The 266263-nt window shown below is 41.1% G+C and overlaps 1 protein-coding gene across 6 annotated transcripts; it reads left to right on the top strand.

Moving 5' to 3' along the window:
• The first annotated feature begins 112489 nt into the window (after positions 1–112489).
• Nr3c1 (nuclear receptor subfamily 3 group C member 1) lies at positions 112490–235233 on the top strand. Of its 6 annotated transcripts, none has more exons than XM_052201378.1 (9): positions 112490–113288; positions 147938–149119; positions 214291–214457; positions 218443–218559; positions 220957–221232; positions 222142–222286; positions 225952–226082; positions 229860–230017; positions 231159–235233. In XM_052201378.1, exons 2-9 carry the CDS (start codon positions 147951–147953, stop codon positions 231309–231311), a joined length of 2316 nt encoding a protein of 771 aa, XP_052057338.1. In that variant the 5' UTR covers positions 112490–113288; positions 147938–147950; the 3' UTR covers positions 231312–235233. The 6 variants fall into 6 exon arrangements, with proteins under 6 accessions (XP_052057338.1, XP_052057337.1, XP_052057340.1 ...); XM_052201377.1 differs by lacking the exon at positions 112490–113288 and adding an exon at positions 144550–144677; XM_052201380.1 differs by lacking the exon at positions 112490–113288 and adding an exon at positions 145384–145469.
• Positions 235234–266263: the final 31030 nt, after the last annotated feature.

Below are 266263 nucleotides of genomic sequence, written 5' to 3' on the forward strand. Positions count from 1 at the left end.
CTCCCTGCACTTCACCATCCCAGAACGATGTCATCTATCTTTGCACAATGCAGCTTCTGAGAGATTGACATATTCATCTTATTGGAGCCCTCACAATCTAAGTATTTCTAGAAACACTGTTGCAGGCACTTCTCAAGGTGAGCTTCACTGAGTTTGCAACTAGGTCTCCGGCTAATCAAGTCATGGAGAGTAACTACCACAGTAAGCAAGGGCGGTGACAGGGAGAGCAGTGAGGAGAACTTTGAGCCATGAGGAGGATGACGGGGTGATGGCTGGGGTGCAGGGGATGTGTATCTGAGTGAGTGCTTGGATTCTAGACATTCTTGAGCAGAGAAGTAGGACTGGCTTGTGGGCGGGGACTGAGGATAGCAAGACAAGAGTCAAAGATGGAGCCAAGGCTTTTGGCTTGAGTAGTATGGCCGAAAAAACTGACAAACCAACATCCCTGAACTGAAAAGGAAGCTTGGTGGCATTAGGTATTAACAGGTCTTAGATGATGGGCTTGTGGAGTTTTAAAGGCCCATTAAATGTCTGACCTGCACAAATGCAGGTGTGTGTGTGTGTGTGTGTGTGTGTGTGTGTGTGTGTGTGGGTGTGTGTGTAATTCATAAGACAAAGACTTTGAGGTATAAGCATGGGAATAGCATTTAAGTCATGGGAGGAGGCAGCCATCCCCAAAGCGGCATTAAAAAAAAAAAAAAGACAAAATAAAAGGAGGAAAAAAATAGAACTTAGCACTGATCCCTATTTATTAATTTTATTGTTTGTTCTATTTTTAGTTCCTGTTTATTTGTTTTTTTAAACAGATTCTTGCTATGCACCCTATTTGGAATTAAACTTATGATTGTCCTGCCTCGGCCTGCAAGCATGTGTCAACACACTTATGTCCCCTGTCATAGCTAATGTTTTTCAGTACCACATGCCAGCATTAAATACTTTACATACATTGTGTAACTCTAGAAGAGGGTTAGTACTTTCCCAGTTTTGTGCATAATAAAATCAAAGTCAGAGGAATGATTTTTTTCCCCTGCTCAAGCTGTACGGCTAATAAATGGCAAAACTGGAGGACATCCCTGGTGTTTTGACTCTAGAGGAAACAGAAGACCTGGCCCCTCCGAACAAGCTGTTGCAGATCTGGCTAAGCTGTTCTCCAGGCCACACTGCTTCTGCTGACAGAAGGCCTCCAAAGCCATGCAGAGGTACCCCAAATCACATGGGAACAAGGAGCATCCAGGTATTAAGCAGCTAACCAGTTGCCAATTTTGATCTCATTTCTTCCTCTAACACGGAGGTACTCGATCTAACTCAGCAGCCAAGCTTCTTTGTTAGTGTGTTATCTGATGCTTGGTATAACACTAACAAACAGTAGCTGTTCTTTGTGGGCTCTCTGGCTAAAAGGCCACTGTAGCTGAAGGAGATTGTCTTGGTGGGGCAGAGAGTGGTAAATGGGGCCGAATCCCTGTGGCAAAAAATTGCAAATTAAGTTTACTTTTTGGAAGACAACCATGACAGACGACTACCCTGCTATATCTGTGACACAATTGTCTAGGGAGAATTAATTACAAGTGAGAACATGAGCTAAAAGGTATCCCTTGTCTGTCCACTCTGGAGGTCATGTTTAGTGTTGTTCTCTCTGGCAGCATGGCTTTCTCTTCCTGTGAAAGAGTGGCACTTTGCTGTGTATGTAATTATTCAGGCAACACACAGAGCCTGGCTTTGGCTTTCTACCACCGGCCTTCAGAGATGTGGCAGAACCACAGACTGAAAGCTTTCAAAGAGCTATCTGGAGAACTAGACTATCTGTTCTGTTATAAAAAAGATGCCATCATCCATCTCACCAAGGTAAAAGGATAGCACTGTACCAAAATACGAAAGGACACACACCTCAGAATGCCCAGCTAGCCAGGACCAGTTACATAATCTGTAATTTCCACCATACATTTCCTAAATTAATAGAGTAAGATGTATGGGAAAGTTCAGTCTACAGCCAGATGGACCTGAGTCTGAATCCTATCTCTGATGCTTCTTTTTGGGGTGTTAAAGTCCTTGAAATATCACCATCCATTTGTATAAAGTGGTTCCCAGTTCACAAGGCTTCTACAAGAACAGAAACAGAATAGACACGGAATCAAGACAGGGGCTGGGATGCAAGGTACCTGATAAATGACAGAGCTAGTGCTGCTGCTGATAGTGATGGGTGAGGATGATAGTGGTGATGACAGACATCATCATCCTGCACTCGAAGATTACTGCTGAGCCCAGGTCTCGGGAGGATATAAACTAGAAGTCTAAGAAAGAGTTGCTGTTACAAGGAAAGTTTGGCAAGTATAAACTAAAATGTTTGAATAACAACTCAACTGTTGTTATATTAACAATGATAGTGTTTATTTTTCGATGTTTGTTATATGCCAGGAATAGTCACAATAGTTTATATGCATTGCATTTAATCCTCACAGCATTCCTTTGAAGAACAGAGTATAATTAGCTTCATATCAGATTAGAAACTCGAGGCTCAGAAAATTTAAATATCTAATGCAAGGTCATCCAGCTGGAAAAACTGATACAAGGATCTGTACCCGGAGCCTCCCCACTGTGACTCTAAGCTCATCATCACAATCATTCTGCATCCCTGGGCCCCCCCACCCCCCCATGTCTTGATATTCCAAGAGAGGCCAGGCTGTTCTGAGATTGGTGGCTACATAAGGCTTAGGCTTACAGTTCTTGGGACAAATTCACACCAATTCCTTGAAGCATATTTGTGATGTGAATGAGAGTGCACACCAAACATTTAGTTCTTCTTCTATCATCTTTCTATATTTGAGTTTAGGAAATCTGACTATAAAAATCTAAACAGCTTGGTAGAGACTTCAGTAAGGGAGTGCTCACCTAACATTTATAAGATCCCAGATTCAACCCTTAGCACCACAAACAAATCCAGACTTCATACTTTTGAACAAGTTGATGATCTACAAATACTGGATTATGTTCCAGTGTGTTTCAATGGGCTGTTTCTAGCTCAGGTATGAGTTCTTAAGATTTTCTAGTTTCCATAACTCCCTATGTCCTTTCTCTGAAAATACCATGTATTTACAAACATCTTGTTTGACTCCTATAAGGACATAAAAAGTCACTTTCTGCCAAGGCTCAGGTATAGGACAATGGCACAGCTTAGCAAAACAGAATATGTTAGCAACAAACACCACAGCAACAGTAAGGGGGTACTTAGACCTCCCATAGACTAGGCATTCTTTTTCCATGGAGATCAGTCTGCTGCTATATAACAAGAGTCTGCTCTTCCATCATTTACCTCAGCCCCTACCACCAACCATGACCTCCATATCAACCATAGCCTGCACCAGCAGCCATCACCTCTGCTATCAACACAACCTCTATCATCAACACAACCTCTACCATCAACACAACCTCTACCATCAACACAACCTCTACCATCAACACAACCTTTACTTAGCATCAACACAACCTCTACCATCAACACAACCAACTTCTATCATCATCATCATCATCATCAGTCATGGCCACTACTACCAATCATGGCTTTTGCCACCAGCCATTGCCTTTCTCACCAGTCATGGGATCCACATCTAACTATGGCTTCCACCATCCACAGCCTTCACCATTCACAGCCTCCATCATCAAACATGGCCTCCATTATCAACCACAGCTGCCACCATCAAGCATGAGCTTCACCATCCACCGTGGCCCCTGCCCATCCACCTGTTCTCTTTCCTCCACCACACTTGCTATTGATCTTTAATTCCATTCTCTTTCTTTCCCAACAATATCCTTGCCAACTCTCTTACCATTTTTACTGTGGCCTTTCTACTAAAAGTGTCTAGGATAGTTTTTTTGTCCTTGTTCTGAAGCTCCTTTCTTTAAACTTTCCACATGTGGTTCCCAAGTTCATGAGGGTTAGCCAGCAAGTCACCCCTTAAGCCTTTTATTGAAAAGATCAGGGCTGGATGAGTGGGCAGAAAACAGAGAGGAAAGCATGTCGTCTAGGTTTTAATTTCTAATTTTCAAGGCACAGTCAGACCTACCTGATTTCATCCTTGAAACAGTTCAGTTAAGTGGGCAGAAGAAAAGTAATCATCTTCAGAGGGGATTTCAGCTCAGAAGTGAAAGTGCTTTCTCAAGGCTCAAGAGGCAGTGGTCAAGAGAATATGGGCTTGTGTCTAGCCTGATCCAAGATGAATCACCAAATGTCCCCATTGGCCCAAGACAGCTCTCTTATAAGCCCAAGAGGCTTATCTCTTTGTCATAGACTTTTGCTCCAGGAGAGCCCAAAACAAATTGTGGGTGCCAGGACCTTCTTATTAAATGGTCACACCTCACTGCTTTTCTTTCTTTTCTTTCATCAACAGCTGTTGAGGTAGCACTATGATAACTTGGCCACAGGAAAGGGTCCAATGAAAATGACAGGGGAAGGTCATTTACATGCTGTGATACCTGCTTATATTTGTGTAAGTCTTGACTTTCAGTGACCTTCTGTGCTAATTCATTGTGCTGAAAACATACCATTTTACAGGTGGAATTTAATCTCTGAGCAGTGAAATGGCATACAACTAGAAAAGGGTGCATCTAAGACATAAAGCCAGTTCAGAATACGTTGGGTAGCATGCTCATTTCACTCTGGTACTGCTAGCCCCAAGCAGCCCCTTAGATGTACTATGTATTCGAGAAAAACTTGCTAAACATAAAGTAGCCCCATGCTGCCTCTCTAAATGACTGAAAGCATCGATCAGTGTTTCTCCACTGCAGTCAGAAACAAGGCTTCTTGGGAGTCTCTCAGTGACATCCAGTGATGCTGGGATTAATCTCCATTATTTCCCCCTAAAGTAACACATGAAGGCAGAGGGGAAAACAAACACCTCTGAGAGGGAGGACAACTGCGAAGTTTTTATTCTTAGAGTTGATGATGTCATACTTTGCCTAAGACGAATCTAAGTGGAAAATGTTTTTCTCCATCAACTTCAAACTAAATTCCAGGCCTAAAGTTCTGTAATAGACAGAAGATAGTAAAGTAAACTATATAACCTGCTTATTCTCAGGTACGATAACAACTCTGCCAATGAGTCCACAGTAAATTCCCTTCTGCTTTGTAATTTGTTGGGTCATAGAGGTGTGATCCATGGGGAGAAGTTTGATAGGAAAACTGACCTGGCATGGTTCAATATCAATATGAAAGATGGTGTGAGTGCAGCCAAGGCCTGCTTCTCAGTTTGCAGGAGCCCTGCTGGCTGCCTGGCTGCCCATGTCTCTTGGAGCGGTCAGCCCAAGAGGACCAGCTGCCTGCTACTGCTCTAGTCTGCTAGATGTTCCTTCCACGGGGCCAGGCCTGGGCCAGGTCTCCCCTGGAAAGGGCCAAGTGGACGCTGCCGAGTTGCAGAGGGCTGTGAGGCCACTGGGCTCCTCTCCGTTCTTGGCCTTCCAGCTTTTCCTTTGTGCCACCACATTTTCACCTCTCTCAGAAGCCAAAGACACATCAGTGGAAAATGCTGATAGGAGTAACAGAAAGAAAAACATACACCCAGAAGTTAGGAATATGTAATATACATACATACATGCATGCATACATATATACATATAAATGTGTATGTATATACATACACATATACATACATATACATGTGTGTGTGGTGTGTGTCTATGTGTGTATATTACTCTCTATACCACTGTCTCTGTTCTCCTTCCCTGCTCTCTCTGCTGTGCATGTGTGGAGCTAAAGGTTAGACTCAGGTGCTATTCATCAGTAGCCATCAACCTTGTCCTTGAGACAGGTTCTCTCTTTGGAACCTGGGATCATTAGGCTGACTGACATATAACCCCCAGGGATCTCCCTGAATCTGCCTCCCTAGCACTAGGATAAAAATCCACGCCACTGTTCTCCGTGTTGATGTGGATTTTTGGGTTTGAACTCAGACTCTCCTGCTTGGGAGGCAAGCACTTTTGCCTCAGCCATCTTCTCAACCCCATCCTTCCCACTCCTGTTTCTAGTTCCTTCTTTTTTATATATGAGTAGTAGCTACAGCTTTGTCAGAAATGCAGATTCTCAGGCTCCACCCCAGACCCACTGACTGTGTCTAGGTGAGGCCCCACTTGGCAGGAAAATCTGGTTCACGGGAGTCTGAGCAGCAGTGGCTGTGCTGTCTTCTTCCCACTTAGGATTGTTTGCCTGGCTCTTCTGAGCTCTGTCTTCCAGTCACTATGCAGATGGACAAAGATCCAACAATCACACAAATGAACATCGTCCTCAATGTGTAATGAACAAAGACAGTCATGGTGGCTTACGTCTGCCATTCCAGCATCTTAGAGATGAAGCATGAAAATCATGACTTCAAGGCCAGCCTGCACTACATGAGAGCCAGCCTGTGCTACATGAGATCCTATTTCAAACAAGAAATAAATAAATAAAAAATAAAAATAACTAAGGTATCAAACACGATAAATTATCATACCAAATGAAACCCTCCGAGAATTCAGCTTTAAATGGTCCATAGGCCACCCTCAAGGGAACGTGGACTCTGCTATCAGATGGCTCTGAGTTCAGGTCAGCAGCTGTGCAAGCACACAGCAGCAGGATCTAAGACAAGTTAGGCACGGCTGTTGGACGCTAGGAAGCAGGAAGGAAAAGATCAAGGTTACAGGTATGCCATGAAGATGAGGTAACATAATACATGTGAAGTCTTCTGAAGCACCCAGGAAACACCCGTGTCCCCCTCTCTACCCCATCCACAATAAATCACAACAAAAATATGCACTCCTGCACTTCAATCACCCTCTCTTTTCCCCTCCCAAGGGTTTTTCTTTTTTTAATTTTAACATATTAATTTTTTTATTTTCTATATTCTTTGTTTACATTCCAATTGATTTTCCCTTTCCCGGTTCCCCCCTCCCCATAAGTCACATAAGCCCTTTTCCCTCCACACGTTCTCCAATCAACCCCCTCCTACTTCTCTGTCTTGGTAATCCCCTACAATGCTACATCAAGCCTTTCCAGGAGCAGAGCCCTCTCCTTCCTTCTTGAAGCTGGAAAGAACCCAGATGTCCCTCAGTGGAGGAATGGATACAGAAAATGTGATATATTTACACAATGGAATACTACCCAGCAATTAAAAACAATGAATTCATGACATTCTTAGGCAAATGGTTGGAACTGGAAAATATCATCCTAAGTGAGGTAACCCAATCACAAAAGAACACACATGGAATGCAGTCACTGATAAGTGGATATTAGCCCAGAAGCTCTGAATACACAAGACACAATTTACATATCAAATCATTCTCAAGAAGAAGGAAAAGTTTTTCAAAGAAGATCTACTGTGATCTCTCTAACACCAAGCTTGCTTTCCACCCACTGTCTGGGCAAGATGGCCAATCTCTGACCTCAGGTTTTCTACCTTATTTTGAGATGAAGTCTCTCATCATACCTCCATCTCACCATTTCAGTTAGACTGGCTAGCTAAAGAGCCACCAGGATCCACATACTTCTGCCCACAGCACTAGGGCTACAGAGATGCGTTGGCACGCCAAGCTTCTAAGTAGTTGCTGGAGGTCCTCCTGCTCCCAAAGCAAGCACTTTGCCCACTGACTCACATCCCAAGCACTTAAGGAACATTCCTCACACTGCACAATCCTAAATTAGTATGTCGATTGGATATCTGTAAGCTGAAGAAGGGTGGTAGGAAAATATCAAAAGTCTTTTTCCACAATTAAGCTGTTATGCTTCCATGAAAGCAGAAAACCTAGTATGTGCAATAAATACACTGCAATTCCTAACATGCAATGGAGTCACATCTTATCTGAAGTACTTCAGAGAGCCTGTCAACACACAGAGAGCATAGTGTCCATGCTCTACGTTCAGAGCTAAGGCTGCAATGACGTCACTGTGCTGCCATGACACCTTAGATTCACCGTGCATTTGACTTTGAATACTTCTTTTTTTAATCCCTGTGTGTTCAGAAACCTTTATTGTTTCCATTTTTGCAATTCTCATATTAATTTGAGAAACTGAGGCCTAGACAAAGCAGTCTTTAAAGGTGTACTATTCTGGTGTATGACAGAAATTTAAACGTTTACCGACTTCGAAACAGGTTTTATCCCGGATTAGTAAATGGTGTGTGTGCACACTGAGAGGAAATAACTACTTTCTTCTCTCTCAGTGTGAAGATGATGGTCTGAGGCTAAAATCCAATAGACTGAACTCATGGAGACCTTGCTGCTGAGCTCATAGCCACCAAACCTCCAACCTATAATTGAGTCTCCCAAGAAGTCCTTTCCTAAGGAGGAAATCTCTGGAACAATATAAAGCAGAACATCTAAGCCTTGGCAGTTTTATCCCCTCAGCTGCACAATGAATCAGGTGATAATCAATTCCATCCAACTCCTGATACAACTCAGAGGGGGAGAAAGATGTTTGTGTTGGAAAGAGTGAATTCTAAAAGCCTTGAGGATGTAGTGAAGACAAAGACAGACAGAACCTCTACGGATACTGTTTATATGATAAATCTAATCAGTGAGTAGTAGTGAATTTCTGAGTTTCACAATAGAAAACGCCACAATTGATTAGTCATGTCTGTCCTGTTCGCAGAAGATAGACATGGGATCCATGTGTCGAGCACTCATGAACTCTCCTCTAAATAGAAGAATCCTGGGTAACACTGGTGATGCTATTGAGTGTAGTATCTAACTACACTTGGGGAACTATTCACCAGTCATAAATTATGTAAAATCACTGCAGTCTGAGAGAATTCCTGCCAGTTCCTGTGCAAATGTCATTGGGTTTTCAGTTCTTCTGTCCTTAGAGATACGTTCCTTCCGTGGCTTCATTTAAAAATCTTTAAAAAAAAATATTTTAGTATAAGAATTAGGTGCATATATTTGGAAAGTGAATTTTCTTGTAAACAGAAGTTGGTGTTGCTTGGGAAAACATAAGTCTTTTTAGCTAATATAATCACAAAAATCATAAAGCAAAAATAGCAAAAATAATTTTTATTTAATTTTTATAATAGAAGCATGTCTTTTCTTTCTGCATATCTGTCTGTTTTTGTTGTTGTTGTTTGGTGTTTTTTGTTTGTTTGTTTGTTTTGAGACAGGGAGGAATCTCACACGCACGTGGCTGAAGAAAACAATCCAGACACAGAAGCACACTCACTAATTCACTATTGATCTGAAGAATTCCACTTAGAAAAATACAAAAGCTCAGTTTATTACAATGAGTTGAACAAGCCCATTACCTCCAGGTAGATCGGGGGCTAATCTGGGGCTTTAACTGGTTTCCCTTAAAGTTTGGGCCTATGTAGTGATGGCAGTCAGAACTGTAAGAGCCATGACTGGAAAGGGCACAGGGTGGCTTCCAGGTGCTGCCCAAGCACAACACAGAGGCATGGACCGAGCACTGCTCTAAGCACTTTACAATAATCTTTTCTTTGACTTCTCATTTGTCCCATTAAAGTTGGTCCTGTTATGTTACACGCCTCCCTTTTTTATGTGAGGTGTCTGAGGACCCATCCAACAGTTAGGGAATGGAGGAGCTGGAATTCCAGACCCATGGTCTGTCAATATTAGAAAAATTAAATTCAATTAATGTTTCTAGAAAAAAGAAAGACATCAGTGAGAGAGAGATGGAGAGACAGAGACAGAGGGAGAGAGCAGAGAGAGAGCGGGCCCTCTGACACCTGGTCACACACAAACTCACAAGGTCCACTCAGGCTGGCACTCCTCTCAGGCCTGTGGAAGGATGCTGAGAATTGCTTATCCCTTCCCAGGTCATCAGTCTGCAGAGTGGAGAGGGGTGACTTTGTTTGCCTTGGATCTCAGGGAATACTGTTGCTGGCACTCGCCAGATTTCCTGTAACTGGAAGAGTGATGTAATGGCTTTCAACCATGGTGGAAAACAGCCCTGACTGGGAGCAGTGTGTGAGATCTCCTTGTGTCCCGCTGGCCACAGACAGGCCCTTGGTAGTTCTACAACAGCCTCTCACACTGCCCTTCACACCTCCTCTCTGAGCCCCTGGGGACTACTATTCCAGAACCCTAGGACTGAAAATATCAGTGTTTGATTTTGCCTTTCATCAAAAACATGCGGTTGTTTACCATTCTCCGATGTTCAATTGCTTGGGGCTAGAGATAGGATGCAGTTATCCTCCAGATCTTTTGGGGGAGATCTGCCAGAATTTCTCAGGCCCCTGGTGCTGAGTGACACATTTCTATCATTTCATCAAGATTGTCCATGAGCCTATGAAAATAGGATCCAATCAGGTTTTGGAGACAGGGAAGTAGCACTATGTTTCAGTCAGAGCCCTCTTCCCACACAGGTAGAGAAGCAGGAACCAGTGTCAGGAACCCTTTCAGAAAGGTGTGAATGTGCATAGAAACACAACTTATGAGAACAGAGCTAGGACTGGATGTATGTTTCTATACTTCCTCTGTGTTCAAGAATAATACTGCTTATTGCTCTTCCTGATAAAAAATGCATCCAGTTCCTGCAGCAAATCTTAATATTACTAGAAAACACCAAGATTCAAAGATTCAGAGAGATGGCTCACTGCATAAGGGACCCACACAGTAGAAGGAGAGAATAGACTCTTGCAAGTTTTCCTCTGACCGCCACAAATGTGTCATGGTGTGTGTACAGTCCCACATACATACACTAAATACATGTTCTTAATCTTTAAAAGAATAAGAAAATAAATGGTTCTCTGCATTTAGACGCCAAAGGGCCACACTCAACATTTCTCTACTCATTAATTATCTGGGAAGCAGCTGTAAGCAAGAGGCCTTCTTGTCTTTTTCCAAGTCATAGACTAAGTGTTTGCATTTCAACCTCTATATAATGATATATCAGTACTAGTTTATTTTCAGTTGCTGTGATGATAAAAAACAAAACAAAAGAAAGAAAGAAGGAAGGAATGAAGAAAAGAAAGAAAGAAAAAGAAAGAAAGAAAGAAAGAAAGAAAGAAAGAAAGAAAGAAAGAAAGAAAGAAAGAAAGAAAGAACAAAAGCGACTTAGCAAGAAAAGTGTTTATTTGACTTGCGTGTCCCAATCACAGGCCATTATGAAGGGAAGCCAAGGGGAGGGACTCAAGGCAGGAACATGGAGGCAGGGACTGAAGCACGGACCATTGAGGAAGCCTGCGTAATGACTAGCTCTCCATGACTTACCCTACTTCCTTATGCCTCCTGGGACCAGGAGTGGCACCACCTACAGTGGGCTTGGTCCTCTCTCACCAATCAGTAATCAAGAAGATGCCTTGAGAACATTCTGATGGAAGCATCTTCTCAGTTGAGGTTCCCTCTTCCCAGATGACCCCACCTTGTGTCACGTTGACAAAAACAAACCAAGCAACAAACAAACCAACGAGAACAAAATCTAGCATCCATTGGGTCATTGGGCCCCTTTTATTTACTGAGCATATTCAAGCCATTTTACATATATTATATTGATAACCTGCATAATTCTCCAGGAAGATTTCTCTTTTATTTTCTAGGCAGGAAAACTGAGGAAAATAAACCAAAAGTAACTCCCCTTCAGCTCCACACTAATAAGCAAAACAAGAATAAAAATCAGAAAATTTTATTCTCTAACCTGTTCTTAACTGATTAATATGTCTATGTAAAGCAATAAAACATGATCTCAAAGGTCAGAACCCAATGTCAATAAAATTTTGTTATTCAGAGGGTGAGCGTCAAGTGCCTGGTAATATTTATTATTCACACTTGCTAGAAATTACTCTCTCCCAGTCCTGCTTCTTCCATTTCCCTCTCTCCCCTTCTCTGAACCTCTTGATTCTGTGTAACATATAAAATCAGAAAATCCTGATCAAGTAGCTGAAGCCTTTACAGAACAGATGTGCTGGAGTGCAAAGACACCCCAGGGAGACTGAGGAATGATCTTCCATAGTCTCTGCCTCCCAGAAAGGGACAAGAGGTAGAGGCGAATCCTCACTGCAGGGATTAGTCAGATCCTCAGGCAGGAAGGCCTTTCAGTGACATTGCCTGGTATTTATGAATAGGAAGGTGGTAAAGTAGGGTTTTTAGTGATGGTACTGGCCCTGGGAGAACAATGTGTGCTTAGGGAACAAACATGTTGCGTAATCACCAACCCAGTGAAGGTTAAATGCACAAAAATACCTGCTTCGGAGAAGGCTTGGTGTCGGCTCAGATGCTCTGACAGGCCACCAGTCCCCAGGGCCGCAGAGTTTCTTGCCTCAGCTATTATCTTGCTGGGAACTAAACAATCATATTTTTATTCCAGTGGTTTCTCTTATTCCTTTGTCAGCAAGCTCGTCTACAATCAAGAACGAAGGCTGTTTATTGGCTTAAAGGGAAGAAAGAATCAAATGTTCATCTGGAAGCAGGAAAATCATGTCTCTTGAGTCAGATGGAGTAGGGAAAATAATGGCCATTTTACAGATGAGGACACTGAAGCTGGAAGAGTCAGAGTTTGTCAAACTCAGTTTTCCAGGAAGTGGTCTGATAGTCAAAGGGAAACTGGTTTTTAAAAAAAAATGGAGTGAACTTACTGTTCCAAAGAAAAGTGGAGATGAAGAAAGAAGAAGACAGGACTGGGGAAAGGTTGTCAGTTTTTGAATAATCCCCTTGCTTTTCATAAAGTGGCTCTGATACATCTACATCATTTAGTTGCATAATGTGTGCAAACCAAAATAATACCTTCAATAGGTCAATGTGGTTAGGTTGTGTTTGTCAGATGGATTTCACTCTGCCTGTAACAGGAAGCCATTGAGGTAGTTTGGCAGAGACTGACCTAGTATGATGTGTGTGTGGCTAGCTCTGGGTGCTGAGGAATATGGAGTGAATGTCTGTCTTCCTCATGGGACAGTAGACACTGTTCTCGTTTGCTCTTTATTTCCTTGTAACTGTCTGTCAGCTCCACGACAGTTAAGACCTTCAGCTTTTCACAACTGTGTCACCAGTGGCTGGAACAGGATCTGGCCTGCAACAGGCTCCTAGTAAATATTTATTGAATGAATGTGTGATTGAGTTAATAAAAGAAGAAAGGAAGGAAGGAGACAAACTAACAGGAAGCAAAGAGAGTGCTCGTCAAAAAAACCCAAAAAACAAAAAGGATGCTATGCAAACAGGCTAAGGGGCCATCAGAGAGAGAAGGGTGCAGCATAGAGGGACACATCATTAGACTGGGGACAGCTTTGTGACATAAAACTGATGGGGCTTGCTGATAGTGGGGCTGGAGGAATGAAATGCGTCAGGGACGCAGGCTGTCTTCATCCCCGCTGCACTCCACTGTGAGCAATTTGGTTCTCCAAGATAAGAGTACCACTATTTTCCAAATCACTGGCTGATTTTCAGCACAGAAAAGCTGCAGATTCCCAAGCATGGTTTTCTAGACCATGGTGGACTTGCGGGCGGACCGTAATGATTTCTTCAGTACTTCTCCTCTCATTGTCTGATATTTCTATCAGGTTTCCATGGTTAGGTTTCCATGACACCACAATAGTCAGTTTCATCAACTCTGTCAAAAACATGACTGGTCAGGAGGAAGAGGAAAGTTTTTACATGCACATGAATGAGTGCATCCCCTCTACACATGTACATACACATGCATACACACATATGCATACACATACATATACATGTGCACACATATACACATACACACATGTACATGTACAAGCATATATTACATGCACACTTACACACATACACATGCACATACACATGCACATACATATATACACAAACATGAACATACATGTGCACATACATGCGCATATACACATTCATATGCACACATGTACACACACATGCACATATGCATGTACAATATACATGCATGTACAATATACATGCATATACACATATACATGCACATATACATGAATATCCACATACACAAGCACATACACATACATGTGCATGCACATGCATATACAATACACTTGCAGATGCACATATACATGAGCATACACATGCACAAAAACAAGCACATACACATATACATATACAAGCACATACACATATACATACACAAGCACATACACATATACATGTACACACACATATACAGGCACATGCACATACACATTCATGCACATGTTGCTTCTAGCATGATGCACAGAAATTCACAAACTGACGTGCCCACTTGGGTTATAATCAGTTTGTAATCAAAGAGATTTTCGTGTACCATTAATAAATATTGATGAAGAATAATTTCTAAGTTAAATGTTTCACTGTAGATTAAAAAAATATTCTCTTAAGACTAGCTGTTAAATAGGTAGAGAGTCTTGTTTACAAATTACAAATTAAAGTTATTGTTCTCAAAGACTTGTCATGTCAAAAGCTGTACCAGAAGAAACAGCATTCACACATAAGTGTGATACATATACTTCCCTCTTTTCAACATCCTTGTTCTGACTCTGTTGACAAACCAACCCCCTTGAGCTTGCCCTGTGACAGGTTTGCTTCAGGATTTTCATGTTGTTGACACGAACATTTCAGCTGAGTTCACAGAGGATCCATTTATATATTTTGGGAAGTCTGTACTTTCTAGATTTCAGATACATCTTTCTGTGTTACAGTGAGCTATTGGTTCCCTCCCATGGTACCTCAAGGATGTATGCCATTGTTAACATGTTCAAGTCACACAGCTATGCCTTGTGGTCCCATTCACACCAGGCATCCTCTCCTGCCTGTGGCACAATGGCCCTCCATGGGTGAGTATGTCTCTAGATGGTGGATGATGCCTTCAGATCAACTTAGAAGCTGTGATCTTTTCAGGCCAACAGGTTCCTAAAGGAAGTCACCATATTTAAAAAAAAACCTTACACATCAAAATTATTTGTTATTCAAATAAAACGATGAGCATGCAGTGGCATTTCTTAAACCCAAAATGGTTTGGGGGTCCAGAGACGACCTCATGACCCACTGTACAGCACAGTAGCTCCTACGAAGTTTCTCATTTTTCTCCATAGGCATGAAGTCCCTGTAGTTACAAAAGTACAGCAAAATGCAACCAAAGCACACCTGGGACTCCAGAGGTCCAGCTGGGAATTCTGTGTCTTCTTTCCGGTGTTGGCAGGGTGGTCATTTGCACTGAGTGTGTCAGCTTCACAAAGAGCTCAGTGAAGGAACACTGTAGCATAAACGCCACAAGGGTGAGCCTCCTTGGAAGTAGTACATTGGAAATGGTACAGTTAGTAAAGTGCTTGCTGAAAGGAGCCTGATAAAGCTGTCTCCTGAGAGACCCTGACAGAGCCTTACAAATACAGCGGAGGATGCTCACAACCAACAACTGGACTGAGCGCGGAGTCCCTGATGGAGGAGTTAGAGAAAGGACTGAAGGAGCTGAAGGGGTTTGTGACCCAATAGGAAGAACAACAATATCAACCAACCAGACCCCCAGAGTTCCCAGGGACTAAGCCACTGACCAAGGAGTATACATGGCTCCAGCTGCATATGTAGCAGAGGATGGCCTTGTCAGGAATCAATGGGAGGAGAGGTCCTTGGTCCTAGAAATGCTCAATAGATGCCCCTTTGTAGGGGAATTGAGGGCAGAGAGACCGGAGTGGATGGGTGGGTGGAGGAATACTCTCATAGAAGCAGCAGGAGGTGGGGATCAGATAGGGGGTTTCCAGGAGTGGGGGAAACCTGGAAAGGGGATAACGTTAGAAATGTAAATAAAGAAAATATCTAATAAAAAAAGGTGCTTGCTATGCAAACACAAAGACCTGATTTTGAGTCCCAGCACTGTGTGAAAAAGCCAGATGTGATAGTGAAGTTATAAACTAGAGTGAGGGAACTAGACGCAGGCCAATCCGCAAGGTTCCCAGACTAGCTAGCATGGCTTAATGCTGAGCCCCAGGCCAGTGAGAGACTCTGTCCCCAAAAAGAAGATGAGGGCTCACGGCATGGCTCAGCAGGTAAGGGCATTGGCTGCCATACCTAGAGGTTGGTCTTCAGGTACCTCAGGTACTGACCTCCAGGTCAGTCAACAGAACCCACATGGTGGGAGGAGAAAATCAACTCTGGAAGTTGTCTTCTGACCTTTACATGCACAGGTACATACACACACACACACACACACACACACACACACACATACGAGCTCCAACTCCATACTCACCAGCACCCATAACTCATCTTCACACACCCACTCATTCCCAACTAAACCCTACACCCTCAAAGCCAGCCCTGACATTCACAAGTTACCTCTAACCTGCAAGTTAGGTCTGATCCACCCCAATCTCTTCTGGAAGTCTCATGGAATGTACTCTTTTGTTCCCCCCCACACACACACCCTGAGCATTTGACTTCGCTGGCAATGAAATAGCCACTTGGGTGATTCCTTATTAAAGGTGGTCTCCACCCTACCCTTTGTAAGCTCTCTGAAAGCAGAGGCCGATAAGGTTTTGTTCTCATTGTATCCTCAGCTTCAAAAAGGGGCCTAGACCATAATTATCTTGAAGTAAATATTGTCTGGGTGGACGAATTGATGCATGCATAAATGAATCACTTCACTGGACAGGTAAGTCTGAGTGTATGTGTCCACACATCTCCATGTGTGACTTTCGGGGAAATAGCAATGGTACTCACCAGCATGCACAGTGGGTTTTTGTTGTTGCTTTGTTTTGTTTTGTTTTGTTTTGGGTATTTTGTTTTTGTGTCAGGCTATCCTGAAAGCAGAGTAACATAGCATTCTTCAGATGAATCAGTGTCTTTGCTAATTCTGCTTAAGGAATTCATTCAGTGACATAAATGTTATGAATGATTCATGGACCTCTGCTTAGCAGTCAAGGAGGAAAATTGTATTTATGTAATTTACAGATATCACATAAACACTGTGTCTTGTTATCTGCATGCTCCTGCTCCTTACATCTTAATCACAGAAGCAACAATTGCTCCTAATACCACTAACAAGTTTCCAACGTGCCAAAGATAAATTGCTCACTAAACAAATGTTTAAACACATTAGCGGTGGCCCACTGAGTGGCACACACCGTCGCCCGGCAGCCGCCTTCCTTCACTTTCACCTTGCTGTTCATCTCCCACAGCAAAACAGCCTGTGGTATTTGGGACTAATCCAAATAGATAGGAGGAAGTAGAAAACACGTACATCCAAGCAATACTGGAAGGTCCCATCACTCACTACTGACTGGTACTACACAGCTGGGAATGCATTTTTTGATCATGTACCAGATAATTCAAATAGTTGAAGAATGGAGAAAGGTTGATAAAAAGCACATGGGGAGACTCAGAGCTTAAAATAGTCAAGATCATACACCAAGGCCAGATTTGAGCTCTAACAACTCCCAGTACGTGTCCACCCAAACGCCAGCTTAAGGAGAGATGAGTACAGCATGGTCCTCATGATAAAATTATAATTCAATATAGAGATAAAGGCCTTTAAGAATTACCTTGACTTTTGGTATTACAATATCCATGTTCTTCTTGCCTAGAGGGCCAAATCTATGGAATCATGGAACATATGTTTTGTGATTCTTGAACAAGGATATCTTACAGAGATATATTCATGAGTTCTAGAGGAATTGGTATCAATCATGTCCACTATAGGCATTTATTCTAAGATCTGTGTGACTTAAAATAACTCATTTTCTAAAGCCTAAAATATTACATGGACTTCCATCGTAAGAGCAATTCCCTAAATTTACCATGTGTTTTTTTAAATATCATATATCCTCTTTGGATTGCATATCTATATATCTGTATGTATATCTTTACAAATGGATCAATATAGAAGTCACTACATTATAGAAGGGCTACTTACAAATCCTCTCCTCCTGTATGTATAATAGGCCCCTCTCTGAGGATACACAGTGCTCAGAATTTAGTGCATTTTCTTTTGTTTTGACATCAATAGGATTTTGCCATGTATGTGCTTCTTCAGACTGCTTCAACTGTCCTTGTTATTAAATATGCCTTTATAGAAGACTGCATGAAGTGTATACAGAAATTACCACACTCTTTTTCTTAATGTTAAGTAAATCTACAAATACTTAAAATGCAATATTTTATAAGCAAACCATGTAATATGTATCTCTATTCAGAGTGCCACCCTTGAATATCTTATCTCAGATGGTGAGTATTTTATCATTAGGGTACAAGGGAATTTCTTTGTCCCATCCCCTGCACAGGGACATTTTATCTGTTTCTCTACTTTCTTATATGGCTAGAACTATATAGAGGAGAGCCTTCTACTCTGCTTCCAAATGGGATCCAGTGTGGCAGACTAAAAGTCTTGGCTGCTTTTACTGTTCTGAAGTATAAGATGTGTATTTGAACTTTGCAATCTGGAGCAACTGATAGGAAAGTTTTAGGCAGAATCAGAGTCGCAATTTTTTTTGTAAGAAATTTTCCATCAGAAAATTACTAAAGGTCTGTATCTGCTCCTGCAGAGGGGCCTCTACTTTCCAGCCACACCCTCCCCGGGAGGAGGCAGATGGTTGACAGACTCTTCCTGTATATTTTGATGAGTCCTTCATAGCTTCACATGGCTCAGCAGCCTTCCACCCTGACACAGAAAATGACACCACATGCAAGTTCAACAGAGAAGAAAGAAGGATTTCCCTCCAAGTTAGTTAAAAACAAAAGTGAAGAAATAATAAGCATCTAAAAATAACTTCTTAAAATCATGCGGTCACCAGCCTTCTTAATTGGCTTCTCTTCCATTTTGATGACCAGTGACGGGCTTGGTCAGAATTCAATGTCCCATCTATAGGGTGAAGCTGTGCTTGTCTAGAATATTAATATTTGTCATCTTACTACACATACACTTGATACTTGATGTAATGCACTTATTAATGCTTGCAAAGTGATGAGCACTATGCCGTCTATGAGCACTCAGGTACCAAGACAGATAAGACCTTTGGTGCCCCAAAAATATTCTCCCTAGACATGATTTTTGTAGCTTGTATTAATTACTTTTCTTACTGTTATAAAACATCTAACAAGAAACAAGTGGGAAAGGACGTTCTTTGGCTCACAGTTTAGAAAGATATAGTCCAACATGTCAGGGAAGACATGTTTATGGCAATAGAATCGTGTAGATGGGACTCTTCATATGTAAGAAGACCAGTAAACAGAGAACAGGCTATTCTGATGCTCTTTTCCTTTTTCATGTAGCCTGGTACCTCAGCCTCAGACTTGCCTTCACTCGGGATGAGTCTTCCTTCCTCAGGAGACCTCTCTAGAAATGCTCTCATAGACAAGCCTAGGAGTGTGTCTCCTAGATGATCCCAAATCCATCATGTTGACAGTGAAAATTAACTGTCAGAGATCCTGTTGGAACATAAGAACTAAAGAACTGAAAAAAGTGTACATGTACATAAAATATATACACGAAATGTTAGATAGCTTACCTGGTAACCAAAATTGAAATCCAAGCACTTGTCTGAGTTTAGATTGTAGACAGAAAAAAATGACCAATGGAAGAATTAGATATCACTTATGAAGACTAGTATCATACTCACACACTATGGCCCTTCTTCCCTTTTCATGAACTGCTCTCCATATAGACATCCTTCTATCTGCTTTGTCAGACAGGGCAATAGCATCAGAGGTATCATGACGCCCAAAACCACTCAACTGGAAGCCCACACAACTCAGATAGGAATCAAGTCTATGGCATGTGCCAGATTTACCCAAAAGGGATGTATGACTAACATGAACTGCCATGGGCAATTTTCAAAATACTAATGTCAATCATTAGAGATGAAAAAGTTTAATCAAACTAAAAGTTTGCTTCCAGATACTGCTATTTTAGAATCTGCTTCTCTCTCCCTCTCTCTCTCTGTCTTTCTCTCTTTCTCTCTTCCTCTCCCTCTCTCCCTCTCCTTCTCCTCTCACTCTCATTCTCCCTCTCTCTCTCCCTCCCTTACATATTCTTTTGCAGTGAGTTCTCCCAGTTAAACCACATACTGCTGGAAGACAGAGACTACAGCATTCTAGCTGCTGTGTTTCCATTTTTATTTTCATTTGCCTAGTGCTTAGCAAATGGCCTAGCACACCAGCACACCGTCGGCATTAATTGTCCATTATGTGAATGAAGGCTCCCTGTACAAAGAGATTAGAGAGATTGGCATCTATTAAGTGTATTCCTCTGATCATGTTGTCCCTTCAGAGGTGATTTCCAGGACAGAAAAAGGATCATTCGTTTGCCAGCATATCATTCATTGCTTCTTCTGTATGTGTTCTCTCTCTCTCTCCCCTTCTTAACTATGATATTTGATAAGTGGAACCAAGCTGGATTGAGTCTAGTTTAAACATCTAACACTAAGCAGTCTTTCACGTCTCATAATGAAAAAAAATTTCCATCTTGTTTGCCAAACTAGAAGAAAGCTTAAGCAATAATTTAATTATTTAAATTAGTTGCAGGTTTTTTTTTAAGCTGAAAACTTATTTGAAAAAAAAATAAGAAAAAGGCCAAACTGTAACTTACTGCCCACCCCAAGCCAAATAACAAGTTTGGAAAGCAATGTGGTTGCTAAAGCAATAAATGAACGGTTTAGCCCCTCCTGGGTCTTGGAAACTGTACCCACCCTTGCCAGGAAGAAATAAAAAACTATGTCTGTATTTCATTTAACTGTATTGAACTCCCTAAGGGCAGAGTCTATTCCTGATCCATCTTTGTATTCTAGAAGGTTCTCTGGCATGTGGTGAATGCTCAGTAAATTATTATTGAATTAAATTGGGGTTTTGCAATATATATATGTATGTATGTTTATGCATGTACACGTGATATGAATATTCCAAGATATGCCTCATAACTTCTTCATACAGACTCTAAAAAACACCATACTATTAATTTGTGTGTTACCACAGCTAGAACTGTATACCAGAATTCTATCTAGAACATGTCTAAATTGGGTAAAGTCACACTGTGTAGGGTAATACCAGTTCTTTATAGTTCTATCTCTGAAATGTTTTCCTAAATAAACAGGTAAAATTCTATACTCTAATGTGCAACTAGTTAGTGTACACTTCATCCTTAGCCCAGGACTGGAGACTGTTATTTAGAATTAGCCAGAAACTTCCACTATACTATACAGTTCCTTCTCAGCCAGAGTAGGTATCTGATGCCTTATTTGGGTAAGGTTCTACATTGTAAAATTATCCCCTATATATAGCTTCCTCCTGCATTCCTGTTGGTTGGGTAGACAATTCACATCCACAATGGCTTACACAAAGGTGTCTAAGGAAGGTATAATGGGAGGTTTGCAAGCAAGTCTTACAACGTCGTCATTTGTTTTCAAAGAAATGGTTGAGAAAACCAAAGACAGGTCAGCAGGTAGTTGGGGATTTGTGAACATTATGTGGAAATATAGGAAATGTTTCTGTGGTGTGAGAGGATGACTTGTAGTTGGTAACAATGGCCTAAAGTAAGGCTGGACAAAGAAAAATTAAGGCACCAGCAGAGCAATCGCAAAATCACACCTCAGGGTTGGACTTTACTGAGACAGCTCAGTTAAAATATGATATTCAGGAGTGTACACACTATTCAACATGTGAGGTTATTACCTTTCCTAGAATTGGGAGCATCTTGTCATTTCAGGAAAAACTAGGAGGTTCGGAAGTTCCTTTAATATCTTCTAATCTAAATTAACTGTGCAACAAAGAAGGTTGAAGAAGTAGGGGGAATATGGGCCATTTAGCCCTCCACCCACAATGACACCACTTTCTCCATAACCCCCTCTCCCCATTTGGGAAGAGAATCCCACGGGAAGCCAGGTCTCCTCCACTTCTCTGCAGACCCACACTGGCTGCACTGAAATGCAGTCCCTCTGACGAGCAGCACCTAGTGTAGCACACTGGCACTTAAATATTTAGCACTTTATATAAGAAGAGCTTTTAGGAGAAAGGTTGGAAGTGGGCTGCCTCAATTTTGAGCGGCCACTTGAGGACCATTCATTTTGCAAAAGTTGGTCTTCCTAATAGACTTTTCCATGTGCTACATGGTATTCTTTCAAGGTTAGTTTCAAAGGCTTAGGCTCCAGAATGCAGCTACCTTAAAAAGAGAGACTAGGGGGCTGGAGAGATGGCTCAGCAATTAAGAGCACTGGCTGATCCTTCAGAGAACTAGAGTTCAGTTCCCAGCACCTACGTCTGGTAACTCACAACCTCCAGGAACTCCAGTTCCAGAGGATTGGGTGTCCTCTTCTTCTGTTGTCAACACACCACACACTCACACACGAATAAAAATAGAACAAAATCTTTTTAAAATAAGAGAACAGCTCAATTTTAATTGGAAAAAAATGAGAAAAGTCCACTTGTGTGTTTAACAAGTGTCAGAGTTTATATCACGTGCTCCATTTTATACAAAAGCAAGGAGAACAGAGTTGAGAAAAGGTGACCACATTCTGGCAAGTGAAAATATAAACAATGTCATGTGATGCTGGAAATGTCATACAGAAAAAGAAACTAAGACAGGGAATGTAATGATGCTACTCTACAAAGGGTACGGTGACATCTCAGAAGAGGTGACCCTCAAGGAAATGTTCAAAATGGATGCTAGTATAGGCCTAGAATCAGCTGTGGAGAGTGGTCAGTGACTAAAGAAGAAATGCAATGGCCCTGAGACCTGAGCACAGACATGGACCAACAAGGAAGCCACTATGTTTGGATGAGCAGAGAGGGAAGTCTGAGATGCTGAGGTCAGAAGGCAGTAGGAAGTCAGAGCTGCCAGGCTTTGCAAGCCCTCTGATGGTGGAAAGTTACTGGAAGCCTCTGAGTACAGCATGGTGAGGTGCATCTTTGAATAAGGTGCCCCTAAACTACATGGGAACCTTCCAAGTAAAGACTTCTGTTTTAAGTCAAAGTGGACTAGATATGTAGACTGTCTTGGCTTAGCACACCTAAAGATGCTGCAGACACACACATGTACATGTTGAGCTGGCAGAAATATAAAGGAATTCCTCAGAGGCTAAAAATATAACTCCAGAGGGATGAACATGCTAGAGTGGTGTTTATGAGGCGATTATTGGGCAGTTCCGACTGACCGAGACTCTGGAGTTTAGAACTCCCTCCCCTCTCGCAGATAGAAAGAAAACCCTAAGATCTAAGCAGGATAACACACAGGAGACACCTCGTAAAGTCACAGTGCTCATATTTCATAGTTGACACCTCAGTGGTAAGGAGGAGAGAAGAAGAAAAGCAGGAGGAGGACGGACACGCGGAAACAAAGGCCTGCTTTGGTCAGGTCCCACATGAGAAAACAATAATGAAATCGAACGACCAGTTCCTTAGAGTTACAGAAAGATCAGGGTGAAGGAAAGTGGCAATATTTGAAGAGCAAAATGTCTTAGAATTTTCCAGAGTTCATGAAAACATAAATAATATTGAAATCATAAAACCTTGTGTATGATTCAAGAAGAAGGAGGAGGAGGAACAGGAGGCGGAGGAGGAGGAGGAGAAGAAGAAAGAGCAAGATGAGAAAATCAAATAAGAGCTGAACTGAACACATGGCTCAGTAGGCAAAGCCCTTGCCACTAACCCTGACAACCTGAGTTGGGTCCCTAAGACCTATATGGTAGAAGGAGAGAATTAGCTTCTACAGCATTGTCCTCTGACCCTCACCCAACATGGCACATGTAGACACACACACACACACACACTAAAACAAAATAAACAAAATGTAAATCGTCAAAAATAAAAAGGAGCAAATTAAAAGCAATAAGCCCGACACAGGCATACCAAATAGCAGACCACAAAGAGCAGAGGTCCAGTTTATGTCATTTCAAGCATCAAAACACAGAGCTCAAGTCTTTGCTAGCGATCCACGCATTACTGCTGCTGATGAGAATGGAAATGTGACCCTTAAAACCCCAGGGAAAGCTCTGAACCACCCAGCTACACTGCTACTTCAGTGGCTAGAGAAATAAAGTAAAACTAAATGACGATAGTAAACATAAGAAAGTTCCCCCCATCCCCCCACCCCCCCACCCCCGAAACACCCACCACCCACTAACCTTTGGGGAAGTTCTAACTACAACCACCAAGGATTCTAAGATGAATTACACCCCATCTCCTCCCTGGCACCACCCCTTCTTCATCTCTAAAATCCCCGGGTGGGATGGAGGTGAATGATTGACTTCTGGACTACACTCCCTGGTTAAAACATTAATTTGCAACCAGCTTGTGTGCCACAGAGCAAGCTCATGTAGACATGCAGAAGGCAGTTCTAATAGTTCTCAGTGCCATACGTCTGTCTACATTGTTAAAAATGCAATGCAGCTCCACTCCACGTTGTAAGGAAATGTGTAGTAGCCAGAGGAGCACTGGACATGGAGCGCTCAGGGAGATACAGCTGAGAAGTTGGGTAAATCTCCCAAACCGTCAGAGCCTCATATTTCCCATCTTCAAGGAGATGGTTGTAAAATCATGATTCTCCTCTCAAAGAGAACAAGAAATAGTTTACTCTTGAGCCAAATATTAATGACATGGCCTAGAAACACAGATTCCCAAGGGCAAGTTCCCATATGGGCACAGTTTCGTGAAGCATTCTAAGTAACAGAACAAAGAAAATAATAATTTAAGGTACTTTTTAAACCATTAGTGGAAGCGTCAGATGGGCACAGTATGGTAAAGCAGGGTAATGTCTGTTACAGTTCTTAGCTATTGTCTGATGACACTCACGGCCTTTAGATTGGTACAAACCAGTGCTGTTTATATATTCCAAATGGATTTTTTGGTTTACCTCACAGCCATAGGATATTAGGTCATACACAGAGGTTGCCAGTAATTGACTGTTGAGGGGGGAACTAAACAGAGCCCAAGTTAATACTTACCTGTAACATTCTAATTCTATACAGCTCTGGTCAATCAGGCTTGTAGAATATAAGGTACATGTGGCTTAACCATTCCACTAGACTTCAATTTACGGGATAACGTCATTCGCCCTGTCTACCCCATTGGCTAGCCCTGAGTGGGGATAGCAAAAGGACTTCGCTCCAAGGTCGCGTATATTACTGAGTAACCACCACCAGCTGGCTAAGCATGTCGGTATTTCACGTGCTTGAACCATCTGAACATCTTGTCTTTTGCCCAAAGAGAGCCAGCGCTTGTGAGGCATGCTGTCTTTGAGGATAGCACTGGTTTTAAAAGTACTAAGAATAATCCATCAATGAAATTTATCACCTTCCCTCAGCATCTTTCAATATTGCTCCAAAATCTATTTTTAAAAAATAAGATAAAAATATAAACACAGCCAGTGCTGTTAAATACAGTAATCACATCTGTCCTAGTAACATTTCCTGTGGGCACTGTTTTACACAAGCAAATTCCTCACTTTCATCCATTGCATACCCAAGGCTCAACTACACTGAAAGAGCATGTGGTATCTTCTCTCATGAAAGTTATCAGCACTAAGCACAAGTGTGAGATAGGTGGTGTCCATCCTCCACAATCTCTTTAACTTCCTGTATATAGGTGACAAAAATGATCTCCCATCTCCCTGTGACAGTTTTCCATCATTCAGATTGTGAGCTGAAATAAAATTATGAGACTAACGATGTTTGTTTATTAATCTTATTAAAGATCCATTACAGGGTTAAATAAAAAATATATAACCTGTTATAAAGCAGTGGTGCGGCGTCATTTCAGGCTTGGAAGAGGAGATGTGCGCTCCAGTCATCACCCAGCTTTAGCTGAATGAAATCGACCTAGGACTACTTTTAAGTCATAGATATTAGCATCAGAGTAACAAGGATTCAAATTCATTCTCTGCCTGGCTGCATCACCTTGGACAGATTGCTTAATCTTTTCACCTCATTTCCATTTTTTATTTATTTGTTTTTCAGTGCACAATGATTTTGAGTTTTTATGTTATTTATTTTATTAATAAAATTATTTATATGTATATTTATTTATTTATACAAAATAATAGATAGCATTATGGCATTATCATACATGTCTATCATTATACTTTATTCATATTCTGACACATGCTTCCCTATCTTGTCTCCTTCTCCTGCCCTACTGGTCCTCTCCTCCCTCACATTCTGTGTTAATGATGTGTGTGTGTGTGTGTGTGTGTGTATGTATGTGTGTACATGTAATGATGTGTGTGTGTACATGTAGATGTGTGTGTGAGCATGTACACACATGCATGCACATATGTGCATATGTGAGTGTGAATGTGTGTGTATGTATGTGTGTGTGTTTATAGGAATGAATGTGTATGTGGGCATGTGAGTGTGTGCATGTGTGTGTATTTAATCACAATCTTCATGTGGAAGAAGAATGTACTATTTCTACTATGAATTGAATCTGGCTTTTTTCACGTGACATGATCATCTCTAGTTTCACACACACATATGTGAAAAATACATATGAAATATATATAAGCAAGCTAAACCATAGTGCTTTAGAAACTTCTATATTTATTTCAATAGTGGCCAGAATACTTTATATTTCCATCAGCAGCAAAATGTCTACCTTTCCCCCAGCCTGACCAGCTAGGAAATGCTGATATAAGATGGAATTTCAATGTAGTTTTCATTTTAATTTCCCTGCTGGGTAAAGTTGTTGAACATTTTAAATTTATTTACTAGCTAATTGTATGTCTCCTTTTGAGAACTGTCTACTCCATTTGTCCACTTATTGGTTGGATTGGGTGGGGGGGTTGATTTTACTTGAGTTCTCTATTTATATTCTACACACTAACCCTATACCCAATATTTGCTCCCATTTGGTAGGCTGTCTCTTCACTGTCGTACTGTCTTCTTATACTATTGGAATTTACTTCCTGAGGTCATGAAGGTTAAGTGAATAATGGAAATAGGTGTTTTGAATATCATCCAGCCCACAGAAAGTGATCCAGAATTGACAGGTATTATTACTATCTTATAGATACAAAATGTCAGAGGCCATCTCCTCAGAGCAGAAAGAGAGAGAGAGAGAGAAACCTAGACATTATTTTGCAATATTTTCAAAATTATGTGAAACTGTCCTCTCTCATCACTGAACTTCCTTGTGCTGGCTAATTTTATATCAACTTGACACAAGCTACAGTCATAGGAGAGGAGAGAACCTCGAGAAAATGTTTCTATAAGATCAGGCTGTGGGAAAGCCGGTTGGGCATTTTCTTAATTAGTGACTGATGGGGGAAGGGCCAGTCCACTGTCAGTTGGACCATCCCTGGGCTGGTGGCCCTAAGTGCTATAAGAAAGCCATGAGGAGCAAGTCAGTAAGCTGCACTTGTCCATGGCCTCTACATCAGCTCCTGCCTCAAGGTCCCTGTCCCCTTCCCATCCTGACTTCCTTCAATGATGTAATAGGTTGTGAAAGTGTAAACCAAATAAATCCTTCCTCCCCATCATGCTTTTGGTCATAGTGTTTCATCATAGCAGAGCAACCCTTACTAAATCATTCCTTTTTTCATGAGGCACTAGTTTTTGAGGGCCACTCCAGTAGGTGAATTGTTAATCTGCTCTGAGCACCTGACACCCAACAGAGTTCTCTGAATTTGCAAATGACAGAAACACACACACACACACACACACACACACACACACAGCAGCAGCAGCAGCAGCAGCAGCAGCAGCAGCAGTGTAATTTTGATATATCTAACTCACTCAATGACTGGGCACTTCCAAACCCCCTATGGTTTCCTCTGGTATTCCTGAGTTAACACCTTCTTTTTTTTTTATAAATATTTTTATTTTCTATATTCTTTGTTTACATTCAAAATGATTTCCCCTTTCCCGGATCTCCCCTCCCCATATGTCCCATAAACCTTCTTCTCTCCTTCATTCTCCAATGACCTCCCTCCTTTTTTTTCCTCTGTCTTTATATTCCCCTCCAATGCTAGATCAATCCTTTCCAGGATCAGGACCTTCTCCATACTTCTTCATGGGAGTCATTTGTTATACGATTTGTGCCTTGGGTATTCAGGGCTTCTGGGCTAATTAATATCCACTTATCAGAGATTACATTCCATGTGTATTCTTTTGTGACTGGGTTACCTCACTTAGGATGATATTTTCCAGATCAAACCATTTGCCTAAAAATTTTGTGAATTCATTGTTTCTAATTGCTGAGTAGTATTCCATTGTGTAAATATACCACATTTTCTGTATCCATTCCTCCTTTGAGGGGCATCTGGGTTCTTTCCAGCTTCTGGCTATTATAAATAAGGCTGCTATGAACATAATGGAGCATGTGTCTTTATTGCATGCCGGGGAATCCTTTGGGTATATGCCCAGGAGAGGTATAGCAGGGTCCTCTAGAAGTTAACACCTTCTAAATCAATATTTTATCTTTGTTGTCTTGTTACCTTCTGGGCTACCGCCCATCAGGCTGCTTTCCCTTTACACCTACATGGCTGGATGATTTCTCTCCTGCAGCTCTTAAATCTGATTTCTCTGCTTCCAGGTCATGGTGAGTCTCCTGTTCCTACTCTGTCCCTTGCCTTCGTGAAGTCCCGCCCTTTCTCAAAGTCCAGCCTCTGTCTCCCTGCCCAGCCGGGGCTTTAAGGCAATTCTTTATTACCAATCAACGCCAGCTGAAGGGAGAGACACTCAGCATTTGGACATGCAGATTCCCATGCGATTTTGGGAACCGAATTAAGACAAAGCGTTAGACATCTGCCCTAAGTAGTTGTGTATGCGTCTAATTCAATCTTTCTCAATGCTACTTCTAAAACTCACACGTGTGTCCTCAACATTGCTGTTTCCCCAGGAACTGAAGCCATGTGTTGCTTCCAATATTCTACAACTCTAAGTAAAATTGCAATAAATATCGCCATGTAGTCTCTCTCAATAGCCAAGCAAGAGGTTATCTAACGTACATATCTGTAATAGAATTGATGAGTTGTATATCAGACATATCTATAGCATTATATCTGTAATAGAATTGATGAGTTGTATATCAGACATATCTATAGCATTATATCTGTGATAGAATTGATGAGTTGTATATCAGACATATCTATAGCATTAATTTCCTTAAGCAGTACCAGATGGCTTCCAGGAAAGCTACAGTAACCCACCAGGAACAGTGACGCTCCTGTTCCTCCCATCTCCACCAGAAGGTGAAAGGTGGACTTCCTCTTCCATCTCAAAACACTTGCCAGTCTGATAAGTACGGTGGGCAAACTCATTGTTTTAAGGTACATTTCTCAACATACTTAGAACATACGCATCTCTTCTCTCCACGAAGAGAATTTCAGGTTCTTCTCTGTCCTCTTTGTTTCCTTTTCCTTTTCCTCTATTGGGGTCTCTGTCTTTCTCTATTTATTTGCAGGGGTTTTGTTATCCCTGCAACTTCCATGGATTTAAAGCAGTTACAATTTTCTACACGTTGTTATCCGTGTAACAGATTCATCTGGAGTGTCTTCCTTGGGCAGCAAACACTAATGTTCATGGACTTGGTGCCATCAGCACCTTGCTTTATGACTTATGCTTTCTGAATCTGTTGGAGAGCTTTTCCCTGTCCTTAGGTCACCAGTGCTGTCTTCACATCACCAAGTCCTCCTCCTACCTCACGTTCCACTGAGTGTGCAGCTGTGCACACGTGTTCTTTAACCCATGTGAAGCCCACATTCATATGAGAAGCAGCAATCTACTATAGTGAATGGACAGTGAGCCAGTTGTCCCAGTGTTGCTGCAGGATGATGGTGTACACTCTTTGTCACACTTAAGCTTCCGTCTATACAGAATAGTCTGAGATCTCTGTTCTCTCTTACTCTTCCAAGTGGTCTTTAGTTTGTCTGGGTGGATGCTCTATTTTGGTGGGTAGGGCACTCCTGTTTGTCACTAATTTTGGCGTTACCCCTTTGATAGATATGTTCATATCTAATAAGGTAAGATTTCCTTCTGGTTATGCTTATAACTCATTCACAGACTGTTTTTACTCCAAAAAAATTTTAAGTGTGTTTTCATCGTAGTCTTTTAAAAATATGGGCAAAGGGCTTGGGGCATATCTCAGTGATAGAGTGCCCACTGAACATGGGTAAGATCCTGTGGTGGTTTGGATAGGTGTGGCCCCCATAGACTCATGTGTTTGAATGCTTGACCCTTAGGGAGTGGCACTATTAAGAAGTATGGCCTTGTTGGAGAATGTATGCCACTGGAGGAGGGCTTTGAGTTCATATATCCTCAAGGTACTCCCTACGTGGCATGAGTCTCTTCCTGATGCCTGCAGATACAGATGCAGAACTCTCAGCTCCTCCTCCAGCACCATGTCTGCTTGGACACTGCCATGCTTCTTGCCGTGATGATAATGAACTAAATTTCTGAAACTGTAAGCCAGCCTCAATAAAATCTTGTCCTCTATAAGAGTTGCCACGCTCATGGTGTCTCTTCACAGCAATGAAACCCTAATAAGACAGTTTCCAACATTATACATAAAAGAATCTGCATGGAAGTCTTTTTTTATTGTATCCTAACTCATTTATAGATTAAACAGGATAATTTATCTTCCCTATAGAACATTATCTAATCTAAAAGTAAACTGCTACATTCCATCTTGGATGTCTTTCATTATTATTTTAAAGACCTTTTTTTTTCTTTGACTATATTGTTCACCTTTTTAGTAATATAATGAATTCCTATATATTTAATAGGTTTCATGTCAGTAAGAATAGTGATTATTATCTTCTTTTTGACTGGCTATTGCTAATGCTTTAAAATAACATTGAGTTTGCATGTAATAATTTTACTTAGCTTATTTACTGCTTCAAATACAGAGAATTGGGTTTTCTGGATGGCTGATCAAATATACATAAGATACTTCCCCTGTCTATATTAGTTAGCTCTCCCTAACTTATGCTGAGTAATGTGCAAAAGTCCCTCTCTCACTCACGTACCATTGATTGGACATTGACTGCAGTTGTGCTTATGTTTCTGTGCTTTTCCTTATCCTGGTATACAACTGAAGAAACAGCCCCAATCAAGAACACAGTTCCCACAGCAGGGAAAAGCCCCGAGAGCCAGTGAATCTACAGCTGCTAGGGCCACTGCTCAGAACTGGCACACTGGCTACATCTGCTCAGTCCATTGCCCAAAACAACCCTGTGGTTAACTCTAGGAAAAAAACAAAACAAAACAAAACAAAACAAAAAAACAAAAAAACAAACAAAAAAAAAAACGGGTAAGAAGTGTCCTCCTGCCAGAGGACAGTTCTCCAAGACACAAGACAATGGACAGACAAGTGGAAGCTCGCAGAGATGCTGGGTGACAGCTTTAGAAGACCCTTCCTGGCAGCTGGAAGCATGCCTTTTCTCTTAAAGGGAACTATAGTTGAAATCAACTTTAGCAAATAAAAGAACGTAGCTTCAAGTAACCTAGTATTAAGCAGAAGAATTCTAACTTCCTAAGCGTGTTGAATATGCTTTTTGTTGAGACTAATGAAATTTTGGGCTTGGTTGATAAAAATCATATCATTTTTCTTCCCTTCAGTTAGTTAATACACTGACACCCTCAGAAACCTCTGTCATACCAGCCTTATCTCCTCCAGTTGAAGTAGGTTTTTTCACCCTAACATTTGATTTGTGGTTTTTGAATGCATAATGTTAAACAAATTAGCCAATAATTGTCCTTCACACGTAATCCTTTATCTAATGTTAGAATACATAAAATAATTCTTTGCGCACATAAAATGTTTGTGCACTAAGAATTTTTGAAGAATGTTTGTGTTTTTGCCTTTTCATAATCTCCAAAACAATTTAAATTAGGTAGGAAAAGGGGGTTGAAATGATGGCTCATAGGCTAAGAGCACTTGCCGCCCCTACACAGGACTCAGGTACGGTTCCCAGCACCCACATAGCAGCGTACAGCAACTCGTAGCACTAGTTCCAGAGGATCCCGCAGCCCTCTTCTGGCCTCCAGGCCCTAGGCATGCTTGTGGTACACAAACACACATGCTCATATGCATATGAGCAGAGCACTCATACATATAAAATAACATTTTAGAACATACCAAAATAAAGTTAAGATAAACGTTTAGACGTTTCAAGATCATTAGAGTCCTTGCAGAAAGGTACCAAGTCTTTTGTGGTTTTAAGTTATTTACTTTACAGCGATGGAGTCACCTTCTCTGTGGAATTGTGCCAGTGTGGCATTTAATCTTTCGTCCTGTGAATTTATCCAATTTAACAATGTCTTTGAACTTACTTCTCCGACTTTCAGAGAATTATACATCAGGCCTTTTAAGGGCAAATCATAACAGCACAAGGTACATTGTACGTGGCCCTCAAGCTCCCTGTGTACTGTCAGTATTTCATAAATAGTAATAATTATCAGTACCACCTGACAGAAATCCACTGACAGTGGGGTTAAGGACAGTCTCGACACGTACTATTGTCTCTAACCTTTCTCTTTCATGACAAAGTTAAATTGCATTCGCATAATCAAGGACAACTTAATTCTTGCTCTGTATCAAAATGCACCTATAAAAGTTACCTGGTTTCAAACAGCTGTGCCCTGTTGAGCTCTGCTCTGCCGTGAGCCCGGAGGCCCCTTTAGCTTTCCTGACTCTGAAAGGCATGCATAAACAAGCACAGACTTCCAGGTACACTAGCAATGCGGACATGGCCCGGAAGCTCCCTGTGGGCTTTCAACGTTTTATAAATGATAACAATTAATAGGCACTCTCTGGCCCTCTGGGATTTCTATCCATTTAATGTCTATCAAAGGGCATTTTAATCCAGCCCTCTCTGGTACATTGTTTCTATTTGCAACTGAACTCTTGGAAGATGAGTTGGTTGTTCTGCTGACCATTCTGCTGCGTTTACTCCCCTCAAAGCATGCTTTCTGTTAAGTGTGTGCATGTCACTAAAGGCCTTGGAAATGTACTTTTCGAGAGAAAGGGTTTTTCTTAGTATTTTGTGAGTGGTGCCTTATTCCTGCTGGTGTCTACTGCGTGCTATGTGTGGGCCCCAAAGGGTCCGGCGGAGGCTGTCTTCTTTGGAGAAAGCTGTCAGACCACACAAATTAAATCCAGTAATTGAATAGACACAGTCAAACAAGCTCAGCCAGTTCACATACATTTTCAAACAAATGAGAGGGAAACACGGGCAAGGATGCATTGGGCGAGGTTGGTAGCCTTCTCTCCTTTCTGCTAAAATGTCTTTAGTTCTCTGGGGAAATACCAAACGTGCTTCAGGTTGCTGTAAGATTCAAATTAGTTAGCACATTAGTTGAAGGCACTTAATACAAACCCTGGAACCATGAATAGGAACCATAAGCCAGCTTCGTTTGTACACAGACACGGTCTTGACCTGTACTTCACGGCATCCCATTTCCCTTACAAAATCATCATTCCTCTGGGAAGAGAGATACGATATGCTGCCATTGACTCAAATATCTCTTCATAGACCTGCTGAGGGTTCACTCTGGGGGTTCCAGCTTTTTACTACCCTAGCACTATGGCGACATCCTCCATGCCCCTTAAGAACTTCAGAGCAGTCAGGTCTGGCCTTTCCTTTTACTCAGAAACTGCCCCTCCCCCCACCCCCCCAGACCAAGCCTTGGTCAGCGCTTGCTCAGCAGACTGCTTCTGTATTCCCACTGTCTTCCTCAGCCCCTCCCTAGCCAGGCTGACCAAGACGGAGCAGATGAACGGCATTGAGACACCATCATCCTGAAGGCATGCTGCTGTCAGGGCTCTCGGTTAAGGTGACTGGGGAAGCATGCCAGGAAACTGTGAACTATTCTACGGAGACAGACAATGCCCGGTCCCTTGGTCCTCAGTGTTTCAGCAATGGGCCACTACCAGGGAGACCTTGATTAGCAAAGAGGCCTGTATGTTCTCTCACAAGCTCCTCTTGGCTCTGTTACGCTGTTGTGGGTTTTTCTGCTGAGCTAAAGGACACTGTGGTCAGATCAGCTGAGCAGCGATTGAGCCAGGCTATTTGGATTAGCTGACGTCCTAGAACCAGCCATTTCTAGCCAGGTGGTTTACATTGTAAGGGCAGATGAAAATTCCCCTTCGACATTCACGTGAGCTTGCTCAGGTCCCACTGGGTGTAGGAATCAAAAGTAACTAAGCATACCGGAGCCTGAAACGGAACGCCATGTAACACGTTATCATCCTGGAGCCTACGAATTGTCATCCCCATTTTATAGGTCGACCTTCCAAGGAATTCTCTAAAGCCATTTAACCAGTCAGAAACAATGCTGAAATCCAAACCCAACTTCACGGCAATACATGACAGTGTCCTTTCTTCTTCAACCCTTCTTTACAGCTATACACCCAAACCACCGAGGCTCCGTGTACACCCATTAAGCCTGGTAGTTCCATCAAACCAGTATCTGAGCGAGCATGGCTACAGACATGGCTGTAAGGAATGGGCTTGAGGGCAGTGGCGAGGACAGCTTCCATTCACAGAGCAAGAGGTCTGTGCCAAGGACTGTGCATTCTGGGTGCTCCAGATGTGGCTCAGCTGGTAGAGTGCTCATCTACCAGGTACAAGGCCCTGCGTTCAATCCTCAGGACAGTATAAACCAGGTGTGGGTGGCACAAGCCTCTAATCCCAGCATTCTTCAAGTGGAGACAAGGAGGGTCACAAGTTCAAAGCTATTCTTGACAACATCTCAAATGTGAGGTTACTTGTGTGCTACATGGGACCCTGTCTCAAAAACTGAAAAAGGAAGGAAGGAAGGAGGGAGAGAGGGGAGAGAGAGAGACTGAGACAGAGAGAGACAGAGAGATCCTGCCCATGTAGTTGTACACAATTCACCTAAGCTTTGGCCTCAGGGCTCTGACCACAAATTTTGTACTGCTAACACGTCAAAGTCCTGTTCAACCATGGCCTCCTAAATAGCTAGCTTCATCTAATAGGAACCTGGTAACAGAAACAGACGTTGGGAATTCTTAGATACGTATATTCTGCCTGTGAGGCTCAGAAGTATTCTGACACTGTAAGTTAATCATTACCTGCCACATTTCATCTGGGCTGTTTCTTGTCAGAGAGCAGATGCATATGCTGGGACACAATTGCTCTCTGCCTTACATCACTTTTTTTTTATTATTATGCAGACATAACTAATAAATAGGCTCTATTGCTAGGAGACAGCCATTTTTATAGAGTTGAAGATTGTATAGATGCCTGACCTAAATCGTCTGGAGAATTTTCTCTGTCTTTTCAATGATTTATCATCATATTCGCATCCAGCTCACTGAGACGAAAGTTATGGCACAGATGACCCTGTATCCCCTGCAGACTGAGGAAGAGCAAGACAGAGCTGAACTCTGTACAAGGCCCACCGACTCCCCAAACCTGAATTTTTCATCTTTCCCTTCCTGACAGGAAGAGAGCTGCCTGCTTCTCTCCTCACTACCAAAGGTCAGTGTTACAGTGGTGTGGGCCTGCGGTGTGCCAGTCTGCATGAAAGCCAAGCTGGCAGCAACAGGGCACACGAGTGCCATGGCATTTCTGCTTCAACTGACAGCAGGCTTTATGTAAGAGAGATGGCAGATTCTCACCAGCAAAGACACGGTTCACCCGACTCCTTTCTTGCTACAGTTGATGCAAGAACCTGTTATGGATCTACTAAGTGTCAGTTTTAATTGGTGTATATTAGGCAGGGTTCTTAAAAAAAAAAAACAGAGCATACACACACACACACACACTATAGCAAAGAATTGATGCCTGACATTCTGGGAGTTGAGTAGTCTTAAAATCTACTCTTTGCAATTTGGACACCCAGATAAGTAGATGGATGGTATTGCTTTCCTCTAAATTCAAAGGCCCGAGAACAAGGAGAATAAATTGTGTGCATTCAAGTCCAAGTCTGAAGGCTTAGAAAACAAAACCCCAAAGGTATAAACTCCAGTCTATTCTGAAAGAGCAGGAAGTCGGTACACCAGCTCAAAGTTGCCTGGGAAAGGAAAATTCTTCCTACCTCTATCTTTTCTTTTTTACAGGGTATTCAACTGATTTGATGATGCTCATCACAGTGGGCGGAGCAATCTACTCTCCTCTGCCTACAACTGAAATGCTAATGTCATCCAGAGATTCTCCCAGACTCACCCAAATGTCTCTGGCAAGTCCACACCTTCCAATCAACCTGCACAGTCATTTCAGCTCTTGTCTTTCTAGTGAAGCAGCATTTTCCAAGTCTCCCTTTCGCCGAGCAGTGTCCTATCTTCTCGCTGCTGCAGGTATGGATAAAGAGGAGGAAGAGAGAAGGTCAGGTTCGCAGGGAACCCCACTACACATGCTTTTTACCTGTCAGGAAGTCACTGTGTGAGTTTGAATGTTGGAGACTCAGAAGCATCCTGTGTTAAGAAACATGTTGACTTTGTTTGGCCCACTCTCTCCTGAACGCCCAACTCTTTGAGGACTGTTTCCATCAGTTACAACATGCTCCTGCTGCATACATTCAGGAGCTAGGGCAAGGGAGGGGAAGCTGGTCACGGGAGACATCTACCTGTTGTCTTGCTAGGTCTCTTCTCAACTTTTAAATCTATTAAATGCATGTAAATCAATTTTCGAAGCAGTCTTGAAAAGTTGCTTTCATATTGAGCTTTGTCCATTTGTCTATTCCTTGGGAAAGTTTGAGTACAGTTGTCTTGGGGCTAAGATATTGGTTAATGGAATCTTAGAGCATTCTCTTGGCCTCTGAACACTACAGTCACGTCTATTAATTCCCCTTGAGATGATGGCCACTTGGGGAAAGGCGACTTTATAGAATAAGGATAATCCCTCTTCAGAAAGAGTAGCATGCCATAGAGTAAATTCCATCTGAATAAATATCCTATATGTCATGTCCAGTTTAAAGTTCTCTGTGCCTACAATGCCTGGCTCTTATAGGTGGTCTACAAATACTTGCTGAAGGAACCTGTGATTGAATGGAAGTATCTATGGGAAATAGAGCATTCTGCTGACTCTCAATCTATGTAAAATTCCTCATGGCCCTCTTCTCACATATGATTTTAGAAGCAGAACAATACATACACCAAAGGCTATAAAGTAAAAGGGTTTACTACCTCTGTGGTAAGTTCTCCCTTCCACTGAGTCACTGTTGGGACAGTACGCTGACAAAAGAATAGGGCTAATCATTTGACCATGGCTAGCTAGAATCAAACTGTGGGGTCAACACTAGCTGCCAGTCATTTTACTTACTTATGAAGGATGGCAGGATATTCTCCCCCCACCTCTCTCTCTCTGAAAATTGGGCTAAAATAGTACCAGATGCCCAGTCAGACATTGGACGTGTGTTCCAACCTATATTTAGCACATGAGGCTTGGCCAAGACTTAATTTTCTTTTAAGAGTTGGAAGTAGAAAACAAGACTCTGGATGGGAAATATCAAGTCAACTCTTGGTCATCAAACTCTAGAACTTGTGGGAGAAGTTCTGAGTGAGAAGACTGAGATGGAGTGACTTTGATCACTTTCTAAGAAAGGTTGCTCACAGCCTGGGTTTTCTGTCTGCAAATAAAATGTCTTTTATGTGTGCCAATGTCTTTATTCCAACTATCCCTTGTTGTTTTTAAACTTTCCTTTCCAGTTCTTATGCCTGCTCTACTTTTTCAGTCATAATTATGGGGGTGGATAGATTTGTTCCAAGAACAATCAGAAAACAACCCAACCTATCAAATAACCGCAATCACCATCGTAAAATCACACTACCATTATTATTACCCTTTAAAGTTGGAATGGATGGCAAAGATCATGGTGGTTTTAAAAGAATGAATTCTATCAAGTCTAGAATCCTTGAGCAACACCAATGTTAAGTTGAAAGTTTAAAAAAAAAATCACATTGTCTTTCTTTTACCAGCTCTACATCATAGCTCAAGCAAATAAGCTTACAGGCACTTTTTTGGAACAACTTAAATGGCAAGTTGGAAATCAAATGCTTTTGACACAATAGCAATTTTGATGAGTGAACTGCCGATGAATATACCATATGGATGAATTCCTCTTAAAGAGCATGTGGGTGTATTTAAGGAGAAGACATCTGGGGCAAAACATGTTCAAACTCTTTCAAAAACCCAGACATTGGCCTGCCCCCCCCCCACCAAAAAAAATTTCATTTGAGGTAAGTCTAGATCCCAGGACCCTCTGCAATGTCCAAGTCTACAAGCATAGAGCAGTCTAGAGAGAAGAGACCCTTGAAATTCAGCATCAGGGTAGTTGGCCGTGCTCACTTCCAGCAGTCCACCATAGTTCTCGAACATTCTGCAGCCACACGACTTTACTCATACATGCTGAGTTATGATCAGGCCTTGTAGCCGCTATCAAGTCATGCTTCTCTGACGTCAAAATGTAGCCTATTGCTATAATTTGAGCTTAAATGTGAGACTGTGTGAACAGTTCTTTACGGTTTTCATCTTGCAGGTTTTGATTCAATGATTTAGCATGCTGAGATTGTTGTAGTTCATCCAAACCCTCTCTGTGTTGTATTACACTTGGGGTGTGGGGTTCCAGTGTTTTCAAGGTTTAATCTGTTAGTAGTGGCATTCTAGGGAAGGCTCAGACTTGCTCTGATAGCACCATGCCTTCCCTACCACACCACAGGCAACACAGCAACCATCCAGTTTGAACCAGATTTTGAGATTGAACCCAGTTAGAAAGAAGGCCTATTCTTACTGCCCATTCACAAGTGGGCAGTCAAAATCATCACTTTTAGTGCCAATTTCTCTTGATTAAGGTCTACTCTGGAGCTCTTGCCTGATAAGAAGCCCATCCCAGTCATCTAAAAGCTGTCTTCCCAGACTCCAAGTAAGTGTCCCAAGTCCTCCAGCATTAGCCAGATCACTTTCCCCAAGGTCCCACCCACCCTCTCCTTAATCATCACCATAAGCTTGTTGCTCATAGGGTGAATGGGAACAGACTGTGGTTCTACCATGTTCTGACTGAAAATAAAACCAAAGCAGATCAAGAACGGATCGAGCAACACAGAAAAGTGGTAAAAGAATGAAGCATTAGCTCTAGTTGCTATTGATGGTAGGTAGAAAATGTGGAACACTAGAACAGATTATGCCAAGCAATAGCAAAGCATACTCCTTCTACTGCTGCATCACAGCTAAGAGTCTCAGCCAGTCATGTGTTAGCGATGCCAGTGAGATGGCTCTTCCTCACTCGTACCCCAGTACCAGCCTGATTTGGGTTGACACGTTTAAGTATATCTACACACACTCCCAATTTAGCAAAAGCTAGACCCATCCACACCCAGGGGCTGAACATACCTTGTATGATGTGACCCTCAATTAGTACATGCTAAATGAATAAATATGACATTGAAATCTTTCAGCTTTCCCTACTGTTTCTTCCTTGGAAGTATGAGGGAGCTTCCACCATAGATTTTTCACAAAAAGCAATTTCACTAACACGTGAGCAAGATGCTAGGCCTGCAAAATGTCAGTCTCTGAGGTTGGTGAGTCACGGGATCTTACTTTGAAAGCAAAACCAAAAGTTAATGATTTCTAGATTCCTGTATAAGATGTAAGCATGCACACACACACAGAGAGAGAGGGGGGGAGGGAGAGAGAGAGGGGGAGAAAGAAAGAGAGAGAGAAAATCAATATAACAAAAAATGTATTGCAAGGTCAAATGTAATATGGAAAGCACAGTCTGGTAAGATCATTATCACTCTGAATATCATATGTATTTTTTCACACTTCTGGAGCTTTCAGTGGATATATTACAGTAACTAAAAGCATACTTGAGTCTCCTGGCTAAGAGCACATCCCTTGTGTTAGGCAGACCTGAGCTTGAGTTTGTTCTATCTCTTCCTTCCTGTATTTCCTGAACTTTCCCCATGCCTCCACTTCTTTTGTTACAAATGGGTTATTGACGACTTGTACTTCATAGGGTAGTGATAAAATTTATGGAGTTGCCCCAGGGGAACACTCACACAGTTCCTAGCACAGAAAATAAAATAGAAATTTACTGCTAGAGTCATATTGGTTTGCAGTGCATCATGCAACGAATCCAAGAGGAAATCATTTTCACAGAAACTGGTGGATTAGATAGAAACCATATAGAAGGGTCTTATCTGTGAGAAGAACATAGCTGTTCCAAGGAAGTATCCAATGAGCAACTCTAGTAGCTAATTACAAGTCATTTGGGATGAAATAAAGACAAATATGTAGGTAGATATTCTAGTGCATTGTCAATGTGGCTTAGGAGGGTGAACTGAGGCAGAAAAGAGGCAAGACAATCTAGTGTGCTGTAGCGAGACTCTGGCTCCCTGCTCAAATGAAAATAGCCTCTGGAAATCTTCATGGCTCTACCAAAAAGCTGGCTCAAAACCCTGAGAAGGTAATGAATTGTATGTGTCTGCCCGTTGCCCTTTGATAGCAACAAAATGGGGCTTGAGTCTCAAGATAAGCATCGCAACACACATACACACACACACACACACACACACACACACACACACACACACACGAGGCACAAGCCCCAAACTTAAGGCTCTCCAAGGTGCTGAGACTGGCTCTCCAAAGCCAAGCTCCTTCCTATGGAAGTTAACACAGCACCCTGCTGTTGGTGTCTTTCATTTCTTTCACTAGAGATCCTGCAGAACTCCTAGGGAGCATGTGCTGCTCATGTGGTCCCCAGCTTATTGAGGGAGTAACAACACAAAGTGCTAAGCCCTCAGAAAGGTGTCTGGGTAAGAAAGAAAGCTGAAGCCAGTCCTGACAGGGGTCTTTGTACTGAAATTGTCTATGACAGGACATAAGCGTGCATAAGGTTAGGAAGGCAGGAGGCTCATGTTGGCAGAATTTCCAATGGAGAGAAGAACATGGTCGAAAGGCCAGTGGGGATGGAGCAGGGCACAGCTAAGGGTTTCAGAAATGGTTTGTGGCACTGCAGCAGGGAGCATAGGAAACTCACTCTGTGCTGGGCCTGGAACAAGAGGGCCTCTTAGGAGTGTTAGCACTTGAAATCTGAAGAGCAATCACAGAAGATAGGGCTGTTGGTCACTTTGCTTCACTAGTGGAGAAGTTCAGAATTAGAGCCATTAAGATTCAGGATATGAAGCTCTGAGCCCACAGCCTCACAGCCTGTGTTGAGTTGGGAGTCCCACTCAGCAGTCTGACTGTTAACGATGCGCCTTCCCAAAGGCTCAGTCTAGGCTCACCTCCGCGAAACAGCTGCCCACAAGCTCTAAGACGTGGAACTGGAAGGAACAAAGATAAGAGCAGAGTTTTGTTTACCGTTTTCCTTAAGCAACCTTTCAACAACAACAATAATAATTAAAAAAAAAAAAAGACTTGGCAAAAGGATAGAGAGATGTCTCAACAGTTAAGAACACAAATACTTCTCTTGCAGGGGACCCAACACTGTTTCTCAACAACCACAGAGGATAATTCACAATCACCTACAATTCCAGCTCCTGGGAGACCTGGCACCTCTGGCCTCTGCAGGCACACACACACACACACACACACAGACACACATACCACAGAGAGAGAGATGAACACACATATATGTACACATACACACACTTTCAAAAGAAAATAAAATGAAATTTTTATTATTTATTTGTTTATTTATAAATAAACAAATTGTTATTATTTATTTGAGAGACAAGGTTTCTCTGTTTTAGCCTTGAACTCGCTCTGTAGCCCATAGTAGCCTCAGAGGTCTGCCTGCCTCTGCTTTCCAGCTTCTGAGAATAAAGGTGTACAGCACTACTGCCTAGCAAATAGAAATTTTTAAAAGGCAAAATGTCCACCCGACCATATCTCTGAGTTCTAAAAGACAATGGCCACAGATGTTTACCGAGTCTTCACAGGGGATTTTACATCCACAGTCTGGTCTCCCAGTTCTCACAAGGCCTTAAGAATATTTTTTAAAGTCTTCAGGTAGAAAGTGTCCCACCTAAGAAGAATGTTCATCTTGGACTTAAGCAAATTTTTTAGATATGTCTAATGTCAAAAATACTATCCACACATCAAGAAAAGAAGTCTCTTGTTCTGCTGTTACTTTTATTATTTGAGGGTTTTATATAATATACATTTATCATATTCTCTCCCAACCTCCAACTCCTCCCAGATCCTTCTCAGTGCCTTATGTATGGACAACTTCATATTCTTTCTCTAGAAAGAGAGACAGTCAGTCAGTCAGTCAGACAGACAGACAGACAGACAATACAAACACTACAAAACATGGAGTTTGATTTGTGCTGGCCAGCTACTCCTGCGTGTGGAGCCTCCCTGGTGTGTTAGTATACCCAGTTCCAGTCCACTGAAGAGCTGATTTCCTTCTCTGAGAAGGTATCACTTGAGAGCAGCCACGTGGCTATGGGTGGGCCTCTGTGCCCACTTCCCCGACTCTGTTCTGGGATTTTGTCTGGCTTGAGCTTGCAGACAGGACTCCATGAGTGTCTATGTGCATGTTATATCTGGGAAATGCTATGTCCTTGCCACCTTTCACCACCTTCGGCTGTTGCTTGAGTCTCTTGGTTGCTTTCCACACAGTGACAGCAAGGTCCCATCACTGAAGAGAATGCCCACGCCGCTCACTAAACATGGAGACCATGAGCTGATGCCTAATACACACTTCTCGCCTATGTTCTAGTGTCAGGTACAAAGTATTCTGCATTACAAAACAGAAATGTATTCTGCATTGTTACAAAACAGAAATGTAAACAACCAGTCAGTCATATACCCTTTGGTCTACAATGGTCCTGCCTGCAAGATGAGGCAATGGTGGCACATACCCGTATGAGTAACCAAACAATAGCTGATTTGACTTAAGTCTCATTCCACAACATGAACCCCATATCCCAAACTACCAAAAAACAGAGACTAGATACCCCATGGACCTAGGGTAAAATCAAATAACACTAGTCCTTAAAGGGAGGGGAGGATGTAGTGATAAAATGACTCTTAATGATATTCTGCTATTCATAAATCAGCTGCCTTTTCATAGCACCCAGGACCACCAGCCCATGAGCGGCATCACTCAGAGTGATCTGAGACCCACCCCCACATCAGTCATCAGTCAAGAAAATACCCTAGTGACCAATTTGGTGGGGACACTTGCTGTACTGTGGTTCACACCTAGAAAACTGGAATACCCAAAACATAATCCACACATCAAATGAGGTACAAGAAGAACGGAGGAGTGGCCCCTTGTTCTGGAAAGACTCAGTGAAGCAGTACAGAGCAAAATCAGAACAGAGAAGTGGGAAGGGTTGGGTGGGAAAACAGGGGGAGGGAAGGGGACTGATGGGACTTTCGGGGAGTGGGGGTCCAGAAAAGGGGAAATCATTTGAAATGTAAATAAGTATATCAATAAATTAAAAAAAATGACTCTAGCTAGGGCCAATCTGACATAAAACCAGCCATTGCATGCGCATGTGTGCATACACACACACAAACACACATATGCTCATACATACATGTATGCATGTATACATACATACATACATGCATGCTCACACACACATGAGAGAAAACATGTAATGTTTGCCTTTCTAGATCTGGGTTCTTTCCCCATTCAGAATGACTGTTTCTAGCTCCATCCATTTACTTACAAATTTCATAATTTCATTTATCTTAAAAGATGAATAATGCTCCATTTTCATTCTCCAGTCATCAGCTGATGGGCATCGTGACTGTGTACAGTTTCTGACTGTCATGAGTAGAAAAGCAATGAGTGTGACTGAGTGAATGTCTCTTTCTTCAGTAAGACAGAAAGTCCTTTGCGTATACACCCAAGAGTGGTAGAGCTCAATCTTGTGGTACACTTATTTTCAGCTTTTTGTTTCTAAATTTTGAGCCACTTAAGAAACAAAAAAAGTCACTACACATATGAACATTTTCTACCTACAAATAGCCAACTAGAATACTGTGTCAGCACTACAACTCTAGCATGATCACCTACTTGGTGATGAAAGAAATGTTAGGAATGAATTTACCTGTAATAATAATTATAATAACATGTTATACATAATACATATATAATAATGTTATTAAAATCATCACATGTAAATTATATGTGCTACATATATAATATAATATGATATAATATAATAATAAGCTTGAATAATTAGGTGAATGATTCTGTCATGGTTTGTATCTTGCATTTGTCATCAAGGTGAGAATAAGATGGCCTCCAGTAAGAAGCCATGAGAATTAATAATGCACACCTATGACCACAGAATCTGGTAACCTCAAAAAGATCCTCTCATCTGTGATCCTTACTGCATTGTTTACAAAGAAGAATCCATGTCCATGTTGACTAAATGCATAAATAAAAAATTTAGTATGTATTAAGTTTAAGATGTGGCACATATACACAGAGTATAATATATTATTCCTCCTGGAAAGGAAAGAAAATTCTGACACATGCTATACTAGCAATAGACCCTGGAATATTATGTTTGATTTTTAAAAGCCAGTCAGGAGATAAACTGCATGATTCCTCTTACAGAAGGTAGCTAGGTGGATGAATTCAAACAGATAGACATAGGATGATGGTTGCTAAGAGGTGGGGGTACCAAAGGATCGGGAACTGTGTCTGATGTATTCGGAGTTTCAGGTTCAGAGACTAACATCCTGGAAATGGATTTCAGTGTTGATCACAGGACAGCACACAGAGCCTGCTTCATGTCATTGAGCTTGTCTCGAAGCTGTTTACCGTCCAATGCCATGTGTGTGCTTTACCATTATTTTTAAAGAATTTTCCGGGGGCATTGATTTAGTTTAGTAGTGGAGCATTTGCCTACAATGTACAAGGTTCTAGCTTTGATTCCCAGTACCACAAAGAGATAACTTAATGCAAAGACATTTCAGACAAAAAGTAATTTGAATTACTACAGCATGACTATAACATTGATGAAATAAAAATGTTTTTAAATATTTTCTACATGTTAATATTTTAAGGTAAGTAAGCAACATATAAGGACTGTTCACATAAATTTTATTATATATTTAAATAAAAGTAACATCTAGTTATAAAGACTAAATAGTATAATAATATTATATTATATATGATTATATTGATATATCATAATAAAGTATAATAAATAATAAATAGCTTAATACCAGTATATCATAGTACCTGAGATAAACAAATGAATAGGTAGAAATGTTAATTTTGGTTCATGTTTCATACCAGGGTTGCTTGTCGAAACAAAAGACTCTCGCTGTGTGACTCAGGCTGTGCTCTAAGTCAGGTCCCACTCCTGCTCACTCCTACTTCTGCCTCCCAAGGTCTGGGACTACAGATGTGCACAAGAACACCAAGATTTCCACATCTTCAATGAAGACAGAGAGGTGGACCACTCTAACACTTACAGAAGGCCAGACAGCTGGTAATCATCAGTTTACCACATTGAGCCTTGGAGATCTATGTGCCTCCTAAGGCTCTGCAGGGCTGTAGACATTCATGTTGGCCTTTTAAGAACTGACTGGCCCCTATAAAAATGGTGCCTTGCTACACCTGGCTTTACCTGGCTTTTGCACAGTGAAGGCCATTGCCCCAAGCCCCTAGGGACAGGTATAACAGGACAGAGGCAGCCAGGCATCTAAGCAGATACTCATCAATTACCTGAGCACATCCCAGCTGGGAATCAATTCTCATCTAAGAAACTAGTCTAAAACTAGTTTAGGAGCCTGGGTTCCTAAAGAGACTCAAACACAAATCATTTATTAGCAACCTTCGTGCTGGCCCATCCCTGACAGCTGCTAGCCCCAGTCTTCAGAGAAAGAACTATGGGAAAAATACAGGCAGATTGCTTTCAAGCCTAAATCTGAAAAGCCAAAACCAGAAAACCAAGACAATGGGGCTAAGATAAAGATTTTTTTCTGAGTAATAGCAGCCATTATTAACATGTCATAAGGGCTACCACATACCAGACAGTGTACTAATGAATCAAGATATTTTATGTCACTCACCCATTCTGCCCTACAAAGAAAATACTTGCGTTTGATACAGAGATACAAGGCCACCAATGTATAGAAAAAAGAAAGGAAGGGAAAGAAGAAGAGAGGGAGAGACGATGGAAGGACAGAGAGAGAAGGGGAGAAGGAAGGGAAGGGCTAAGGGACAAATTGAGAGGGATAGGAAAGAATGAGTAAACACTGAGTAAACTCCTTCTGGAAAGAATTCATGCATGTTACATGTATGTAGGAAAATGCCATGATGAAGCCGATTGTTTTACACTGTTTATATATGCTAATCATGTATAAAGAGACCAGTAACAAGTAATCTCCAAAGAGATCCAAAATACTATGAATGAGGAACTAACTGTTCAACTTCTTTTGTAATAATAGAAATAGCGTGGACATTAATTTGTTTCATGTTCTGTAAACTCAGACTAAAATGGCTAAATTTCAATCGTCTCCAAATTACTCACATGCATACATGTATACACATACATGCACATGCACGCATGCACACACACACACATACACACACACACTGGGGAGAGGAGAGAGAAGAAGAGGGGAGGAGAGGGAAGGAGGGAGGAAGGGAGAGAAGGAGGGAGGGAGAGAGAGAGGCTGTTTTGTTTTCTCATTTATAGCTTCTTGGGAGCGATGGAAAATTTGGCAATCCTATTAACCATAGTTTACAATAAAATGTCACTAAATGGGTGTTTTATATGCCCTTTGTTTCTCATTATCCTTGGAAGATTATCAAGAGTTGAATGAAACTAATGCTTTGAGATTTCACCCTCTCGTAACCAGAACCCGGAGCCTCTCCAAGGCTAACAGCTGGAAATGACTTGTTCATGCCGTGGATGTGCTAGGGAATAAGCTTCGTGGAATGCCCCCTGGGCCACAGAAGGCTCTCAACAGCCTTGCAGCGCAGTCACAGCCCGTGCTTCCATTTCAGAAGTAGCCGAGGAGGATCGCTGTGGTTACATAACGTGTTCGAGCAGTAACACAGAGGAGTTAGACTTGGAAACCAGGCAGCTGTACTCTGGCATTCCCCTCTCCAATGCTAGCTAAACACTACGCGGAATAAACTTGGAACACACAGGGAGAAAAATCTCAACTTTTCAATCAGATGATCCAGTTGCTTGGTGTGAAAATAGAATAATGTGATTTGGCTAGTTGTTTTTAGTGGAGTCACAGACAATTCCTCAGAAGGACAACATCCCTCACTCATCAGGGTGGTCTGACCTCCATCCAGAAAGCTCAGATGAGGAATGCCAGGATGCTACCAAGTGGGCATTGCATCCGCTTGATCATTCTACAGTGGCAGGGCACTCTGAACACACAGGCCACCACACAGGTCAGCTCATAACCACAGGGCTGGTCCATTTACTCTCTCCAAAGACTTTAGCAGCTGACTGACCTGTGATAGAACTGTAGGCTGTATCCTTCAGGGCTGTTATTGAATTCTCACAGAACCCTGTAAGGCAAGCACATTATTACTTCTGCTCACAGAGGGGTAATCAGAGATTTGATTGGTTAAGTATAGCTGAGATTCATACCAGCTCTGTTTGTTGACCCTGGAGGCTTCTCTCTCAAGCAATATGTGAGAGTCTGCAGGAAAATACAGACGTAGTTACTGTGTCTTAACCATCCCACTCCTGCACAAAGACATACAGGATTCTAAGTCAACATAACACAGAGAGATGTATACATCGTTGATATTAGGATATTAACTCAGCATTGCTCACAATAGCCACATAATGGAATCGGCTTATGTGTCTGTCAACACATGGATGGATGCAGATAATATAGTTTGCAAACACAGTGGAATTTTATTCAGGCATTAAGAACAAACTTGCATTGTTTGAAGGCAAACAGATGCACCTGGAGAGCATCCTTCTAAGTAAAATAAGTCAGATTCAGAAAGATGAATGTAAAACATTTCCTCTCGTTTGTGAATACTAGATTTTACATAAATTTATAAACTTGTATATGTACATAGGGCATGAAAATGGATGTAAGATTTGGGGAATGAATAGGAAAAAATAGGAAGTAAAAGTAGGGGAGACAGGAAGGGTGAGGTTGTCATGGCCAAAGTATATTGTACAAAACTGTCTTTATGAAACCCTTCACCGTGCGTAATGAATATGCACCAATAAAAAATGTTTAATTGTGAAGCCTCAAAGATCACAATCTACAAAATGAAAACTCCCTCACAATGGGGGGAAATATGTTTATCCTTTGTATCTGAGAGGAACTTGTATACAAAATTTTGTATGTAAATGTTATATTTAAAAACTGATAGTGAAAGTATAAAACCAATGTGAAGATCCAGAGCTTTAGAATGGTTCTTTACCCGTGTGGACATTCATCGGGATGTATAGGCTTTGGGCATGGTTAATTTGGGTGTGTGCTGCTTATTTTATTCATCAGGTTTTTATCATCAAGTTTAATTTTTTAAAAAAGAACTCTTATAGTTCTTATAACTCAATACAAGACAAAATTTTAAAAAACAGTTCAATTTCAAAAACTAAGCAAAGAATTAAATAAATATTTCTTCAAAGAAGGTATAGAAATATAAACACATGAACAGTTATTTAACATCATCTTGCAGTATGCATATTAAAATCAGAATTGTGCCTTTAGGGTGGCTATGATAAAGGGCTAATAAATGGATGTGATAGTTTAAACTCTCTTACATCATGGAGGGTACATAATCAATATAGACAACTATCAAAAGTAGTTTGACAATTCTTCACAATGGTAAACACAGAAGTACCATATAATTGAGTAATTCCATTTCTTAGTATCTGCCTAACAGAAATAAATACATCTCACACACACACTCACAAACACAAGAGCATTTATTTACAGAGCATCATTTTTGATGGGCAAGAGTGGAAGCAATCTAAATGCCACCAAATAATGAAAGGATATTACTCATAGATAAAATAAATAAAATGCTGTTGCACCTGAAAACATTAAAGAAGCTGAAAGCATTACGCTAAGTCAGAGACCAGTCACATGCCCACGTTTTGAATGACGCCATTTTGTGAGGGATTCAGAACAAGCCAGCCCATCGATAGATTAATGGTTATGTGAGCTGGAGCCAGAGGGAGGGTAACAATGGCCCGTGGCCTCTAGTGGGCATGGGGCTTCTTTACGATATGAAAATATAACATAAATGGTGAGGGTTAAGAATGGTGAACATACTGTGAGCATTCAATTTAATTGCATGCTTTCAATAAGTAGATTTTATAGTGTGTGGTAAATCAAGATAAGACTATAAAAATTTTATATGAACTAAAACTGACATTATAAGCTTTAAGTTGTGTGGAACTGCATTATTTGAGGATCTCCCACTACTGGTTTCACCTCTAAAAGAAAGGTTCTCACAGTAAAGGTTTTTCTAAACCTTGTTCCACAGAGATAGGACATAATGTGTATACACACAATCAAGCAACAACACAACTCTGTATCCATAGTCCTGTATAGACATAAGTCTTCCTAGTGATCTCTGAATCATTCAAAGATTAAAATCATTTCTTTCTATAGCACTTCACAACACACACACACACACACACACACACACACACACACACACACACGCATGCATGGCACATGCACACAGAGACAGAGGTTGAGGGTTGAATCTGAGTGGAAAGTTTGAGGTAAATCTTATTCTGAGTTCGAAATAAAGAGAACAAAAATGCAACGGTAAAACTAACCCAAGAATTCTAGTTATGTGGCCTTCCCTAAAGTCACGGCACAGTCATTTAGAGGATTTGGCTGCAGTGTGAAGAATTTATGTTACACAAAATCTTGTGAGCATTGCTGAACAATGCTCTATTGAAAAAATATGTAAGCCCTCAATATCTCTCTCTCTCTCTCTCTCTCTCTCTCTCTCTCTCTCTCTCTCTCTCTCTTTCTCTCTCTCTCCTCCTCCTCCTCCTCCTCCTTCCCTCCCTCCCTCCCTCCCTTTCTCCCCCCCGCTACAGTTTTTTATCTATGAATCCAAACTATGATAGACTAGGTCTTCTCATGAAGCAAGACAGCTAATGAGATGTTTTTATAATCCCCTCCATTCCGATTACCTATAATATTTAATGACTTCTCTTCAATTCTGCTGGCCCTGGCAATCCTTCCTCTGTTTTACTGTTGCTCATTTTTAGCTTAATAACCTCCTCGTTCTATGCATCATCTCTCTGAAAATTTCGGGGAATAGCCATGTAAGAGAAATGCACTCTTTGAATGTAGAACAGTACATTATGTGTAGACTTTTCTATTATGTCCCATTTGTTCTGCTTGGCCATCATTGGCTGAACTCAGTGGCAAACTGAAATGACCACAATGTTTTCCATTTGCAGGGGACAGCTAATTTAGCAGATCCATAATAGTGTTTATTTTCTTTACCATTAGGCATCACTTGGTGTGTTTGTACCCCAAACCAATTCCAAGTATCTGCCTGCCAAATCTGAACTACACATCACAGTCAAAAGATGAACAGTTCAATATTCTGCTTTTTTTTTTAAAGTCCTTTCTTAACTGTAAAGAGGAATAAAATTATCCACACATCTCTGGCCACCAATTATTTCAGTATTGTTATTTTTAGTACCAACTTTAAGTTGTCTCCTAGAGTAATAATAGTAGATAATGATTAAAATGGACCAGCAACTATTAAATAGGTAGTAAGTGGCAAATAGAAAAAAATAGATGGTGGTAGATAGATAGATAGACAGACAGACAGACAGATAAAATTAGTTTGTCTAACCAAAACAGTGACCCTAAGAAACAGGTATTATCGTCCTCAATTTACAGATGAAAAACTTGAGGTACAAAGAGCTTAAGAAACTCATCTAAGAGCACACAACTTGAAAGTAACATGACCAGGAATTTAAATGAGGAACCTGGTTCCCAAGCCCTAAGCTAAGGTGCTGTGTAGCTGCTTTAATAACCACTCTAAGTGATGACCTAGAGGACACAGAACAATGAATGAAATTCATGACAGAAAAATTCCATGTACTCATCCCCATACATCTTTTCCAGGCATGAGAACTTCATGAAGCTTCCCAAGCCTATAAGATAAAAGGGCATTGTTCTGCCTTCCCTCCTCCCTACGCCGCTCCTACCTCGTCCTAGATGGAAAGGGAGAAGCACATTGATACCCAGATGTTTATATAGAAAGGCATGCACTTGTAAAGCTAGCCTGTTCCCAGGAACCCAGACATCAGTCTGAAACACATACCATCAATGAATCTTTGATTCATCCCGAGCCTATGAATAAAACGGGATTCTGATGATTGAACGGATATGAGTAGTATGTCTTCAGGAAATGGTAGTTTGGAACTCAGTTCTAACATTGCTTTTTAATCTTATCTGCTCTTTGTTTAGAATAAAGACTGGGGGATGTGTGATTAAAGTTGGGCTTTATTAATTACTTTAAAATTATCTGTGTGTAGTTTCCTGATAATTAATCAGACAAATTAATCAGGCTGTCCTTTCTTGGTTTCTGACTCAGACTCAATACTCACAGGTGCAAACCATTTGCACATTTGGAAGTGTGTAGACACGGTGTCATTCTTTGTTCAGTGGTCATGGTTTCTTGGGTTCTTGGAATTTCGGTCGGTAACAGCAGGTCCCCACAGAGCAGTGCACTGACATGTCTAGAAAGTGAAGATGAGGTCGGCTGAGGTAACTGTCCTCAGGTAAGAGGAACAAACATCTAGCAAGCTTGACTCACCTGTTGGGAAATCAGCCTGGTTTTCAAGGGCCAAGGAAGCCAGTCTGCAGACATTTGCACATTGAATTGTCCCAACAGCAGCCCAAGGGGGCCTAATAATCTTCAGTAAAGTGAGAGAAAGCAAAGCCAAGATTTGACTCAAATAGTTAACCATCTCACCTGCCTATTTAACTATTGCCACATCCCTAATTAAACATACATTAAACTGAACCCTTTGTCTGGAAAATACCTTTTTAAAAGCAGTCCAAGCCATTCTGGCATGCTCAATAAGCTTTTAATCAGTACAGATTCAAAAGTATTTCTCTCCCAAACCAGATTCTCTCCTAGTTGAGTTTTAGGAGTGACATCTCATTGGTCAGCTATCCTCCTCATATGTAGATAAGGATTATAGGCAACAGTTGTAACAGAAGTGACCCTGAATTAGCTTATGTTCCTGTTGAGGTATTTTGCTGAAACGCTATTATGTTTGAGTAACACATGCTGACTGGGGATGTTGCATATTGCATCTGATCTCCATGTCAGGGACATCACCCCACTTCACCACCTGGGTGACCTGAGATAGGCAGATGGAGAGAGACTGATGCTCCAGTTTTCACAGATTGAGAACTGAGGGTTTTGGCTGCTAAGTGCCCTAGCGAGTCTCAGAAGCCACCTGCTTGATATCTGCATCCGTGTTCTCCCTATTTCCTCTCTATTAGAATTTTTATTATAAGTATGTAGTCACCACTGAAAGGTGAGTTTCGTTACGGCATTTTGAAACATAATGGATCTCTGTTCTTGTCCTGATTCTATGCTGCTTTCCAAGAGTCAGTAATGTTATTTATGTGTGCATGAGCCAGGTTGTTATCCATCTTTCATATAGATTTCAGAATCTCAAGACAGGTCATTTTGACAGATAAACAATGAGGATGGTCAGCTTATTGCATACTATAATCTAAAGTTTTAAAATCCTTTGCAGGTACAAGGACATTAGGGGCATTTCGTAATGCAGATTTCAGAAAACGACTCACAAACAAGAAAGCAGATTAATAATCTGTTTTCACACAATGAAATACTGTGTATCAGTCAAGATAGCCTTGTGCTAACAATGTAACTGAAACATACAAAGGCTGAAACTAAGAAGCTGATTCTCATGCCTACCTTTTATGTAAAAATCTGTATAGATGCTTATACAAATCATAGAAATATATGAAACTACTCTAGTATTGCAAAATACATTTTAAATGCAGGAAAACATTGTAGTGACTAAATTCAGACCATAATAATCTCCCCTTATCCCTACAGAATATGTTCTAGGACCTTCACTGAATGCCTAAAGCTACTGAACTCTTATTTATACTCTTTATTGAACTCTATATTTATACTGATTTATTGAACTCTATATTTACCAGTATTTTTCCCTAAGCACACATACTTCAGATAAAGTTTAATTCATAAATTAGGCACAGTAATACCGCAGGTTCAGATAGCTTGGGAGCTTTTCAAGAGAACATGAGGCTTCAGCGGGAGCTGATGGCAGACTGAAACCATTCAATATACCCATGCCTGCAAAGAAACCTTGGTGCCTGAGCAGAGGAAGGGGGGGGGCACACAGTAGGACTGCACAGAGATGGAAAGTAGACCACCATGCCACATCTGTCACTCTGTGCTAATACCATAGACTGACAGAGCACAGGATATGGGGTGTGCTGCTGGAAGCCAGAGAGGGCAAATCTGGGGTGACCAGGAGTGGAGGGAAGCAGAGGCCCCTGAGAGGGTGCCATGGAATCGAGGTTTGCCCCCCCCCCGTGTCCTGCCTTAACGCAGGAGGGATTTCAGGAGTCAGCCGTGGGGTCAGATTGAATGTGGACCGGTGAAGAAAGCTTCCCCCATTCTAGTCCTATGAAGGAATTACTCAGGCAGATTGCCACACTGGAAGCATTTTACCATTTGTCACAGGTGAGTTACACAACTCAGTGATTATATTACCAGCGTAGCTGCTATGTACGCAGGGAAGGTTCAAAGTTGTTTCTTGTTCCTGCACTCTGGTTTAAATGGAATTAGATTAGTTCGTTCCTCGTCTTGGTATTAAAAGAGAGAGAGAGAAAACACAAATTCTGTCCTGTCTCCCATTTGTATAAAAAGCTACAATACAGCTCATTCAGCGCGTGTTGGGGCCCCTGGGTCTAACCTTGGTCCAGTGCTTAGATTTATAAAGTGTGAGATCATTGTCAGTTTCATTTATCTCTGTTATTAAATTTACTGGGCCTCCTCCAAATGACATTATATCTTCTTATCTAATTCAAATAAATGTCTTACTCATAGCTGGGATGGAGATGGTGAAATCTCATCGTTAACTCAATAATTGAGATAATCTCATTGTTTTGTTTTCCTAATGGAATCTTGATTTGATTGTTCATGCCTGAAATTCTACTCAGTTTCTTCAAACTTCTCTTTAAACTACTATTCTTGAGGACCCTAAAGCTTCTGAAAGAATAGGTTCACCCTGCTCTGTCTTCAGCAAGCACCTATGGCTTGGAGTTTAGAATTATGCTTAATGCTTAATGCTATTGGTTAAGACAAAGTGTCCTAAGGGAAATCTGTATTCTCCAATGGAATGACAATGGCTACATCAATCACCCCAGGGCAGGTCTCATGTCCAAGAGAATTAACCAATAAGCAAGGAACTCCACAATTGGTTCTTGATGGTGCCCCCTTTATTTCTTTTGTTTCAGGGTGATATATTTTGTTTTCTAGGTTTGGGGTATTTTGTTGTTGTACTGTTTGTTATTTTTTGTTGTTGTTACTACTTGTTATTGTTTTTGAGAAAGAGCTTAACGTTGGGTGGGTAAGATTATGATAAAAATATATTCAAATTTAAAAATTGTTTTAAGTAATAAAAATTATAAAATTAAAAATAAAAGAAAGGAAGACTAATTTGGATAATTAGAGCCATGGGGTCATAGGCTTGACCTTTGTCACATGTTAAATTCATAAAAGAAACAGGAGATTTAAAAAAAATGCTAATTCTCCTAGTGATGTAGAGAATAAAGGGTTAGTAGGTTTGAGTCTGGGTCCTATGATGATTTGACCTCAATTTTCACATCACTGAAATGGAAATTATTAACAGTGGCTCTGTAAAGATTTGAAATTTAGCTGAGATTTTCTTCGCTCTCATTTTATATCAGGTGCTTTATGGTAGCCATTCTGATCTTAACTAAATAAAGGACTATCTATTTAACTTTATTGTAAATAGCGATTTCTTATTTAAAGAGTCAGATCAGGGCATGTGGAAATAGTTTAGTTAGACGGGTATTTGCCACACAAGCATGAGGATCTGAGTTCAAGCCCCAGAAACCACTTTAAAAAACACAGCCTAGTGTGGGGGTATACACCTAATGTCAGCACTGAAGAGGGGGGAGCAGTAGTTCACTGGCCAGCCAGCCTACTCTGCTTAGTAAATCCCAGGACAGTCAGAGATGCTGTCTCTAAATAACGGTAGGCAATAGCCAAGTTGTCCTCTGACCTCCACAGTCATGCATATGTACACCCACACTCATGTAAACCCACATAAATAAGCAAACACACACACACACACACACACACACACACACACGCACACACACACACACACACACGCACACACACACACACATTTGAATCAAGTCTGTAAAAGATTTTTTTTCTGCTTTACTGCTATTTTGCACCTAAAATATTTATATCTGAATCATTAGGCTTATCTATGTCTCATATAATAAAATATCTAAATTAATTCTACTTGATTTGGTTTTATTCTCTTGGTGCCCTTTTTTAGATCCCCAGGGTGGGTTTCTTGACCTAGAGGAGGCAGTTGATCATCCCCAGTGGTTGCTTCAAGTGAGCATACCAAAAGAGAGCATTTGAGGTTCCCAACCAAAGCAGACAGCAAGCCTGGTAACCAAGAGCAACAGCCTGTGTGACTAGACAAGCACAAGATGATGGAAGGGAACAGCCAGCGCCACTAACCCCAGCATCACGAGCGCCCTTGTATTGGGAGCTTTACAGATTTGTCTCTCTGTCTGAAAAGATCTTCACAGTATTCTCTCTTCTCAAGATTAAACCCAATCCATCTCAGCTTGGGTCACCTTCTCCAAAGAACCTCTGACCCTACCAAGTAATTCTGAATCTGCTATGCATTTCCATAGCACTCTCAACTTTAGTTCTTCTCAGATGGGTCAGTGACTGTTCTGCCTGGCTCTGGCACGTGTGGACTTTGGCATTATTTGGTTAAAGAACACCAGCCCTCCAACAACACAATAGAAATTTTAATTGCTACCACATATGAACCACGAGCAATTTTATAAACTGTGGGCTGCTTGCTTTGTGGTCCACAAGTCATCTCATAAAAAAAAATTCATATCATGGTCAGCTAGTTACCAATAACAGCCCTTCTTGCAATGTCTGTTGATGACCTGTCACACACAGGGCACAACACAGAAGTCATATTGCCCTCCTCTTAGAAATGAGCCCCCGTGATATTTTATAAATATAAAAAGATATGGAAAGCTGAAAGAAACCAGCTATAAAGGATGAAAATACAACCAAGGAAGGAAAAATGAAATCAAACTGGAGTTGGAGAAGTGCCTAATGCAGAATGTAGACTTTACTCCCCACTGAACACAGTTTGCCTATGCCGTCAGACAGGCTCAGTGAAGGCAAATTCAGGAGCAAGAATGTGCAAAGCGAGTATGAGAAAATAGATGGTGATGTCTTAGAAGGAGGGATGTGTCTGTGTTTGGTTTCTATTGCTGTGACAAACATCATGACAAAAAAGAACTAGGGAAGAAAAGATATGTTTCAGATTACAGTTTTAGCCCACAGTGAAAGAAGTCAGGGCAGAAACCTAGAGTCAGGAACTGATGCAGAGACCATGGAGGAAGAGTACTTATTCCTTGTGACTCGGTCAGATTGCTGTCTTATATAATCTAGGACCATATGCCAGGACTGACACTGCCCACAGTGGGGTGAGCCCTCCACATCAGTCATTCATCAAAAGAATGCCCCCTCAATTGCCTATAGGCCAACGTAATGGGAACATTTTCTCAACTAAAATTCTCTCTTCTACCAAGATATGGCTTGTGTCAATTGGCCTAAAAAAATAAAAAAAAAAGTGTAAACAAATAAATAAAAAGAGCAAACATAAAACACTAGAAGCTGATCCCGGGTTAGAGGAGAAGACAGTTGCCAGTATGTAGAAATAGTAGTTGTTCCATGTTTTAAGATACGTGAACATTCAAATGACTGTTTATAAGTGCTATACACTAATGCCCATTATTTCTAATGTTCTAACTTGCTGCACTACCTTGATTGCCCTTCTTATATTTTCATTTCCTGTTGTATTTACTGCTAATAGATTTTCCAAAGGTTGCAAAACAACTGTGATTTTCCCAACTACAGTGATCACTTTACAGTGGTTCACAGTTATTTTTATGGTCCTGTGCCACTGTGCAAAGTGAGGAATGTCTTATACTGGAACACAGTACCTAGCTACTGCCTGTTCTCATAAGATATAATTTCATGTTTGAATGTGAGTGCATGAGTGGATGGATAGATGGACAGATGGATGGATGAATGGGTAGATAAAATCTAGATGGATTTCCCCCATATTAAAATACTAGAGATGATTATATGTATTCTTCCTTATCAATATAATTTGTCCTAGCTCCTCTGTCATCTGAATTCATGGTACAGATAAAAAAAAAATAGACCTACTCTGTGCCCAAATTAAAACAGTCCTAAATTCAAAGTCAGCTCCTTGACCATCTAGTCAGTGCTGAACTTACAACTAGACATTCCAAGCCAGCCCCACCCTGAGCAAAAACATAATGAGGAAGACACTGGAAATGTGTGCTTGCATTTTTGGATAGCTGAGACCCACTCCATAGAAGAGTGGAAGATTGCCACAGTCAGTGTCAACTGTCAACTTGACACAAACCTAGAGTTACTTGGGGAGAAGGAACCTCAGCTGAGGAATTTCTCAGATTACATTGGCCTGTTTCCATGTCTTGAGGCATTTTCTTAATTGCTCATAGAAGTAGGAGAAGGCCATGGTGGGCTGAGCTGTTCCCAGGCAGATGGGTCTACCCTGTGAAACGAGATAGACAAGAAACCAGAGGGAGCCACTCAGGAGGCGACATTACTCCATGGTCTCTGCTTCAGTTCCTACCTCAAGGCTCCTGCATGAGCTCCTTCCCTGACTATCTGTCATCATGGATAAGGCAAGGAAATGTAAGCCAAATAAGCCCTCTCCTCATCCAAGTTCCTTTTTGGTCATGGTATTTATTACAGCAATAGAAAGCAAACCAGGACAGGAATAAATCTGACACTGTAGCTGATGTTCTGTGGGAGAAGGCACGGGGAGAATACCACTAGGGAGACTAGGAGGGGTCCTCCAACCCATCTGCCTCCTGTTTGCAACAGGCCTGGATCATAACTCAGGCGTGCATCCAAGCCTCTGTCTCTACCCATCTCTGACCTTGGCTCGTAGTTGCTGTTGAATCCCTCCCCCAGATGCTTTCTCTGAAAATGACTAGAATGAAGCAGTTTTCTCCCTCCTTGTTTACTGCTCTCCAGCAGGAGAGTGTCTGCAGCACTAGGGTCTACAGGGAAAGGGGCTCCCTGGAGGAGTCTTGTTGAGGGGACTTGAATGAGGACAGGGTCCTGGCACAGCTTCACGGGGAAGGCCATGACACGGTGCATGCAGTCATTGGATCTACCTTCTCTTGCTGTTTCAGGGTTCAAAAGAATCATACTATCATGCTTTAAAAAAAAGTTTGTTATAGCACATAATTGAGAAAACACATATCTTTGTCTCTGTTCTATTGCTGTGAGAGAGTCCCCATGGCTAAGGCAACTCTTATAAAAGAAAGCATTTAATTGGGGGATTGCTTACAGGTTTTGTAGGGTTAGTCCATGAGCATCAGGGGAGAAAGCAGATGGGCATGGTGCTGAAGCAGTAGATCCACAGGCAGCAGGCTGAGAAAGTGAGAGACACCGGACCTGGCGTGAGCCTTTGAAACCTCAGTCTACCCACATTGACACTCATCCTCTAGTAAGGCCACACACCTCCCAACCCTTCCCAAACAGTGCCACTCATTGGGGGGGACGCACATTCAAATATATGAGCCCATGCAGGGGCCACTCTCATTAAATCCACCACAGCATACCATTTGAACAGCATACCAAGAAACTACTTCCTATGTGTCACCACGTTATACAATAAAAATCCTAGTGAAGCCATGGTGGGTTACATACTTGTAATCCTAGTACTCAGGAGACTTAAGCAGGAAGGTTGTTATGAATTTGCAGCCTGGGCTGCAAACCTCCAAGGTAACCAAGACTACAACAATCATAAACAACAGAACCCTCTTAGCTATAACTATATATAGGAAAACTCCATTTTTGCACATGTGGATGTATGTTTACATTGATGTGGGCAGGTGCCTGTGCATAAGTGTACAAGTGCACATGGAAGCCAGAGGTAATGTCCTGGGTTTCCTTTACCTCTCTACAGCTCATATGTTTACCTGGAGTTTCTCATTTGAACCCATACCTTTTCAAGTAGGTTAGACTTGATAGGCAGCTGATTCCAAGTTCAAAAATTATAGACAGGGTTGTTTTGATTTGCATTTCCCTAATGACTAATGAAGTTGAGCATTTTTTAAGATGCTTCTCCGCCATCCGAAGTTCTTCAGGTGAGAATTCTTTGTTTAACTCTGTACCCCATTTTTTAATAGGGTTGTTCGGTTTTCTGGAGTCTAACTTCTTGAGTTCTTTATATATATTGGATATTAGCCCTCTATCTGATGTAGGATTGGTGAAGATCTTTTCCCAATTTGTTGGTTGCCGATCTGTCCTCTTGATGGTGTCCTTTGCCTTACAGAAACTCTGTAACCTTATGAGGTCCCATTTGTCAATTCTTGCTCTTAGAGCATACGCTATTGGTGTTCTGTTCAGAAACTTTCTCCCTGTACCGATGTCCTCAAGGGTCTTCCCCAATTTCTTTTCTATTAGCTTCAGAGTGTCAGGCTTTATGTGGAGGTCCTTGATCCATTTGGATTTGAGCTTAGTACAAGGAGACAAGGATGAATCAATTCCCATTCTTCTGCATGCTGACCTCCAGTTGAACCAGCACCATTTGTTGAAAAGGCTATCTTTTTTCCATTGGATGTTTTCAGCCTCTTTGTCGAGGATCAAGTGGCCATAGGTGTGTGGGTTCATTTCTGGATCTTCAATCCTGTTCCATTGATCCTCCTGCCTGTCACTGTACCAATACCATGCAGTTTTTAACACTATTGCTCTGTAGTATTGCTTGAGGTCAGGGATACTGATTCCCCCAGATTTTCTTTTGTTGCTGAGAATAATTTTAGCTATCCTGGGTTTTTTGTTGTTCCAGATGAATTTGATAATTGCTCTTTCTAACTCTGTGAAGAATTGAGTTGGGATTTTGATGGGTATTGCATTGAATCTGTATAGTGCTTTTGGCAAAATGGCCATTTTAACTATATTGATTCAACCCTAAGATTTCATCTTACACCAGTCAGAATGGCTAAGATTAAAAATTCAGGAGACAGCAGGTGTTGGAGAGGGTGTGGAGAAAGAGGAACACTCCTCCACTGCTGGTGGGGTTGCAAATTTGTACAACCACTCTGGAAATCAGTCTGGTGGTTCCTCCGAAAACTGGGCACCTCACTTCCAGAAGATCCTGCTATACCACTCCTGGGCATATACCCAGAGGATTCCCCACCATGTAATAAGGATACATGCTCTACCTTGTTCATAGCAGCCCTATTTATAATTGCCAGATGCTGGAAAGAACCCAGGTATCCCTCAACAGAAGAGTGGATGCAAAAAATGTGGTATATCTACACAATGGAGTACTATTCAGCCATTAGAAACAATGAATTCATGAAATTCTTAGGCAAATGGATGGAGCTAGAGAACATCATACAAAGTGAGGTAACCCAGACTCAAAAGGTGAATCATGGTATGCACTCACTAATAAGTGGTTATTAACCTAGAAAACTGGAATACCCAAAACATAATCCACACATCAAATGAGATACAAGAAGAAAGGAGGAGTGGTCCCTGGTTCTGGAAAGACTCAGTGAAACAGTATTTGGCAAAACCAGAACAGGGAACTGGGAAGGGGTGGGAGGGAGGACAGGGGAAGAGAAGGGGGCTTATGGGACTTTCGGGGAGTGGGGGGGCTAGAAAAGGGGAAATCATTTGAAATGTAAATAAATTATATCGAATAAAAAAATTAAAAAAAATTATAGACAGGCTGTGATACTCACCCAGAATTTATGTGGGTGCTGAGGATTCAAACTCCAGGCCTTGTGCTTGCTCAGCAAGCATGCAACCCACTGAACCGTCTCCCAGATCCCTAGAATATTTTTAAATAATTAAGTACAAGACTTCTTTGTCTATTGAGTCCAGCTATTTGAATGCAGGGCCTCTTTAATATTCCTACTTTTTTACTGCCAGTTTCAGAGACTAGGTTAAGCTGTTATGTCTGAATCATATTTGTTCTGAGCCTCAATTTCTTTATTAAAGAATCATGGCAGCATTATGCCTCATAGGACTGATAAGAGAACTAAGTTTGTATAGCTAGATTTGCATATAGTACATCATTGCAGGGGCTCTCATTAAGGGCATCATCTTAGGAGGATGAAATGCTACTATATATACATATACATTATACATATACATATATGCATACACATACACATACATATGTGTATATGTATATATGTATATGTATGTATATGTAAATGTATATATATAATAGCATATTGTGTATGTGTTTGTATGTCTTCTATGACTCATGCTTTCTTTTTTTACCACTAGAACAAATTCTTCCACCAATTAGGAGCCTTTAAGGGTAAAGTCTCTATGCTAGAGTAATTCTTTTCAGTTTTCTTTATTTAGCTAATAATGTATACACTGCAGGTGGATCCTTCCTCCGTGGACTGCATAGCTCCACTGACTGAGAAACAAATGCAAAGTCAGGTAGAGTCCAGCAGTTTACTAGTAAAAAAAAAAGATTTCACAGAAGTGGTGTTGGCTTTGATGGAACTCATGGCTATATTTATTTATTGTCTGGGCAGGAGACACTTTTATATTCATTACTCTATAAATATTTATGATCTAAACATAAAGGGCTCAATCTTAATCATTGACACCAGTTTAGAATGTGTGTATATGTTTTGGGGTTCTGAATGTACTTCTCAAGTGCTGGCATGGTCCAGCCTCTGTGCTCGAGGTTAGATAGGGATGGTCTTATCTAACCCTCATCCGCAAGTTGCCTACTACTTCTACTTTACAATAACACATAGGCTTGGAGCTGGGAAGGTATTCCCCAAGCTCTCCCATCTGCTGGGATGGTGGCAGAGTCAGGATACAGGACCAAACCTCTAGTGTCTCCACAGAACAAACCATGCCCCGGATCCTATTAGATGTAGTAGGTGAGAACACAGACCCTCAGGGAAGCCACGCCACCTCTTCTGCCTGTTTTCTCACTGGCTAGATAAAGACAATAATCTTACCTCCTCTGTGCAGCGGCGGGTGAACTAAATGAGATAACACGGAAAGCAAGCACATAGAACCAGCAGAAACCCACTCACCCACAAGGAAGCTGATCTAGCCCCGCTCAAACTTCATACCTAACTTTCTGGGAAAGAATTTTCCTGGCAGCTCTGGTCTGTTCGCAGCCAAGGTCATGTTCCCTGATGGGCTCCACCCCTTTGTCTTGGCTTTCTCACATGTTAGGGTGATTTTTCATTCTCATTACAGCTTCCATTCTCAGTATCGTTTGATTCCTTGCCAAATAAATAAATAAATAAATAAATAAATAAATAAATAAATAAATGCATATCTCCCTCCCTCAGGCTGTGTTAATCTGGGCTAAATAATGCAACAGGTCGTCAGAATCACATTATGCTCTGCTCCCAGCCTTCCTTTCATAGAAATGAACTCGTAAGGAAATCTCATCAGGTGGGATCACATCACCACTGCAGCCACACCCTGTGAAGGCCACACACCATGCTACTACCCTGCTTCCTCTCCTGGAAGCTTATCTCTGCCTTTCCTACTCTGCCCATCCTACAGCCGTTCCAAATGTCTTCTCATTTAATCCATGCATCCCCTGGTAAAGATACGGTTAGAAAATAAGCTGGATAAACACACTCCGTGGAGGAAAACCATGGCTCCGTCAATTACTGTTGGAATGACCATCTTCTTCTAGAATAGTTCCTTTGTCTTAACTCCACTTGAGTCTCAAACTTAAAGCACCACTACTTAGCATATACCTAGTTCAATAAAGTATCCCTACTGCTGCATCAAACTGGTAGTGAGTTCTGGTTTTGAAAGGTAAAACAAGTCACCCAAGGTCCCAAGGTCCCTCAGGCGGAGAGTTACAGAGCTGGGGCTGAGGCCACAGTCTTTCACATCTCCTCATTCATCACACTCATGCACCATGTACTCAGTAGGCAACTGAGCATGATTAGGACCTGTGGGTCCCTCATAGTGACCACCACCACCACCACCACCACCACTACCACCACCACCACCACCACCACCACCACCACCACCACCACCACCAAGACTGCTTTTCACTCTAGACCTGACCTCAACTGAAACTAGTCTGTAAAAGCATAGGGATAAGGATGCTAATGGAAGCATGGCTTGGGATGGCATAAGACCAAAGGCAACAAAAGTGCCCATCCATGAAGGACTCAGTAATAAGGTCAAGGGCACCTACATGGAGCTGTCTATGCAACAGTTAGACACACAAAAGAGAGTGGTTGTGTTGAGATGCCGCTTCCAGGTCCCACAGCTAGAGGAAAAGGAGAGAACAGAAACCGCAGTTCTGCACAGATCTGGGACCAAGCAGCAGTATTGCCCCACCCCCCACTCCACCCCCTGGCATCATGGACAGAAGGAATAAGATTGCTATACTTATCTGTTTTGATTGTTTGAATCTCTGACCAAGGTGATTTCCAATTTAAAAAAAAAAGAATAGAAAAGGATTGCCATATACAACCCTAAATAAAACAATATTTCATTTGAGTACAAATTTTTATTTTGTTATTTTTTTTAATATTTTAGGAATTCATCAAACTAAAAATATCCACAGACTAGTGGAGAGTGGTAAGGCTTATTCTAGAAGGTCCTCCCTAGAAATCAGAATAAGTAACAATAAGGCGATTCTGAGATCTGAGGAATCAAAGACCCAGGCCAGGCCTATCACTAATGACCAGTGTGGGCTTCCGATCTGTTTCCTCATCCATGAAATGGAGTAATAGCATCTATTTTGCAAGTTGTTGTAATTATCAAATCAGATTTTAAAATAAACTTAACACATAGTAAATGTTCACTGATAGGGCTTTTGGAGTTGTTTTGTCAAAGCCATGGCCCTGGAAAGCGAACAATTAAAGAGCTAAATAATGGGGGAAAAGCTGAGGAGGGAAGGAGATGGATTCAGTGTGGACACACTGGGAAGAGAGATAAAAACGGGTCCAGGGAACCTCCTAAGGTCACCACTGGAGTACTGGCCCAAGGCTTTGGTTTAAATAAGGGCAAGACCACAACTAAGCAGTCCTGGTCAAGGTGTGGTCCAGCCCATCATTGTCTAGACTCAAGTCTCACCTGCAAGGTAGCCTGACAAGCTGTCAGGATGATATGAAACCTCTTTCAAGGAGACAAGTTTCTTCTATGGCTGGCACAAGGCTTCTTCAGCCTTTTCTCTCTCCCAGCAGCAGATTCCTGAGGACAGTTGTTTCAATTGTCTGGGAGCCAAAGGGAGGGGCACCAATTGTCTCCGTAGAGTATCTTCCCTCCTGCCTGCCAGGAGGGTGACAGGTGAGTACAGCTATGTACACAAATAGGTGGATGGGAGCTAGGTAGACAGAGAAAGAAGATGCCACCGAGAGGTTAAGTCTGTCTCTCTCCCTCTGTTCCCCCATCTCTTCCCTTTATCAAGGGAATAGCCTAGATCTATTGACGACACACCCTAGCAACAACAGTGCCGCCAAGCTGTGCACACACTTGGGCCCTCAGATTTCCTGATCCGGTGACCTAAGGAAAGTTTAAACAGTCTAGGTCTTTAAGAAAAAAATCACTGTAGGCTCAGGGAACATCACAGAAGTGGGTGCAGAAAGACTTCGAGCCAGAGGACCAGGAAGGCTGCTTTGAGATCCTGCCTCCTAGAAACAGCAAGGATGCCCCAACAGTATGACTTCCCAAACAAGACCTGAGCAAGTACTACACCCAGTAGGGATGCTAATGTGGAAGGAGGATCTCTCATGAGGCCCCATCCCTAGGCAAAGAACTACAGGCAACTCAGAAATGTAGAGAGCAGGAGAAAGAGTTCTCCTCAGAGATGAGCTACTTAATTGATTATCCAACACCAAGTGGTCAATCTTGAAAACTATATGCATACAAGTAACACAAAATGAATGCAGCGGGTAGTACTTATATATTTAGGCATATGAATTTAATTTATATAATTAAATATATAAATATTTGTATATATATATATATGAGGCTATGAATCTGAGAGAGACTGAGGGGTATGTAGGAGGGGTTGATGGGAGGAAATGGAAAATGGTGCAATGATGTGATTATATTTTTAATAAACAAATGGGTCTGATACCATAATACTGCACACGATTATGGGAGACTGTAACAAAATGACCACAGTTTCTGTCCTCAGGAAGCACAGGAATGAACCTTTGTGCTCCTTGTCCAGAGTTCCCATGACACTGAACAGTACAGCTAGCATTGCCTTTTCTCTGCCTAGCTCTCCTCCTCCTAGCATCTCACTCACTCTTGCTTTCTCTTAATAATTATAAGAGTCAAGCTATCACCCCCCCCCCCAGCAGAATTGTTCAACCCCAAATTTCAACTCTGTTTCTGCATGTCCAGCCCAGGGCTGGTGGGTAACAGAGGTGAAGTGGTTGGCACAGCCCTTGGTACCAAATAAAGTATTTCTCTAATTTCTCACCCTGATTTGTGGATCTACCACACATAAAGCAAAGATCTGGAGAGTCAGGCAAAGTTTACGCCTTTTTTTTTTTTAAATTAAAAAAGTTGTTGTGCTGCTTAAATTAACATAGTCCTCTGTGAGCTCCCTCTGCATGTGGAGACACGACCCTTTTAAAAGCTGTATTAGAAAATAGAATTGGCAAAGGCATGGACTCCTGTTTGAGCTTGCCAGAAAGGTTGGAAATGAGCATGCTCCTTCCTGCCTCTCTTGGCTTCGTTCCCCGTCAGAAGCTGGTAGAGACAGAATCCTTCTCTTCCTCAACTTTCCCTTGAGCTGTGTGTGTGCGGAGTAAAGGGTGGGATGTCAGAAAGGAACACCCCCCACCTCCCAACCCCCACTCCCCCACCTTTCACAATCAAGGAGGTGATGATGTAGAAATATCATGCGCTGGCAATAAACTCTGGGAGCTCCTGATCAGGTTCCCATGGTGTTGTTTAATCCTTAATCATCCCTCTTGGCATACTTCCCATTGCTACTGCTTGCATAAAGTTGGAAGTGGCTAATTGCTTCAATCTGTATTTGCTATATGGCCGTGCTTAATGCAAACCCCACTGGGACTCCCTGCAAGACCATTTTGACCTAATAGGCTATTTTATTTACTTCCAAGAAGTCTCTTCTATCTTTCCTTATAATTCTAAAAATCTTCCTAGTCCCAAGTGGACAGTCAACAACAAGGGATATATTTAAATATGTCTGTAGATAAACTCCATACTAGTTACCATACCCCTTAATGGGCATATCAGTGGGGTTATTGTCATGAGCAGGATTCTGTGAAATTCTATGGATTCTATGGAAATTGCCTTATCCATTGGTTCTCCCTGAACACTAGTCTTAACAACAGAGTACAGTGATTATTCTTCAAAGCCGTTATACCAAAAAAATAAAGTGCCAGATCATTTTAGCTAATATTTAAATTAAAATGTGAGGGCTCTTGGGATGAAAAACATGTCACTCAACTGTGGGCTTTCAGAGAAGAAAAGGTGCACTGTAAAGCACACCATTTCCTCAAATTATTACACTGGAGACCCCAGATACAGACACAGAGAAGTACCCTGAGGTACCCTCTGTTGCAAGAGAAGCCTTGCTTGGCCTGGCATTTTTGACTCTAGTGTTGGTGAGACCATTCAAGAAAACAGCTCCCAACCTCCAGGGTCCTGAGGAAGAAAAAGAAAATAATTTCCAATAGTGTGCTGTATTGCTTGGCTCCTACAGTGCAAAGATAAAAATCATGATCAAAAGCAAATTGGTGGGGGCTAGGGGAAAATGTGTTTATTACATAAACAGGCTACAGTCCATCAAGGGAGGCCGGCACAGGAGTTCAAGCAGGAACCTGGAGGCAGGAACCTGGAGGCAGGAACCTGGAGGCAGGAACCTGGAGGCAGGAACCTAGAGGCAGGAACTAAGGCAGAAATCATAGAGGAGTGGGGCTTACTAGGTGTTCTCCACAACTTGCTCAGCCTGCTTTCTTATACATTTGCCCAAATAGTATCATATTATAACTTCTTCAACTTGATTTTTTTTAAAACATCAGTTTACAGTCTTTGAGACTTATGCATGTTCTGTCTAACCCCTTTGGTAAGCATTTGCTTTGACTGCTACAGCACAGTTCATTTGCCAATTCTGCCATAAATGAAAGTTGACATTAGTCATAGTTCCTTGCTATTAAAACAATGCTGGAGTCCGGGGAGATGCCACAGTTTGTAAAATGCTTGGCACTTGAATATATAAGAACCTGAGTTCAGATTCCCCAGAACCCACATACAAGGCTTAATGGCACACTCTGTAAATCCAGAGATTTGGAGGTTGAGGAAGAGAGGTGAATCCATGAGCCGCACTGGCCAGCTAGCTGAGTCGAATTAGTGAGCTCCTGGGTCAGTGAGAAATCCTGTTTCAAGAGGTAAGGTGGAGAGGGACAGAGAAGGACCCCTGGTGGCAGCCTCTGGCCTACACACACACACACACACACACACACACACAAATGCGCACATGCATGAATGCATAAATATACCACACACGAGCGTTTTAAGACGCTGAAATGAGCTGGGGCAGTACTCACTTCTGCACACCTGAAAGAATTTCTCTGAAGCATAAGCCCAGAGGTAAGACTTGCTGAGTCAAATGTCCTGTGCTTTCTAATTTTACAAACCATTGCCAAATGGCTCTTCAAAATGGCTTGTCAATTATCCACCCACCACACTGCTTTGGTGTTCCAGCCCTCCAGATCCCCGTCAATCTTTGGCACTGTCAGACTTTTCAGTTTTGCCAGTCACCTCAGTGTGAAACAGCACCTTTGTCGCTTTAATTTGTGTGCCCTTAATGACTTGTGAGATTGATGGAACACTGTCAGATGACTTTAGCTAGGACTTTTTTCCCTATTAATTCCCTGTTGATATTCTCTGCTGTTTCTGGTGTATTTATTGCCTTTTCTCATCATTCATATCTATCTGTGTCCTATTTTTTCTCCCAAACAGATTAAGAATTACTAATGAAGAATGATAGCCTGCTCATTCATTAAATTAACAGCCACCCCTCATTCATTAAATTAGTATTCACCAACTTCCTTGTATTTGCCAGACATTGTGGAAGCATTGGTCACACAGGCAAGGGCTCTAGTGATGTCATTATGTCTTTAATTTTTTTACCACTTAAGTTAATAATTTTTTAATGATAATTTTAGCTGTCTATGCTAAGCCTGTCTATACTCAAGAACAAAGAGTGAATATAAGCAGTTAAATTACAGGGGGAAACCATGCTCAAACATTACAAAGGCTTTCCCATTATGAGACTTGTTTGGAAAGGTGGATACCTGATCCCTGGAGCACACAAAACTGTGGCCATATTGACACCCGGCAGCCTATTGTACAGAATTGCATCAAGAATTACCCTAGCTACATCTTCCCCTACTTCTCAAATATTAAAAATGAAAGGTGTCTTTCTACATACATTTTTTTAAATCCCTCATAATTATGTGTAAAATACGAGTGAAAATATGTGTAAAGACTTCACATCTCTCTATCCGATGGTTCTTGCATTAAATGCGTCTACACTTGTTCATCAAATGTCATGCATAAGCCCTCTTTCCCATGCCTGTGGTTAGCTTCTTACTTCCTCCACAGCATTTACCTTATGTAACCCTTCACACAGTGACAGAATGGACTCGGGCTTATTTCGTACTGATGACTGAATGTGTTGCACCATAATGCTTAGGGGTGAAAAATGGAGAAATCTTTGTTTCCTGTCCCAACTCCTCTATACAGAACAAAAGTGCTGTTCCAAAGTCAATCCCACCACTGTATGTGCACCAGAAGACTTGGAAGCCTAATGGTTAGAGACGGGGCATTGAAAGCAGAAAGAGACCTCAACATCCTCCCTACTTGTCTAGATCGGACAGTACTGTTAGGCAGTACTAAAGAGTCACAGAGAGCCCTCTTTTACTCTCTGAGCATCTTCCTGATATGTACATCCCTGGGGTATACCCCCATGACACTGTGACACTGTGCTAAAGCTAGAGCCCTAGCATGCTGTGTGATAGTCTCAACCCTCCCAGGACAAAGTGATTATTATTAGAAAGAGGGGCCTTGTGTACACAGAGTCCTAAGACAGTATGACACACGTGTGTGAGAGCCAGAATCTGCAACAAAGAGGCCCAGGATAATGCTCTGGGCTCTGGTTTTCATGCCTCAGTGGATGGCAATGACCGAAAGATCCTGGGGATGAGATACAGGATCATAGAATGGGACAGACACCGCCTTTAGAGCAAAGGTGAGTCACTCGAAAATAGACTGGAAACGAGGAGAGAGTGCCTGGGGACATCTTTGCAGAAAAGCTAATGTTTAGTATAGAAAAGGATGTCCTGACAAGAATATGGGAAAGAGCAGGTGGGGAGAAGAAACTGACGCAGAGCTGAGGTTAAGGGGCTGGCCTGGTAGCCAAGGGGACACAGCAGCCCCAGCCACAGAGGGGAGCCTCTTGACTCTCCTACATCGTAACTGGGAAGATTTAGAGAGAAGGGACTTAGGCTGTTCCCAGAGGAATGGAGTGGAGGGGGGGATGCTCCAACATGGAGAGGAGGCGACAAGCAGCTAGAAACGGATCAGCACCATCCAAAAACTAAAACAGTGTCTCAGGGGTCAGGGAACGACATGTGTCAAGGCAAGGATTTCCTACTCTGTAACCTGATGGGAGGGGACATGGGAGAGGAAGTTCCCACCAGAAGCGCCCTGAATGTTTGGCAAAGAACTTGGCTTTTCCTCTCCAACAGAAGAGTCATCTGTGGTTTCTGAGCCTAAGACTGGCTGTGTAAAGCCAAGAGAGAGGTTTAGTAGCTATGGGAGAGGCCATCGTTCCCAGTAACTAGGTGGGGATGCTTCAGAAAAGCATTCAAGCTGCTACTCAGCAGCGAAGGACCAAAACACAGACCAGGCAGCCCTGTTGCACCATCCGTGGAACTCCTGGGTGGGAAATCCTCTGAGGCTGGCGTTGTGCAGAGTCGTTCTGGTCACAGGGAAAGCCTTCGAGAGGAAGGGCTGGGAAGCAGAGCCCCTAAACAGAATGTAAGCAAACACACTTTACTCCTGCGGTCTCCTCTCTGTCCGTTGCACAGACTGAGCCTTACCGGGCAAGGGGAGAGAAGCTAAGCTCCCTCTGTCTGCAAAGCCTGGGTTCATCACGGGAGCATGAAGCCTGCTCTTACACCAGGAGGCATTGCCTTCCTTCTCGGGGCATTTTCCCCAGGGATTCACAGCTGTGACAGCTGTGACCCTGACTCGTCTTTCTCCCCATCTTCTGACTCTGGCAGAGAAACGAAAACAAGACAAAGAAGTGTGTGTGTGTGTGTGTGTGTGTGTGTGTGTGTGTGTGTGTGTGTGTGTGTGTGTTGGGGGAGTTGGTCTTTCCTAAGATTTGCTCAACAGGGGTGTCAGGGAGGACTGGAGACATCCTGAGCTAGCAGCAGACAAAATGATGAGGAGAGACACCATGGGGCTGACTCTTCACTGGATACATTTCTTTCCTCTCCCAAGTGACAATAATGGCGACACTCCCTCTGTCATTTATTAGACAATCTAGTACTCCCCAAATGGAGAGGCCACACCTGCCCCTGCTATCACAGTGTGAGCCTTTGGTGTAGTTGTAAAGATAACACATAGTGAGCAGCCACTCAGGATTTGTAATTACATTGAGTTTTCAGTATGAGGCATAAGCACCAGGAATAAACACAGGCCTGTCCATATGGGCAATCCGAGGGCATCAATCCCTAAAGAAATATAAAGCTGTAGGATGACTTAAAACGTCATCTAGGAAGGTAGGAGTCATCAGGGATGTCCTGGGGGGCGGGGCAAACAACCCACAAAAGCCCTAGAAAAAGACTTGGGTCTTTGTTCTAAAATCAGTGGGCAGCCACAGAGCACTTCAAAGCAAGGAGTAGCTGGTGAGACCAGATGCTATTTGAACAGCTAAACAAGCAGCATTGCTGTGAGTGTTGTCTGCAAGTGAGAAGCACTTCCTCATCCTCCCATCCCTGGGGTTTGTCCATGACCTTGGCTCCAGTACTTTTCCTCGGGTCAATGGATCACTTGGCTGCTGCCAAAGGAGGAGAAAGAGGCAACCGGCAGATGTTCCCCGGAACAGCGGCCAACAGAAGACTGCTCTCAGGCGGCTGGCGTGCGTTTAGAAACGTGGGAGTCAGATAAGGGCATCTTGGAACTGTTTGGAGGTTATTCCAGCCTACTTAAGAACGATATGCATATCGGGGAGTGCCCAAGATACTCTGTGCAGTGGAAAAAGCCAGGGAGGAAAAACAAGGGAGATGGGATCCAGTGTCCTGGGAGCTCTGTGTGTTTATATCTTGTAGGTATAGATGCATACAAGGGAGATGGGATCCAGTGTCCTGGGAGCTCTGTGTGTTTATATCTTGAAGGTATAGATGCATGCAAGGGAGATGGGATCCAGTGTCCTGGGAGCTCTGTGTGTTTATATCTTGAAGGTATAGATGCATGCATGCACTTGCATGGAAGAGAAGCCTGAAAGTCAATACAGTGAAACTGCTAACATCTTGGGTTTTTTTTCTTCTTACCTTAGTGAGTTTTCAAAACTTTTCCAGTATAACTCATAGCAGTTAGTGAGTGGAAAGGAAGATGGCCTCTGTTGGGGTCCTAAATGTCTGGCCTAGGACTAGTCTGTCCCTCTTAGTCGTTATACTGTCGGACACCCCTGTTCAGCATGAGCAAAGTCTGATGTGATCTGAGCAAGAGGATTCAGCTCTTCTCGTCTGTTTCCTCTTGGATAACAGCTGTGCTTCTTAGGGTTCCAAACTCTAGCATAAGGTCGACCTGAGAAAGGACCCATTTAACCATCTCATCAATGCACTGGTAATTATTTAGTGGCGCTCTCAGACTGGCCTTGAGACTCAGACAACCAGAGAGGACAGCTTCCCAGAAGCAGAATGAACTTTTGAGGTTCTTTAAACCTAAGGCTTAGATATTTTGTAATCTAATGGTAAAGCTAATCTTCTATGCATAGCTAATCTTTTAATGAGTTTATGTTGCCATAGTCCATTGGATCTGAAGGTCAGGGTGGAGCCTAAAGGCTAATCAAAGCAGTCATCTGTGAAACCTATAACTCCCAAAACCTCGAGGCTTGCACAGCTGCCTTGGTACTTGGGATTTCCTCTACCTGTGGCATAGGAAAATTCCGACACATCTTTTGATATATTTGTGAGAACACTTTCACAAAGATATAGTTGGTAAAACTGGTATGAGCCAAAACGGTATTCACATAACAGAAAAAACTAGGGCAGAACTTGGCCTCACTGTTCTGGCCTGGGTCACATGTCCATCCCTGAACAGTGAGTACCCTGGAAAGGATAGAAGGCATAAATTAGTAAGGTCTACGTCGGTTGCAAGCCCTTGAAATCTACAGAAGGAAGTAACCTCCCTGAATGCTCGGATTAAAGGAAGACTAGGAATGGCTCCCCAGAAGGAACTGAGATGCTGCTGCCATTAGATAAGGGGTGATTGCCCACTTGGCATAAACAGCAGACACCCAGGGAAGCCAAGGGATTCCTTAGGGTCACGAATGCATCTGCTTCTCGCTGTGTCTTGGAGGTTTCCTGGTATGAAACTGTGCACCTTTGGGAGCAAAAGGAAGAGACTACTGTTCTCCTGGGGCCTATTCTCCAATCTGTTTTCTGCAGAGCTCCCAAAGCACTCCAGATAAAATGTAGAGCTAGCCTCAGCTCAGGTGAGGAACTCATCAGCACAGCCAGCTGCCTTTCCCACAGCCTGCCACTCCCATAGCCTGAAGGATCACATGCAAGGCCCTAAGTGGCCATGCAAGGCCCTCTGTGTGCTTTTGCAACTCCCTCTCCCTGGTTTTACATTCATCCTAGCAAATCAGGGTTTCTAAGCAAGATGTAGCTCACACTCATGCGCACAAAGGGTGAGTCCACTCATTAGGTCTTTCCTTGTTCTTTTCCCTAATACAGCCCTTGCTTTTGCTCATTCAGTATTTTATTTACCTGCCTGCCTACCTGTCTGTCTGTCTGTCTGTCTGTCTATTTGTTCTTAGACAAGGTCTCACTATGTAGTTCTGGCTTTCCTGGAACTCACTGTATAGACCTATAGTCACAGAAATCCACCTGTGTCTGGGATTAAGGGCATATGCCACCAATCTGGGCTTTATGCAGTATTTATGTTGCTATTTCCTTTACAACTTGGCTTGACATAGTCTCCAAGAAATCCTCTCCTGAGCCATGACCATCTGAGTACCATGGCGCCCTAAACACTTACCTATATTTACACTTAAAATATCCCAATTACTGATGTGTGAGTACAGTCCCCCAGAACAATCATAGTTGGAATTGCTTCTTATTACATGTGCTGCCCCAGGTGACAGCACACATTCTTACTGAATGATTAATGAACTAAACATTTTTTGATTCAGTGCTCATGTATATAGAACAAGGCCACTAAACTACAGGAGCTAGGACACTCCTAGTTCTAGAAGGCCGTGAAAAGAACCATCTTATCATTAGACGGTAATGCCAGAAGAGAATGAAACATAAATAAAATCAATTTTGGCTTGGAAGGCAGAGCATAAATTCAGAATAGGTCCCCCAAAAAGGGATAGACCATAAATGGCATGTTTAGAATGGTGTGAGGTTAGCAATGCATCAAAACAAACAAGGTGACAAAAAAATAGGTTTATTTTATCTCTCAGGGTAAAATAACCACAAGGAGCACCTGGACACTTGCAGATGCCATATCCAGTATACAATGGCCAAAAAGACAGAGAGCTCTACAGTGATGTCATATCCCTCCAAACCATGAATACCATGAATATTAGTCAGGGGACCTCACTCACATAGATGCTGTTACCAGCTTCCTTGAATTCTTGTGCTGTTCTTCTCATATTTAGCAGAAAGGGGATGTCTGTGGCCAGTGGAAAACACACTCATAAAATAGCCCTTCACCATAGCTCGGCAGCCTGGCTACTCTATTCTGGGGGAACAAAATTGCACGACAGTTACTTAAGGAGGGAAGACTGTAAATTAAATTTTTATGAAAAATCACTTATTTTAGGACAAAGTCTAATTAAGAGCTTTCAAAATCCATTTGTATTAAATAAAATTAATTCTCCTTGATCTATCTAGTTGGCTTCCTAAGGCTTCGGGGAGAGCTTGTTTTCAAAGGCATTATGTCATCATTTGTGTTCCTGGTCTTTGTTTTTGTTTTTTAAAGTCCAAAGAGTTTGTGCCAAAAGATGTATTTTGTCTCATGAGTGGAGTTTGCTAATACAGATGTCCTTTGCTTCGCGTAATGCATTCATTTAACTTCAGCCTAGATGATGGCTGCCTGTCGTCTCTTCTAACTCAGGCATCCTGACAATTTCATGTCGAAAATTAAAGTAATAGTCTTTCTGAGCCTGAATTGATTCTGCCCAGGTCTTGTTTCAGAAATAATAACAAAGAGAAATAATAGCCTGAGAGACCTTGGGTTTCACAGATCCCTGCGTTGCTGGCTGGCTGGGAGCCATGATGTGAAATTGGAGCATTTTCTCCTCCCCTCTTCATCTCTCACATGAAGGAGCAATCACCTGAGCTCTATCACTGGTGCCTGTGACTTTGTTGTTGCTGTTGAAAATAAATCAGTTTGGGGACTGGTAATTAAAGCACCTTCTTAGTACCCACCCAGACCCTACCCCTGCTGTAAAATTCACTCTAAACCAGAAACCGTTTTACCCATGGTTCTGAGAGGCAGAGTCAAGGAAACAATAGGGTCAGCTCTTAAGGTCGAAGGGAACTCTTGGAGAAGGCAAATCAAGCAAAATGGAGGAGATGCAAGGAGTCCTCATCTGCCAGAACTTAGCCCCTGTCTTCACAAGTCAGTTCTGTTTGGTCCTGTGAAGTCATGTGTCAGCCCAGATGCTTTCACATTCTCCAAAAAGCTTACCAGTCCTCCCCTGTTTGTGTCTCTTTATAATGTAGCACAAAGTAGTTGGCCTAGTGAGCTAGACGGGATAAGCAAGCGTATGTGAGGATCGAAGTCCGTATCCACCTGTACCCTGAGCCCTTCAAACAAAACCATGTCAGCAAGTTACTTGCTTGTTGGCTAGATGACGTTAGGAAGATGGCGTCCCAGGAGATGATGTGCAGGCTTTAATTAGAGAGATTCAGCCCTAAAGTTGGGCATCTGGTCTTCCAAGGCTGTGTCGTTCTTGGTGGTTCTTTTAGCCTTGTTATATTGGCCTGAAGCATCTGATTTAGGATTAGGATTTGGGAGGTCAACATTTTGTGAACCCAGAGTGTCACTATCCAGCTGTATGGTTCATAAAGGCCCTTAAATCTTGTGTGTCTCAGTCTTCAAGCATATACATTTTTCTTCAAAGCCTCTTCCAATTCCAACTTTCTGGACTCTCTGCTCTCCCTTGAATATCTTCTTCTATCCCAGAACTCTGCGATTCGTCCTTTTAAATACGTCTCAAAAGAGAGCTAAACCTGCATTCCTTTTTCCTCTTTGATGACACATGTTTCCACTACAGCTTCCATAGGAAATACATGACGGTATCACCAGGCTCTGATAACTACAGTGCTGCCACTTCGGAGACACAGGGCTGCTGCTGCCCCATGGGCAAGCTCTGGAAGCCCCAGCCTGAACATGACCTTTCTCTTGTCTTACCCTGACTTGTATGCTCCTCTCCCTGGGCAAACTTACATACAGGAGAGAGGGGCGGGGCTTCACCACCCAAAGAAAAAAATAATATTTTCAATCTCATCCCTCTAGCTACCCTAGAGACCTTAATTAAGATAAACTGTAGGCCCAAGCTATCCACTAAAATAGCTACTAACCCATGCGGCTCTCTCACAGTGACTATGTGGATAATGCATACTAAAGTACAGCTTTCAAAGACAGCATGAAAAGAAAGCACGGACTCCATATTGAAAGGATGATGTACTGGATACATTTGGTTATATAAAATACATCACTGAAGCTAATTCCATCATCCCATTCAAGTGTACCCGCGACTATAAAATGATGTACACAGTACACACTGAGACCAAGGATGAAGAAGTCTCTCCCACTGCCAGTTGGTGGCAGCTACTGGAAGCATTCTATCGCCACAGCTGTACTAGCCAGGAGAACCTGGATCAATAAGAACATTTTACCAGGCCTGAGGACTGAGGCCTACTCTGAATTGACTTTAAATGGTGACATTCCCTTGCACTAGGCAGAGAAGGGAGGCCCAACACCCAAAAAGGATAAAAGTGTTTCTCAAAGTCAGGTTACATAATTTCTTTCTTCTTCTTCTTCTTTTTTTTTTAAGTTTGACAAATTCACACTGATTTCAGCACCAGGAACTCTGCCAGTTTGGCAGTTCTATTCTGAGTTTTCTCTCTGATCTGAGGTACAAAGTTCCTGGACTGTGTAAGTTTTCCTTCCTGCTACAGGACTTCTGACCTGCTTGGAAAGGTTACAGTCAAGAACTTAAAAACCAATGCAGTGAGATTGCAGGATAACGTAGGAGAAAGTTTGTGCAAGAGAAAACAAAACAGACCCAATACAGTCCAGCCAGCATTTACACAAACTGAAAATAAATAAATAAATAAGTAAATAAATAAATAAATGCAAGCTTCCTTCTGCAAACTTCCTCCTAGGAGGCAATGCTCCACTCAGACACAAATCCCAAGTCCCTCTCTGCTCTATCTTATCAGGTGACCCAGCTTCTACCTCGATAGCCGCCTCCTGCCTCCCCTCCTACTCTTCACCCTTGTACACTGCACAGATCTCCCTGGCTCAGCATCGACCTGTTTCTCTTCCTGAGACCTACTTAAATGCCAGGCCCTTGAACAGACTTCTGACAAGGTAATATGCGAATGGCTTGCTATGCTTTGGGGTCGCCTGCAACTGTCTGTTGTTCCTGTTGGTGGAGCCTGGCCCATCTCAGGTAGTGGATGAGTGTGTGAATCAACAAGGGGGTAAGCAAAGGAGCGTTTTGTCACTACCATCTCAGTAAACACAGTGCAATTATTTTAACAATCAATTCAAACCACTTTTCATTCCCTAAGATGGAAAAAAAGGAGTCTTTGGTTTTGAACTTTGAGCTTGTACAGAGGACTTAAGCCCTCTGAAGACAGAGATATGATGTGTTTATCCGTGTTTACTTTGTGCTTAGTTATATTTGCTAGCAAGTGCTCAGGAGACAAGACATGGGGTAATTTAATGGTGTCAGTGAGCGATGGACCATCTTGGATTCATGATCGATTAGTTCCTTGAACACATTACTTTTATATTCTGTTATGTAGACGTTTGTTATAAATAGCATGCAATTTTAGTTTTGAGGGATGATAAATGTATTTATGTAATTGTGGTGGTTTGAATATGCTTGGTCCACGGGAAGTGACAGTATTAGGTGGTGTGGCCCTGTTAAAGTCAGTGTGGCCTTGTTGGAGAAAGTGTGTCACTTTGGGGGTGGTCTTTGAGACCCTCCTTCCAGCTGCCTAGAAGCCAGTCTTCCCCTGTTTGCCTTCAGAACAAGATGTAGAACACCCAGCTCCTTGAGCACTATGCCTGCCCAGATCTGGCACCCTTTCCACCATGATGATAATGGACTGAACCTCTGAACAATTTAATGTTGTCCTTTATAAGAGTTGCCTTGGTCATGGTGCCTCTTTTCAGAAATGAAAACCCTGAGATAATAACTGACAGAATAAAAGAGGAAAATCAACTAGTCCAAATGGAGGTGGGAGCCATGGCAGAGAACTTCTGAATAACCTAGAACAACCTGCTCAGTGTGGGTACTGACCATAGTGGGCTGGGCCCTCCCTCATTAATAAGAAAATGTGATATCAACTTGCCTTCATGCCAATCTGATGGAAGCAATTTCTTAGTTAACGCTCCCTTTTCTTATGACCCTAGCTTGTGTCAAGCTGACAAATAAATAAATAAATAAATAAATAAATAAATAAATAAAATAAAAATAAAAACCTAACCGGTACAAGAAGTATGACCTAAACATTTGGCGACAAGGAATAACATTTTGATGTGAAGTAGAAAATGGAACTTTATCAAAATAGTCCCCTAATCAGGCAGTGGAGAGGACAGTTCACTGTTGGTAAGGAGTGTACTCTTTTGAAAAGGATTAATGGGATATATCATGACAACACTGCTTTCTGCCCATGCCATTCTTGAATATAAAATTCAGAGGCACACTTTATGTAAAAAACCCAAATGAATGATAGAAATAGTTTTCATTCCAGAAGCATCAAAACCAAGCATAGAAGTGCATGTTTCTGCAAAGAGACCACACTGGCATATTCTCCAAAACATCCATTCCTTAAGAACACACGCAGGCAGGAAGGGGAGCGTGATGCACTGGGGCCTGAGGTACAACCAGTCTCCTGACTCTCAGTGGGTCAGCAGGCTCCACACTAGGTCATGCTATGTTTATGGGTTTCTGAGCTATTTGGGTCCTTCTAGCATATTTTGAAACCAAAACTTTGAAAGAAAAGCTGTTTCACAGAATGGAAATTTGTGCCCTTAAAGGGACTTGGAGCCAGAGTTATGACTACTTAAAATACTTGTTTTGCAAAGCACAGCATATTTCCCCCAAATTAACAACTCCTTGCTAGTGTTGCTCTAAAGTTATCCTAGAAAGTAAGAAAAAAAAGGGGGAGACAAATCCATTGTTACTAAGTAGGCATCACTAAACATGACGATATCTTCAGTTCATTAATACAGCATGAAAAACTGGAGAGAACTTTGAGTAGTTTATATTTCCCCTTTTCCACAGAAAGTACTTTTTTTCTGTCCTCATCACCATCACCATCAATGCATATTTAGTAATAGTTAGGGATTCTACAGAGTAAATAGTTAAAAGCATGCCTGCTCTACCTCAGCATTCAGCCAGACTTCTACTCTATAGCAGCTTGACTGTGGGCAGGTTAGTTAACCTCTCTGAGAATCGGCACAATGCTATCTCCCAGTTCATGTGAAGCTTAGACAAGCAGCTTCATTAGCTTTCTATTGCTGTGATAAATACATGACCATAAACTAACTTGGGGAGAAAAGGTTTATTTCATCCTATAACATATAGCCCATTATAATGGAAAGTCAGGGTAGAAACTCAAAGCAGGAACCTTCAGGCAGGAACTAAAGCCGAGGTCATTAAGGAATGCTGCTCTCTGACTTGCTCTTCATGACTTACTCATTCTGCTTTCTTATACATACAACCCAGAACCACCTACCAGCCCAAGGATGGCCCCGACAACATTTATTGTTAATCAAGAACATTGACTACAGGCCAATCTACTGGAGGCATTTTCTCAAGTGAAGTTCCCTCTTTCCAGATGACCCTGGCTTCTATTACACTGACAGCCAAGCTATCCAGGACAGCGTGTGCAAACTCCAAAGCTAGTATTTGACTTTTTATTGTCATTTTCACTGCTAGCATCATCATCATAGAAATAAATACTTTATAAGGTTGGTCATTTGAGGTGGAACCAACATGTTTGTTTACTTTTCTTTTGAGGGGAAAACTCGGTCCCGTTTAGCAAAATAAAGAACTAAATAAGCTAGTGGAGGGAGGAGGAGGAGAAGAGGAAGAGAAAGAAGAAGAAAAAAAAGGAGGAGGAGGAGGGTGGGGTCATCAGAAACAGCCAGATGCAATGGATTCACACTGGCAGTGAGTTTGCTCTCCTCTAAGCCTTGGCCTTGAGAGACCCCATCTTACCAACATTTTCTTTACTCTTTTCAGATTTTACTTGTGTCAGTCTACTTGAATCCCTTCCATTATAATTCACTTTTACCAGGCTGTCCCATGTTTTTAATCCCAGCACTCAGGTAGCAGAAGCAGGCATCTCTGAGAGTTCAAGTCCACCCTGGCCTTCATAGTGACACTCTCTTTCAAAACCAATTAAAGTTCATATAACATGTTCTGAGAGTCGGGTTTCATGCTATTTAACCAGTGGACTTAGTTAAATAAGTGAGTTTTCTGATTATAGGAAGGAGGGGAAGGATGGAGAGATAGAGGGACAGAGAAATGGAGGAAGGGAGGGAAGGAGGAAAGGACAGAGGAAGGGAAGAGAGAAAAAAGGAAAGAAGAAGGAATATGGAGGGAAGGAGGGATAGATAGATGGATGGAGGGAGGCACTGAGGGAGGAATGGGGCAAGGGGGAATTTCTTCCACAGATGTACTTCTAAAGAGATTGTTACTAGAAAACAGGTTTCCTGTGGGACAACCTTTGGCAGCAGAAGATGAACCAGGCACCCCTGCTAAGCCAGTCTGGAACAGGTGCAATGACTGACAGCCCAGGCCCTGCTAACTGAGTCTTTGTTCTCTGGGATTTCTCAGAACCTCAACACAGTGAGAGAGAGCTTCAAATAAACCCTGAACACAGAGACCAGACATGGCGCCTGGTTATCCAACCCTAATGTGTCGCTTTTAAGCTTGGTTTGGCCCAGTTTACCCTTGGAAATTGTACTTGGGGTTATAAAAGAGGTCTTTCTGCACTGCTCTCTCTCTCTCTCTCTCTCTCCACGGTTAAGTTTATGTCTGTTTATTTTAAATGTACATGAAGGAATGAGACTTAAGTTCTAGTAGAACTTTAATAGTTTAGCCATTCCAGGTTAGATTGTCAAGACTCTATTGTGTAGAAATAATCAATATGCAATTGCAGAATGCTACTTTAGCATTATTGACTCTCTACTCATGCAAAAGAGGATGTTAAATGCAGAGCTTCAGCCCCAAGCCAGACACCCTGAGCTCAGGCTTCTAGAGTAGAGGTTGTGGGAAGAGTTCTACATAATCACAAGACCCCCGCTAACAGTAAAGCGCAGTCATGTTTTGACTCTTGCCTAGATGACTTTGACTGTGCCTCTGTCTCCAAGAACTCTAAATGGAAAGAGGCAGGGTAGACATAGAAGAGGCAAGGGATGCTGTAGGCGTCCCTCTCATGGATCCCCTTACTTTTCACATTCCACAACTAATGTCTGCACATGTGCAAATGGGTCAGCAAACATTTGTCGAGTGCCTGGGAGGTGTACTAGGTGACCGGCACAAGGCAGAAGAGTCACGTGCTGACTTACTCAAGCATGCCTAGCTGCGAAGTGTGTTGTATGGTGTCATTAAGAAGTATAGTGGGGGGAAGGCGCTGACTCTGCTGGGAGAAAAGTGGGGCAGCACAGAGCACTGCACATAAGGAACGCAGAACTATTTCTTGATACAGAAAGTTGAGGGAGGACTGTTCAAAGGTAGTGAGATTCTTGGAAAATTTCGATGTTTTTCAAAAATGACTAAAAGTACCTGGAATCTTGAAGTTCTCAAGTATAAAATGGGAAGAATCAGTTTCCAACTGAGAGGAATATTCTGGAAGCAGAAACCATGTTAGTGCATTAAGCTTGGCTTCTCTCTTATAATTTTCATTTCCTTCTAATGTGTGTGTGTGTGTGTGTGTGTGTGTGTGTGTATCCACCACATATGTGCAGGAAACTGTGGGGGCCAGAAGAGGGCACTGGATCCCCTGGAACTGAACTTATAGATGGCTTTTTAGTTACTGTGTGAGTGCTACAAATTACATCCTCAAGAGCAGGAAGCACTCATAACCATTGAGACATCTTCCTAGCTCCTAGATCTTGGTTTCTAAAGATAATTCCCCAAGCAAAAGGACCAGGGCTCCCAGGAGAAACAGGTCTTCCTAGAATTGGGATAAGGAATATGCAAGATGAATCTGTCAAAGGCACACCAAAGTCAATGTTGGCCAAAATTCGGATAGTTTCAATAAAGTAGGATAAAATTATACTCCAAGCTATGAAATATCTTCATAAAGCATACATGTCTAAATAATTAAATAGTAGACAAGTGAGGGAAGACAATGTTCCCATGCAGAATTGCAAATAGTTCATGTGTATGTTATCAAAGAAAGAAATCCATATTCCTTAGTAAGTATGGGCTATACCTAGGGACTTTAAAAGACAAATAGGTCACGGTAGCTACAAGTCAACCACTGATCTTCACTAATATCATCAGTGAAATCCATGTTGGTAGTACTGATGGCAGCTGTGTGGTGAGAAAGAAACCTCTCTGTGGTCTTCATAAAATGTATGACCTCAGTATGAGCATGAGAAAATCAGTAGACAAATCCTGATGGGTGGTCTACAACAGGCCTAGCCAGTTCTCAATTGTGACAGAAGAGGAAGTCTGAAAACTATCATAGCCAAGTGATGTCCAAGTAGACATGATAGCTAAATGCAATATGACTTTCAAGATAGAGTTCTAGAGTATAGAAGGAACATTCGGTAAAAAAAACAAGAAAATCTAAAATAAAATAGTAATGTATGAACTTCTCCTAATGTTAGTTGTGCACATTGGATCATTAATATGTCAAATGTACCATATTAATATAAATATTGATATTATATCAATATCATTTGTATGTATTAATATTATTGATATATGATGATGATATTGTAACAGGGGAGACTAGGAATAGAGTGCTTGGAACTCTTACTATCTTTCAGCTTTAATGTATTAGAAAGTTTAATGTAAACATTCTAAAACTAGAAGTTTACTTTTTAAAATGATTATACGTGTTTCATTGCCTTTTATGGTTACCATGAGTGACATGTGCATAAACTTTCTAAACTAATGTGTACCTCAAACGTGTAAGAGTTTAAGGGCAGTCTTAATTTAGGGGACTGGAGATATAGCTTGGTGGATAGGTGCTTGCTTGCCTAGCAAGCACAAAGTCCTTGGTTCACTTTCTAGCACTCTTGAAACTGAGTACCAAGGATATCACCTGCAATCCCGACACTCAGAAGGCAACATCAGGAGGGTCAGAAGTCAAGATCACCTTCAGCTATCTAGAGAGTTTGAGGCCAGCCTAGAATAAACAAGACTTGGACTTTAAAAAAAAACACAGAAATAATTATTTTTATTTGCTTGCTAAAGATTTATTTTATTTTAATTGTGTATATGGGTGTGGGTGTAGATGTGTGTGAGGACACATGCCCTCAGAGTACTGAAGATGGCATCATATCCCCTGGACTTAGAGGGGGTTATGAGCCACACAATGTGTATTTTGTGACCTGAACCCATGACCTCTGCAAGAACAGTATGGGCTCCTCTCTGAACCTAAATGTTTTATTCAAATATTTTTTGTTTCTAATTTTTTAATTTACTAAATTGTATTTAAATATTTGAATCATCCTTCATATTATCAGCTATGAACTGACAATGGCGTGATCCCAAACCTTTACTAGGACTTTGGATTTGACGCTGGAGATAATGAGCAATTAAAATTGCTCAGTAGAAAATCAATATGATGAGAGCTGATATTTAGGTTGAAGGCTGGAATCATAAACGCCAGGACCATGTGGGAAGAGGCGCTAAGATAGCGCAGAAAGGAGAAGAAAGCATCAAAGGACAAATCGTGAGCCCCTCCTCACAAGGATGAATTCTCTCCTTGTTATCCAAATCAGGAACTTGAAACTTAGACTTTCTAATGATAATGTCAACTTGGTATCATCTTAATATTTTTTTACATCTATTTATTTATTTGATATGAGTAGTTACATACATGTGCATGTGCCACAGGGCATATATGGTCAGAAGATAACTCTCAATAGTTGGTTCCTGGGCATCAAACTGAGGTCATCAGGCTTGGCAACAATCATCTATATGTGCTGAGGTGTCTCCCTGGTCTTCATCTTAATGCTTTTAAGAACAATTCATTGATTGAATAAGTATACATAATGCTTTATAGCTTATGAAATCTCTTACAAATACATAAACCACATAGATCCCCTTAGCCATTCCAAGTATCTATTTGATTTTGAGGTTTTGTCCATGTCATGACAACCTAGCACACATTAGTGAGTGATTGCTTGCCTCAGTTTCCCTTTCTAAAATCACAAACATCTAGTGGGTCTTTTCAACATTCCTCAAGAAAGCTATCAAACATAGTGAAATACATACATTTCTCCTGATATTCATCCTTATATTCAAACATCTAGCTCTGTGAGAAGCACTAGATCATTACTAACCTGATCATTGGGCATGTCTTTCTCCAGTAACCTCCCTCTTGAAGCGGATAGCATCTTTTCTGGTCTCTGGCTACTTTATTCTAATACACACTACATATGCAGCAAGCATTAGACATTTTTAACATCATTACTGTGCCAGCTTCTCCAAATTGGCAGTCCGAATGAACTTGGTCTACTCAATTTCAAGTGCCCTGGAAGACCACCATTTGTAATGCTCTTCAATGGTCTGCTAAAGTTAATTCCAGTACACTCCAGAGATCCTACTTTTTATGCCACATTATCTCAAATATGCCCTCTAACTTTCCTCATCAGTGTCTATCTAGCTGGTTTGTGTGTGGTATTGAGAGACAAACTGACAGTAATTTGATGCTGGGAATGACTCTGAGTTTTACTGGGCCCTGTTGTGACTTTCTTTGAGGCAGCCTTAGTTACTTTTCCACGGCTGTGATAAAATGTCATGGCCACAGCAGCCCTATAGAAGGAAGCGTCTGTGTGGGGCTCATGATTCCAGATAAGAGTCCCTCCTCGTCACGGTGGGAAAGCGTGGCAGTGAGCACCAGTCATGGCAGCAGGAACAGTTGAGAGCTCGTGTCTTGAACCATAAGCAGGAGACAAAGAGAGAGAGATGGACAGACAGACAGAGACACAGAGAGACAGAGGGACAAACAGAGACAGATAGACCAAGACAGAGAGACAGAGACAGACAGAGATGCTGAGAGAACTAGAATTGATGAGAATCTTTTAAAACTTCCAAGTCCACCCCTAGTAACTCACTTCCTCCAGCAAGGATATACCTCCTAAGCTTCCCCAAACAGCTACCGACTAGGGACCAACAATTTAAAGGTCCTGACTATGGGAGATATTTCATTGAAACAATCACAGAAGCTGTAGGCAGTTGTGGGTCTGTGTACCAGAGTCTTTCCACAGAGATCTCTGGCCAGGCGGATGCAAGGGTTCAGGCAAGAGTGCAAGCAGGGAGCAGGAGTCACCTCCTTCACCGCCCGCTGTTGCAGCTGGCACCACCTCAGTCTCCACTGTTGCCCTCTCAGTTGCTATGTCACCCTCCTCTGAGTCTGCCAGGCTGGGCCAACAAGAGGCCGACTAGCCAGCGAGGGGTTTGGGAGCTTCAGGTGGCATTTAGGGAGAGCAGACCTCTTCCCAAGTGGCAGTGCTACAGCTCTTATGACAGAAGCTCTCAGACAATGGAGTAATTCTCACACACTTTTATTCCTTCCAGATTAGGGTGCTTACATACAGTTTTGGGGGCGGGTCAGAGTCTGACAGCAGGTACTTCTCATTAGCTTGGTCTGAGAGCTTGGAGATACCTTATCTGCATGTGGGAGAGCTTGGTGCTGCTCCGATGTGACTGATGGCCACAGACCTCTCTATGGGGGGAGTTTTGAGGGATAGGGGGCTATGGCCAAATGCCTGACATTCTTGCAGGCAACAATCACCTGCTGGGTCACCAGGTTTTAAGCCTGAGCTCAAGCAGAGACCAGGCTGCCTATCACAGCTCACCAACCCACAGGCAGTTGAAGGCAAACCCCTGTCCTAGACCTGCTCACGGGGCTTGGGCTCCAGCTGGACTCCCCTGGAAGCTGATCCTGACAATGAGACTTCTAGAAAGCATTGTCTTTCCCCTGGGGTTCTACACGTTCCCGTGGGGCTCATTTGGGTAACCCTGACTATGTGAGCCCCTTCTAACAGCCTTGTGTGTTTTTACAACAGCTGAAGCTATTTTATTCCCTGCTCCACCCTTCCAGGAATCTATCTGTAGAGTTTTGAAGACAAGAACCATCTAATAATGAGTGATTTCACTGTTCTAATTTTGGCACCTAGGAAGATTTTTTTTTTTTTTAGGTCACTGCTACAGGGAAGTTCTCAAAAACTGTGCAAGTTAGGAAGTGCCAGTCATTGACAATCATACATTATCTTTCCTTTCTGAAGCAAAAGGATTCACCAGTAGGAAACAGGCTGAAGACAGGATGAAAACCTCACTGTCTTTCCTATAAAATGGGTCCTAGGGTGTGTGCCCCAGATTTCTATGGTAAGAACTGAAACAAGGCAGATGCAAAAACTGCCAAGTGATTGCCCATTTCCACGTGTCCCCCTGCTCAACCCACATACCCCTTCCCTTTCTTTGACCAGACTGTCCCTATGTTAGTCCCTGAATTCCAGGCTTCTCCCTCAGATCTGCCTTCCTCTTCCTCCTCCAAGCTTCCTAGAAATCCTTCTGGACTTTCATCTACATGGCCAGCATTCCTACCCTCTCTTACTACACTACCTCCCACAGTCTAGAGTCAGCTCCTACAACTCATGTGCAGTGACTCAGACTTTCTTGGTTCTTTGTTTACACTATTCCCTCTGTTTGGATGTTCCTTCACCTGACCTTCACCAAGATGCCTGCCAGTCTCCACCTATAGTTGAGAGCCTTGTGTACATAGTTTATGTTGTGATGAATCATCCCATATCGCTCCTGTACAAGTGAAGCCTTCTCTGTCTTTAGTCCTACAGCCCTCCAACACAGTTTTCTTCTGTTTCCTAGAAGCTGCACCTAGATATGCTCTTAGCCAGGTACTGTCTTCCATCCATGATTAATCAGATGCAGCATAACAGAGGCTAAGAGCACAGATCCCAGAACCAGATTGCCTGGGGTTGTATCTGGGATGAGGTACTTCCTACTTTTTAAGTAGAGCAAACTCCTCGTGTCTCCCACTCCTTATCTATGAATTGGAGATAAGGAAACCTGAGATTTTTAATGAAAGAAACCTCCCTGGAAGATTATATACCATAAGATTTCAGCCATATCCCATTCTGGAAAAAGAGCAACTGTGGAGAGAGCCAAAACATCATCATTTTCTATAGACTAGGACAGGGCGGTAAAGATGTTCTACCTGATACTATAGAGGCATACATTCCATTATATATGCTCTTAAGAACATACAAGGTGCCAAGAGGGCATCCTAGAGTAAATTGCAGACTCTGGGTTATTATGACATTTTAATGTATGTAATGCACCACTCTGGCAACAGAAGTTGATCAAGGAAGATACTAAACCCAAGGATATATAAAATATAGCTGTATTATTCTGCCAAATGTGCTGTGAAACTCAGACTACTAAAAAAAATGAACTGTAATAAATGAAACACCCAGTGTGGTGATTTTTAAATTTGTATATAAGTTATTTGATAGCCTTTCCTTCAAACAATTACAGGCTAACTCTCCTCCCCTGGAGCAGGAGATACACTTGCTGACCTCCTTCTGGTCAACAGAATGACACAGAGGTGACACTGTAAATTCCTGGTTCCCTTTTCTTTGAATCACTCGCTCACCAGTGGCTATGTTTGAGAGAATAAGCAATCCCATGCAGAGACCCCTGTGACAAGAAACTGAACCATTCATGAGATAAATAATGTAGATTAAATGAAATATTTGTATGGAGTTCTTAGATGGGTGAACAATAATAGAGTCATAGCTTTTGATGTTGTTTTGAAATATTTTAAACATACAGAAAAGCTGAGATTATAGCATAGCAAATGCCCATAACCTTGACACTTCTCTATCAATAATACATTAAAATATATACCTCATACTATAAAGTTTGCAGTATTTATTCAGTGGGTGTTCACATGCATGCCTGTGAATGCGCATGTATGCGCAGGAATCAGTTCTCTCCTTCTGCCATGTTGGCCCCCAGGATCACACTCAGGTTTTAAGGCTTGGCAGCAAGAACATTTACCTTTACCTGATGCATCTCACAAACTCTACATTTTTTAGAGTTTTTAGAAACAAAATGTTACAGATAGAATTAAAGCCCTACGTACCCTTTCCATATCCCATTTCTACTGTGTCTTCATAGCAGTGGATAAAAATCCACCGTAGATTTTGACCTACATTTTTAAATTTTTAGTTTGTGTTCTAAAATTTATTTAACTGGTATAATTCAGTCTATAATCCTTTTTGAGTTGCATTTTTCCATCACTAGTATGTATTTGCTATCTACCTATGTTGGAATAGGTAATTTGAACTAGCTCATATTCACTACTAGTATGTCAAATTTGAAATATATAAATATTTATTAATTTTTTATCCTACTCTTTGGAGGCATTCATATTGAGTTCAAGGTCAGAGACACAAGACAACTCAAAGGTCTATGTATAGAGGAAAGCATATAGCAGAAGAACAGACATGAATAGGCTAAGTACCATAGAAGATACAGGGAGCCAGGACTTCAAAAGAGATTAGAGTAGCCTGATTGGCCAGTTAGTGTAGGCTGCTGTGTTCTTTCTGTTTACTTTCTTCTGACTCCTTTGTGCAAAGACATCTATTGCATGAGATTCTTCTAGGCATGTCTGCTATTGCCTCCTCTCTCCAGTAAGACAGCCTATAACTAAGTTTTTACCAATCTCAGTTTACTTCTTGATACACCATGATTAGCTCAGGGAAGAGCATGTGACCAAAGTTCAGCCAATCAGAATCTAGTCATTTTCCCATGTGGAAAGTAATGTAAGTTGAGAGTCTGTAGAAAAGCACCCATCCTGTCCTGTAGCAAGGACATGGCTCTAACTTAGAGAATGAAGCCAGCACAGGGGGAGCAGCAGTAAGGAGCAGAAATGAAAGAAGCAAAAGAAAGGAAAAGAGAGAAGCATCATTTGACTACCTAGGTCTCTCACTTAAGAAACTACCATTTTCAACATGTTTCAGTCTTAAGCCAGTTTGGCTTGTTTTTCTATAACTTGCAAAGGTCTTTACTCTAAGCTCCTTCATAGTCGGCTATAGCTGCACCCAGAGATCCCAAGTGAGTGTGTAATTGGAGATGATCATTTATCTCAGTAAAACCATAAAAATACCTCTAATCTTAAGTTTTAATGAAGGGACCGAGGTTTGCTCTAAAGATGATTCAACAGGGTATGCTATCGGGGATAAGGTCAGGCATTTCAAAAAGACTAAAGGGTCCTGTCATCCATGCTTCCAATAAGTAGTCAGCATGGCTCTATATGTCAAATGGGTGCTATATTATAACAAGAGTATCGAAAGCATGCTGGGAAGAAGAGTTTTCTTGGTATTTACTATGGGGTAACATAATATTAATTCTCAATAGATGGCCATTAATAAATAGTATACATTCTAGTTCCCAGAGGAAAGACTGAAGAGTGAATAGGGGAATTAAATGAATAATTTAAAAATATTAGGAAATAAGAAATAGGAAAAAGGAAATAGGAAAAGAATAAATAGAGGAAGACAGAGAGACAGACACAGGAAAAATGGATGACAAGGTAATAGACTTACTCACAGCCTTCTCAATAATTACACATAAAACAAAATAGGTGGGGCATTGAAAAGGGAGAGATTTTTCAAAACAGCTATAAATGAAACTGTCTTTTGTCTATAATACATATCCTTTACTTGTAGAATAGTGTTAAAATCACAACAGTTAGAAAAAAAGCTACTGTATAAGACATGTACATAAGAAATTGAGTGTGGCTGCAGTCATTTCAAAGAAGATTCAACAGGGTGTGCTAGCAAGGATAAGGTCAGGCATTTCAAAAAAAAAAAAAAAACTAAAGGGTCCTCTCTCCCAGAGGACACAGCAAGTTTAGGTGTGTGTTAACTTTAAAAATATGTTCAAAATAAAGGAAGCAAAAGCTTCTAGAAGTAAAAAAAGAATTGGGCAAATTTATAGGGTAAATCTTAAGTTCCTTTTCAGTAATTGACAGAGCACAGGTGCAAGCAGACAGCAGTGGATAGAACAAATAATTATATAGAATATCCAAATATTATTAATCACTTGACCTTCACAGTAGTTATAGATGAGGTGAACCACTACAGAAATATATTCTTTCCAGGTATGTGTGGTAGAGATGTTACACCAAGATACACCATATGCTCAGTTTCAAAATAAATCCCAATATATTTCAAAAGACTGAAACATTTATAACATATTCCCAGCCACAATGAAATCAAATTAGAACTCAATAGCCAACAATAGATAGAAGATCCCAAAGTATTTTAGAACTAAGCAATGCACTTTTAAATAACACATGGAATAAGGAAGACATTATAGAGGAAATTAGGAAACATTCCAAAATAAAGATGGTGAAAATGTAACTAAAGCAGCAGAGAATAGAATTCATGAATTTAAATGTTTACATTAGCATTAAAAAGCTTAAAAATGAGCAATCTATTTCTACCTTAAAAAGCCATAATGAGAGTCTGGGGAGATGGATTCGTGTTAATCTTGAGATTCACAAGAAAAAAAACAGTTTCCCAATTTTGAGCCAATTTTGAAAGAAGCTTAAATAAATACTTACTAGAAAAAATGGACTCTGGTCAGGTCCACCCCTGGGTTTCCAGTGAGTGGTAATACATGTTGTAGGGGATTTTTAAGACAGAACTATAAAGCCACCATATTTCCCATATGACATTGTTATTTTCCAAGAACTACAACTCCCAGCATTCCAGAAAGTCACCTGGTTTGGGGTTAGGCGGGGCTTACTGATTAACTTTGGCTCTTACATCAGTTGTGTGAATCCTGAAGGTCCATGAGGAAGATACCAAGGCATGAGCACCTGAATCCTATGCCCAGAGCCCACATAAAATTTAGGAGTGGTTGTAATCCTTGTTTAGGGGAGGCAGGGGTAGGTGAATCAACAAAAATCATTGGCCAGCCAAAATAGCTTAGTGGGCAAGCTTTGAGCCAATGAGAGATCCTGTCTCAAAATGAGGGGGGTAGCTTCTGATGATTGACTCTCCTCTGGCCTCTACAAGCACATGCTTCCTTGAACAGTGCACCATATACTTCCAAATACCACTTAGGTGTGATGGCATAAGCTTGTAATCCTAGCAGGAAGATCACAAGTCTCAGGCCAGCGTGAGCTACAAAGCAAGATTTTGTCTCAAAATGCAGAGCAAAATAGAAACAACAAAACCTTTTAAAAATCAGCAACTGGAAGATAAGTAAATAGCTTTTTAAAATACGCCGCCTATATTCTGTGTCCTTGGAAAACAGACAAGATCAGAAGTTCAAGTCCAGTCTTGGCTTTAAAAAAGAACAGAGAGCTAGCTTGGGCTGCCCAAAATCTTATCTCAAAGTTAAACAGCAAGCAAGTTATGAAAGAAAGCCAAATTGAGATGAGCAAAATTCAAAGATATGAGAGCATGCTAGTGCACATATAGAGACCAGAGTACAACTGAGTACAATCAGGTAGTTGGTTCTCTACCTGTGGGGTCAGAAGTCAGGTCTTCAGGCTTGGTGGCAAACACCTTTATCTTCTGAGCCATCCTCCACTCTCTTAAGGTCATCTTCTAGACAGATGACAAGCATACAGCCATGCAATCATCATTGCCAACTGACACAGAATAATTACTCTCAGAATTCCTATAGAGTTTTCTTATAGCTTGCACATGAAATAGCATCTTTGTTAATGTGGCCCTGATGCTTTCAGGATTCATACATGTTTAGGTTTTGTTTGTTTGTTTGTTGTTTGTTTTAAGTAGAATTCTGTTATATGACAGGCTAGTGTTTTTGTTCTTTGTCGATGTTTTTTCTTTTTGTCAACTTGATGCAAACTGGAGTCACCTGACAAGAAAGAGTATCGAGTGAGGAGTTGCTTCTCTCAGGTTGGCCTATGAATACAGCCTATGGATATTTTCTTAATTAATGATTGATATGGGTAGGCCTAGCCCATTGTGGGTGGAACCACCCTTGCGCAGGTAGTTCTGGTCTGTCTAAGAAAGCAATCTAATCAAATGATGGGAAGCAAGAAAACAAAGTGGAATTCTTTTGTGGTCTCTGCCTCTGCATCTGCCTTTGAGTTCCTAACTTTGACTTCCCTCCATGACAGACTGGAATCTGTAACTGAAATGAACCCTTTCCTTCTACTAATTGAACTAGGTCAGTGTTTTAATATATTAAATAGGGCACTGAATGTCCAACAATTTGTTCATCCAGTTACTAGCTGGTAAATATTAGTAAACAAAGTAACACTCTTATTTCTCAATGTAATGGTTTGTCAAAAATGTTGTCTTATATGGATATATATTTTATTATGGTAATGAAAATAACTTATACTTATAATCTATATATGGTTATATAATGTCATTTTTTCACAAATATACCTTGTACATACTCCCCCACCTTACCCTGATGTGTGTATACATATGTATGTATTCATATATATATATATATATATATATATATATATATATATATATATATATATATATATGTGTGTGTGTGTGTGTGTGTGTGTGTGTGTGAAAGGTATTTACTGAAGTGACTCATAGCAATCTAGTCTGGTTAATCCAACAGTGGTTGTCTCTCAACGAAAAGACCAAAATCTAGTAATCGTTCCCTCCACAAGGCTGGGTGTCTCAGTTGGTCTTGTAGCAGTGTACATTGCTATCCTGAAAAAGTAGTTCCAAATACCAGAAAAGTATGTGTCAGTTACAGGATAGATGAACTTGCCAGTGAGAGTGAGGACTAGCAGGCAGAAAGCAAGTTTCCCTTTTCCAAAACCTTTTCTATGGGTTGCCACCAAATAGTATGGCCCAGATTTAGGGTGAGTTTCCTACCTCAAATTAACCAGTCAAGAAAGTCCTCACAAGCACGCCCAGCTGTTTGAGTTTTAGTTGATTCCAGATGTAGTCAAGTTGACAACCAAGGTTGGCATCACACAGGCATTCATGTGGACCTGTTCCAATTTTCCCTTTGCTTAAATAACCAGTAATGGTATTGTTAGATTGCATAGTAAGTCTGTGGTAAGCTTTATAAGAGATGGAACACTCTTCCCGAATGGGGGTGTCAATTTGAATTCCCATTAGTAATATCTCCCAGTCCCAGCTGAGCCTAGTCCTTGCTGGTATTTGAGATTTTTCAGCTCATAAAATTGTCATGCTAGTCTGTAACCTCATCTTATGGTTTTTTGTATTTCCTAATGAATACGGATGTTAAGTTTGTCAAATTGCCATATTTATCAAAATAAAGGGTTTATTTTATGAAAACATTAACAAAACTGATAAAATACTAGAAAGACGATTAAATAAGAAAGAGAATATAAATCACCAACATCAAGGATGAAAGATAATATAGCATTATATTAAAATGGAAATGGGAAAATACACAACTCTATGCCAATAATATTTGATGTCTTGTATTGACTGGAAAAATTCTTCAAAAATGTAGCTTCTAGAAACTGAGAATATAATCTAGTCATGGTAACTCAAGCCTGTGATCCCAGCATTTGGAAGGTAAAGGCAAGAGGGTCAAGAGTTCACGGTCATCCTTGGCTACATCGTAAGTTGGGATTCAGTCTGTGTTGCCTGAGATATATCTACCAGGAAAAAAAATATGATTACAACTTCTAGAAAAACAAGTCAAACTGGGTAGGAAAAGTTCATAACGATAGACTGCTGGGATGAAGAGAGTATGTACTGGCGGTTGGAACTGTCAAATTGTCTTCCACAGGAGGTTAGCCATTTTTGTATCTACAAGCAGAGAAATGGGAGTGTCTGTTTCCCAAAAGCCTTACCAGTGAATTAGTGATGGGGCACTTCTGTTCTTCCCAGGAAGAGATGAAGCAAGGGACAGGTCAGTGTAGCTCTTCCTCAGAGGGAGGCCGCCAAGACTCTTACATTTCAGTGTGGTTGACAGTCCTCTCACACCCACTTCTGTGAGCTTTAGATCCTTTTCTCCTCAAAGTCAGCCATCCTCATACACCAGAGAAGTAAACACATTCTAATATGAATCGATGAATAGCACTATTCATGAATATTCTAGAGTATTGTTTATACTTATCTCCACATGCATTGTTTACTGCGCAAAGATATTTGAATGTTTAGATTGTTGTCAATCCTTCATGAATTCTAGGTTTTGAGGCATTTCTGTTTTGTTGTTGTTTTTAGTGCTTGTTGTTTTGTGTTGAGTTGGATACAAAATTGTTAAGCTAGATCACATTTCAAAAACATAGACGATTTCCATTTAAAATCTGAACCCTTAGGAGTGCTGAGAGACAGGTGTGCTGCTTTGAATGGAGCCTGATTTAACTGACACATTTTGAATGCTTTGGAAAGCTCTGGACCCCATCTTAAGTAAGAGATAATTAGCCAGTCTCTCCTGGGATCACCTCTCCTCCTGTACCTGTACCATGGATGCTGGGGACCTGAACTTGGGTCTGCAAGGTTGTATAGCAAGCTATGCTGAATTAATCATTTCCCTGCCTCCAAAGTTGTCGTATGGCTCTATCCATTTTATTTTCCAGTCAAAATAATATTTATAATCAGATAGTTGCTCAGAGTATTTCTTAGCCTTCTGTTATTATGCTGCCGACACCCCCACCCGAATTGTTGAAGAAGTCCAAATGAGACTGTGCCTTATTTTAAGAAGCACAGACAGACAGATCCACCCACAGCCCTACTCAGTGAAGATAGTAGGTAGACGGTATGGGGGAAGGAGAGTATGACTCTCTTTAGCACTCAAAATAATTGACGAGGAGTGAGACGTGAAGATGACAGGTTTTTGTCCCTCCCGTGTAACTGGGGTAAATTATATAATAATTATATACCAGTCGGAAAGCCTGGTGTTACATTACCTTGTAATCCAGTTCCAGCTTTTTCCATATGGAAGAGGGACAATAATGGGGCCATAGCCAGAAAACCTTCCAGAGAATTCAAGAACAGGGCACATTGTCTGGGGCTCCTGGCTTCCATCCACAAGAAATTTGACAGGAACAGCAGAAAGAGAAACAACTTAAAAGTCATACAAGCCTAGAGTGAAAGTTAACTGACTTAATCTTGCCTCTCTTACAAGTGAAGAGGAAAAAAGAAGGCCGACAGTAGCAGGAGTCAAAGGGTTCTGAGGTCTTGCAGTTTAGATGAAAGCAACGGGAACTCCAGGACGGGGACACACACGCTGCCTGGGCCACTCACTGATCCTGCCCATCTCAGTGCACATGTTCCACACTGAAGAACCCTCCAACCCGCCTCACCCTCGCCCGCTCTTCTCCATCCCCATCTCACTGCCACAGGACCTTGTCACAGTCCTCAGACTGTGCTCCCCCCAACACATCCATCACTTGCCTTCAACGGGTCTCTGTGGGATTGTGAGATGCGTCCCTTTCCCTGTGCAGGGCTCTAAGCTCCGCAGCAGAGACTCTCTCGTGCCTCAGTGCGCATGTTCCTGACTGCTGACGCTAAGGGAGTGATTCTGGGACGACTTCATCGGAGGAGCCTTGTCTCTGCTGAGAGTGCATGTTTAAGGAGTAGACTGGAGTGAAGGCCTGGACACAGAAGCAATGGTTTGCCTGATCGCTGTCGCAGAGTCCTAAGAGACACCATAAGTCTGCGAGCAGAACTGAGGCTTGAGTAAGCCCAAAACTCAAAGCAGGAACACTTATCTTCTTCCCAGTGTGTATCTCGGGATGCTTAGGAACAAAAATGGCAATTCTTGGTTATTCAAATGTGTCCCCACAACCCAGAGCAAAGAGAAAGAAGGGTGAATGACGCGCATGTAAATAGAATTGTCTTAAAGCAGAATAATGCTCAAAGTCTTGGAAGGGAGCCTCCAAAGTAAAGGTTTACATTAACCTCAGTTCGTATTTCTTACGGTTTACAGGAATTTGTTCCCATCTTGTCCGTGCCCATCTGTTTGGCGCTAATTTCACAGCCTGCAAAACATAGCTGCATCATTCCAATTTGTTCTGAAAACAGAACCCCGGGTGATATTTTATTAATTGTGACATAAAAATTATTTTCAAATACCCATATTTTATATATGGTATTCTATAGTCTTTTGGGAAGTGGGAGAAGAGATTTTTAAAGAACATCGTGTTCAAATAAATAAGTAGAGCCCGCTCCTTGCTTCAGCATCCCTACAACTTGTACACGTGGTTTAGACATCTCACCAGTTCAAAGGTCTAATTCTTATATTTTTGTAGTATAAATATGTAATTATATACCATGAAATTATATATAAAAATTAAATGTATAAAAAGGAAGGATGTCCATATTATAATGTATTATAATTTTATTATAAAGAATATAGCTTTAAAGCCACATTTCATGGACCACGTAATTCCCTGTTGAGGACAATCCTGTTCATGGGAAGATGTTAGCAGCACACGACCATTCCTCCCACCCCATCCCTGCCCCTCCTACTCACCACAGCCAGTAGCAGCCACCCCCCGCCCATTTATAACCACACAGCAAATGACTCCAGGCACTATCAAATAGCCTTGATGGCCCTGGGTTTAGAGGGAGGTAAAAGGTAATAGCCAATCTGTTTCCTTCACAACCTCCAGAAAAGGCACACCTCAGCAAAGTAGAGTTTGTTATCTTCTTGGTCGTTTATTGTCCCACTTACCAGTGTGGTACCTCTACACCCCCTTGGATGGGTAGAGAGAAACCATGATGTACTGATGAAAACATGGGACAGAAAATGTCTTTCTGAAGTTCCCAGAGGCTCCCTCCCCACACAGAGGAGTGTACAATCAGCAGGCTATCAGCAGGCTGCCCCTCTTGCCACTGTGACCTACCAGGGCTCCCAAGTTTCTCAGTCACATAATAAGGATATAATACTTGCCTTTCAGGCTAATGATTAATTGGGAAAAAAATAAATCAACATTTTGTTTCTCATACATGACAGAATCAAGCCAGTCCTTGCCATGTTGCTTTTTTCTGACAAAATGGCTTTATCCTGAAAGAAGGGGAGACACACCTAGTGGAGCACGTTTGAAGGGTTGTTTTCTAAATTCTAACCAGCCAGAGCTCAAAGAGATTATCTCCACTTACCAGCTGAAGTGGATGTGACAAAGGACACATAACCCCTGTGTTCTGGTTTCTTCATCAATAAAACGAGAGAAGCCCTCTTGTATAGGGAATTGTGAGAATTCAATTGCAGATCATATGCGAGGCACTTTGTACAGAGCACAGCCTGGGCTAGGTAGACATAATCATCTGTTGCTGTTGCTACCTTTGTTACTGAATAGAGAAAACGCTACGCACCCAGGACTACTGAAAGAGACGTCAGAAACAGGTTTGCCTCTAATGTCTCCAACCCCATCTTTAATAGAAACTTCTATTTCTATTACTTTGTTCAGAGACAACAGTACCATGGGCAAGTGTTTTAAAATATTGCCTTTTTATCCAATGCTCCGTGGCAAGGGCTCTGCTGCATTCAAACTCATATTCAAAGCTCCCAGCACAAGGCATGGCTAACCGGGATGGTCTTTCCCATGCTTGATGGGTGGAACACTGAACATCACATGCAGCAGATCTAGACTCTGCAGGCAGGAGCAGAGGCAACCTGAATCAGGCACAGTAGCAGAGCTCAGAGAGCCCCTGCAAAGATCCAAGCAAGACTCACAAAAAAACAGGCCCAGGTCAGAAAACTCTAACCTTTTTTTCATAATTATAGAGCAATTAATTAACTTTAAGAAAAACAACATTGTAAGCGTGTGCCTCCTACACTGGTTTGAGAACTTATGTCTGCCTGTGAGATGCTCATCCGCCATGGAGGATGGCGATTGTCACGAGAGAGATGGGCTGGGTAAAGAATAGTCCCCAGGAGACTCAGATATCAGAGATATCAGATATTAGGTGCCCTGGGTCTCTGGGGACCTAAGCCTCATTTATGCATATGACAGTGTAGGTAGCATCGTACAACTAGGCAATGAGCACCATAACTACTCTTGATAAGGAGCATTTAATGGGCTGAGGGGTGGATTAACTAGGAACATTCCTGCTTTGCAAGCACAAGGACCTGATGTCTATTCCCAGAACCCCCATAAAAAGGTGAAGCATGGGCGAGGGCTCATCACCCCGTCTCTGGAGAAGATGAGATAGGTAGATCCCACTAGTCTACTTGGCAAGCTCTGGACAGTAAGGTGTCCCCACTTTCTCGCTCATTCGCTCTATCTATACATTTATCTATTATCTACCTGTCTGTCTGTCTGTCTGTCTCTCTCTCTCTCTCTCTCTCTCTCTCTCTCTCTCTCTCTCACACACACACACACACACACAAAACCACAATGCACAATGTCTTGGTGTTTGTTTCTTTGTATGTGTATCTTGTTTCTCTCATGAACACACTTTCTCTGTCTCTGCATATGTTTCTGGCTGGCTAGCTGGCTCTCTCTCTCTCTCTCTCTCTCTTCTCTCTCTCTCTCTCTCTCTCTCTCTCTCTCTCTCTCTCTCTCACACACACACACACACACACACACAGAGAGAGAGAGAGAGAGAGACAGAGAGACAGAGAGAGACAGAGATAGAGAGACAGAGAGACATTTTTTTCAAATCTCAACTGAGGTCTTCAGATTGAGAAAGCCCTTTTTTATGTTCCTTCAGCTCTAGAAGAGAGATAATTCCCCCTCCCAGGTTATTTCAAGTGTTTTGTTACTGCAAGAAGAAGGCAAAGAGACCAGCATCACTCTGCATAAGTCAAGGCCTAGCCCTTCAGGGAGCATCTCTAAAGGACTTGCTAACTGGCTGGAAGTGCTTCTAGCCTCTGGGTATCTATCATCTTGTCTGGTCTTAGAAGTGCCATCAATAGCAGTATCACATGTGATCCAAGAGAGATCCAAACTACAGTACACCTAACTTCTCTTCCTTTAATTGACTGTTAGGGAGAGGCTGGAGAATCTGGAAAATTCAGAGAAAGACATGGAAAAAATGTAAGACTGACGGAAAAAGCCAAAGGAGCTAAAGGAAGATTGAAAAAGGAAATATTTAAAAATTTGGAAGATGTTGGCATCATTAACAATAAATGTAAGATGAAATTCCAAAGCATGCATTATTTACAGTGAACAATAGCTGAGGAATTTTTAATAAAAGTTCTGGAACATTTTACACTCACAGATATGCATGGCTTTGTGGCTTTTATCATATGGATTTCAGAGTTTTCTAGTTCCCTCTTGGCATACTCATAAAAACAAGTATAAATTGAGTTCTCCTTTAATAATCTTCATGGTACAGTATTACATAATAGATTCAATTCTTTGTTTCCCACCCCATACTTATTTACCACAGAATACCACTGCCTTTATATTAGTCTTCCCACTGGAGGGAAAACAGGTCTAAAATACAAAGCTCGCCCTTTCTGCAGACATCCTGTAATTAGCTAGGCTTTTCATCTCTTCATGTTGGGATCCCTCTGCAGAAACAGTAAAGTTTTCTTTTCTCAACAATATTTTTGCCAAATGTTTCCACAAAAAAAAAAATCTGTGAAGTTTTTCATGCCCTCTGGCATAGATGACTTCATCTATAATGATGGTTAAACACCCCTCCCCCTTAATTAAGCTAATTAATTCCCTACCAGTTTCTTCATGAGGAGTAACTATTGTCTTTATGTCCCACTCACCCATTTGTGGCCTCAAGAAGAGTCATGTTTTGTTTCTAGTCACACTCACTACATATTTTATATCCAATAAACTCCAAATAAACATAGTAAATGCTTCAGCAAAGAAAACTCAAATCATAGCCAGACTTACATGGAACGTTCTTGCTATGACTCTAGTTTATTTATCTTACACTTATGTATGATTCTGAGATTATTCTATGGCTCAGTGTTGAACATGTAATGATCAATTTTTGTAAGCACTAGCAGCCAAGAATTGTGCCTTTATTTTGTTTGGGAATCCCAGTGTTTGAGATTTGCTGCAAAGTATTTTCATGTTTTTTTAAAATATTTTCTTTACTTATGATCTTACATAATTTTGTCCACATAGATGACATATATATACACCTAATTAGTATACACACACACACACATGCACACACACACATATACACATGCACCCATACTCATATACATATACACACATATCCATTCTGTCTCCTACATCTGTTAATTATAGATGTAAAACCCAAGACAAAATCAGAACTTGGGTCAAGGGAGATAGCTCAGTAGGTAAAGCATTTGCTGCACAATCATGAGGACCTAATTCAGATCCCAGAACTCATTAAAAACAACAACAACAAAACAGGTTTAGCAATGCATATCTGTATCTCTAGTGTTATGGGAGGGCTGAGACTGACAGATGCCTGGGGCTTGTTGGCCATGTAGTATATCCAAAACAGGGAGCTCTGGATTGAATGAGAGTTTCTATCCATAAAACAGATGGAGGAGGTGGGAAAACAGCTAAGTATGTGTGGTGGATTGAAGGAGAACAGCCCTCCATAGGCTCATATGTTTGAATATTTAAGCCCACTTGGTAGAACTATTTGGGAAGGATTAAGAGGTGTGGTCTTGTTGGAGGAAGTGTGTCACTGGGATGGACTTTGGGATTTCAAAGGACTCATGTCATTCCCAGTGTGCTTTCTGTCTTCTACTTGTGAATCAAGATGTGATTTCTCAGCTGTTGCTGCTGACATCCTTTGTTCTGCCACCATTGACCATAACTCTCTGAAAGCGTAAGCCCATTAAACTCTAAGTTGCCTTGGTCATGGTGTTTTGCCACAGCAATAGAAAAGCGCCTAATATGGTAGGCAAGAATACAAGCACAAAGTCATGACTTCAAATCCCCATTACTCACGTAAGAGAGCTGGACATGGCCATATCCCTGTTGCTGTAAGGAGTGGAGAATGTAAACAATAGAGCAGGACACCTGGCATCTTCTTCTGACCACCACATTCTCAAGACCATGTACATGCACATGCACACTGTTCTGGATAGTCATGTGTCAACTTGACACAAGCTAAAGTCATCAGAGAGCGGGGAAATTCAACTGAGAAAAGGTCTCCATAAGATCAAGCTGTAGGCAAGCCTTTAGGGCTTGATGGGGAGCCCATGTGAGTGGGACCATGCCAAATGAGAGTGGTCAAGTCAAATGCTACACACACTCCTGCTCCTAGCTCCTCATTCTTGAAACTGAGCAGGCTGAGCAAGCCATGGGGTGTAAGCCAATAATACACAGAGCTTCCTCTATGGCCTCTGCATCAGATCCTGTCTCAGGATTTCTACTCTGCTTGAGTTCTTGGCCTGACTTCCTTTGATGGTAAATAGTAATGTGGAAGTGTAAGCTAAATAAACCCTTTCCTCCCCAGCTTGCTTTGGTCACAGTATTTCATCACATTAGCAATCAGAATCCTAACTAGAATACACACATACACAACAACTCTAATAACAAGAGTGTTCCACATAAATCTGCAATTAAAATTTGAAACAGTTGAGGAAGATATTCCAATATTGGTCTCATCTCTAAATGTACTCACATAAGCAGATAGATTGATAGATAGATAGATAGATAGATAGATAGATAGATAGATAGATAGATAGATAGATAGATGGATGGATGGATGGATGGATGGATGGATAGATAGATGGATGGATGGATGGATGGATGGATGGATGGATGGATGGATGGATGGATAGATAGATAGATAGATAGATAGATAGATAGATAGATAGATAGATAGATAGATATAACAGTAACAACAACAACAACAACCACATGTTATTGGTAACAGGCTAGAAGTCACTGACAGTGAGGCTTCCACCAAGTAGCCAGACAGTGCTCTTTTCTCCAACTAGCTAATTGGGTTGGGCTGGTTAATGTGGAGTATAAAGTGAGTGTGAACTCCCACCAGGAGTGTGGCATTTTTACCAGATATGAATTCAAATCTTAACCTTAACACTTATAAATGATGGTCCTGGACAAGTTAGTGGATTTCTCTACACCTTGGTTTGCTCATTTTTTTAAAAGAAAGGACCATCTCATTAGTTACGAGAATGAGGAGCTAGGACCAGGACTGTGTTAGCATTTGATTTGACCAATAGCAGTTGTATTCCTCACTTCTCCTATTGCTGGGACAAAACACCTCACAGAAGCAATTTTAAAGAGAGGGTTAATGCTGATTGACAGTTCAAAGGGGAAAAATCCATCATGGCCGGGAAGGCACAACGGCAGGAGTGTGAAGCCTCCATTCAACGAAGCCCTCGCTTGGGAAAGCGTGAGCAGCAGATGCTCATGCCCAGCTTGCTTTCCCCTTTTCCTGCAGCCCCGATGGCAGCCCGCTGAATGGTGCCACTGCATTTAGAAAGGCTCTCTGCACTGCAGTTAACTTGGTCTAGATGAGCTTCCACAGGCATGCTCAGAGCTTGCTTCTGTGGTGATTCTAGCTTCTGTCAAGTTGACAAGCAAACACCACAGCAGGCTTACATAGGACAAAATTTATGATGTCTGGTGAAAACCACCAGGTTTAGTGACCACCCAACAGGGCACATGGAAGTGACATGTCACAGATGAGAGTTCAAACTTTAACTTACTAGACGTGTCTACTGCTCTCCGGTATCCAATTGACCTCCTCTTCCTAAACACCAGAAATACTACATTTCCTACCTAACTTCAGGGATTGGCACCGAAACTCAGGGTATCCTAAGACAGAAGTACAAGAAGACGTTTGTTCTAAAAGGGAATCACCCAGTGGTTAGGGGTGTTGTTTATTGCTAGAATGCTTGCCTAGCAAACACAAGTTCTGGGCTCAAACCCCACCATCAGGGAACAAAGACATCATTGCAGGGACAACTCTACAACTCTGTGACAAACAGGGTGGAGCCTTAAACGATTTAATGCTCTGGGTATGCGCTTACACTAGCTCAGTCTGGTCTCAATCTCAAGTGAGGTTGTGTGACAAGGCCTGGCTGGTGAGCTCCAGATATCAGGAACACAGCCGAGCCAAAACTCTATGCTCTGTGCTCTAGATTTCTGCTATAGAAATCAAGGAAACTGGATGGCAGGGATCAGTGTACTGTGGGGCTGGTGTCTCTGCAGTCTTCCTGGATATATCATATGATTAAGATAAGAAAATGTGTTGTATGGAGACTGACTGCCTCTGTAAAATCACCTAACCTGCTTCCTCTTATCCTTGTTATTGCTGTTGCTATTGCTGTTTTAGCAATCTAACCACCAAAATCAATTACTACCTCTGTGTTTTGACCAAGCAGGACTGCTGTGCAGGCTGAGTGGCACCCTGGTTGGATTTGAGTGGGAACTTGCTCCCTGGGAAGCTTTGTGCAGATAGAGATTATCTTCCTGTCCCCAGAGCCTGGTCCACTGTCTGGATATACTATTGGTATTTAATGGATTTTGTGGATTAAGCACGAGTGTTTGGTCTAAAAGTTATAAGAAATCGCCTGCAAAGTAAAAACTACATGCCAGCAGAAAGCCAAGAAAAACAGTTCCTATTTTCTCCTGTGTCTGTCTGAATCTCTCAGTCTTTCAGTGCCTGCATCAGCTGGGTTGTCATGGTTACCGCTCATCATCTTTGGAATATTATTAGACACTGACCCACATTGTATCAAAACTGCACATAGACCTTGATGTGTGTTTGCCTCCCCTACCATTCCAACTGTTGTTCTCTTTTCTGGTCTGCTTCCCTCATTCTACTGTATTTAAATTGATAAGAGACTTTTACAGCATGGCTATTCACCAGAATGAGAGCTCGTTCTACATTGTACTAACTCAGTGGGACGTCAAAGGAGCTGCACTCAAACTAGGAATAAGTTAGAAAGTTCTTTTCTTACTAATGCACATGAGATTATACATTCTTTTAAAGACTGAGATCTCAGTATACAGATTAAACTGGCCACAGAGGCAGAGAGTTCATCCTACCTCTGCCTCCCGAGCCCTGGCTTTAAAGGTGCACAGCACCACGCTGGGCTACACTTCTTTTTAACTATGTGGCTATGGGCAGTGTGCAGGGTTGGACTCTGCATTCTGAAAACCTCTTTCACCTTTCTCAGCTTTCATGATCATTCTCATTAGTCCAGTTAGTTGATCTCTTCCTGTTAGGTTCTCTGCTATAAGCTCACCAAAACCTTGTGAAAGAGGTGTTGTTACCAGACCTATTTTGCAGATAAGAGCAGAGAGTTTCGGAGGTGGGGGGTGCAGAAGTTATGCAAGGACACTCAGACTAAATAGCAAAGCTAAGATGCAGCCCAGGCTCAGCCTGATGGTGAATCCTATGTGCTTTCTTTCCCATGGTATCATGAGAGAGGGGAAGGGGTAACCTCGACGGCAGCCCAGTTGCTTCCAGCTTCAAAGTAGACACTCAAATAAAGGCAGTGTTACGTTACCAGTGGTCTGAACAGTTCAGGACTTGGGAGAAAAGAGGAAAATTGGTAAGCCAGTCTGATGAAATCTGGATTGCATAAAGTTTTACTCAGAAAAAAAAAATACCTCCCAAGACAGACAGGAAGAATGAGCCAAAGCGTTCTACAGGATGAGATTATGACTATAGGTTACAGAGGTCTGCTAATAAGCTAACCACCCTGATTTTGTCATTACAAAATATGTTGAAGTATTGAATGATCATGCCAAACGCTACAGATAAGTGTAATTATCATCTCTAGGTTTCCAAGGAAAAAAGTTTTAAAGCAACTCCCAATTTCTTTAGAGCCTAGAAATTTAAGTGTTTGAAATACTTTTTAGGATCACATAATACATTATTCGGCAAATGGCTTTGTGAGAGAAAATATTTTCCAAGTCCTTTTTAACTGTGCACGATAAGATTAAACGTTAAAGACAAGGATGTGTGATTTTTTTCAGGCTAGTCTAGACCATCATACTTTGCTAAAAATAATAAATTTTCTTTCAAAACTTATCTTTTGAGTCTTCTTATCCCAGCACTTAGTGCATTTCAGGTTCAAAGTCAGCCTGGGCTACGTTATTATTTTTTAATACTTTTATTATTTTTATTTTCTATATTCTTTGTTTACATTCCAAATGATTTCCCCTTTCCTGGATCCCCCCTCCCCATATGTCCCATAAACCTTCTTCTCTCCACCCATTCTCCAATCACCTCCCTCCTTTTTCTCTGTCCTTATATTCCCCTCCAATGCTAGATCAATCCTTTCCAAGATCAGGACCCTCTCCATACTTCTTCAGGGGAGTCATTTGTTATGCGATTTGTGCCTTGGGTATTCAGGGCTTCTGGGCTAATTAATATCCACTTATCAGAGATTGCATTCCATGTGTATTCTTTTGTGATTGGGATGATATTTTCCAGATCAAACCATTTGCCTAAAAATTTTGTGAATTCATTGTTTCTAATTGCTGAGTAGTATTCCATTGTGTAAATATACCACATTTTCTGTATCTATTCCTCCTTTGAGGGACATCTGGGTTCTTTCCAGGTTCTGGCTATTATAAATAAGGCTGCTATGAACATAATGGAGCATGTGTCTCTATTGTATGCCGGGGAATCCTTTGGGTATATGCCCAGGAGAGGTATAGCAGGATCCTCCGGAAGTGTCATGTCCAGTTTTCTGAGGAACCGCCAGACTGATTTCCAAGGTGGTTGTACCATCTTACAGCCCCACCAGAAGTGGAGTGTTCCTCTTTCTTCACATCCTCGCCAACACCTGCTGTCTCCTGAGTTTTTGACCTTAGCCATTCTGAATGGTGTAAGGTAAAATCTCAGGGTTGTTTTGATTTGCATTTCCCTAATGACTAATGAAGTTGAGCCTTTTTTAAGATGCTTCTCCGCCATCTGAAGTTCCTCAGGTGAAAATTCTTTGTTTAGATCTGTACCCCATTTTTGAATAGGGTTATTTGGTTCCCTGGGGTCTAACTTCTTGAATTCTTTGTATATATTGGATATTAGCCCTCTATCAGATGTAGGGTTCGTGAATATCCTTTCCCAATTTGTTGGTTGCCGTTTTGTCCTTTTAACAGTGTCCTTTGCCTTACAGAAACTGGCAGGATTAATATAGTTAAAATGGCCATCTTGCCAAAAGCAATCTACAGATTCAACGCAATCCCCATCAAAATCCTAACTCAGTTCTTCACAGAGTTAGAAAAAACAATTCTTAAATTCATCTGGAATAACAAAAAACCCAGGATAGCTAAAACTATTCTCAACAACAAAGGAAATTCTGAGGGACTCAGTATCTCTGACTTCAAGCAATACTAGAGAGCAATAGTGTTAAAAACTGCATGGTATTGGCACAGTGACAGACAAGTGGACCAATGGAATAGAATTGAAGACCCAGAAATGAATCCACACACCTATGGTCACTTGATCTTTGACAAAGGAGCCGAAAACATCCAGTGGAAAAAAGATAGCCTTTTCAACAAATGGTGCTGGTTCAATTGGAGGTCAGCATGCAGAAGAATGTGAATTGATCCATTCTTATCTCCATGTACTAAACTCCACTCCAAGTGGATCAAGGACCTCAACGTAAAACCTGACACACTGGAACTAATAGAAAAGAAACTGGGGAAAACCCTTGAGGACATGGACACAGGGGAAAAGTTCCTGAACAGAACACCAATAGCGTATGCTCTAAGATCAAGAATTGACAAATGGGACCTCATAAAATTACAGCCTGGGCTACATTATAAGACCCTGTTACATAAGGTGACTGGGGCAGGGAGTGAGGAGGGAAGAAGACGGGCGGGCAGCCAGGAAGGGGCGGGGAAGGACGCTCTCAAGTGGAATCTCTTCAATTGCTGATCTTGAGGGTCTTTGTTGACTGTTTCTCCCCTTTGTAATGAATTACCTAAGCACACTTTCGTACATTTCCTACCAAAGTATGTATGTATACATAAAGCATTTGTAATGGTTTCCTGTACTTATGGAACGTTGAGTTTTTAAATTTTTCATTGATTATCCATATTTTCCAAATTTAGAGAGACAGCTTTGATACCCTAATAATCGGGAAGGAATTTGGGTGTCATAACGTGTTTCACAAATTTATTTCATGCAGTGAGAAGGCAAGGAACTCGTGAGGCAATCTGCAGAAAGCTTGCTGTTTGATTCTGGCCTTCATTAAGTAATGGCTGTGAGCTGATCTGGCGACTTTCCATGCAAGGCCTAAAAGCACCTTATCAGTGCACACATCAGGTTGCAATGCCCGGCTGCGCAGAATGGTGTTAATGCCAGCCCATAAAACTACTGCCTGTTGAAAAGTCAAGTGACTTACTGCTGAGTTGAAGAACAGAAGAAGAAGGAAAGGAGATAGGAGAAGGGAGGAGGCAATGAGGGTGGGGGAGGGATTTGTAAGGATGGGCTGGAAGAGGATGGCTGTGGTCAGAATGTAAAGTGAATAACAAAAATAGATTATTGGAAGAAAACTTACGATGAGAAAAGGAAAGGAAAGAATAAAATTTTAGAAAGAGAAAAAGCCAAGAAGAAAGAGAAAGATGTGGGTAAATACATGGTTAAAATAAAAGAGAAGAAGAAAAAACAAATAAGTAACGTAAAATATAATTTTTAAATAAATGGAGCCCATTAACGGATGAACAGGTCACGCATACACAATGGAGTGTTATTTAGCCATAACAAGAATGAAATTATGACATTACAGGAAAATACTTAGAACCAGAGATCGTGTTACATGAAAAAAGGCTATATTCAAAAGGTCAAATGCTTCATGTTTTCTCTCAGATGCAGAATCTAGATGTAAACACAAATATGTGTAATGACACGAAGAATTTCGCAGTTGCCTCCTAGCGAAATAAAACAGGAGAGCAACAGTAATTTATAATAGAAACCATATCCCAAAGGAAGTTAGGGTGACTTCAGCAAAGGCTGACATCCTCAGTCGTTCTGATGGCTTTTCCGTGGTACTGTTTTCCTGGCCTGCCTGGGCCTCAGAGTCAAAGATGATGGCAGGTCTCCACAGATGACCATTCCCATCACTGAGTGATGCAAGGATGTGTTTGAGAAGGATAGCCAATGTGAGTTTTCTAAAGTCAAAAGGGAAATTCTCCAACTCGGGGAAACACAACGCTTCTGCCGATGCCTGCAATCACAGCAAAGGCCCACTGTGAATGGTTTAATGTGCTCCTCATTCTTTCAGCCAGGCAGGAGGACTGAGCCCAGGTTCAGATTTCCTCCAGCACCTCAATTCCATACTATCCTATAACAAGTAAAAAGCTCCTTTGCCCTGATTTGCTGGTTATTGTCTTATTTTCATCTTGCTTTGGCCATGGGGTCCTGGCTTCCTTCTTCTCCTGGATCCTGGATGCCACCCAGTTTCATCAACTTAGCTATTTAGAATCCATGTCAATGAGGCCAGAGAAATTGGGATCATTCACTCATTCAATCAGACCCGTTTAGCTACCCACACAGCAGAGCAGTTCTGGGTGTTGTACATACAACAACACAGATGAGAAGAGCCGGCCCTTAAGAGTTTGGGCTCAAGCAGGTGTGAAGGGCACAGGAAAGTAAGTAAAATAATATTGACAAGCATTAACCTTTCAGGTACCAGTAAGTTCTATGGAGAGAAACAGAGTAAGGGGCGGGAGCTCACAGGGCTGGAGGAGGAACCTTGTCACTGGTGTGAACAGGAATGTTATGTAGGACGATCTCTCTGATAACACAGCACTTGAGCAAAAACCTGGAGGTGATTGTAAGAGATAAAAAGACGGCTGAGAGATTGTGTGGGCAAAGGGACTGGGGACAGACACAGAGTAAGAGGAGGCTCAGAGGAGGAGGAGGAAGGTGTCCAGAATTTGCAGGGCCAAGTGGGCAGACATGGGGACTTTGGCTCTAAGTGAGAACTGCAAAGCTTTCTTTTACCCTGGAATGAATTTCAGGTCATCTCACTGACCACAGGGGAGAGCAGAACACTTTCAAGGGCAAGGGTAGGAGCATGGCTGACACTAAAGAGTGTGTCTGTGACCTAGGAAAGAGATGATGATTGGCTGTGGTAATAGTAATGAAGGGAACATGTCATAGTTCTGGATGTTATCTTGAAGTCAGAGATGACAGGATTCACTAATGTGAATGATAAGAACCGAGGAGTCGGGCAGTTTTGGTCTAAATGATTGGAAGGATGCAGGAAAGACACGGCATCCAACTTCCTGAAGTGAAACAGAGAGGGCAGCATAAGAAACATGGTAGTGTGTTTCTTAGAAGTGGAGATGAGCAAGCAGGGTACTTGAGTTGCCTACTGGGATATAGGAAGTAAAGAGTATACAGTTGGGTCTGTGACTTTAAATTTCAGAAGTGCTGGGCAGTGGTGGCGCATGCCTTTAATCCCAGCACTTGGAAGGCAGAGGCAGGTGGATCTCTGAGTTCAAGGCCAGCCTGGTCTACATAGTGAGTTCCAAGACAGCCAGGAAGACTGCAGAGAAACCCTGTCTTGAAAAACCAAATAAATAAATAAATAAATAAATAAATAAATAAATAAATAAAGCTCAGAAGCGACAGTCAGGTTACTGATACGCATGTCAGATTTTGGTATGGAAATTATATCTAAAACCTAAAGTTGTGGTGTTTATGGAAAAATGAAATGTCCCAAGGAGTTAAGGGACTGCCACACTGTGACTGGGAAGAGAGGAGGACCTAAAAGAGGAAACCTACAAGCCATGGCTACTTCCATAATTCTGAGCATGACAGTCCTGGACCACCATAGCATCATCTCTAAGAGACTAAAAACTGTAACTTATCTGGCCTCGTTCCAGCCATACTGATGCAGAGGTCCAGGAATGAGCCCTGCAGTGTGCTTTGGAACAAGCTCTTCCTGTGATGCTGAAGCAGGATGAAGTCTCAGATCCACTGGGCTTATAAAGCAGGAGACAGGCTAAAGCATAAGAGAAGCCATGGAAGCAGTGTTCCTTAGGGGACTAAATGAACGCTGTTGATGTGACAAGCAGGCTGGGGTGAGGCACATGAGCTGCCCATTTGTTGAATCCCATGGTGTTAACCAATCCAATGGAGGTTCTGCTAAAACCAGTTTGGATTGAAGTCAAAGAAGAGCAATGAGTGGTTGGGTTTGTTGGTCGGTTGGTCGGTCGGTTGGTTGGTTGGTTGGTTGGTTCATTGGTTGGTTTTGAGGCAAGATCTTTCTATTTAGTTCTGGATGGCCTGGAACTCTCTAGATAGACCAGGTTGGCCTCAAATTCACAGAAATCTACCTGCCTTTTCCTCCTCAGTGCTAGGATTAAAGATGTACACCACCATATTTGGCCCCTAAGGCAAGTTTTTAATGGATTCAAGAAAGAATTTAAATAGAGCAATCAGAAACTATGAAATTAATAGGTCTTACCACAGGCTTGATTCTCAAATAAGTCCAATCATCTTCATTCTGTCTTATCTTTTAAATGAGCCTCCAATATTCATTATAAATTTCTCTACTTTCATCTACACCAGGCCAGCTGTAGTTGCAGGCTGACTTGTCAATCTAACCTCTCTGCAGTTGGGATTGAGGAGTCTGTCCTGCCTTCTTAACAGGAGTGTGGGCAGCCCAGACTGAGTTTAGGGCTGCAGTCACAGGTAGATTAGTTCTTGGTTTTTTGTAATAGTTCCCAAGACTTCATGTAGCTTCTAACAGTGCATATGAAAGCCCTCTTGTTGCCTTTAAACCTGTAGAGAACCATATATGAGGAGAAGAAATGGGCGGACTGACAGATGAATATGAGAAAGATAAAGATGGGCGGAGTCTAGAGGTGGGGGAGGGGGCAATCAATGGAGAGGAAGAACGAGAAAAGATATGAAATGGCCAAACGCTAAATAATTATGATGGGTTAGACAGTGGAAAATGACAGTGGAAAATAAATGCAAGGACACAGTCACTGGACAGAGTAGAAGAACATGACGAATCTGAGGAGATTAATCAGGCCTCCTGGAACTGTCAAGGAAAGAGATTCATTGAGACGGAGGTTGTGGTCTTCATTCTGCTGCTGCTGACTAATAGAAGCCAAAGTCATAGTTCAAATTAATTCTTTTTGAGGAAAATAACATCAACAAGAAAACACATAATGTAAAAGGCTACGAAGAAAGCTCAAGTTCAGTAGACACATATTCAGGGAAGAGTTAATGCACTTTGGAGCATGAAGAGGGAGGACAGCTGTCTAAATGGATCATTCTGCAGAGTGAGGAGAGACAAGCCCAGGACGATGGCTTTAGATACTTATCACTTCGCCACCAGTTGTGCTTATGCAACTTCTAGTCCTTCTTCTTTCACTGCAGTTCTGAAGAATACATCTAACAGAAAGTGGAAAATAAGGCAATAGAAAAGAACCTAAAATAAAGAGGAAATAAATGAAGAAAATAAAGCGAGGAGCAGAATGAACATACACCTTCTATATACTGCCCTGCTAGGGAAAAAAAAAAAACCCAAGGTCAAATAGACAGTCTGTAGTCACTAGAGAGAATCTGTTACTTGGTCAAATAGACAGTCTGTAGTCACTAGAGAGAATCTGTTACTTGGTCAAATAGACAGTCTGTAGTCACTAGAGAGAATCTGTTACTTGGCCTCTCATCTTTCTATCCAGCAAGCACAGAAAAACAAAAATGACCACTGCTAAAAGCCTACATTCTAGAAACTAACCCATAACTCTTCTGGATGTTAACATTAAAGTCCAAAAGATCTCTGCTCAGGCAGAGCCTCATGATATGAGCAAGGACTTTGCCAATATTCTGTCAGCAATCATAGAGTCTGTTTTCTTAAAGTCCGAATCTTCTATTCTTACTAACTTGCAAATGGTCTCCATCTCTCAAGCAACCATCTCCACTTGATCCAGATAGCTTTTTATTTCATGGTAAACTCTTGAGAACAATTGCACACAAACCAGAAAATGGTCCTCGCCATCATGGAAACAATTCAACCCAGCAGTAGTTGCTTCGTTTCCACCTGCTACTGCAGCAAGGCCTTTCTGGAGAGTTCCCAGAGAGGCTTGATGCAAAGCATTGTTTTCTTTTTTTTTTAACAGCTCTGCCATCTAATCAGCCTAGAGAATGATCTAGAAACCAGTCTGTCTGAAGGATTTAGAATTTGGTGTAGCTGGAGAGACTGAAGGCAAGATCACTGGCTCAGCTCTGTGGGCCCAGGCCACTGCACACTGCTGTGGTGGCATGGCGTTTGCTCTTACTGTTTTGGCCACGTAAGACATCACTCACTGTTCAAATGTTTCAGATGTGCTTAAAATGACACACCCGTTCCCAACCCAAATGGTGAGTAGGGCCCTGAACTAACTTGGGCCTTAGGTCAGAGGCAACAAAGGGCACGCTAATGTTTTCTCCGTTTTCAAGTTGACAAGTTAAAGTGTCCACCCTTCGATAGATTCTTTTCAGGCAGATGAGGAAGGACCAGTTAAAAGTCGTGTGTAAAATCAAAGCAAAAATTTAACTGGCACCTGCTTGATGACTGAAAATTATCATCCATGGTAAAACTGTCTGAAGTCATTTTCATTTCCTTCCACCAAGCGTGCAGATTGTGGGGCTTGCTCTAACTCTTCTCTCCTCCCTCCCCCTCCCCCTCCCCTCTCTCTTTCTGTGTCTCCCACCCACCCTCCCCCTCTCTCTCTCTCCTTTTTGGTTCCTTCTTGCTCTTTTTAGGGCCTGCACAGACCCACGGGTAGCCGCTGATCACTTTCACTTCTGCTGAGGAAATTCCAGCATGCTTCTCTCAACTCTCAACGGTAGAGCGAAAGAGAAAACAGATGTTCTGATAGCAAATGGTCAGACCTTGGAGGGTTAGCAGTATTCTCAGGACCAGTGGGACCTAAAATATCTATGAGTCTGAGGCGCACTGGGGTGTCAATGGGAGGGGCGGTGAACAGAAACTAAGGCAAGGCAAAAGGAGGTGGGTGGACGTCTGTGTGTTCTCTATTCTACTGATCCCTCTTGAGCATAATGCAGCACCTGACTCCAACCCTCTTGTGATGGTTTCTATTTGGATCTGACTTGGGGCACTATCTGCTGAATCAGTATCTCTGAACAGAACCAAGAAATTCACCCCAAAGAGGAGTCACTGTATTAGTCAGGGTCTCTGAACAAAGTTAGAACCAAGAAACAGAATCCTCTAGTCTGAAATGGTCTCTGGCATGAAATTCTCTGCTTTGTACTCAAAGGAAAGAAGGTGCCAGTAGGAGCTTGCTTATCAAACGTGGTGCGAATCTAACTGCTTCTAGAAAAAGCTGCCTGCGTCGCATTGAAGCCAGAGTTGGTTCTTTGCTCTGAGAGTGAGCGGTTAGGCCAGTGGAGGGGCTGGCTTCCGTGACAACTGGTGCAGGGACAGGTGCAGTGTGGGTCCCACAGATATGAACTCTGATAAATGGTGCACGAGCGTCTACTCTGTGCGAGAATGGAGAGGAGAGCAGCCCAGTTCCCACCCTCCCGGGGTTCCCACCACAGCCTGATCATCTGCAGCCTTCTTAGCCAGGAAGATGGTTCAGGTCCCGCTTCGGTAGAGTGTCTGGGAGGAAGGTAAGTGGTACTTTGATTCCCATTCTATGGCTGGGTAAATGTGGGTTCCAACGATATTAGATGAGGGTCACACAGAGGTCAGAGCATCTGAAAAAAAATTATCACAAGATTTTTGATGTGCGCTCAACAGTTTAAACTGAGAAGTGAATAAGACTTTTTGTGTGTGTGGGCTTATCTAAAGAGAAAAGCGCTCCTCTGAAGATCTCAGTTTCATTTATTCAGCAAGTATGCAATGAGTGCTACCATAGGCAATGGAAACAGCAAACAAAATAAGGACTGGTGAGGTGTGTGTGTGTGTGTGTGTGTGTGTGTGTGTGTGTGTGTGTGTGTATCTGTGTATGTCTGTGTCTGAAACCAAAACATAGCAGAGGACTAGAAAGGAATAGGGTGCCTTGTGTACGGAGTCAACTATTGAGCAGAGCTCTGAATAAAGGCGCAGACTGTGTGGTTTTCTAGGGACCCCAAAAGAACATCAAGTGCCAGGCTGTGAGATGGGCAGGGCAGAGATGAGCTACAGGGACCAGAGACAGCTGGGAGAGGGGCAGCCCTGGCTGTGGCACCAGGAGAGGGAGGGTATCATTGATGGTTTTATGTCTAGGCCCACTTAGGGTGTCATGGGCTCTCCCTGGCTGGAGGCAAGGCTTAGTGTCTGCATATGAGCATGCAAGCAGAAGAGCTATCTAGCTGATCTTGGCATCTGAGGGAGAGGTGGACGGGGGCTCTTTTGTTTTGTTTCAACTTGTTCTAAAGTTTGTTACCGTTATCCCTTTCTCCCTTCCTGGCACTGGAAAATGGTGAAAAAAACTACTAGTCACATATGGTGAAATGTAATCACAAAGTAGTAGACTGCTTTTTTTTTTTTTTCATGTCAGTTCAAACCACCTTCCTGATATCTGAGATGACTCTTCCTAGTGGTGACCTATTTAACATGGGGCTGTAAAACAGCACTCAATCAAATAGATGTATGCCCTAAAATGTGTTTGTGTAGTTGAATTAGCTCATAGAAATTACGGTTCACTGGATTTTATTGATCCCCCTTTCTAGAACTTGTAGTAATTCATTCTGCTTCCTTAGGCCCATTGTAAATAAGATTTCCCCTCTCCATTGTACCAAGTAATGAATACATTATTAAAAATTATAACGATATAAGAATCTATAAAGTATGCTTGGGCCCATTTTGGTAAATCCCTTTGATACCTATTTTAAAAAAAATAATTTTTCATGGTTCTATGCATCTCTTGACATCCTCAAGCATTTCCATCAAATGGCAGAGGTCTGGTAACAGAGAGAGTGAATGCCAAGAGATTGAACGAGGGATGAAGGGAGACAAACAGAGTTTCCAATCAGACCATTTAGCTGATCTTTAAGTCCATGATTGGATATTTGTTATCCTGGGATGTCTGTTGTAGGCAAAGGCCATGTCTTCCTCAGGCGTGGCTTTATATGGCCAATCCAAGATAAGATGGCATTTATATTTCCTGCAGTTGACCAGCTACTGTCTAAGAGATGGGCCCACAAGGATTTCCCGTCTTCCAGGTGTCTGCTATTTCAGCAGTGATGGCTCCCCTCTGCCTCCCTCCAAAAGATGCGTTGAATGAGACTATGAGCTTGAGGCCAAATGATTTGAGACTTATTAATAATGGCATGAGTCATTTGTGCTGCCTTTGACATATATTATTAACAGATTCCAGGAAGTTCCCTTGTCTCCCCTCCATGGCCTTTCACAATTAGCTTTTCTACTAAAACATAGTGAACCCAAGGCCTCCTGTGACCAAAACTGAATCCAGCTACTGTAAGTTGTTCGTCATCTTTAGTGAATTTATGTACCACACGGCTGCCATTCTAGCTCACGTGGGAGAAAGGAAAGACTAAATATGCATGAGAGGCCGTAGCTGAGGGATGGCAGACACAGAGGATCCCCAGAGCAGGTGCCTCCATACATGGTAAACACTAGATTGTGGTATTTCTTGACTCTAAGAAAAAATGAAGTCCTTTGAAGGCAGACCCTTGGAATTGTTATAGCTAGTAGCCACAGAAGTGAAATTGCTTAAAGAAAAGCATTGAGCCCCTGGAGCATCATATGCTTTTAATAACCTCTGGCCAGAGTTGTTTAAATAATCTCTTCCAAAACACCTCACACTTCACCAGTTATGTGTGTCCCTGCTTCACCCCAGCCTTTAATAAATTCTTTTCTCTTAAGTATTTCTGGAAATGCCCAGGGGTGCTGAACATGTGGCTAGAAATAATTCTGAAGTCAAAGCAGGGATCCCTGGGTCCAGGCTCATGTGCTCCCACTAAGACAGCATGTCTGTCCCCATTTCTGTTGCCACCACAGTCACTGCTACCAGGAAGTCAGTAGGACCTGAGCTGATGAATTCAGAATTCCTGCTGAATGCTACATTAGAGCGTCTCATCACCTTCCGGCTAAGCAGAGTAAGATAGAGCACATGATGCTGCCCTCGGGAGGCAGGCACACTCAATCTCAGGTGCCCTGGTGGCTCTCAGCAGATCTCCCTCAGATGTTCCCATCGCTATCCATGGACTGTGGCCAGACTCCCGTGTTCTCCTCCACTCTGTTTTTGCTGCTACCATTCCTGCCTCAGGGACAGCTAATCTATTACTCAAAGCTAAGTGTCATTTCTAGAAGCCACTCTAAGCAACCCACTGAAAAGCTGTGTGAACCCAGTGCCACTATCTCATATAACCTATCATTCTTCCAAATCGTGCACACCCACCCTCTCTCAAGGCTGCAGAGTCAACCCTTTCTCAAGGGCTCCCAGCATAGCTAGTTCCAGACTGCTAGTCTCAGTCTGCAGACGGTCACCCTGCTGTTGGCCTTTCTTACTGGAATTGCCCTGCCAGTTTGTGTCTGTTCCGTGGTGTGCTCCTTCCCAGCAGTCCTCCATCTGGGAGCACCCCAGTTTTACCTAGAATGATTTGCAGTGTGTCAGGGAAGAGCATTTCAGTCCTTCTCTGGAGAGTCCTAAGCCCTATTGGACCTGTCTCTCTTTCTGTCTCTTTGTCTCTCTGTCTCTCTGTCTCTCTGTCTCTCTGTCTCTGTCTCACACACAAATAAATATTAATATATAAATAAATGAATAAATAAATAAATATTTAAATTATGTCAAAAGTGGGGACATCTTGTTAGTAGTTGGATATAAAGGCTCAAATCCAACCAGAGTAGACCCTTACTGAAGATGCAAACCCCAACAGATTGTACACTAACATCTTGCCCTAAAAGCATGTGTCCAAATCTGTGCTGGCTGCCATTACACCACAGACCAGGGCCTTAAAAAACATATTTCTCTGACACTGTTCTCTGATCCCAATCTGAGTTCAGGCTGTAACCTACAGATGTGGAAGAGGCTGCAGATACTTAGGCTATAGCAATGTGCATCATGAAAACTTTCTTTTTAGAGAGGTAATATATTACTGAAAAAAGAAAGATTGCTTGAGTTTGGGATTTGAAAATATGTCTGAGTAACAAAGGGAGACCTTCTCAGGAGGGGGGAGGAAGAGGAATCAAGAGAGGGGAAAGAAGGAAGGCAGAAGAGAAGAAGTAGAGACCTAAAGTTAGATTGGGAGAAGGTTAAAAAAAAAAGTAAAGACAAATGTAGAGGAAAATAACAATCCACCATCATCCCTCCTATAGTTAAAATGTTATGTTTTCTATAAATTTATTTACTATAAATTAACACAGAACAGGAAACAGAACATAATATAAAAGTGTAAAAATCACAAACATACCTAAAAGAAAGTTGGCTCTATTGTGTGTGTGTATGTGTAAGTACATACATACAAATACACATGTATTAATCAGGGATCTCCAGAGTCACAGAATGTATGGGCAGACTCTATATAGGAAGGAATTTGTTGATGACTTACAGTCTGTAGTTCAACTCCCCAACAGTTGTAAATGGAAGTCCAAGGATCTAGCAGTTGCTCAGTCCCACAAGGCAGGCAGGTGAAAAAGAGAGTGCGAATCTTCATTCTTCCAATGTTTTTACGAAGGTCTCCAGCAGAAGGTGTGGCCCAGACTAAAGGTGTGTGCCACCACACCTGAATCTGGGACTTGCTTCATTCCAGATGACCTTGAACTCAGAGATCTCCCTGTCTTAATCTTGTGGGGTTCATAGCCACTCTACCTCAAAATTTGCATGCCAAGATGCAGGTCAGAAACTTGTATCTCCCAGCCTCCAGATTAAGATCACTGGTGAGCCTTCCAATTATGGATTATAGTTAATTCTAGACAAAGTCAAGTTGACAATCAGGAATAGCCACTACAGCACATACTCATAATTTCTCTGTGAGGATAAGATAGACTTAACTGCCCTTTAGTGAGATAAAAGTGAGTTTGTCTCCAATGTTTAGTAGTAGTAGTAGTGGTGGTGGTGGTGGTGGCGGTGGTGGTGGTGGTAATATACTTCCTTTTCTTCCCTTAAGACATATTTCTCAGTAGAATGTCTTTCTTAGAGAATGTCTGTATGTGATTGACAGATATGATACATGTGCAGTCTAGGACATCCACAATAGACAATGTACTCTGATTTAACACTCAGGAGGTTCCAGCATCATGGATGCTCCATTACAAAGAAGTTGCACATGGTTCCATTTCACCTCTGTCTGTAATAGGAAGAGTGAAGGGAGACACAACACCTCGCAAATGTTTCCATGACACTGGCAAACTTTTCATGCCTCAGTTTATTAGACTAGAAAATGAAGATTCTCTCGCCTATTTAATAAACTGTAAACTGCTACCCAAGGATGGGGCATTAGCTTAACCATATGATGGAGGTCCATTACTAAGGCAAATTAATCAGTGCTATGTGTCAGAATTGCTGATTAATCCTAGAACTACCCTCATTCTTCATGACTAGACATCTTGGACAAATGACATCACTTCTCTTTTCCTTAGTTTCCTAGTCTATGATGTAGATAAAAGTGCTCCCCTCCTCAGCAAGCATTAGACAGGACAGTGTGAGTAGCATGTGCCACTGCAATTATTACTATTCCTTATGATTAGGAAGTGGATTGGGTACAACATCAGATGGCTGAGACATTGGCTTCCCACTGCCCGTTCTCTGAGAACTATGGTAGGAGAATGTCTGCAGCATGTAGGTATAAGAGCACTCAAAAGTCTCCTTAGCCAAAATGCCAAATCAAAGTAGTCAGTGTTTGGCAAAATGTGTGCCCCAAAATCACAAGCCCCGCAGGAGTGTATTCCAAACATCTTTGGTAGTCATGGGAGTGTGATAGTCAAGATGGTTAGGGAATTGAAGGTTTCGATGCACACACCCTTACATACACTCCTCCACACACACCCCTACACACAGACCCCTACACACACATATCCCTCCACTCATACCCCTCCACTCATACCCCTACACACATACCACTACACACATACTCTTACACACATACCCCTACACACATACCCGCTACATACATACCCCTACACACATACCACTACACACATACCCTTACACACATACCCCTACACACATACCCCTATACACATACCACTACACACATACCCTTACACACCAACATCACTTTTATTTTACAGCAAAATTCTTAGCTGATGAACAAAGCCATTCCTTCTTGGACCCTCAACCAGACCTCATTTCCTGGGTTTCATTAAATGTTACCATGTGCTCACGTTGTAGGCCATATGGTTTCTGTCTGTATGGCCTAGCCCTGCCATTCCAGTGTGAAGGCAGCCACCTGAGATGCATAAACTATGAGTGTGCTATGTCCCAATAAAACTTTAAAATCTTGGCTGTGGCTTGCCAACTCCTGTGTGAGAGTACGTAAGCCAAGGGTTGCACAGTGAAGCTGAAAGACAGACAGGAGCCAATCAGGAGGCATCGTGGGATCAGAGCACCTCTTCAGTTTTAACCCCAGAGCCTGAAGAAGTCTGGGGAGCATTTTTAGAAAGGAGTGTGACTCAGTGTCAAAAACTCAGCTCTGAAGACCCAACCTGCTGCTTTCACTCACCACTTGGCCACTTTTTGTCCCTTGCTGTGTGGAATCCCCTCCTAAAGTTCATGAGCTACCAGCCTGCAGGAGATTCACAAGGTGACATTTGTCACTTTGGTGAACTTGGCTGAGGTTTTCATCCACAACTTAGCAGACTAAGAGCCCCAATCTGTGAGCATACTGTTCTTGGCCTCTGCCAGACATATACTCCAAATTCAAGTGACTCCACCCTACACTAAAAGCCAAACTTAATAATTCACTCTTTAATTTATTTTATAATTAGTGGGTGGGGCTTTATTATGACACTTCATAAATAGATAGATAGATATGTATAGCATTGTACTTTGCTCAAGTAATTTTCTATGAAAAACACAGATGCCAAATGGGAATAGTCTGTTTTCTCATCTGTAGCATAATGTCCTTAGAAAAACAATAAAAGCAACTATGGTGGCTAATGCTTATTATTATTTGTAGTGCCTTGCACATTGTAAATCAATCTATGCAATTACTTTGTTTAAACCTTTAAATAAGTTTATTAAGTCAAAGCTATGGCCACGTCCTATTCATAATTAAACAAAGAGACTATATAGCTTCAGAACTCAAAGCTACTGAATGGTTGAAATAAGAACTGGACTCATATGGTATAAACCAGAGTCTAGAATTTAACCAGTATAACATAGCAGCTTATAAGAAAACATTCAAGCAGCAGGGGATGTGGGGAGAAGGCAGGTGATTCCCTTTCTAATGTTTTGAGGGCATAGCCTGATACATCCACCTCTGCTGTGAATGGAATGCCTGCAGATCACTGGCTCATAGCATCCTTTAGTTAAAATGCCATTCACTGCCGGATTGACCATAGCTTTCTCACTGGCAGAGCCATTCCCAGACAGCTGGGTATGAAGCTCTGTGGTAGAGGATATGTACAGCCAGCATGCACAAGGCTCTGCATTCCAACCAAGCACTACATAGGAACAAAAAGAGGAATTCCCAAATTCTATAATGTCCCATCTGGTGCTGGAAGGTAACTAGAATCATGCAGTGTGCGGTCATTTACGTTTGTCTCGACTTAGACCAGTAGTTCTCAACCTTCCTAATGCTGTGACCCTTTAATACAGTTCCTCATGTGTGGTGACCCCAACCATGAAATTATTTTCGTTGCTACCTCATAAGTGTAAATTTGCTATAGTTATGAATTCTAGGGTAAATATGTGATATGCAGGACATCTGATATGTGATATGTAAAAGGGTAGATAGTTCGGCTCCTAAAGGGGTTGAGACCTACAGGTTGAAAACCGCTGACTTAGCACTATGTGTTAAAGGCCTGCCCTGGTCAGCACAGCATCGCTTGTTGTGGATCTAGAGTATCTTGGTAGATGAACCACATTTGTTTTCTCATTCACCACCTGGAAGACATTTAATTTATAACCATTTGACTAAAAGGAAGACTGTCATTGGGAGCATTCAAGTATAATGTTTTGTTTAGAAATGTATAACTACACTCAAAAAACTTCCTTTTTATATTTTTCTTTTTTTCTTTAGAAATTTTACACATGATTCCTGTAGGTACATCATTCCCACCCCTCCTTCTCTCCCTACCAACTCTCTCCAGCATTCCCCACTCTCACTCAAATTCATGACTTCTTAATTACTATTACATATATGCATGATCACACACATACACACACACATACACACTATGCTGGCTGGTCTTATGTCAACTTGACACAAGCTAGAATTATCTGAAAGCAGGAAAACTCAATCGAGAAAACGACTCCATGTGATCCAGCAGTAAGGCATTTTTTAAATTAGTGATTGCTGAGGGAGGGGCCAGCGCATTGTGGGTGGTGCTCTCCCTGAGAAAGCAGACTGAGCAAGCCATGGGGAGCAAGCCAGCAAGCAGCACCCCTCCATGGCCTCTCATCAGCTCCTGCCTCCAGCTTCCTGTCCCGACTTCCTTCAGATGAACACTGATATGGAAGCCAATTCGCTTTTTGGTCACAGCATTCCATGATGGCAATAGAACCCCTAAGGCACTTACATACAAAGTTTTATTGAGTTCACTTAGTTTTCTTTGTATGTTTGTGTGTTTAGGGCTGATCACTTATGATTAGATAACCCACCAGTAGCCTGGTCCTGGAAGAGATCAATTCTTCCTCTCACAGTAGCCATTGATGGCCTGTAGCTGTTCAGCTAGAGGTGGGGACATGCGAGAGTTCTTCCATCCATGCTGACAGGTCAGCTAATATTTGTCATTGTGAAGATCTTGTTTGAACAACCATATTGTTGAGATTTTAAGGATGCAGCTTTCCTGTCATGTATGAAAGATGATATCTCACAGCAGACATCCTGATCTCCTTGGATTTTATAATCTTTTAACCTCCTTCATCTATGGCGTTCCCTGAGCTTTCAGGTAGGGACTTTGTTATAGATGTGCCAATGGGTTATGTTGTAAATGTAGCAATGGGTTGTATTATTATACATGTACCAATAGGGTATGTTTTTGAAACACCAATGGGTTATGTTATAGATGTATCAATTGGGTATGTCATAGATGTACTAATGTTATAGATGTACCAATTGAGATTGACAACCCATGATCAGTTGTTCTTTGTAATTTGACCAGGTTTAGATTTCTGTAATGCTCTCCATTTGCTGCAAAAGTAGGGATTTTTAATGAATGGTGAGAGCTATACTTATTGTGGATATAAAAATATGTATTTGCAATGCAGTTAGAAATTACAACAGCTAAAGAAAGACGAAGAAGTAGATCATCATACTCTAGGGTTTATGACCTCACCAGCTATGGGTAGTTAGACAGGTTTATAATACCAGACATGAATTCCCTCCCACTGAGCAGGCATTGAGTCCTATTAGACAGTTGTTGGTTACCCCAACATATAAATGACCCTATTGTTCCCTTGGGGATATCTGGCCATTGTTGTGGTTGGTACCCTTTGCATCTAGGTAGAACTATTAATTGTTCTCATCTTGGAAGCTTGCATAGCACCTTCTGATACTATGAGAGCTAGTCCTCAAGAAAGAGGTTTCCAGGTCAGATCCAACTCAATTCCTCCAAGTCCTGTCTATGAAGCATATGTGTCTTTAGTAGTAGTACCTTACCTTCTAGTTCTGGGAGGCAACCAAGGGCAATGGTACTAACCCATACTGTTCTAGAGTTTCTCAAACTCTTCTTAAGATCATATAGTAACTCTATGTTTAATATTTTGAGGGAACTCCACCATGTGTTCCATGAGACTGAGCCATTTTGGAACTCTATTATAACCGTGGGAAAGTTCACCAACACATTATATTCCTTTTCTAAAAATATGCCTAGCCTAATGGTTATAGAGTAATATCTCTTGTATTCAGAGCTAATAAGGTTACACATTCTTTAATAGTTTCATATGTTTATTGTTTTGTTTCCTTTAGGGAACTCTATGCAAGCCATTTGCTGTCATTTTATTATTGAGTAGCAACAAGAGTTCCAGTTCTTTATATATAATAGATCCAGGCTGTATCAGATATATGATTTGCAATAGTTCCCTCATCCTGTTGGCCAACATTTTGTTTTCTTCATGATATCTTTTGAAATAGCAAATATTTTTAATTTTGATGAAATTTAGTTTGGCTATTCCTTTGTTTGCCTGAGTTTTGAAATCAGCTCTAACCATTATATGATCCAAGATCAAAGAGACTTGCCCATTTGTTTTCCCCTAAGAATTTTATAATTTCACCTGTTCACTTAAGTCTGCAACTTACTTTAGGTTTACTTTTGAATATTTTATTTTCCATGTGTTGGTCCAATTATCCTAGCACTGTTTGTTGAGAAAAACTGTATGTCTTAGCATTTTTATCATAAATCAGTTGATCCTAGACATATGTTTCTGGACTCTTAATTCTGTTGTATCATCTAAATGCCTATTTTGATCTGTGTAGCTTTGTAGTAAGTTTTAAAGTTGGCCAGTGTGAGTTCTCCAATTTTTCTCTGTAAAAATTATTTTATTGTTTTGATTTAATAAAACCTTAAGTCAACAAGTAAAAAATGAAGCTGCAACTTAATACAAGAAGGCAATGTTAAGAAGACACAGGGACCTCCTCTTGATATGTAGTGATTTATTTTGTGGAATAGGTTAGTTTCCTCTCCCTTCTAGCTCTGAAAGCCAATGTAGCTTCTCTTTCAGAGACATCTTGCACATGAGGATGGGACAAGAGACAGTTAAATACTTGGTCACACATCTAGTGAATAGCTTCTGAAGCCTGGTTTCTCAGGCGTGTTCTTAGACAGTAAATCACACTATCTCAGATAAAGATTCCTGGACCCTGTCCTTAGGCTGGAGGGTTGAGCGGGGCTTGGATAGCTGGACTTTAAACCAACTCTCAGGTGATTTGAATGGAAATCAGTGTTTAAGGGACAGTCATGCCAAGGAGCAGAAAAGTTAAAGCAAAGGGGGGAAGATCGAAGGTCTGGGGATGGTGGCACACTTGAGGAGAAATGAGAGGGACAGGAAGAGAAGACTGTACTGGTGAAGGGAAGGGGGGAAGGCAAACACAACCTATTGGCAGCAAGGCAGGACTAACTGGCCATCAGTGACCACTTCAGCTCCCTACTGTCCTCCCTTTTTGGCCTCACCTGGAATCATGTCACCTGCCCTGAAGAAACATGATATTAGACTAGTTAATATCTCCTATATACTCCTATATATACTCCTATAGTTTAGGAGAAGATGGGAGTCCTATGGGTAAGTCAATGATCCCTCAAAGCAAACAAGAAAGACTCAAGAGTGACAGCTGACAGTGTTCTGTGTCAGGACTGTGCATACTAATCCCATCTTCCAACAACCCCAGGGATATAAAATATGTATACAGGCCAAACATTTGTTGACATGAAATCATAAAGAAAATATTAATTCTCTGTATACACATACTTTTGGAATTTATTAAAGTAAGCATATTTGCACACCAATAAGATGAGTGTGCTTGTTTTTACATAAATAATTCAACCTTAGCTGAATATTTGATACTGTCGCTACAGAGCATCTTCAATTTTCAGAGGTGATCAATATTTGGATTTTAAAATCATCAGTGCTGGGAGCACCACTTTTCATAAACATGTAACACAAAGTATGTTTAGCACCACTTCAGAAATTGTTAGAAATTCTGTTCCAATCCCAAGCTGAATCTCACTGGATACTTGATGTGAAATTCAAGCAAACAGTGCAAATGGCAAGCTTAAAAACTAAATATACAGAATATGACCCAAAATTAGACTAATTGGATCTTTACATGCTGAGACATTTTGGTAGGGAAATAGTAAAAGTCTTTGTTCTATTTAGAAGATTATATTTCTAGAAGAGAAAACTTTGATAATAAAGGCAACCTGATGTATCGTGCACCATAGTCTCAAATCCTTACACGTGTGTCTCAGGTAGTATTGTTGGCCCCATGTGTGGTGTGTTCAGAAGCAAGGCTTTGGTGACGTAATGAGACACAGTGTGGCCAGGTGCCAGCATGCTGCATGGATTCACTGCAAACTTGATTTTGAGGTTTTGGTCTTCAAGCATTCAGAAATCTTTCACTGTCGCTGAATTTTCAGGGCCTTCCATTCAGTTATGGGACTGCATATAGGACTGTGATACAGTTTGGGAAGCTCAGCTGTAAGCACCCCAGAGAGGGGAACTGACTGGATCCTGACCCCTGACCTTGCATGTCTGAGTCAGGCACTCTGTTTTCCCCATCTTCCCAGTCAAGGGACCAGAGGCACTCCAAAGGGTGAGAAACTTGTAAAGGTCACAGAGCAACAAGTTAACAGAAGTAGACTCAAACCCAGGCAGTCTCACCCCAGAGCCAGCTGCTTAACCACTGTGCTGTTTCTAGAAGAGACGAGACTTATTGATGCTGCGACTTAGAAACGGTAGTTGAAGCTAATTCTCATCAAGAGACACAAGCATAGACACCATGAGTTTTCCTGACCCAGCTCTGGCAGAAGCATTAGGAAAACTTGAGGAGCTCAAAGTAAGCAGGCTCCTTCCTCCCTAAAGCTGGCCATTTGCATCTCTGTGGTGAAGGCTGTCAAAACTTTTCTACTTCTAAATGAAAAATGAGCTCAAACAATGGGCAAGTGAATGCCTTTGAGGGTGAATATAGTTAAAAGTTATCATATAGCAGGGAGAAGTTCCTTGTTAGAGCACTGACTTTGCATTTACAAGGGCCTGAGTTCAATTCCAGCAATATATGTCTATATATTGTGTATATGTGTGTGTATGTGTGTGTGTGTGTGTGTGTATACACACACACATTTTATCCTGTTATCCATATGTTAAAAATTATGATTCTTCCTGGGGTAGAGAGATGGCTTGGTGGATGAGAATGCATGCTTTTGGAGCACGGGGATCTGAGGTTGAGTTGGGCATGGCCACATGCTCCCTCCTGTACCTCAGCACTGTGGATGACAGAGGCAAGGGGATCGATCCTTGAGACTTGCTAAATGCTGTGTTAGCTCCAAGTTCAGTGAGATTCTGTCTCAAAGGAATGATGTCAATAGTGATAGAGTAGCAAATGTGGTCTCTCCAGGCATTTGCATAGGTGCCCACACTCACCCACACACTTACACATGCAAGGCACACACACAATTCCATTCTTTTGAGAAGACTATTTGAATAACTATACCAAAAATTCTAGAAAACTTTCATTTCCAAAGGAAATGATAAGATGGGTAAAATGCCCAAAGGAAATGCATTTGCAGGTAAATGTGGACACATTGTTGATGGCTCTTGTTTCTTGATGATTGTTGGAAAATAAGCAGTGAACGGGTTATTTTCAGGGCAGGGCTTAACCTCAGCACTGGCTGGCACTTGCATAATTCCTCACTGTAATGGACCACCCTGTGCACTGTGGGACACTTAGCAGCATCCCTGCTGTATTAGTCACTTTTCTGTCTCCACGATGAAATTCCATGACAGACTACAAGCAACTTGGAAAGGAAAGGGTTTACATTCAGGACAACTGAGGGAAGTCAGGGCAGGAACTCAAGGCATGACCTTGGAGGCAGGAAGTGAAGCAGGGGCCACAAAGGCGTGCTACATGCTGACTTGGTTCTCCCCTTTCCCTCTGCTTTCTCATACAACCCAAGGCCTCCTCCTGAGATTGGCACTATTCACAGTGAGCGACCCCCCCCCACACACACACACACACAAAACAATCACTTGCTAAGAAAATGCCCCCACAGGTTTGCCTATAGGCGAATCTTGTTAAAGTATTTTCTCGATTGTGGTTCCCTCTTCTCAGATAACTCTGTGTCAATCTGGGAGGGGGGTGGCATACAATCAGCAAGCACTTTTCTGCTGAGTCACCTTCCACTTTTCTGCTAAGTCATCTCATACTTTTCTGCTGACTCATCCATGCCTCTCTGCTGAATCATCTTGCTGGTCATTTTTTTTCTTTCTATTTTCTTTTTAAACTCACACTGCTTCAAAGTCCTTTGGTGTTATTAAAAGTATTTTTTAAGAACTAATGAAATAGTTCCATTGTTACGAGTTCTTGCAGAGGATTCAGATTCAGTTACCAGAATCCACATGGCCACTCTGAACTGCCAGTAACTTCAGTTTCAGGGAATCTAGCACTATCTTCTCTGTGAGTACTTGCACAACACAGTCACAGAGATACAAGTAAGTACACACACACACACACACACAATCTTTAAATATAACAAAGTGTGCTACCAAGATATAAATATGTCCTTGTACATAAATGAAGACAACAGGTCTGGTGAAAGCAAACTGGTAATAATTCTATTGTTACTTTAACAAGTTATTGCTAAGTATCCTGCTAACATCAGCGTACATAATCTCATTGACTGGTCACAACAGCCTGAACGAGAATAAGGACCTTACGCCTGTTATAACTGACAAGGAAGCTGAGGTAACTAGGTGAAGGTCCTACTCTGAGGAATGTGGGAAGCCTGGTTCCTTCTTGCTTTCCTCTCATCCAAGCCAGCTCTGTGGGAAATATTCTGCCTCTCCACATGAGCTTTCCTTCCGTTAGCTTCAGACTGCGGTTGCCCCTCTCCATCTAGTAGGGAATGGTTATCTCATCATTGTCCTCTGTCTTCCCCTCCCACCCAAGGGGTCCTATCACAGCTGTCTTTATTAGCTCCTCATCTCCTTGTTTCTCCGACTATTCTATTCTGAGATGGTCTCAAGAAGACGAATGTACTTTACTTATCTTCATCTTTAGTGCCTTCATGGAGGCAAATGGAAGGAAGTCATGGGATGCTCACCAAAGCTTTGCAGCCAGTAGTAGGAAAAGGGGCATCATTACAGTTGGTTCCTTGTACCAATGAGTTCTGAATCTGTGGACTCAACTAAACGTGCACCAAGGAAAATAATGGTGACTAGGAGCACAAGGTAAAGTGCTTGCTTCCTTGTGCTTAGGAAACACCAGTTTAACCCCTTAGAACCCATGTCAAAAAATCTGAGCATGAGCCTATAATCCCAGCTAGAGAGACAACACCAACCTAGCTGAATCAGCCAATTCCATGTTCAGTGGGAAACCCTTTCTCAAAAACATAAAAGGAAGACACTCAATGTTGACTTCTAGATTCCACACACATGAGCATGTGTACACATACACACAAATATACACATGCACACACATGTATACATACACTCATACCTGCACAAACTTGTACACACATATACAGATATATACATACACAAACATATATATGCACAAAGAAAAAAACAGTGCCAAGCATATATATTGTTTTGTTGTTATTCCCTAAGCAGTGTCTTATTACAATCATATAGTGTTCCCACTGAGTTTCATAGTAGTACTTTATGGAAAGGACTTAAACATTGCTTTGTTTGGGGATCCAGAGAAAGCCCTGGGGCCCATCTCCTATGGATGCAGAAGGGCAAGCATACCTCTAGATGGGTGAAGGGCAATGAGGAGAGAAAGACCAGAGACCTAAGCAGAAGAGAACGGTCAACCAGCACAAGGAGGAAACATGACTTAGGATCATGCAGTTGAGGGAAGAGGCAGAAGAAGCACAGAGCCTTGACTTCATATCCACTGCAGTGTCCGCCCGGCTGTACAAACATGGACCTTGCAGTTAAAGCCTCTGAGGTCACTGATAAAAGCAAACAAGTGAATTTGTGGATTAAAACATCACCAACAATATACTCATACTAGGTAAACATTGATGTCTGAAGATATAGCACTGTGTATCATGCGTAAACCATTTGATGAGGAGTTAGAAAGGGTTTTTGTTGGTCATTTTAGGCCTTTAGCAAGTCAGCTAGACTCCAGACAAATCATTTCATTCTCTGTGCTTTTACTTTTTTTAGCTGTAACATTTTGACCAACTTGTGTTTGTGTGTGTGTGTGTGTCTAAATATCTGTCTTTATTTGATCATGCTCAGGTGGCTGGTGAAATCTACAGTCTTGGTAGGTTTCATAATGATCAAACTGCATAGAAATGTAATGTGTATAGCTTGTAGAGTTACAGGACCCTATGGTCGTGATAGACTTGGGAAATCATGTAGGGAAAATTAAAATTCCCAGTCAATGTCTGGCTTTCTTTTACAGACTCTTCAGCAGGTGCTCAATAGCCCATGATATGAAGAGGGCGGGCTCAGTGTTAAGGAAGCTGATGTCAAGCACATGTGTGCTGATCTAAGATGTGTGGTGCTGGCCATCGCACATTTGTAGTAGTAACAGTGGCTTTACTCCATGTTGCTCAGTGCCATCAGCTGCTAAAGGCTTTGTAGGGAATATCTTATTTATTCTGTTACAAGTATCTTTTAAGGCAAATATTCTTGCTACATATATTTCTCAGATAAAGAAACAAAAGACACAAAGAAGTTAAACGATTTGCAAAGGATACATGTCTACTAGGATACATAGTCTGAAGTCTTCAAATTGAGTTGGCGCTGTTCATAAGTGAATAAATATTGAATGATTATAACTACCTATACCATATGCTTCTGTTACAGATATAAGGAAATGTAAAGTTTATGTAAATAAAATATGAATGTTGTTTGCATTGAGATTGCAGATAGACTTAAACTATGGTATTGATTTTCATATCAGTGGAGATTTCAGGCTTTGGGTTGATGTAAACAAGTGCTATTGTTTTATTATATAATTCCAGTAGATCAAATGTACAGATAAAGTGTAAGTTAATATATTATCAAGTCCTCTGTAAACAAAGCAATAAAACATAATCCTGGAATGACACACACAAAAGAATAATAACTTCAGGCTTTTACACTGAAGTTAAAGAATCCATTGGCATAGATCACCATGGTTTTGTTTCTCCTTTTTCACTTGAAACATGCCCCAATGGAGGAGTATGATTTCTTTTTAAAAGTGAAACTTTGAGGGATACCTGGGTTCTTTCCAGCATCTGGCAATTATAAATAGGGCTGCTATGAACATAGTAGAGCATGTATCCTTATTACATGGTTGGGAGTCTTCTGGGTATATGCCCAGGAGTGGTATAGCAGGATCTTCTGGAAGTGAGGTGCCCAGTTTTCGGAGGAACCGCCAGACTGATTTCCAGAGTGGTTGTACCAATTTGCAGCCCCACCAGCAGTGGAGGAGTGTTCCTCTTTCTCCACACCCTCTCCAACACCTGCTGTCTCCTGAATTTTTAATCTTAGCCATTCTGACTGGTGTAAGGTGAAATCTTAGGGTTGTTTTGATTTGCATTTCTACACAATGGAGTACTATTCAGCCACTAGAAACAATGAATTCATGAAATTCTTAGGCAAATGGATGGAGCTAGAGAATATCATACTAAGTGAGATAACCCAGACTCAAAAGGTGAATCATGGTATGCACTCACTAATAAGTGGATATTAACCTAGAAAACTGGAATACCCAAAACATAATCCACACATCAAATGAGGTACAAGAAGAAAGGAGGAGTGGCCCCTGGTTCTGGAAAGACTCAGTGAAGCAGTATTTGGCAAAACCAGAATGGGGAAGTGGGAAGGGGTGGGTGGGAAAACAGGGGGAGAGAAGGGGGCTTACGGGAATTTCAGGGAGTGGGGGGCTAGAAAAGGGGAAACCATTTGAAATGTAAATAAATTATATCGAATAAAAAAAAATAAATGAGGTCCAAAAAGAAAAAAAAAAAAAAGTGAAACTTTGAGGCAAATGTAACCGGAATCAGAAAATTAACTTCAGAATGAAAGCTCCCCATATATCTATGTTCTAAATAAAGGAGTTTACCCATTTCACCCCATTAATCATTAAGGGGGAAACTCTATACAACCCGAGGTCATCTTAGATGCCCAGTAACCTTGGCCTGCCTCCTTGCTCTAGGGAGAGTGGAATGCTTGTGTTCTACACCATTGGTTCTGCAAACAGCGCTTGTTTAGAGGTAAAAAGTCAGACCTAACTCCAGTTGGCTAGAGTAAAACAAAACTTGCTTTAAGGAAGAAAAAGAGAAGAATAAAGAGGAAGGCAAATGGGAGAAAATAAAGGGGGAAGCATGATTGTTCCTTATTGAAGTATGTGACTTTCACTCATGTCCAGAGATATCTAGACTTGGTATACAGATATTCAAACTAGATAATGAAGAGCCTATCATCTCCCAGATTTCCCTTTCTTCTCTCTCTCTCTCTCTCTCTTTTTTCATTTTTATTTTTATTTATTTATTTTTTTTATTTACATTGCAAATGATTTCCCCTTTTCTGGGTCCCCACTCCCCGCAAGTCCCATAAGCCCTCTTCCGTCCCCCTATTCTTCCATCCACCCCTTCCCACTTCCCTGTTCTGGAATTTCCCTATGGTGCCTCTAAGTGGGAGCCTCCAGCTATTCCAAGTTTGCATTCCCTTTTGGTTTCATTTTTGTTTCACATTTTTTTAAAGATAAATTTCTAAGCAGTTCTAGAAGGCCTAGAATAAGGACTCATCTGCCTCCTACCTATCTCTGCACTAATGTCCCGAGAAGCCAAGTCTGTCCTCCTCACCTGGTGAACGATGGTTATGTTACCTCCAGCACATGGACTGAAGTTATGATGCTTTACGATGAAGATTTTGGATCCAGTACCATGTGGACAGTAGAGCAACTCTGTCCCTTCAGGTGGCAATGACCCCCAGGGCAGGTTAAAGTTTGCTCAGCAGAACCATTATGCTGTTCTTAAACGATGCCTGTGAGTTTCTTTTCCAAATTCAACAAGCCAATTTTCTGGAATTTATTTTTAATGTAAGGATGGATTTAGCAAAGGCATGACCAAAACAGATACAAGGCTGTTCAGGCAGAGCTGCTTCTTTATAACCATTCATAGCTCTATTAACTAGATTTTTTCAAGAGTATCCAAAGGAAGATCTGGGTAACAAAACAAAATAAAACAAAATAAAAAAAGCTGGACTGTTCAAGCTTTTCCATAAGTGTGGCACATTGGGTACTTACTCACTGCATGAGCCAGGTACTAGTTATTTACTACAAAACTACTTGCATAATGATCTAAAAGTATAAATACAATCTATACATCTGATTACGGCTTGCAATACTGGAAACTAGGAAATAATTTAAATATGCAGTAATAATGCATTGTAGCACACTGTGCCACAATTACCTAGAAATATTGACATAAAACCCCAAGACATTTAAGCAAGTTAAAAAATGGATGCAATAAAACCTTACTTTTCTTTAAGAGAAAAACAGGTTAACCAGGTAAACATTCTTGCTAGGCAAGCCTCGTGAACTGAGTTCAATACCCCTATTCTACCCATATAAATATGGGAAAGAACCATTTCACAGAATTGTACATATATACCCTCATGCATATGCGCACGCACTCGCGCACGTGCGCACACACATACATCCCTCTATCAGGGCACATATGCCTACACTTAAATATACATTATACATGCATATATACACAAAATATTTTTAATTACTACTAAACTGTGGGGGTACATATGTATGAACCCATGACCAGACAGAAGTCTTAAGGAAGTACTAGTTGCACACTAATTACACCTGTAAATTGGGACTAGAGAGGGGAACAAATTTATGTATCATTCTCTTCTACATGTCTGGGTTCTTTTTTTTTTCCTTTTCTTTTTTATTACTTTATTTATTTACATTCCAAATATTGCCCCTATTTTCGTTCCCCCTTCCAGGGTTCTTCACCTTCCCTCCCCTTTGCCTCTGAGACGGTCTTCGGTGTTCTTCCACTCATCCCACCACACCCCACACCCCAGTATCTCCTTTCCCTGGGGCATCCAGTCCCTACAGTATCAGGCTCATCCTATCCCACTGAGTCCAGACAAGGCAGTCCTTTGCAGCGCATTCTGGGGGCCACAGATCAGCACAAATATGCTCTTTTGTTGATGGCTTACTCCCTGGGAGCTCTGAGAAGTCTAGGTTAGTTGATTCTGTCGTCGTCGTTCTTCCTATAGGTTTGCTATCCCCTTCAGATCCTTCAATCCTCCTCCTAACTCTTTCACAGGGTTCCTTGACCTCAGTCCAGTGGTTGGCTGTTAAGTATCTGCATCTGTCTCAGTCAGCTGCTGGTAGAGCCTCTCAGAGGACAGCCATGCTAGGCTCCTCTCTGCAACCACAACATGGCCTCAGTATTTGTGTCAGGGTTTGGTGTCCAGCCATAGGATGGATCCCAAGTTAGGCCAGTCACTGGATGGCCTTTCCTTCAGTCTCTGCTCCATTTTTGTCCCTGCATTTCTTTTAGACAGGAACAATTCTGGGTCAGAATCGTTCAACATCCTTAGTCATCAGGGAATGTGCATCAAAATGATACTGAGATTCTACTTCACAGCAGTCAGAATGGCTAAGATCAAAAGATCAGATGACAGCGCATGGTGGCAAGGACGTAGAGAAAGCAGAACTCTCCTTCAATGCTGGTGGGATTACAAACCGGTACAACCACTCTGGAAATGAAATTTTTGGAATTTCCTTAATAGTTTCATTCATTTATAATATGAATTCTATTACATTCTAATCACACCCACTGCTTACTCTTTTAAAACCTCTTCCCATGCTCATCTCCTCCCCTCTCTCAACCCCAGTGTATTTTCATGTTTTTTTGTTCTGCGACTGTCTTTACTTAGTGACCCATTAGACTTAACCAGGACTTTTCAAGTGGGCATGGGTATGGAGCTATCAACTAGGACCCAGTAGTACTTTTCAGTCACCCTTAGTTCCCTCGGGTGGATCATGGCCCCTTGAATCTTTCATGTCTGGGTTCTTTTAATAAGTTTGTATCATTTAATAGTACATATTACCTTAAATTTTTTTAAAGACAGAAATGGCATCTAAAGTGACAGCTCCTCCATCTAATTGCCACAAACACGAAGGTCGTCACTTTGTTTAGGCACCCGCCATCTGCATTTTAGAATGTTTTTTGACAGTTGTTACTTTCGTAACTCACACCATCAACCCCACTCTCCATTTCCTCCACAGATTAAGTCTATGAAGAGCTTACAAGAGAAAAGATGTTGTACATCATTTGTAATAAAAATACCAACTTATAAAGCAGATATGGATCTACTAATACAGCAGCCAGAACAGAAGAGCTATTCAGTCACCTATCTTATCTCCTCACACATATATTCTCCTACCATTTCCAGAGGGTATTTGAGCCATTTCATAATAAAAATAATTTAAAGGTAGATAAGTGATGATAGATATAGACAGACAGACAGACAGACAGATAGATAGACAGACAGAGTTACAGATACATCTTATATAAATAATCTTGAAGGAGAAATATAGCTGAGTCCCTACCCACTGATCACAGAGGCTCTTGGTCTGATGAACAGAAATACGTGTGATGAACTCACACTGAGAGGTAAAATAGAAAAGGAAAATTAGGGCCAAAGAAGGAAGAATAAAAATATGCTGGACATCATTCAATAACTATTTGCTGATGATAATTATAGGGATGGAAAACCCATCAAGCCTATGGAGCTAAAATTAATCAGCAAGTATTCACAGGCTGCCTCCTGCTTCTATTACTGGTTCTGGCTTCCTGCCTGTCTAGTGCCAAGGCTGGAGACATTTGTATGACATTCAACTTATCAAGACAGAAAGAACAGAATGGGCTGGCAGAGGCTCACAGTAACACAAGAAACTCTTCACGTTTCTTGAAACCACTGTCAATCAAGACAAATTCTTTCTGTAGAAGACTATAAAGCTAGTTTAAAACATCACTGTATGACTTGAAAACAGCCCAGTTAAATGGAAGCACTGTTCTCTAAAAGTAATAGTTTATTTGTGTACTATCTGAAATTTCAAAGTACAAATGAACATCTGATTTCTACTAAAGTCAGGATGAAACTAATAGCACTTGTAACCACAACTTTACTTAATTTTTAGGGGTTTATTTCCATTGTGGCAAACATTTTAAGTAAAATGTTAAGTGTGGTGTTCATGTCACTGTTATATTTTGATAAATAACTGTTAACTGCAAAAATGAACATCTGTTGCTTTCTGCATGCCCAGCATCTTTTTATTCTTATTTTAAAAGTCCCAATAATTATGAGATGCCTCTGTTGGTTTCCCTGTCTTCCTGCCTGTCTGTCTCTCTCTGTGTCTGTCTGTCTGTCTGTCTATCTGTCTGTCTCTGTCTCTTTCTTCCATGTCTTCTTTCTTCCTCCTTCCCACTAGCCCCTCAGGCATTGGTATCTGACGGGTTTGCCATGCAGAATATACATGTTGTTTATTCCTTGGTCATGGTTATTGGTTCATGAGGCCCAACAAAACAATTAAGTCTCTTTTCAGGAAGAGGACAAGGAAGATCATTGCAAGAGAGGAGAACTCTTCACTGCTGTAGGACATATTAATCTAGGTGCTACCATCCCCAGGAATCCCTTCCCAAAAGTATAACCTCAATAGGGAAATAAAGCTAAGAGATAGAATTCAAGCCCTTTTGACACGATGTAAGTGCTCTTGGCTCATATCCTGCCATGCTTGAAATGAAATTTATGTAAACTCTTGTTTATATACAACTCTTGCTTTAACGGTTGGGTGATATATATATATATATATATATAGCCAATCTTCTATTATGAATGTCTCTCCTTGAGAAATATCCAAACCACTTGAATGAGATCCATCACTCAAATTAAAAATATCTGAAGGCAACCCTACCTGGCCTCCATTTCTGTGTTCATACCAACTCTCCTACCTCTGACACACAGGTGACTTCTTGTATATCATAGTATCCATGTAACCACTGCCACACTCCTATAAGTCTACAACGCAGGAAAACAACGTGTCAATCTCTTCACCTCCATTTCCACTAAAATACTGATTATATTACAATCTTTTAAATCGATGAGTATTTACATATTTGGGTTTTGTAGCCATAATAATTGAACCCATAATCATTATTATGTCCCTGCAGCCTTAACATTTAACATTTGTTACTTTGTTGACGGAATGAATACAAGCATGAATGGAAGAGAAAATTAGCTGAGAAAACCTCTTCCTTCTATAAGATTAGTTGGAAAGAAATTTAATTATGCATTGTTGAAGATGAAGCCTTGGTCTTATATGTGAAAAGAAAGTGCTCTACCACTACATTACTCCCATGCTCTGGCCTTCTTCCACGAATATTCCGTGATTCATTGAAGCCACCTAATAAAGTATCTAATTATTAGAAAATTGAAGTATACAAATTAACATATGCAAAGGGAATCTTTAAAGTGTCGGCCCTTGCTGATAAATAACCGAAGCTTTCTCAAGTCCTTATAGTTTTAAGGTGGGTAAGTGAGGAGTTAGTTCTTTGGTGAAACATTTATATGTCTTAAAATACCATAAAGTTAATACATTACCTTATATATGCTAAAGTGAAAACGAACAATTTATAATCCAGAACATAGTTTAGTTATAATGAATAAGCCAGGGGCCATCGTGACAGGCTGCCTGAGTTTGTTGATAACCGTGAGGTACAATAACCATGTGGCTTACGGCACGGTCTGTTTGTTCGTTTGCCTTGTGTCATAGCTAAGAAAAACTGGGGATAGCTACAAGCACTTTAAAGATGCAGCACTATCTATTTTTCCAGGAGAATTGAGATTTACAGTTCAAACAAGCCGATGCTAGATAGACCACAGATTTGAAATAGGATCAAGACATGGGTGAATTAATAACTCCTCACTATATGCAGAAATCAACGAATTTCTAGATAAGAAAGGAAATAAAATATCTAAGCATGTGAACTCGTTTTGACACATTGAGCTTCCCTTTCCTACCCATATGTTAAGGCAGTTTGACAACTAAGAAACAAACCTTTCTCTGTGTGCTTGCTTCTGAAACCTCAGAGCTTGCAGTGTTGTTCCTTATTGCACGCCTCCTTTGGACTTCTTTTCTATGCCATCGACCGCCGGCCCTTCTTAGACTTTGACAGACAGCACCTGTCCCAACCCCCATTATAAAATGTCCCTCTGGATTTTTTCTTTTATTAATAATAAATTTGTATCCACTATATTATGATTACCATTTCCCCTTGCCCAACTCCTGAGTCTCTCCCATCCATTCCCATTCAGATGTTCCTTTTAGAGTGACTGGTTTGCCTTCTGTTCATCTACCAAAGGTTTTCTCATCTTAGCCATTCCAGTCTATTTTTACTTCCATTGCCATTTAGATGAGTGAGGGGAATCTGTTTTTATAAACTCATTGCTGTGAAGGTCATGTATCACATAATTTATAACACATAAGGTACAGAATATTCGTTAAGAGGAACTTCTGTATGGCCAACTGATTTTTAAAGAATGAGTTCAATAATCTTTCCCTTGCTTGTGTTGATGGTCAACCTATCATTCAATACAGCATCTTTGGTAAAGTCAGTCTACAAATAAATATTTCGTTAATATTCAGTTCAGCAAAACAGACAGATACAGTTATACTTCTAACCTGATTGTTGGCTGATATTTTCCTCCTAGTGAATGTGCTAACAGTGAAGCAACAAAGTTTTAAGACTATAACCCTCCATCAATATGAACCAGAGAATGGTTTTTAAGTACTTGAAAAATAATTATTCATAAAAATTACATATTTTGAAATTTCATTTCATCTTCATTTCAAAATACCCTTTAGCACTGACATCTAGATATCAATAAAACAACGAGCTGGTTTCCAATTTTTATGGTACAAAAAAAAACTTCACCATGGTTGATTTCAAACTACCAAGATTATTTGAATAACTTTTGAATGCAGAGGCTAGGAGTTCATATGCTATGACATACCAGAAGATGCCTGCTATATAACAAACATATCAAATAATAGTGAAATAATCAGAAAAAAACCTCTCTCCTGAGCATTTAATATTGCTGTTGAAATGTTTATCTGTAAGTTTATAAATTATTTTTAATAATGAGGATGATTAGTAACTAATGAAATCTTTGAAAAGTTAACAGGCAGCTTTTACGAGCTTGTATAGCTAGCACTGGTTCAAGTTGGCACCTCCTTGCCTACAACTCTATTGCCTTGCGCGCTGGATATCACATGACACAAAGAGGGGTGAAGATAATTGCTACTTTTGTTACAACTTAACTGATGATGCAAAACTAATATATGCCTCCCCTGTTTTCTGTATAATTCTTGAAGTTAGAAGTCTTCTTTTCAACCCTACTTCCTGTGAGATGCATGGGTAGATATTACCTTCTGCTAGAAACCGAAAGGTTAAAGAACCGACTGAAAAGCCCATTCAAGTGTGTCAACTGTGTTGGATTTCAAATGCAGACCTTAGGTTGAAAATTAAACAAGAGGATAGAAAAAAATCTAATATTGTTACTATTTTATAAAATGTAGCAAATACCCTTTGCCCCACTTTAGAATGTGATATGAAGAACTTACAGATCCTGCTGCCGCTTGAGAAGCCTGTATCTGCTGGCACGTGTGTTAAACTGCCCTCTAACGTGTCTTTTTTTAACACCTGTGCTTAAATATAGTTTAAAACACTTTAATAAACCTTAGCTTTGCTTTTTAAAAAACGAAATGTGTATAAATATGACCTCCAATTTAGTTTCAAAGAAAACAAATAGATACATGAACTAGGTAAAGGAGGTGCAAGATCTAAAATGGAAGCCACGCCTCTCAAAAATGAGCTGAGCAGTGCCACCAACCAATGGGGCAGACTGAGACACTGTCCACCAAAGGAGCATGGGACAGAGATTAAATCAGAAAAGGAAGAAAGCTAATGACATAATGGCCAGCCACAAATGCCACAAATGACAAACAGTATACGTAATAATTGTTGTAATTATTCTGTGTGCTTGCTTTAATGTCTCCAAACACTGAAACCAGTAGATCTCTGCTTGTGGCAACGTGTATCTAATTTGTCAGCTCATGTTTTGCCTCCTATTTAATCCCTTATTGCTTCAACCAAGTTTGCTAATGTAGAGGACATCCGGACAACCACAAACGTCTAATATACGGAAGAGAAGCTGGTATTTTAAGTTGTTTATGATAAAAGCAAAAAAAAGACACAACAATAAAAACAAATACAGAGAAGGGAAGATGTAACATCTTCATGCAGCATTTCCAAATCTCCATGTTAATTCTAACTAGGCAAAGAAGCATATGCCAAATCAGAACTTAATCTAACAGTTTGAAATATTTTTGAAATCTTTGTGAGATTTTTTTTTATAACAAACATGTCCCTTGCAAATGGAACTATTAAAGCACACAGAAATGGGACATTCCAGTTCATCTGTGTTTCCTTCCAACCACTTACCTGTAAAGCCTGAAGAATATGCTTCCCAAAGCCACAATGCTAAAGAGGCATTTAGTAGCTCTGTTGGCTTCAGGAAGTTCTAACAGCCAACAAGAAAAGGTGTATCAGATTACCATATAGTTAATATTTTCAGAACTATTCATTAACAAGAAAATGTATTAACATTTAACATCATAGAGTTTAGGGAATGGGAACAAAGCAAAAAAAAATCAAGCTGAGCCGTGAAAAAGGATCATAACTGTCAGAAAATAAATTTCAAAGAAGTCTCTCTTTGTAAGAGAACTCATGTGGTAACCAGTAGCACATGTGGGCCTGGAATTGCACACATTGTAGAGTCTTTCCTTGAATGAGATCTTTTCCAACAAAAGTCATATCCATTCATCCCAATAAGTGCAAGTTATGAAGTCTCCATGCAAGTAGTACCGTGTTGTACACACTGAGCCAAGGTTACACCATAGATTGCTCTGGCTACCATCTGAGCTACCCAGGCTCTTGTGCTTTTCCCTCATATGTGGTTTCATATTAAGGGTGAGATATGAGTATGAAAAGAAGCCAATCTTCTATACAATCTAAATGGAAAGATGCTACAAGCAATTTCAGTCAAGTAGTGTGCATGGAAGATACGTCAAAAGATGAAACAAGTAGATCTAGTTTATTCTGTAAGTGCCTTTGATATCTTTCTCTACTTTTTTGAAGAACCAGAGAAATTTGAAATTAAAATGACTAATAATCATTAGGGAAATTTGAAATTAAAATGACTAATACTTCTTAATGATAATTGAGTACATAATATGCCTCATGAATTAATATACGTCAGACATAACAAACTTGCCTAATCTTTATCTTTTAAGTTGCTATTATTTTATTCCCATTTTATAAGTGGTCATAACTAAGGCACAATGAGTTATGGAGCTTGTTCAAGGTTATAGACCCTGTATAGATTGGCATTAGTCCCAATACACTGTGGGAATATACCACATAGGAAAACTGAAGTAGTACTCATAAAAATGTTAGACCTTGGAGGCTGGAGAGATGGCTCAGTGGTTTAAGATCACTGACTGCTCTCCCAGAGGTCCTGAGTTCAATTCCTAGCAACCTCATGGTGGCTCACAACCATCTGTAATGAGATCAGATGCCCTCTTCTGGTGTGTCTGAAGACAGCTGCAGTGTACTCATACAAATAAAATAAGCAAATAAATCTTAAAAAAAAAAAAGTTAGACCTTCACCCTAAGGTGAGGCAACTAAATGCTTACTGATGGATTTTAGGTTTCAGAGAACAAAAAGTTTGCAAGTTATCCATTTTGATGATTTTCTTGCTTTCAGTATTAAATATATAACCTTATTAAGTTTAAACACAAGACTAGTCACAATGGCTTTGCCTTCTATAAAGGACAGACAGAAGATGGTGAACTTAACTGCAAAATTAGACTTGTATCACTGTAATAGAGAGCTACTATATATACTGGATCAGGATCTTCATAAGATTAGATTGATGTTTTTGAGGGGATCACCCGACCCTTTCGTTTGGATTATTTCAATGAGAATGGAGATAATAAAACAGATTAGCAGAACTGAAAATATCAATATATCAAGTGCTATATAAATGCTTTCCTTATTCTCTTCTCCTGTCTTTCTTCCTTTATTACTGCTGCTTCTGCTTCTTCCTCCTCCTCCTCTTCTTGTTCTCCCCTCTTCTCTCTCTCTCTCTCTCTCTCTCTCTCTCTCTCTCTCTCTCTCTCTGTGTGTGTGTGTGTGTGTGTGTCTGTGTGTGTGTGTGTGTGCCAGGTGCATGCATCTGTGGGATCACATGGAGGCCAGAGGAGGACTTTGGGTGTCCTGCTCTCTCACTATCTTATTCCCTTATCAGGGTCTCTCATTGTATCTTGAGTTCAGCTAGAGACGAGCAAGCCCCAGTGATTTTTCCTGTCTTTGTGCAAGGGGGTGGGGTGGGGTAGGGGAAATTACAAGCACTGATGCCATAACAGAATTTTCATGTGGGTTCTGTTTGAGCAGAAAGCGTTTTTATTTTCTGAGCAATTTTGCAGTCCAAATGCTATAGAGATATAAATGGTGATTTGGTTGCAACTCAGGCTTATTAATATTTTGTTTGTCTTAGGGCATAATAGTCAATACATATTCATCAATTCACTCAATTAACACCCACTGAGCATCAATTATGCTCTGGATAAAAAGTGTCGATTAGGAAGGCTGAGTCTCTGTCTTCCAGGCTTATATTCTAGTAGGGAGAAAGAAGGTCACAAATATGCACACATCAAGTGAACTATTATTGTAACATGTTACCAAATTGTGCAGGCTATTGTAAAAATATAACGTGTTCTAGCTGTTTATGGGTAAAGTTTGGAAATTAAAATCCACACAAGTAAGCATAAAAATCTTGTGTAATGTCCATAAACTTTGTATTAAGTCACTTAGCCAATTCAACCCCAAGTAATATTATGGATAGCAGCATTATTATCATAACTCTGTAAAGGATTACCTCAAGCCTGCTGTATGTGGGCCTCTGTTCCAGGGACATAACATAATGAAAACGATAGATCAGGTTTTGTTGGATAATCTGAATATATCAGTTTTATTCCTACCTCTTCTTATGAGATAATAAAATACATTCTCTCTGAGATAGGGATTTATACCACTTCTCACCTTGTAATACTAACTTCCTAGGGTTGTTGATGAGTAAGCACCATGTTAATGAGTTAAGAGTAATATCTAAAAATACTGAATAGTGTCTGGTGACAGATGCTTAATAGTTATTAACTATAGTAAGAATTGTGCTATCAGAATTTTAAATTTCACCTGTGTACAATGGAAATTTTTTTTAAAAAAAGAACTATTTAATTTCGTTGAAATTCATTGCTTAAATTCCATGAGTGCTTAAGTCTTTTAAGAACTGGTAATGCTCCTTCATGTAAATTATGAGATCCATGAGGAAAATCTCTTTTAACATTACTGAATTCCATCCTTAACACTGAAGAGCTAGGTGACATTGGATCAAGCTCTGTAAGCTTCAGTTCCTCATATTGGCAAATCAAGTAGAGCTAACTAACATTTTGTACAGTTTCATAGCAACTTGACACAAGTTAATTTAAGACAAATGCCTCCATAAAATTGGGCTATAGGCAAGCCAATCGGACATTTTCTTAATTTGTGCTTAATGGGGGAGGGTCAAGTCCATTGTGGATGGTGCTATCCCTGAGCTAGTGACCCTGGGGTCTGTAAGAAAGAAGGCAGAGCAAGCCAGCAGGCAATATTCCCTCATAGCTTCTGTATTAGTTCCTGCCTCCAGGTTCCTGCCATCTGAAGTCCTATCCTTACTACTTTTGATACTGAACAGTTTATATGAAACTGCAAATGAAATAACCCCTTAACTCCCCATGTTGCTTTGGGTTATGGCCTTTCATCATAGCAATAGTAACCTTAACTAAGACAACTAGTGACATAGTTCATTGGCCTAGTGAGCACTTTCCTAGAATGTAGGATCCCCAGCACCTCAAAGAAGTATAAAAAAATATCTATTTTATTCAACACTTCCAGCACCTGGGCAGAAGAGTCAAAGGATGTTAAGAAAATTATTTTCACAATTATTTTTCTTACTGTGTAGATATGTTTCATTGTTGAGAGTTTAAGCATTTTTAAACTGATATGATGGATTAAAGCATGAGATATTTTTCTACTGAATTACGGCATAGCTGGGACACTAAAGAGAAAGAACAGGAAAAATTCCTATTTTGTTCAATTTAAAATATTTAGAACTGAAATTTAAAACTTAAAATGGAGTTTTCTTCTACATTAAGAATTACAGGCATGCAAAATAAGGGAAAGGAAAAAACATTAAGTGGGAATTCTTGTAAAGTCATAAATTATTCAAAAATAAAAGAGCACCTACCATTTACAATTCAAACATGCAAGAAAAAATGAAGTAGATTCTTTCAATGAATAATTCAGCTATTTAGGTCTGTGGCATGAAAGTATACATAAAAATGATATATGCGCACAATTCTTAGTTGTTTTTAAAAGGCGACTATCAAGAATAAGTATGAGTTTTATTGTAGAATTGAGTACCCCACACACACACACACATATAAATAGAGAATAATCTGTTAGAAGTCTAGGGACCAAATTCACAAGATATCTCATCCCAGCACTTGAGAAATTAGTCAGCAAGGAAAGCCGAGTCATAGGTCTAAGTTCTCAGTGTCCACTTTGAGCTCGGTTGACTGTCTTCTCAACTTGAAAGGTTTATTGTTTGTTTGTTTGTTTGTTTCCTTTTCTTTTTTTCTTTTTCTTTTTTTTTTTTTTTTTTGTCTTCAACACCAAGTGATTCAAGGGCTCTTCATAAACCCTCTCCTGGAGGAGGAGGTCTACTCTGGTATAGGTTTCCTTCTTGAGGTATCAAGCTTCTGCTCCTTTGCCAAGATGGCGCCCCCGGCTCCCATGGAGGTAAAGACAGTTCAACATCTCTGCCCAAGCGACTCACTCACAGCCACGGTCTCCCCGTGCAGAGTGAAACATACACTGGGCATCCGTTATGCTTTTCATCCAAGAAAGAGCGACTCGGCTTTGACGCCTGCCAAGATGGTGACCGTGCGGCGTCACTGCTCTTTACCAAGATGGCGGCGAGGGACTTCCGGCACGCGCTTCCCCAATCAGGGATCTCCGAGAGGTCAGGCAGGGGAGACCGCCCTTGGAGTCGAAGTGCAGTGCGAGCGGCTGCTGCGGCGCGCCGGGGGAGGGGACGAGGTGGAGTCAAAGCAGCCTCCGCTCTTATCATAAGTGCCAAGCGCTGGCACCTGTGGGGGAGTAAAAGTTACTTCCTCGCACCCCAAAGCAACACCGCAACAACTTCCCCCCGAGTCCCCCAAAGCCTAGCGTGTGGCGCGAGGTAGAGGGCACGGTCCCAGCGTCGCCCCTGCCTGCCCAACACAGCGGACACCCTAGGGGCAGGTACTGCACGGTCGCACTGTCACCCTACGCCCCTCTCCTGTCCTAGGGGGACCGGCCACGTGTTTCTCTTGGAGACCCGGGGGCTCGTACTGGGAACAGCTGGAGGGAGCTGAACGCTGACGTTTTAAAGATGCATGTTTTGTTTTATTTGGAGGGGCAGAGGGGTCCCTGGAACTCAGAAAGCTGAGCAAGGCACCGAGCCTGGAGCAGCAAATGTCAAGATCGGGGGAGGGGCCTCCGCGGGGAGCTTGGATGCTGGCCCCGAAGGGGGTGGAAGGAGAGGTCAGGAGTTTGGGGTAAGAGGAGGGCAGACTTCGCCAGCAACTTACTATTCCGTCTGCAACTTGCTTCTAGGCCTGCACACACACCCTCCCGCCCCGTAAGGCTTCCTTAATCACATTTTTTTAAGTGCAAAGAAACCCAGCTAGCTAAGAGGGTTTTGCATTCGGCGTGCAACTTCCTCCGAATGTGAGCGCGCTGGCAGGCGGGGAGGGAGCGGTGGGGGTTGAACTTGGCAGGCGGCGCCTCCTGCTGCCGCCGCCGCCGTCGCCTCCTCTCAGACTCGGGAAGAGGGTGGGGGACGATCGGGGCGCGGGGGAGGGTGGGTTCTGCTTTGCAACTTCTCCCGGTTGCGAGCGAGCGCGCGCGCGCGGCGGCGGCGGCTGCAGACGGGGCCGCCCAGACGATGCGGGGGTGGGGGACCTGGCGGCACGCGAGTCCCCCCCCTGGGCTCACAGTACGTATTCGCTGACCCTCTCCTCTGCCCTCCCCTCCTCAAGCCTCCCCAGAGGGCGTGTCTGCCGTCCTGCCCCGAGTGCGGCCGGGGCTCTGTGGCACGGTTTCCGTGCCATCCTATAGCCCCTCTGCTAGTATGACACACTTCGCGCAACTCGGCAGTTGGCAGGCGCGGACCACCCGTGCGGCTCTGCCGGCTGGCTGTCACCATCGGGGGCTCTGGCGGCAGACCCACGGGGCGGGCTCCCGAGCGGTTCCAAGCCACGGAGCTGGGCGGGGGCGGGAAGGAGCCAGGGAGAAGAGAAACTAAAGAAACTCGGTTTCCCTCCCAGGCCAGGTCGGCACCCGCTGCCGCACTTTTGCTCCGTTCCCTGTGTGGGGAAAGGGGAAGCCGCGCGCGCCCCGGCGGAGGCGATGCCCGGAGCCGCGGGCTTGCAGGCGCCGTCGGGGCCGGGCTGGCGGGCCCCGCGCGCTGGGCGAAAAGAGGGCGAGGGCCGCGGGCGCCCTTGCAGTTGCCGAGAGTCACCAACAGGTTGCACCGTTCCCCGCGGCCGCGGCGCGGCCCCTCGGGCGGGGAGCGGCCGGGGGTGGAGTGGGAGCGCGTGTGTGCGAGTGTGTGCGCGCCGTGGCGCCGCCCCCGCCCGCCCCTCGCTCGGTCCCGCTCGCCTGCCGCGGCCGGGCGGCCCTTTCGCGTGTCCGCGCTCCCCCCCTCCCCTCCGCCTCCTCCATTTTGCGAGCTCGAGTCAGTGCCTGGAGCCCGAGTCACCGCCCGCCCGTCGGGGACGGATTCTAAGTGGGTGGAACGAGACGCCGCAGCCGAGCGGCGCGGCGCGGGGACGGGGGACGCGCGCGGGAGACAGGAGCGGCGCGGGGGCCCCGGCTTGTCAGCCGGGAACGGGTGACTTTCCGCGCTAGGGGCTCTCCCTTCCCCCATGGAGAAGAGGGGGCCACTGTTGACTTCCTTCTCGGTGACACGCGCGCCACCCGCGTCCGCACGCCGACTTGTTTATCTGGCTGCGGTGGGAGCCGCGGGCGGGGGAGCGCGCGGGTGCTGAGGTGAGCGGGGGCTGGGCGAGCGGGCGAGTGGGCGCCCGCGCCGAGGTGAGCCGCACTGGGCGCGCTCCCCGAGGGGCTCGGCAGCCGGGGCGGCCGGACTTGGCAAACTTTTGCCAGCCCGGGCTTGGGGGTGGAGGCTGGCGAGGGCAGGGTGACGGTGACGAAAGGGCCTCGGCGGTGACAGCGCTGGCGCTTCCTCTCCCCGCACCGCCATCCCTGGCCCAGCGCGCTGCCCCGCCGCGGAGCCTCGCGCGCCCCGGCGGGAGTCTGGCGTCCTTTTTGGTTTTGGTTTTGCCGCAAGCCCTCAGGTCTTCGCTGTCTTCGGGGCCGCCGGGACACCCGCTTTTCCCGGGGGAAAGGCAGAGCGGTGTAGGCGACCCGCGGGCTCAGGGCGCGCGGCTGCGGGCTGCGGGCTTGTAGGGTGGATTCGGGGCTGGCAGCCTGCAGCCCAGACTTCGCCTGCCCGGCCTTATCTGCTAGAAGTGGGCGTGCCGCAGAGAACTCAACAGGTCTGGACACATTTCTCCCTTCACCTCGCACCTTTCTCCCTCCTTCTCCCCCAACCCCACCCCCGACAACTTGGGCACTAGCTTTGGGGCATGATTTCGCGCCTGAGTTTTCTTAGTGGTCCCCTTTTAGAAAGACACCCGCCCTAGTCGCAGTTTTTGATGCAGCAATTTTATTTATTTTTTATTTTTTGGACAAGTGCTACTTTGACATTTGAGGTTGCAGGCTTGGTACTTGTGGCCTTACCACTTAAGACCCCAGGCATGGTTCGGGTGACTAATGTCACACAGGGTTATTTACAGTTTTAACTGGGGGATAAATGTCGCTTAGGGGAGCATCTTGTTTTATGAAGTGTTGTTATGGTTTCAGGCTGGAAGGGGCAGCAGGTGTGAAAATTCATTAAGGTCTAATTGATGTCTTATGTTTAGAGATCCTTATCAGAGGCATAGGACCCGGGTTCTGAGAGAGAAGTCCTGTACAGGGAAGAATCTCGGGGCAGGTCTCAGCCCTCTCTCCACCTTCCTTGAATTCTCCTTTCAAAGAAGATGGTCATACTTAGTGTCTTGGTACAGGAAAATTTTACCATGTTATGGGAGGGGATTCCAAATGCATTTGTCGTAGTCTTTGCTAGCCTCTCAAAGCATTTTGGAGCAATCTGGAGGAATACAATTAAGGTTTAAAACTGCAGAGAAAATTATTTTGAGCATTTTCTTAAATGGCTTTTATTTGACTTTGTATGTGATTCTACAGTCCAGTTTTTCTGTTTTTCCTGGTATTAACATATTTGGAAAGAAAAATCTTCAATTTATAGATAAAATATTTTGTATTGAGCATATTAAACAATTATTTAAAAGGAATAAAATTTGGTAAATCTTGGTGTTAGGAATTTTGATAAGCTCTGCTCTATTAAACTATTTAAATCGGTTAAAATTGTAGTGAAGAAGCCAGTACACATTCTACTCTGCTTTTAAAGATGTACATTTTAGGCTATATATAATATTTATTACTTCTTATATCCAAAGCTTGAAGATAGGTGATGCTAGACAGGCGTATTTAGTTGAAAATGGAGTTTCAAAGTAAGAGCCTTTCCCTAGCAGCTCAGCACTGCTTTTTTTTTTTTTTTTAATAAAATGTGCATAATGCTTCAAGGTTGTACCTTGAAAGGTTTGGATGTGTGGGGATTGGTACAGGTGAAATTGTGAATCATAAGGTGTGTAAACAATTATATTGTAGCATTTATCAAACGGTTTATATAGTGGTTTCCAGAAAGGAATCACTCTTAATTGAAAGGGGTTGGACATTTAAGGATCATGCCTTTAAAAAAAAACAAAAAAACTTAAATACTTTGACATCAATTGGAACCTTTACAATAATCACATATAACAAATTACAATCCCCATGGTTACCAAATGTGTACATTTAGTGAGTGGTAGGATAAACAGCCAAATTCAAATCAATTCAATGTAACTTTGTCATCATGCAGGTGAGCTGCTTTGTGGATGGGAAGTGGGCACACAGTGTGTGTGTGTGGGGGGGGGGGTATTGCTTTATTTTAGAAGATAGGAATTGTTCTTCTGATAATGGAGACTTTGATTTGGTAGTTACCTAAAGGGTTTATTTAATAGGCTGTCTCTTACTAATCGGATCAGAGGTAATGTGATTTTTTTATAGCTTATTATGTCTTTTTTTTCCTTGTAGTTAATATTTGCCAATGGACTCCAAAGAATCCTTAGCTCCCCCTGGTAGAGACGAAGTCCCCAGCAGTTTGCTTGGCCGGGGGAGGGGAAGCGTGATGGACTTTTGTAAAAGCCTGAGGGGAGGAGCTACAGATTCCAAGCAGCAGAGGATTCTCCTTGATTTTTCAAAAGGCTCAACAAGCAATGTGCAGCAGCAGCCGCAGCCGCAGCCACAGCCGCAGCAGCAGCCAGATTTATCCAAAGCCGTTTCACTGTCCATGGGACTTTATATGGGAGAGACAGAAACAAAAGTGATGGGGAATGACTTGGGCTACCCACAGCAGGGCCAGGTTGGCCTCCCCTCTGGGGAAACAGACTTTCGGCTTCTGGAAGAAAGCATTGCAAACCTCAATAGGTCCACCAGCCTTCCAGAGAACCCCAAGAGTTCAACATCTGCTGCTGGGTGTGCCCCCCTGACGGAGAAGGAGTTTCCCCAAACTCACTCCGATCCATCTTCAGAACAGCAAAATCGAAAAAGCCAGACCAGCACCAACGGTGGTGGTGTGAAATTATATACCACAGACCAAAGCACCTTTGACATCTTGCAGGATTTGGAGTTTTCCGCTGGGTCCCCAGGTAAGGAGACAAACGAGAGTCCGTGGAGGTCAGACCTGTTGATAGATGAAAACTTGCTTTCTCCTTTGGCGGGAGAGGAGGACCCATTCCTTCTGGAAGGGGACGTGAATGAGGACTGTAAGCCTCTTATTCTACCGGACACTAAACCTAAAATTAAGGATCCTGGAGATACAATCTCATCGAACCCCAGCAGTGTGGCACTGCCCCAAGTGAAAACAGAGAAAGAAGATTTCATTGAACTTTGCACCCCCGGGGTGATTAAGCAAGAGAAACTGGGCCCGGTTTATTGTCAGGCAGGCTTTTCTGGGACAAATATAATTGGGAATAAAATGTCTGCCATTTCTGTCCATGGTGTGAGCACCTCTGGAGGACAGATGTACCACTATGACATGAATGCAGCATCCCTCTCTCAGCAGCAGGATCAGAAGCCTGTTTTTAATGTCATTCCACCAATTCCTGTTGGTTCTGAAAACTGGAATAGGTGCCAAGGATCTGGAGAAGACAACCTGACTTCCTTGGGGACTATGAACTTCCCAGGCCGATCAGTGTTTTCTAATGGATATTCAAGGTAAGTTAGCACTTTTCTGTTTCATAAGAATGATACATTTAAGATAGTTTGATAAATTAAGAATTCTTTTATCAGTATGTGTTTTCTAGAGATTTGTATACTTTTGCAAATAACTCAGTACAAATGGTCTTTTGAATGTATAGGCGTGTTAGAAACTGGAAAGGACTTATCACTGCAAAAGCACTTTGGGTGTTTGCTTAAATGTAATTGTTTTTCATTGGTCAATATTAAAGATTTTATTTGAAAACTAAATCAGAATTGCTCACTAACAAGTATCTGTTAAAGTAACATTCATCTACAAGTATCTTAATACTTATATGAAATCAAGAAAACAAGATGTCTAGTCATATAATACATTTATTTTGTGTATTAATTTAGCTGTTTTAGAATATATTATTGCAAGAAAATGCTTGAAGTGTTACCTTTCGATTAGAGAGTTAAGAACTGGAAGTAGTAACACTGAGTATTCGATCAGAGCTTTGTGTTTTTACAGTGTCAGAGCATCACAGTGTGTAGGCCCTAGACTGTGGGTTAGAGCAGCCTACAGCAGACAGTTGGGGACCGCTCCGCAGCCTCTGTGAGGAAGGAGTTAGTACACCGTGCACCATGCTTTCGAAAGCCCCTGCAGAGGCTCCAGTAGGTAACTCATGATTAGAATTCTCAGGCTTCGGTTAGCAAGTGCCATGTATGTCCAGTCTTCTCAGTAAAGCATCCTGGCGTTCCCGTCTGACCCCGCAAAGGTCCCTTAGAATGGAGTCACTGGGAAAAACACTTGTGAGTGAAGATAAATGTGCTGGCAGGTTTAGGTTCTTCCCTGCACCCTCATGTTCAAGTTCTATAAATTCTGGCTTATAGATCTATTTTAGGTGTTGATAACAAAGAAAACGTGGATTGTAGTGATATGAGACAGATTAATCACTAGGGCTTTTGTTTTGTTTTTGTAGAAAACAGAGTCCTTTCCTTGTATGTAATCCTGTCAACTTTTTCCTATAGTGCTGCTCATTGTTCCTATTAGTCATTTGAGAAGACTTTACTTAAAATTCGTAAAAAATGATTTCATTGCAGTCTATCACTGATCTACATCCTTATAACTAAAATTCCCTTTTAAAATTCCCTTTTTCTGAAGGTTATCCAGACACTGACATACAAAAAGGTATCTCTTTACTCCAGATATAGAAAGCTTCTTATTAGGAAAAATTAGATTTAGACTATGATCTATTTTTTCAAAATAGCTTAATTATATCTTATCAAGAGTAGGGAAAAGTCATCTTTTCTTTTATAGAGCCTAATATTACCTATTAGTAGTGACTACTGATCTATTACTCGGTAATTAATTGTCCCTTATTTTTGGGGAAAACTATTGCAACATTTTAACTTTCTGAATTGGGGGTTTAAAATACTCCCAGTAAGGAAATTTAAATAGTTTCTTATTGCATAAACTGTGTTTTTCAGACGTTAAGAAACAGGCTGTGCTTTAAAATTTCCAGTCTTAAATTTTTGACAGTAGATTTCATGTGGTTGACTTTTATAAAAGAATAATTATAATTGACTTGATTATCTATAGGGAGCTGTTAAATTTATTTGTAAACATGTGATTACACAAGAATAAGAAATATATTTAGAAACTTTCTTACCCTGAAAACCATCATAAAACTTCACTTTTTATTATAAGAAAAAAATAATGGAACCCAAACTTAACTTGCGTGCACTATGAATTTTCAATAAGACTTAAAACTCTGGGTTATGAACAATAAGTCTTAGCCTTAGATCATTAAATAATTTTAATGCTTAAACTTTTACATTTAATGACATATAAAGTGTTCATGTTCATGTTGGGTCTCTGCCCTTACAGAGATAGGCAAGGCCATGACAGTGAGGCACCTCAGAGACTCGTTCATGTCCAGGAAATGATTAATTTTATACTGACATATGATTTGGATTTTAATCACTAGTGTCTCATAGGCAGGCAGAATACCTTAACGGAACTATGGGAGGTGCTAGCAAGTTTTACACTTAGCACTGAGAACTGCCCTTACCCAGAACAAAGCTTCACCCAAATAAATTGAGACAATGTTTCCTTTCTGACCATTATTGAATTCTTCTATTGTTTCTAAGCAGCAGCCCTGGCAGAACTGAAATTGGCTGCTCTCTCTATATGATGCACGGTAGTTGCCAAACACTAGCGATGATCAGTGACCCTGAGTCACCAGCCACTAAGTCAACACGCTGAGGCCACAGCTTGATTGAATACTCTGACTTCAGGCAGAGAGCGAAGACCGCCACGAGGAACATTAGGATTGTTAAAGAAGGCATACATTTTAATTTGAATTCTTAAATAACTAAAACATTTTCTCCCTAGAACATTGAATAAACACTACTTCATATTATATTTGAGGGAGAAGACAATTTCTACAGATATGTCAGTATACTATGGCATTAGGTTAGCATGTTAAAATTAGGAATATCATCATTAAGAATTTTGTTTTGTTTTGTTTTTAAGCTTTAAGTTCATTGGTGGTAAAGCAAAGTAATGGTTATTGATTGTCAGATCTAATCTTAGTAAAATGAACTTCCAATTCTAATGGTACAAATTGAAATTCAGTGAGCTTAGCATAAACATAATTGAAGCAGACACAGTTCTATGAAATTTGACTTTCTTCCACAGTCTTTCATCTCTACATTAATAGTGTAAATTGCAGAAAATAGGCAGGAAAAATTAAAGAGTTTTCAGTGGAATTAGAGCTTTTAGGGATACTGTTGAAATTTGTTTGCAAGTTGACTCTTTCCTAAAAGGTCGTGTGATTAGAGAAAAATAATAATACTGTAAAATGAACCAGTATACCCGGTCTCCACGGAGTGTAGGGCTTCGGTGAGTGGTATTCAATGAAGACGCTAACATTTGAGTCACTTTGGACAGCTCTCATTATTGGTCAGCTCTGTGTCAAGTTTTATAAAAGTAATGAGATTGAAAAATTATAGAAATATGGGCTGAATGAAACTCATTTTCCCCTCTTTCATTTTGCTTATCAACCACAGGCAAAATGTTTTTTCTAGATGTTTTCTAAGACAGAATCTATAGGGAAGAGTGGAAGTAGCCTTTTACTTTGAGAGGTGCTTGTTTAATGTCTGACCTTGTTCCTTGCCTTCTAAAGATTCTGACAGTGGGTGTTCCAGTGGTCTTCTGAGCTTACTGTTTCTTGATACCCATTTATATAAAATGATTTCTGGAGGTGATTTGCTTTTGAGCATACACTTATTTGCTTATATAGTGTTACCTTTATGGTAGAATCACTTCCTCTTTTTGAAGATCAGTATGATTGATTTTAAGAGAAATGTAAGCTCTTGTGTACCCAGGTGTGTCAAGCTAGTATTGGGATGACTAATATAGAGATATATAATAAGCCTTTAGTCAGCACTTAATGAAACTCTTGTAATGTTTCTTTGGCTAATCCATGTATATTTTAAATTAATAATTAACTTGTATTCATACTGTTATTTTGTCTTTTGTCTTTTCTGTCTATAAATTTATTTGACCATTTCCATATATTACTGAATGTTTATAAATTTTGTGACCTTTTCTGAAATATACTTTGTACAGATGAGAATACAGCACAAGATGTGGTAGATGGGTGAATAGGAAGAGAAAACTCACTTTAGAGGCCTCTAAGATTTGCTGAGGAAAGAGACTGTATTGAGTGTTATTTTTTCCCTGGGTGTCAGTGTGAAAGGCTAAGCGTTAAATTCTTGGTGAGTTATGTAAGTGTCAATGCACTCTAGCCTGGTTAGATTAGGAAACCTTCATTTAGATTTTGGTTAGGTCTGCAGCATAATTCTTCAAATACATTTTTCTTTAATAATATTTAAATAATATTTAATTCTTATAAGGTTTTTGGCTCTACTGTGTGAATAAATTGAATAGGCACAATTAGTTCATGTTGAGTAGTATTTACTGTTATGAAGCCATCTTGGTAATATTTTTGTCAAAAGTAATTGTTTAATATAGTATGAGTAGTTGCCAAATTAATAAGTATTTGCGTCTGTAGTTCCAAGGTGTGCAGAATATAATGTGGTGAATCCCATTGTATAAAGAGTTTTTAAGGAATGTGTTGTTGGAGTAAGCTACAACAAGAACAAAAACCAAAAATCATCACTCCTTGGTCTTTATAGAGGAGATCAATTATTTCTGACTGTAGCTTCATTTAGCCATCTGCTCTCATCTCTCCTACCTTGGTTTTATATTTGTCAAGTTCTTCTAAGGGGAACTTATATTTTAAAACAAATCTCTAAAGTGTTTCCATACTTTTCTTTTGAATCATATGATCACTCCTGTATTTGGATGTAACCTTTAAGGATTAAAATTTCTTATACATTACAAGGTTAAATGAAGCTCTTCCAGTGGATTCAACCCCTCTTCCAGTGGGGGAGGGTCAAAGAGAGAAGCAACAGAGGCCTGTACTAGAGGGAGAAACAGAATTTCAAGTACAATTCCAGAAACCCATTGGGATCAACTGCTACTCTTGTAATGTTAAAAGCCCTGTGCTGGCAGGAGTGGCGCCAATGGTGCTTGCTTGTGAGGGCTAAGAGCAACAAAGAAATGAACGTTTCTAGTTATGTGTCTCTTGTGATGTTTTTATCACCAAAATAAGAGCAAAATATACTTTAATGCCAAGAAGTATATTTTCTTCTGTTTTAATTTCATATTTTACCCATTTTAAGTGGTTATTAAAGAAAATATGTGATGACTGAACTTAGTTAAAATAATCGTGGTGCCTTATGCTGTTACAGCCAACCGCTGCATAGGTCAGAGTGTATTTTTACATCTAAATGTGCCTTAAGCTGCTGCAGCCACTCTCTATTTCACAGTATACTTTAAATATTCTTTATAAACTATCATCTGACTGTGCAGTATAACTCTTCCCATATGTTATAGGTTTTTCTACTAGTATATTGAGTAAATTAGGCAAATGACAACATAAATTATTGGATTCTCTAAGTACTAGATAACCACTTAAACTATTTGTATTGCGATAGAATTCTTAAAACCAGTTATTTTAAATGAAGGGGTGTCATCCCTTAACTTACTCTCTGAGCCAATTTAAATATTAATAGCCTATTTTGGTTGAGCTATGTACTTAAACATACTTATTTAGAGTAACCCGGCTATTAATCTTAAGTACTTCAGAATACTTTTCTCACTTAAGCAAGCTTCAGCAAGATTTATAGTGTCTGTCAGGTAATGTGTTTAATAAGGTACTTCTTATTTTAGATTTTTTTTTCCATTCACATATAGGGGCACAATATATATACATACATACATGTGTGTGTGTGTGTGTGTGTGTGTGTGTGTGTGTGTGTGTGTGTGTAAAGAGAGGAGAAAGGTTGAATTACATGGCTTACATGGCTTACTTTATTATTATTTATACATTATTTTCCCTTGAATTTTTATTTTTGTTAGTAATTTGAGAGTTTAATAAATATCTAGTATTTGAAACTTACAAACTTAAAGCTTATTATGTTTACTTTTAAATAATAAATTAGCCTTTATTCTAGTTTATTTCATAAGTTTCCACAATAATATTTAGCCATGGCTATTATGAAAGTATATTTGATAGCCAAATTTTGAAAGCTATTGTGAAATGATATCCAGTTTAGTACATGATTTATTATTTTATGTTGGGGCAATGCAGCAACTTATGACCTTATGATTGTCACATGAACATTAATGCTTTACTGGTTTACTGTGGACACTTTTATGTTGTCATATTTTTATGTTTTGCTTTATAATTGATATTTCAGCCTTCCCTAATTTTAATTCATAAATTTGGTTCCTTTCCCCCTACATCTCTTCCGAACAATTTGAATTGGATATTCAATAATAGTAATTTTAGGGAAAACAAAAACAACCTGGGTTTTAAGGCTAAACTGAACCAATCTATGACTCTGGGTAACAGTGTGTTTTGAAATCAAAGATACTTTCTCTATGTCAAATTATATCAAAACACCATTGGGTCTGTGTGTCTGTGTAAAAATTTGCAATTCTCGTATTAAATTGATAGGCCATAGTATATTAAAGACTGTTTCTTGACATTTTCTTTATATAGTATCAAGTACAAAACAAAAAATAAAAAATGAGCTTAGAGTTGAACTTTTATTAGATAGGGCTTAAAATTATATTCTTGATAGCACATAAATGTTGGTGTAGTTGGACCCAAGAAGTGGGCCCTTGAGTTCTCAAAGCTTGTTTGATGTGTTAGGTAAGAAGTCATCTATTCCCATCCCCACTTTCCAGTGAGAAATGGAGACCATGGCAGTACTTAGGAAAGACCACACACTTCATTAGCTGTGCAGCCAGCTGGAACCACCCTTGGCAGCTATTTAAACCATAGCATCCAGGGCTCTTCCAGGGTCTAAAAACAATAAGTAATTGACATAATACTGACCAAGCAGGTACTTAATAAAAGTCATTGATCCTTTCTTCCTAGTGTTAGTAGGTTCTCTGGTGACTGAACACTAATTACATGGCAGCACTACATTATAAACACTATGCTGCACACACTATATTACATATACTATACTATATACATTATGCTACATATACTATACTACATACACTATACTATATACACTATGCTAAATACACTATCCTACATATACTATGCTACATACACTATACCACATACACTATGCTTCATATGCTGTTACATATGCTACATACACTATGTTATATACATTATGCTGCATATACTATGCTGCATACACTGGATTGCATACACTGTTATATACACTATGTTGCATATACTATACTACATACACTATGCTACATACACTTTGCTACATACACTATGCTACATATATAATTCTACAGTTCATGTTATACACTTTTCATACATTTCATCTCATGTAATGTCTTAATTCTTTGACACTCTTTACTTGTTACATTAAGTTTCTGAGTCTGTCATGATCCATGTAGGACAAAAGCAGCTATTACCTGAGTTTTATAACTGGGAAATTTAAGACATTTAAAGAAAAAAAGCACAGGAAATGGTAATGCTGATCTGAAAGGAATTAGTTACTATTTGATGTTTTAGAATCCCTCAACAATCTTTAACACTAATTGTTCAACAGTGACTATATATATGAGAGAGATGACCAAGCCTCTGCTATATATGTATGTACGTAGTCACTTACTGATTCCTGTAAGTTTCATTTAGAATACCTAGCACTGGATAGAATCTGTAGTAGGTGCCAGGCCAGCAATGGGTCAGCTGGTAGACCTTCTGTGCAAGCGTAGTGACCTAAGTTTGATAGCAGAGCCTATGTAACCATGGAAAATGAGAATCTGTTTCATAAAGTCTTCCTTTGATTTTCACAGGTATGCTGTGGCAAAGCCCATAACATGAATATATACATACACAATAAAAATGATAATACTTAAAAATGTAAAATAGTTTGTAGATGCGAGTTTACTCTGAAAATTAAAAAAAAAAAAACAACATTAAGATAAAGGTGGCAGTTGTAAAGCCCTGGCAGTTATGTTCACATAAATGCAGGATGTCTCTCATTTGCTCATAATAGTTCAAGTATCTGCATCTCCAATGTAGGTATTGCCTACTTAAAAAAAAAAAAAAGCACTGGAAACTTTTTTATGCCTACTATGTGCTGTGCAGTTCCCCAAACTATGTCATGAATCTATTTCATTTAAACTAGTATCTTTTTAAAACTCAGATAATTATCTTAATATTATTTTTTCAAGGTATATTTTTCTCTTTTTACAGGGGAGTACCTCTATCAGTAACCTTATTCCATGGATTTTTATTACACATTAGATATACCATCTAAATTTAGTAGCCATACTTATAAACCACATTGCCGATAAACATGTGACTATCCCCTTTCTCTTTTTATTGTCTGTCACTCTTAAGTAATCATGCATATAAGGGTAGTTTGTTAATTAAGAAGCTTTCAGTTTTTAAGAATCATAAATACTTTTACTAGGTGCATACGTTTGAGAGCATTATGTAACTTGCTTAAAGACATTTACTAACTTTTTCTTTGATGGTTAAAGAGCTGCAGTAAAGGCTGGAGAGACAGCTTAACATTTAAGGGTCCTTGCTGCTCTTGCAGAGGGCCTGGGCTCTGTTCCCAGCACATACACCATGCAACTCATAACTGCCTAAAAGTCCAGTTTCAGTGGGATCTGACACCTCTGGTTTCTTTAGGCATCTTCACAGATGTGCACCTACCCATATGTATGTACGTATGCATGCATGTATGTGTACGCTTTCATTGTGTGGTCAAGTATGGAAAATAATTAAATGACAGTTTAAATGGATAAATTATTACCGTAAACCTGATTTTGCAAATAGAAACATTGAAAACATTTAATTAGAACATTATATGAAACATCTCTTCTGAATCCCAGCTGAGTTTATGAAGGACAAAATATGTGAATAGAATAGAGTTTTTAAAAACATTTTCCCCCAAATAGAAAAACCCAGAATAAATGTTTGATTTCTGAGCACCCCCCCCCACCTTGAGAGGCTGTGTTGTTGCTGCTCTTCTTTTGAATCCATCTTGAGACACCTTGTAAATCATAAAAAGAAAATGAACTTATTAGACTGTAGTGCTGTACCAGTATTCCTAACCAAAAAGTGTTATTTCTTTGTTTGATTACTTATGTGTAAACTTTCAGAAATTTAACCAGTCTTGGGTTATAATATTTATTTCTGTTGAAGATTATTTATGAGTTCAGCTAGGGTGTTCCCTTCCCCTGCTCTTCCTTGTCCTCCTCTCCCTCTTCCTCTATAAAACAGGCTATTGTGTACACGGGCTGCCCCCAAACTTGACTTACCGTCCACATGCCAGGCCCATGTGGTCCTTCATACAGAGGCCAGGAGGAGTGTGCTTCCCGCTTCCCTCAAGCAGAGGGTGCTCCGTGGTTAAGTCCTGGTGTGTGCTTTCTTTTAAGTTATAAAGGAATTTAAGTAAACAGCTTACATACTTCTTTTTTTTAGTACCATGCAGAAAAAGTAAAGATTACTTACTTCTAAGCCTGATTTTTTTCTCTCTCTCATGTTTATTTTATGTTCAAGAACGAAGGCCTATCTTTGGCTTCAACTTGAAAGGAATTTGGTGACTGCAGATTTAGAGTAGATACGGCGTGAATTCCTACACCAATTTTCAAAGTATTTGAAGTCCTTATTCCAGGGTCTCCATGTCCTAGAGAATTAACCATTTGTGACTATAGTCAACAGTTCAAGTATACTAAAGTTATTTATACTAGTAAAATAGTCTTGAGTTATAGGTTCAATGTGAAATTCAAGTATTTTCTACTTTTAGTATTCAAAATGTAAAAAGGAAATTTAGCTTTTACTGACATCCAATTAGGAACTTAAAATTTTTCATCTCAAGTTATATGTGCATTTATTTTCCTGTTTGTTGTTGACAGCAGGTTAAGATGTGTGGACGTTGGCCTTTGAAATCACAGCACATGCTGCAGCAATCAGCATGTCTTTTGTGGAACCATTGTGTTAGGACGGAAATTCTTTTGATAGAGCTTCTTTATTGGGAATAGGCTAATAACTTTTTCATATCTGTATTTAAAACAAGCTAGTTTCTTAAATACTTACTATTCGTCCCCAAAATGTCAGATTTCCATGGCTGAGAAAGAGGGACAAAGAGCCACCATCATGATATGACAGTGTTAACGTTTCTGGGCACTAGAGCCCAGGATCTAAGGAGAAATGTTGTTAAAGAAGAGGGGAAAGAATTATGCCTAGTAATTCTTAGGCTTAACTTACTGATACAAATGACCAGCTGATCAATAGCATCATTAGGCAGAGAGAGCCAGGATGCTCTAATCAGGAAGCCAAAAGGAAAAGTTAGAAAGCTACAGGGGAAAAAAAGAGGATGAAAAATTTAAATTTCTGTCCGGTGACTGACTAGGCTAGAGTTCTATGTGCCTCCGCTTCTCTATGGCACGGGAACTTGCCTAAGAAGCCTCGTGATGTCATTCTGTTTGTAAAGAGAAGAGCAGCAAAGACATTCTAGGAAGCAGTCCTCGGGAAGGGTGCGTGGAGGGTGATGGAGCATCACAGAGGCCTCCCAGTTGCGCCTACAGTGGCAAATGCCTGCTGCGCTGGGCACGAGTGAGGTGGTGACAGCCTGCCTGCCGGAGAACAGTTGCTCTGCTAAGTGTTTGCCTAAAGAAGGCTTATTCCCTTGCTGGAGACGGAATACTTGGTGGAAGGATTGTGGGGATAAATCAGGGGCAAAGGTCCATCTAGCCATTGGGCATAAGAAAAGGGTCAGAAGGTTTGCTAGGAAGAGGATGGAAACTGAAAACCCATCCTTTTGTTAAGGATGAACCAAGGGCAGACTTAAGTCATCAAAGTATTATGACCGCACTTGTTACCCTAACCCTGCTCATGCAAGCCTGGGTTTCCTTGCCTAAGACTGATCTTCTTACAGTGATGTGGAGGTGTCTCCATATGCTCTAAGACGAATATGATTGTCAGTTTGGTTTCCCTGGCACATGGTCCAAGCCTGGAGAACTTTTATCTGAAATATTTTCCCCAAATAGCCACATATTTTCCTGCCCTTTATTTAGGTCACACCTACATGTCACTTGCATAAGAGGGACCTCTGGTCTCTATCTCAAATTGTACACCTTATTTCCTCTGCTTTGATGTATTTAGGAACCTTATGTCCTCTCTATTACAGGTTTGCTCCACTCCTAAATCCCAGAATCTGAAGAATAGGCCAGAGATACTGAGTGCGTGAAGGAGCAAACTTGGCACAGAAATCAGGAAGAAGGCTCAGCCTTTAGTCTAAAAAAACTAGTCTTAAGACAGCAGTTATGCAAAAAGATAGAACATACAAAAATGGTTTTAATTGTTGTCTGCGTCTAAACATACTCTAACTAGGATTGATTCTTGCCGTTTCTAACAAATTAGAGCAGTCAAAGCTTGTGAATGATGTTTTTGAGGGTGTTGGGTTTGGTTGTTTTGTTTGTTTCCTCCGCTATGTAATCTTCTTCTCCAGAACTTTATATTTATTATTTATTCTTTAAAAAGTTCAAAAATATGTACAATGCATCTTAATCATATCTGACCCCACTCCCGACTCTACCTCTTCCTGGCCCCTTTCCCCAATGCATACCCCAAGTCCTCTGCTTTATAAAAGCAGCCCCCATGTCCATGAAGAGATTCCCATATGTACATGGCTGTTGGGACCTAAGTGTCCTGCTGAGAACAGATTATCCTAGCAGATGAGCCATAACTTGTTTATATTGACTTACCTAGAAAGGTGGGCAAGAAATAGCGGGCTGCTTGGTTTTTGGTGTTGTTTCTGATAGTTTATAACACTGAATATTCTAGAAGAGGTGGAGTGGCCCATTTTCTCTCAATTTCTAGATTGTCTTTCTTCAGCTTATGGGTGTTTGGGGTCTGATTTATTATATAATAATGTCATCAACCTAAAAGGTTAGTAGAAGGGTCGGTCTTCTAAGTATTTCAGATAACTGTCTAATTTGGCAAAGACAGATGACAACAACAACAACAACAATAATGCTACCAAGCTATATAGGGCTTAACTATTGAATGAGAATTAGATGAGGTCTTTTTTTTTTAATATTTTTATTTTCTATATTCTTTGTTTACATTCCAAATGATTTCCCCTTTCCCAGATCCCCCCTCCCCATATGTCCCATAAACTTTCTTCTCTCCATCCATTCTCCAATCACCTCCCTCCTTTTTTTCTCTGTCCTTATATTCCCCTCCAATGCTAGATCAATCCTTTCCAGGATCCTTTCCCTCTCCATACTTCTTCATGGGAGTCATTTGTTATATGATTTGTGCCTTGGGTATTCAGGGCTTCTGGGCTAATTAATATCCACTTATCAGAGATTGCATTCCATGTGTATTTTTTTGTGACTGGGTTACCTCACTTAGGATGATATTTTCCAGATCAAACCATTTGCCTAAAAATTTTGTGAATTCATTGTTTCTAATTGCTGAGTAGTATTCCATTGTGTAAATATACCACATTTTCTGTATCCATTCCTCCTTTGAGGGGCATCTGGGTTCTTTCCAGCTTCTGGCTATTATAAATAAGGCTGCTAAGAACATAATGGAGCCTGTGTCTTTATTGCATGTCGGGGAATCCTTTGGGTATATGCCGAGGAGAGGTATAGCAGGGTCCTCTGGAAGTGTCATGTCCAGTTTTCTGAGGAACCGCCAGACTGATTTCCAAAGTGGTTGTACCATCTTACAGCCCCATCAGCAGTGGAGGAGTGTTCCTCTTTCTCCACATCCTCGCCAACACCTGCTGTCTCCTGAGTTTTTGACCTTAGCCATTCTCAGTTTTCATGGCCTCTTTTGAGAGTGGACTTCTCTAGTGTCAAAGGAGAAAATGGGGATGGACCAAGGGCTTTGGAGGGTGTCCAGAAAGCAGCCACAAAAAAAAAAAAAAAAAAAAAAAACCGCTCAGAGTATCTGGAGAATTAAGAGACAAAAGTCTTAAAATGGGTCGAGGAGAAAGAATTTCATGATGTTGTATCAACTTGGGCTAAAGACAAAACAGAGTTTGATAGTTAGATGAGTGACAATTTCCTTAAAACATACAAATGTTCTCAAAAATTAAGTCTGAGATGTATCAGCAAAGCAAATGGTTAGTTTATAGTGTACAAAACCTTTTAATGTGAACTATAGGTTAAAACATCTCAGAAATTATCATTTGTCTGAGGCCATGAAAACTGAGATGCGATAGAAGGGTGAAAGCTAGGATCCAGAAGGAGCTAAGGGCCTGGGAAGCGAGCAAAACAGGAAAAAACTGACAAACTCCTCCCTTCAAACTTTGGTTACTTACCAATACTAGCCAAATTGTTTCCCTAAGTGTCTCTTTCCTCTTTAATCCATTCTGCATTTTACTACCAGATAATCTTCCTAGAACACTGCCTTAAATATTATTCCCCTAATCAATGGTTATATTAACCACATAGATGCGGGTGGTACATAGCAGGCCTTCCCTAGTCTCTCTCCCAAGTGCAAGTCATTCTGGTTTCTGTGTTGTTAAGTAAAAGTAGAACTATCACCTACCCGTTTCTCTGCAGCGTGCTTTTCTTACATAACAAATACACCCTGAACTTCCTTCCAGCAACAGAAGTGGATCCCGTTAATAATAGTACAATATTCTGTTCAGGTTGTTTGATGATTTTTGCCATCATAGGCTCCAGTAAATACCCTTTCCAAAGCATCCCTGCAGATCAAAGATTAGATTCTAAAACTGGGTTACTGTCAAGACTTCTATGCAATTAAAATCTTAACAGATTTATACAACAAATGTTGTTTTCTGTGTGGCCAGGCTGGCATTAAATAAACTCTTGATTTTCCTGTCTTAACCTCTGTTCCTTGTGCTGGGACTACAGGTCCCACACCAGGTTCTGATTTAACTTTTCACAAGGAATCAAATGTCACTTGGGTGTTTCTTCTTTTCTTTATAATAAAAACACATACATTATGATTACAAATACAACAGTATGCCATATGACATGGTGCCGTCTGCAGCGCAGGCTCTTTCTCTGCTTTGGACGTTACCTAACCATGTCGATAGTCTAATGAAGCAGTCCATCCCTTTCCCTTGTAGTGCTCAGCCTTGGCAATCCATTCTACATTCAGTAGTAATGTCCTGGAAAGTAAGCTTGCTCTGTAGATGCCAGGTGATGAGGGGGAAGTCAGAAGCCCCTCTTGGGGTCCTTAGTTTCATTAAAACATATTTGTGGAATGGACTCAAAGTCAAGGATGATTTTATTGAGTTTAAAACAACCTGGGCAGACAAACTTGAGTCTCTGGAGCTGCCTAGAGGAGGAAAATGGAGAAGGGAAAACTCTGCCATTTGAGCATGGAGATGAGACCTAGGGGGATAGGGAGGATATGCCCAGAGAACAGGAAGAAGAGAAGAGGTTATTAGTGACTTCATGGGCAGACCTGTGGAACTGCATGTCATGTAATCCCAGGGGTGGGATTTCATGGAAGGAAATGTACAGTATTTCATTAAAGAAAAAAATAATGTCTCCTGTCTCTTTGACACAATAAGGTAAGCCTACCTGGGGCCGCCTGGTATGATTGTCTAGGTCTTATTGGAAAGTTCGGGCTCCACCCAGGCCAAAGATTGTATTCTCCTGACTACAGATAAAGATAGAATTCTTTCCTTACTAGGCCTTTATTGCTATGCTAACATAACTGCTGACCAGGCAGTTTTGGTGTTTTTTTCACCTGATGCAGCGATTAGTGCATAGTAAGTGCCCAGTAGATGTGTGTGCTTTGTTTTCGCTTTCGGTTGTTGTTTTCTGAAATCAAGTGATCTTTCTCTGCCTCAGTTTGCTGATAGCTGGGACTACAGATGTGTGCCTCTGAAACTGGATCTGTGTGTATGTGGGGCTCCAGGCAGTGTCTGTGTGCAATCGCACATGTGCCTGTGTCTGACCTCTCTTTTTAATAACATCCAGTTTTCTCAGGGACAAGGACTATTTTCACTATAGCACCTTAGCACGTAAAATACTCAGTTTAGATTAGTGGTCTGAATAAAGTCCATAGTAAGGAGGAAGTAAATAGCATGAATTTGCCTTAAATATAGTTTATCCCTTTTAGGGAAAATTGGAATTCTAAGAATCACTAGCAACAGGACAACAGAGTACCTACATGGAATACTTCCTGTTTGTGAGGCACCATCCTCACAGTTGCAAAATTGAATGCATGTCAGCCTTGTGTCTGCCCTCCACTGGGTTGTGTTCTATGGATGTTGCATTTAAAGTTCTTGTGGGAAACAGATTTTAAAAGGTGCCTAGTGCCATTGTCTGTTCAGTGGAGACTATGTACCACTTTGCGTAGTGTATATCTGCCAGGAGAAAGTTCAAAGCTCTAGCCTGAGTGGCAGCCAACTGGCCGAGTAACTGCTGTGAGCGCACACACCACCGACCCTCCTCTCTCTGCGTTTAGAAGGCAAAAGATGGTGATTTGCATGTTGGTGAGTAAAGGTTCCTCTTCATCCAAGTGCCCAGTACACACATCACTAAGGAGTATCCTATCACTGTGTGGTAGAAACATGGAATTCCAGCTGGAGCTAGGCCTGGCGTCTCACCATGTTGTAGGAGGAAACCTAGACCTGGCACAGATGGTATCATATCATAGGTCAGACTTCCTGGGCTGGAATCTATCAAAATCTATGTAACCTTGATCAAATTTACAATCTACAAGCCTCAGTTTCTTCACTTTTGATATGGACACAAGGAGACACTGCTGGTGAATCCTACAGTCTGGCACTTATACAGCACTCGGGAAACATCAGCACTTATTCTTAGTGATGTTGCTTCAGACTAGAGAGCTTCTTGTGGCTTAAATGCTGCATGAGTCTTCTGTCTGAGTATAGCATCAATGCCACTGCTCACAAGTGAGGCTTTGTGATAATTCTTAAGATGGGTTCATTATGATTTTAAATTTCAGAGTAAGGATTATATTTAAGTAATGGGAGCTTTACCTTCTGGTAGTGTTATCACATGTATTTTTGACTTAAATATGAAGGGGAACTAAGAAAATGTATGCGTGATAAAAGTTAAAAGGAGTGCTTCCTGTCAGGTTCTCTCTGTTTTACCCTTCCATCTTCCCACTCAACCACATGAGTTATGGAGAGTTACTCACAACTACTTGCCCTTACTAGAACTTCAGGAAAGGTAAATTGGATCACATTCTTAAGACAAGCCTCTCTCCTAGCTTCCCAGATTCTTAGAGTAGTCAAAATAAGTTCACCTCTTGTTGTAGGATCCCTTCATAGCTCCAATTTCTTCTAAAGAGAGTTCTTTAGAAGAAATTCTTCTAAAGTCTTATGCCTGAGCCTTAGTGAAAGACTTTTCTATGCTTCAGCATAAATTAAATCCCACAGTTAAAAAAGACATTGGTTTCCTGGGGGATCAGCAGTTAAGAGCACATGCTGCTTTTGCTGAGGACCTCCGTTACGATTCTCAGCAACTATATTGTGGCATGCGTGTGTGCACACACAGCATGCATGCACACACAGGCATGCTGCACACAAATAGACACAAAGCCTTTACCTTCATGTAGGTTTTCTAATATGTAACAGTTCATACTATTGCTTAAATTTGTTACATACATTGAAACATTTGTGACATTCTATGTTTCAGCCTTAACTTCATTAAATAAAAGATTTGTCAAACATTTCTTTTAGTGTCAAAATTTTCTAGTGTTGGAGACTTTCATAAGCAACCTTTGTTTATTGGGTTGCTGGAAGCAGATTTGTCTGCTAATGTGTATAAGTTGATATTTGCTTTGTAGTGGCTTTCACATAACATTCATTTATTATTCCTTATGGATGTCCAGTTTACCTGGTCAGTTCCAATTCTAGCCAGGCTCAACTGACCTCAGCTTGCTTCAGTCAGTGTCTTTATGGTCAGTGGTTTGATTTGCTTTAGCAATAAATGGCAGCTGCTAGCCTACTTGCCTGAGCTTTTCCTGACAGTAGAATTCCCAAAGAGCCAGAAGAAGCACGTAAAAATGAGTTTCAGATTTGACACTCAGTGCCAACCACATAGTGTTGGTCAGTTGGTTGGATTCGGGAGATGGAAGAACTGTCAGAGGAGGTTGCAAGGAACAGTGCCTGTAAGAAGAGGGCTCTTGTGACTATTTCATTCCCCCGCTGAGTGACATCCAAGCTTTGATGGGGTCTTCCTTCTTGTTTAGCACCAACAGCTGGAGCGGGGGCTCTCCTAAAATCTGCTGGCTGTATGTGGGATATGTTCTTCTAGCTAGACTGCCTTGTCTGGCCTCAGGGGGAGAGGAAACTCCTAGGCTTGAAAAGACTTAAAGTGCCAAGATTGGGGGATACCCAGGAAACCCCCATCTGCTCAGAGGAGAAGGGGAGTGGAGGATGGGGGAAAATTGTGTATGGGGTGACAAGGAGGGGAGAAGTGAGGGGGGTGTAAAGGGAATAAGTAAAAAATTAATTAACTAATTAATTAAAAGAAGGGAGGCATTTTAGTTATCAAGTATCAGGTCCAAGTACAGCTGTGTCTGATTTTGACTTCCATTGCTTTGTAATCACTTGGCTTAATTTACTTCTGTGAAATTCTCTGGTTAGCCTAAAGTTGAGGTAAATAATGGTTAAAATAAAGTTTCAAAAGACCATAAATATTGCTTATTTATAATCCTGAAAAGGTAATGATGTAGTCCTTCATACCTTAATACCTTGCCAAAGTGAAATGCTTGTACTAGTTGAAGACGGAATAGTTACTGAAACTGATGAACTTTCTTAAAAGCATATCCTGCTTTACTAGATATACTAGTTTTTAAATTCTTATGATATGTAATGATATACAAGGGGAAAGTACCTATAGATTATATGTATTGTTTCAAAAATAATAAGCAACATCTGTTGGAACTTATTATAACTTACTTCATTAGCTCTCTTGGTTTGAACTTGAGTTATGGAATCATGTTAAATGCAACCTGTGATTGTTGTTGATTGATTGGTTATAAGCTTGCTTTCAGATAGGGTCTGGCATTGAAGCCCAAGTTTGCATAGAACTCATAGTGATCCTCCTGCCTCAGCCTCCTAAGTGATAAGATTACTGGCATGCACTGTTTCTCTCAGTCACAACCTGGTGGTTTTGTTTGTTTTATGTTTTAAACATGAGATTCCTAAGATCCATTCGTGTAAACAGAAACATTTATACAAGTATGATTTTTTTAATTGAATATAGAATATGTCTGTTCTCATTGGACACTTGGATTGTTACCAGGGTTTTGTTTGGGTTTTTTTTTTTTTTTTGGTATGTTATTTTGAACAATGGATGCTATGAAAATTTCCGATAAATGTCTGTTGAGTTTTTATCTAAAACTGGAATACCTAGGCCATAAGGTAAGCACAACAGTAACTCAAGACAGGCACTGCAAACTGGTATGGCAGGTCTGCCGCCCACACTGCCAGAGCAGCTTTGAATAAAGTCTAGCGGACACAGACTGTTCCAATCCTCACCACTAGTCTGTTCCCCTGCGGAGTATCAGAGGTATAAAATCTGCGCGTTTCCTTCTCCATGTTATATTTAAATAGCACTTTACAAGTTTACAAATAAGGTTGGGCCATTCCCTCTCCCTCGTTTCCCTCCCTCATTCTGCTTTAGTGAAGAAATTGAGATTAGACTTTAGGATAAACAGTGTTGGAAAGTGCCTACTTGGTGGGATAAACATTGCTGTAAAGTGCCCTTTGGTGGGAGGCGGGGAGGAAGGAAGGAACACAGATTCTGAAACTTTTGTCTCACTGAATAAAACCTAGTGTCCCAGAAACTATGCTTGGAACAGAATGAGAGCAAGCAGCTTTGGGATGGTTGCACACGAACACTTCTGTCAGTTTTAATGTATACAATTTTTCTACAGTTAAAATTTGAGAAAGGTTAGGGGTTCGTGTCAGATAAGCACACCAGTGACCAGGCATGCTAAACCCCTCCAAAGGATATTAAACTCTACAATTTAGTCCTAAATGAAAATAAAGGAACAGAAGTGGGAAAAGAGGTGGAGTCTCCAGGCAAACAGTGCTTGCTTTGGCAGCAATGGCAAAGATAAATGCTGAGGTTTAAGTTGCAAGGAATTCCTGCGGTCTGTGGAACACTCACTGTCAGACCTTTCAGTGATAACTCTAAAAGGTTACATTACACTAGATCATGGAGAGAGGGAAGAGAGGTGAATCATGTGGTCTCTGCTTCCCTACCAGCTGCTCTTCTACATTTAGGGTAACTTTTTAAAGTGCCCTTATATGATGAAAAAACACACTCCGTTTTGTCTGTCTGCTTATTTTGATTAACCTCTGTTCTTTAATTCTATCAGTTTTCCTGCAAATGGCATGATTGTTTTTTTGCTTTTTTGGTTTTTTTTGGGTTTTTTTTTTTTTTTTTTTTTTTTTTTTTTTTTTTTTTTTTGCTTATACATGAGTAGTGCTCCATTATGGAGATACACCATATGTAGATACACTGTATCCTTTTATCCATTCCTCTGTTGATGATCCCACAGCTCTGCTATTCTGAATTGTACAACACTACACTGAAGTAGGAAAGCATCTCTTCTTCCACCTTCAGGTTGATATTCTTTGTATAAATACCCAGGAGCGGTACAGTTTGATCATGTAGTCATTCTACCTAAGGGAAACATGCATACTGATTTACTATTTATACTCTTGCCATTCCTACAGAAGGATGTCCCTTTTCCACATCTTTTTGAGTTGACAGCCATTCTGAATCTCAGTGTGGTTTTAATTTTGATTTTCCTTCTGGTTAAATATTTAACCAGAGCATGCATTTATTTATTTATTTATTTATTTATTTATTTATTTATTTTTGTAATGTTGAAGCCATTTGTATTGTGGATGGATGACTGTTGAGGTGGTTATTTCTGGCTAGCTATTATGTTGTTCTTTTGATACTAAGTTTTTCTGAGATCTTCGTATAGTCTGAATTTCAATCCTTTGTCATACAAATGTTTAGCAAAGATTTTTCTCTCATGCTGTGAGCTCACTCACTACTTAGTTAATTGTTTCCTAGACTGGGCATAGCCTTTTGAAGTTTTGTAATCTAATTCTTCAATTCCTTTGTTTCCTGTGCTACTGGAGTCCTATTGAGGAATCGCCTCAGTTGAACTCTCGGAATATTTTCCCTTTCTGTGCTTCTAATAATTTCAAACTGTGGAGGCTTACATTGAGGTACTTAATCTATTTTGAGTTGATTTTTTTAGACAGGGTGTGCAATAAAGTATATATAGTTGTGGTAGTTTTCTTGCCTGTGCCTGCCCAGTTTCCCTAGCACTGCTTGTTTGAGAATCTTTTCTCCTAAGTCTGTTTTTTTGCTACAAAGACTTGTTGCAAGGAATCCATTGGCTGGAGCAAGTGGAGCTTATTTCTGGGTTTGTTCTTGTTCCATTCCTTTCATCCGTGTGCTTGTTTTTGTACCAGTTCTCCTGTTCTTGTTACTGTGGCCTGTGTAATTTATTTTGAAATAAGCTATGCGATGTCTGTATCATTACACTGATTGATTAATGATCAGTACTGCTTTAGCAGACCTGTGTGGTGACACACACACCTGAAATCCCAACACTCAGAAGAAGTCCATTAGAACGTTGAGGCCAGCTTGGTTGTAAAGGTATTTTTTACCTTCTTAGTTGGGTTTATTCTGTATTTCATTCACTTATTTCCTCCCTCCTCCTTCCTTCTTTTCCCTTCCTTCCTTCATTTCTTCCTGTGTCAGCTATTCCTCATCCTGTCTGCTATATCAGATTTCTTCCTCAGCAAATTTATTATTGGTATATAGGGAAAGTACTTGGTTTTGTTTCCTGTTGCTTTGATGAATCTGTGTATCGGTGGCAAGAGCCTATTGGAGTCTCTAGAGTCTTCCAGGTACATAAGCAGGGCAGTTTAATGCCCCTCTTTCTTATGTATATCCATGCTCTTCTTCTATCCCAAAGGGTCTGGCTAAAATTCCAAGTACTATATTGAATGAAAGTGGTGAGGCTAGACACCCTGTCTTGTTCCTAATTTTAGGGGAAAGTTTTTCTATATTTCTCCATTCAGGAAGATGTTGGCTATGGGTTTGTTATACATAGTCTTTATTATTTCTGACCTATGACTTTCCTATGTCATATTTATTTATTTTCTACTGTAAAGGGTATTGATTCTATCAAAGGTCTTTATGCACTTGTTAATGATTATATGCACTTCATTCTTGATTATATTTATGTTCTGTATTGTATTTATTTGTGTGTGCTAAACAATCCTTACATTCTTGGAATGAAACTAAATTGATCATGGTACCTGATCATTTTAATGTGCTATTGAATTCACTTTGCAGTTATTTTGTTAAAGGTTTTTGTAGGGGGTTCAGGAAGAGTACAGTCTACAAAGTTTTATTCTACAAAGTTTTATTCTACAAAGTTTTGTTCTGCCTTAACAGTTTGGTTGCAGAGTAACACTTGCTTCATAGAATGAGGTTTGAAAAGGGTTAGTGGTCTCATTTATAGAATCATTTTGATGAGCACTGACATTTGGTTCCTTGTAGAAATCTGGTAAATCTTAGCAGAAACTGCAAGCAGGATTGAACTTTTCTTTCTTAGGTGATTTTACTCTGTTCTCATTGTTTATTTTTGTTCTATTTATATTTTTATATCTTCTTGGCTCTATCTTATTAGGTCATATGTATCTAGAAAATCATTCATTTTAGACTCTCAATCTATTCACATATACTTTTCCAAAGCATTTTCCAACAGTGCTGGCACTTGTTGTCACGTGTCATTTTCATCTCTACATTTTTAAGTGTCTTTCAGTGAGGTTGCCTCAAGGATTGTTAGGGTTTGTCATTTTGGGAAAGGGGGTTGTTGGAGCTCGAAATCTTTTTTCTAGATTTTATTTTTCTAAAAAGCGTGTGGGGGTGTGTACACACATGTGCATATAGGTGTGTGCACGTGAGTGCTGGGCAACAGACTCCCCTGTAGCTAGAGATAAAGGCAGTTTTGAGCTATCCAGCATGGGTGCTGGACATCAGACTCAGGTCCTCTGCAGGAACAGTGTGCATTCTCAACCACTGAGCTGTGTCTCCAACCCCCGCCCCTGCCCCCCGAGACTCAATCTTTGTTTCTTTTTTCTTTTCTTTTTTTTTTTTTTTTTTTTTTTTTTTTGGTTTGGGCTATTCTCTTGGATTCTATCTCTTGTATTGATGCACTCCTAATGTTTTTCCTTTTTATTGATTTTGAGTTGTTTGTTCACATTTTGGGAGACTTTGTGATATGTTATTATTTGTTTTATCTGTATCTTTAATGTATGACATATGTAGCTCTAAACTTCCCTTCGTGCTGTTCCTATGTCCCACATGGCTCTCTGGCATGTTACATTTCTAGTTTTCAAACATTTTCCACTTCGGTCTCCAGTGCCCCCCTGTTTGATCAAACGTAGACTGATCACGGTCTCCAGTGCCCCCCATGTTTGTCACTTGCCCTTCTCCTTTAGTGCTTGAGGCATGGTGTCTCAGCAAAGCTGAACAAGCTCACTGTTTCATCTAAGCGCGCTGGGCAGTGAGCTCACTCCTCTTCCCCAGGGCTGTGGGTTACAGGGACCCAGGTGCTACCATGCTGAGTAATACTTCAAATGGTTCTGGGGCTCTGACTCGGGTGCTCATGTTTGTATACCAGGCATTCTACCAACTGAGTCATCTACCCAACTCTTTCCTGATGTTCTTTATGTGAAATAGTAAATTTCTTCTTCATTTCAAATTGAAGGAATTTCTTTAGTATTTGCTGGAGGGCAGATCTATAAATAATACATCTTATAGTACCTGAATTAGAATATTCTAATTTCCTCTTTAGTTTTCAAGTGTAGCATTGCTGGGTATAGAGGTCTTTGACATTTAATTCTTTCCATATTTTAAATATTTTCCCCAGCTGTCTTCTCTGAGGCTCTGTTGCTCATAATTTATATATGATGAATTACCTTCTATTGCCTTCAAGATTCTCTGTCTATAGATTTGATAGTTTAATTATGCTGTGCCTAAATTATTTTAAAAATCTAACATATTTGGAGTTGATTGGGTGTTTGAGTATCTCTCATTCCATGTTATTCTGTTGATGTTGCATATTCATATATTTACAGTTCCCTCTTCATGATGCTTCATTTATGTGTCTATAGTCGTAAGTGGTGACATCCCACAGATCTCTAGACTGCTCAGTGCTTCCCAGTCCCTCTGGCCGCATCATGTCACTGGAGCTCTCCGCAGGCTCCCTGCTTCTCCCCTCCGCCTGCCGACCCTGCTGTTGGCCTTTCTAGTGAGCGCGGTCAGCTCCGGCACTGCCCTGCCCTAACATTTCTATTTGATTCTATTTCATATCTTCTACCTCTGTATTAATAGTTTCAATATAAGGAGATATCAATTTTATAGTTCATGGTTTTCTTTATGCCAGTGTATATATTTGAAATACTATACACATAAGCTTTCCGAAGCAGTGTTTCTCTGTTGGTTTCTTTTCTCCTGTTCATTGTCTATCCTTTGTTTTTACATATTTTATTTTTATTCTTGTTGAAATGAGATGTTTTAATATGGATTCATCCCTAAACTGAAATTCAAAATCTAAATTTTTTGAGTGCTAACATGATAGTTCTGGATTTGGAGTACTTCAGACTTTGTGTTTCTATTTTAGAGATTTCGAGCCAGCCTGGCTTTATATATGTTTGAAATCTGAAACGCTTCTGGACCCAGGAAACTCAATAAGGGTCACTCTGCTCGTAGTGTAGAAATGGCAGTTACTTGCTCTGCTTCCCTCCTTCCCCGGCATTAGAAGTTGATAAACACGACAGACAATGTTTAGTGTCTGTTCTCAGTTCCTCTATAAAGCTTATATCCGTGAACATTGTAAGTATCCTGACATCTCTCCATAGATCTACATCTATATTTTAAACTTGCTGGTCACCTAATAGTTGCACAGAAATGCATTAAATGCCTAGGAGCACAGCAGCGTCCGTGTGTGGAGAGGCCCTGTGCTGCAGAAAGCAGGGTGCTCTGCTTTGCCCCACTGTGGAGGATTGGGCTCTCAGGGTCACTAGGGAATGGCAGCCCAGGCCTGTGCAGGCCGTTCTGACTGGGTAACACAGCCCCACTCATGCTTACAGCCTTCTAGATCTCTAGCAATATGCCATCCTTTTTAAAGCTGGACTCTCTAGCTTTGTTTCCAAGGGCTTCAGCTAGTTTATTTACTCTCTGTTGCAGCTGCAATTGTCACCTCAGGTTGCACAAACTGAGACACTTCCATAGCTCTCCTACCCAAGCTTAGCATGTTATACCAAGCTAGCTTTATGGTAAGCAAAATAAGGATGACCCTTCTGAAGGGATCCAAATGAAGTATAGGGAGAAACTGTGTAAGTCTGTGTTACACTTAAGACTTTGGGAGAAGGAGCATTCCCTACCAATCACCAAGGATTGTAAGAATGTGCTGTTTAGGAGTTGAGAATTTCATTGGGACTAAATTAAAATTCTTCATTTTCTAGAAAATAAGTTGTAGAAAGCTTCCATTCCTTTTCCTTTTGTGACTCTTCTAAGCTGTGAAGGTGTCTCGCCTGTGGCGTCGTTAGGCTGTGGGTTTAACTGAAGCAAGTGCTTCACCTGTGCCATCTTCACTGTGCTTCCCTACACTGATGAAGATTAGAAGGAAAGGTCTGCACTTAGGAAAATAGATCTAAGACACTTACTTCTGAGTTTAAAGTGCAACATTCTGCTCACTGCCCAGCAGTGTCTATCCAGATGCGCCTTCCAGCCTAGCCTGCTCCATGTTCCAGCCTGCTCCATGTACTCCCCCCCACCCCCCACCCCGCTCCCATGTCGCTCATGCTGCTTTAGACTGTGGGTTGTGCTTTGTCTCTGGTTCACTAGGTTCAGGGTGAGCATTTGCAGGTCCCCTTCGGCAGTGGCTTCCAGCCTGTGGTGGAGACCGATGGCCACAGGCCTTGTGCTTCTTTATCTCACTCGCAGACAGATGCTGCTGACTGCCGCGTCTCTGAGAGGAGTCCCCGGGCAGCTACCGGAGAACCTGGGGCCATGCGCAGATGGACTGTTCAGCTCTCACTAAGTATTCCAGGGACCGTTTCGACATCTAGGTGCTTTAAAAAAAACCTTCTTGTTATCTATGTGGCAACAAAAAGATTAGGTTAGGCTTAATTTTAGTGAACTGGTTAACAAAGGAAGCTGAAAGTTTGAGACGGAACTCTGGCCTTGTGGCTTGAAATACTAAGCTCACAAATTTAAAGCCTGCCTGGACTATAGAGAAAATTCAGGGACAGCCTGGGCTACTGTCTCTTGCATTAAGGGCTTAACCAGTAATAGAATGATTACTTAGCATGGATAAGGCACTTAGTGTAATCCTAAGAACCAAAAGAGAAGATGGAGACTATCGTGTTTATTCAAAATAGGGTTTATTGTGTATATTTGACGTTTATAACACAGTGTTAACAATACTCATAAAAAATAAAATGGTTACCATCTTCCATCTTACATAACATTGCATTGCATGCCACAATGGCAATAAAATCTGCATAAAACAAAAATCTAATAAATAAAATCTTGATATAGACTTCATATACAAAATTCTTAACTTGTTCGTTCTTTTGTGACCTTTGACCTTCCTCCCTTGTACGTATTTGAAACCTCTTTCTTTTCATCCTGTGATCCTGTAAAGTTTTAATTTCTGCATTTTCTTATTTAGCATACTGTCTTCTTGGTCCACCCATGATGTATCCATCGACAGCCTCTTTTGTGTGGGGCTGAATGGTTGTCTGGGAGTGTATAGTAGATTTTCTTTATCATTTATCAGTGGATGGGTACTTGGGCTGTTTTCACATCTTGTCTGCATGATGCTGCATGGAACACGGCAGTGCTGACATCTTGACAAGAGGTTATTCCATAACCCAGAAATTATTGCTGGGTTTTACAGAAGTTCTGCTTATAACACTAGAAACCTCTTTTCCACATGCCTATGCCAATCTACACCATGACTAAAGGTAATGTCTCTTAGTCTGTTATGCCCTGTTTTCCTTGTCTGTCTTCTCTCTTCTCCCTTCTACCCCAATTTTGAGACTAGATCTCACTCCATAGCCCAGGCTGATTTAAACTCTGCAGTCCTTCTGCTTCTTAAGAGAATTATGTCCTTTGTGGGAGAGGGGTTTATTTAGTCTTTGCTCATTGTTAGAACTGGGTTGGTTGTTCTATTAAGTTGGCAAGATTTTCTTTTTAAGATGACAATTATATTTCTCCCTTCCCTTTCTTCCCTCCAAACCCCTCCCCACTGTCCTTTGAGTTCATGGCCTTGTTTTTTCTTTGATTGTTATTACATATATTCATGCATATACATATTTTTTCCTAAATGTCTGTCAGTGGCACTGCACACCCATTGTGTGCTTTTCCCTAGGAAGGCCACCTCTACCATTCTTAGCTTTACTGAGTGGCAGATACTTCTTTGTGTGGCTGAGGCCTCGTGGGCTTCTCTCTGCCCACCTTGGCATGTCCACTGGTACAGCTTTTGTTTGGCTCATGTTCAAGCAGTCATGTTGGTGAAACTTCGTGGGTGTAGTTTCTGACATTCCTAGGAGACAGTCTCCCAGCAAGCCCTGTGATCCTCTGGCTCATACAGGGCTCTGTAGCCCCGCCTTCCACAAGGTCCACAAGGTCCCTGAGCCTTAGGTGCAGCAGTGTTTTGTTGATGCCTCCAGTGGCACTAGGCTCCATAACTCTGCATTTTAATTGGTTGAGGTTTCCTGCAGTGGTTTCTGTCTGTTGCAGAGAGAAGTGTCTTTGACTAAGGGTAAAGACAACATTTATCTGTGAATAGAAGGACAAATACTTATATTGTTAGGGAATATGTTGGTTTGGATTGTATAACTGGTATGTATTTATCATATATGTGATTTGCAAATGATTTTTACTTAAGTCTGTGGGCTGCCTTTTATTTTTCCCTGTATTTCTTAAATTTAAGTTTAATGGAGTTAAATTTATGTACTTTTGCTTTTGTAAGATGAACATTTGATGGTGTATATTCAGGCAATAACTACAAAGACTAATGTCAAGGACTTTTACCTCTATATTATTTATGAGTTTATGGTTTCTGATCATAGGACTTTTGTCCTATTTTAAGTTGACCTTTATGTATCATGTAAAGATACATCTAAAATTCCCTTTCCCCCCCACATGCTCCCAGGTCTTGTTTATATCACTTTGTTGCCATTGTCAAAAGTCCATTTCCTTCTAGGTTGGCTATTCTATTTCCTCAGTATGTTTCTGTTTTTATCTCAGTGCGGTATTATTGTAACTGCGTCATGCAGTTTAGTATTTAACCAGGAAACTTTTAACTTAGTTTCTTAGTATTGATTTAGGTATGCATCTTTTCTCTGTATGAAATTTGGGGTTGTTGTCTTCTTCTGTGACTTCCCCAATTGTAATTTTGATCTACTACCCTAAATTTTTATTGATTGCATCCCATCCATGAACATACTCAGTCTTGGCATTGTTTCTTTCATTTCTGTCCTCAATGATTTTTAGTTTCCAGTGTACACATTTTAACTTCATTGGTTAAATGCGTTCCTATTTTTTCTACTGTAAATATTTTGTTTTGTTTTTTTATTGGGCTGGTACTTTATTTCAAAAGTGGTATTGGTTTTTGTATGCTTTAAAAAAAAGCAAGTTTCAGAACGTGCTTTATATACTGTTCTATATATACTGTTATAGCACTCAGCTCTAAGGTAGACTGTGTCTGTCCTCTTCTGATCTGCCTACTAATGGGACTATCAGGAGTTTCACTAGATAGGATTAGGGGGTGGGGGGCAGGAATCTCTGATAAAGAAAAATTGTATAGTGCAAGTATTTTTTAAATGTCTATTAAAAGAGTCAGCAATGGCTGGGGAGGTAGCTCTGTGGTTAAGAGCACTGGATGCTCTTCAAGATGGTTCAATTTCCAGCACTCACATGGCAGCTCACAACCATCTATAGTTCTAGTTCCATTGGCTCTGACACACCCTTCTGACCTTTGTGGGTACCAGGCACTCATGTGGGTACCAGGCACACACACACAAACATGCAAGCAAAACATCCATACACATAAACTAAATTTTAAAAAAGTTTTTAAATGTCAGCAAAAGTTTGAGAGGATTGCTGAAAAGGCAGGACAAAGCATAACTGTGTAAATATTTCTTCCCCTGAGGTGATAAATGGGACTGGTGGTGTCACTAGCGAGATACGGCCCCACCTCTCAGTGTGGCGCATGAACACAAGCACCCTCGACGGGGAGATGGCTCCGCTGTTTGCAGAGGACAGCAGTGTTCATTTTGCTTGGTCAGATGTTTGGTCAACACAGCATCTGGTGGTTTCTGTTATAGGTCTTGAGGTTTTTAGTCAGCCATTAACCAAGGTTTCAGAGTCAGTTTTGATTCTGAAAGTCTTAACTGTCAACAGAAGCTGGGGGCCTGGAGAAGCTGAGAGAAAGGGCCTAAGAATGCCCTGGAGACTTCTGGTTGCTATACTACTTACAAGAGAGGGTTACATTATAGTGGAACTGTGAAAGTGTATCGTGTTCCAGTGAAGATAACTAAGATATCAGCACAGCATTTTCTGCTCTGTTGAGTGTTAGGAATGCTATTTTCGAGGTGGTATTCTGCGGAACTATAAAAGGAAAAGTGTGGGTGGTGAGAGGAGAATGGGGGCCCAGCATCCCGTTGGTAGTTTAGGAGATAGGGTTAAGTTGCCTTTCAATAATTCAGTTAAGTCTGAGGATTATAGAACTCTTAGAATTTTGCACTTATTGAGTAAAATACTTATCTTTCAAATTTATCCAATTTTAGCTTTTCATGCTGAGAATCTCAATTTATAGACAGTATATTCTTTCAACTTCCAAAGTGATTTTTTTATTGTGTAAAGTTGAATAGTAAAAGCTAAAAGTGTATGTAAAGAAGTGGGATTACCACTATAATTATTATATTTACTAAGTCAAATTTCAATTTCCTTTGTGCAAATTCAAATATGTAACATTTGTACCGACAAACCACTTTGCTTTCCTGTAACAAATATACTAATAATATATTATAGTTAGAAAACTTTCAGCTCATGTAATGAATAATAGATGCTTCTGTAGTCCTTGGATCTGAGTAAGCACCTCTGCTGTTGTAGTGGTATTTTTAATTTTATTATTTAATGTGTTTGGATATTTTGCTAGCATGTGTGACTGTGCGCCACTTGCATGCTTGGTGCCCAAGGAGGCCAGAAGCGAGCATTGGATCCTCTAGAACTAGAGATAGAGACAGCTGAGAGCTGTTATATAGGTGCTGGGGCTCAAACCCAAGTCCTCTGGAAGAGCAGCCAGTGCTCTTCACCACTGAGCTACCTCTCCAGTCCTGCCATGGAAGTATTTTTTCCATCTTATTTATTAATTATAGCATTTTCAGGGTCATATATGTTGTACATACACAATAACTAACTATTGGGTAAATTTTATACAATAGTGATAATTTAGAAGTAACCCATGACGTGTAGGTTGCAATTAATCCCAGCACTTTAGGTATTTGTTTATTTTTAAGCTCTTGAAAGGAATGGGCTAAGGATCTATTTCAGTAATAGAGTACAGGCTTGCCTACACTGTACAGCTTTGGAGTCCATCCTGGTGTCAGGAGTGGTAAAGGGAAACAGAAAATGAAAGAGAGAGAAAAGGAATGAGGGGAAGGAAGGATGAAAATTTAACCTAAATGTGATAATTAGCCATAAGCTTTTTCAGAAAACAACTATTTAGAATATAGTTTACTATAATTTAGTTATAAGCAGACCACATTCGCATGTGATCTCTATTTGAAGAAACAAATCATGAGTAAAAAGAACACAAAAGTAAAAGCAGAATAAAAATACCAATCCAAGTACTACAGAGCCTAAACCACCAGATGGCTGAAGAGAATTCACGAAGAAACTTGCTCAGGGCAGGGCAGGGCAGCCAAGGTGCCCAATAGTTCTGAGGGGATCAAGAATTAAAACGCAGCACCCTCGTGTTCCTGCGAGAGTAATTTGCTTTGACAGTTGAACTTGGTTATTAAATATAACTGCCTATGTAAGACAACGGAGAGATCATGGAATGGTTTGTTTATAGTACAGTAAGAGGTGTGTAAGTTCCGAAAAGCTACGGAAATTTGACTGGGAAAAAAATAAATACAGAAGGAGCTGGAAAAGTTAAATACTACAGAGTAGTGCTTTCTGTCTTCCATTGGGAGGCTGTGGGTGCTTCAGGTTCAGGTTTTAGAAGCATCTCCTTTTCCTACAGAACACGATCATGGTGTCTGTCATTTCTGTAGTTCTTTACCTTTTCACTGCAAACATATATACCTTAAAATATGTGTGTGATAGGTAGATGTGTGGCTTGAAATCATTTTGATTCCTAATATTTGGGTGAAACTGTTCATATTTGTTGATTTGATCCTAGGATTAAACTATGAAATATCTGAGACATAGCCCCCTGCCTCTCACTCATGTCAGCACGCACTAAATACTGAGACAAGTTATATTTTAAAATTGTTCATACCGTATAATGGATAAGGGGTTTTTGTTTTTTTTTTTTTTTTTTTTTTTTTTGCATTTTTTTTTATTATTCGATATAATTTATTTACATTTCAAATGATTTCCCCTTTTCTAGCCCCCCCACTCCCCGAAAGTCCCGCAAGCCCCCTTCTCTTCCCCTGTCCTCCCACCCACCCCTTCCCACTTCCCCGTTCTGGTTTTGCTGAATACTGTTTCACTGAGTCTTTCCAGAACCAGGGGCCACTCCTCCTTTCTTCTTGTACCTCATTTGATGTGTGGATTATGTTTTGGGTATTCCAGTTTTCTAGGTTAATATCCACTTATTAGTGAGTGCATACCATGATTCACCTTTTGAGTCTGGGTTACCTCACTTAGTATGATATTCTCTAGCTCCATCCATTTGCCTAAGAATTTCATGAATTCATTGTTTCTAATGGCTGAATAGTACTCCATTGTGTAGATATACCACATTTTTTGCATCCACTCTTCTGTTGAGGGATACCTGGGTTCTTTCCAGCATCTGGCAATTACAAATAGGGCTGCTATGAACATAGTAGAACATGTATCCTTATTACATGGTGGGGAGTCTTCTGGGTATATGCCCAGGAGTGGTATAGCAGGATCTTCTGGAAGTAAGGTGCCCAGTTTTCGGAGGAACCGCCAGACTGATTTCCAGAGTGGTTGTACCAATTTGCAACCCCACCAGCAGTGGAGGAGTGTTCCTCTTTCTCCACACCCTCTCCAACACCTGCTGTCTCCTGAATTTTTAATCTTAGCCATTCTGACTGGTGTAAGATGAAATCTTAGGGTTGTTTTGATTTGCATTTCCCTAATGACTAATGAAGTTGAGCATTTTTTAAGATGCTTCTCCGCCATCCGAAGTTCTTCAGGTGAGAATTCTTTGTTTAACTCTGTACCCCATTTTTTAATAGGGTTGTTTGGTTTTCTGGAGTCTAACTTCTTGAGTTCTTTATATATATTGGATATTAGCCCTCTATCTGATGTAGGATTGGTGAAGATCTTTTCCCAATTTGTTGGTTGCCGATTTGTCCTCTTGATGGTGTCCTTTGCCTTACAGAAACTTTGTAATTTTATGAGGTCCCATTTGTCAATTCTTGCTCTTAGAGCATACGCTATTGGTGTTCTGTTCAGAAACTTTCTCCCTGTACCGATGTCCTCAAGGGTCTTCCCCAGTTTTTTTTCTATTAGCTTCAGAGTGTCTGGCTTTATGTGGAGGTCCTTGATCCATTTGGATTTGAGCTTAGTACAAGGAGACAAGGATGGATCAATTCGCATTCTTCTGCATGCTGACCTCCAGTTGAACCAGCACCATTTGTTGAAAAGGCTATCTTTTTTCCATTGGATGTTTTCAGCCTCTTTGTCGAGGATCAAGTGGCCATAGGTGTGTGGGTTCATTTCTGGATCTTCAATCCTGTTCCATTGATCCTCCTGTCTGTCACTGTACCAATACCATGCAGTTTTTAACACTATTGCTCTGTAGTATTGCTTGAGGTCAGGGATACTGATTCCCCCAGATTTCCTTTTGTTGCTGAGAATAGTTTTAGCTATCCTGGGTTTTTTGTTGTTCCAGATGAATTTGATAATTGCTCTTTCTAGCTCTGTGAAGAATTGAGTTGGGATTTTGATGGGTATTGCATTGAATCTGTATAGTGCTTTAGGCAAAATGGCCATTTTAACTATATTGATTCTGCCGATCCATGAGCATGGGAGGTTTTCCCATTTTTTGAGGTCTTCTTCCATTTCCTTCTTCAGAGTCTTGAAGTTCTTGTCATACAGATCTTTCACATGTTTGGTAAGAGTCACCCCAAGATACTTTATACTGTTTGTGGCTATTGTGAAGGGGGTCATTTCCCTAATTTCTTTCTCAGCCTGCTTATCCTTTGAGTATAGGAAGGCCACTGATTTGCTTGAGTTGACTTTATAACCTGCCACTTTGCTGAAGTTGTTTATCAGCTGTAGGAGCTCTCTAGTGGAGTTCTTTGGGTCACTTAGGTAGACGATCATGTCGTCTGCAAATAATGATAGTTTGACTTCTTCCTTTCCAATTTGTATCCCTTTGACCTCCTTATGTTGTCGAATTGCCCGAGCTAGTACCTCAAGTACAATATTGAAAAGATAAGGAGAAAGGGGGCAGCCTTGTCTGGTCCCTGATTTCAGTGGGATTGCTTCAAGTTTCTCTCCATTTAGTTTGATGCTGGCTACCGGTTTGCTGTATATTGCTTTTACTATGTTTAGGTATGGGCCTTGAATTCCTGTTCTCTCCAAGACTTTAAGCATGAAGGGATGCTGAATTTTGTCAAATGCTTTTTCAGCATCCAATGAAATGACCATGTGGTTTTGTTCTTTGAGTTTGTTTATGTAGTGGATTGTATTGATGGATTTCCGTATATTGAACCAACCCTGCATTCCTGGGATAAAGCCTACTTGATCATGGTGGATGATCGTTTTGATGTGTTCTTGGATTCGGTTGGCAAGAATTTTATTGAGTATTTTTGCATCGATGTTCATAAGGGAAATTGGTCTGAAGTTCTCTTTCTTTGTTGGATCTTTGTGTGGCTTTGGTATCAGCGTAATTGTGGCTTCGTAGAAGGAATTGGGTAGTGTTCCTTCTGTTTCTATTTTGTGGAATAGTTTGAAGAGTATTGGTGTTAACTCTTCTTTGAAGGTCTGGTAGAATTCTGCACTGAAGCCATCTGGTCCTGTGCTTTTTTTGGTTGGAAGACTTTCTATGACTCCTTCTATTTCTTTAGGCATTATGGGACTGTTTAGATGGTCTAGTTGGTCCTGATTTAATTTTGGTATTTGGTATCTGTCAAGGAAATTGTCCATTTCCTCCAGATTCTCCAGTTGTGTTGAGTATAGGCTCTTGTAGTAGGATCTGATGATTTTTTGGATTTCCTCAGTTTCCGTTGTTATATCTCCCTTTTCATTTCTAAGTTTGTTAATTTGGATACTTTCTCTGTGTCCTTTGGTCATTCTGGCTAAGGGTTTATCTATCTTGTTGATTTTCTCAAAGAACCAGCTCCTGGTATTGTTGATTTTTTGTATGGTTCTCTTTGTTTCTACTTGATTGATTTCGGCCCTGAGTTTGATGATTTCCTGCCTTCTACTCCTCCTGGGCGAAATAGCTTCTTTTTGTTCCAGGGCTTTCAGGTGTGTCATTAAGCTGGTAATGTATGCTCTCTCCATTTTCTTTTTGGAGGCACTCAGGGCTATGAGTTTTCCTCTTAGCACTGCTTTCATTGTGTCCCATAGATTTGGGTATGTTGTGTTTTCATTTTCATTGTGTTCTAAAAAGTCTTTAATTTCTTTCTTTATTTCTTCCTTGACCAAGGTATCATTGAGTAGAGTATTGTTCAGTTTCCACGTGTATGTGGGCTTTCTGTTGTTTCTGTTGCTATTGAAGACCACTTTTACTCCATAGTGATCAGATAGGAGGCATGGGATTAGTTCGATCTTCTTATATTTGTTGAGGTCTGTCTTGTGACCAATTATATGGTCGATTTTGGAGAAGGTACCATGAGGTGCTGAGAAAAAGGTATATTCTTTTGTTTTAGGATAGAATGTTCTATATATATCTGTTAAATCTAGTTGGTCCAAAGCTTCAATTAGTTTCATTGTGTCCCTGTTTAGTTTCTGTTTTCCTGATCGGTCCATTGAGGAAAGTGCAGTGTTGAAGTCACCCACAATTATTGTGTTAGGTGCAATGTGTGCTTTTAGTTTTAATAAAGTTTCTTTTACAAAAGAGGGTGCCCTTACATTTGGGGCATAGATGTTCAGGATTGTCAGTTCTTCTTTTTGTATTTTTCCTTTGACCAGCAAGAAGTGTCCCTCAGGGTCTCTTTTGATGACTTTGGGTTGAAAGTCAATTTTATCTGATATTAAAATGGCTACTCCAGCTTGTTTCCTGAGACCATTTGCTTGTAAAATTGTCTTCCAGCCTTTTACTCTAAGGTAGTGTTTGTCTTTGACCCTGAGGTGTGTTTCCTGTAAGCAGCAAAATGTAGGGTCCTGTTTACGTATCCATTCAGTTAGTCTGTGTCTTTTTATTGGGGCATTAAGTCCATTGATGTTAAGAGATATTAAGGAATAGTGATTGTTACTTCCTATCATTTTTGACGTTATTTTTTAAATTTGAATGCTTAACTTCTTTTGGGTTTGATGAAAGGTTACTATCTTGCTTTTTCCAGGGTGAAGTTTCCCTCCTTGTATTGGTGCTGTCCTCCTATTATCCTTTTTAGGGCCGGGTTTGTGGATAGATATTGGGTAAACTTGGTTTTGTCATGAAATATCTTAGTTTCTCCATCTATGGTGATTGAGAGTTTTGCTGGATATAGTAGTTTTGGTTGGCATTTGTGTTCTCTTAGAGTCTGCATGAGATCTGCCCAGGACCTTCTAGCCTTCATAGTCTCAGGTGAAAAGTCTGCTGTGATTCTGATAGGTCTTCCTTTATATGTTACTTGGCCTTTTTCTCTTACTGCCTTTAGTATTCTTTCTTTGTTTAGAACATTTGGTGTTTTGATTATTATGTGACGGGAAGTATTTCTGTTCTGGTCCAGTCTGTTTGGAGTTCTGTAGGCTTCTTGTATATTCATGGGCATCTCTCTCTTTAGGTTAGGGAAGTTTTCTTCCATAATTTTATTGAAGATATTTGCTGGCCCTTTAAGTTGTAAATCTTCACTCTCCTCTATGCCTATAATCCTTAGGTTTGGTCTTCTCATTGTGTCCTGGATTTCCTGGATATTTTGGGTTACAAGCTTTTTGCATTTTGCATTTTCTTTAACTGTTGAGTCCATGGTTTCTATGGAATCTTCAGCATCTGAGATTCTTTCTTCTATCTCTTGTATTCTGTTGTTGATATTTGTATCTCTGTCCCCTGATTTCTTCCCAAGGCTTTCTATCTCCAAAGTTGTCTCCCTTTGAGTTTTCTTAGTTGTTTCTACTTCTGATTTTAGATCCTGGATGGTTTTGCTTAGCTCCTTCACTTGCATGTTTGTGTTTTCCTGTAATTCTTTAAGAGATTTTTGTGTTTTCTCATTCATGAGCTCAGCCTGTTGACCAAAGTTCTCCTGTATTTCTTTAAGAGATTTTTGTGTTTCGTCTTTCATGACCTCAGCCTGTTGAGCAAAGTTCTCCTGTATTTCTTTAAGTGTTTTTTGCATTTCCTCCTTGTTGGCTTTTGTGTTCTCCTGGATTTCTTTCAATGATTTTTGTGTTTCCCTTGCAAGGGCTTCTACCTTTTGATCCATTGTCTCCTGAATTTCTTTACGTATGACCTTCATGTGTTCCTGTACCAGCATCATGACCAGTGATTTTAAATCCAAATCTTGTTTTACTGGTGTGATGGGGTATCCAGGACATGTTGGTAGAGGAGAATTGGGTTCAGATGTTGCCATATTGCCTTGATTTCTGTTAGTGACGTTCCTGCGTTTGCCTTTTGCCATCTAGATCTCACTGGTGTTAGTTTATCTTGTCAGTGCTGGACTCACCAGTGCAAGCTGCCCCTTCCCAGTTGGCCTCTGGTGCACAGCTTACCTCCTGCACTGCTTGTAGACAGTGTGCTGCTGCCCAGGCTGTTCAGATCCCAAAGCAGGCACCCGAAGGCTCCCGCTGGGGCCCGCTGGATTCACTGGAGCACACTGACTTCTCCCAGCTGGCCGCCCGGAAGCCCAGCTAGCCACTTGCAGGACTTGGAGATGTAATGCTGCCGCCCAGACTGATCTGGATCCGGAAGCGGAGAGAGTAGAGCTAAGGCCTTCTGCCTGAGGCCTTGCCCCAGATTGTGTCTGTGGAGCAGATGGAGCCCGTGTGCACTCCCAGGGAGTGCCGACGGTGTATGCTACTGTGACCTCCCCTGAGTTCCGCTCACTCCGCTGGGCAGCCGATCTGCCAACCGGGCTATCGCACACAAGGTTAGCCTGGCCGCCCAGTCCCTGAGTCCAGGCAAAAGCCTGGGAGGCCAAGGTCCGAGCAAAGTTCCCCTACGGCTTTGACTGTTAATTGGGTTTGCCAGGTGACTAGGATGGCGGGCGTGTGCGCCCGCGCTCCCTGAAAGCGCCAGGAGAGTCTGCTTTGCTAACAATCACCTGGGCGGGTTGACTCACAGATGGCCCACCAAGCCGCCCAGTTCTTGGGGTCAGTCCTGTGCCTTTTGGGGCCTGGACCCCCGCTTTGTTAGCCTTAGGCTATGCCTGTTACAGGTCTGCCCGCCTGAGCTCTCTGTCGTCCTGCAGGCAAAATGGCGGCGGCGCGCTCGCAGGCCTGGGCAAAAAACCTCCTGGTTGGGTTGGCACCCCGATGGCCCCCCGACCCGCCCAGGGCCTGGGTGCAGGCCAACGCCCGTCGGGCTCAGACCACCGCGGTGTTGGCCTCGGATTATGTTTGTGTACCTCAGTCTGTCCGATTCCTGGAGTACGGAACCAAGATGGATCCTCCTCTCCTGACTGGTGGGAGGCCGAGTTCTGAAGTGGCCTCCGTGCAGGAAAGGCGCCGCACAACTGCAGCTGCTTGCTGTCCGGCTGGTCAGCGAAGGTCAGTGGTCGTGGGCGCAGGGCCTAACTGGTCCCTGTGACGCCTTGGTTCCACTGCTGATGGCCCTTCAGCTGGAGCAGCCACTGCTGCCGCTGCTGCCGCTGCCGCCGCCGCCAACCCTGAACACCGGGGTTTTTGTTTTTAATTACCTGGTTACCCCTGAATTAAACTAGACAATGAGGGATGAGAAAGGTTCTACAAGGGCTAATATCCATCACTCTATCCCCTAGGCGTAGACTCAAGGCACTGGGTTGTTTTTCTTACCGACTTCTCTTCTGATAATCGGAGCTTTTCTGCTCTCTACATAGTCTGCTCTTCAGTTTCTTACTGTTGTGTTTATGCTAAGTACTATTAAGGACAATTTCAATTAAATTATTTAAAGTGAAAATCTATTTTAAGGTAGATGTGTGGTCTTTAAAACTTATAGATAAATTTTACTTAAAATGTAGAAAACATAATTATTCTATTGGTGTTCTCATTTTAAGATTGCTTATTGAGGATCTCTTTAAAATGCTGGGTTATAAAGGTGGATTCAAAGAATTTGAAGTTTTCAAAATAAACAATACCTACAAAGTTTAATACAGCTCTTTTTTCCTCTGTTGGTCTATTTTGGAAAGCATTCAGACTGTGCCTGTGATGACTGGCAGGCAGGAGTACTCAGCCTACTGTAAATGGGCCCCACGCCAGCTGGCTCCAGGCAGCATTGAGCTTGTGACTTACAGTCAGGGCTAGGAAAATGCTTTCTACCTTGTTCATTTCCGTTTCTTTTAAATGTGGGAGGGAAGGCACAACTGCACTCATTTATTAAATACCATACAAGATCTTGTAAAGCTTACAAAGTTTTTAGGAATGGCTTAGACGTTATCAGTAATATCATTGAATCTGAAATCCTCCAATAGGAAAATGCTGAGTTTTTAAAATCTACTTAACCTTCTCTTTGGGTCATATTTGGGAGTGTATCTCTGACCTGTTTTCAATATATTCAGTTTACTGCCTAGTAGTATTTTGGGGAGAAATTGTATGATATTTAAGAAATGAGGACTTTTTTTTTCATTTTGCTTGTTGGATAAACAGCTAATTTGAAATAATTATTTTCATATTTAAAATACGAAAAAGAGGAAAATACTTCATTTCTTTTCAAAGACACATTACACCTAAAGCTTAGTTTAGAGTTGATAAACCCCTTTAACTACCTAACTAGCTGAGTATTACGTCCATGATGTAAAAATGGAAGCAAGGATTCTGGATATTTTTGTTCTTGTTAAAAAACTAGTCAAAAGATAATCCTTTTCCTGAATATTCTGTCAATTATTTTTGCAACTCAGGAAATGCTTTACTTAAGAGAAGTATCATGCAACCAAATTACTGACTCAATTTTCTAAGATTGCAGTGGATATTTATTTACAGGGATAGGAAGTAAGGTCATATATTTGTGTGTGTGTGTGTGTGTGTGTGTGTGTGTGTGTGTGTGCGCATGTATGTATGTTTACTTGTAAAATGGAGAGTGGAATTTTTCAACACTGAAATTTCCAAATATATGAAACCTGAAATCTAAAAAAGTACTTTGTTATTAAGATTTTAAACATGATGTAATATAGTAATTTCCATTATAGCTCTTTTACTTTTAAATACTTTGTTTCATGCAATAAAACTCTAAAAGACCAGATTGGATTCTTAGAAGCAATTAATGCACCAAGAGTCAGTGTACTTTTCAGTGATTCTAAACTAATATAGTTTCTAGATGCACTTTAAGTACACTGGGTTTTAGATGGTGTTTTTTTTTTCTGTTCAATGTTAAACTTATGAAAGCAAGTTTTAGAGGATATAACATCTTCTAGTCAGTTGTTTATTTCTGCCTTCTGAACTAATATTTGCAAGCTTTCTTGGGTGGTAAAACTCCCATTTTCCCTTGGGAGGGCAGCAGAAATGTCTGAAATATAGGTTAAAATTTGGATTATCATTGGCATTTCGTATGCTAATGTATTACTTATTAAAATTAGAATTGGTGGTGATGTAAATGATCTAAGAAACTAGTTGATAATGTAAGGGCATAAAGTATTGAGCTTGAGTGATTTAAACTAATTCTGACAGAGACACCAACTAGACATTAATTTGGTAGTCTGTGCCCAAGTACTTAGCATATAAAGTACACACTGTGTCACCTTGTCACCTCTAAGTGTGTGAAAGACCATGGTGATTGCAAAGTGGATCCTACAGCCGGTCACCAGTTCAGAGCTCCTCACTCGGTACAGGCCTTCCCGAAGCAGAGACGGGGAGACTGGCTCCCAAAAAGCCCTCATAATGGTCTAAGACTAAGAACTATGACAACAGTGGTCTGTACTGTTTATTTTGTGGCTTTAAAGAACATTTTGATAAAAACAAAGAAACATTAGACGTTAAGATTTCTATAATATGAATGAAAGTAACTTTGCTCTACTTGAAAACATAATAAATTTTAATTAGGAAAGAACAAGTGTCTCTTGGCATTGTTTTATAAACCAATAGAATGCATCTGGGATAGCTAATTCTTGTTTCATGAAATTCTGGGTTCACTATGATAAAATTTCGAAGTATCAGTCTTGGCAAGATAGTTTCTTTCTTTATAGTTGTTACAAGCCTAGAGTCATCTTTAGCTGACTGATCCTAAGATTCCTTTGCAACTGTCTACCATATGGAGTAATTCAGTACCAAGAAACAGAGAGTAAGTGGGACAAGGGGCATCTTAGCTCAGTGTACTCTGTCATCATTGCTTGAAATAAAGTTTAGATAACATGCACATGATTATGCAAAATACTGAAAAGCAGTAGCAAACAGGAGCAAAGCAAAAGTCATGGAGTATGTTATCTGATCACACCCTTCTTTGCCTGTCACCTTTATCAGCTCTTTATTTGTTCGAGGCCTCTGCTCTGTCTTGTGTATGTCAGTTGTACAGCTGGGAAGCCATGGCTATCTGCTTCAGTGCAGTATGCTAGACCACTGGCTTCCAATTCGGAAGCACCACACACTTACAAGATGGGTATTTCTTTAAAAGTGTGCGTGCCTTTTTCCTCTTTCTTGTCATTGTATTTAGCCGAGAGTTGAGAACCAGTGGTAATAAGATGGAAATGTTTTCTGTAACAGATTATTATTATTAAATCCATTATTAAAGTCTTAAAACACCTCCCTCTTTTATTTAAGATTTTCATTATAAAGTCTTAAAACACCCCCCACGTGAGCCGCGTGTTTCACAGCACAACAAGGAATATATTTTATGACAGATTTTCTGTTAGATGTTGTTTATCTAGTGTTAGACTAAATAAAGACCCAGATCTAAAGAAAATTATTCTCATCTAAGTGCCCATAATTTGCATCTTGCCTTTTTAAATGTGGTTAGTTTTTTTAAAAGCTATCATTAGGAGGTAGCTTTTTTGAATTGCAGGTCATGTGACTAGACTTGAAGAATGAGACAAGTAATGAGATGGGGTTGACTATCAGGCAGAAGGTTCGAGTTTACCACCACTGTCAGATCTTAGGAGCCATATACAACTGTCCAACAGAACTGAGGGTAGGTACTGTTAGTGCTACAAACAGTAGTAGTGTCATCATCTGTATGCATTGATAAAGGGTTCAGAATAAAGACCCCACTGAACTGGAGAGGGATGGTATACACGTTATAAAGGCAGCAAAGAATGATTATGCTTCTGAGCTAGGCTTTCTGCTCCAGGCTATACCTCATAAATACTACTCTGGCAGGTGGATGTAGCATAAACTGTCTGTTTGGAGGGAGGTGATAGTGCTTTTATAGAGAGACTATACTACACTTTAGAGGTAAGAGTACCAAAGATCTGATAAGAAACAAGGCGAGCCCATCGATTTGCCTAAGAATTTCATGAATTCATTGTTTTTAATAGCTGCATAGTACTCACTGTGTAAATATACCACATTTTCTGTATCTATTCCTCTGTTGAAGGACATCTGGGTTCTTTCCAGCTTCTGGCTATTATAAATAAGGGTTCTATAAAAAATAGTGGAGTATGTGTCCTTGTTATATGTTAGAGAATCTTTTGGGTATATGCTCAGGAGTGGTATCGCTGGGTCCTCAGGTAATACTGTGTCCAATTTTCTGAGGAAAACCACTAGTTTTCAGAGTGGTTATACCAGCTTGCAATAGATAGACTTAGAAAATATCCTCCTGAGTGAAGTAACCCAGTCACAAAAGAACACACATGGTATGCATTCACTGATAAGTGGATATTAGCCCAAAAGTTCTGAATACCCAAGATACAATTCATAGACCACATGAAGCTCAAGAAGAAAGACCAAAGCGTGCATGCTTTGGTCCTTCTTAGAAAGGGGAACAAAATACTCATGGGAGCAAATATGGAGACAAAGTGCAGAGCAGAGACTGAAGGAAAGGCCATCCAGAGACAGTCACCAAACTCTGACATTATTGTGGATCTTCTCTTACTGACAGGCCTCTCAAACTCAACATATCCAAATGTGTTTCCTACTTCTGGTATGTTCTACTTCCTCTTGCTCCTATATCCAATACCTGAGCAGGTACATTATGTCTTGTTAGTCCTCTTCCTGAAGCTGAAATCTGAACAATACTCAAGTTTTCTTTTCTCTTCCCTGCCTATAGTCTTTAAGATGTGAATAATTCCTTGTGTGTGTGTGTGTGTGTATGTGCATGTGTATGGTGATGGTGGAGAATTAAACCCAAGGCCTTACAAAGGCAAGGAAACTCTCTACAACTGAGATACACTCAGCTCCATCACTACTACTTGCTGTCTCCATTGCTCCTACTTTAAGGCAGGCTGCAATGATTTTTAAGTAAATTACTAAAACATCTGACATCCTTGTCATCTTCAGTGCGCTCCCTATTCTGTACCTATAGCTTTCATGTACGCAGGTAAGATCAGATCACTACAGGTCATAAAGAACAACTCAACTGCCCTTAATGCCCTCAGTTAGTTAGACACTTTTATGTGGCTTATAAGATATTGTCTTAGTTATTAGGTTTATGTTGCTGAGATAAAGACCTTGACCAAAAACAACATGGGGAAGAAAGGGTTTATAAAAGATTGTACTCTATAATGTAGGACGGTCATGGCAGAACTCAAGGCAGGAACCTAGAGGCAGACACTGGAGCAGAAGCCATGGGGCTGTGCTGTGGTGTGCGTTCCCTCTGGCTTGCTCACTGGCTCGCTCTCACCTGCTCAGGGGTGGCCCACTCACAGTGTGCTAAGTAAGCCCTTTCATATCAAATCCCAACTGAAGTTCCTTCTTCCCAGGTAACTCTCTTTGTATTAAATTGAGAAGAAAAATAGCACTTGGGGTTGTGGGAGGGGGAACACTATCTAAAAATCAAAACATGACAGGTATCATGATGTAGTAAGCTTTTCATTGATACATTTTTTCATTTCAACTCCTCCTCCTTTTTTTTTTAATGGTACTTGGCTTTACCATAGTTCTCTGGGCTATGTAGACTCCGGTTCTTAGTCACATAAACAGCATCAGATAAAGGTCAAATCAGACATCAATTAGTTACTGCCACAAGGTGTATACCACCATTGTCCTGGCATATTAGATACAAACACTAAACTGCTTTGAATTCTTTCTTTCCTGCTGCAGTGCTTTCCCATAATACCAATCTTTAGACTTAGCACTCAGCCTCCAACCATCTCCCCTTTCCATTCTTTCTTCATTCTCCAAAACCTAACTAAAATATCCCATCTTCAAGCAAGGCCATCTCCGATGCCCTTGTCTATACCATCACAGCACTAGGCATTCTCCTATCCTAGAGTTTATCTCACTGTTAAACAACTAAAGAAAAAAAGTAGTGTACGAGGCGTTTTCCTCTCAGCTCCAATTGCACAGTGCTAGGAATTTGCATAAAACCTCAATAAGGGTGGAATGCATAGGGAAGTAAGGCTCTATTTTCTATCAGCCATCCAATAAGCATTCGGGGAAGATACTTATTAATACATAAAGTTTTTCTGTATAAATAAAACAATTTTAAATTGTCAGCAGAAGAAATTCAACTTTTTCTTGCTTATTTGCAATATTAGAGCTAGAACTCAGCCTTCTACACACTAGGCAGGTGTTCTAACCATCAAGCTACAGCCCGGGTCCCTGTCAGAGTATTTGATATTTAAGCTATCACTATTTTAACAAAAAGGACATGTTTACATAGCTCTATTATAGACTGTTGTTACAAGCATGAGGATTTGAGTCTAGATCGAGCTGGCTGTGGTCCTGCACTGCATGTAATGGCAGTGCTGTGGTAGGCAGGGGTGGGAGAAACACTAGCTAGTGTTTAATAGCTACCAGCCTAACACAGGTTCAGTGAGAGACCACAACTCAAGGAAATAAGGTGGAAAGTGATAGAACAAAACACCTGACATCTTCCTATAGTCTTAGCATATGCGTGGGCCCCAATGCCTCCCACACATATATACCATGCATACACACATTAAAAATAATAGTAACATCAAAGCCAAATCCCTTCATTGGGTTTCTAATGCTGTGATAAAACACTATCACTGAAAGCACCTTGGGAAGGAAGATGTTTATTCCATCTTACAGTTGCAGCCCATCACTGAAGAAAGTCAGGGCAGGACAGGTCACAGATGGCTTCTGCTCACATTTGTCCCTCTTAGCTTATTCAGCTTGAATTCCTACAGAACCCAGGACCATCTGAGGTGGCACCACCTACAATGAGCTGGGCCCTCCTAGATCAATCATCAGTCAAGGAATGTTGTCTACAGTGATGCCCACTTGTCAGTCTTTACTGAGGTGTCCTTTTCCCAAAAGACACAGCCTGAGTTGGGCTGACATAACACCAGCCAGTACAACCTCTCATTTCACTAATGTTCTCAGAGTTTTGTACAGTCCCCTAGATATTGTCTGTCTGCACTCATGCGTTTATAAGATGTGAAGGAATCATTCTATCTACAGGTTTTATTTGTTAAGTTCTCTAACTTCCGTCTATATAGTATTTTTGTGGTGATTCCTCATGGAACTGCAACTAAGTCTACATCAGGAGTTGGCAGGCTATAGTCCCAGATCCATCTGGCCCTTAAATTACCATGAACTAAGAGTGATTTTTTTTAAAGGATTATAAAATACAATAAGGGCGGGGGGGGGGGATGGCATAAGGCTCCAAAACATTTTCCTGTGTAGTCCTTTGCTGACAGACGTGGATTGGCTGACCTATACCATCTTTTAAGTAGGTGTCTAACATTGGTTTCACATTAGCTATGTAGTTGATTTTCATTATCTGTGGTAATTAAATTCTAAATGTGGTACTAAGTGTACAAGAAAGACATTTATGGCATGAGAGCCTGCATACAGGAAGGCAATGAATCTCTTTTCTCTTTGAAGTGTACTTTTCAGTAAAGTTCAATTTTTTATCACCTTGTGCTTATCTGCAGATAGTCAGGATGACACTGCATTTGGGTATTACAAACAAATTTTAACATATAAGTAAACTTGAGAATATAAAGTCAAGGTATAATTAAAATAAGTTCTAATCACTATATTAGTGTCTGAAAGGAAAATTGCTACACTTTAAGAACTTGTGGACCTCTATCTTTCCGTGTGTGTGTATGTGTGTGTGTGTGTATCAGTGCTCATGTACCTTTTACACTAGCTTCAAACTCACTGTGTAGCTGAGGCTCAACTTGTATTCCTGGTGCTCCTGGAGGTAATCACCAGTTATCCTGCTTTTTAATAATTGAATAGTACAGTTTATACTTTCAGTGGGCATTTATCTTAAAATTTAGAGTTCTAAAGTATGCTAGCAGAGAGGTTAACTGACGTTGAAAAGTCAACAGATAATCTGGCAGCCAGGCACAGTACTATACACATGTAATCCCAGGACTAAGAGCCTGAGTGAAACAGGAGACACTTTGAGAGTTCAAGGCTTGCCTCGGCTAGTGAGAGCCTATCTTGAAAACACCATTAAAGGAAAATGTTGTTAACGAATGGTTAAGAAACCTTGAAAGCCCAGACATGAGGTGAACAATAAAGGAACCACATGTTAAATAACTCTCATGTTCCCCATGGTAGGGCATGAGGCTGCAGACACACAGTCAGCCATGGGGAAGAGTTCAAAAATCCTCACCTGGGTCTGTGCTTAAAAGAAGGCTCTTCTGGAAAGGTAGGCAGGACAGTGGAGCTGCACTGCTAACTGAAGGACTTTATTTTCTACCTTACAAAAAAAGTTTGAGAGATTGTATACAAGCAACATGTTAGTTCTATCAAGTATACACTGTTACCTACTTGACTTTATTAATGTATTTCCACGGTAATGATTTGTAGTCTTTGAGGTTTAGCCCAAATTTCTAAATGGGAATTATTTAGGGACAGCAGTTTTTTGAAGCTGTCCCCTGAGCACCAAAGGATGGAATGCTGGCAGCTATGTTGGCTATTATTTGTTTGTATAATAAAATGAATTTCCAAAACAGTCACTGTGTATCCTCTAATAGATATTAGAAATGACACTTACCACAATGGTATTTAAAAGTAAAGAAGACTATTAGCTCTTTGTCACTGTGATACTCTAAAATAATTATCAGAGTTGGAGCTTCAAACTTAGGGCACTGGGTTAAGGTGTGAGTTTGCAGGTGCAAATGTTATGTGTTTTTAAAATAGAAGTAAGGAAGAGATGAGACATCGCTTCTAGTTTCAGTTCTTTCAAATCTTCAGGGTGAGACTATAGAGAGGGGAGTCCTCTGCTCTTAGCTTCCCTTGCTCAAGATGGTAGTCGCATGTAGCTGGCAGCTCCTCCTTTGATTGCCTTAGGATCCAGGGATGCTATAGGGCATCCTGAACTCATGTTAACCATGGAGGGAAAAAAAAGGGGTGTGATAGTTGGGCAGTTAATCACCAAATGCAAAGGTGAATGCACCGAGTAGAGAAATGTAATCAGAGATGCTAGGAATAATGAATGAAATAGCAGATTGTATTACTGAAAGGTGTGTACAGATTTGATGCAATCAATCCCATAAAACCTCAGTGACTATTCCCAGAACTAGGACAAAAGCAATTGCAATCAACATGAAAATGCCGTAGTCTTCAAACAGCCAAAGAAATCTTAAAAGGAAAAGAGAACAGTACTAGGGTACAACAAAGTACCTCACTCCAAATTATATATAAGGCCAAAGTAACAAACTAGCACTATACTGGTATGAAAACAAAAACTGTGGACCAGTGAACAGAGCAGAGTAGCCAGAAATAAACTGACAGTATGATAGCTGGCTGCAGTCTTCTGACCCACATGGGGCCAAAACATGCACTGAAGAAAAATAGTCTAGCAAGTTAGGAAAACTTTATATCTACATGAAAAAGACTGAAACTTGATGTTACCTCTCACCCTGTGCAAACTCAAAATGGATCCAAAATTGAATGGAAACTTTGGACCTGCTGTAAGAAAACACAGTGGGCGACACTGGAAGATGGAGGCACTGGCCAGGACTCCCTCACCTGCTTACCTAGGATCACATGCCAGTGCGGAACACTGCCCACAGTGAGCTGGGCCCCGTAGGCTTCTCCTCGGGCCAACATGGTACAAGTACCCTCTTCCCAAATTATTAAGGTGTATGTCAAGTTGATATAAAATTAGGCAGCACGTCCAAGATGTAATAGCAAAAACTAGCCATTGCATGAAATTAGAATGCAGATAGGAAAGAAATCAATCTTCATGGAGAGACAGCCTACAGAGCAGGATGGAAGTCTTCACCAGCCATTCACCAGAGAATACAATCCAGAATACAGGAAGAATTCTAAGTGTTAGCCATCAGGAAACAATACCTGAATACAGAATAACAGTGCAAGTGGCCAGTGAATCTATGAAAAAGAAATGGTCAACATCTGTAGATATGTGGGAAGGCAACACACTGCAGTCAGGAGGACCACCATCAAGAAGACAAGCATTCCTTTATTTTTGTGGTGCATGCTAGGGTTGCCTGTGACAAGATGAACCTGAGTATCTCTCTCCCAGCACTAGTTGTCAGAAATTCATTGAGATGGATGATAAACACAATAAGCTTCCTACTTCCTATGAGAAGCACATGACACAGACGTAGACCCTTGGTGAAAAGGAAAGGGTTCTGAGGTCTGCATCAGGGGTGGGAATGACAGAAATGATCTTCCCAGGAATCAAGGCATCCTGACCCCGAGCAAGGCGGGCCTGTTGTTGAAGAAGGAACACCCTCCCCACCCCCCAATTTATTTAGTTAGTTACTTTACATCCTGATCACTGCCCCATCCCCATCCCTCCTCACAAAGTTCCTCCTCCACCCCCCTTTCCTTCTCCCCTGAGAGGGTGGAGGCCCCCCTGAGTATCCCCTCCACCTTGTCAATATCAAGTCTCTGCAGGGCAAGGCACATTCTCCCACGGAGGCCAGACAAGGCAGCCCAGTTAGGGGAGCAGATTCCACAGACAGGCAACAGCTTTAGGGACAGCCCCTGCTTCACTTGTTGGTGGACCCACATGAAAACCAAGCTGTACATCTGCTACATATGTGTGGGGAGTCTAGGTCCAGCCTATACATGCTGACTAAGGAACATTCTTGTTATAGGCCAAGACGAACGAACTGGAGAAAGGAAACACAAGTTGGACATGAATGATCTGTAGATAATGATTGGAGTGTTCTCACTTTGGGTATTTTTTTAAAAAGAACAAAGGAAAGGAGAGAAGGATATTCCTGGACTGACAGATAATACTGTGGCTCAGTGGTCCCAAAAAAACTAGAAGAACCTGAAAGATTTTCAGTTCCTCTAAAGAAGATGATGTTCACCAGTTTGCTGTGAGAAAGCCCATAAGCAAAGAGTCCAGGACCAAAAGCACCCATAAACTAGTGTCCTGTCACTCCACATGTCCTGTCACACAGCAGGACATATTGCTATGAAGAAACAATACAATAATAATCTGAGGAAGAGGCTGTAGAGTATATTAACCTTTTAGCCAAGAGAATGAAGGAAGCCGAAGAAGACCAGGAACAGATAGCCAAGGAGCATGGCTGTCCTCATGTAGAGCTTCAACTCCTTAGTCTGAGGCCAGCCAAAAATTAGTTTTTATTTTAAATGATTGGACCTTGAAAAAAGTAAAATCAGCAACATGTCTACTGTGTTCCTGTGGTCAAGAACAGAGTTCCTCCTTAGCATCCATGTGAAACAAAAGGCAAGTATTGTGGCCTGTGTCTGTGTTGTCAGAGCCACAGGGTCTGTGGACTGTAGCATGGGTGTCCTGTATTTTATGGCTAATATCCACTTATAAATGAGTATATACCATGTATGCCCTTTTGAGACTGGCTTACCTCAGAATTATATTCTCAAGTTCTAAATATTTGCCTGTGATTCTATCTTACACCCATCAGAATGGCTAAGATCAAAAACTCAAGAGACAGCACATGCTGGCAGGGATGTGGAGCAAGGGGAACCCTCCATTGACGGTGAGAGTAAAAACTTTTACAACCATTCTGGAAATCAATTTGACACTTTCTCAGAAAACTGGGAATAGTTATACCTCAAGACACAGCTATACTACTCCTGGGCATATATCTAAATATGTTCCACCATCCCATAAAGATACCTGCTCAACTATGTTCATAGCAGCTTTATTCATAGTATCCAGAAACTGGAAACAACCCAGATGTCCTTCAACTAAAGAATGGATAAAGAAAATGTGGTGCATCTACACAATGGAATACTATTCAACTGTTAAAAACAAAGACATCATGAATTTTCCAGGCAACTGGATAGAACTTGAAGATATCATCCTGTGGCATATTTTGGGACTATTTCATTTTAGCCTGGTGTGATGGTTGGTATATACTATACCTTTTATCCCAGCATGTAGGAAGCAAAGGTAGTCAGATCTCTGTGAGTTTGAGGCCAGCCTTATCTCCTGTACATAGGGAAAACCCTTCTCTCTCTCTCTCTCTCTCTCTCTCTCTCTCTCTCTCTCTCTCTCTCTCTCTCTCTCTGTCTCTCTCTCCCTCTCTCTCTCTCTCTCTGTCTCTCTCTGTCTCTCTCTCTCTTTCTCTCCTCTCTTTCTCTCTCTCTCTCTTTCTCTCTCTCTCTCTCTCTCTCTCTCTCTCTCTCTCTCACACACACACACAAACTGGGATTGGACAGTTGGTTTTTTTTCTCTCTTAATCTAGAGACTGTCCATATTTAGAAAATTTTAATTTTCTACATTTGTAGATTGTGCTAGTGTCTGGTTATTAAGGCCCCCTTCTTTCATAGTATATATAACTTACCATTTCCTTATATCTTCTATAATGAACTACAGATGCTTTATAAAAGCAGACTTGCTCTTCCTAGTTACACCGCGGTCCTAAGTCACAGCATGTTTCCTGGCTTCTGATTCAGAGCTTGATCTGTTTTCCTTGTACCTTTGCTCAGGACTCTCTGATTCAGTCCTAAACAACCTGAGGGTTCTTTTTGTTGTTACTGTTTTGGTAATGTACTGCCATAAAACCTTTACTTGCTATGTCCAACTTCTCTTCAAATGTGATTATCAGATATATGTCCATGGTAACTCTTATATCCATATGACAGCAACATGGAGAACTCAAGAGAAGGCAACCACAGGTCTCCTGTCAGGAGCTGCCAAGTTGTGCTTTGACCCCTGCAACTTGTTCACTAATCTTGTCTTTGTCTTCAAAGAGACAATATTAATATAACCCATTCTCAATGATAATATCAGGATAAGAAAAAGTCATTGATGCAGAGAGCATCTAGACCCTGCTAGCACACCAGGTTAGAGTTAGCATCAATTAATTATCAGGTCAAGTAAAATAACTAAAAGGAGAATAATTAAAGATTCTTAAGGCATAGAATATTTCTGCCTCCCTGATTATCTTCTGTTTAGAGTGGGTCAGTACATGGCATCAGTGCGAGCACTCATGACTCAACCATTGCACCATCCTAGACAAACATCAGCTGGGTGTGTGCCAGGATACGTGATAAAATACAGTTCCCCTACTTTTTCATTTTCTTTGCTATGAAACTCTGCTGAAGTTCAGCCCATAGCACTATACTTTAGTTGACTTCATAGTAAACATTGAAGACATTTACCCTATTTATTTATTGTAAACCAAATAGTTCTATATTCTGCAACAGTTTAGTTTTGTTTTTTCCAAAAATTATACTTTTTGACTAATATCCAAGAATATTTAATAGCATGTTAATATTGAAGAATGTCATCTTAATTTCAACTCTTTGGTTAGAAATATACAGTACAGGGTTCATATTCTATTAGAACAGTCTGCAGTTGGAAGACTTACTCTTTTTTAAAAGAAGTAAGATTTGTAGTATTTGTGACCCTTGTCTATAGATGTCTTTTTAAAAGACTAGTGGTGAATAGTTATTTTTATATTCTTATTGACATTCATGTTTAAAAGTATTCAGGGTCGAACTTATATGTTAAAGAACATTTCTAATTTTTGAGTTAACAGTCAGCTAAGTCTTGGGTAAAGCAAAGGTGAGATTAAGTTTGTTTACTTCCTTAGCATTGCATCATCCCCTTGCTCATTGTTTGAAGATGTAACTTGCTTAATACATCCTGAGTCTTTCCCTTCACCAAGGAGTATAACTTAAACTTCCTATGCCATCGGCCTCCACTGTTGCTGCTTGTATTTTTATAGAAAAAGCCCTCGTGTTTCCTGGCTGCACAGGGGATATGGATGGGTGAGTGGCAAAAGGAGAACTAACCTTTTTTTTTTTTTTTAACAACAGAAATCAAATAAAAATAGACACCCATATGGGAGAATTGAAAACATGTAGGGAAAAGGAAATGTCCCTCAAACTATCATTTTTGCGTTTAGACATAAGAACAGCATTCATCAAGTAATAATAGTGTGTGGCATTTTAGAGAAACCTTCAGAAACTGCAACTGAGACCTTGGAAATTGCAAGGCAGTAGCACAACTGAAAATCTTAATAGAACAAGTAAAACAGAAAAAATAAGATGACCCAGAAATAAAACAAATAGGAACAAATATAGAATTCAAAAAATAAAATGAAAAACAAAAAGGACTTAAAAGTATAGAAGGAAGGAAATCATGAAAACTAGGGTAGAAGGGGTAATGAGATTTTTCTGCCTCTTTATTTGAATTTTTAAAGTTAAGCCAAGGCCAACTTGGTGGTAACACCTTTCATCTCAGCTCTCGGGGAGGCAGGCAGGTCTCAGAGGTCCAGGCCAACCAGTGTAACATAATAATACTCTGTGTCAGATATATGAATACCCCAAACAAAACAAATTGCTACTACTAATAAAGGATATTATGAACCAAAACATTTTCATATAAGAATGGTTAAGAAGCTTGGAGTTTGGGAATTCCTAGCTAGAGCAAGAAACAGCACATTAGCAATACACTGGAGGATTCCAGAGTGACTGTGTAAGATATCATCCCACTCTGTTCTTCCTCTATAAAAATAACCACTACCCTGACAAATATGATACGTATTTTTCTTGCTTTTTAACTACCCTATTCATATGCTTAAACTTTTGTTTGTGGATTTTATGCAAATAGCTGTTTGTGAAGACTTATGGACACAACTGTCATTTTATGTTTTCTTTGTCCCAGACTATGTGTGCAGACTATGGTGGTTGTTCTTGTAAGGACAGAACTTTATCCTCAGAGGTAGAACATGTAGATGCTTAGATATCTAGTCCACAATTGTGAGCATTTGCCGAGTTGCCAGCTTTTGAATCCATATGAGTGAGAAATGCTGCTGCTAGCGTCCTTATGTGCTTTGTGATGCTTGGCTTTTTTGTGGCTACTTGTTCATTGATGCAGGTGCTGGATAACCAGACTCCACAAGACAATGTCAAACTGCCTTCCAAACCAAATGTACCTATAAACTTCCTTCCTCCGCATTGTTTCTTTTCTACCAAGGTGCTGGGTAGACAATGGACTTTCAGTATGGCTTAAGTTTGAAGCCTCATAATTACAAATGAAGTTCAATAACTTTTTCCCCTCTGTTTACTAGCTATTTAGAGTCCCTGATTTATACATTTATATATGTGTTGTGTTGTTTGTTTGGGTTTGTTTGTGATGGGAGAAAACGTGACCATTTTTCAAGTGAGTTTTCTATTTTATTTGAAATCCATATTTGACTAAACCTAAAAATATTTTATGTGGTTGGAGTGCTTGCTGTCTTTCCTTTAGACATAGCTTACTTATTTATGTCTGCTCACAGGTCCCCTTTGGGGTAAATATACATATTTTACTTAACATTTGAATTTTTCATGTAAGACTTGGACCTCTTTTCAAATAAGAGTTGTAACCCATTAAATAGAAGCCTGTAAATGTCCTGGCCAAACTCTTGATCACTCTTTCTGATTTTGATAATTAGGTTTCTTCCTAGTTATTCCTACAATTTAAAAGCATGCCAGAAGTCTATTTTGTAGACTGTTGCTTATATCTTCTCATCTTTGAAATCAGAATAAAAATAAATGGCTCAGCTCTTCCAAGAGCCTAGCAAAGTGAGAGTAAAGCTAATCTATGGCATCATTTTTAGTTAGAGCAGTGTCTAGCCGGTCATTTTACTGTAGCTGACAAATACTGCTATCATGTGTTCAATATCAGTTCTAAGAGCTCTAAGCATTAGAGATTCATCATTAGACTTAAAATATTTTAAAATTTAAGACAAAAACTTTATAGACATATCCTAATGGAATAAATTCTAAATGACCCGATTCTTTACAAGAGAAGACAAGCACCACAAAATAAAAACAAGGCAATTGTTATCAACTGAACATTTAACAGACTCTTGTTGTGAGAAGCAAATGTGTGTGCAAAGGCCTGGATATGCTCACTCTTGGCCTGCTTTTCTGGGATCACAAGATAGGCAGTGTAGTAATACATGCAGCTTTAAAGTACAGGGTAGAGTGGCGCTTGTGTGTATGTATACACACACACACACACACACACACATATCCCTGCACTCAGAAGGGAGTTCAAGGTGTACATAGGACTGACTACATAGAAGACCCTGTATAAACAAGAAAAAATACTATTATGGTACATATACAAAATCCTAAGCTGATTCATTGGATATCCGTACCAATTTAACTTAAGCAAATTAAAATTAAATTAGGACCAGTATCTAGAGAATGATTAAACTGTAGCTGAATCCCTTGATATCATGTGATCCAAGATGGGATGTTGTCTTCAGCATTGATGAGGCCCTGAGTTTTATTCCCAGCACTACAGGAACTACAGACGGTAGTGCATGCCTGCAGCCCTAGCAAGTGAGAGAGAGAGGTGGAGGACCCAAAGTGTGATCCATGGCTACCTGGGGAATTCAGTGGGTTAGATACCCTTAAAAAATATGATTATCTATAGATAGTTTTCCCAATATTTTAACTAAGCAAACAAATAGTGCCCCACATGTGAAAAAAAGTGAGGTACACAGCAGTTGCCCTGGTTTCCTATGAAACAAGTACATGCGAATTTGTGGAAAGAAGAAAATGATGTGTATAAGGTCTGCTGGTCTTTTGTGGATGAATACAGACAGCTTTATTTTCTGAATTTTTAAACTATACTTCTAATTCAGCTTAGGTAATTTCATTATTTCTCATTGTACATTTCTAAGTGGATCTGAAACAATATTCTTGAAGTAGATTTTTGGGTTGGGTGTAAAGAAACAGGGAAAAGGTTTTAGGCCTTCTGTATTCAGTAATGAGGATGATAGTCATATAGTTTATTCCACTTTCTTTTCTTCCTAATTGGATGAAAAATTTCAGTTGCTTTAGCATTTACAATTCTATAGTATATGATACTATTTATTATTAGCAAGAAGAAAAGCAAATAGTCTCGTATTGAAAATGTAATCCTGTAATCCATGAATATAGTTAGCCAACTGATTTCAATTCCCACTGCAGTAGATGTGGAGCCATTGCTTCCTCTCCTGAGAGTTTAAGTTACTTTTCCCCATTCTTTTTGGCTTCAGGGTTTGCGTTCATTTCCGCAATTACAGTAACTTTTTCTTCTATTGGGCTACGTTCTTGAGTACTCTGAGGAAAACCAACATTTCAAGTAAGGATGGTCTTCAGTAGGGTTCCTGCCCTCTTCAGGGGTCTTAGAACCAGCAGGTTCCTTCCTGATGCTAATTGGGAGGGGGGCCTTTCCTAACCACGCCATTGTAATTGTAAAATAGTTTCATTTCATTACTCTCTGAGCTCTCAACTGTAAAGGCTCAGATGTTACAATATAAATAAAGTCCACGATTCTGCAGCCAGGATTGGCCTCAAATTCAGTTCAATCCCCATCTCAGCCTTCCAAATACTGGTGTTACAGCCATAGGCCTCCACGTCTGATTTTGTCTGTGATTCTTACTGCAAATCTTGGGTATGCTAAAAGGTAATAGATTGTTGCAAAAATAGTCTTGATAAAGCCTAGTTCCGGCAGGAATGTTCACCTACCTAACAGCTCCCAGTCTACCTGGTAATGTTTTCATGTGCTAACAGTTGCCAGTTTTCAATATTAAAGATATGCTGGAGAATCACTTATCAACAATAAGAAAGTATCGGGTTACTAATGACTTGTCTTTCATACATCAACTTATGTTTTTTAGCAAGTACTTTGTATCCTGTCTTAAACTACGAGAGAAAGGTTTGGAGCAGCCATTGTTTTTCAGTAGTTCTCCCATAACCTCCACACCCAAGAAAACCTCTGCAATGTATTTTTTTTTATTTTATTATATAGCATAATCCAACTCAATACCTTAGTGGAGCAGTATATTTTATTTACAAATGGACTCTGAAAAGCTCCAGGGCCCAGAACATGAGTTCAACATACAGTGTACTTCAAGGCTTCCCTGAGGGCAAGTGTGGTGTTGCGTGCCTCAGACATCTCTGCTTCTGAGCCTTTGATGTGGAGTCTCCACGAGCACAGTGTTTTAATGTTGCACATGAGTTTTAAAAATGTGAAAGCAAGGGTACCGAATTAAGTCAATATAATTAGGATCTAAGGAAAATGTAAATACCATGAGATGCTTTTGTATCTTTAAGTTACAAATATTAAATATTTAAAAAGTAATTTGTTCTCTATTCACAGATAAGGGAGGATGCATTAGAACTGAATTTTCATATTTACTTCAGTATATCTCTTTGGTGCCTACATAATCTTAAAAGCTTCATGAACCTTAAAGGCGACTACCCTCCAGAACCCCACTAGGCAGCTGTCAGGCATAGCTGAATTCAGATCCAGGTAGTGTTTTATGATACAACTTTGATTTTTTAAAAAAAAGCTTAAGTTCTTTATTCTTAATCTGTAAATTAAACTTAGAAATATTTCTGTAAGTTCCTAGTTATGGAGCATGGCGTGTAGAATTACAATCTGTAGTTTGTAACATGGTTACTACTGTGAAGGGACATTCTGTTTAGGTTTTTGCTTATAACCTATTAAAAACCTTTTCAGCCTTTTAATAGCTTTTCCATCCATTCTAAAGGCTCCTTGTTTACTTCTTGATCTAGTAGTGGGAATGGCGTAACTCTTTTCTTTATCAGATATGTATATTGTTTCTATGAATAATCAAGGGAGGACTCAGAAGAGACGCATTGGCACAACAAAAACTAGCACCTCAAGCAAATATGAGAATTAAACTATAGCCTTTGATGGGATAAAGAAAATGAACCAAATAAAATTGAAGCCTCTTCTGAGGGATTTTTTCCGTTCATTTATGCTAAATATAGATATATTACTCTGTGTCTTTTGTTCTTAGTATACTTCTGGAAACTTTTGAAGCTATGCTAATTGTGTAGCCTGGGATATACATTAGCTTGTAGAATAGTTGAAAATTTAGCACAGTTATAACTCTTTGCCTTTAAAATGATAGTTCAGAGAATTTCCTACGTTTACTTTGTGTTACTGAGACATAAAACAGAAAGCATTGCTTCTCAATTACAAGATCTCGTTTTGTCACCTTGTAGTACTGGATCAAATGTTAATTTAATGTAAGAAAGGCTACACAGGTGTGTAGGAAGCAGGAAGACATAATTGAACTTTGCTAATTAATTGTCTAACTTAGGCAAAGGCAGTGTCCATAAGATTGTGTTATTCTACTTAGTCCTTTTAATAAAGAATGCTGTGTAGTACTTAGCTTCAGGCTTACCTCTGTATTGGATATAATCTCATTATATAATATATATATTTTATAACCTATCATATTAGGTGCTTCAAATTCTTTCCCAGGTCAGATAGGATATTTTATTTAGTGTGTGTGTGTGTGTGTGTGTGTGTGTGTGTGTACACATTTTTATCTTTATTAGAACAACATGTAAGAGGCCCATTGTGTGAAGAGGCACAAGCCAAGGCCCTGTGCCTCTTCAAAGGAGTTACTAGTAGGAAAGACAACAGGGCCACTGTGTACAATGTTACATGCCAGTGATTGAGTCCCAAAATCTTATGATTTAGAAATGCCACAGTAGATGCATCAGGATAGGGGAACAGGTCTTAGCAAAGTCTCCCAGGAGAAACATAGTGCATACTAGGCATTTTGTAAATATTTATACAACACAGCTCCTCTGAAATGACACACCAAATGGTTTATGTTTGTAGAAAGACACGTGATTGGAGAAGCGGAAGGGGCCAGACTGTGAGCCATATTGTGCTTATCCTGTACACACTGGAGAAGCCCCTGGCCTTTGGATTGGGACAGGAATGCCTGTCGACAACGATGGGGTTGGTTGGACTGGGAAGAGAAAAGGCTAAGGATGGGACAGCTCAGGGTAAATCACTGCAGTGGTGAAAGATGAATATATTTAAAGTGGTCACAGAGGGGACAATACAGAGAAAACTGGCATAGTGTATAAGGATCAAAAATAGAACTTGGGCTATGAGACTATGTCTCCAAAACAAAGTAGTAAAAGGTAAGATATGAGAAATGGCCAAAATGGCAAAATCTCTGCATTTATGTGTAGGCTACTAAGCATAGGAAATTAATTCCAATCCCTCTTTAAGAATCAAATAAGAAGCCAGGCTGTAGTGGTACACGCCTTTAATCCCAGCACTTGGGATGCCGAGGCAGGTGGATTTCTGAGTTCAAGGCCAGTCTGGTGTACAGAGTGAGTTCCAGGACAGCCAGGGCTACACAGAGAAACCCTGTCTCAGGAAAAAAAAAAAATCAAATAAAAGCTGAATGTGAAAAAGCAGTATATTCCTATATCCCTATCATCCAGGAAGAATCTGGAGTAGGATTGAAAGTTCACAGCCTACCTTGACCAAAAAGTGTTAGTTGCAGGATGATAACTGTATTCTTGGTATGATTTCACAGACATGTAATACTGTTGGCTGCTTCAAATTATTTTACAGGTTAAAAATAGTGAAAACAAGTTAGCATCCTATTTCTAGTGGAGGTGCACTTCAAAGATGTGAGGGTAAATATTTAAAATCAGTAATAACTGAGCATTGCCTCCATCATAACCTTGCCTTCTGTGAAGATGGCATGCTCTTAATTCTGTATGAAATCTTCTACAGTTCAGATACCAGCAAATCGGTTATTATCCTGTATGTTCCTAGTAGTGAAGAAACATCAAACATACGTAAAAGCACATCTTCATTCTAGACATGAATGCGAACCCTGTGATAAGAGCTTGCATTCCTTGTCCTTACCAATCTTCCATCTTACACCATCGTTCCTCCTTAACACTCATGCTTCTTCACAAAAACTAAGTTAACACGACCAAGAACACAGACAGTACACGGAATTTACAAGATTTATAATATTTTCTCCTCTATAAAAGATGACACAGATGTTAAGAGATAAATTACTTAACATAAGATCCAGGCCCAGGATTGACTGTTCATGAGGAAGAAATATATTATTTTTTCCCATGAAGTAGATTAGACTTTAGGTAACCAATTTATTCTCAAATATAACTATATAGGACCCCAAAATCATTTAAAATCAAAGTTTATTCTTTCTTGCTGAACCCCACTTAGAAAAGTTGGCCTGCTTATTTGGAACATATGAGCAGAAGACTTTGATTTTTATGGTCAAGCAAAGGATGCCCAGAGAACCGACATGGCGAGCCCTTGGCATGTTAGAGTTCAGAGAGGAAGCTTCCACCTTTGCCCATCCTTCCTGAAAATCCTTATGGCCTGTTTGTTAATCTAGCTTCTGACTTACATAAGTGAGTGTAAATGGTCCATGATATGGAGTTAAGACCTTCATTCATTTTAGTATTTTATTCCTGCTAATAACATTTTATATAAAAATAGAGATCTAAACAGCTCATTTGATAAATGAACACAATATATCACAGATGATTTCATTCCACATTAACCTATCATTTCTTTTTTTTTTCTTGCTTTTTTTAATTGAATGTTTTCTTTATTTCCATTTCAAAGGTTATCCCCTTTCCCAGTAGAGCCTGATTTGGCTGTCTCCTGAGGCTCTGCCAGAGCCTTGCAAAAATAGAGTTGGATGCTCACAGCCAACCATTGGACTGAGCACAGGGTCCCCAATGGAGGAGTTAAAGGACTGAAGATGCTGAAGGGGTTTGCAACTTCATAGGAAGAACAACAATATTAACCTATCATTTCTTAGCTTAAACTGAAAGATTCATAAAGAAAATTTTATCTCATTCCACCTTTATTTGTGGATACAAATCTTCTGATTTTCAAAATCCTAATCAGATATCTGACTGATCTATAAAGCAAGTAAGAAATTAAGTATTTTCAAAGGAAACATTGATTTTTCCCTCTTACCTAATCAAAATCTTAGAGAAAGATTCTTTATTTACACCTAAAAGTGAAACCTTTCTCCATAAATGGAAAGCAAAGAAAATAATTATCAGTCTTCCTTGTATTGCTAAAATAAGGTAAAATATGTCCTACTGAAAACAAAGGGCAGAAATGTGGTAAAGAGTCTTCCCCTTGAGTACTTTTATATTTGTTTTGAAAACTAATACATAGTGTATTATTAAACAAATCAGTAATCTTTTAGTTAAAGCAAAGATAAACAGAGAGTCAGAAAATATAGTCAGTCACCTGGTGTGTGCAACTGAGTGTTTACAGTTTTCCTAATGAACAGATAAGAAAAGTACCGGTGACTTTAATGTGTAAATCCACTTTTTACTGCTAGCCCTAGAGGGGAAAATTAGATTACTGACTCAGGCTAATTCTGTCCTTGATAACCAGGCCTGTATACTCTCTGGTTTCTACTCCATTTTGAACCTCTCTTTGGACTTGTCTGAACTCAAAACTACAGTGGCAACATCAGTAGAGCAATCATTTCTTTTAAAAAAATTATTAGATTAGGTTTAATTTTTTTTTGCAAATTTCACATATGACTACTATATAATATTATCCTCCTCTCCAACTCTACCTTGTCAGCCCCTACCCCAATTCCTTCTTAAATTTATGGCCTCTTTTTCTTCAATTATTAGTGGTGTATGTGTGTACTATCACTGACAAAGACTGATTCTCTTTCAGCAGTCATAGCCTGTAGCTTTTCATCTAGAGATTGGTCCCTGTGAGATATCCTTCTTCCACATTAGCATGTCAACTGCTATTACCATTACTCCGGTCTTATTTAGGCAACCATACCACTGAGGTTTCATGGGCACGGCGGTCCTGTCCATATCCAAGGCACTTTCTCAGATCTGCTCCTGTGCTCTGGCTCTTTAAATTGTCTGTTCTCTCTTCCTAGATTCTCTCTGAACCGTGGCTGTAGGGATTGTGTTCTAGCTTTATCACTCCAGAATGGGCACCACGCACTTTAAAAATGCTTCTGGTTCTTGTCCAATTTTATTTATTTATCCATATTAGTTTATGTGCTAAAACCTTTGGCCAAGTTTCATGGCTCTTACCACTGCTGACACCTGAACTAGGCCATTCTAGGAGGAAGCTGTCTTGTATACCAGAGGCTGTTTACCACATCTTGAGCCTATTATCCCTTGCAAAAGTAGCTCCCCCCCCCCCCGTTTTTGAGGAATTAAAAACATCTTCCAACATTATCAGATGTCCCCGAGGAACAAAATTTGCCCCTGTTGAGAACTACAGCCCTATAGCATTCGTACAAAACTGACAAGCCAATGAGAATACACCTCCTCCATTAGTAGTTGTTGAAATTAACCCACTGATGGCAGCTTTTCCCATGGCAGTTAATGCTTGTTTTCTAGGTGGATTCTTACACTGCATTGAAAAATTATTGATTAAATTCACCTAAACTGAAGGCTTACCTCAATCACAACACTGGGTTTATAAAAGGTTAACATCCCCTTATCCCGTACAGAGAAGCTTCAAGTTTAGTATACAATACATGTCTTACTCAGGTCATCAATATCCCATTTAGAAACAGGACAGTGGAGAATGTGTAGATGCTAAATGATTACCATCCCATTGTATTATCAACACCCATGTTCTCCCTGACAGCAGTTCTCACAGTGTATTCTGAAGACCCCTGACTATATCAATCTCCAAGACTATATCAGAATATTTTTTGTGATGATAGCTGTACATAGTGAACTTAACATATTCAGTCACCTCACAGTTGAAGGGTGCCAAGTCCACTGGGCATCCTTGAGAAAGCAAACTGTTGTTCTGTAAATATCAATGCAGGTATCTTTAATATGTGACAAAATAGAAAGAGACACGAATACTTGCACTGTTAGCACTTGATAGTGGTGATAAGAAATCAGTTACTGTAATGTAACTTTAATTTCTGCCATAGCTTTTTATGAAAAATGTCTGTTATTTTCCTCGGAGAACTAATCATTTTGTTAGCCCTAACCCTCCTTAGAAATTTCGTAGCAAACATTTGCAGCTGTATTCATCTATTTCTTATAATAAAAAAAAAAATGGTCAGTATGGCCCAGTCAGTTCCATTTTGTGTGACAGAAGCTGGTTTTCCCACACTTATGTCTGTGGTACACAGTCTCCCATGTAGAGGTACTGAGTGTTTATCCGGTACATCTAGACAGCACCCTAAACCTGACTTGGTCTCTAGATTCTTCCCTTATTTAGTTTTAACTCTGTTTGCCATCTGCATAGATCACACTTCATCAGTAGCCTGATCATATTTTGCATACAGTCGAATTTCTATATGACCATTTGGAGACTACTGTCCTAGATTTTAGACTTAAGTTTTGTTTTCCTTAAGAAAATAGTGACTATTGTGAAGGGTATTGTTTCCCTAATTTCTTTCTCAGCCTGTTTATCTTTTGAGTAGAGGGAAGGCCACTGATTTGTTTGAGTTAATTTTATATCCAGCCACTTTGCTGAAGTTGTTTATCAGGTTTAGTAGTTCTCTGGTAGAATTTGGGCGGGGGGGGGGTCACTTAAGTATATCATCTGCAAATAGTGATATTTTTACTTCTTTCTTTTCAATTTGTATCCCTTTTGACCTCCTTTTATTGTCTAATTGCTCTAGTTAGGACTTTGAGTACTATATTGAACATGTAGAGAGAGAGGGCAGCCTTATCTAGTCCCTTATTTTAGTGGGATTGCTTCAAGTTTTTCTCCATTTAGTGTGATGTTAGCTACTGATTTTCTGTATATTGTTTTATTATGTTTAGGTATGGGCCTTGAATTCCTGATTTTTCCAAGACTTTTATCATGAAGGCATGTTGAATTTTGTCAAATACTTTCTCAGCATCTCTTGAAATGATCATGTGGGTTTTTTCTTTGAGTTTGTTTATGTAGTAGATTACATTGATGGATTTCCAAATATTGAACCATCCCTGCATCCCTGGGATGAAGCCTACTTGATCATGTTAGATGATCGTTTTGATGTGCTCTTGGATTTGGTTTGTTGAGAATTGTATTGAGTATTTTTGCATCGATATTTCATAAGTGAAATTGGTCTAAAGTTCTCTTTTCTTTTTTGGGTCTTTGTATGGTTTAGGTATCAGAGTAATTGTAGCTTCATAGAACAAATTGGGTAGTGTTCCTTCTGTTTCTAATTTGTGGAATAGTTTGAAGAGTATTAGTATTAGGTCTTCTTTGAAGGTCTGATAGAACTCTGTATTAAACCCATCTGGTCCTGGGCTTTTTTTTGTTGGGAGACTATTAATGACTGCTTCTATTTCTTTAGGGATTATGGGACTGTTTTGATCCTGGTTTAACTTTGGTACCTGGTATCTGTCTAGAAAATTGTCCATTTCGCCCAGATTTTCCAGTTTTGCTAAGTATAGGCTTTTGTAGTAGGATCTGACGATTTTATGGGTTTCCTAGTTTCTGTTGTTACATTTCCCTTTTCATTTCTGATTTTGCTAATTTGGATACTGTCTCTATGCCCTCTGGTTAGTTTGGCTAAGGGTTTATCAAGCTTGTTGGTTTTCTCAAAGAACCAGCTCCTGCCAGTGCCTGACAAATACAGAAGTGGATGCTCACAGCCAACCATTGAACTGAGCACAGGGTCCCCAATGGAGGAGCTAGAGAAAGGACCCAAGGAGCTGAAGGGGGTTGCAGCTCCATAGGAGAAACAACAATATGAACCAACCAGAACCCCCAGAGCTCCCAGGGACTAAACCACCAACCAAAGAGTACACTTGGAGGGACCCCATGGCAACAGCTGCATATGTAGCAGAGGATGGCCTTGTCAGACATCAGTGAGAGGAGAGGCTTTTGGTTCTGTGAAGGCTCAATGCCTCAGTGTAGGGGAATGCTAGGACAGGGAAGCAAGAGTGGGAAGGTTAGTGAGCAGGGGGGATGGGATAGGGGGTGTTCAGAGGGGAAATGATGAAAGGGGATAACATTTGAAATGTAAATAAAGCAAATATCTAATATAAAAAGAGAAAGAAAGAAAATAGTGAATGTGTATGGTTCAATTCCTTGCTGCAAGTAAAAACCATGTACTAGACGTCTAAACATATTCACAGGTGACACTTCTCCGCTTACTGATGAAAAACTACAGCTCAACAGAGTAGGCGCTTCCCAAAAGCTATATGGGCTGTCATGTGGGACTGCCCAGAGAGACTGCCAGATAGATCCAAAACAAATCAGTATTCTCCCTGGTCAGCCACGTGCCACTGTTTACATAACCTCTTCTAGGGGTGGTGACATCTTATCACAAGGTTGTTTAGAGGATTAATGAGATTTCCTTCATGGAAGTGTTCTAAAACCATGATGTACCTAAATACTGTTTAAAATTCAAATATATACATATATATTATATATGTGAATATTATATTTAAAACAGGCAAAGTAAACATTATAGAATTGACCTAAAATTTTTTTAAACAATGTGTTCATTTTCCATAAACTAAATATACAAGCAACTTGCTGGTCCCTAAAAATAGATGTCAGATGAGAAGAGATTGGCTGACTGGAAATAGGAGCGTCATCAGAACAGAAGCTCGGGAGGTTTTGCTCCCCTAGAACATTGCTACTCTTTGTGCTCACCCCGGGACCATTGACCCAAAACACCAGCTTTGCCTTCCGAGCCAGCACTGAGCAGAGGCTGTGCCCAAGCGCAGCAGTCATGTCCACAGATTCTCTTCCATCAGAGGCTCTCATTTTGCACTCAGTCCACTTGGCCAAACCTAGCAAGGAATCAATACCTTGTGATATGGAAACAAGCAGAAAGTCTATTGACAGTGCTCAGAGAACAATGTGAAACCCTAGACCTATTCCCAGAACTAGATGGTGGGAGTGCTGTCCTATTGACTAAGCCACTGGATAAACAGACAGTTGGCAGCATGCAGGAAGATTCATTTGAGGATTAAATTTAGGGTGAACCTTGGGTTTAATGACTTAATAGCATTTTAACACATTTTTGTTTGTTTCTGTCTTTCTTGAGAAAGGGTCTCACAGGGTTTCCCAGAACTGGCAGATCCCAGACAGGGCTCAATTTTGTAGCAATCTTTCTGCTTCAGCTTCCTAAATGTTAGGATTAGAGGGATAAATAACAACTCCCAGCTATAGTTACTATTTTTTTTTATTTTTGTTCCTAAAGAAGCAATTAGAAAACATTATTTGTTATTTCTAACTAAAGAAAGAAAATGTTTTAGTTGTGAATGTATTAATTTTTTTTTTTTGCATTTGAGATTTAGCACTTTGCTAAGCTGAAATAAAATCATGCGTAAGGGATGAAGAGACAAGCCTCATCCAGTCCAGCTTATTCCTAAGTCTCTTAGGGACTGAACTGAGCGAAGCTCATAGAAAGATAGTGTTGATGTGTGTGAACTTTCTTATTATATAAGTGATAAACAACGCAATTTAACACGAGGAGTTCCACACCCAATGAGCCAATACTGTCCGTAGTTTTTAAAGTCTGTTGGAGAGGATATAACAAGACAAGGAATAGGCAGTGTAATCAGAAGCAAAAGGCTAGAGATTATTTTTAGCAATATATATGCTTTTGTTCCAGAGTCAGCATGTGTGGCAAGAGTTCCTTAGGACAATTCAGTATTGAAAATCATTATCATTTAATACCAAATGTAATAGTTAATTCATTGTCTACCTTCATTGCTTTGGGTAAAGGATAAATATCCATTGTTCTTTCAATAAGAACTTTAAACTAATAATCAACACTATACCTTGCTCATTCCCATGATGGTAAGAAGTTTGCAGAATAGAAAGTGAGCCCTGGTCAGAGCAGCAAACTCAGAGTTTTCGTTGTTTTCTCTGGGTTTTCTGGTTGAGAGGGAACAAAATGGTTATACTTAGAATAGAAAACTAGAGGTTTTTTTCCAATATTACATGGTAATGTTTCTGGAATAATCTTTGCCAAGCCATAAGAAACTATTGTTTCAGCTAGGGTCAAACTCTTAAGGTGGTATGTAATTTTTTTCTATAGTAGAAAGCATGGATAGAATGATAATGAGATTAATGTAAGAACTTAAAATTAAAAGGAAAAGAAGATTGAAGTTCTCAGCAATTTGGGGTATGGCAGAAATATTGTTTCTTGGTTCTTATGGTTATTATGAGTCTAATTCACTTTTTTTTAATCTTGCCAGTTACACACTTAAAAATAATGCATTTTTTTAAAAATAGCAATTATATGGTAAGTAAACCACAACATCATTCTGTTTAGAAGCACTTTGTATTTTTTAACTGTTGTGTGTATATGTTTCACATGCATGGGAATATGCAAGTGTGTAGAGACCAGAGCAGTACATAGGGTATCTTCTATCTCTCTCCACCTTTCTGCCTTGAGACAGGCATTGAATAGTAACCTCACTGTTTTAGTTAGGCTACCTGGCTGTGAGCCCTTCTCCACCTGACTCTCTTTCCGAGTGCTGGGATTATAGGCATGTACAATTATGGCCATCTTTTTAAGAAAGTAGTAAGGATTTCAACTCAGGTCCTCATGCTCGCTGGGCAAATGATCTTAACTACTGTACCATCTTGCCAGTTTAATGCATTTCATATAGAAAAATAGTATGTTTCAATATATTGAAATTGGGTATTTTGGTGCTTGTTAGCACTTAAGAGAGAGAATTCAGTGTGAACATGCTGGTGTGGAACAAGAAGGGAAAAGAAATATATTCTGATATTCCTTTCATAATCATGACAACCATAACACTGTTTATCCTCTTCCTATAGCCCTGGAATGAGACCAGATGTGAGCTCTCCTCCATCTAGCTCTTCAACAGCAGCGGGACCACCTCCCAAACTCTGCCTGGTGTGCTCCGATGAAGCTTCAGGGTGTCACTATGGGGTGCTGACATGCGGAAGCTGTAAAGTATTCTTTAAAAGAGCAGTGGAAGGTAGTGTGTGTTTTGAAGAGTTTTATTTTTGTTTCTATTTCTCATAGTAAATTTTTAACTGTTCATTGTATACAAAGTCAACTAATGATAGACACTGATTCAGGGGCAGGCATGGTGGCTCTAAGTCCTTCATTGGGAAGGGACAGTAAGGAGAAGAACTAGAATAAGTTGATTAAGTTCAGTCTGAGAAAGAACTAAAGAAAGCATTGTAAGGAATGCTGCTGTGTAGACTGGCAGTACACTAAGGCTGTGCAGTCTGAGAATGGTGGGTTTTCATTCCTCATAAGCAAGTTGGTTTCAAAGCTGCCAGCTATACCAGTCTGACAAAATCTGTGACCCTGGGGAGGAACAGTAAGGGAGGAACAGCATTCTTTCCTTTACTTTTTTCCCGTTAAATAAATAAGAGGTCATGTTAAGTACCACAATGACTGAGGTCACAATCTACTAAAGTAAAAGCCAAATTAACAAAGTACAGAGATTACCATATAGGGGAAGTCTGGAAGTATGACATTTCAAAGAAGGTGACTGCACTGTAAGAACGATACAGGGTGATCATGGGTTCACATTCCAGAGCAACCAGTTAATATTAGAGATATTTTATATACTCTACACAAAAACATCTTAATGGGATTAAACCAGAAAATAAATATTTATCTTTCAATATAATACCATTCACAGCACATTGTATTCTTTAAAAGAATTCTTAATTCTTATTTAAAATGAACTCAGTCCCTTATATAAAATTAAGTAATAGCTATACTATTTTTAAAATATTTATCATTTAAATATTTCAGCAAAGTGTGGTGGCTAGATTACATTAGTAAGACAACCTCTGGCTGTGTATGTTACTAAGTCACTTGGCTCTGTTTCCTCTCTTATTTGAGTTTCAGTGTTCTCAAAGGCACTTTCCAGGTTTAACATTCTGTAAACCCTTGCTACTGTAATTTAAAGAAAAATTTTATCTAGACTTGTAAAATCCATAATAGTTTGTAGCATTTAATTTTTAAAATTATTAAACTTTATATTATATTACCTATATTACACCTTTAACATCACATTTTTAACACATACTAGAAATTATACTTTAGGCCTGTATTGGTATTATAAATACCCAAACATAAATCAGAACTAAGTTTTACACATTTGTTATTTATATAAGATGAATCTATTTTTTTTAATCCAAGATCCTGGGAGTTCTTCGTGTCTTTAAGCCCTTTTTACTTGTATTCATTTTACCCACAAGTATCTTATTGGTAGACCATAAGACAGATAGTTATCAATTATTGTTCATTTGCCATGTGTGAAGTACAGACATACAAAACCTACCAGTGGCCCTGTGAACACTTACTCCCCGTTAGGATCTGTGTCTGCCAGACTAGCAAACAGGTTCAGAAAGTTGAAGTGGCAAAGCTGGAATTCCAACAAAGTGGTCTCCAAATAAGGTCTTATTCTCCACAAAGACCCTTAAAGATGCATCTGGCAAGCCCTTGATACCTGCTAGATTATAATACAGGTAAATGCTGAAATAAAAGTAATCACAAGAGATGCTACGGAGAACAGCTATAGAAGCTTAAGCTGATAGTGTCAGTTTATATTTAATCTTCGGATACTCCCAGTACAGTTTGCAGTCTGCATCTTCTCCCTGGCCTCTGTTGTGTTTCTCTTTTAATATACCACTTTGTTCTATGCAGCATTTTATTGGTCATGGAAGCCAGCATTGGTGTGATTTTGGAAGGGATTACACTACACTGTGTTAGGAGGCAGATATCACTGGGTATCTTGATCTTGTAAGCTGACTACTTCACCTGTCATAAATACCAAGCCACTGTCAAGTGCTAAAAGTAGATTTAGCCAAAAGTACCAATAAACAACAGTATGGATGATCTGAAGACTCTTCCCTTGACATCAAGAAGTTAGAAAGGAAATTTATCAGGTAGCAGATGTTTGTCTTAAAAGGACAGTTGGGAAATTACTATTAGTAATTAGTAGTACATGGCCATTCTTCTGAAATAATGGACACTAGCTCCAATCCCCTGTTTTGTTAGAAGGAATGAATAGACTAGTGGATCATTCTATTACAATCACCTGAGCCCATAGCTAAGATTCTCAGTTATACTGAGATACACTGGATAAAGAAATAAGTATCAGCAAAATACACATAGTCCAATCTTTTGGTTAGACATAAATAATTTTGGATTTGGTTTTTTTTCTTTTTTCCAGACAGGGTTTCTCTGTGTAGCCCTGGCTGTCCTCAACTCCCTCTGTAGACCAGGCTGGCCTCGAACTCAGAAATCCGCCTGCCTCTGCATCCCAGAGTGCTGGGATTACAGGTGTGCGCCACCACTGCCCAGCAGTTAGACATAAGTAAAACACTGAATTTTTTCTACTCTAGAAGTAATTTTTCCCCAGTTTTTCCTGCAACACTGATATAGGGATTCTCTGTAAGACAGCAAATGTAGGGGTGTTCTTAGTGGTTAAAGTTTAGTGCTTTAGCTGTGGATACAATCTGTTGTTTCTCCTTTTGCTGCATGATGGGATTGTTTAAAAGAATTTATTTAGTCTTATTTTATGTGTATAAATGTTTACCTGTATGAGCACCATATTGTGTGCCTGGTGCCGCAGAGGCCAGAAGGCATCTGATTCCCTAGAATTGGAGATTGACAGTTGTGATCTGCTGCCATCTGGGTGCTAGAAACTGAACCCAGGGCCTTTGCAAGAGAAGCAAGAGCTTTTAACTGCCGAGCCATCTCTCCAATACCATATAATAGGATTTTATTGAGTTAGTTCTTCTATTTTGTGTTTAAGAAAACTGGAGGCTTACTAAATACAGAAAGGATTTGAAAGAGCTAGCACAGATATTAGACATGGGAAAGTAACCCTGAAATAAAGCCAGTATATAACTATATAGCTAATACATATAAATAAACTATTAGTCAACTTCATAACCTTATCTTCATAACCTTTATACAAAAGATTAGAGTAATATAGTTAACTAAGTACTCCTTACTCATATTTAAACATCATGATTTAACATATCAGAAAAAAACTAATTTTTTGATCCAAGTCTTAGATCCAAGTCTTAATAAAGAAAAAGAGTTTCTTCTTAGTATTCAGGTCTAACTGTGTTCTACCTGGTGAACTGATCATTACAATTCTTTCTCAGTTCTTTGAATATGATTTATTCTTGAGAAATGCCTGATGTTGTTCCTTGTCTTGCCCTCTCATCGTGTATAAGGAACACAGATTGTTAACTCTATGTAGACAGTCAAGTCTTGTGTAGGAAGTTTCTGTACCCTGCCCCAGTCAAACAGATCCTTCAGTTGTTTTCATTAACATTTAATACTCAGATTAAAGAAGTCAGTGCTTGTGGATGATGGAAACACTTTTAGCCTTTTCCTTTTTAACATTCTTAGAATTTTTTTCCCAGAGAGAAATGAAGTTCATAATGCTCTCTTCAATACTGGGTACCAGAAAATGGAGAAGAACTTGTTTTACCTACACATGATAATGTTAAATGATGAATTAAAGTCATTTTTTTTCCTTAGGGATTCCTCCAAAATTTTAAGCCTGCTTCCTTTTAGTCACTTTAGCAATAGATCAGAATTCATAATAAAAACAATGTTTGCAAACACCATCTATAACTGTTAAAGAACTATATAAAGCACATTTTAAAGTGCTGACCTTTGGTACAGGGGGTTTAATAGCATACAATTCTGTCTCTAGATCTTAGAGTATTCTTATGATTTGTACACATCTAAATATGAAGTACTGTAGTAAGGTTTGTTTTAATTGACTTCTAAATTCATTGAATAGAACAAGCCCTCTCAACACTAATTCATGGAGATAAACAGACTTAATGTCCTTAATCGGTGACTTTGTCTTGATGATAGTTTGCTCAAAGCAAAAACTAAAATAGATTAGGTTTTTTCATTAAAAATATCCTCACAGATCTGTGTAATTTTAACAATGCCCTTTAAATCTCTTATAGGACAGCACAATTACCTTTGTGCTGGAAGAAATGATTGCATCATTGATAAAATTCGAAGAAAAAACTGCCCAGCATGCCGCTATCGGAAATGTCTTCAAGCTGGAATGAACCTGGAAGGTAAAGGAACTCTCTGCCTATCACATGAGGACTGTTCACTTTGCTTTTTATAAAAGCGAGCAAATGTAATCATGTAATGAACTCTCTATATATGCTTAATTAGCAAAATGTATATTAAAATGGGATTTGTTTTTCCACAATCATATCATTTTATGTGTTAATCCATCCACTTTTGTTATATACATTGAATTTGGGACAGCCAGGGTGTATATTAAGTAAAGAGCTTACATAATATTGAAAATTACATAACTTGGAGCAATTTTGTTTTCATCCTTCTTACTCCTTTTTTAAAACTCAAAACCATTTCCTAAGATTGGAAAAGTATTGTGTATGAGATCATTTCATGTTCCTCTATTTTGTTTGCACTTCAAAAAATACCACACCTTTTTCTTGAAAATTTATGTTTTATTACAACTCTACCAACAACATTGGATGGGTTGTTTTATGGTTTACGTATAAAAGAAAACTAAAAACTACTTGTTATAACTTGATATCCCTGCTTATATAAAAAGTTATATAATTAACACTTATTTTAAAACTTCCCTCTGGAAAAGTCAGGATTTTGCTATAGTTGAAATAGTAACCTCTCTGAAAGCAGCATTCTGACTAACTCCTGTTGTTAGTGTTTACTGTTACTGTGGTACATCGTTTAGCAAACACTAACCAAATATAAAAAGAAGACAAATTTAGTACCTGAGTCTGAGCAGCTTTCTTTCTGTTTATGCTACAATCAATGTCAATCACAACATTGAATAGCATACTACAAAAGAAACACTACTTCAGGGTCAGGAGGGAAGGATCATCTGAGTCTGCCCTGAAAGCCAGAGAAGTCATCCTGGAAGAAGTAGCACTGAACTGTAAAGACAGGCCCTGAGCAGGAAGTAGATGACCACTAAGGACAGAGATGTGGTCATATCTGTATTTTATAAAGATAGACAAGTGGATCAGTGGCAGAGGATCCAACTTCCCTTCCCAGCACCCACATGTGGCAACTCACAACTACCTCTAACTTAGTTCTAGGGGAGCTGACATCTTCTGGCCTCTGTAGATACCTGCAGTCATGTACATATACTTCCACAGAGGGAAAAACACATACACATAATTAAAAATAAAAATAAACCTTTAAAAAAGACATATTGGGAAACTAAGTAAATGAGAATAGCAGTAATATGGATAAAAGATATTGAGAGAGTGGTATTCATCTCATTCTCTTGATAGGGGGAAACCCCCAGTGCTGCCTACCACAGAGTGTGTTACTAAATATAAAGAGTTTGAATTCCCCAGATCATTCCCAGGGCTTTAAGTTCATCCAGGTTGTTTAAAATTGACAGCTCTGTCCCACATGGGACATCTGTGCCACAGCTCCTCCTCCTCTCAAAGCCACAGGAAGAGAAGGTAAGAAGACTGTAAGAGCCGGAGGCACTGGATGACTACAGGAACATGTCTTCCAGACACGCCAGGGAAGCTGCACATATAAACTCAGAGCACTTGTGTATGAGCTCGAGCCAGATCAGATCCCAGCATGGAGAAAGGGGATGGGCACCAAGTCCACACCCTAGTTGAGCAGCTACTGAGTGCGGCCCTGTAAGTCACCCATTCTAGTGGAAGGCCACATAACCGAGACCGTATGGGCCACACAAATTATACTTTATGGTTTAGAAAAATAACAGATGAGAACTGGGTTGAGTTAGCCAGTATGGGGGTATAGATCTAGGAGGAATTAGAAAAAGGAGTAAATGTGTTCAAAATACATTGTGGAGAATTCTCAAAGAAGTAATAAAACCTGAGAAGAATGAAAGGGGACACAATCTAGCATTTAGGATGCAGGAGACTCAGAAGTTTAAGGTGAACAGTATACTATCGGCTCCCTGTTAGAGGAAACAAGTCCTGGGAGGGAATTCCTATAGATCTTTCCCTTCCATGCCATGTTAGCAAATTACTAATAAGAGAATCCTGGAATTGGAGGCTCTGTGGGTAAAATCACTTGCTAGGTAAGCATGAAAGACCCAAGGTTGGCTCCCACCACCCACTTAAAAACCCAGGTATAGCTATGCCCATGCCTATTAACCACAGCATTTTGAAGGCTAAGGTGGAGATAGGAGAGTTTCTGGGGCTTACTGGCTACTAGTCTCACTCCAAGTCCAACAAGAGAGCCTGCCTCAAAAGAGCGATAGACTTGGATACGCAACTTCTTCCCCTGGCCTTGAGCAATGCACACACATATACATACACCAAACTCAAGCATGTGCACACACATTCACATAGCCATGCCAAAACTTTTAAGTAGTTTACTTCTTTCAGTAATAGCTTAGGAAATTAAAGACCTCTTTTAATTGGAAAGTTTGGCCTACAAAGTTGATTTAGTACATTTCTTTTTTCTTTTTTTAATATCCACAGCTCGAAAAACAAAGAAAAAAATTAAAGGGATTCAGCAAGCCACTGCAGGAGTCTCACAAGATACTTCTGAAAATCCTAACAAAACAATAGTTCCTGCAACATTACCACAGCTTACCCCTACTTTGGTGTCACTGCTGGAGGTGATTGAACCTGAGGTGTTATATGCAGGATATGATAGCTCTATTCCAGATTCAGCATGGAGAATTATGACCACACTCAACATGTTAGGTGGGCGCCAAGTGATTGCCGCAGTGAAATGGGCAAAGGCGATACCAGGTAAGGCGTGAAGGACGACAGCTATGGCATAGATCTGTGTATTTTATTGAACACACGTACTCTGAACTGGGCTTGGTATATGACTTAGTGGCAGGCCATTTACTCACCAAACACAAGCCTTGGGCCAGTCTGCAGCACCCTCCCTTCATAGTAAATCTGCTCTAAGACTCTATAGGCTGTCTCTCATCCCGACTGATCTCACAGCAAATCTTGTTTCTCTTATTCACAAGGACAAAAGAGATCCAAAGTAAACTATGGAGTCTGTTCCCTGACTTTCAGGTTACACATAGCATTTCACTTTATATAAAGACCTTATATTATTCTAACTAAAATTCCATTACAGCAATACCTGGAAGACAACATTTAGGAATTCCACTTATTTTCATTCAGATTGTTTTTGAAGTTGATAAACAACAGGTTTGTTGACTCTGTCAAAATTCACTAACACAAAATTATTTTAGTTTTTCATTAAATGAAATGCCATGTATTGACTATAAACTTTCTTCTAATGTTAATGTTGGAACTTTGCAGCAGAGGTCAAGGTTAAGCATCAGTCTTGACTTCACAGATAGGAAAGTGATTGGCAAGTTTATGGCTATAAACACCTAAGCTGCCATCGCCCCACCTTTTTAGCAAAAGAAGATAGATATCAGGAAAATTTAAAAATCTAAATCCATTAAGAAATATCCTAAGCAAATACTCTTGGCTTTCTCTTTTACTATACTACTTTGTGTGCACTTAAATAGACAAAATTGGCCAAAAAATAACTATTCATAAGTTTTATTAAACCATTAAAGAGTTTTGAGTACCCAGGTGTTGATCTGATCAATGGCTATCTATTAAAGGTCATATCCAAACAAGGCCAACTGGTCAACTAGAGTGTTCCTTACACCCTTATCTCCCATCTAGGATTCAGAAACTTACACCTGGATGACCAAATGACCCTTCTACAGTACTCGTGGATGTTTCTCATGGCATTCGCCCTGGGTTGGAGATCATACAAACAAGCAAGTGGAAATCTGCTGTGCTTTGCTCCTGATCTCATTATTAATGAGTAAGTTACACGTGAGGTGGTTGTCCTGTATTCATTCATACGGTATTTTAACCAGCTAATGTTATCCCAATGGGCTATCATAATAATACAGGACTGAATCAATCGTACCAGTTGTCTAGAATCTGAACAGACATGAAACAGAGTTGTTCATTAGTGCTTAGAATAGATTCTTTGTAAGATAGAGAAGAACATACAATTATTATTGTCTCCGGATATGTCTAAAAGTACCTTCTCTCCAGTTGGGTGTGGTGGTACACACCTTTAATCCTAGCTTTCCAGAGGCAGATCCAGGTGGATCTCTGTGAGTTCCAGGCTAGCCTGAGCTATGTACTGAGTTCAGGACAGCCAGGGCTACATAATAGAAGATCTTGTTTCAAAAACAAAACAAACAAAACAAGAAATCCTTCATACCTTAAGCATCACTGAAGTCTAAGATTAAAAACAATAATTGCATTGTACTATTATTTTAATTATATAGCCCTAATCTAGAAAAAAATTAGTCTAATAAAAATTGATGTGGGGTCAATAGGAGCAGTGCGGGCGTCCCTTCTGAGTGGGTGTGAGGTGGGACAGACAGGCAGGATATGTTTGCATAGCAAGGGTTACAACATCTGTGTCTTAGAAAGGCCTCGAGAATTAAGCAAGGGACATAGCTCTGTTGGTAGGGTGTTTGTTTAGCATATATGATGCCTTCCATGATCCCCACCACAACATATGTGCACACCTGGACTCAACACTGAAAAAGTAGATATAGGAAGATCAGAAATTCTTGATTACCCTTAGCTATATAGCAAGTTTGAAGCCAACCTAGGCCACATAAGATCATGTCTAGAAAAAGAAAAGAATGAATATGAGGAAATATAGTATTAGGATTTTTTAAACTAAAGAACTATCACAGCTCAGTTTCATAAGTCAGCCATTGCTTATTCTGTAAGTCTATGCACGTACTGATGGCTTGTTGTGGTTCACCCCTTCCTCGGGCAGCTGTTTTGCTCACAGGTTTTCTACTTCCATTATTAAATGTCTTTGTATTGACTAATGCTTTCCTCCTTAGCACTGTTCTGATCAGTTTCACTGACTGCCCAGTGCATCCTCTCTTTCTTTCTGTTTATTCTTTTAAAATGTTCTCTGTCTACAGTTAACTGGTCATTCTTCACATAACCTCATAGTTCACAGTAAGACTAAATGTATTCTCCTTTCCAGTTAGCCCTGGTTTTTCTTACTTTCTGTGTTATATCAGTAGCCTTTGAACCGAAGCGTACCCATTCCTACAGTGATGTTCACATACAGAGTCCAAGGGATATTCTCTGAAGAACAGAGATTATCATTTATTGTACATAGATTCTTGGGAGGCAGAGACAGGCAGATCTCTGTGAGTTTAAGGCGCCAGCCTAGTCAACAGAGCTAGTTCCTGGACAGACAGAGCTACACAGTGAAACACTGTGCAAAAAGCCAAGGCGTGAGGTAGGGAGAACCATAAAGCCTCATTAGCATAATACTAGTTCAGTTATATTTCATGTAAGTAACAGTGACCATCTGAAACATGCAAGGACAATCAGTTTGGAAACTAATGATCATTGATGAGTTGAATGTTTAGAGAAAGGATAATGGGGAGCATTTGGAATTCCCGAAAGAGGTTGTCTGAAAATATAGCAAACATCCTTTTGTGTGTGCCAGATCTCCGTAAAAAAATGTGTAGGAGTTACAGAAATGCTTCTATTTGAGCTTAAAATTAAATGGAAGAGGCTAAAGTAATGACACAATTAAGCTCCTTTTATCTAAGTATTTTGGTGGGGACCAGATGATATAGCTCTCATATTTTTAAGAAGAGATTCTTTAGCCTAGAGTTAAATTTGGGGACAAATCTCAAGGATAGAGCAGAGAGTTCCCAATAGCTGGGAAAGTAGTAGAGAAAATTCCTAACTGAAGCAGTTAATCATCCCAGTTAAAGTTAATATTGTTTCTCCTCTGCTGGTACTTATAATTTTCTACTGCCATATTTTAAGTGGTATTTACATACTTATCAAGAGCCAAGCACTATCATGCAAACATGGAATAAAATGGTAGACAAAATAGATAAGGTCTCTTAGAACAATATGATGGGAGATTCAAAAAAAAACCAAATTATTTCATAGAGCCAGAATAAAATAATATGATGGGGTAGGGTGGAGATGTTGGGGGTTTTGGAACCCAGAAGTCTTGAGTAGCAATCATTTCACTGTACAAACCAACCAAAAAAAAAAAAAAAATCCTTGAAAATGTAGGGCATTCAAGGCAGAAGAAACAAGTGTGAAGAACTGAATGAAGCAAGCTCAGCACAGGTGAGGGATTCAAAGAAAGCCTTTGTGATCACGGAGTGAATAAGGGCAAGACAAAACCAGGCGACTTTAGATGCTGTTCTAGGGCTAAGAGGTAACCAACATGGACTAGAGGTCAACGAGGATGAATAGCATTCTTAGACTTTGTAGACAGAAGGGCTAGGCAAGTACTCTGCTGACTGAGCTCTCCCCCTCACTCAGTCAGAATACAGAAAGGATCCCTGTTCTTTAGCTGCTTACATGTTATGTGTGGAGACACAACCCAGGGAGCTATAGACAGAAGGATCCCTGGGCTGTCTGGCCAGACCATGTAGCCTAAGCTCCAGGTTCAGTAAGGAAAACTATCTTAGCAAACAAGAGGAAGGCTGGGAAGATTGCTAATACTGGCCCTCAGGACAGCTTTCCCACATCACTGTCTTTAGGATGAGATGCTATTTAACAGGGAGGAGCTTCTGGTTTTTAAATGGTAAGATCAGAAACTGTGTTATAGATCTGACTATATTCAAATCTCAAATGTTGATTTAAGTGAATAACTGGTACCTCTAAATGCTAAAGGAAATAAAATAATATCTGCTATGTATGAAGTAAACTAGTGATATCCCTGCCTAAACATTTGCTAAACAATGGCCACATACTAGACATGTTAGCATGGATTAAGGAAAGCCCAAAAGGCCTTAACCCTACACAAAGAACTCTGGACAACGAAGCAATGCTGACAACAGGAGAAATAGTTTTCCCCAGGGAAGAATATATCAGTTGGTTATCCAGTACCATTGGTCATCCCTAGAAACATACATACAAGTAACATTATACATACTGAGGTTTCACTTCTGTATTTAGGAATATATATAAATATACATGCATGTATGTATCAAGAATTAATGCACAAAAAGGCCATCAATTTGAAGGAGAGCAAAAAGGGGAATGTGGAAAGGTTTCGAGAGAGGAGAGGGAAGGGAAAAATGATGGTGTGATTGTAATCTGAGAAAATGAAATAATTTTAAAAGAAATAAGCAAACTAAAAGATCTGTAAAAATAACTAATCCCTAACAACACTGTAGGGATTCCAGAATTAGATAGCTTTTTGACTTCTGAGTATATAAAGGATTCACAATTTTGTTGTTTCAGAACAACAAAAACCTAGTGTCTTGTGTAAAGGGTTGTTATTGAAGAATCTCTTCATAAACTCCAACATTCTAATTCTATAATAGGTTATTGGTAATATTAGTAGGTGTTTGCAGCCATGACTTCACAAATGTAAAACACAGCCCAAAATTCAGCTATTATTTTAGACTAGCACTATTTCTTTCTAACTCATTTTGTTTCTAACTCATTTGTGTCTCCCAGGCAGAGAATGACTCTACCCTGCATGTATGAGCAATGTAAACACATGCTGTTTGTCTCCTCTGAGTTACAAAGACTGCAGGTATCCTATGAAGAGTATCTCTGTATGAAAACCTTACTGCTTCTCTCCTCAGGTTGGTGGACCACCTACTCACTTTTAAGATTCAGATCTAAATATGGCAAATGCATATGAAAGTTGTAAAACTAGTTTGCATATACACACACACACACATAAAATAATTGTACCAATTCCATTGTGTTTTCCTAGTAAGATGATTTTCAGAAAGGCAAAATGTAAAAAGGGTATATATAGACATATATATGTCTATATATATAAATAATATATATTAAGCATTATCAATATTAGTAAGATAAATAGGTATTGTAGATCGAGGTATGGGATCTGCCCAGGGACCTCTGGGGATGAGGCTCCACGCAGTCTTCCTTCCTTCTATGCATCCGTCTAGATCCCGATATTAGATGCAGAGGAAGAGCGCCCATAGCAATAAGTCTGTCTCTCTGCTGTACGATCATTGTTTTAGATAAATGCTGACAACTACCATGTATGAGGAATCGCTGAGAAAATAACCACAGTTTGTTTATGAGAATGACCAAATGTTTAAACTTTAGATTTTAGCAGGACTGCTTTATAATAAAAGTAGAAAAATTCAAAAAATCAAAGAATATTAGTTAAGTAATAAAAGGAAAGTCATACCTGATATTCTCTTTAAATATACAAAGAGCTCTTCAAGTCACAATTGAAACCTAGTTTTTAAGGACTGGGAATATACAAAGATGACTTATTAAAGAAGACAGAATAAAAACAATGAGTCTGTCACATACCACAAGGACCTGTTTAGAATGACCCAATCCAGAGAGGTGAGCACACCAGATACTGGTTGAGGACATAGAGCATGGGAATTATTCTTCACTGCTAAAAAAAAAAAAAATAGCAAAGTGGAATGACCATTTCAGAAGATAGTTTGGTAGTTTCCTATAAAGGTGAACATAGTCTCACCATCTGGTGTAGCAATTGCTTGATCAGCAAAGGAAATTAAGACTTGTGCAGCATGGATATTTATAGCCAAGCTGTTTGTATCTGGCTAAACTTAGGTGCAATGAGATATCATCCAGTAGGCAGATCAATAAACTGATATATACAAATGATGGTATTATTTGACACTGAAAAGAAATGGGCTGTTGTGCCAAGAAAAAATATCATTGAACCTTTAAAATATACTATAAAAAGAAAGAAACTAATTTCTTAGAACCTCATCAGCTCCAAGAAACAGCTGGAGGCTGATGAGGACTGGTCTAAGATGAAAGCACAACATGCCCACAAGCCAGACTTTCTTCAGAAAGTTTACAGGTACTTGTGGTAAAGAGAAGAGAAAAACTCCTTTTTATGTGGGTCAGAAAGGGGGATAAAGTGTTGCAAGTACTGTAGTGCTTCCAAAGCAAAAGCCTGTAAGAGAGACTGCCTCAGCAAGACCTTATCTGACATGGAAAAAGGCAAGTAAAGGATCCTAGACCCTTAACAATAGCCCTCCTGACTCACAGGAAAGAAACTGGGAAATGGGTCTCTAGGAAACATTCAGGGGCAGTGAAAGTGAAACCTAAAAGAAAGCCTTCAGTTGGGGCTTGCTCACAGCGGCAGAGCTCAGCAGTTCATTATCCTGATGGCAGGCAAGCTGGGTTCTGAGAGCTACTCTGATCCGCCAGCACTGGGCCTGTTGTGGACTTCTGAGACCTCAATGCTTATCCCACAGTTACACACTTCCTCCAACAGGGCCTCACCTAAGAACACACCTCTTAATCCTCCTAATACTTTCATAGCTCCACTCCCTGGTGAGTAGACCTAGGGGGGACATTCTTATTCAAACCACCACAGTGCCCATAACCAATATTAAACACAGTCCAGAGCCTAGCCAGATTACTATACTATCTTCCACAAAATGTCTTAATTCTGACAATTCTGATACTTCTTGTCTAGATTTCAATCAAAAACAAAGCCAGCACTAAATCTGCCCCAAACCACTGGCATCATCACGTAGGAATTTAAAATAACTACAGTATTTTTGCTAAGGACACTACAGGAAAAATAAAGACCACATGAGAATTATGAATGAAGATTCCTAGACAGCTAAGGAAGTTCCTCTAAGGGACTACTAGAAAGAACAGATGCTGAAATGGTAACAGAGAATGCTCCTAGCAGGCAGACCCTCAGTGTACACCAAGAAAGAATGTTACATAAATGTTATAGTAATAATAATCAGGTATCAGGGATCTGGAGAGATGGCTAAGCGGTTCCCAGCACCCACATAACTGCTCAGAACTGTTTGTAACGCCAGTCCCAGTGACCCACTGCCTACTTCTGACTTCTGTGGTACAGACTTGTGCACAAAAACATCAGGCAAAACAATCGCACGCGCACACACACACACACACACACACACGTTTTTATTTATCCCACAAATTAATACTCACAAACTGGGTGATTGAAATACAAGGATATATACAATAAATGACAGCGGTTTTTTGAACTACTTAAGTTAGGACGGAAATTTGGATACACTCTGGTATTGACTTTGCCTGGTAGAGTAGCTCTAGTGTATTTTGGAAGGGAGACCAGGGTGACTTAAGAATTCAAACTGTCACAGGGACACACAGTCCTGAGTAGTTAGCGAAAGCTGACGGCCGAGTGGCAGCTGTACCTCCGTCAGCCTTAGGACAGATTCTAGGGGTTGAAAGTGTATATCACAGGCAAGATACCTCAACTTCCCCAAACCTAAAACACATACATCCTTCCTTGCGAGTGGCAGGCTTTTGTCCCCTATCCTTGTTTACTTGAATAACTCCAAGCCTGATGTGTGTGGTCAGAACAGAAGTACATCTCAGGCCAAGACAAGGGATGACGCTCCTTCCCCCTCCTCGGGTAACGTTTTATGCAACGAGGACAAACTGCTAAGTGTGAGCAAAGGCAATCACCAGAAACAAAAAGCAAAATGGATTCTTGGTGTAAAACTACCAGGAGGAGCACAGGTCACCTTCTTTTCTAAAATACGTTCATGGGAGGCATGTCTGCTAAGGAAAAAAAACTGAAGGCAGGGCAAAGGTGGACAAGAAAGAGGGATGTAAGCCAACACTTCCTGCTCTGGAGGAAAGACAGTGGGTTCATATAATGGAGAAGGAAGGAAGGAAAGAAAGGAAAAGTGAGCCTGGAAGGAGAATGGTGGCCCTAATTCCCTGGTGGCCTTGCAGAGGCTGGGAGATGTGCAGCAACAGTGACACATAGGGAAGCCTGCTGGCCGGAGGGGAAGGACGCCGGGAGTAGCGCCTGTGGGCATGAGGGGAACAGTTCAGTAAAAAGGAGAGCTGAGAGGCTTTCAAATCGGAGGAAGATGACTAATAATGGAGGGATCTGGCTCAGGGTTTTCTTGTCAGTGAAGTATTAAACAACTCCCTTCAAAGAAAAAGCCTGGAATCAAAGGCTCTGTAGAATTTGCTTTTAAACTCTCCAGCCCTTTGCTTTGTAATAGTTAACACACTACCTCATGTGTCTTTAGACACCCTTTCCTGGAGCTCCTGACCCCACCCGGTACACTATAAAGGTTGTAAAATGGAAGATTGTTTTAAAGCGGGTTCTCATCGGTATACATCACAAGTTAGCTCTACACAGGATGACACTGTCTGCATGCTCAGGTGTCGTCACCAGCTCCCATCCTAAGACGGGAGACCGTGGGCTCTCCACAGTGGTGAACTCCTGGTCTCCCTTAGGCCATCCCACTGAACTATCGTCCCACCAGCCTTTGAAATTGCATGAACTTTAGAAAGTATTGAAAGGTGCGCTACATAGTGTAAGACAAGTTACAGAAAGGAAAAGTTTTAACTGACTTCATCTTACCTTTCAGTTCCTAAAGAAGGTCTGAAAAGCCAAGAGTTATTTGATGAGATTCGAATGACTTATATCAAAGAGCTAGGAAAAGCCATTGTCAAAAGGGAAGGAAACTCCAGTCAGAACTGGCAGCGGTTTTATCAACTGACAAAACTTTTGGACTCCATGCATGATGTAAGTACCAAATATAAAGCCAAAATAACAGCAAAAAAAAAAAAAAATAGGTTGGGGGTGGTGGCACATGGCTTTAATGACAGCAGACACAGAGGTAGAGCAAGTGGACGTCTGTGAGCCTGAGGCTAGGCTGGTCTACATAGGGACTGCCTGCACAGTCAGAGATACACAGGAGAGCCTGTCTCAGACCCAAAGACAGACACAGAGAAAGAAACAGAGACTGAAGAATTTTGTAGGTCCTAAGGTTATGTTTTAATTAGTAATATAAGTAATTATATACCAGTCAGTCATCCCTTTCCTCAGCTTATATATTATAGTGATTATTCAAAATGAATAATTTTGTACACATTTCTCTTAAGTCTTATTCGTCTGGTCATTTGCATTGCTCTGTTAGTACAGAGTTTAGCTGCACCGGTTTTAAGGCAGTATTCCCTGTGGTACATGAATAGCCTATCACATTGCACTAGTTTCACTGTTCTCACATTAGTACTAGTCCAGGCTGGCCTCACACTCACAGTTTCCCTTGATCCTCCTGCCTCAGACTCCTAAATGCTGGGGTCGCAGGCATGCCAGGCCTTAATTCTGCACACACTTTAAAAGATTTAAAATTCCTTTTGTTCTTATAAGCTTATATTTTTTTCATTATTTTTCTTATCTGAAGAATTCCAAAAAAGATTGGTATATTTTTGGTCAAATTGTTAAAAAGACCAATAGAGCATGAATACAGGATCTATACCAGGTCTTCTGTGTATATATTATGATTTCCAGTTTACTGTTTTTGTTTTAGTGGGATTCCTGAGCATGTGAACCAGTAGGTCCCTGAATCTTACTTCTTTCTCTTAGGTTCACCTTCTTCTTTTTGTCTGTCTTGTCCAACAATATGATGGTTTTTATGTTACTTTGCTATGTTTCATTTTAGTATTACCTCTTAGAAGCATTATCTTTTTAATGAGAGAAGAAGTTGAGAGGAACTAGGACGAGTAGAAGGAGGGTAAATCGTAATCAGGATATATTGCATGAGAAAAGAGTTTATTTTCAATAAAAGGAAAAAATATGTCAAGACCTGGTAGGGGGAGCCAAGAAATATGAGCTGTTTACAGTTATGCTCCGAGCTTCACAGTCCCCGCATCTTCTCTTGCAGGTGGTTGAAAATCTCCTTACCTACTGCTTCCAGACATTTTTGGATAAGACCATGAGTATTGAATTCCCAGAGATGTTAGCTGAAATCATCACTAATCAGATACCAAAATACTCAAATGGAAATATCAAAAAGCTTCTGTTTCATCAAAAATGACTGCCTTACTAAGAAAGGTTGCCTTAAAGAAAGTTGAATTTATAGCTTTTATTGTACAAACTTAATCAATGTGTCTTGTAGATGTTTTGTCGTTTTTGTTTGTCTTGTTTTAAATACGCACTACATGTGGTTTATAGAGGGCCAAGACTTGGCAACAGAGCAGTTGAGTCATCACTTTTGAGTGATTGGAAAGCAGACACTTAAGTGTATTGGTTGGTGTATCACAGAAACTTAAAACAGTAGAGACCTGCCCACTATCAGAGAAGGACGCACCTAAACCACCAGTGCCCAAAGTCCATGTGATCAATTTTCTGCTCATACTTCAGTTGGCTGGATAAAACTTTCTAGACTTTCTGTTGGTGTATTTTTCCCATGTATAGTTAGGATAGCATTTTGATTTATGCATGGAAACCTGAAAAAAGTTTACACGTGTATATCAGAAAAGGGAAGTTGTGCCTTTTATAGCTATTACTGTCTGGTTTTAACAATTTCCTTTATATTCAGTGAACGATGCTTGCTCGTTTTTCTTAAATAATTTTTGTATTCCAGTTATTGTACAGCTGTTTAAGATGGGCAGCTGCTTCACAGCTCTCCTAGACGCTAACATTAATTTCCGTGTGAAAATGGGTCGGTGCTCCTACCCTGGTGGCAGTAAGCTATCAGAAGACCACAGAAATTGACTCAGATCTCCAGTATTCTTGTCAAAAGCTCTTACTCTGTATATATCTGCTTCCATGGAGAATTATATAGGCTGTGCAGATTAACCGTCCTAACTGGTATAGAGCACCTAGTCCAGTGACCTGCTGGGTAAACTATGGATGATGGTTACAAAAGACTAATTGTAAAACAGTAACTACCAGATGGCCCCGTTTTCACCTCATGCACCATCTCTTCAGTGGTGAGGTAGCAACAAAGTTTGTAAATCAGCTCTTTCAGGACCTTCTGGAGTGGTTTGTATAGCATTTTAAAACGTATTGTTCCAGATAACCAGCTGTGATAAAGCCGACAGACTATTTTAATCAGACCAAGTAACTTCTCTCGTTAAACGTTACCCCCAACTAAATCTCTACTATGGCAAGAATAGCTAGACACCCATTTTCACATCCTACCTGTCACCATTGGTCTAGCAGTCCTGGTGTTACAGGAAATCAGCTACTGATTTTTGTTATTTAGAATGTCAGGCATCCATGTTTGTCCAACTCCACATCCCTACATGTGCCATAGAATTTAACACAAGTCTTGTGAACTTCTTCACACTGAGAATTATCATTTTAAACAAAACAGAAGCTGTAGTAGCCCTTTCTGTGTGCACCTTACCAACTTTCTGTGACTCAAAGCTTAACACATTTACTAAGCCACAAGAAATCTGATTTCTACTTAAGGTGGCCAAATTATTTGTGTAATAGAAAACTGAAAATCTAATATTAAAATATGAAACTTCTAATATATTTTTATATTTAGTTATAGTTTCAGATATATATCATATTGGTATTCACTAATCTGGGAAGGGAAGGGCTACTGCAGCTTTACATGCAATTTATTAAAATGATTGTAAAATAGCTGTATAGTGTAAAATAAGAATGATTTTTAGATGAGATTGTTTTATCATGACATGTTATATATTTTTTGTAGGGGTCAAAGAAATGTTGATGGATATCCTATATGATTTATAGTGTATAAGAGCATCCATACAGGCCTCAGTGGGCTTGGGAATTAAAACAGGTTTGCTCTAAGCTAGGGAGAGGGGCTGGAGCTTGGCCCTGTGTGCAGTGGGGGTTCTGAGGCTTTGACCCAGTCAGACCACAGGGGACCTAACCCCCCACCTCCCATTCTAACCATCCTCATCCAACCATGACCCTGTGCAGGTTTGGTTTATTAAATTCCCCCTTGCGCTAACATCCATAAAGAGGACAGAAAGGTGGCGCTTACGTAGTTATAGGCACCATCCAGTAACAGGGTTGTTTTCACATGCAGCCTCCCCACAAGTTAACAGACAGAGGCTTTAGAAGTTTGGCAATAATGTGCATAGAGGTACCAGCAATATGTAAATACTAAAGAATCGCACAGGAAGCCAGTAATACACTAATCCTCTCCATCCTACAACAGTCCATTTCCAAGTAAGATGAGGACATGTTTATGTTTTCTTTGAATGCTTTTTGAATGTTGTTATTTTCAGTATTTTGCAGAAATTATTTAATAAAAAAGTGTAATCATTTGCTTTTCGAATTCTAAAAGGGAATATTCAGTTTGTAATGGTTTAAATTGGTCTCAAAGTACTTTAAGATAATTGTAACCCAGCTGGATGTGAAATTTATGGTGCCTAAGAAATACCACTTGAAGATTATCAATGACAGTGTTAAGTTTCAAAATGAGCTTCTCAAAAATAGATTATTGTACATTTATGGAATGTTATATGGTTAAACCCAAAAAAGCACATCACACATAAATCTGCTTTCAGTCCCAACCAGCTTGGCTTTTAAAAATAGAACTCCAAAAAAGACAAAAAGGAAAAGAAAAAGATATATACGCTTTGTTTTTAACAGAAGGCAACAGACATTCATAAAACTACTATCGGAAGCTTTCCACTAAATGCATGAAGAACTGTGCTCCCTTGGTGTGTGGGACAGGAGGCAGCTGTCTTAATTCTGAGGGAGGACAAATGAGAAGGACGCGGGGCTGTTAGCGAGCAGCTTCCTTCCCTGCGTGGCTTCAGGCCGAGCCAAACTCTTTAGGTTTCAGAATAGCTTCAGTGAGAGTTGGTAACATGCCTGTATGACTCACAACAAATCTTGAAAACTATCTTTAATTACTGGTAGGACAAAAAGGGACATTCTGGTTATTTTAGGCGTTGGCTTGGGATACTGTACATGCAGAAGAGAGGAGACAGAAAACTTGGGGAAAGGAAGGGACCCTAGGAAGCACTGCCTTCTTTAAGGAAAGGCAAACCATTGAGTGAGACCATGCCAAGGAACAAGGCCACAGTGTGGAGTCCTCAATGACGAGTCAGGGTGAGATCCGGTGAAGCCAGCCCCGCCAGCACTGCAGAGCAGGGCAGGACAGGGATGGGACAAATGGGACAAGAATTCCAGCTGGACACTGGTCCCAGGATTTTGCTCCATCGTACGTACCCTGAGGCAGTATCACCATGGGATGAGCCATGGTCGTATGCTTTGATCTGTCAGCATTCAAGGACCATGGGAGTCTTCAGGGCCTTTAGATTTTGGTTGGTCACCCAACAATAAGCTGTAGTTGAATGTGTTTCTTATGTGCCTGGTTTCAGTGTTAGAAGGTGAAATAGAGTGTGCAAAAGACACTGCAAACCACTACAGATGGAAGTTTTCTCATTTCCCAGACTATTTTCAGTCAGCCTGGTCTATCAGGATTGGTGACCAGGTTTTCAGGAAAGGGTTGGCTTCTATCTAGAACATGCCTGAAAGGATTTTATTTTCTGATAAATGGCTGTATGAAAATACCCTCCTAAATAACCTGCTTAACTACATATAGATTTCAGTGTGTCAATATTCTATTTTGTATATTAAACAAATGCTATATAATGGGGACAAATCTATATTATACTGTGTATGGCATTATTAAGAAGCTTTTTCATTATTTTTTATCACAGTAATTTTTAAATGTGTAAAAATTAAAAACCAGTGACTCCTGTTTAAAAATAAAAGTTGTAGTTTTTTATTCATGCTGAATAACCTGTAGTTTAAAAAACTGTCTTTTTACCTACACAGTGAAATGTCAGACTGTAAAATTTTGTGTGGAAATGTTTAACTTTTATTTTTCATTTAAATTTGCTGTTCTGGTATTCCCAAACCACACATTTGTACTGAATTGGCAGTAAATGTTAGTGAGCCATTTACAGCAATGCCAAATATGGATAAACATCATAATAAAAATATCTGCTTTTTCATTATGTGACTCCCAACATGCTTTCATAGAACTTGTGCAGTTCAACCATTCCTGGCTTTTCTCGCCATCCCACTCACAGCCAAGTTGCCACTTTAGGAGCTGAGGCAAGCACGTAAACGCCAGAGTGGCCGCCAGTGTGTGCAGAGAGATGACACTCAGAAGGCGCTTACCTGATGCCCACAGCTCTAAAAGTCTTCCCGCCCATCTGCAGTGGCCGCGAGCTTATGATTCCCCAGGAGACTGAGCATGGAGAAACTGACGCCCGTAACTGCTTCAAATGTAACAGTCTTTATTCCAAAGATGACATTTTTTGTAAACAAATGTTATCTCATAGCAAAATTAATAGCTGTGAGATTAAATTAAAATCCACAGTACTCTTAGAAATACAAATAAGTAAACACAGCAAATGTATAAGACACAGAAGATAAAAGCGTGAGAAGTAACCATTTATCCACTTTATTCAGTAGCGTCTAAAGCATTGTTTTCTATGTCTTTCCACAGCATAGTGCTATCACTATAAAAAAAAAAAGCTATTCTCATTTTAAAAAGTAAATGTGCCTTATCTCATGTATTCCACTACCTACTGGCTGCATGCCTACTGTATAAATATAAGGAAATGCAATACTTAGATAAATGAAGACCATGAGATTGGGATGTCCTGAACCACCTTACTCAGTGTGTTAAAGTACAACAGATGCACCAGACACGGCTCAGTGGTCTACAGTTTGCATATGCAGAGCCCAGAAGAGAAAACTAGCTAGTGACCCACAGGACCTGCCTGTCTGCAGTGCTGGGCTTACAGGGATGTGTGGCCATGTCCAGTTGGTTTATGAGGACTCTGGGTATTCAAATTCAGATACCCATGCTTGAAGAGCAAGAGTTCTTACCGAGTCACACAGTCCGCCCAGACCTGTTCTTGGTGTGCCATTTACTCTCACGTATACACCTGTTTTTGTAAAGTACCTTCGCACATACTATACTAGTTCATCTTCACTCAATGAATAAATAAAATGAAGACATTGATGCTAGTAACTCAGTTACTAAGACTGCACTGGAAACCTGTGTGAGGAAGCCACTTGGTTGCCAGGTATCAGGTAGCAAGTCTCAAGCAGCCTCTCAGACAACTGATATTTTCTGCTTTTGTCTACTGCTTCACTGAGCACTTACTATGTGTCAGACACCATGTTTTTTAATATATCATCTCATTTAATCTTTGCAGCCCTTTAATGTAGTATTCTTATTCTCATACATATGAGGACAGTATAGCTTGAAAAACTGACTAATCTTCCAAGGCTTAGAAAGCTTAAAAATGGCTAAGTAGAACTTGACACCCAGCATATTGCTGAGGAGTTCACATTCTTAGCCACTTCCGGGGAAGGATTCTAAGTGAAGCTACTAAGTGCAGCAGTTGAGCCCTGTGAGGCCCTGTCCTCTGACTTCATCTCAGTCCCATTGGCCACTGTGTTAGTTTTCAATTCTTTCCTTTGAGATGGTAGTTTCTATCCTTCCCTTCCTCCTCATCCCTCCTGTCTCTTCCTCAAACTCACAGCCTTGTTCTCCTTAACCTTGGTAGGTAGGAGTGTGAGTGTGTGTGTGTGTGTGTGTGTGTGTGTGTGTGTGTGTGTGTGTGTTGGATGCCTGAGGCTGGAAATTCAGAACCCCTCTGCAGTGGCTGAATAGCTTGCTCATCTTGTGAGTGGCTCCTGACAGCTTTTAGAGTATCTTGTCTCTACTAAGACTCTTGTAAATTAATTCATCTTTTAAACGTCTCTTGCCTACAGGCTGTATCTAGCTTCCTGTTTCTTAGTTAAAATGAGATAGTACATGGGTAAAGGAAACACATTACTCTGTTTCTAAAACTGAGTAAACAGAGGAGTTCATCTCGACCCCATCAGAAAGTTCTGCTTTTTACCCAGCCCATTGGAGTAAGGGCGATGTCCACTCTGTTCACCCCATGTGTCCTCACCAGAAAGAGTAACAGTGTTGGAAGCCCTAGGCAATGAGGCAGTCCCCGCAGATTTTAAATGGCAGTCAGGAATGGAACCTTGCACAACTGCAAAGGGAATCAAAAATTCAAACTAAGTCAATTGTGTGTCCTTCCCTTCGTTTATTGGGAAATGTTTCTTTCTCCCTTTCTTTGATTCCTCCTTAGCTTTTTGAGTGTTTATAACAATATACGCACTCCATAAGTAACAGGAACAGTGACAAAAGATGAAAGCACACAGCTACTAGTGCTACCACTATGTCCCGCTGTCTGCTATTTATCACCGAGATACGGTTTTTATATTACATCCCCTTTGGGGAAAGGTGGCTGTGCACAGCCAGGTGCCCTTGCGGAAGTCTGGAGGACAATTAGGGGGAGTTGCCTCTCTGCTTCCACCACGTAGGTCCCAGGGTTCGAACTCAGGTTGTCAAGCTTGGTAGCACATATCGTTACCTGTTGAACCATCATACTGGTCCTGAGCTTTGCTTTTAGTTTGTTTCTGCGGCTCAATCTGTCGCAGACACCTGCTCCTAGACGTAAGTACAAAAGAATGTGGTGCTCAAACAATGTATGTGCACACACACGCACAGCAGCACTAACAAGAGCCACAGTAAATAAGGCTTTGTCTTATCAAGTGCTATCCGAAGATACCCATGGGGTTCTGATGGAAATATGAATGTAAGACATGTAAAATCTCCAAGGCTGATAAGATTGCAAGGAATAAAGAAAAAATTAGTTTGAAGGGGGAAGACAGTATTCATAAAAAAGCAGAGGGTCACATGAGGACATGTCACAAGGAACTTCTCAACAGTTTAGAGGCCAATTGTGTTGGCAAGCACGTTAGTGATCCAACTCAAAGACCACCAAGGCCTTCCAAAAAATCCATGAATACAGTCCTGCCCTCAAGGAATTCGATATGAAGGCCAAGTGACTCGGCATTTCCACTTCTGTATGTCTATTCCAGTAAGAACATTTGACCATGCAGTGACCGACATGCGAATGTGCATATTAGCAAAACAGCCAGAAGGTGAAAGCTAAGTCTTTCCATTGGTGAACAGGAAAGCATACAACAGAATTATTATATCTGGTAATTAAAAGTAAAATACAGATGCATTCCATAAATACACATAAGACTCAAGATGATGCTGAAAGAATGTAAATACATGCATATTTTTCTTAGATGCCCAGAAAAGGCAAATCTTTATAGCCAGACAGCTCATCAATGCTTGCCTATGGCTAGAGATAGCATCAGGACCCAATGTATGTGAGTTAGTGAAAATTTTAGAGGTGGTGGAGTATTCCTCTAAATTACAGTGATGACTGAATAGCTTGAGAGTTCAATGTAATCCCAAAACTCTACTTCATCAGAAATTACACAAGGAAGAGCACACCATAAGCAACAGGCTAACCCACAAGTGCAGTGTTATATTAACATTAAAAGTATATCAGAACCGGCAGGATGGCTCAGGAGATACAGGCGCGTGGCGCTACACTTGACTATCTGAGTCCAAGCAGGGGCCATACACAGTAGAACAGAAACAGTTCCAGCAGGTTCTCCTCTGACCTCCACACATGCTAACAATGTACACATATATGCACACACACAATGTAAATACATGTGGAAACAGTAACTCACAGTGGTATAAAATTAAAAGAGAAAACAATATGGGGAAATAGATATCAAACATTTCCTGAAGTGCCACATCTCCTGATTTCTTTTAAAGACATTCAGTGATTATAAAGCCCTCAACCTTCTGAAAGGCACCTACCAAATATATCTGTCAGCATCATACTCAATGGGAAAAGAAAGCTTTTCTCCAAAGAGCAGTAACAAAATGTATCAACTACTCTTACTACTTCCATTCAAATATCATATAAGGGCTGTAGACGCTGTAATCAGATAAGAAAGAGAAGTAAGACATTTAATCACAAAGGAAAAAACAAAGTATAATCATGATATCTTAAATGATTCTATTAAATGTCAAATGGTTGAAGAGATTTGCCATCTAACTATTATTCTATTCTTAGGTTGATATCCAAATAATTGAAAGCATTTGCCCAAATAAGCATTTTTTTTCCACCCTCAATTTCCCCTAGGAGGCCAAGGATCCTGCTTAGGGTGCAGGGTTTTACACTGAAGTGACAGGAATGTCTTGAAATCAGGCAGAAATGGCTGTTGGGTAACAGGCCTCCATTGATAGGCCACGTTGTCTGGTTTTGAGAAGTTTACTTCATTATATGACTTTCAGCTCAATGAACTTCAGTTTGTTTGTTTGTTTTTTTAAAATTTGGTTGTAATGGCAGTTGAGGGCTATAGGATACAATGGGCCAACAAACCAACTTTCCTACAGTGGTAAAAGCAAGTCATTGCAACAGAGACAATTTGGTCTGCAAAGTCAAAATTACCATCTTACTGATTCTTAGAACATCAGATCAATATAAAAAGTAATTTTACATCTCTGCTATGATAATCAAGGTGGTATAGTATTGGCAATAACTAAGTAAAATTATTTTTTTAACTGGCAAATTAGTTCTCTAAACAGAATAGAGAGCTCAGAATTGAACCAACATAAATACAGTCAACTGATGTTTGACGAAGGAGCAAAAGCTACAAAGCAAACGAAAACATGAGCAAACGATGCTAGAAATAATGGGGCATTGCTTGCAAAAGGTGAACTTAGATACAAACGTTACATTCTTAACAAATATAAACTAAATGTGAAATAGAAGTTACAAACTTGTAAAAGACACAGATAGTCCACACCATATGATACCGAAGTCATTATTCGTGAAAGAAAGAATAAGCTGGACTTGATTAATATTTCAAATTTCTCCTATGGAAGAGACACTATGAAAAGACAAGACATATACAGAGGAAAAATCCCTGGAGACATTTCCTCCTTAGGCATGTAAAGGCTCCTGAAACCCAGAAGTAAGGAACAAGCAGTGTGACAGTTGACCAAGAACCCTGACCCGAGAAGATGGAAAATAAAAATGCCACCGTCACAGGTTATCTAGGAAATTAAAAGTTGAAGCAAAATGAGATAGCACTCCATATTTTAATAATGGCCTAGATCCAGAACAACTATACTTCCGAATGCTGGGGTGGGTGGGGCAACATGAACTCTTGTTTGTTGCTAATCAAAAGTATGTATGGCATGACAGAATATGGATTTCTGAGAAAATCCAACATACTATTGCCATTTTAGCAATGAGTGGGTCTGTATTTAGACAGGCTTTTAAGACATATACACACAAAAACATCTACTACAGCAACTTTGCTCATAATCACCAACACATGGGATCATGATATGGCTTGCAAGCGTGAGTAATAACCAAACATCAAACGGTGGAACATGATTCAACACTAGAAACCAGGCTATCAGCCATGAAAAGGCAGAGAGGAGCCTTAAATATACATTACAAAGAGGAGAAGTGATCTGAAAGAAGTGCATTCTGTATAATCCCCAATGCAGGACAGTCTGTAAAGGGCAAAACTATAAAGATGTTTAGTGCTTCTAAAAGAAGCAGCAGCAGGTGAGAGTAAAGAGGAGTGCATAGAACAGGATATACAGGGCAGGGAAAGTGTCTCCGCACCTCACGGTGGACACACGCTTTAACTGTCCAAATACACAGCACCAAGATAGATCCTAACATAGCCTATGAACTAAGAGCAATCACGGTGTCCGCATGGGGGGTCCTCTACTGCAATACATGAATTTTTAAGAAGGAGAGGTATTGATTCATGAGTCAGTTTAAGGGAGTATAGAGAAGAACTCTGTGAACAGCTCCCACAATAACTTTCTCTCAGTTTTATATCAATCTTAAATTATAATTGGACTGACTTAGCAATACATGCCTTTAATCCTAGCATTAGGGAGTCAGGGACAGGCAGACCTCTGTGAGTCCAGGCCAGCCAGGGCTATACACCAAGACCCTGGTTCAAACAAAAACAAAACAAAACAGAAAACAAACAAGCACAAAATAAGCAGCATCAAGGTTGGGGAAGATTGGTCACTCAGTCATCCAAGTGCTCCCCACATAAACAGAAGGACCTGAAAGAGTGAGGTGAGATGTGGTGCCGTGGATCTGAAATCCTATCGCTGAAGAAGCAAAGGCAGGAGGAAAGCTGATGCTAACTGACTTATCCCTGAGCCCAGGGTCACAGCAGACAAGGTAGATGGGTGCTTCGGAGAAGCATGCAAGGTTGACCTCTGGCCTCCACATTCATGTTCACGTACACACACACACACACACACACACACACACACAGAGAGAGAGAGAGAGAGAGAGAGAGAGAGAGAGAGAGAGAGAGAGAGAGAACTCAAATCTTTTTAAATGCAATGTAAAAAAAGAAATTTGTGAACCAATTCAACACATTTGTTGAAATAACTGCCCAAATATGTTGAGAATACTCTTAGCCCATGCTACCTTCATTTCATAGGCTTCTGCCAAGATGTACATTCTGCACACGAGCCCAAGCCCCCCTCCCACCAACTGCTTACATCCTGAGTGCAACCTGCACCACATCTAACCTCTAGACCAGCAAGGCCTGTGCACCGTGTGTCAGAGCCTTGCCTGGCACACCCAGGTCTTGCTGAAACCATACAAACAATAGGAAAGATCAAATCCACCAGTTTGTTCTCTCTCTCTCTCTCTCTCTCTCTCTCTCTCTCTCTCTCTCTCTCTCTCCCTCCCTCCCTCCCTCTCTTCCTCCCTCCCTCCCACTTGCTCCCTTCCTCCTTTCCTCCCTCTCCCTTTCCTTCTCCCTCTTTCCCTCCCTCCTTCCCTCTTTCTCCTTCTCTCCCTCTCCCCTCCTCCCTTTCTCCCACCTCTCTCTCTCTCTCTCTCTCTCTCTCTCTCTCTCTCTCTCTCTCACACACACACACACACACACACACACACACACACACATGATATATCCAGTGAGAATTACCAAGATGATCCCCAAAGGCACAAAACGTCATCGAAGAATTCAAGTTTACAGAAAGCCAAAGGAAACAAGTTGATGAACTTAGAATACAGCTGAGCAATGCCCGGGAGCACGAGCAGAGCATAAGGTTGAGTGATGGCAAAGACAATCAATCACTGGAAAGCTCAATACAATAAAGAGCTAAACTTTGAAAAGACAGAAGCTGAAATGAAGATGGAACTGAAAAACTCGGCAACGCAACTATAAAACTCAAAGGGAACAAAAAGCCTTACAAGCAGACTGATCAAATTAAAGATAGAATATCAGGACTTTAAGATAAGGTAGCTGACTTAGGCCATACAAGCAAGAATGAAAGAAAAATGAAAACACACAAAAGGGGCTGGAGAAATGGCTCAGAGGCTGAGACACTGGCTTCTCTTGCAGAGAATTCAGGTTCCATTCTTACCACCCATGTTTCTGCTTACAACCTGGGACCAGCAGTTCCAAAGCATCTGACAAACCTCTCTGGCTTCCAAGAGCATCAGACGCACACACATACATCGTACACAGACATGCATGCAGACACTCACACACCTAATATAAAAGTAAACACACACACCCCCTAGGAGAGGAGCACACATGCAGGAACTGTGGGACACTGTGAGAAGACCGAATCTTTACATTATAAGCACAGCACAGATGAAAGAGAAGAATCCCAGGTCAATGTCATACATAGGCCAGATCTTCAACATGATAGAAGAAAATCTCTCCAAACCAAGGAAACACATACAAGAAATACACAGAATCTTAGAACTACAAAAGATGTCAACTGGCCAAAGCAATCCTGAGCAAAACAAAACACAACACTGAAGGGATTGCCATTCCAGATTTCAAGAGATATTACAGAGCCATAGTAATGACACAGTATGACACGGCACAAAAAACACACATGTAGACCAGTGGAACAAAGCAGAAAACCCAAACATGAGTGCATGTTAATTATAGCTATTTGATAACCGACAAAGACGTCAACACCCTACACTAGAGAACAGACAGCGTCTCTAACAAATGGTGTTAAGACACCTAGGTGTCCATAGCTACGAGGTAGAAATTAGACGCTCATCTAGCACCTTGCATAAAACTAATTCCAAAGATATCAAAGACCTCAATGCAAAACCTCAATCTGCTACAAGGAAACAAGGCAGAACCCTACAAGATGTAGGTATAAGCAAGGACTTCCTTAATAAGACTCTATTGTTTTAAGAATTAAAGCCAAAAATTGATAAGTAGAATCTCAAATTAAAAAGTTTTTATACAGATAAGAAAACTATCAACTGAGGGAAGAGGAAGCCCAAAGTGAGACAGCATCTTTGCCAGCTTAGCATCTTAAAGATTAATATTCAGACTAGATAAAGCAAGAGTCATGAAAACATGCTTTGGTGCCTGGAGGGATGCTCAGCTACTAAAAGCACTGGCAGCTCTTCCTGAGGACCTGAGTTCTAATCCCAGCACCTGCATGGCTGCTCACAACCTTCTGTATCTACGTTTTGGGGGGATTAGGCACCCTCTTCTAGCTTCCTCAGGCACTGTAAGTACATGGTGTACATATATGCACACATACACACACACACACACACACACACACACACACACCATCATACCTAGGAAATAAAATAACTTTTTATGGTTCTAAACAGTTTTCAAAAGAAGAAATAAGAACTGCTAAGAAATAGCTCCAAAACTGCTCATTATCGTTCTGAATCAGGGAAATGAAGATAAACACAGCATTGAATTTCATCTTAGCCCATGCAGAATGCAAAGGTCAACAAAACTGACAGCATGTGCTGGAGAGGATATGGGAAAAGTAACTCATTCGTTGTCAGTAGGACTGAAACCTGGTCCAGATACTCTGGAAGCCTTTGTAAAAGCCCTTAAAAAACAAAAAAGGAGCCTACCACAAGGCCCAGCTGTACCACTCCTCAGAATATGCCCAAAGGACTCAGCATCCTTCTCCAAAGATACTAGATCAGCCATGGTTATTACCACTTTATTGACAGTAGCTAAGAAATGGAAACCATCTGAATGCGCTTCAACTGATAAATGACGAAAATATGGTATCTATATTTATCTCTATACATACATAATGACTGCTACTCAGCTATAAGAAACAATGAAATCTGCAGGTAAATGGATTTGAGCTAGAAAATATTATACTGGGTGAGGTTACAGAGATCCTGAAAGACAAAACCTTCATGTGCTCTCCTATCTGTGGTTCCCAGCTCCACATCTTCAGGGCTGTAGATAGAGCCTGGAATAACTGCAGAAGCCAGGAAAGTAAAAAGGTGTTGTGAGGAGGTGTCAGGGGAGTGCTAGAGAGGAGAAGAGCAGAATACAGACGATATGGAGGAGAAAACAAGAAAACTGGGGTGAGTGATTGAAGATTAGGGAGGTAGATCAATAGAGGCAGACACAGAGAGAAAGGGAAATTAACATGGACGATGTCGGAAAATGCCAGAAGGAATAATATTTTATTTACCTAAAATTACATATACTACATATGTACATACGGATATACATACCTATTTTAAAGTCATGCTCCTTGGGCTGACACTGAGAAACAGACTATTTAACAAAAACTCCAGGAGAAGGCATAGAGACCCCCTTTCAAGTGTTAATCAGGGTTGTCCAAGATTCACAAAACAATATAGGCTAGTGCTACTGCTCATGATTGACTCCCAAAGGTTGAAGGTAAGCCCCTATGACTGGACACCATGAATTTGCACAGAACTCAGAAGATTCAAGCTGAGTCAGACGTGACTGCCTCCACCATGATAAGTAGCCTTCATGTTCCTAGAAGGTCAAACTTCCAAGGTAGAGAATCAACCAACAGTTCTACACAGCTGTAACACCTGTGAACCACAACTACCAGCATGGTCCATGCACCTAAGGGTGCAATCATGGCTCTCCTATCTTGATCGTAACCAACAGCTGCCTACTGGACTGAAGGCTGCTCAACAGGAAGAAAATCATGCCTGGTACTAGAAACCTAGTCAACTATTACATGAAGAAACTTCAAAACACAGAGGAAACCATAAAAAGATGGCTATTAATCACTAGAAAATGTAGGCTACATTAAATAATAAACCATTTCCTATCGATTACAATTCTAAACTTGAAATTCTAAACTTGACATACCAAGGGTTAGGTTGTACAGGACCGTGATTCACCATTGATAGGAATGCACTGTAGGAAACGTATGGCAGGGTTTTAGTTTCAATTGCTTTCTGGATATAAAATAATGGTTTCTTATGACATCACTGTACTTTGCTCAAATTTGCCCTTTGTGACAGCTGTTCTTGGTTGTCCACTTGACTACATCTGGAATTAACTAAATCCCAAGCAGCTGGGTACACCTGTAAGACTTTCCTTGATATTTGAGGTAAGCAAACCCACCCTAAACTAGGACCTTCTGAGGTGGGAAGATCCACCTGAAATCTAGACCACACCTTCTGACCCCAGGACAATGAAGAAGGAAGCTCTTGCTCTCTGCCTGCATGTCCTCACTCTCCCTGCAAGTCCATTACTTCCCTGGCCTACTTCTTCAAGATTCCAGCCTACACTAAGGATGAGCTTAGACAACCAGCCTGGTGCACTGTAAAAAAGTACGAGATTCTTTGACTTTCCATTGAGAGACAGTCATTGTTCAAACAGTTGGACCATAACCTATAATAAGCCATCCAAATATTATATTTATGTGTGTATATGTATATATATATATATATATATATATTCATTCTATCAGTTCTGTTTCTCTAGAGAACTCTAACCAATATACCCTTCACAAGAGAGTACACCTACCGCTCCTCACACCTCCTGTTGCCTCCCTCCCTCTACTCAGTAGTGTTCTGTATCATAAATATAAACATGTGGGTACATGTATGTGTATTTCAATATGGACTACACATGAAAGAGAAAACATGAGCTAATTTGCCTTTCCCTATTATTTCCTCTTTTCCTCTCCTCCCTTCACAAGGACCCTTCCACCTCCATGTATATGTGTGTGCATCTATATAACATATTTATTATATGTATTCAGTATGGAAGTTTCATATATATACTGTAATTTAGACCAACACAAAAGAAAATAGTATACATCCATACATCCATGTAAGCTTGCATGTGAATACTCATTTTAGCATCATTGCTTAAAACAAAAACTGTACATAATAACCACAGCAGCAATCCACCAGCAAATGAAAGAATAAATTGTGGTATATCCACGCAATGGACTAATTCTTAGTAATTAGCTTAAACATGGGTGAATCTGGAAAGCTAAGACACAAGTTTCATACAAGCCAGGCCAGTCCACAGTAACTGAAATTAGACCTATGGTTGCTATGGGTCTTGGAGGACAAAAGAAGCCACTTGACTGTGTTTATCATTTATACTATATGGATATAATGAAATATCCTACTATATAACTTCAACATATAGAACGTTACCAATTACATCTCAGTAAGTTGCAAAGAGTGTAGATTCTGTATTTTAGGCCAAAACTATTTCAATTAGTGTGTAATAAAAACCACACCCTGACCTACATCCTACATCCAGGAAACTGTTAACCAATCTACCGTCTACACCTGGCTACAAAAGAGCAGGCAACTTTTTAAGATTTCTCAGGCTTCAATCTTAAGAACTAGTTATGGGACCCTAAGTTGCCTGGGCTCCAGGGACTTTCATCTATAAAACAGGACTGTCCACTGTAGCTGTCTTTGGGGACAGTCACTAGGAAGAGATGGCTTTATGTGTGTGATAAACACCCTGCATACAACGAGGCAAATCCCTCCCTGGGCTACCAACTCTTTGAGGATGCACAGGATGCTCAAAGGCGGTCACCTGGTGATGATGCTGGTCTTGCTGCCAGCGCCCTGAGCAGCCCAAATGCTGGAAATCCCACTCAGACTATTCTTAAAAATCGAAAAGCTGTACCTCAGGCCATGGCAGCAGCAGGAGGCAGGACTCCACGCTAGACTCTCCCCTTCCCCAGCAGGCAAAGGCTTCAAGCTGGTGCCTCCTCAGGCAGCAAAATGGCAGCGTCAAGATGGCGCCATGTGAGGGGCGGGCTCCTTCCCAGAAGGCCCTGCGCACCTTCTCATTGCCTAAACTCGGTTTGCAGCAGCAGCAAGTGCTGCTGCTGCGTTCTCTCAGCTAATTGGTAGCTAACTCTGGAGAACTTTTCCTCATGGCTCCAATCACAGCCTCTTAGAGTTAGAAGGGAGGCTTTCCGCAGTGTCTGCCACAAAGCACTCAGTAAATATTTGCTGAGGGCGGGACGGAGCCATGTGTGGCCGAGTCTGTGATATACTGGAAATCGTGCCCAAATAGGAAGACTTTATTATTTTTTCTTTCTGAGGTAGGTTGCTTTTGATGAGTTCTATATAATTAAGCACTGAATAGTCTGAGTATACTCCCAAGTAACTTTTAGATAGCTTTCTGTAATTAACCATAGGCCGCTGTTAATACTGCCAGGTTAAAAGGTGTGAGTCAGGCTAGGTGGCTCGCATACTTGCAGTGAAGGCAGAGGGATTCCGAATGAAACACGTCTGGGCCCAAGAGCTTTCAAATGCTAGCTCTACTGTTTACTAGTATGCAGTCTTGGGCAAGTTGCCTAGCCACTCCAGGTTTCTGCCAAATGGGGGAAAACAGTTCCTACTTTATAGTGTTCAGCACCTAGAGTGTTTAATAAATCTTAACCAATATTCTCACTCATAATAAATCCATCCCGAATCAGCTTAGCTTCCTGTAAACTGTATGTGACTTTTCTCTGATTCATACAACACAATAGACAAAATGACAGCCATTACCTCCTTGTACGAGCTGAAAGGTTCTGGGTGGGCAGGCCACTCTCAGACAAAGGCTGCCCATCTTGGGAGTTGGTCCGGTTCTACAACAATGCCACCATAAACTCCTTGAATTTGCCAACACTCTCCAACCTCTAGACGACAAGTTGCCGCTAGATATCTGTTTAAAAGCTATATATTTAGTCAAGAGAAATGAAACCATTTGCCCTCACAATGGCTTTTACTTAAAATGTTCATAGCAGCTTTGTTCATAGTAATAAAAATATAGCAAACAACTAAATGTTCATAAGCGGCACACTACAGTTTCTTCATAAAATGAATTACTGGGTGATTAGACAGAATGAATTCTAATATGTGAGTCCCCAAAATGCATTTTGAAATGAGCAAGACACAAAGGACATGTACTGTGTGATTCCGTTAATTTGCCATGCCAGATAAGCCAAACTAATCTGCATTTGCAGAAAGTAGATCTGTGGTTACTTGGGACCAAGGCTCGGGGCAGGGATTGATGGGTAGAGAGCAGGAGAGCGTTTCCAGGCATACTAGAAAAATGCACATTGTGCCTGAGGATGTGAAAGGTCAAAAGAGGGGTGCTTCCTCCACACTCACTAAACTGACCAGGCAATGGTGGTGCACACCTCTAATCCCAGCACTTGACAGGCAGAGGCAGGTGGATTTCTGAGTTTGAGGCCAGCCTGGTCTACAGAGAGAGTTCCAGGACAGCCAGGGCTACACAGAGAAACTCTGTCTAGTAAAACCAAAAAAAAAATAAATAAATAAATAAAAAATAAAAAAATAAAAAAATTTAAAAAAAAACAAGATATCACATAAAGATGTTTTAAAAATAATAACAAATGTCTGTAACCAACGTCTTTTTTTTTTCTTTTTTTAATTCGATATATTTTTTATTTACATTTCAAATGATTTCCCCTTTTCTAGCCCCCTACTCCCCAAAAGTCCCATAAGCCCCCTTCATTCCCCCTGGTCTCCCACCCACCCCTTACCACTTCCCCATTCTGGTTTTGCCCTATACTGCTTCACTGAGTCTTTACAGAACAAGGGGCCACTCCTCCGTTCTTCTTGTACCTCATTTGATATGTGGATTATGTTTTCGGTATTCCAGTTTTCCAGGCTAATATCCACTTATTAGTGAGTGCATACCATGATTGATCTTTTGAGACTGGGTTACCTCACTTAGTATGATGTTCTTCAGCTCCATCCATTTGCCTAAGAATTTCATGAATTCATTGTTTCTAATGGCTGAATAGTACTCCATTGTGTAGATATACCACATTTTTTGCATCCACTCTTCTGTTGAGGGATACCTGGGTTCTTTCTAGCTTCTGGCTATTATAAATAAGGGTGCTATGAACATAGTGGAGCATGTATCCTTATTACATGGTGGGGAATCCTCTGGGTATATGCCCAGGAGTGGTATAGCAGGATCTTCTGGAAGTGAGGTGCCCAGTTTTCTGAGGAACCACCAGACTGATTTCCAGAGTGGTTGTACCAATTTGCAACCCCACCAGCAGTGGAGGAGTGTTCCTCCTTCTCCACATCCTCGCCAACACCTGCTGTCTCGAATTTTTAATCTTAGCCATTCTGACTGGTGTAATGTAACCAATGTCTTTAAATAAAGGAAATTATCCTAGAAAGTCTCAGACATGTGTGTGAAGGGTTTCAATGTTTTGAAAGACCTGGAGAGCAGAACATTGACTTATTTGGGAAAGAAATCCCACCTGTGGGCTGTGGGGGTCCCTTCATGTCTGATTTCCAGTCTACCCTGTGTATTACAGACTTTCTTAGGCAATGTCAAAGGCCTTATCCACAAAAGATTAATTTGCAGCAAAAAAAAAGTAATCATTAACTAAACTATGGTAACTTTTGATATAAGATCATGCAACAACTAAAAGTATATTTACAAAGAGCTTAGAATGATAAAAATTTTCAAGTTGTTTTTTTTTTTTAAGTAAAAGAACAGCCCTGGTCCTTGATTTTGTTTTTTTTTTTTTAAACATATTCATCTATGAAAACAGATGAAAAATTAATCTGTCTATGGAGTTAAAAGTCAGGATAGCACAGGTGTGGTGGTACCTGCCCTTATTCCCAATGCCTGAGAGGCAGGTGGATTTCTGTGAGTTTGAGCCCCTCCTGGTTTCCATTACAAGCTCCAGGTTGGCCAGAGCGGCACTGTGTGACCCTGTTGCAAAACAAACAAACAAAAACAGCCAAGAAATAACTGAAAGAAAATGGGAACTTCCAAGCCTTAACAGTGTTCCGACTTCTTTTGTTTTATTTTGTTTTGAAAGCAGTGCGGTAAAGCAGCAGCTTGTGTGGTAACCAACAGAGACACAGACTGTGCTAAAACAGAAGCCCCAGTGCTCTGGGAATTTCTGCCCTCATGCCCTTGGCAGTCCACCGAATCTGGGTTTAATGGTGGATTTCCCCGGTCTCCGCTTCAGTGCCCCAGGCTTTTGCTGAGCAGTACATGCAATGACTTTCTTTCATCCGTCCTAGGAGAGAAGAGGCGCTAGCACCCAGGCTGGAAGAGTGGGAACCTCAGCCAATGCTCGTTGTCTTAGCACAGGGCCAGGCCTCTGGAAGAGTTTTGTGACTGAGCAAAGTAGGTTCCCACAAGGGTCCTCTTTGCCGTGGCAGCTTTCACGGGTGTTTGGAGGCCTAAGACTCTAGACCAGCCTCTCCTTAGTCACTAATTTAGATGACTGGGAAGATAAAATGCCTGCTGCCCCCAAATGGCTTCCCCCGTAGTCACCCTTGCCCTTGATTAGCTGTAACATAAACAAAATGCTCCTTTCTGTCTGCCATACTATCCCTCCACTCTGGATGACGAATGGATAAGTTGCCCTGACCGTGAAAGAAGGGATGGGCGGGGGGGGGGGGGGGGGGGGTTGGATGCAGGTGTCTCTGTTCTCTGCTGAACTGTTTAGCCTTAGATGCCACTTTCAAGCAAGGACAAGCCCTGTGTTATAGCACTTTGCCCCTCCTGGCCTCAGCCCTCAGTTAGCAATGATCATTAGCTCATAAGCCTCATATAGCACAGAGTGAAATGAAAGCCAGAGAGCCTGTGCCTTCCCATCCCACTACAACCAGCAGCAACTCTTTTCTTTAAGACAGGGTCTCCAAGTAGCCCTAGATGGCTTTGAACTCAAGATCCTTCTCCTTCATCTTCCATGGTGTTGGAATTACAGGCCCACTTCGGATGATTCTTTACAAAGTTCTCTTTCCACATTTCCAACTTGCTAGGTCTAGGAACAGAGGCCAGTGTACTCTTGCAGGGCCACAGACCCAGAGGTGCCAGACATTCTGGGTTCCAGATGTGCATTAATATCCTGAATGGCTCCAAACTCCACTCTAGTGCACCAGGAAGGAACCTATCAGCTATTAATCGTGGTCAGTACAAAGAAGACTCTAAGGTAAGTTCCAGGATAGGGAGAGACCTCATCTCCAGTAAAAGGAACTCCAGTAAAAGTGTCCTCTGGACTCTTCCTGTATTCACAAACGACAACCCAGCAGGGAGTAAGAAATATCAGCCAGAAGTCACGGAAGTCCTCTTAATCTCTCTCTCTCTCTCTCTCTCTCTCTCTCTCTCTCTCTCTCTCTCTTTCTCTCTCTCTCGGAGGAGGAGCCAGTGCTTTAGGCGAAGAGCTGCAGTCAACCTGTCTGCCTTTTGCTTTTTCTTTAAACAATGAAGCAGAGCAAAGGTATTTAGACCCCTCCCAGAGGAGACAGAGCTGGTGCAGTCGGGGAACATTCCTTCACACACCTGAAGAATCTTCCAGAGTGTTCCTCAAGTTCCCATGCCAGACCTCCTGAGTGGGAGGCTGTCCCTCCCTTTCCTCAGAGGCCTTCCTGGTTAAGTCTGCAGTGGTGAGTATGAGTGTGAGTGTCCTACCTCCCCTGTCCAGACAAGGTAACCAGGGGGGCGGGAAAGGCAACCTCTGAAGTGGTGCTTTCTGGGGTAGGCTTCTGTGGGGCACAGCCTAAGGTTGGGTGCTCTTTGGAGCAACAGCTCCCAAAACTCTTTTTATTCATAAGTTCCTTATTTGTGCATATGCAAATTATCCCCATCACAACTGGCTCATTGACAGCAGTGTGTGTGTTCAAAAAGCTGGGGTAGGGTCCGATGGAATCACCACTCTCCGGCGCAATAGATGCTCATGTGTTCCACAGAGGAGTCCATTCCCGGTCTCTGATGTTCCTCAGCACGCACACACAGGTCGCCTCCCCGCTCTGTGCCTTGGCTTCTCTAGTAACCAAAGACTGGACTTTGGCTTCCCCGGCCAGCCGGCCACAGACGCTCACATGCTGAGAATGGGTGAGAATAGGGCTGCAAAGAGCCAGAAGCAGGAAGCAAGTTACTGGGGACCCAGCAGTTAGGCTCTAACAACAAGAAAGAGCTGAGGGAGTTTGCTACTCTTCAGCTGGGAGTTGTTTTGAACGTGCCTTGTTGCCCTCTGACTGGCTGACTTCAGAGGTGTTAAAGCCATCTGTAGTCTCAGAGTCCTTGCAAGCCAACCAAAGCTTAGCATTTGCCAAGCTGAATGGGTATTTGCATAGGAAATGCATCTGGGAGATATCATAATGGCAATTGTGTCCACAGTAGGCCTATGTCTGTGACTCTACTCCATGTCCCTCTCTCTCCTCTACCAACCTTTCTACAGGCCAGTGTTGTCCTGATCCTGGTCTCAGACATGAGGAAGGTTTTAGAGTCTCTAAACCCAGATCTCCCATACGGATTTAGAGATGAGGACAGTCTGCAGCCAACAGACTCAGAGAGGCTGTTCTGGGTGGCATAGACAAAGAGGATCATTTAAAGAGAATTTCATGAGTATCTAAACTAAAACACTCTTACACAGACATGCTCACAGGGCAGAACATCAAAGGTAAAGGTAAAGATCAAGGTGATGTCTGTACAAGCCACAGGCCACCACCAAAGGCTGACAGAGAAGTACAGAAGCAAGTGAGAGACTGGAAGAGAACCTTTGTTAAGGAACAAGCAATCCTACTTAAGAAAATATCCTGTGGAAGTTCTCCCTGGAAAGTTCGAGGACATGCATGAAAACTTTGATAGGGAAAGATGGAAAGGCCTTCATTGTCAGCACTAGAGACCATTAAATACTGACACTCCTTGGTGATCAGTTGAGATTCAGGACAGGCTTTAAAAGAGACTGGGCAGACCTCTGTACTAATACAGGAGATGGTTAACATACGGGGCAGCCTGGGGACCCATCAACAGAGGGGAGGGTAAAGATGGGTGTACACAGACACATGCATACACAAACACACACACACACACACATATGCAGGCACACACATATGCACATGCAGGCACATACACAGACATGCACACATAAATCCAGACATACACATATGCAGGTACACACACATGCGCGTGTGCACACACACACATAATCTTACTCACAAAGAAACATAAAATCCTGTTACTTGGAGCAAAGTGAAGAAGAGAACTAGAGAAAATGCTTGGTAAGTAAAATAGAACAGACTTGAAAAGACCACACTTCCTCAGTTCTGTGTAAGATGTAACAAGTCAGTGTGACCTTAGGACAGCGATGACTAGAAATGGGGTACAGGACCTGGGAAGAGAAGGTGCCCGGGCATGATGCACCCTGTAAGTATGGATGAAAAAATTAGAGCAAACCCCACTGGAATGTGTAACTAACTTGTGTGACGCCTTGCAGTGAAAGGCAGAGGCATAAGAGTGTTGAGACAAGATTGGTAAAATCTTGCGGAGACACAAAGACACAAATTTTATGGGTTGGATCGTGTCAACCTCAAATCCAAATGTCCAAGTGTCCCCTGGAGACAGAATCTTTATAGAGGGAATCAGGTTCAAATGTAGGTGTTACACTGGGTCCTAAAGTAGGACAGGTCCTTGGAAAAGGGGAATTTAGACAGGGACATGAACAAGGGGAGAAAGTCAAAGAGAAGCAATGGTGGAGCCAAGGTAATGTCTCTACAAGCCACCGGCCACCATCAAAGTCTGAAGGCAAAAGACAGAAGCAAGTGAGAGACTGGAAGCGGGCCTCTGACAAGCCCCCAGACTCCAGAGACGGGGGACAGTAACTTTCCATTATTTAAGTCTATTCCACTACCAAATCTAGAAAACTAATTTTCAGGGGAGGGGACAAAAAAAAAAAAAAGAAAGAAAACTAATTTTCTTTCTCTCTCTTGCAAGTGAGAGAGCTGAGGTGGAAGGGGATTCTCACTCTACTGTATGCTCTTGTTTATACTGTAAGGTTTTTTGGTTTTTTGTTTGTTTGTTTGTTTATTTGGGTTTCTTTGTTTTTTGTCTTTTCAAGACAGGGTTTCTCTGTATAGCTCTGGCTGTCCTGGAACTCACTCTGTAGATCAGGCTGGCCTCGAACTCAGAAATCCACCTGCTTCTGCCTCCCAGAGTATTAAGTTTTATTGCCTATAAGCACTTCCTGCTCCTCGTGCTCCCGAGTCAGGTAATCAACTGTCTGATAATACAAAAGTAGCCATCTTGAGGGCACAGTCCTCAACCTGGAATCGATCCTTCTTCCCACCCTGACCTCGGCTTATGATTAGCTGTTCATTTCTTGGGCCACGTCTGAGGCTAGTGAGGTCTCGTTGCTGTCGTGCTGGGGTCTGCACTGAACTCATCCTCCAGTCAGGGTGTCTGAAGTGCAGGAGGCTCTGCAGTCCCATCTCCTCTCTGGATTGGCTGGAGGCGGGAATGTGGAGCTGGTTTCGGGGTGAAGAAGAGTAGCTAAGTGCCGTTCCTCTCCATGTAGCAGGACGCCCCACTATGACCGAGCTCCGCTACTGTCTGAGTCGGCAGGTGGCTTGACTCATACATCACAGGATGAGTCACTGCGTGCGAAGAAGCCCTTTTTCCTTTCTGGAGTAACTGGGCAGATGGATAGCCACTGTGTGACTCACAGGGCCTGGGGCCCAAATGCCTGTGCAGATGGAGAAAAAATGAGATCCCGTGCAGGAGGTGCCTACCTCATCAGAATGAGGGGCCTGCCCCCTGCGTGCGCCGCACCTGGCAGACATAGAATTCCCGAGCCACCGAAACCCCCGCAGCAAAGGAGGCCTGGGCACTCGGCATGGTGGTGGCTGCCACCAGGACCTTGGCCACCTTTCAAAGTAGAAATGATCAGAAACTTGGAACGAAACTCAGCATGGAAGAAATTAGAAGGAAGGCTGCTGAGTGCCAGGGTCAGTCTAACCCAGGATCTAAATATCACGCAAAGAGGAGCAGGCGGGCGTGGGAACGGGCACCTCGGGTATCAGTGGTGTGCAGTGACTCTTCTCTCTGCGATATAAGAGCTTCTGAAACCACCAGCAGTTAACCCTAACCCTGCTTTCCCGGGACTGCAAATTCAAAATACACTTTTTTCTTTTTTGCAAAAAAAAAAAAAAAAAGAAAAGAAAAGAAATTAGAAAGATGCTTTAAAAAAAAAATTCCACGTTCAGCTAAAGAGCAAGGTGCCTTGACTCCACCTTACCTCTGCATCAACTTTCTAGACCTGAGACAGAGGAATAAAAGAATAGTTAGGGTCATGCCAAATGTTTGTGCTGCCCTGCAGCTCCATAGGCACTTTTATACCCAGGCCATGTGACCGTCCTTTCCAGAATACACGTTCCGGTGTTTTTTGTTTGTTTGTTTGTTTTTTGGTTTTCTTTTGTTTTTGTTTTTGTTTTTTTTTTTTGTGGGCGCCTATGAGGAAAACTCCCAGGTCTTAGAAAGCTATATGAGCCGCCAGTATAAATGCATAAACAATGATCTGGAAACTAACAGGCATTTATTATAAACAATGCACTAAAAGCCTGTCTCTGATGAGAGGGTTGGAGACAGGCTTTCTGGAACTGCTGACCTTCAATTCAGATTTGAAGGTAAGAAGGACTCTTCCAGGTTAAAGTTGGGAAAAGAAAGGCCATAGAAAGGGAAGCCATTACTCAGCAGCTAGGAAGAAAGAAGCAAGAAGCACTTAGGGTCCCAGTGACAAGTCTGGGTTGCTTAGAGGGATGGACGGTCAGAGCAAGAGGAAGCCAGGGAAATGGCTAAATGAACACAACTATGTAAGACTCTGCTGTGTAAGGCTCTGTTCCTGCATTTTAAGAGAGCCAATGCACCGTTCGCCATGCTGGGAGATGGTTATAGCACAGAGAACAAGCGAACAGGCATAGACTAGACAAGGAAGACTAGTTTGGAGCTAGTGACAGATGCCAAGGCCCCAACTGTCTACATGTGAGGTCCGAAGAGGACGGTGAGCTCTGCATCGCTGTGGATTCTCCGTGGGGAAGACCTGCTAACTGAAGGGCCAGATGGTGGAGAGGGAGCAGGTCTCGGGGATTCTGACTTGGCTGGCAAAGAGGGTAGGAGGAGGGGTCAGCTATCACTGTGGACATGTTGTTTTGGTGAAGAGATCATCAAGGGTCATCTAACTAGAGATGTCCGACAGGCTGGCAGAAATGCGGGCGTGGAACTTGAGAGAGAGGACTTGGAAGGCATATTTTTCCTCTGACACATTTTTGTTCAGTTTCCATTCCTGAGGCTTGGCTCGCTCGCTCGGGCCACTGTGGACTGGTGGTGGGGGGGTGCCGCTGTGAGATCCTGGATGTGTTTACACCACCACAGCAGCAAAGCCACTGCCTTCCCAGTTCCCACAGGGGGGGCAGGATGTGTGTAGACTCAAGGGTCCCTGGCGAGATGTCAAACTGAGAACACAGGTCTGGGCTGGCAATGAAGGTCTGTCTGCAGCTGCAGATCCCCCAGCTGGGCTTCCCAGGTAAGATGGGTTCCTTTAGGATTGCAGAAGCTCAGGAGGTCCCAGGGTTCAGCTAGCAAGTGGTAACCTAAGGTGGGAGAGGAAGACGGGAGGCAGATCTCTTCCCGGGGATCCCAGAAGGTCTTAGTGCCAGAGGAAAAATAAAATGGAACTCTTCAAGTAATTAGTGGTGTGTGTTGTGAGATGGCAGGCTGTCCGAGGCAGGGAAAGCAGGGTGCCAGGAGGATCACCAAATAGCTGTCCTGACTCAGGGTCACTTCAGGATGCTGGCCCAGAGGAGCCACTCAAGGATGCATGGCCCTAAGACCTGTCACTTGCAGGATCTTGTCAGCCACACCGTCCGTCTGAGCTGAATTCCATACAACAGTTCTTGTCCCCATTTAGTAGATGAGAAAAGTAGAGGGCAGAGGGATCAAATGGCTCTCCCTAAATCACCTCTCCAGTCAGCAGTGATTCTGGGATCTGGGGGTAGTCTGGCTGATTCCGGAGCCTGCCTTCTTAACCACAAAGTGACAGACTCTACCACAAGGCACACAGCCCACGGCTGATGTACTCACAGGGCACTTTGTGCTGCTAAAAGCACTCTCTTATGCTTCTGTCCTCAAATCGACAGAGCCAGAGCCAAGATTAAGCCCTTAGCCCGGAATGGCTTCTTACAGTCCTCTTTGGGGCTAGAAGCTAGACCTAGCGTCTGTGCACTGCAAAAGAGGGTTGAAAGAACTGAATACACTGCACAGGGCCACGCAGTCCATCCTGGTCCACACTCCCGGAACCACAGGGAGGAACTACTCAAGATGAATGATGGTAGCTGATGCAGACTTACTGACACTGTGCTAGAAAACCCACAAACTTAAACCGCCTCCTAGTGAGACCCCTTGTTGGCTTTTTGGACATTTTTGTTTTGGCCTTTCAAATAATATAGATATAGATAGATATAGATATAGATTAGATGATATAGATATAGATATTATATATATAATGGATATTATATATATATATATATATATACTCAGCATCAATTGATAGAATAACACAAATGTTGTTGGTTGTTTCACATGTGCTGCACACTTCTCTAAGCATGATATTAGGCCCCCCGCTAAAAAGGCAATAAACCAAAATAATTCCTAGACCCAGATATGTTCAATGTTAGTATTTGATTACATTCCCTTAATGCACCAGCTGCCTCTCTTAAACTTTGAAAAGATTTCTCTTATTTGTAAGTATACGTGTCTGTGTGGGTGTACAAGTACAGCAGTGCAGGTGCACCCCGAGGCCAGAGGCATAGACAGGGTTCCCTGGTAATCGCGTCACAGGCTGTTGTGAACTGCTGGGCTTGGGTGTGGGAACCAAACTCGAGTCCTCTGTCAGAGCAATAGAAGCTCTGAACTGCTGAGCCATCTCTTCAGTCCTCCTTTGGTTTCTGTTTGGTTTGCCACTTAAGAAGACTTGTAGGTGGATGTCTTTTACCATTACATATATCCTCTAAGGGTCTGCCTAAAAGCTCTGCCCTCTCAGAGGAGCGTGGTTCTCTCCATCACACCAGACACTCATCCATTCTTCCCCCCCACTCACATTTTTGCCAGTTGTCTCTATGACATCCTTTCTAACCACAGAAATCAGGCCTGTGTGTTACATCTCGTTTTCATATCCTGGGGCATTGGAATCTTTCTGAAATCAGACATCATTTCTTAGAAGTGAAATTCAGTTTCATTTGCTAAATATCTCTATCCTGATTTGTCTTCTTTGGGTTCGGTTCAGAGTACACGTTTTTGGAAGTTTCTTTTTGTTGTTATTTTCTGTTTTGTTTGTTTGTTTGTTTGTTTGCTTGTTTTATAACGTCCCACCCAGTGTCTCCTAGGAGGGACACACTGGTTTGTCTCATAGGCGTCTGCTTTAGGGCCACTGAGACTGCTCAGCTGGTGAAGGCAGCTGTCATCCGGCAGGACAGTCTCAGTGGGAGCCCTGTGGCCCACATGGTAGATGGGGAGGTAGGACTCACAAAGGCTGTCCTCTGATTCGCACTTGTACACGCACAGAGGGGAAAAATAAGTGTGAAAGTTAGGCTTAGCCTCAGCATGCAGTGCACAGACACCGTGCTCACTCTTTGGAGGACTGAGGCAGGAGGACCTCTTGAGGCCAGGAGTACAGGCCAGCCTGCAGATCCCAGTTCACACAATATAAACCAGTTTTTGCTGGGTTCCACTACAAAGCTGCTACTTTATCTTTGGGCTGGAAAGGTAGTCTGGGAAGAGATGCTTTGAGATTAGGCAAATATCTGACGTGAATCATCCACTGGTGATTCGAGATTCACTGACGCCCTTCTGGTGCTGTGGGTGGGCACAGTGAGCATCCTGCCTTCTACACATACGGCTGCATCCCGACTGCTGTACTAGAGGGAAAAAATCTCTGCATACCGTCATTATTAAGACTCAGAAACTTTTATTTAGCTAGCTACAACTTTTTCTTACTATGTTTGATGGCCACTGGTTCCAGAGACTTGCCAAGTACTTTAGGTAAATCACTTCATTTAATTTTCAAATCATTTTTTTTTTTTTTTTTTTTTTGCTTTTCTGATCATGACTTGCATTGCTTTGCAGACTAAAAGCGAGAAGCTCATCCAGATTAATGTTTACAAAAGTTAACTGGTAGTTTCCATATTTTTTATGTCACATGCCTGACTGTGTGTGCATGTGTGCGTATGTGAGAGTGTGTGTGTGTGTGTGTGTGTGTATGTGTGTGTGTGAGTGTGAGAGAGTGTGTGCACATGAGTGTGTGTACTTGTGGATGCATGTGAGTGGTTATTCCTAATCTTCCTGACCTCTGTATAATTAGGAATCCCCTTTCCTTCCCACCTTCATGACTTTAAAATGATGGTTCCGAGGTTAGACAGGACAGCCATGGTAAGAACCTGAGGGGCACACCACAACCCCCACAACCCTGCCGCTGCCGGGGGTGGGGGTGGGGCGTTATCTTCCATCCGCATAGCCCTTCCTTTTGCAGATGCAGTTTGTGAACATCTGGGCTTTGCTGCTTAGCTGAGTCCATCTGGGACGGGTGAAAGCAGAGGGGCTGCCTCCTTTTTGACAGCCTGTGTCTGTGATGGTTTCAGCTTTGACCAAAAGCTGCCAGGCCTCCAGTCAGCTGCAAAGCGAGGCCTGTGACCATGTAGATCCTGCCGGGGGCCCTTGTGTACGTCAGTCATTCATGGCAATTGAGTTACTGGAAAGTCAATTTCTTTCAGTGGGTAAATCCATTTCATTGCGCAGAGGAAACTCTGGGGAGGTCTTTCATCACATGGTTAACCTCTGATTTATCATCCAGGTAAATATGGATTTTTCCATTCTCTCCATCCTGTGTTAATCACTGTAAAGAAACTTCTCACTCGTCCATCTGTGAACCACAGGAACTTTCTAATAATATTGTAAAACAAATTAGAAGATCTCAATATTTAATTGAAGGGAAGCATATGTGTTAACACACCAATCATGTTTGGCTTTGATGAGTGCGCGCGAGTGTGCATACATACACACACACACACACACACACACACTGCCTCCAAGTGACTTTAGAATTACTTTTGAGGAGTCCTATTCTCACCTCAGAGGCCTGCTCAGAGGCCATAGAATCTGAGCACCATCCTACACACACTGAATCTAAGTCCTTTGGTTTTAAAGAGGGGCCTGAGATGCCAAGGCTTCCTTCAGAGGCAGGGCGTGCTTGGGCCTCTGATAAGCCTGACCTCCCTGGACACTGGACCATGCTGGCTTTACCCCATCCTTCCTCCTGCCCACAGCAGTCACCCAGGGAAGGAAGGAATGGTTCCCCCACCCCCAGAGAAGCCTTGAATGGTCACTGGTGGTTGCACTAGCTTTAGGGAAGTTTCCATCGGGCTGGGTTCCCAAACGACTCCCTGCTGTGGCGGGGGAACCCAATCTGGTACGTGTTCCAATGTACAGGATCTGCACGAAGTTCCTTGTAATTCTAACAAAGTTCTAAGAAACTTCCTTGGGGGAGGGGGAATAAATCCCTTATTCTAGGTCCTGTTAAGTCTGATGCAAATAAACACAAGCCATCTGTTGATGCCTTCCTGGGAAGAGGGCAGGTTTTTTTATCTCCATAGTAAGTCAGCTGTGGAGCTCTGCACTACTCTAGATGAGGTTTCTGTAGCTTCTTTCTAGTGCTGTGAATTGTCTCCATCTCCCCAATTCCCCCATCCCTCCACCCTCTTGTATTAAAACCATCTAGACTGTAGACTAAGCCAAGTCCAAGTACCAGCGATCTGGTCAGCACTCAGCAGCTCAAAAAGCAACTCCAAGATTCCTGCACATCTACCAGCTGGATGCAGAGAGCCAGCATGGGCTGGCTTCTGCGGCTTCCGAGAGTCAGTTTCATGAGCTTTGTTTGGGGCCTGAGCAGGGCTGAGCAGAGCTGGCTCTGCAGTTAGGATGGCTGGCCCGCTAGGCTTCTGTGGAATGACATTCCCTGCCCCTCCTCTCCAGATATACTTTTCTCTCCAGGATCCTGGATCCCTGAATGTGGAGGAGGTGGGCCTGAGACTTTCCAGAGTGCTCAAGTGCTCAGGTTTGTCTGTCTTAGGAAGCCATCCTTGGGCATCGCCAAAGGAAAGATCTTAAGTCCACAGAGAGAAGACAGCAATGGTTCCTGCTTGTCTAACACTAGTGAGCATGCATGTGTGTGTATGTATGTGTGTGTGTGTGCATGCACATGCACGTGCGCATGAGTATGCATGTGTACATGTGTTGAAGGAACAATCTGTAATGTTAATAATGAAAGCAAATAGTTGCTTGTGGGAGCTGTGGGCTCAGCTCATACATATTTCTAAGCCTATCCTCTCCACTGCTGCTGGGAAAACTGTTCACTCGTGTGGGTGCCCCACCCTGGATGTCTGAATTCAACCCAAAAAAATCCAAAAGGCTTCACAATCCTGTGTTGCCACATGATCTTGGGCCAATCATCCAGCTACCCAGAATCTCTCTGCTGCCAGTTGAGACCCATCCAGGTTCTAGGGAGGACCCTTCTTAGAAACAAGTCACTCAAATTCACAAGCTATGTGGACTTGTTAATTTTCAGTTCAGAATGATCATTTGAGTTTCTGGATCCCAAGCTCAGTGCACAACTGGTCCCTCTAGGGCATTGCAAAGTAGGTCAGGACTTTTCTCTCTTCTAGTGGTTCTGTGGCCGTCTTTGCAAAGCCTCCTGCTTTGTAAAGCACACAAGGCTCCTTGTGTCTTCAGGTGTGTACCTTACACGACATGGCCATCTGCCCCTGCTCCACCCCAGGAACTCTCTCTCCATCTTTTGTCCCCATTTTGAAGGGCAGCTTCCATCTTTCAGGAGTCAAAGTCTGCCTGGCCCCACGCCCTTTTGTTTAGGCTAGACCATGTAAGTTTCAGAATACTGGCATCTTGTCAGCCTTCAGCACAGATATCTGTTCACATCTAGTTACTTTGACCACGGCCAGGAAATCAAGTGGAGAAATACACAATGGTGGATGATAGGTAGCCTGGTCCTTCAACGAGCAATGGGCAAAATTCAGGTAGTCCAGGTGCCTCCTAACCCAGGTTGGCCAAGCACAGTCACGGCCATGGATACTATAACAATGATCTAGATATTCCCAACTCTTTCGAAGAATTCCATACTGTAACACCCAAGTCTGAGGACACGGAACTCGGAACTTTATGCAACACATTAGTGCTACCTCGCTGACTCAACACAACCTCCACTTTAAAGACGAAGACGCTGATACTCCAGGAAGATATACACGTGCCTGATATAGGGTCTCATAGTTGGCAAACGGCCATGCTCCATGCTAGCAAGGCCAGTGTCCTGTCCTCATCACAGGAGAGCTGTGGGCATCACCATAGTATTTACCTACATACGTGGTTACAAGAGGAAGAAACCGAGGCAAACATGCTGAGGGAAATGAGAAGTTACTGGCCGGTGTTCAGAGAAGGCTGGGGAGCATCTGGTCCAGTGATGACGAGAGCTCTTCTCGCTTCTCCCAGCTGCATGGCCAGGCTGTCTGGTGTACCGGCAGGCTCCCCATCAAAAGGCCAAGATGACTGCCAAGCGGCCTCCTGATTCAGATTACTCCGACAGAGAAAGTCTCATATTACTGCTGATCTTAACCCCCCATTTGATTCTCCTCATGCTCATTCCTAAATCGGCCCGTTCGCCTTGACCAGGTAGGTCTGACGATCTCAGAGCCTGAGCAGCCTCTGGGTGACTGACCTTGGCCCCAGGGTTGAGCTTGTGAAGGTGTTCTTGGTTGTTAAGATGTTAAGACTACATCTGTAATTAATTAAAATCCAAAAATGGAGGGCACGCCAAAGAGAATTGTTTTTGTTTGTGTGTGTGTGTGTGTGTGTGTGTGTTAATTTGAAGCAGGAAGAATCACTTCTAATCTAGATATTGAGATGGGAAGACAGAAGCCTTTAATCTGGGGCTTGAGGTGGGAAGACATACCTTTAAGGTATAGTAGAAGGCTGCAACTTCTGCTGGTGGCCTATAATAGGACATGGAAACAGGACATTTCTTTTATTCTTTGCCCGCTCTCCTTGCCTTGGTAGCAAGTCCATTCATTCACTGGCATTAGAGCCTACCTCCTCGGGATTCCAGTGTCTACTGAAGACCAGCTGAGACTTCCAGCCTCATGAACTGAGCAAGCCCTGGGTTCTGGGACTTTCAATGTATCGAAAGCCATTGTCAGATTAGTTGGTTTATAGTCTGTGAGTCATTCTAATAAATCCCCATATCCGTGTATATGTGTGATATATATATGTGTGTGTGTGTGTGTAGAGGGAGAGAGAGAGAGAGAGAGAGAGAGAGAGAGAGAGAGAGAGAGAGAGAGAGAGAGAGAGATTGTATAAATTCTGTTACTCTAGCAAACTTTGACTAATATAGATGACAACCCAAGGGCCGGAGGGGACTTCCCCAAAGGAAAACAGATGCTTCAAGCAAAGGAAAGGTTAAGGTGAGAAAATAGGCAGGCAGTGGCTCCTGATATTCCCTTGGCATGGGAGACACAAAGGGTAGTCAGGCCTACTTGAACCTCAATAATACAAGTGGGAGGCAGTGGCTAGCACTTGGGCATGGGCACCACAGATGCCCAATAACAGCTGCTGGCATGAGAGAATGACGTGCTAAAGAGTGGGGCAATCTTAAAAAAAATGGTTGGGGCCAGTTTGGGAAGAGCCCTCGAATGCTACACCAGAGAGCTAGGATTTCTCCTTCTCACCCCCTTCCCTCCCACAAGGAGCTGCTAAAGTTTTCATGTCTTCCCTTCTTCTCCCTCTCATCTCCTCCTTTCAAGTCCCCTTCTCTTCTCTTCCCTTCCCTGAGCTTTTGAGGCACACACACACATACACACACACACACACACACACACACACACACATAGAGGGGTGGGGGGAGAAGGAGTTTGTATATCAATAAGTCGGCTCCTAGGTGGACCGGGAGTGTCCTCCTAGCCTGTAGGCCTTCCTGTCAAGGCTGAAATTTTTACTTTTACCTGGTGCCCTTGATACTGTGAGCACATCTCAGACACAGCATCACAGCAGGGCCTCCACGGGAGGTGAAGTAGATAGATCCACCCACCCATGTCCCTCGAGAGGCCCGACTGTGCTACCCCACCCAAGGAAAGGTGAAAGTCTGATCTGGGCGTCTGGTGTTTCTCAGGCCTGCGTTCATGGGACTGCTGAGCAGGTCTGGGTGCGGCCTCAGGGTGTGCTCGGATCTGGGATGAGTGTTTCACGGGCACCCAATTCCATCTCACGGCTAGACACGATTTACTGCCATTCCTGCTAAGAGCTGCCCTGGGGATGCTTTGAGAGAGCTCTGGGGTGAAGCCAGCTCAACACTGAGGCATCACTGCATGGCCAGTCAGCCAGTGACAGGGTGAATCAGCAGGGGCTGGGAGAGTCTTCGTGTAGAGGACTCTGACAGACATAATTCCTCCCTATCCTTAGGAGATGTAGTCATGGCTTCTCCTGGCGCAGAAAGGAGACCAAATGTCAGTATTGTAAAAATGAGCTTTGCCACAGGCATTAGGCTTTTCTTGGTGTGAGCCAATTCCAGCATTGTTCAAGCCAGGAGGGTGTTTGTCCACATCACACCATATACAGGTTTCTGTTTGCTATCTGAGGCGACTTTTCTAGCAGATGCAGTCTTCAGTTCCTGCAACCATTCCACTTAAAGGAAGGGGCCTCATCCTGGGCTTTAGATAACAGATGGGAGAAGTGACCTAGAGAAACTTGGGGAGGGTGGGTTCCAGCACTTATTCTTCTCCACAGGTTTTATGCTGTCCTCTGCTGGGGCTTGTGTACATTGTTCCCGGTCACCTCTGTGCCACTGTAGACCCTGAAGCAACCAAACACTTGATCTGACTCTAGGCCAGAACATGCGGTCACCACTGGAGGCATGGTTGGGGCCGGGCCATACAAACCCTTGGGACTGGAGGGGAAGGGCGTGTGGTTTTCTGAAGCAAAAGTGAGGTACTCTTACCAGTAGAAGGGTGCTGGGTGTCAGCAGATAAGAGCAGCTATTCTCTCAGGGTGGGGGAATGAAGGGGAGGGGGGCAGAGCCTCTGAGCCTTGCCCAGTGTGACAGTTGTGGATGGTGTGAGTAGGAACAGTGGGGTTAGCTGGGGTTAGCTCTGCCTTGTTACTTATTAACTCTGTGACTTTGAACCAAGTTGCCTAATCTGGTATTTGACTTCCTCACAGGCATAATGGAATAACAGCAGGTACCTGTTTCACAGGGTTGGTTTGAGAATTAAATAAGCGGGTGCAGGGGGGGAAGAGTCTGTGTGAGGCCTAACAAGTCCTAGTGGGCTCTGTAATACAGACCTGCTCTTGAACACCTCAGGTTGGCCCCACACTTGAGGTAAGTCCCACCCCTGAGGTAGGCCCCACCCCTGAAGTAGGCCCCACACATCAGCTAGGCCTCTCAGGGACTGGTGAGCTTTCCACTTTTGGAGAGGAGCCAGTATTCTCTGGGCCCTGGGACCTCAGCTGTCATCTACTGTGGGTCCTCTCCCCCTCCACAAGTTCTGACTTTTAGGCTGAAGAAGGAGTTTAAATGCTACAAAATGATCTTTTGTGGACACACAGTAATTGGGCTGGAAATATTTCTTGTGGTTCTCACACAAGAAGATACAAGTGTGTGGGGTTTCCCTGGCCTGAAGTTATGCCCTCAGCAGCTGGGGAAAAGAAATGTTTCAGAATAAATTTTTTCAACATTTTCACATGCCATATTTCTAGTCAGGCAAACATGGGTGGGGCCTGCAGGGGCCGCCTCCACAGTAAGGGCTCAAAGGTGCTAAACCTGCCAAAGCTCATAGCTGGAGTCTGGGGACTGACCTAAAAAGAAAGAGTATGCACAGAAAGCCCAACAACTGGGTGCAGACAGCCCAAGATCAGGGAACAAGAGGCTTCAAGAGGAAAGACTGTCCCAGC

Source organism: Apodemus sylvaticus, chromosome 13, assembly GCF_947179515.1.
Source record: "Apodemus sylvaticus chromosome 13, mApoSyl1.1, whole genome shotgun sequence".
In the NCBI taxonomy this organism is placed as follows: Eukaryota; Metazoa; Chordata; class Mammalia; order Rodentia; family Muridae; genus Apodemus; species Apodemus sylvaticus.

What these genes read in the sequence shown, in the direction of transcription:
- Nr3c1 (XM_052201378.1), top strand. Translation starts at nt 147,951, where the DNA reads ATGGACTCCAAAGAATCCTTAGCTCCCCCTGGTAGAGACGAAGTCCCC. An exon ending in TTTTCTAATGGATATTCAAG is followed by an intron (nt 149,120 to 214,290) that starts GTAAGTTAGCAC and finishes CTCTTCCTATAG; the next exon opens with CCCTGGAATGAGACCAGATG. An exon ending in TTTTGGACTCCATGCATGAT is followed by an intron (nt 230,018 to 231,158) that starts GTAAGTACCAAA and finishes CTTCTCTTGCAG; the next exon opens with GTGGTTGAAAATCTCCTTAC.